Genomic DNA, 276,502 nt, shown 5'->3' on the forward strand with positions numbered 1-276,502 from the left:
GGGGTAATTAGATACCTCGAAACACCTCTCCACTGCTATGAAAGGGCCTAGTGTCTGCAACTTGATGTTTCTCTATCTGGACCATCCTACCACCTGTCAGAACTCCATGGCCCAGGGTGGCCTTATGACTTTCACTGACTACAGGCACTTCTGTCTTTAAGGACCATTTCTCCACAAAAAATACTAAAAATCAGATTTCATAACTATGTTGGCCTAAAGATGAATATAATCCAGGCTCTGTTCATTAATATGTATCATTCATATTACACTTATATTTTTCTTCTGATTTAAAAATAAATTAGGGGGCGGAGCAAGATGGCCGAATAGGAACAGCTCCAGTCTCCAACTCCCAGCGCGAGTGACACAGAAGACCAGTGATTTCTGCATTTTCAACTGAGGTACTGGGTTCATCTCACTGGGGAGTGCCGGACGATTGGTGCTGGTCAGCTGCTGCAGCCCGACCAGCGAGAGCTGAAGCAGGGCGAGTCATTGCCTCACCTGGGAAGCGCAAGGGGGAAGGGAATCCCTTTTCCTAGCCAGGGGAACTGAGACACACAACACCTGGAAAATCGGGTAACTCCCACCTCAATACTGCGCTTTAAGCAAACAGGCACACCAGGAGATCATATCCCACACCTGGCTGGGAGGGTCCCACACCCACGGAGCCTCCCTCATTGCTAGCACAGCAGTCTGTGATCTGCCGGCAAGGAAGCAGCCAGGCTGGGGGAGGGGCGCCCGCCATTGCTGAGGCTTAAGTAGGTAAACAAAGCCGATGGGAAGCTCGAACTGGGTGGAGCTCACAGCAGCTCAAGGAAACCTGCCTGTCTCTGTAGACTCCACCTCTGGGGACAGGGCACAGTAAACAATAACAAACACAGCAGAAAACTCTGCAGACGCAAACGACTCTGTCTGACAGCTTTGAAGAGAGCAGTGGATCTCCCAACACGGAGGCTGAGATCTGAGAAGGGACAGACTCCCTGCTTAAGTGGGTCCCTGACCCCTGAGCAGCCTAACTGGGAGACATCCTCCACTAGGGGCAGTCTGACACCCCACACCTCACAGGGTGGAATACACCCCTGAGAGGAAGCTTCCAAAGCAAGAATCAGACAGGTACACTCGCTGTTCAGAAATATTCTATCTTCTGCAGCCTCTGCTGCTGATACCCAGGCAAACAGGGTCTGGAGTGGACCTCAAGAAATCTCCAACAGACCTACAGCTGAGGGTCCTGACTGTTAGAAGGAAAACTATCAAACAGGAAGGACACCTACACCAAAACCCCATCAGTACATCACCATCATCAAAGACCAGAGGCAGATAAAACCACAAAGATGGAGAAAAAGCAGGGCAGAAAAGCTGGAAATTCAAAAAATAAGAGCGCATCTCCCCCGGCAAAGAGGCGCAGCTTATCGCCAGCAACGGATCAAAGCTGGACGGAGAAAGACTTTGACGAGATGAGAGAAGAAGGCTTCAGTCCATCAAATTTCTCAGAGCTAAAAGAGGAATTACGTACCCAGTGCAAAGAAACTAAAAATCTTGAAAAAAAAGTGGAAGAATTGATGGCTAGAGTAATTAATGCAGAGAAGGTCCTAAACGAAATGAAAGAGATGAAAACCATGACACGAGAAATACGTGACAAATGCACAAGCTTCAGTAACCGAGTCGATCAACTGGAAGAAAGAGTATCAGCGATTGAGGATCAAATGAATGAAATGAAGCGAGAAGAGAAACCAAAAGAACAAAGAAGAAAAAGAAATGAACAAAGCCTGCAAGAAGTATGGGATTATGTAAAAAGACCAAATCTACGTCTGATTGGAGTGCCTGAAAGTGAGGGGGAAAATGGAACCAAGTTGGAAAACACTCTTCAGGATATCATCCAGGAGAACTTCCCCAACCTAGTAGGGCAGGCCAACATTCAAATCCAGGAAATACAGAGAACGCCACAAAGATACTCCTCGAGAAGAGCAACTCCAAGACACATAATTGCCAGATTCACCAAAGTTGAAATGAAGGAAAAAATCTTAAGGGCAGCCAGAGAGAAAGGTCGGGTTACCCACAAAGGGAAGCCCATCAGACTAACAGCAGATCTCTTGGCAGAAACTCTACAAGCCAGAAGAGAGTGGGGGCCAATATTCAACATTCTTAAAGAAAAGAATTTTCAACCCAGAATTTCATATCCAGCCAAACGAAGTTTCATAAGTGAAGGAGAAATAAAATCCTTTACAGATAAGCAAATGCTTAGAGATTTTGTCACCACTACGCCTGCCTTACAAGAGACCCTGAAGGAAGCACTAAACATGGAAAGGAACAACCGGTACCAGCCATTGCAAAAACATGCCAAAATGTAAAGACCATCGAGGCAAGGAAGAAACTGCATCAACTAACGAGCAAAATAACCAGTTAATATCATAATGGCAGGATCAAGTTCACACATAACAATCTTAACCTTAAATGTAAATGGACTAAATGCTCCAATTAAAAGACACAGACTGGCAAACTGGATAAAGAGTCAAGACCCATCAGTCTGCTGTATTCAGGAGACCCATCTCACACGCAGAGACATACATAGGCTCAAAATAAAGGGATGGAGGAAGATTTACCAAGCAAATGGAGAACAAAAAAAAGCGGGGGTTGCAATACTAGACTCTGATAAAACAGACTTTAAACCATCAAAGATCAAAAGAGACAAAGAAGGCCATTACATAATGGTAAAGGGATCAATTCAACAGGAAGAGCTAACTATCCTAAAATATATGCACCCAATACAGGAGCACCCAGATTCATCAAGCAAGTCCTTAGAGACTTACAAAGAGACTTAGACTCCCATACAATAATAATGGGAGACTTCAACACTCCACTGTCAACAATAGACAGATCAACGAGACAGAAAGTTAACAAGGATATCCAGGAATTGAACTCATCTCTGCAGCAAGCAGACCTAATAGACTTCTATAGAACTCTCCACCCCAAATCAACAGAATATACATTCTTCTCAGCACCACATCGTACTTACTCCAAAATTGACCACGTAATTGGAAGTAAAGCACTCCTCAGCAAATGTACAAGAAGAGAAATTATAACAAACTGTCTCTCAGACCACAGTGCAATCAAACTAGAACTCAGGACTAAGAAACTCAATCAAAACCGCTGAACTACATGGAAACTGAACAACCTGCTCCTGAATGACTACTGGGTACATAACGAAATGAAGGCAGAAATAAAGATGTTCTTTGAAACCAATGAGAACAAAGATACAACATACCAGAATCTCTGGGACACATTTAAAGCAGTGTGTAGAGGGAAATTTATATCACTAAATGCCCACAAGAGAAAGCAGGAAAGATCTAAAATTGACACTCTAACATCTCAATTAAAAGAACTAGAGAAGCAAGAGCAAACACATTCGAAAGCTAGCAGAAGGCAAGAAATAACTAAGATCAGAGCAGAACTGAAGGAGATAGAAACACAAAAAACCCTCCAAAAAATCAATGAATCCAGGAGTTGGTTTTTTGAAAAGATCAACAAAATTGACAGACCACTAGCAAGACTAATAAAGAAGAAAAGAGAGAAGAATCAAATTGACGCAATTAAAAATGATAAAGGGGATATCACCACCGACCCCACAGAAATACAAACTACCATCAGAGAATACTATAAACACCTCTACGCAAATAAACTGGAAAATCTAGAAGAAATGGATAATTTCCTAGACACTTACACTCTTCCAAGACTAAACCAGGAAGAAGTTGAATCCCTGAATAGACCAATAGCAGGCTCTGAAATTGAGGCAATAATTAACAGCCTACCAACCAAAAAAAGTCCAGGACCAGATGGATTCACAGCTGAATTCTACCAGAGGTACAAGGAGGAGTTGGTACCATTCCTTCTGAAACTATTCCAATCAATAGAAAAAGAGGGAATCCTCCCTAACTCATTTTATGAGGCCAACATCATCCTGATACCAAAGCCTGGCAGAGACACAACAAAAAAAGAGAATTTTAGACCAATATCCCTGATGAACATCGATGCAAAACTCCTCAATAAAGTACTGGCAAACCGGATTCAGCAACACATCAAAAAGCTTATCCACCATGATCAAGTGGGCTTCATCCCTGGGATGCAAGGCTGGTTCAACATTCGCAAATCAATAAACATAATCCAGCATATAAACAGAACCAAAGACAAGAACCACATGATTATCTCAATAGATGCAGAAAAGGCTTTTGACAAAATTCAACAGCCCTTCATGCTAAAAACGCTCAATAAATTCGGTATTGATGGAACGTACCTCAAAATAATAAGAGCTATCTATGACAAACCCACAGCCAATATCATACTGAATGGGCAAATACTGGAAACATTCCCTTTGAAAACTGACACAAGACAGGGATGCCCTCTCTCACCACTCCTATTCAACATAGTGTTGGAAGTTCTGGCTAGGGCAATTAGGCAAGAGAAAGAAATCAAGGGTATTCAGTTAGGAAAAGAAGAAGTCAAATTGTCCCTGTTTGCAGATGACATGATTGTATATTTAGAAAACCCCATTGTCTCAGCCCAAAATCTCCTTAAGCTGATAAGCAACTTCAGCAAAGTCTCAGGATACAAAATTAATGTGCAAAAATCACAAGCATTCTTATACACCAGTAACAGACAAACAGAGAGCCAAATCAGGAATGAACTTCCATTCACAATTGCTTCAAAGAGAATAAAATACCTAGGAATCCAACTGACAAAGGATGTAAAGGACCTCTTCAAGGAGAACTACAAACCACTGCTCAGTGAAATAAAAGAGGACACAAACAAATGGAAGAACATACCATGCTCATGGATAGGAAGAATCAATATCGTGAAAATGGCCATACTGCCCAAGGTAATTTATAGATTCAATGCCATCCCCATCAAGCTACCAATGAGTTTCTTCACAGAATTGGAAAAAACTGCTTTAAAGTTCATATGGAACCAAAAAAGAGCCCGCATCTCCAAGACAATCCTAAGTCAAAAGAACAAAGCTGGAGGCATCACGCTACCTGACTTCAAACTATACTACAAGGCTACAGTAACCAAAACAGCATGGTACTGGTACCAAAACAGAGATATAGACCAATGGAACAGAACAGAGTCCTCAGAAATAATACCACACATCTACAGCCATCTGATCTTTGATAAACCTGAGAGAAACAAGAAATGGGAAAGGATTCCCTATTTAATAAATGGTGCTGGGAAAATTGGCTAGCCGTAAGTAGAAAGCTGAAACTGGATCCTTTCCTTACTCCTTATACGAAAATTAATTCAAGATGGATTAGAGACTTAAATGTTAGACCTAATACCATAAAAATCCTAGAGGAAAACCTAGGTAGTACCATTCAGGACATAGGCATGGGCAAAGACTTCATGTCTAAAACACCAAAAGCAACAGCAGCAAAAGCCAAAATTGACAAATGGGATCTAATTAAACTAAAGAGCTTCTGCACAGCAAAAGAAACTACCATCAGAGTGAACAGGCAACCTACAGAATGGGAGAAAATTTTTGCAATCTACTCATCTGACAAAGGGCTAATATCCAGAACCTACAAGGAACTCAAACAAATTTACAAGAAAAAAACAAACAACCCCATCAAAAAGTGAGCAAAGGATATGAACAGACATTTCTCAAAAGAAGACATTCATACAGCCAACAGACACATGAAAAAATGCTCATCATCACTGGCCATCAGAGAAATGCAAATCAAAACCACAATGAGATACCATCTCACACCAGTTAGAATGGCGATCATTAAAAAGTCAGGAAACAACAGGTGCTGGAGAGGACGTGGAGAAATAGGAACACTTTTACACTGTTGGTGGGATTGTAAACTAGTTCAACCATTATGGAAAACAGTATGGCGATTCCTCAAGGATCTAGAACTAGATGTACCATATGACCCAGCCATCCCATTACTGGGTATATACCCAAAGGATTATAAATTATGCTGCTATAAAGACACATGCACACGTATGTTTATTGCAGCACTATTCACAATAGCAAAGACTTGGAATCAACCCAAATGTCCATCAGTGACAGACTGGATTAAGAAAATGTGGCACATATACACCATGGAATACTATGCAGCCATAAAAAAGGATGAGTTTGTGTCCTTTGTAGGGACATGGATGCAGCTGGAAACCATCATTCTTAGCAAACTATCACAAGAACAGAAAACCAAACACCGCATGTTCTCACTCATAGGTGGGAACTGAACAATGAGATCACTTGGACTCAGGAAGGGGAACATCACACACAGGGGCCTATCATGGGGAGGGGGAGGGGGGAGGGGGGAGGGATTGCATTGGGAGTTATACCTGATGTAAATGACGAGTTGATGGGTGCAGCACACCAACAAGGCACAAGTATACATATGTAACAAACCTGCACGTTATGCACATGTACCCTACAACTTAAAGTATAATAATAATAAATAAATTTAAAAAAAATAAAAAATAAAAAATTAAAATAAATTAAACATTTTCATGGGCCCCTAAGAGCACCATGGGCCTCAGGCACTGTACCTTCTATGTCTAGTGGGTAAGTCAGCCCTGCTAGAGTCAGATATTCTTGAGTCCAATTTTGTATAAATTTGAGACACAGCAAAGAGAAAGAAGAGGCACAGGTAGTAATAGGAAAACTTAACACTCTTTGGTCTATGTATATGAATGATTGCTCATTTAGAGCTTGATTTCCACTTTTTTCTTCTCTGTACCAATTTTTTTTTTTTCCCCAGAGTGAATCTTTTCTACTCACGTTTAGGCCTAGCCTTGTTTTGGTGGATTGCTTTAATAAGGATGGATCTGTCAGAGCTTGGAGAAGCCGCAGCCTTCCTCAGAAGAAGCGAAGCTGAGCTGCTTCTACTACAGGCCACAGCCTTGGACGGTGAGACATGTGGTGGCTGCTGGCTTCACTTTATTTTGCTCCTTCAAGGTGGTGACTAAGATATTTGATTGATAGAGAGGAGCCATCAGTTCTAGAGCCTAACTTATTTGCTTGGGGTGTGATCAGCCTCTAGGAAACTGAGCAATTGAAGGCCTCTGAGTATTCAGGGTAGGAATGGTGGCTGGGAGGCAGCCTAGGCCCGGGCCCTACACACTTGGTCCTAAGACAGGTTTTCTCTTCAAGGAGCCCCTGTTGTAACACAGACACCTGCAGGAATGGCCACAGACAAAGCCTTTCCTAGAAACCTCTTAGTTATCAGTGAATGCCACAGTAGAGCGAGGGGCCTGTGACTTAGACTGGTAGGTGATGTTTGTACATTGTGGGGAAGAAGAAAGGGAAAGACTCTGGTAAGGCTGCAGACTTTGAAGTTGTCTCTGGCTCTCCAGAATTTTCTGATGTTGGAGCTTTGCCTCTGGCGGTCTTCTAGGTCAGCGGGGTCACTCAGCCAACACTAAGCAAAAGATAATTAGGAGACTTGCTCACCCTGATTCATAATTCCTTGGTAGTTACAGGCAAGGACAAAGGTTAATGAGGATTTAGCCTTAAAAAAAAAAAAAAGGCTAAGTTCTACATTGAAATCTCTAAAATGTTATTCTTTTTCCTGCTACCTTTACATGTCTGTGTTGAATTTCAGCTAATTGGAGATGTAGAAATCAGATTCACAGTGTGATATAGCATCAAGCTACCTACATGTCTTAATCCAAAATTATTCAGTAGGTGCAACAGAAGGACTTGCTGAATGTTGTTCTAGTATTCAGAATTAGTCAACATTAGACTTCAATATGACCAATTATAATTCAAGCCAGTTATGGAGGATATTATATTTCCATCACAGACCAGTCCTGGATCAGTTCCCAGTTTCCAGTCATTGGATTCATGACTGTGATTAGATTTTAGGCTAATTATAATCCATCAAATCAAAAACAATAACCGAACTATCCCTGAGGTCAGAACTGGTCATGCAGAGGCTTATTGCAGGTAGTTAGATAATGGAGGACAAGATAATAGTGGTGCCAGGAAGAAAAAAAAAATTGGGCCTAAGCATTAGAGATAATTGGATGATGCATTTATTAAAGTCAGCACCGTAAATAATTACTTAAAACATAGCAATGTACATAATTTTCTATTAATTTTTTGGACCAAACAATCCTTCCTCATAGAAATGCACTGGCAGCAAAGAGACAAGTGTTAGCAAAAGTTGTTCATCTTCCCAGGCTGGTAGACAATGGAGTTTGCTCTTTTGAACTCGGGTCAAATGGAAGCAGTGTGATGACAAGTATTTAGCAGGTAGTCTTGGGTTCAAATTCCCTGTCCTTGACCATCTCTGGCTGGGTAATTAGAGCAAATCACCTCACTTTATTGAGCTCTGGTTTCCTCATTTGTCAAAGGAGATAATACTTGTCCTGTCTACCTTCCTCCATTGCTGTGAGGACCAAATGAGACTATAAATGTGACAAAAATAAGTATAATGTATTATTATGATACCTGAGAAGGAAAACTAGAATTCCTGGGTGTCAGTGAAGAAGCCCAAGTGGTTTTAGAGCTAAGACAGAACACCAGTCCAAAGCCAAATGTAAATAATTATTATATTAGAACATGTAAGCAATCTATTTAAAATAACTCTAAAACTGAATATAGTATTACCCCCGATTTAATCGATATCCTAGAAAAACAAGTCAAAAGAAATACTTCAAATACGTAACAGTGGCTATCTCTGAGTTGTTTGATTATGGGTGATTAAAAACATTCTTTTCTTCATACATTACTCTTCAAGTTTTCTTCAATAAGCACATATTAGCTTTATATTGGAAAAGATATTTAATTGTCTAAAGCTATGAAATCATATAGGAAAAGGCCTACTTTACAGATGAGAATACGAACGGCCAAAAGAGATGAAGACATATGGCTTTATATCTTGTTACAAGCAAAGCCAGTGTTAAAATTCTGGCTGTCTCACTCAAATCCATTGCTATCTGCATTTCCAGCTCTGCATTATTCATGAACACCAGGAATTAAAATTGACGGAGTTCATTTACTTCATTTTTTAAAATGCCCCTGTCAGGGTTTGGGCCTCAGATGAGAAAGGATTTCTGATAATTTTTATCCCCTACTAAGTTTTTCCAGGGGTGGTAAAAGAGAGACTTCATCATGAGGCAGGCGATGAGCCTACTCCTGAAGAGAAGAATTGGAGGAGAAAAAGCTAAGCATGTGTTAGAGGAGGCAGGCTGTAATGGAGAAGCACTGATTCAGGAGGTGGATGATCTCATTTCTAGAGACATTATTACAGTGACTGCCACTAATTAGCTATGTGACTATGGGCAACTCTCTTCATCTCTCTCCCAAGGTTCTTTTTCTAAAAAGAGAGAGAGATACAGAGGGAGAGAGTCTGTGCCAGGTGACCTTCAAGTTTCTTTCAAGTGATAACATTTGGTTTAAAATGCAGAGCATTTTACCTTAAACATACACAAAAAATGTATGCTAACTGGGTGCTTTTCAAAAACAAGCATATTTTCATAGACATAACACAAAGCAAAATCAGTTTTTGCAAAAAGGGACCAAAATAATGAATACAATGCAAAGCCAGTATTTAAAACACAAACGATAAGTAGAAAGCAAATGCACAATCAGCTAGATGGGAACATAAACTCCTCTTGCCAAGCAGTTTTAGTGGTGAATTGTTTGTAATCAGGGAAACGAAGAAGGCAGCGCTGATAGCAAGAAAGTCATGAGCAACCAAATTCTTTGCAGAAACAAGCATGGTGGAAGAAGGGGCGAATGGTGCCCAACTTCAGCTCTTTTGTACACACTCCTTCCCCAGTCTTACTGCCTTCCTCTGGGAAATAAGGACCATCTGTCCTGCTGCAGTGAGCCCTCTCTAGCTTTTGTGACTCGTATATTAGAGGTGATGGTGGTGACTGAGTTCACATTACCTGTTAGTGCTGTGGTTATAGTGGGGTTTTTACCTGTGTCTTCCCTAGCCATTCATTGGCTAGCATTTTCCCCTTTTCAGCCAAAGGCTTTCCCCATCTACCTGAGTAGCTGTGACCTGGGGACTTCTGTGAGCTTCTACTAAGGCTCATTTTCATATATATATATATATATATATATATATATATATAAAATATTCACTTTCCTTCAAAAGAAAGTGTGATATATTACATATACATATATATACACACATATATATACTTTTAAAGGAAAATGAGCCAACTCCTGGGTTCAAGTGAACTTCCTCATTCAGTCTCCTGAGTAGCTAAGACTACAGTCATGCATCGTCACACCTGCCTAATTTTTATTTTTTTATTTTTTATCTTTGAGACAGAGTCTCACTCTGTCACCCAGGCTGGAGTGCAGTAGTGGGATCTCTGCTCACTGCAACCTCCGACTCCCTGGTTCAGGTGATTCTCTTGCCTCAGCCTCCTGAGTAGCTGGGATTACAGGCACATGTCACCATGCCCAGCTAATTTTTGTATTTTTAGTAGAAATGGGATTTCACCATGTTGGCCAGGATGGTCTCGATCTCCTGACCTCGTGATCCGCCCGCCACGGCCTCCCAAAGTGCTGGGATTACAGGCATGAGCCACCGCATCTGGCCTTATTTGTTTTTTTGTAGAGACAGGACTGGGGGAGTAAAGGGTCTTGCTATATTGCCCAGGCTACTCTTGAACTCCTGGGGTCAGGATATCCTCTCACCTTGACCTCCCGAAGTGCTAGAATTATGAATGTGAGCCACTGCACCCAGGCCCTTAAAATCATAGTTTTTATTCATCATCACTATCTGCTTCAAGTGGGAGAGAAAGAGAAGCTGCCTCAGGTGTTCATAAGAGTTCTGGCTCATTTCACCCCAGACCTCTTGTTGGTTAATCAGTTTATGGAGGGCTACTTTGCTTAGGGATGGGGTATGGGAGTGAGAAAGGTGAAGAGAGAAAAAGAACATATGGGGGGCAAATAATATGAGCTGGTTATGTTGTGTGACATAAACAACCCATATTCTCTCTTCTCAACCTGCCCCCCTGCCAATTCAACCATGTAATTTCACTTAGCTGACTTTCACTCCAAGATTAGACATGAGGTCTAAAGAAACACTGAAGAACGTAACCATTAATCTAAATTTTCACTTAGTTGTTCCCAGACCTTTCTGAATGAGTTTTTTTGGGGAGGGAATCTGGAAGGGGTGCAAGCACCAGGGCGGTTAGGTGGTTACCTAAATCCTGGGATGTGAGTGGAGGAAAGTGTTGGGGTTGGAAGGGGTGTTGGGAGGTAACTGTCTTGTAGCAAAATGATCTATGGCGCCCCCAAGCTGCCGCTTGCTGAGATGTTTCTTGTTCCTGTAGAGCCATTATGTGAGTGAGTGTGTCTTCAGGATGAGCTTTCATGATTTTATCTAACTTTGCAAGTTCCTGTAGTCAACAAGCCGATTTAGCAGAAATGAGATTAGATCTATCAGTATGAAAGTGTCCAGTGTATATTTCTGTAAGTACTATAGCTATAATCCATTTTTTTTTCTCTACAGGGAAGAAGAAATGCTGGATTCCTGATGGTGAGAACGCTTATATCGAGGCTGAGGTAAAAGGGAGTGAAGATGATGGAACAGTAATTGTTGAGACAACAGATGGAAAGGTAAAGAAATTTTTATTTCATTGTGTTGATGACTATGTTCTCTATCAAATAACTAAATATATTATTTCTATAATATTTTAATTAAAGACCTGGAGTAGGAGATACCACTGACTCACTGTGAAGTCATTCATTTTAAGAAGCTCCTCCTTAAGTCAATGGGCACAATGGCTCATGCCTGTAATCTCAGCACTTTGGGAGGCCGAGGCGGGCAGATTGCTTGAGCCCAGGAGTTTGAGACCAGCCTGGGTGACATGGCAAAATCCTGTCTCTACAAAAAATACAAAAATAAGCCAGGTGTGGTGGTATGTGCTTGTAGTCCCAGCTACTTGGGAGGCTGAGGTGGGAGGATCACCTGAATCTGGGGAGGTCGAGGTTGCAGTGAGCAGGGATCCCACTCTGGTTGCACCCCAGCCTGAGCAACCGGAGTGAGATCCTGTCACCAAAAACAAATAAACAAACAGAAAAAAACTCCTCTTACCATCAAAGATTTAATGAAGAACAGTGAATAAATCAGAGTAACACAATTGCCAGTGGCAAAGATTGTTGACCAGAACTCACAGCCATTTCCACTTTTTCATCAATGTTTCAAGTTAGTATTTTTTAAAAAAGGTATCCTGTGAGATGAATAATGACTTAAGGAATCATGAAGAAAGTTGTGTTTGTAGGATCAAGAATGAGATGTATAATTTGAGTAAAAATGGCATAGTGTCACAGAGACCAAGTGATGTGTGAATCGCCAGTAATGACAAATGCTACAGAAGGAGATTAAGAGTTGGAGAAAGTCTTGGATTTCAGAATTAGGAGGTCACCTATGACCTTTGAAAGAAAAGGTTATGCCAAGTGTTGGGGTACAAGCTGGACTGTTTCACAGAGGAAATGTGTAGTGAAGCCATAATACCCCCAGCCCCTTCTCCCTGCCACCAAGGCATTCAGAGAGGCAGGGTAACATTGAGAAGACAGCTCACTCTCAGAACCTTTGCCTATATTGCTGACTTCACATTACCTGCCACCCCATGGTATAAGCTGGGCCCCATTTTTATCCTACTTCAATGAACGCTTCCTTATAGATTTTACAGATGATTCCCTGCCAATATTCACTTCTCTAAACTCCTTTAAATTCTGTCTCTTCCCAAATCCATAACAAGCCACATCCTATAACAAGCAGATATTGTTGATATCAAGAAAGTTTGTCTTTTTAATGCTCTATTTGTTTTTAGGCAATTTACCATCTAACGTGTTGCCATCTGATTTTTAAAATTCTGGAAGCCACTCATAAACTACCACACAGAATGCTTTCATATGTCTTCCTGACAGTCAATATTTGTTATGTAAAAAAATCTCAAATTAGGTAGATGTTATTTGACTCTTCATGAAATTAAGAAAAGAACTTGGTCCTTTTCAACTGGAACATAAATAGGTGGACAAGGGAAAATTCAGCAAGAAATTTTCCTTAGTCCTAAATCAGTAAACGAAGAAATAGAGACTCAGTCAGGGTCATTTAGCCTTGGGACAATATTTTATTAGAAAAGATCCCCCAAAGAAATCTTGTGCCTATTAGCAGTCATTCCCCCTTCTTTCCTCCTGCACCAGCCCCAGGCAATCACTGATCTACTTTCTATCTCTATAGATTTGCCTATTCTAGCAATTTCAGATAAACACGAGCATAGAATCAGTGGCCTTTTGTTTCTGGCTTCTTTCACTTAGCATAATGTTTTTGAGGTTCATTCACATTGTCACATGAATAAATATTTATTTCATTCCCTTTTATGGATAAATAGTATTCCATTTTACGGATATACCATGTTGTTCATCCATTCATCAGTTGATTATCACTGGGTTGTTTGTATGTTCTGTCTATTATGAATAATGTTTCTATGAACATGCATGTGCAAGTTTTTGTGGGGACACATGTTTTCATTTCTCTTGGGAGTGCATTTGCTGGATCATATGGTAACTCTGTATTAAGCATTTTGAGAAATTTCCAAACTGCTTTCCAAAGTGGCTACCATTTTACATTTCCATCAGCAACATATAAGAATGAAACTTTCTCCATATTCTTACAAGCACATTTTATTTTCTTTTTGATTACAGCCATTCTGTTGGGCATAAAGTGGTATTTGAATGTGATTTTTATTTGCATTTCCCTAGTGACTAATGACGTTGAGCATCTTTTCATGTACATATTGGCCATTTGTTTATCTCCTTCAGGGAAATGTCTATTCAAACTCTTTGCCCATTTTTTTAATTGGGCTATTGCCTCTCCATTATTCAGTTGTAAGAGTTCTTTTTACTTTCTGGATGCAAATCCCTTATCACATGTATTATTTGTACATATTTTCTCTCAGTCTATGTATTGTCTTCTCATTTTCTTAATGATGACCAACTAAATTTTATTAGGCCTCCAGATGTGAGGCTTGCTCTTCTGAGCACATTCTCCAAAACAAACTACTTTGCCTTCAACAGCACTTAAGGTGATTTATGACTATGATGTGGTTACAACCATACAAAGAAGAGCATGAAAGCCATTAATGCAGGTAGAAAGAAGAGTCTGAAGGTGGTTTATTTTGTCCTGCTTGTCCTTCCTTCATGTTATGAAGGTCCCATTCCCCTAGCTTTACTCTTTGTCTCCCTGGCTCCAGGATTCCTCTTCCTCATGTTAGAAGTGACTACACTTCCAATCACCTTTGGTCTTTGTAACATTAACAAAGGCAATAAATCCAGTGGGTGTAAAGTACTACTTATCGATGAAAGTTGGTAATGAAAAAAATACAAAAATAGAATTAGGGAAAAGGGGAGGTTTTTGAAGATGTATGAGATAGGATTACGTTCTGCATGGGTTTGAGGGGAGATGAGGAGTCCTTGAAATACAGAAAGTGAAGGGACTCAAAAGAAGAGGGATTACTATTAGAACAATGTCGAAGAAGACAGATGGATAGAAATTGAATCAAGAATGTAAAGAGTGTGAGAGCCTTGGGAAGAAGCCATCACCAACTAGGATTAAATGGGGCAATCAATTGACACAAATATGTATTAATCATGGAAAAGGGGTATAGAAAGGGTGTTAGGAAACCTGTGAGAAGAATCTCAAGAAAGTATTTGATAGTAGAAATGCATCCATATTCATCAAGATATTAATATTTATTATTTACCATATCCCAAGCATTGTGATTATAGTTACTAAGCATTTAATAATTATAGTTATTAAGACAACAACATCAAAAATGAACATGCATGTCCAAGTTTTTGAATGTCATTAAAGAAGACAACATCAAAAATCCTTCTTAAGGTATTTATAGTCTAGCCAGAAAATAGTCTAACATAGTCAATTATTAAAACATACACAAGAGTATTAATGTAAAGATAGTACAAGTGGTAAGACTTAACAAAAGAGGACAAACTAATAAGCTGGAGTAGTTGGGAAGGTTTGAGGGAGGAGACAGGTTTTGAACTAGGTCTGGAAGGAAAAGGTCTGCCTCCTTAATCCTCCACTCCAAGCTGCTTCTTCTAAATTTCCAAGGTATGTTGGGACATCAAGGGCTGGAAGTTGGGGGTTAGATCATGCATAATGTGATCTATGTACTCTTAGAGGCAATCAGGGCTAGCCAGAAGCCACAAGATTAGGGTAGTGCATGACAGAAAATCTTGATATAACAAAAATACTATGTTTACTTCATCTTTAGGGAAGGAGAGGACTTTTTCAGGGAGCACCTGTTTTTTTCCATGAAGTTTGGCTTAATTTCTTCTGGCCCCATCCCCTAATGAGGCATCATTTTTTTCTTTTTGAGTCTGAATATTCTTTCTGATGCATGGGAAAATGAATAAGCATAGGAGACAGGGGAATATATCGTGTATTTTTCTTCTCTCTGCAGAGTCTGAGCATAAAAGAGGACAAAATCCAGCAGATGAATCCTCCAGAGTTTGAAATGATTGAAGATATGGCAATGCTGACTCACCTCAATGAGGCATCCGTGCTGCATGCCCTGAAGCGGCGCTATGGCCAGTGGATGATCTATGTGTGTAATATGCTTTCCTGCTGAACTGTCATGCTGGCACTCAGATTGCACGTCCCAGTCTCTCCTGGGTGCTCTCTCACATTGAGTCTAAGCATGCTCACATGGGGATAGTCCTTGAGGAATGTCTACTGGGAAGGGACCTTATCTTAGCATTTCCCCAATTTCATTTTGTCAACATTCATGTGCCTTCCCACAGATCACCCTTAGTTAAAAGCATGAGGCTTGGAGCCTGACAGACTAGCCATCAGCACTGTCACTTGCTTGTTAAGTTTCCTAACTTCTTGAAGTTGCCTTATCTATAAAGTGGGATAACAATGTCTGCCTCTCCATGGGAGCCTGGGGTATTAAATAAAAGAATGTAGGTAAAGCACCTAGTTCAATGCATGTCACCTAGTTAGTGATTAATGAGTGAGATGATTTCTTCATCATCATTAAATTGATGATGGTTGGTTGCTCAGGTTCTTTGACTTGCTCAAAACCTATGCAGCAGAAGCAATGCTGAGTAGCTTAAGCTAAGATGTAGCATCTGGGACCCGTGGCCATAGGAACCATGGCATACAACCAGCTTGCTCCTCAGCTCTCTGATTTACCACGTAACTGTGTTAGTTTCCCTGGGGTGCTATAACAAAATTACCACAAGCTGGGTGGCTTAAAACAACAGAAAGTATTCTCTTACAGTGCTGGAGGCCAGAAGTCCAAAATCAAATCCAATCAGCAGGGCTGCACTCCCTCTGGAGGCCTTTGGGGGAGAATCTTTCCTTGTCTCTTCCAGCTTCTAGCGGCTCTAGCATTCCTTTTGGTTGTATCACTCCATCTCTGCCTCCATTGTCACATCACCTTCTCCTGTGTGTGTCTTTTATAAAAACACAAGTTATTGTATTTAAGACCCACCTGGATGTCATCATCTTGAGACTCTTAACCCTTAATTACATTTGTAAAGGCTCTATTTTTTCCAAATAAGATCACATTCACAGGCTCTGGAGAATAGGACATAAACATATCTATTTAGGGGCCATAATTCAACCCCTTCAGTGACTGAGTGACCCACATGAGCTATTCCTTCTCAGTGCCCTAAAAATCAAGCCCCTAATCTTGCTGAGGCAGAGAATCCCCTCTGGCCTCAAATGCCTGATGGCTGGTTACTGAAATCTCTGCAGTCCTACCATTAGGGTCCTCTCTGTCTTCAGAAGCTCCATGTGTCAGACTTGTTAGTAATTAGCAGGTCTCCCAGGAGAGAGGTAATCCCAGGTCCTGATGTTACTCTAACCTGGTTCTGTCTCTTCTTGTTAGAAGTCCCTTCTCTACATGATTCCAAAAACTCTCCTCTGAGTTCCTTTATAAGTAACATTTGAGCAAATGTTACTTGACAGTGGAAGAGCTGACAAACCTGGAAGTATTTCTAATCTAGTTTCTGAAATCTTTTCTGATCTTCCCTCAGACATATTCAGGTCTCTTCTGTGTGACCATAAACCCTTACAAATGGCTTCCCGTGTATAAGAAAGAAGTCGTGGCGGCCTACAAAGGGAAGAGGCGATCAGAGGCTCCCCCTCACATCTTTGCTGTTGCCAATAATGCCTTTCAGGACATGCTTCACAGTGAGTAGCTGCCCTACAAAATGAAAAGTAAAAATATCTGATCTACTTTTTTTCTATGTGCCTAAGAGGCACTTAGGCATTGTGAGTGGAGCATGGCCTTTACAGTTAGCTAATCACTTGAAGCCTCTGTTTCCTTCTAGATAAAATGTGGGCGAAATAGTACCTACCTCCTAGGGTTATTGGGCCGATTAGTTTGTACATCAAAGTGAGATAATGCATTTAAAGTGCTCGGCCCAGTGGCTGGCCCAGAGTAAGCCCCCTGTAGATGTTAGCCTTTATTATATAAAGCATCTGCTCTAGTGTCTGGCACAAAGAAGTTATTCTATAGATATTATTACACAATGATTCTTAAAAGGCTTAAAGTGTCAAGAATGTCAATCATTAGTTGGTTACCATTTGTATGTAGAGCAAAGAAATAGGCCTTTAATTTATATGTTCTTATGACTGGCATACATAGGGGCAAGAGAAAATCGATTTTACTCTGTACCATTTGAGTGCTATGTTTTTCTAACTATAAATGATGCTAATCCTTTCCCTTGTGTCTGATTTCAAATTGTAGCTAGGGAAATTTTGAATAAGTTCATACTAATACATAATCCTCGAATATTCTGGCATTTTTCTTTCTTTTGTAGATCGAGAAAATCAGTCTATACTCTTTACGTAAGTGTTTGCCTTGTTTTTCTTTTTTGGCCTGAAGTAAGTTTCAGTGGAAATAGATACCTCCATTTCACTGGGAATAAAACTTTGATTCACCATCTTTGAATTAATTGCCCTTTAGGTGCAATACCTTTGAGGTAAGAAAAAGATACTCAGGAAATTGTCATTGTGCTTTAGTCAGTGATGACTCCAAATATGGTGTCAGCTAGTCTGCCTCCCTCATTTTCAGAGATCCTTTAGAAATAGTGCATGAGCTGATCTTAATTACTTTCTTGATGATTAAGAGAGCTACACTGTCCCAAATGGTCACCTTCAAAAGCCTCTGGACTGGCTAAGCAGAGGGGCTGAATGTCCAGTAGGTATGCCCATGGAACATTTAAGAAGCAGTTGTGGGCAGCCAGATTGGGGCAGGCCAAAGTACATGAAGCAGTGAAAACTAAAAGATGGTGACATTTAGAGAAATAAGAAAGGGAGTGAAAAGGATAGAAGGAAGGGTCACAATGGTATCTTATTGTATGTGAGTTTTGATGAAAAGAGTACTGGCCGGCCAGGTAAAGTGTCAGCATGGTGACTGAGACTCAAGGGGCTGTGAAGTGCTAAAGTCCTTTACCTTCCCATGCAATGATGATGATACCATCTTGTACATTGGGCTCTCCATTGGCTTCAGTTATCCCAGGAGAAATCATAAGGTCTCAGAATTTTAGAGCTAGATGAACAGTTGGAGTTCAGACTTTCATAGAGATGATAAACTATTTTCTGGAGTTTTGTATAGATAAAGGCAGGCAGGCCTTGATTCAATGATGCTTATGTTGAAGAGGCTATAGATTTACCACTGTGCTCTTCCCACATTACGAAGTTAGCTGGTTGTCAAAGGTAAGGTAAAGCCTAAAGCCCAACTGCCCGGTGAAGTAATTGGTAGCCTTTTTCTGAGAAGAGGGTTGGACTTGGCTGTATGGTAGCCTTCATATGTGAAAATCTCTTGAACAGCTGGTCATGAGGAGCCTTGTCTAGTTAGAAGAGGCGCTTTCCTACTCTTTGTTATTAGGACCATAAGGAACAGGCTTCCTAATATTTACAAAATTTGTGATCTTTCTAACTCCAGATTTTTGCCCATGCTGTTTTTCCAGCCTGAAATGTACTTGCCTTTCTCCCAACCAATTAAATGTCAATATGTCCTCAAGTTCCATCAGAAGCTCTACTTTTATGTAAAAGCTTCCCTGCTTGCCATAGCCTATATAATCAAAATTACCTTTCTTTCATTGCATTGATAATCAGAACTAGTTAACTGTGTCACTGAATTTCAAATCACAGAGGAGAATCTGGTGCTGGAAAGACTGTGAACAGCAAACATATTATCCAGTATTTTGCCACCATAGCAGCCATGAGTGAACCCAGGAAAAAGCCGGTAAGTGTTTATATAGCTTGGCAGAAAAGATGAGGTGGCCCTATCCACTGGATCATGGAGGCTCTGTCCTGACCACTTTTGGGAAGTAAGGAGGCAACAAGTGCCACAGGACAATTTGCAAATCATAGAAAAGTTTTTTTTTTTTTAAATCTTTCCTTTGCTCCTTGAGAGGATCATCAAGTGCTCCAAACAATAACATGAAAACATTAATTACATAATCAATTTCACATCTGCTTAAAGGGGCATTTTCTGGCCTGGTCTTTGTTTGTTGGATCTGTAAGTTAAGTCCTCAAGATTCAAACCATCTTACCTAAAGTCTAGGGTCATCGGTGGCTTGGATATTTCTGAATCCCTTTAGCTACTGTGAGATATCAAATTCCCATAAATATGCACCAATAAAAGTTTTCTTCATTCATACCTAACTCCTGGATCAAGTTCTAAATGCCTAATGGACATATCCCTCAATGTTAATCACATACCACGTTCAGAAAAACCTTTGCCTTCCCTATTTAAAAAAAAAAAAAAAAGAAAAACTTGTTCATTTTAGTTTAGCTCCATTAACATGTTAATGGACATCATAATAACTAGAGGATAACTAAGACCATACACGTTGGTATGCAAAATAAAATTAGGTAATGCTGAATGGAACTCAAAATCAATGAGTTATTGAGCTGTTAGACCTCTCATTTTTCTATGTCTGGCATGATTATTTTGCTTTTTCAATTAGATACTGTATGTTTGCTGTTTTTGCAAAGTAAGAAATATATTAAAATAGTCATCTGGCTCAATTTTTAAACTATAGAAGTTTCTTTTCTAACGACCACATTCCTGAGTTTGATTACTGATTTCTTTGGATATCATTGAACTCTTTTATTTATAGATAGTTATATCTATAACTTTGTTTTTACAAGCATTTTAGATTTTTTTTTTTTTGGTGTGCGTTAAATGGTTTGGTTTAGCCATTGAGTTTTATGATATAATACAATACATAATATATAACACTTCTATGGAAATCTTTGCTCATATATATATAATGTTCTCTAACTTATTTGAAGGACAGTAAACCCATATTACTGAGAAGGGATATAATACTTATAAATCCATAAATTATTGAGTACGATGTACTATATACGTTCCCCCATAAAATGTGGAGTATTATATAGTAGAAGGGATATAAGAAGGGATATAATATTTATAAATCCATAAATTATTAAATACCATATACTATATAGTTACCCCCATAAAATGGGTCTTTGAGGCTGACTGGAAAACAACAAAGCCATGTAGATATGGTAGATAGGTCGATGATATGTTTTGGCCCATCAGCCTGAGCACACGTGATTCAAATTCAAGATCAATACTATTAAAAGTCACTACTCGGTGGGAACCTCTAGATTACTTAGGAAAAGAAGCAAGCAAAAGTGTAGTTTAATAACACCAAGAGTCTGTTGTATTATGCTAGGATAAATTTCCAGGTACAAAGATCAGATGGGAAGAGAGGAAGATTAATGATGGGGGAAATACATGATATGATATTTGTCTGTAAATAAGCTGGTATGTTTTTCTTTTTTATTTGGTGACGATTTTTTTTTTCCCACTCAGGCCAATGCCAACCAAAAAAGAAGCATTGCAAATAAATGAGCTCCCACGTATTCATAGGGGTATTGTATATTGTTAGCCTCTGTCATCCAACTGTTTTTCTGATTTCTCATTCCAAGATAATATAACCAAATTTGGAAGCAGGTTTTGGCCATTGGTTATCAAAGCAAGAATGGGGTTTGACCTGGAGATGGAGGGCTTGCCACATTACAGAATTCTACTAATAGCTTAATCAACTGTACTTCTCTTTCATGTGTCTCAGGGGGCGTTAGAAGAGCAAATCATGCAAGCGAATATTATCTTGGAAGCATTTGGAAATGCTAAAACCCTGAGAAATGACAACTCCTCTCGTTTTGTAAGTAACATGATTTAGCATAATATCAAAGTATAATTTGTATGCAATGGTAAAACTCATATGTAAGCACATAGGTATGAAAAAAATCCTAGAACACCAAAGAAGCTCTTTGATTAAAGTTTGTAATGTTAGATTTCTCACAAACATTTACCATCTATATCATTAAGACAATTAAATTTTTATAAATAAATATACATCTGAAGAGTTTCTATTTGGTCAATTTCAAGAAAAAAGCATTTATCTTAATAGTTTCAAATTCCACTCCCAGTAGAGAAGCTCACCCAAAAAAATTATAATCATGCCTTATATTTTATTACGTTGTACATATTTGAAATATTTTCTCCTTCGTAATTTCCTAAACCAGTAGGCACTTCCTAATTCACTTACTACAATTGCTGTTTGTACTCTTGCCTATGGCCTCCTTACCCCTGAATATTTTTCACTGAAGACTTTTTTGGGGGTCTGATGAGAAAGTGTTTTTAAGTAGCTTTTGATAGAACTCCCACGGAAGAGGAAGAATTTGGATTTCTAAACCTAGTTTAACAAATTCATATTATGCCAAGAATGAGTGGCAGGGAGCCACTGTATAATTCACAAGAAAATTTGCAGAAGGCTTCCTGTTTGAGTCTCCCGGCATAATTAAATAATAACCACATGCTGATTTGGCTAGTTTCCATCCAAAGCCTTAGAGCTGCTCTGTTCACATTTAGATGTGCTTACAGTGTCTGGCTGGTCATAGCAGGCACTAATACTGGTTCATAAAACAACTGGTAGATTTGGGATTTGTTAGAATGCTAAAGGACTTTCTGCTGAAACATGAAAGATAGAAAGCTGGGGAAAAAAAAGCAAGGGAAGAAAAAGGAAGGAATAGAGGGATGGAAAAAGAACATTTTTAAAAAGGAAAGAGGAAAGATAAGGAAAAAAATAAAAGGAAGAAAGGGAAAAACATCAGGTAAAAAGAAAGATAGCCAAGTGTGGTGGCTCATGCCTGTAACCCTAACATTTTGGGAGGCTGAAGTGGGCAGATCACTTGAGCCCAGGAGTTCGAGATCAGCCTGGGTAACACAGTGAGACTTTGTCTCTACTAAAAACACAAATATTAGCCTGGAGTGGTCGTGTGCACCTGTAGTCCCAGTTACTCAAGTGGCTGAGGCAGGAGGATGACTTGAACCCAGGTGTTTGAGGCTGCAATGAGCTATGATGATACTACTACACTCCGGCTGGGTGACAGAGCAGGAACTTGCCTTAAAAAACGATGAAGAAGAGAACAGAAAGGAGAGAAAAGTTGGAAAGACAGAAGGAAAGAAGTAGAGGAGAAAAATAAGCATGAAGATGGATCAATGGAAGGAAAGAAAGAAGAGAGAAGAAAAAAAAAAGGAGTTCAAAATAATCAAGAAATCTGGGTTAAAATTTTCAATTAATACTAAATAGATATGTATACATATACCTCTGTATATGTGTATGTGCACACATATATATGTACCTGCGCGGTTGTATGTATGGGTATATATACATGTGTGTTTGTGTGTGTGACTCCCACTGTCCTACATATTTTAATGTACCTGTTCGATCCCCCTGTACAGAGCTACTCACCTCTTCTTGCCAGGCTGCTGTCCTGCCCTGGTGCCTTCCTGGCATGGGCCGACCTCCACCAGGCTGACTTCCTCCCTGTTCCAGCATCCTCATCCCACAGGCTCTAGCTGCAACCAGATGGTGCCACCTCCTTAGCTGCATCTGGCATTCTGACATGGGTGCTGGCACCTCTGGACAGCATTTCTGCCCCTCTAGATCCTGCCTTATGGCTTTTCACTGATAAGGAAGAAAGAGTATCTGTCTATTCTTTAGGCCAAGGTGTGCTTTGAAACAAATTAGATCACATCACTCCTCTGCTTAAAACCTTACAATGTCTCCCAAGCACACAAAAAATAAAACCCTACCCTTTCCCATGTTCTACATGGCTTACATGATATGGAGTTTGTCTACCTCTTCAACTCCATTTTATGCCCCCTCTTTCTCTGACTTTCTAAGTTCTAGGATACTGGCTTTTCTTTTGATTTTATGTCAGAGCTGTTGCAGTAACTGCTTACCCACTAGCCTATAAGGTTTGTGAGGGTAGGGACCATGTCTATTTTTCTTATGTGGTATCTCTAGTGCCTAGAAGGTTACCTGGATCTTAGTAGATGCTCAATGAATGTTGGTGAATGAACAAACAAATATGATGAGGAAATATTTTTATTATCTTTAGATAAGAACAGTGAGGCCCAGAGAGATTTCACAGTGCCCGCAAGAATACACAGGTAGCAATCAGCAGATTTGGGGCTACAAGCCAGAACCACTGCTAGTCCTGACAATCATTCTGGCTTCCTCCAGATATTAGCTGGTGCTATCTCATCTCAAACCCACATTGCATTTTTCTGTTCTTTTTTTTTTTTTTTTTTTTGGTTTGTTTGTTTCTTACTTTTGAGGAAGTAGTCGTTTTGAGAGTTACATATAGTGAAGCCATTGCAAGTGCTTGGAAAATTTGAATAGGAAACTGTGTTCTGTGTCTGAGTGTGTTCTGTGTCCACACTAGGGCAAATTCATCAGGATGCACTTTGGTGCCAGAGGCATGCTGTCATCTGTGGACATTGATATCTGTAAGTAGTCATTGCACTATCTGATTACTTTTTTTCCTTCTTCCTTCTTTTCTTTTCTTTTCTTTTCTTTTCTTTCTTTTCTTTTCTTTCCTTTCCTTTTCTCTCTCTCTCTTTCTCTTTCTCCCTTCCTTCTTTCTTTCTTTTCTTTTCTTTCTTGACAGGGTCTCACTCTGTTGTTCAGGCTGGAGTGCCATGGCACGATCATGGCTCACTGCAGCCTCAAACTCCTGGGATCAAGCAATCCTCTACCTCAGCCTCTCAAGTAGCTGCAGCTACAGGCATGTGCCACCATGCCCAGCTAATTTTTAAAATTTTTCTTTGTGGAAACGGGGTCTCACTATGTTGCACAGGCTGGTTTCAAACTCCTGGCCTCAAGTGCTCCTCCCACCTCGGCCTCCCAAAATGCTGGGATTACAGTTGTGAGCCACTGCACTCAGCCTGATTACTTTTGTTCTACATTTTGCAAGAATGCCTAAGTATGAATCTTTATTCATTTCTCATCATCCAGATTTTCTTGAAAAGTCCAGGGTGATTTTCCAGCAGCCTGGAGAGAGGAACTACCACATATTCTATCAAATTCTATCTGGACAAAAAGAGCTTCATGGTAAGTGTAGGATTCTGGAGCTTAGGGTTATTCCAAAACAAGAAAAATAAGCCATATTTGGGGGATGAAAAAGTGTTATTCAGTAAGTTTCTTAGCCTATTTAGACTTCAGTATATTCATCCTTAAAACTTAGGGAGTTGAACCAATTATAGAACTAGTGTTGTATAATTTTATATGGACAGACAGTAAATGGCAACACTTCTTTTTCAATTTGGTAGCAAAAGGAAGAAGAGTGTTTGAAAGTGGGTAGGATACCCAGCAGAGGTGAGTGGGTGAGTGTGTGTGTGTGTGTGTGTGTGTGTGTGTGTGTGTGTATAAAAGCATTAATTTAAGGCCTTAATTAGAACTACATGAGTGGTAAAGATAAGAGACCCGGGGAGGGAGATAGCATCATAGTGTGTGGTGGTCAATGGGAGTTTCCTCTCTTTTTTCTTTTTTAGTAGAGATGGGGTTTCACCATGTTGGCCAGGCTGGTCTCAAACTCCTGGCCTCAAGAAATCCTCCCACCTTGGCCTCCCAAAGTGCTGGGATTACAGGTGTGAACCACCGTGTCTGGCTCAGGAGTTTTATAAAGAAGGGGAATTTAGGTTGGGAAACGAAGAATGGGAAGGGGATTCAGTCGACAAAGTGAAGAGTGGAGGCTACTTCTGGTAGGAGGAAGAGTGTACACAATGTTGGGAAAGGGCAAAGCAGGAGCAGGGAACAGAGAGACCAGTTTGACTAAAGGAAAAGATTTGCATAGAGGAATAGTGGAGATTTTATTCTGATGGTTTCTGAACTCAGGGAGTTGGCAGAGCAAGTGTGTGAGTGTGTTGTGGGGAGTGAGGCAATAGGAGGTCATGATTTATTGAGGGCAGTATTTGGGACGATTAAGCTGGTAATGGGCAGGATGGTGTGGAGGCAGAGATTTGGATGGAAGGGATTGCAAATGTCCCAGTATGAGATGACAAGACAGTGATCTAAAAGAGTGTCTGGGAATGGAAGGGTGGGGGAAAAGGGATAGATGCATGGAAGAATAAACAGGTCTTGGTAGTGACTGAATGTAGGAGTGAGGAAGAGTGATGAGTCAAAAATATCCCCAAGTTTTGTGATTTGATTAGGAGAATGATAGTGCCATAAACATAAAATAAGAAAAAATCCCTGTGGAATAAGGGAATGAATTTCATGTATTTATTCAACAAATATTTATTCTGGAGCTTCCATGTGTACATCAGGCACTGCTTTTTAATCATGGGGGGTACAGTGGTGATACAAGATAGACAGGCCTCTGCCCTTCTGAGCTTATAGTCTAGTGTGGAAGACAGGCAACAAACAAGTACAGAATATATGATCTAGGCTGGGCATAGTGACTCATGCCTGTAATCCCAACACTTTGGGAGACTGAGGCAGGTGGATTGCTTGAGGTCAGGAGTTTGAGACCAGCCTGGCTAACATGATAAAACCCAGTGTCTAGTAAAAATATGAAACTTAGCCAGGCATGGTGGCAGGTGCTAGTAATTGTGGCTACTTGGGAGGCTGAGGCAGGAGAATCACTTGAACCTGGGAGGCAGAGGTTGCAGTGAGCCAAGAATGTGCCACTGCACTCTAGCCTGGGAGACAGAGTGAGACTCTGTCTCAAAAAAGAAAAAAACAAATGCTCTAATTTCTTTGTAGGTTATATGGCAGATGAATAAAGAAAAATAAAGTGCAGTGAGGGGACAGAAAGAAATGGGGTTTGGTAGGGTTGTGGATAGTTCTATTTTAGATGAAATTGTCAGGGAATTTCTCTGAAAAGACAATATTTTTACAGACACCTCAATAAGTAAGGGAGCAAGTAGGCAAAGATTTCCAGGAATAAAATTCCAGGAGGAGGGAACAGTGAGTGCAAAGGTCCTGAGGAAGGAATGCATTTGATTTACTATTGGAATAGCAAAATGGCCACTGTGGGTGGTAGAGAGGGTAACATAGGGTAAAGTAGGCAGGGGTTAGACCATGCAGCACATTGTAGACCATGGTAGAGAGTTTAAAGTGGCATAGGGATTCATTGGAAGGAGAGAATGACATGCTGATTTGATTTCCAAGGTATTGTATTTGAGGTAAGCTTTTGAGGACAACAATGCTCCCACAGAAGTGGACGTAGGATAAGATTACAGATCCAGGCTAGTGAACTGATGGGAACAATTTTCCCAGTCCATTATGCTTAGATTAAGTATGGTATAAATCTAGCAGTGTTTTGACTACTTGGTCTTTAAAGTACCCTTACCAAATGGGGAAAGCTCTGCGAACGAGACAATTATTTTTGCCATAGATGTAATTGGTGTTATGTAAGCAGTACATTCTCTTCCCCACCTTCTCTTCACCTCAACCTGGAACAGGATTTTTTTTGGTCTTCCATTGATTAACCCTATCAAATCTAACACTCTTGACATGTGTTTCTGGATGGTATAGGGCGACTGACACATAAGATCTGATGAAGGTACCAGCAGAGACTGCAAGATTACTTTCAGAGCATCTCTGTTTACTAATAGAAGCATCTGATGCCTTTGGGCTGCTATGGAAAATTCATGCTTATCTTGAATTCATTTATCTCCTTCAGTCTTTGGGGGTTGCTGAGATTGATTACTGTGCAAAGCCTGACATCTGGTGGTCCAAACTGGGTATTGTCAGTCTACCTGTTTTAGCACCCATTGTCCTTTTGGGGGACATTTTAAAAGATGATCTGGAACTCTTACCATCCATGTTTGCCAAAGAAGAGCTTCAGAGTATCCTGAGGCTTAATACAAGAGGGCATATCTTAACAATATGAGGATGATGTCCACATATCCTGAAATATGAGGATTTGTCCACACTACAAAAGAATTGGGTATGGAAATCACAGCAGAGAGGCTGGCCAACCACTGAAGGAGTCAAGGAAATGAGGTGACATGTTACCTCAGAGCCAGTCCCTATTTGACCTCTACATGGCCATGAGTACCCCTTCACCCCTTTGCTCTCAATTATATCTGACCCTTGTTCCAGGCATAGCTAAGACTCATTTCTTCAGTTCTTTTGGACAGGGCTCATTCAAAATCCTTAGTTCTCACTGCCATCTGCATAGCTTGGTCCTACGTATATTTTCCCTTTTCTTTTCTTTTTCTTTTGACTTTTTTTGTTTCTATTTATTTATTGTACCTATTCTTGCTATTCAACTAGTGTATAGATTCCAGGAGTGATGATAAGTGACCAAGAGGTCCTTCCATATTGGAATCCTTGACATTTGGCCTCATACCCTGAGTGTTCGCTTCATAAACTATACAACAATCATGCATCATCATGAGAGAATCTACTGAATGAATGGGAAAAAATACTTGCAAACTGTATATCAATAAGGGGTTAATATCTAAAGTATATAAAGAACTCAACTCAATAGCAAGAAAACAACCAGATTAAAAAATGGATAAAGGACCTGACAGACGTTTCTCCAAAGAAGACATGCAAATGACCAACAGGTCTGTGAGAAAAGACTCAACATCAATAATCATCACAGAAATGCAAAGCAAAAACCACAATGAGATATTGTCTTGCTATCAGAAGACAAGAGATAATAAATGTCGGCAAGGATGTGAAGAAAAGGGAACTCTTGTTCACTGTTGAGTCAACTATAAATTAGCACAGTTATTATGAAAAATGGTATGAAAGTTAATCAAAAAATTACAAATAGAACTACCTTATGATCCAGTTATCTCACTACTGGGAATACATCCAAGGGAAATGAACTCAGTATCCTGAAGAAATACCTGTACCTCCATGTTCACTGCAGCATTGTTCACAATTGCCGAGATAGAGAAACAACCTAAGTGTCCATGAAGGATGAATGGATAAGAAAATGTGGTCTATATACACAATAGGATACTATTATGCCTTAAAGAAAAAGAAGGAAATCTTGGCTGGGTATGGTAGCTCATGACTGTAATCCCAACACTTTGGGAGGCCCAGGAGGGAGGATTGCTTGAGCCCAGGAGTTCAAGGTCAGCCTGAGTAACATAGCAAGACCCTGTTTCTATAAAAAATTAAAAAATTAGTTGATCATGGTGGCATGCACCTGTGGTCTCAGCTACTAGGGAGGCTGAAGTGGGAGAATCACTTGAGCCTGGGAGATTGAGGCTTCAGTGAGCTGTGATCGTGCCACCGCACCTTAGCCTGGGTGACAGAGTGAGACCCTGTCTCAAAAAAAGAAAAGAAAAGAAAAGAACATCTTGTTATTTTTGTCAAGTATGGCAACGTGGATGAACCTGAAGGATATTATGCTAAGTGAAATAAGGCAGGGACAGAAAGACAAATACCACATTATCTCACCCATGTGGAATCTAAAAAAGTTGAATAAGTTCAGAAGATCTATTGTACAACGCAGTGATTATAGTTAATAACCATGTATTATATGCTTGAAATGGTTAACAGAGTAGATTTTAAATATTCTCACCACACAAAAAAATAAGTATGTGAAATGATGATACATTACTTAGCTGGAATAAGCCATTCCGCAATGTATACATGTATCAAAACATCATGTTGTACACCATAAATATATACAATTTTAAATTGTCAATTTAAAAAATAAAAATCATTTAAAAAACAAGTACTGTAAAAAATTTTACAGGTCATTTTTATTAAAATACATATATTAACCTTCTGCTTGATTTAAGCTAGGCCAATTTTGTTTTATTTTTAAAGTTTTATAAAACAAATTTATTGAAGTACCTTTCAACTAAAGTACACGGCATGTGTTTTAAGTATATAACAGGTAAGTGTTAACATATATATGTGTGTGTATGAAACTGTCACCACAATCAACATAATGCATGTATACTTTCAAAAGTGTGCTTGGATCTTCAGAAGGTCCTTGGACCTCCCTCCTGTCCCTTCTCACTCATTGGAGCCCTCCTCTCCCAGCCCCAGTCCCTAAGCAACCACTAATATGCTTTCTGTCACCATAGATTAGTTTGTATTTTCTAGAATGTTTAAAGACAAAACAAAAAAAATAGAGTGTATATTCTTCTTGTCAGGCTTATTTCACCCAGCATAATTATTTTGAAATTCTTCCATGTTCTAGCACGTATTTATAGTTCATTCCTTTGTTTGCTGAATAATAATCCACTGTATGGATGTACAACAGTTTGTTAGCCCATTCAACTGCAGATGGTCATTTGACTTGTTTTCTAACAAAGCTGCTGTGAACGTTTATGTAGCCCAATTTCTTTGTTTCTGAGATTTGGGGTTCAAGATAACCGACTTTCACTTCATTGAGCAATAAATAGAAAAATAAGATCAGCTCAAGAAAACTTCATTGGGATCAAGTGTTGGGCAGTGAGAGGTTAACGTGATTCTGCCAAGTCAGTTGATGCGTGGCTGACAGCCTGCCTCTGCTTCGGCCTGGATTATGTTTCCTGACTAAGTGAATCATGTCAGGACTCTTAGACATATCAGGGTGCAGCATTGAACACAGCAGCTGACTTATGGATCCCTTGAAAGACAGACTCAGCTCCCTAATAGGGAGGATGTGATGTGACAGGGTTGCCCTGCTAATGTTCCCTGGGCGCTGACCCCAGGGTCTGACTGCTTCCTAGCTTTTGAAACTCAGATCTGTTCTACTTATAATTTTACAAAATACCGTTGTCCTCCAGCCCTCAGTCATAAATCTAGGCCAAATTCCTGTTTTCAAAGTTTTACCAGCACACATTGTCTGTGTTTTGTTGTTGTTGTTATTCGTTTGTTTTTGTTTTTTTGCACCAATTGAAACTGCTGCAATTGAATCTGCTTTTGGAATTTGCCAGCCTGTCTTCTCTTGGGAGGCATTAACACATTACTGACAAGTTAATAGAGGGCAAACATTGATTGTAGAAGTTTGGGTCTAAAATATGGATTTTATTTTAGCTTGTTTACAAGTATGATTTAAACCGTAAACTGTGAATATTGACCCATTATTTTCTAAGGCCTTGCGGATTTCTTTAAGCTGTTTAACGAATGGTTTTCCCACTCTAGACATGCTCCTGGTGTCTGCAAATCCCTCAGACTTCCACTTTTGCTCCTGTGGAGCAGTTACTGTGGAGAGCTTGGATGATGCTGAAGAATTGCTGGCCACAGAAGTAAGGCTTGTTAGTTGTCAAAGCGAAATCTGGTAATGGCAATGAGAAATGAAAGACAGCATCTTAGAGTTCTGTTCTTCAGGGACCCAGAGAAGTGGTCTTGCTTCCATAGGGGTGTAGGGCTGCTTCTGTCCAAAGTTTACTGACTTACGAGAAAACTGCACATTGTCAATATAGTAACTTTGGAAGCTATGAAAAAGTAGAAAGATATTTCAACTCAGTGGCAAACATCTCTTTTATTTGGTGTATATCTTTACAGTCTTTATTCTGTTTTTATCTATTTGCAGCTGCTTTTGTATGGTCATGTTAGTGTTTTTTGTTTTTTACCAAAAGACTGTAATTATGCTGCATATACATTTGGCATATAGAATTTGCTTTCTCAGTTTAATCGTTTAAGCATTTCAAGTATCTTTAGGAACTCTTCATAAACATTTAAGTGGGTACTTAAGATTTTATCAGGCATTTGTGCTGTTGTTTATTGAGCTATTCTCCTAGTGTTAGACTCAAGATTTTTTTTCACTCCCACTGAGGTGAATATCTCTGTAGCTTAACACTTTTTCTGTATATCAGATTCACCTTATGCTAGGTTCCTAGAAGTGAAAATACGAAGGATTATGAATTTTTTATAGTCTCTTGGTACATATTCTAAATTAACCACTAGAAAGATTGGACCAATTTTTTCCCTCTTGGGGTGTATGAGAATGCACATCTTGTGCAGTGGATACTTAGGATGCAATTTTATGGTGAGGTGGCTTTTCTTAAACATTTCTTTTCACCAGTCTTTGAAATGTGTCTGCTCTAGAATAAAGTCAGGAGAACACATGGGATCACAGAAACAAGCAACTCAGCAGATATGGTGCTTTCTGCCATAACCACGAAAGGCAAAATAATTGACCTGATACAGCCAGTTAGTGATCTGTTGCTGGAAGGAACCAGAGAGAGGCAGGGCATTGAAGGAAAGTTCTAAAACTACTGGGGAATAAACAAGCCTAGTCTTGTGCCTTCCTAATTCTCTTTTAAAGGGATGAGCAGACTGCGGGTGACCAAGTGCCAACAGGGCTGATTTGCATTGCTTTGAACAGAGCTGTCTATCTCATTCCCTTCAGCCCACAGCCCCGAGGTGTAACAGCGGGGGTGAGGTGCTCACTGCAGCCATTAGGCAAATGAAGACAGGGCCATCTGTTTCTGTTTTTACAGCAAGCCATGGACATCTTGGGCTTTCTTCCTGATGAGAAGTATGGATGCTATAAACTCACTGGAGCCATCATGCACTTTGGAAACATGAAATTTAAACAGAAACCTAGAGAAGAGCAACTGGAAGCAGATGGCACAGAAAGTAAGAATTACTTTGAAGATACGGTATATACTTCAAATCCCTGGGCCCAAGCCTGCCCCCTTTTCCTTGCAGTTAACCTCACCTCTTACTTAAAATTAATCAATAGTGTCTCCCTTGGTTGCTGTTCTTCAAAAATGGTTCTGTCAACTACCATTCTAATGTAGAATCCTCCTATCACAGAATAAGAAGCACTCCTCAATAATTATTGATGATCCAGTCAATTTGCTAAACTTGGGTGAAAGAGAATGCCTTTAGCACATAGATTATTGAGAACAATGAGAGAAAGGAACGAATCATGGCCGGACACGATGGCTCACACTTGTGATCCCAGCACTTTGGGAGGCTGAGGCAGGTGGATCACTTGAGGCCAGGAGTTCAAGACCAGCCTGGCCAATATAGCGAAACCATGTCTCTACTGAAAATACAAAAAATTGGCCGAGAGTGGTGGCGCACACCTATAATCCCAGCTACATGGGAGGCTGAGGCATGAGAATTGCTGGAACCCAGGAGGCAGAGGTTGCAGTGAGCTAAGATGGCACCATGGGCGATAGAGCAAGACTCAGTCTCAAAAAAATAAATAAATAAAATAAAATAAAAATAATAAGGAGCAAATTATGATAAAATGTATTAAATGACATAATGGAGATGTGAACTAAGGCCCTTGGAATTCCCGCGGGATGTAACTAACTCATAGGGGTGAGACCAGGAGGCTTTATTTCCCCTTGTTTTTTTTTCCACATTTAAAAAAAGCTATACTCTTTTCTGCTTACCAGAAAGATTTATGGTACCTTACAATGAATGATCTGTCTAGAATGATCATTAAAATAAATCCCCACAATTATGAAAAGAAGAAAGCATAGTTATTCCATTTAATATTAAAATTCCTTACAACTGAAATGAAAAGAGAAAACCCATTCATTCAACTCTTTCAACAACTAATTTTTTAAATTTTATATTTTTAATGCATGAAACATACATAACATACAATTTACAATTTTAGCCACGTTTAAGTGTACAGTTCAGTGGCATGAAGAACACTCACATTGTTATATAATTAGCAATGTAATCCACTGCTAGAAGTTTTTCATCATTTCAACCTCAATAAACTATGTACTTATTAAACCCAGACTCCCTATTATCCCCTTCCGGTACTCCTGGTAACCACTGTTTTACTTTCTGACTCTAGGCACCTTATGTAAGCGTAATCATATGATATTTGACCTTTTGTAACTGGCTTATTTCACTTAGCATAATGTCTTCAAGGTTCATCCATGTCGTAGCATGTATCAAAATTTCATTCCTTTCTAAGGCTAAATAATATTCCAGTGTGTGCATATAACACATTTATCTTTTCATCAGTCTATGGACACTTGGTTGCTTCCACTTTTTGGCTATTATGAGTAATGCTGCTATGAATGTTGGTATATAAATATCTGTTTGAGTCTCTGCCTTCAATTCATTTGTGTATATACCTACAAGTGGAATTGCTAGAATAAATGGTAAATCTGTTATTTTTTTAGGAACCATCATATTGTTTTCCACAGTGGCCATACCTCTTTACATTTTCACCAGGAATGCACGAAGGTTCCAGTTTCTTCACATCCATGCCAGCATTTGTTGTTTTCTGTTTTTTGGTTTTGTTTTTTATAGTAGCCATCTTTATGGGTATAAAGTAGTATCTTATTGTGGTTTTGATTTGCATTTCCTTCCTGGTTGGTGATGTTGAACATCTTTTTATGTGCTTATTGGCCATTCGTATATCTTTTGAGAAATGTCTATTTAAGTCCTTTGCCTATTTTTAAAATTAGGTTATTTGTTTTTTTGTTGTTTGACAAATAAGTTTTCTGGTTTTTTTTTTTTTTTTTTTTTGAGACAGAGTCTTGCTCTGTGGCTCAGGCTGGAGTACAGGGGGGCAATCTCGGCTCCCTGCACCTTCTGTTTCCCAGGTTCAAGCAATTCTTGTGCCTCAGCCTTCCGAGTAGCTGGGATTACAAGTGCACCACTATGCTGGGCTAATTTTTATATTTTTAGTATAGGTGGGGTTTCCCCGTGTTGGCCAGGCTGGTCTCCTGTCCTTAAGTGATTCACCCACCTTGGCCTCCTAAAGTGCTGGGATTACAGGCCTGAAACACCACACCTGGCCTGTTGTGCAGCAGATAATTTTAGAGGCCAGGCTGTGCCAGGGTCTATTCTTGATGCTAGGGATAGATCTGTGAACAAAATATTGTCCCTGTCCTGTCTAGTGTGGGAGTTAGAAAATAAATACATAAATATGTAACAAGTTCCATACAAAAAGGAAGTAAAGCAGAGTTTAAAAAATAAAGAATGATAGGATACAGGGGTTGTTGTAGATAGGGTGGTCAGGAAGTCCCTCAGAGAAGAGGACTCAGCACAGATGTGAATGAAGTGAGGCAATGTAATATGAAGATTTTGTAAACATCTTACACATTAACATATTCACATATGCTTTTATGGCATCTTATTTTATTTTTGCCATCCCGTTTGCTTTTTCCATGCTTTAAAACAAAGGTTTTTCTTGAAGAATGGTTTTTATTACAAAAAACAAGGCATACTTATTAATAAATCAGAAAACACAGATGAGCAAATGAAATGTGTAATCTCATCCGCTCTCCCTTTTGGCTTCTTCTCAGGTTCTTTGCTGGAGCTTCCTTGTCTTCCCTACTGCTAATTGCTCTAGGCCTGCTCAGGGCTCAACCCTTGAATCTTTCCTCTTCCCTCTCTATACTCATTTATTTGGTGCCCATCTCAAACTGAACATGAATAGAACTGAACTCTTCATCCCACCCTGCCTTTACTACCAACTCTTCATTTCTAGTCTTCTTCAAAAATGCCAGCTAGGTTCTCCCAGTTACCCTGACTCAAATCTCAGAATCATCCAGACTCCTCTCTTTTTCTTTGTCTCTACCTTTGAAATCCAAAAGCTCACAACTTATCACCATGGCCATGTCTACTGCCACCACCTAGCCCAAGCCACCATTTCTTACCAGATTATTGCCACAGCCTCCTTCCTTGTCTCCCTGCCTGAACCCTTGCCTATGATGGATAGGTGGACAGCTCTGCACCCAGAAGCTACTGTCAGTCCTTTCATAGTGTCAGTCAGCCCTTGTTCCACCATGTCCTGCTTCTGCTCTAAACTCAACAATGGCTCCCACCTTACTCCAAATGAAACCCCACATCCCTGTCACAGCTTCCTTAGCCTCTATATTAGGTTGGTGCAAATGTAGTTGTGGTTTTTATCATTACTTTTAATAGCAAAAACCGCAATTATGTTTGCGCCAACCAATACTTCTCTTCTCTCTCTAATCCCTACCGTTAGTAGCAAAATCTACCATTTTCTCTTCTCTCGTTCCCCTCCACTCAGATGTTCTGGCCTCTTGGTTGTTTTTGGAGCCTGTAAGCACTCCTATTGAAGGACTATTTTCACTAACTCCTCTTTCTGCCTGGAACTTTTCTCCTGTCCTCATATCTTACTCCCTCACTTATTAAAGTAACTTCTTGAATCTTACCTTATTAGAAAAGCCTTCTCTAGCTACCTCCACCACTATCCCCCTAATCTAAATATTTTCCTTCATGTCATTCATACAGCTAGTTTTTACTGACTGTCCTAGCCTTCACCCCTCAGTCTTTACCAGATGTAAGCTTTGTAAGAGCAGGGACCTCATTTGGTGTGTTCACTGCTATATTTCCAGGTTTTAAAATGTGCCTGGCACATAGTAATGGATAATTATTTGTTATGTGAATCCTACCTACTCAGGGACAATCACTGTGAATGCCAAAGGACATATTTTTTAATGTAGCTTTCTAGTTGAATATGCACATACAACTTTTTAAAATAAAAATTTGTGATCATATGCATGCTAGTATTTTTTTTTACTAAATTATATTTGAATATCTTTTGTCTTTTTGGCAATATCTTTTTAGATGGCTACAAAATATTCCATTGTGTGAATGTGCCATAATTAACTTAAGCATCTTACTGGATACTGAGTTTTTTTCAGTATGCTTCTACCTTTAGCTCATTTTAAAAACAGAGGTGTTGAATTTTTCTTTAATTCTAAGGGTTCTTAATGTATTAAGCTTTGGTAAATTTTTCCCAGTTAATTATTTGGGAAGGAATTGAAGGAGCTTGACAGATGAAGAGGGAAAGGGGAAGGGCACCCAAATCCAAAGGGGCATCCTAGCCTTTGCCTCTTTCTTGAGTTCCAACTCCATATTTCCAACTCTCAGCTGCATATTTTCTAGTATCCTAAACTCTGCATGGCTAAAAGTCCATCATCTTCTCCCCTAAGTGATGTCTTCCTACTGGCATTTCTATTCATATTTACGGTACTGGTCTTCTCTCTACTTCTCAGACTGGAAACCTCCTAGTCATATTTCTCAGTCTCTCTCTTTCTTCCTTTCTCATTACTAATTTGGAGCTTCAGCATCTGACACTTGGGCATTCTGCAATGGGTTCACTCTGTAGTTTAAAACTCTTCCTACTCTGGTCTGTCTTGCACATTTCCAAAATTAAGCATTCTAAAGCCTGACTCTAATTATGTCATTTCTCTGCTTACAGCTCCTTTAACATTTCCCCATTCTTTAATTAATACGTTATAGCAGCATTAGATGTCTTCTGCAACCAGAAATCACCCACTTTTCTCAGTTTCTCACTCTCCCTGGCACTGTAGTCCAATCCATCTGGGTTATAACCTCTTCTTGGACCATACATTGTACTCTTCAATGCCTGTGGCTTCAAGTAGTGCTGTTCATTTTTACAGAAACTCTTGTTCTCCCATATTTGCCTCCAAAAACTCTTGTCATCCTTCAAGGCTCAGATGGAATGTTGTTTCTTTTTTAATCCTTCCCCAGTCATGCAGCCCAGAAGGGCTCTTGCTCTGCTTCACACTTTCGTGATACTCGATATCTGTGTCTCTTATGCAGTTGTTTTACTGACATATTATTTTTTTCTCCGTGTTTTACTTACTCTCATAGATTATAATTTATTGATGCCAGGGATTTTTGCCTTTTTTATTTATTTTCTTATTACGTTATCTAGCATCAGGGCTTACATATAGCAAATGCTCAGTAAACTTTGTTTAATAAATTAATGAAATATGAACAACTCAAAAATTGTATTATAACCTTCCATAAAAGAGATTAATATCGTTATCATAACCCCTGTAGACTGATAAAACTGGATTTTGTTTCATTCTTTTATATCTGGTTATTTGCAGATGGGACTGAACTGGGATAGAATTGTAAATTTGGAAAAGATTGCTTTTGAATTTCTCTACCTTTTTACCTGTTTTCAGATGAAGTCATACTTTGTTCTTTCCATCTTCCTGATTTCAAAATAAACTTACCAAACCTGGTTACTCTTCGCTAGACAGTAGTTTGCAAACTTGGCTGCTCACCAGAATCACTGGGGAACTTTTAAAATCCTGAAGCTCAGGCATTACCCAAGCCAGACAAACCAGATTTCTGTGGGTGAATTTCAGGCATCAGTATTTGTTTTTACAACTTGCCAGGGACCCCAATGTGCCGTCAAAGTTGAGGACTACCGCAATAACAACTTTGTTCTTAAACTTGTATGTGTATCAGAATCACCTGGGTAACGTGATAAAACTAGAGCAGCCCAGCCCCTAACCTGCTTCAGGGAGCCTGTTGTTTAATATTTGATTAGCTCTCCAGCTATGCCAATGCACACTGATGCTTGAGAACCACCACTGCAGCTAAATGTGACCTCCCCCAGGTAAGATCATGCAGCCTAATTAAAGTCCATGGGTTCATTCACAAGGTCCTGAAGGCACTGATGCTTATGGGTGGGAATTTCATAAAGCCTATTTGGGAATACGATTAAAATATGTTTACACACATTGCTATCTTTACAATAGTAGTTCCTGAATGTCAGATGGGCATTTATTCATAGATTTACGCTATTTTCATCTTGGTTGTAAACTGTAAACATTTAGTGCAAATTAAGTAATTTACTTTTTGGAAGATGATGACTTCTATTGCTTCCTCCGCCCCCCAAAACAGAGAACATATGTGATGCATAATGTACATCTCTGGAGTAAATCCAGGGCACACTAGTCCTGTCTGTAGATACTCAACTGTCTCTGGAGTAAGTGAGAAATAATCCTGTAATGTTACATGCTATTTCTGTTAAGCTTAAGGTGGGGTACTCCTGAGAGAATTTGAGTTTCTTTTGTTCATGGATAAAAATAGACTCACAGGACTGTGCTTAACACTGGAAAAAGGATATATGAAGACTCTTGGCGTGGGAAACTATTCCTTGAGACTATTATTACCTGTATCATGCCTCTGCATGCTTCCAAAGCTTAGAAAAAACAAGTGTTTCCTCTTTTTTTTAAACCCAGACAGATACCAGAAAATTGTTTTTCACATTGTTGGTTACTGTTCATCTCCACTCAGATTGACCAGACACATTTTATTTCTTCCCATCTTTTACATATTTTCACACTGGATTAGATACTCTGTAAAGTCTCTCCCAGTTCAAAAAGTCTATGATCTGACATACCGGATTCTTAACTTGAAATTGTCAAGCTTTTGCCTCCAAACCTGGCACTGTTAGCAGACTCATCTCAGCACAGGATGGGCATATCTGCTCTACTTTTGATTTTCATTTATTTTTCCAGATAAGCTTTGTGTTTTGAAAGGTTTCGTAGCAACCAAGTACCCAGGCTATTATCACTGCAAATAAACTAACATAAAGTAGGTATGTAGCTTGTAGCAATGTATGTATAATATATATTGATTTTAGTTTATAAGCAAATCAAACATTTCAAACATTTTAAGCCTTGTAGACACTTAAAAGGCTGTGAAAAGGAAATTGATATTGCTAATACAGATGAGATAGACCTCTCTAATTGCGTTTTGTTTTTACTTTATTTTCTGTTTGTGATTATTGCTCAGGAAAATTTGCAGGTTTTTTTTTCTTTAGTGAATTAAAGAAACGCTGCACTACCTTCTATTATGAGACATTATTCAACAGAATGACTATGCCAGACATACTAGCATATCTCCAAATTCATTTAAAATAGAAAGCAGAGAGAGGTTTTGGATGAGCGGAATATTTATTTTGTTTGGTAACTGAAATAATCCACAATTTGAAATATGTTTATAACTTTTTGCCTGTGTCGTTATTTTATGTCATTTTTTTCATACCTAAAGTGATGCATGCCTATTTACTTTTCCTTCTGATAATACTTATTCTCCACTACTTTAGGAAATGGAAGTTTTCTTTCATAAAACAATTTTGTGGGGTGTAAGTATTATTGTTGGACAGCAGAGGGCAATACGGAGTAAACAGAGACTTTGCAGGGAAAGGATGGGCGTTTTACAGATAACTGGCAAGTGTCCTGGCTTCTGTTGATTGGTGCTTGTCTATAATTATCAGATTACATGGCCCAAGTCCGTGTTTTGTTGAAAGAGTCCACAAGTACATGCATAGAAAGAGAAAACAAATAATAAAGATGGCATTTTCCATGTCCTTCAGACAAATTATATCTCAATTTTTAAGAGTCTATTTCTTGATACTAGTCCTCTTTTAGAAGATTCATATGCCATAATATTCACCCTTTTAAACTGTATGGTTATTGGGTTTTAGTATATTCTCAAGGCTGTGCAACCACCACTATCTAATTCCAGAATATTTTATTATCACAAAAATAAACTCCTAGTAGCAACTATTAGTAGTTACTTTGATTTTTGCTTCTCCTCAGCCTGTGGCAACCAACATCGACTTTCTGTCCTCATGGATTTGCCTGTTCTGAACAGTTCATAGAAATGAAATCCTGCAATATGTGGCCTTTTGTGTCTGACTTCCTTTCACTTAGCATAATGTTTTCAAGTTTCAGCCATGTCATAGCACACATCAATGCTTCATTTTTGTAAAATGACTAGCAATATCCTATTATATGAGTATACCACATATTTTTATCCATTCATCAGTGATGGATATTTCACTTTTCCCTACCTTTTGACTATTGTGAATAATGCTGCTAGAAACATTTGTGTACAATTTTTTGTGTGAACATATGTTTTCATTTCTCTTGGGTGTGTACCTGAAAGTGAAATTGCTGGGTTCTATAGTAACTCTATGCTTAACTTCAGAGTAACTGTCAAACTGTTTCTTACAGAAAATGCACACCATTTTGCATTCCCGCTCACAATGTATGAGGGTTCCATTTTTTCTACATCCTTGCCAACACTTGTTATTGTCTGCCTTTTTGATTACAGTCATTCTAGTGGGTGTGAGTGGCATTATATTTTCTTTTTCATTAATGCCAACGAACTGATGAAGTGAGATTTCAATGTGGCTTTGACTTGCATTTCCAAGAAATAGATTCCTTTAAACTTTTAGGATTCAGGCATTTATTTGAAAACTACAATCTACCTTGCTACATTGATCTAAACACACTATATTTCTGTCCTTTGGATAGTTAGTTTGGCTATAATGGAATGAATTTTAACAGTGTTTTCCTCTCTCCTTCCTTCTCTTCTATCTCTGATGACCAGATGCTGACAAAGCTGCTTTCCTCATGGGCATTAACTCCTCTGAGTTGGTAAAGGACTTGATCCATCCTAGAATCAAAGTTGGTAATGAGTATGTTACCAGAGGTCAAACTATAGAACAGGTAAGGTGATATTTCAAGAGCATTATTATTCTATGATCTTCCAATAATTATTTATATATTGTACTTGTATATTTTTCAACTACTAAGGATGTTTGCAATAATAAAAGCTTCTATAAATGAGCAAAAAAGAGCTCTTGGGATGACTATTCCAAATGTTTTTACTTGTGATGCACACCACAGTAAATGCTCTTGTCTGAAACATACATTTTGAAAGTTTTCCCTTAGGTAGCAAGTATCTTTGCAGATGCAGACAAACCCTCCACTTGTTGTGATCAACATCTTTGTCATCCAGCAAGGAAGCTTTCAAAGTTGTTCGTTCCTAACATGGATAAAATTGGCAAATTGGCATGCCTCACATATTTGGCATATTGGCTCCTTTGACATAAAAGACACATGGTGACATGTTAATTGAGAAACAGTTTTAGGACATATGCTAAAAACCAATATTTGAAAGGAGGTGGCTATTGAGAACAGAAATGAGAGATGGAATGTCATGTAGACTTTGTTTAGCATCCATAAGAATGTTGTAGTGGAGAATAACAAATTCTCTGAGGTTTTGCCTTAATGCAGTAAATATTCCCAGGGCCACTGGGTAATGAGACCATCTAAACATGCTAGTAAGTTTCAAAAATAATAATTTATAGCTGTAATGTGTAAGGGAAAATATGAGATAAGCTGGGCTGCAGTAATGCATACACACTAAAATCTCAGTGACAACAAAATATTTCTTACATGAAGTCCAATACAGAGTATATAGCCTTCTCTGTTTTGTAGTTCTATGTTGTTCTTTGTAGTTCTGTGTCATCTGGGACACATGGCCTCCAAAGTGACTGCACAAGGAGAAAAGATCATTTGTAGAGAAAGTACAACCACCTTTAACTGCTTGGGCTAGAAGTAATATCACTTTCACTAACAGTTCATTGATAAGAATTAGTAAAATAATACCTTTAGCTACAGAAAGGGGCTGAGAAATGTAGCCTTTCTGGAAAGAGGAAGTAGTGTCACACATAGTATGGATAAAGCATTCACAGGTATTATTGCCTTCTATTCTTACAATAATACTCAGAGCTAAGTAGGACAGAAATGCATAATTTATGATTTTTCTAGTTGAGCAAACTGAGTCAAAGGGAACGTTAAGTAACATTCTTACCCAGTCTTACTCAGTATACACCCTAACTCTGAAAGAAAAATAGACAAACGTACAAATTTGTAATATAAGACAGTCATCTTCTATATGATGACTAGAATAGATGTGTTTCCCTTGGTGTATTAAGGTAACTGATGTGTCTGTGTTATTTAAAACATTTAAATGACTAATCAAAATCAATTTATTAATTTAGCTTACTCTATAAATGGATAATTCTACCTCTACTATAATACTAACTTTACTATATTGAAATAATTTGCTTACATTTTTGTCTTCTAACCTCTTTGAGGCATGGACTATGTCTAATTCATCTTAGTGCCCCAAGCATCTGAAACAATTCCCTGTAAGCCGTAAGTGCTCCACACATGTTAAAATAGACTACATTGAGCTAAACTTGAATCACGATCAACAGGACACATAATTGAGCTATTTCTTGGCAGTGGGGTTAGAGTTGTTCAGCAGTTGCGTGCCTTCTTAGACATTCACCACAACATGCATGACATGCTATGATTATAGAACAGGGGTTTTCTCTGTATAAAACTAATGAGCCCAAATAGCAAGAAGAGCAGATTTTGAATGTTTCTAACATAAAGAAATGATCGATGTTTGAGGTATAGATGTGCTGATAACCCTGATTTGATCATTACCACATTGTATACATGTATGAAAATATCATACTGTACCTCATAAATATATACAATTATTTTTAAATTAAAATGATAATAAAAGCAAAAAAATAAAAATAAAACTAATGAGCCTATAGGAGGCCTGAGATCAAGCCTTCAGTTCTCTCATATTGTGTTCTGAGGAACTAAAAACATAATATTATAGTAGGGACTCCAGCCTTTACTATAACAGGACCAGTGAAACAAGCTAATATATTATTATTCAACATTAAAATAAAAAAACCTCCTCCTTTCTCTGTCTCTCACTCTCTCTCTCCTGGAGACATAGTAAGAAAGCACACTCTAAGCCTTTTTTTTCCCCTTAGGAATTTTACTGATTTTATAGAGACAATTGTCACTGCTAAAAATAGAGACATGTATGCTCTGTTGATGACAATTGCAAAAGATGGGAAAAAATTTTGCAGCGTTAACATTCTATACAAAATTTAGTTCTAGCTATAATGCTAACTAACTCTGATACCTTGGTTAATTGTCTTCATCTCTCTGAGCACCGCAGTGAAGTGGCTGAACAACTTTGTATTTCCCAATGTAATTGGCATTTAAGATGGGACAGTTCTTTATGGATGAGAGTGTCCTGCACATTGTAGATGTTTGGGATTCCTGGCCCCCAGGTAACTAAATGCCAGTAGCATTCTTAGTCACTGTGACAACCAGAAAATGCCACTTGCATTTCCAAATGCATTCCTCCTTTGAGGAGATACCATCCCAAGATGAAAACCACTATATATGCCTATCGAGAACTAAGGATCTTCAGGTCTAGTATTTCATGATTCCATGATATTTCTATGTCACCTAGAAATAAGTTCCTTTATGATTAATAATAAAATAATAATAATGTCCACTGAGTACTAACTATAGGTGATGTGCTAAGTGCTTTGCATGGATTATCTCATTTAATCTAATAAAAAGCCTACAAAGTAGATATTGTTATTGCCATTTTACAGCTGCAGACAGTGACCCTTAGAAAGATTAACCACTCAAGGCGACACAACTAGTAAGTAAATACTGGGGTGAGGATGAGGAAGTGATAAAAGCAGAAAAGGGGTGGAAAAGGGAGGATTAACATTTATTGGATACTAAGTGTCAAATGTGCTGTCAGTTTGCATCCCCTGTCTCATTGGATATCTCACAACAACCCTGAGCTACGCATATTTCATTATTATTATTTTACAGATGAGAAAGGCAGGGATCAACATGGTTAAAAATTTTGGCTGGGCACGGTGGCTCACTCCTGTAATCCCAGCACTTTGGGAGGCCAAGAGGGGAGGATCACCTGAGGTCAGGAGTTCGAGATCAGCCTGTCCAACATGGTGAAAACTCGTCTCTACTAAAAATACAAAAAAATTAGCCAGGTGTGGTGGTGTGTGCCTGTAATCCCAGCCACTTGGGAGGCTGAGGCAAGAGAATCGTTTGAACCTTGGAGGTGGAGGTTGCAGTGAGCCAAGATCGTGCCATTGCACTCCAGCCTGGGCAACAGAGCAACACTGTATCTCAAAAAAAAAAAAAAAAAAAAAAAAAAAAAAAAAAAAAAATTAACTCTTTGACGTCATTATTTTTTTTCTATTGTTTTCTATCATGCACTATTGCCCCCAGTAACCAAAGTCTTCTGTGAGGTTGTTTTAAAAAGAGCTAAGAAATGGGTGCACTTAACCCCTGAAAAGTGAAAGTATAGATTTAGCCACCTCATTTCCTCTTCATTGGACAAAAAATGATGAAAATGATTAATTAGTGAGCAACATATTGATCTGTTTCATGAATTCATCAGCAGATGTTTACCATCCATTTCTCCTACTGCCTACATCTCCAGGCTTTTTTCCTATGTTTCTCTACCACTTGTCCCACCTGACCTAACAGTGTCTCTCCCACTCCCACTTCTCAAGTATTTAGGGAATTAAAGGGGGGTAAGCAAGTTAGTCATGTTCTTTTAAAAGTTTCAAAGTGACTGCTATAGACAGAGTGATTTCTTCGGTGTTACAGAGGATGAAAATCATTCTTGATGCTTTATTTGTACGTGTGTGCTCTTGATGCTGATAATAAAAAACTGTGATGCCATCCGGCTGATGGATTACTGTGGAAATGACTCAAGATAACTGATCAGGGAGTGGGTGACTCATAACTAAATCACCACCAGAAACCAACTGGCTCCTGCTGCGTGCTGTCTCCTGGGCAGAAGGATGGATGTGATAGGCCTATTTTAAATGTTAAGTGGTTGGAGCACGTTCTGTTGCCAGGCTTGGAGAATGGCCAACTAAAATTCTCTCCTCCTTGGAGTATGTCAGAAACTTGCTACTACAGCAGTGCTATTGAGTTATGGAAGCAGGATATGCATGTGTAGAGCATCATCCAGGCACAAAGGTTGGCGCTGTCCCCAGTGGGTTACTTTAGAACCTTTGCCACACCCCACCAGGGAAGGAAAAGGCAGCCTCAGTTTTACAGCAGGAGAATCTGAGTCAGAATGATGCACCAAATGGCTATTCTCTGTCCAGGTTGTTGAGAGCAACACTGGGAACTAATATAATAAAGAGTTGGAAGCTAAGGCTAGGAAGATCCTTTAAGAGTGTTTTTCAGATGAAGATGCTGCTTTCCAGAAAGGTTAGATCACTTGCCAAAGGTTACACATCTACAGCAGTGGCAGAACAAGGATTAGGGATTATAAATTTCTAATGTACTATATCACTATGTTCAAACTATTACTCATGGTATTACAAATATTCTGAATCTTATTAAAATGGTAAGGAAGACTTCATTAAGGACTGCAATAGATATATTGCAACAGGGTAGAGATACTGGGCTCAACTGCAAGTACAACAAGGTTAAGTGGGGATTTATAGCCCAAGACCAGAGGGAGGGGATCAGTGGGTGGAAAATTACTAACAGTGGGTAGGAGGATTTTTTTTAAACTGACCTAACAGGATTCTTGCTAAAGGCAGGCCAATAACATGTACATCAAAGGTGGGGGATAGGGGAACTTAATCAGAGATCAAGGGTGAGTGACTTAGCAGACTTCTTCCTGTAGCTGGGCTAGACAGGCTGAAGACAGGACAGGTAAGGTGGAGGCGAGGGGTCAGAGGATCCTCATTAAAGTTTGGTCAAGGAGAGAGTCTTTGTCAATAGTAATCAGCTGGGGATTGTGTTAGCTTACAGATTCTGATTCAGTAGGTCTGGGACTGGGCCTGAGAGTTTGCATTTTTAACACACTCTTAGGTGGTGTTGCTGCTGCTTGTCTTAGGATCACACTTTGAATAGCAAGGCTTTGGGACACATTACCACACCATAACCCGGGATAGTTAGTCCTTTAATAATAGGAACGTGATTCCTCTCATCTGTGTTTCCATAAGGAGGCACCAGGCTAGCTTACTCCTTTCTCCTACCCATCTCCTTTCCTCCTTTTTCCTCCCTTCCTCTCTCCCTCCTTTTCCTTCTCCCTCCCTCCTTTTCTTCCTTCCTTCCCTTCCTTCCTCCCTCCCTCCCTCCATCCCTCCCTTTCTTCCTCCCTCCCTTCCCCTCTTTCTCCCTTTCTCTCTTTCTCTCTCTTTTCCTTCCTTCCTTCCTTCCTTCCTTCCTTCCTTCCTTCCTTCCTTCCTTCCTTCCCTTCCTTCCTTCCTTCCCTTCCTCCCTCCCTCTCTCCTTCCTTTTCTTTCTTTCTTTCTTTCTTTCTTTCTTTCTTTCTTTCTTTCTTTCTTTCTTTCTTTCTTTCTTTCTTTCTTTCTTTCCTTCTTTCTTTCTTTCTTTCTTTCTTTCTTTCTCTCTCTTTCTTTCTCTCTCTCTCTCTCTTTCTTTCTTTCTCTCTCTCTCTTTCTTTCTTTCTTCCTGTCTGTCTCTCTCTCTCTCTCTGTCTCTCTCTTTCTTTTCTTCCTTTTCTCACTGTATTCATCAGAATGTTGGAACCACAGAAGGTCAATAAACACATCCTGATTTGACTAGAAGGTGGTTGCTGATAGAGAATGCCCAGGATTAAAACGAACACTTCAGTCAGATGAAGGAGTGTTTTCAATGTAATTTCTAGGTAACCTGTGCTGTTGGCGCCCTGTCCAAGTCAATGTATGAAAGGATGTTTAAGTGGCTGGTGGCACGGATCAACAGGGCCCTGGATGCCAAGCTGTCAAGGCAGTTCTTCACTGGCATTCTTGACATCACTGGTTTTGAAATCCTTGAGGTAAGTGTATCTGGTAAGAAGGAAGTCAATGCACATTTATAAGAAGATTAGAAAATGTTACTTGAAGATGGGAAAATATGGTCAAAGCATGAGGATCATTCTGTGCATACCTTAAGGGCTACCTTGATTGGAGAAGAGCTATAATTAATAGTAATTATTGTTGTACTTAATGGTATTAAGTATTTATTGATTTCTTAATTCTGTCTTACATAAAGGTAAATAGAGGTAAAGGAATTAATTGTGATTTTAAATTTTAATACCATTAAGTTCTGTGTTATTGTAATAATCTTTAGAAAATTGCACTTAATGATATTACAATTCAAAATTACAATTAATTGAGTTAATTGAGCATTTGTTTCTTGTTGGGTCTATTTCCGATCATATAATAATGGTTATGGTTTTTTCTTTACCTGACGTTCTTGAAAGTGGACCTCAATTTTATTTTTATCTCTTCTTCTTACCTATTCATATCCTTGAAGTATAATAGCCTTGAGCAACTTTGCATTAATTTTACCAATGAAAAGTTACAACAGTTCTTCAATCGGCACATGTTTGTTCTGGAGCAAGAGGAATATAAGAAAGAAAGCATTGAATGGGTGTCTATTGGCTTTGGTCTGGATTTGCAAGCTTGCATAGATCTCATTGAGAAGGTAATATATATTTTTCTCCTTGTCCATTTTCATTTCGGGAGAATTGTCCCTGCCTGTTACGTTGATCCATGTCAGGACTTAGGCTCTATCAGAGGATGGGAAATGGGGGCGGAAAGTCCTGCACATTTTGTCTTAATGGTGTTTGTGTGCATCACCCATGGCATCTGAACGAAACTCTCTTGTCAGTTGCCCCCTCCATCATCTCTAACGCAGGCTTTCACTGCACATTTGCTGCTAATGCATGGCCTCCACTGTTAATGTGAGAGGAAACTTGTCGAGATTAAAAAATTGTTGTGCTCTTGACTGGAAAAACACAGAGCTGAAAATATGAGCACTGTAGGGCCTGACTGATTAACATAAGGTGAATGAGTAGACCCAGAGCAGCTTAACGAAATTTGGCAAATTAGCATGCAAACAAACAACTGCCATCAATCCTCAAGGCCACTACCTTGCAGGATGTAGTTTGTTCATTTAATTGGACAAGTACCAGTTAAAGTAATTTATGACAGTACGTCATGGTTTATTAGTAAATTAGCTGCAGTGTACAGTTTCTGAATTTGGTGATATCCCAATACTCTGAAATCTTTCTGCATGTTCTGGGAAAGATGAGCGGGGTTTGCTGGGGAATTATGTATGTCCTTTCTGTGGCTTTCTCCAAGGGAGCAAGCATGGCGGCATGTTAGCAGTTACATGCCTCTTGGGCTTCGCCATAATCGTGGATTGCGGTGAATCTTGAAGATGGATCTGGGCAGTCTGAAGCCTTTAATTTCCTGAAAACTCTAGCTATGCTGTCACAGTTGATTCTCAACAATCCTGCTAGGAAGGAGCTAGATCAACTGACCTTTCCCTGTCCTTTGCAAGCCTCAGGTTTTATCAATCTGTGTCCTATCAATTTCATTTATTAGGCTTTAGATCTTTTCGAAAATAACTATTATTTCCAACGGGAGTAGATATCCCATTGATTTTATTTATTTTATAACAAGTTAACTTTCTGGGGGAAAGACAGGCTGATAAAAAAATAATAATAATGAATCAACCATGAGCTGATTAAAAATAGTAATAAGCATGAACCAACCATGATCTGGTAAATGTATTCTGGCCTTATAAAAGCTGTAGTTGTCTGATTAGAAATGAAACAAAAGAACTGGAGGTCCTCAGAGGGACAGAGTTAGCTCCTGGCAATTGTCACCTATCATATATACATACTTTGATTATCACAAGATACTGTTTCCAGGCAGGAACGTGGACATAGACGTTCAGATCCTGACAAGTTCTGTGAATGTTACTGATTTTTAGTTGATCTGAAGTCTGTTGCCTCATTTGTGCCAGTCTTGGTTATTCCAATTAACACACTAGCGTCATGGATGTAATTTCCTGTTGTATTTTCTACTGATATAATAAAATGAGAAAAAATTACTGACCAGATGATGAAAGGAAAAGATAAGTCTTTGGTTTTCGACAAACAATTTCAACAGGATCCAGGTCAGGCAAATGAAAATACCAAAGACTTCCTTGAAAAGATTCTAAATTTTGAAAAGACCCATTATGTTGGTTGGGGCTATCTGAAGAAGATTTGTAGCAGATATTAATGATCAAACTCAGTCCTTGAAATAAAATGCATCATGGGATGTTTTTAAAATTCGAAAGAACTAAAACATATCAATGTGTATAAAATGTCGTATAGCATGCATCTCTGTATACATATAAGGAAAAAGGATTTTCATTACATGAAAGTTTCATATTTGTACAAAAAAGTGCTTGTAGTAGTCCCAGCTACTAGGGAGGCTAAGGCAGGAGAACAGCTAGAACCTGGGAGGTGGAGGTTGTAGTGAACCGAGATCACACTGCTGCACTCCAGCCTGGGCAACAGAGTGAGATTCTGTCTCAAAAAAAAAAAAAAGGTTATATCAAACTAAAATAAAAAATGTATTCTAACACAAACTTTAATTGTTAATTTGGTCTTCAAGTTTATAGTGACCTCCTTTCACATTTATGCTGTGAACAAATCTATTATAGGATTTGCTCATGTTTTATTACTTGAAATATTCTAGTTTGTTTAGAACTTGTGCATTAATAATTTACATACTAAAGTATTAATATATAATGACATATTTATGGTTATACATAAGGCATTGGTAAAGAGATCTTCCCTATTATTTCTTAATAAATACTCTCCAAATTATACATTTAAAAACTTACTATTTGGTGTAAACACCCTAGAAGGCAACATACTTCTTCCAATAATTTAGCTCTTTGGAAAATTTCTCACGATATTGGGATTAGGATAGATTTTAGAATTTTACCAGCCTCAAGAGAAAATTTGCTTCAATACTTTTCATTCACTGGTTTTTGAGTCCAAACTACACTGCCTAGTTTGATTACATTATTTACTTTATTGGCCTGACTTGACCTGAATAATATATAATGATATTCCATCAGACAATAGGAATTTTTGATGTCAGTAGTTAATAGTATCAGCTATCCCAAAGAAAGTTCTAAAATATTTTAACTACTGGCAGCATCTTGGCATTATATGTTATCACCTCCCAAGGGAAACTTTTCAGATGTGTTCATTCTTGGTGTTTTTAATATAAAATGAAATCATATTAATATCTAATTGTTTCTTGTATGCACATGAGTATTTTCTTTAAACACATACCTCCATGCTTTTTTTGATTGGCAACTCTTACATTTTGTTTGATAATTGATCACAGCAAAGCAGTCAAGTTCCCAGAACTTAGACCTGTATGTCTCAGGGTTCACCTGTCAATTAATTACTTAGCAGAAATGTGCTGAGGGCCTACATTTTAGTTACCTTGGAACCTACTATGATAAGGGTTATGATGTGCAAACCCCAGAAGGCATCATCCTGGCATTCCAGGAACTTCTAGTATTATTGGAAATAAGCCTTAAAACAAAGGCTTTTACTTTTTTTTAAAACCAACAAGTAAGTCTACTTTGCAACTATTTGTTTTGATTGCTTCCTCTTCACCCCTTTGCTGAAGGAGGGAATCCTGCCCTAGGTTTATGGGAAAGGCTGAACATGTGACATTCAACACTAGACAGATGAGACCAGCATTTTAGTAGCCACATATGCTCACAGCCTACACGGGGTACACCTTGAACCATGCAGGGCCACAGGAGGGCTGTGCTGAGAAAAGAGTGAAAAAGCAGGGGCTGTGGGAGGCAGACTTTGTAGTAATTATAGGTGACGTGACAGTAGAATTCTACAAGAGGGTGCGATAGGCTTGTTTGAATAATTTCATGGGCTGATAGAGAAATGAAACCCATTACTCAGGGATAAGCAGGCACTATGCATGGTCCCTGCCATAAGGAGAGTGTTTGGCTAAGGGACATAACACATGGGAGCACAACAGAAAGGGAACTTTTGAGCCCCTCCTGGTTTTTCCCAGATGCCAAGGCACACATAATGTTGGGCCTCAATTTTAGGCCTTTTACCACACTACTGTATATAAGACTCTGTATAAAATGCTGTAGAGAAATATAAGCATTTTTTATAAATAGCTTTGCCTTCAGGAAATTTGCAGTCAAGTAAAGGATTTGTAAGTCTAATAAATGTAAAAAATGCATTTAAAAAATTATGTGCTATATGATGCAATAAAATTTTCCTACACACCACATTCTCTCCATCAGCAAGTTGGCACTCAGCTCTAAATTCAATGCATACCTTATTTTTAATGACTTCTCATAAGCTCCAACACTACCACTACTCTAGATCAGGGATCAGCAAACTGACTTTGTGGACCCAGTCTAGCCTGCAGCCTGTTTAGGTAAATCAAGTTTGATGGGAGCATGGCCATACTCATTTTGTTTACAGGTTGTTGCATGCTGCTTTCAGTGCTTCAATGACTAAGTGGATAGCAAAGGTCTGAGAGAGACTCTATGGTCCTCTAGAGAAAAAGTGTGCTAATGGAGTTCATGAGATTTGCAGTAACATTTTTTGTTTGTTTGTTTGTTTAGTTTTTTGAGACAAGAGTCTTTCTCTGTTGCCCAGGCTGGAGTGCAGTGGCCCAATCTGGCTCTGCAACCTCTGCCTCCCGGGTTCAAGTGATTTTCCTGTCTCAGCCTCCCGGGTAGCTGGGATTACAGGCACACACCACCATTCCGGGCTAATTTTTGTATTTTTAGTAGAGACAGGATTTTACCATATTGGCCAGGCTGGTCTCGAACTCCTGACCTCAGGTGATCTGCCCGCCTCAGCCTCCCAAAGTGCTGGGATTACAGGTGTGAGCCACCTCACTCAACCTGTTTGTTTTTTTAAAACACTTTAAAAATGTAAAAGCCATTCTTAGCTCACCGGCTTTCCAGTACAGAGTGCAGGCAGGACTGAGCCCACGAGCCCTACTTTCTAAATCAATGATCCTCTTTAAGCATAAATGAAATCACAGTACTTCATTTAAAAAGTCTCCAAAGGCTTCCTATTACATTTAAAATGAAAGCCACATGTCTTACTACGGCCTATAAGGCCTTTGAGATCCAGCTACTACTTACTTACCTCTTTGACATTCTCTCTTAACATGTACTCCGTCAAGCTAGCTTTTCTCTGCCCACACTGGCGTCTGGCAGGACCTCAGACTTGCCAAGTGGGCTCTGGCCTCGGGGCCTTTGCATTCTTCATTTTTCTGCCTGGAATACTTGTGCACAGATCTTCTCAGCTTGTTGTTTTCATTTAGGAGAAGTGTCTTACCCAATGACTCTATCTAAAACCTCCTTACCCCCTGTCATTCTCTATTTCATTACTTTGAATGTTTTCTTCAGAGCATTTATATGAAACTAAGTCATTTGTTTTTTGGAGTTATTTCTTTGTTTACTTGCCTATTGTCTGCCACTCCACTAGAACATATGCACCCTGAGGACAGGCACTTTGTGTATGTGGCTCACAGCTGCATCAATCACCGGCAGTTACTGGTAAGGGTATTAAGTAGCAGATATTTAATTAATATATGTTGAATGGATGATTGCTGAGACCAGCTTGGTCAGGGAGACCCTAACCTAGCGGCGCTAGAGGAATTAAAGACACACACACAGAAATATAGAAGTTTGAAGTGGGAAATCAGGGGTCTCACAGCCTTCAGAGCTGAGAGCCCCAAGCAGAGATTTACCCACATATTTATTAACAGCAAGCCAGTCATTAGCATTGTTTTTGTAGATATTAGATTATCTAAAAGTATCCTTTATGGGAAACGAAGGTATGGGCCAAAACAAAGGGGTGGGTCTAGCTAGTTATCTGCGGTAGGAGCATGTCCTTAAGGCACAGATCGCTGTGCTATTGTTTGTGGTTTAAGAACGCCTTTAAGCGGTTTTCCACCCTGGGTGGCCCAGGTGTTCCTTGCCCTCATTCTTGTAAACCCACAACCTCCCAGCATGGGTGTTATGGCCATCATGAACATGTCACAATGTTGCAGAGATTTTGTTTATGGCCAGTTTTGGGGCCAGTTTATGGCCAGATTTTGGAGGACCTGTTCCCAACAGATGATTGCTAGTTTTATGCAGTGAATATTCTTCCCTTTGTTAATTGATTGGGTTCCTGGGAAATAATTTATACTGACCCCCTACTGAAAGTGCAGGTGGTTTTAAAAAAAATCTGCTGCTCTTATGTCTCTTCAACAGCCAATGGGCATCTTTTCCATCCTTGAAGAAGAGTGTATGTTTCCTAAGGCTACAGACCTGACTTTCAAGACCAAACTCTTTGACAACCATTTTGGAAAGTCGGTTCATCTCCAGAAGCCCAAGCCTGATAAGAAGAAATTTGAAGCTCATTTCGAACTTGTCCATTATGCAGGAGTGGTGAGTTACCTCTGGACCCCCGGTCTTGAATTTTCCTGATTTTGTTTCAAATATGCTCAGCCAAAGCCCTTAGATGATATTTAAGTAATGTTTAGATTAAATGAAGAGAAGAACAAAATATATCTCAGTTCCACAAAAAAGGTAGTGTAACCATTTAGCACTCAGGAAATGAAATGGCCATACTACAATAGCATTCCATGTGCACAGAGGTCAAAAATCTCCAAATGGACTCTGTCAACCTCAACTCAAAGCAAGGCAGCTTCAGAAAGGCATGGAGACCATCAAAGTCATAGTTTCTCCCCATTTGTCCTTCCTTTTAACTTAACGTTGTGTGAATGAGTGATTTCAATTGATCTTTTTATTGAAGATTTTTTTATTCTCCCATAAAGAAATAGTCAACGTGAAGTAATGGTCTCCAAACTATGGCCAAAAAAGGTTTCTGATGACTCTTGCTACCTCTCCTCATTTCCTCACCGGCGTATATGCCCCTTTTTCTGCACTTCTACTTCTGGATGGTGATTCTGGGTGGAACAAAAAGAGAACTGATAAAGGATAAAATAATACTTTGACCTGAAAATGGCCTGCCAGCTGTACACAGATATGTTTATAGTTCTCTTCTTTGATATCCTGGCATATTAATTATAATGATATATACAGTAAAATACCATTGTAATTGCTAGGTTTTTTTGAGTGTTCACTGTGTGTCAGAGACAGTTGGATTATTTTATCATTCTTGCCTTTAAAGGACTGATGGGGTGAAATACCATTCAATCCTTCCTTCCTCTCTGTTGCTCTCTCTCCCCATTCTTATCTCTCCTCTCTTCTACTTCTTCCCCTATCTCTCTCACTTCTTCCCATCCTGTCTGTTCCTTTCTTTTGACAATGTTAATGATAAGAATCTTGAGAATCTTTTTGGGATGCCCAGTGGACTTTTGGAGTGTTATTCAGTACTATTACCTTAAACTGATTTAAAGGTAAAGGACCCACATAATTTGTGATTTATTAAAAGTAATGCACAGGCTGGGCATGGTGGCTCCCTGTAATCCCAGCACTTTGGGAAGCTGAGATGGGTGGATTGCTTGAGCCGTAGGAGTCTGAGACCAAACTGAGCAACATGTGGAAACTCTATCTCCACACACGCACAATAAATAAAAATACAAAAAAAAAAAAAAATAGCCAACCATGGCAGCATGTGCCTATAGTCCCAGCTACTCTGGAGGCTGAGGGGGAAGGATTGATTAAGACCAGGAGGTCGAGGCTACAGCAAACTGTGACTATACCACTGCATTCCAGCCTGGATAACAGAATGAGACCCTGTCTCAAAAAAGAAGAAGAAAAAAAAGGTAATGCACAGCCTTCTATGTTAACTTATGCAATCTTTTTTCTTTTTATTACCTGAAATGCATGCCTTTCCAAAGGTACCTTATAATATCAGTGGTTGGCTGGAAAAGAACAAAGACCTCCTTAATGAAACAGTGGTAGCTGTATTTCAGAAGTCTTCCAACAGACTCCTGGCGAGGCTTTTTGAAAATTACATGAGTACTGACAGTGGTGAGTCATACAATCTTCCTTGATTTTTCAGCCTCAGAATGGAACCCATGACTGCCTCAGCTTTTACAAAAATTCTTGCTTCTTTCCTGTGATATGTTTCTGCTCCCTGTGGTCTGAGTCGTCCTCTCTTATTAGTCTTTCTGTCTTCAGGCTGGGGATTCTTCAGGGAGATGTTACTAGTGCTCTAAGATAGATTCAAGAAGTCTGTTCCTGGCCTGCTTTTGTCTTCCACTTCACCTAGCTACAAAGGGAAAACAAAAAACATGTTTTGATGAATGATTTTGGGGCAATAACTTATTGCCCCAAATATCTAAATAACTATATAACTATATACATACATATATACACATATATATAGTTACATATATATACATATATATATAGTTATTGCCCCAAATATCTTGAAATATTCTCTTTCACAGCACTCTGTGCACTTAGGATTATTAAAAGCTTTGTGAAGGCAGGTATTATGTCTGACTTGCTCAACTGTAGCCTCTAGCATGCAGCAAATACCTGTTTAGCAGGCATTCTATTCTGACAACTAATCTTGTTTAGTAGTTTGTAATTTACAAAGTACTGTTAGATACATTATCTTACTTATTTCTTACCATGACACTTTAAGATATGTACAGTGTTCCTATCTTTCTACCTAAGCTTTGCCATATAGTAGATTTGTAAAATCAGGGATGCTACTTAAGAGAAGTTAATGCATATCACTGCATTTAGGATGCAGTGAAAACTTCTGCACCATCATATGATGGATTTGAAGATACTGAGCCAAAGTTGCTAACACCAGCCTCACTGAAGTAAATGCTAACCTACTCACAGAGGGAAGCTCTCCACGATTTACAGCAAAAGTCACAGATCGACAGCCTCTGAGCAGAAACTGGCCTTCAAACACGTTTTGTTTGGTCCACACAAATTTAAAAAATCAGATTTCACATACACATTTGAGTTTCCGTTTTCTTTTGAAAAATGGAAATTCTGGGGAAATAGATAATCTAGCCAGCCTGGGTTCTGATTTCCCCATGGCAACAGTACACCAACTGTTCTTTAAATGGGGTGCGTACTCTCACTTTCAAACATACCCTGCTGTTATCTTACACCCAGCTGCATGTTAACTCCCAGCCCCTATCAGGCTGATTGGTTCTCCTGACTGACATAGGGAATGGAGAGAAAATTTAGCACTTTCTGGCTTTATCAGCACATGATGACATAATTCTGGAACATGCCTGAAATCCTCTGGGCCTGCCTCAAGAAAGCTATTGTGTCCGGACCCGGCTAATGTTCAGGCAGTGCATTTGCCTGATTCTAATAGCTGCTAAAGTACCTCTGAGAAGTCTGTTTGATAGTAGCCACATACGCTTATGACTCCCAGTTGAGTAATTCTCTGATCATAAGAGATCAGAGAATGGTTTGGGCAGAGAATTAGAGGAGAAATCATCTTCTAACTCTTCAGGGTGTGTACTGTGTTCTTAGGAACTAAAAGACAAGAATTGTTCAGAATGGCTTTTTTTTTTTTTTTTTTTTTTTAAGTTCTAAAACACCCTCTGAAAATGCTTGCCTCCAAGTTTCTGATGGATTCAAACTTTAAATTGCTAGTAATAACCATACTTTCTCCCGGGGAATCCAAATAATTTAAACCAGGGTTATAATTCTTTTTTAAAAATTAATGAAATATTCCCTTTTCATGGATGGAAAAACTGAAGTACAAAGAAGTCAAGAGTTTCACTGAGAGACCTGGGGTGTTTCAAAAGAACATTAGTGATTAAGCTTCATGACATCTGCCACGGCACAGTTGCTACTCAGGCACAGAGAATATTTTATTAGTTTTCCATATTGACAGCTACCCTATTCTGTCCAACTTGCCTATGGATTTTGTTGTTGCTGGGTTGCACATCTTAGTGACTTAGCATTATTCAAATGTTTATAAAGCTGGTTGGCCTAGCACAGGTTCTTTTGCTTCAAGAAAATGGAAATAGACTTATTATTTTTTATAAATCATGAATATAAATACATGAATGTAGCTAAAAACACAGACAATATAGAAAAACTGAAAAAAGAACATAAAAATTACCTGTAACTTCATATAGATTAACCAACTATTTACATTTTGGTATTTACACCCCCCAACATTTTTCATGTTTATAGTCACCCATAACACAGCTGCACTTAAAAACATGTGTACATACTCAAGGTCATCATATATAAAATTTAGGCTTTGCAAACAAACTTTTTCTCTAAAAATATCCTAGAAATCTTTCCATATAAGTTATATGGATCCACGTCATCATTTTAAAAGCTTACAGTGTTTCACTGTATGCATATTCTCTCATAAATTAATCTCCTATGGTGTGCATTTGTGGATTAACTTTGTTTTTGCTTAATTTTTTTGCAGTGACTAAATAATGCTTCAGTGAGTATTGTTGCACAGTTGCCTGATTATACCCTTAAGGAAAAGCACTAAAAATATACATTTTGTGATAAAAGACATACATATTTTGAAGCTTTTGGTAGATATTGCCATATTGTTCTAGAACTCTGATGAATTTATGCTTCCATCAGCGAGGTAGGATAATGTGACAAAAATGAGCTTTTTACATGTTTTCATCTTTTTTTTTTTTTTGCTAGCTATACCATTTGGGGAAAAGAAACGAAAGAAAGGAACTTCATTCCAAACAGCTGCATCTCTGCATAAAGTAATTTTTAATTGCATCTATTCATATATTAATTGCCTCACAATCTGCATGTGTTATTATTTGTTTGACATTTCACATCCTCAAATAAGGATAAAGTATCAGGAATTAGCAAGTTGGAAAAGTTGAAGTTTATGCTATTATAATTAAGGGCTTTATTTTTTGTTGGTTCCCACCTACAACTCCTTTATCATCCCTGCACCCATCTTCCAGCTGATGTGCATATTGGCTCATAACAACTCTGAGTTGTCAGAATTGCACTTAGTGAAAGGGGAAACTAAGCTGCCTCTCTGCCCTCCTCTCCAGACTTTAGCCTCTCCCTTGCCTCAAGGGGGACCACCTATGGTGCAACTGGTGCATTTGTGTTTACAGCTCTTGCTTGCAAGGATCAGACTAAAGCTGAGTCTGAGTCATTGCTTTTCTCTTCCCCTACTGTTCCCAGCTTTCTTCACTCCCTAAAAATCTCTCAAACCAGAATTCCCATCTCAGGTTTGGCTTCTAGAGAATCTAACCTAAGATAGAGGTTTTCCACAGAGAGAGAACTTGAGAAACAATTTCTTTTTTCAAGCCATTTTATTGCCTAGCCATAACTTTGATACTGCTATCAAATTCAAAATAGGTAGAGATGATTCACAATTGAACTATGTCTGTCAAATAAATATTGACTTGCCATAGGAAAGAAATAACGTGCATTGGGTAAGCAGGAAAGAATGTTGAATTCATTATTTTACTGTTAGAATACATCTTGGCTGTGAGAGTGAGTTGATAGATTTGGAGACATTTGTGAGGTGGATTGGTGTTTTTAGTGATTTGCAAAGTGATTTTATGTTTATTATGGTCTCCATTTTAGGAAAACCTGAATAAATTGATGACTAATCTGAAATCAACAGCACCTCATTTTGTGAGATGCATAAATCCCAATGTGAATAAAATGCCGGGTAAGAACTAGATTTCTTTGTAATTCACTCTAGGAAATAGATTTGATATTAGCTATATTGAATATCTTTTAAAGAAATATTTATTGGTGCCTTTTATATAAGGATAGAATTTTGTATAGAAAAATGAAAATATGTTAAAAATGAGGTCTTTGGAACCTCCTCAATATTGCCATTGAAATGGACATACAGAAGGATTTCACAGAGCAGTCTCAATTGGGCAACATTAGAATGTTTGATATTACTATTTAAATTCCTCCTTGAATTTTATGCTGAACATGGATGAGCTCCCATGCCATTGTCTACAAGGGCAAACTATAATAAAAAGGGAATTGAATAATCAATTAGGGGATTAAGGTAGATATTTCAGCATAAAGGAAGTTATTTGGTCTGAGTTATCTAAATTGACCATAAAGACAGTTCCTAAATCCATTTCTAATTGTTGACAACACCCTCTAGTCCTCCTTGCCAATGCCAACATCTTCTTCCCCTTTCTAATAGCATTTATTTTTTTATAGTTATGTAATTCTGGGCAGTGGATATATTTTCGTCAGAGAATAGTTGTCGGGGGATGATGTGATAGGTGGATGTTGGTGATTTTTTTTTTTTTTTTTATGTTTTCAATTCCCCAAACAAGGGTTTTACCAAAAATAACTACATGGATTGCTTTCCTTACTTCATGAGCTTGACGATTCCCAGCCATCTCTTTGGAGTTACAGGCCCCTCTGGAGCTTGGTTTGGAGGCTGTCGGCCTCCAAGGAGTGTATATGACAAGCCCTAAGTCTTTAGAGCACTAACCACCCTTATAATATGTAGCCAGATGTTGCTGGTTCTGATTTCTGAGGTTCCTTAGTATCTTGCATTTTTACTAACCTTCTGTAATTAAGACCCCAATCCTGACACACTATGGCCTATTTTGGGAAAGTGTGATACAAAACAATGATGTTGCCGTTAGAGTTTCTGCAATACAAACACTTCATGTTCATTCACGGCTGTATGTTTTTGCCTCATTGTTTCCTATCAGCTGGATTTCTGGATGTGTCTAGGGACACTGCTTCCATCTAGCAAGGAATCTAATTAGCTGTGTTCTATTTTGGAGCAATTCTGTTACCTATTAGAGTTGCTTCCCATGGAGTCAACTTGGATTTCAGCAGGTTTGGTTTTTTTCTTAAAGTCATAAGACAAAGTCGTAAGAAAAGCTTCATGATCTAATCAAAACAGTTATTTATATGTACTTAAAGAGAATGAGTGAGTCTGATGTTAAGGTGTCATAGGATTCTACTCCCTGTATCTCCCCTTTTTTAAAAAAAGTAACAATTTGAGACAGAATCTTGCTCTGTCCCTGAGGCTAGAGTGTAGTGACTAGAGTGTAGCTGTACGATCTCGGCTTACCACAACCTCTGCCTCCTGGGTTCAAGCAATTCTTGTGCCTCAGCCTCCTGTGTAGCTGGGACTACAGGCGTGTACTACCATGCCTGGCTAATTTTTGCATTTTTAGTAGAGACGGGGTTTCGCCAAGTTGGTCAGGCTAGTCTTGAACTCCTGGCCCTAAGTGACCTGCCCGCCTCAGCCTCCGAAAGTGCTGTGATTACAGGCATGAGCCGCTGTGCTGGCCTACTTTTGCCTTCTTATAGATTATCTGTTTCTGTCTGTGAAAGGGATTGGAGTATAGAAATATGGGTATATGATTTAAGTTTATTTCTGTGACCTTGGGCATGGAGTCCTTTTTTGTTTTCATTTTTCATGTAATACCGTAGTAGAAATTTGTGATAGGAGATGTGGTTCTTGGCTTGTTTCAGAAGACTCTCTGAGGGCAGGGACAGTGGCTTCTTGGATGGTTTTTCAAAGGCTTCTATTGGAGATTGCAGCTGACAGCTACAGTAGAGCTTCTTTTGATGAATGAGAAGGTGACAGAAGGATGCTTATACTACAGAATAGGACGTAGGCACTCTCATGAAAATAAGGGGAGAATGAAGTCTGGCATGTGGACAAGTCCTTCCTAAGCACAACTGTAAACAGAATGTTGTGCTTGTGTCCGTCTTCCCCTTTCCTTTTATTCCTCCTCCTTATCCCTTCCCCATCCTGCGCAGAGAAGGCAGTTCTCTTTTGTGTTCTTATCACCCTTTCTGGCTGGTTTTTGGTTGGCAAATGAACGTGAGACCAGCCATTTACATTCTAGCAAAAATTGTAATCTTTTTGCCTTCCAAGAATATTTGCTTAGAAACATCTCATCTAACTGTGAATTAAGGGGCATGTTCCATTTTAAAGGAATTTCAGGGAAATCATATTTGGAGATGCCTACATAATAGGATGATTACTGTGAGTACTATCAGGCCATAAGTGAGTGAACTCCTATGACCTATCATGTGGAAACTATCCAATTCAGACTTTCTTTTAACCCAAGATGCAGCAATTGGTACAAAATCTGGGCCAATAATTTTTTTTCAGGCACAGATCCACCGTGACTCTTTTTTTTTTCCAGGTATATTGGACCCTTACTTGGTTCTACAGCAGTTACGCTGTAATGGTGTCTTGGAAGGGATTAGGATATGCCGTGAAGGTTTTCCAAACCGACTGCAGTATGCTGATTTTAAACAAAGGTAAACATACCTTCCAGGATCCAAGAAGCCTGAGGCAGTTCATTCTGTTTTTCTCCCTTTCCGAGTGTTTAGGCATGCATTGTTTGTTTGGTTAATATCCTCCAGACTACAGATCGATGTGTTTTGGTGGTGGGAAGATATATGATGACAGAGTTCCATTATTATTTCCCCTTAAATCCAACATCCATGTAACTGTAATATCCTTAAATCTCTATTAACAGATAATAGACCCACATATAGAAGAAATAAATACAGAAGAAACATATGGAGGCTGAATTGAGTCTCTGAAATGTTGTGTATACTTAATCGTAGCTGCCATCCAAGCACGCTGTGGCTTTACTAGCAAGCCCCTGAAAGGAAGGAAGCCAGCAGGGTATATGGCAGGAGGCAGGAGTGGCGTCTTTTCTATTTCCTGGATTCTAGAAGTTTAAATTATAGGTCATCAAGTCAATTTGAGCAAAGTCTGGTAGAGTAAAAAGGGGCATATTTCTTGCTTTAGAATTAAGAGGCATATTTCTTGTTTTCCACCAACTCACCAACAGGGTGAAGGAATCCTGGAAAAGACATTTAATGTCTCTGCTTTTCAGTTTCCTTATCCATACAGTAGAGATACTTATGCTTTCCTCCCTCCCTCTCTTTCCTCTTCCAACCCCACCCCTGCCTAATTGAGCAATCAATCAAATGAGGTTGCTTCTAAAGCAATATGAAAAGTACAAACTATTATACCAATGCAAGGGATTATTGCTTGTACCCTCATTATTGTTACTAAGAATTTTGTGAAAATTGAACGTATTAATAACAGAGATAAAAATCTATATCTCCTTTCACCTCATTTGTCTAGATTAGTCTTTATTTGAATAATATGATTTCCCAACCCCAGGATTTTTTCTTTATTTTAAATTAGGTACTGCATTCTGAATCCAAGGACCTTTCCAAAGAGCAAGTTTGTGAGCAGCAGAAAAGCAGCTGAAGAATTACTTGGCTCCTTGAAGATAGACCATACCCAGTACCGATTTGGAATCACTAAGGTAACCAGAAAACTGCAAAGAATGCATTTGGAGACGAATTGGGGGAAGAGTGTGTATCTTAAAATACCTGTGAATGCTCAATTATAAGGCATTCTTCAGCTGTCATGACCATAAATAACACAAATAGATCTTAGTTGAAGGTGAAAACTTCAGTGCTGTTTGAGAAAAATATTCAATGTTTTTTAAACCTCAGTTTTGACTACATTTACATTTTTATAATTAGTCATCTAAGCAAATTTGTGCCAAGATATAAAATACTGAATCAACCTGGTGTTGTGAGAAAATGTGTATATATCAGAGCTGGAAAAAGGTGAATCGACTTCCTAGAGCAATGGCTTATCTATGTGTGAACTGATTCATCCGCAATATTCTTTTAGGGACTAATTTCTCTGAGTAATTTAAAACTTCAAAGGTAACCCACTATTAAAAAAATTAATCCAAAACCAATTTCCTTAAATGTGATTCCCTAAATTCTACTTCATCTTAGATGAGCTTGGGATTCACATATTTTGGGAAACTTATAACTAATCAATAGATTTGGTCTTATCTGGCAGTCAACATCAGTTTGTTCGTAATGACATCCATATAAGGAACAAATTATTTGAAGGAGAGTTGGAAAATTCAGGATAAAGACCTCATAGAATTAGAATTCTGTAGTATATGGTTATAAAACGTTGGCTCCCACATTTTGAGTACTTAGGAATCAGTTTCTGCTGTTTATTGTTTCTGCTGATTTTCACTGATGATGCCTTCCTTCCTTGTGCGTTTAGTTATTTTTGCTGTATACTATTCCTCTGGGCCAAGACTGACATGAGGCAAGTGAAGCTCCTAAGGCACAAATTTCAAAGAGGCTTTCATTCTCAGGGTTGAGCAAGTGAGGTTGAGAGGCACACACTCTCAGGGCACTCTCACACTTAGTGCCTCCATAAAATGTGTGCCTTAGGCACCTCACTATTTCACCTTGTTTGTTAGTAATTATTCTTGAAAAAATATTTTTGTGGATTATTTGATGCCTTAGACAAAAGTGCCTTACTCTAGAACAGACGTCAGCAAACTACGGCCCAAGAGCCTGGTCCTATTTTTAATATATTGTCCACTAGCTAAAAATGGTTTTAGATGGTTCATGAATTGTTTAAAAAACAAGAATATCCTAAAGAGATTGTATGTAGTCCATAAAACCTAAAAATATTTACTATCTGATTCTTTACAGAAAATGTTTGCAGAACGCTACCTGGTACTTTGGAGCACTGCATGCCTGAACCCATCTTCAAACTTAAACCAGCTTCCCTGAACAATTGACACATTATTAATAGATAAGGGGAAGAATAGTTTACATTCTTAAGCAAACAACAGAACCACATGATTTAATAACATGGTTTTTTTTTCACATTTTAGATTTATAAAATCAAACTTTCTAGGGTGTAGATTTTACACATTAAATAAAACTTACAAGAAATGGAATTGATATATTTATCCCTAGGAACACAACAGTTGCTCACAGGATCATTCAATAAACATTTGCTGAATACCCATTATGAGTGGAGCTAACACCTGACTTTTCTTTTAGGTGTTTTTTAAAGCTGGGTTTCTGGGTCAACTGGAAGCAATGAGAGATGAGAGACTATCTAAAGTCTTCACATTGTTCCAAGCCAGAGCACAGGGCAAACTGATGCGAATCAAATTCCAGAAGATTCTGGAAGAAAGGTATTGTATGCCCACCCTGCACCCCCACTGCTAGGGTAATAGTGTGCCTTAACCAGTGCAACTAATCTCATTGTCTTATAGTAGGTCAAGAGCTGCCTTCTCTGGTTAGGCTGGGTCTTAAACATTTTAAAATCATAATATAACAAAAAGACAGAGTGCAAAGGGCTTTTATTGCTCTATTCAACCAAGTATAGGCATAATTCAGATATTTCTTGCCATGCTTTCAGGCTTCCCTTTGAGAGAGATTTTTATATTCTGAGAAGTCTGGATCTCCGAGAGTGGTGCGACTCACAATTTATATCAGAAGCAGACCTGAAAGGTTTGCATATATCCCACAGCCACCTCTGTGGGGAAGTATGCTTCAAAGACCGAGGTGTTCTGACCCCTTTGTTACGTCCCGTGGGTCAGAAACTGTGGCTCTTGTTGACATGTAATCATAACTTTCTTACTTTATTTCAGACAGGTTCACTAGGGACATTTATCACCATGCTTGTACATTCTTAGGCATTGGTTTTGTCTGTTGTTTAATAGAATCATGGAAAGCAAGCTAGCAAAATCTCCAAACAAAGGGACTGTGAGCAAGGGATGCTGAAGTTGTATTTATTTTTCCCTTAGCATATATTGTCTTCTGAAGAGAGGTCTACAGATCTTGGTGTAACTTGTTTAATTGACAATTTGTTAATTCTATTTTTTCCCAAGAGAAAATGGTTATTACATGGTGATGTCAAAGATAATAGAGAGATGACTCTTAAGGGTCTTCTGTGACTCTCATATAGTGGTCAGTGTGGTATGGGAGTTTGGGGGTCAGGAAACATGGCTTCTAGGACCAGTTGTGTAAACTTGGGTAAGATTCTTAATTTCTCTATAGTTTACTTTCTTAATGTCTGAAGTGAAACCTCTATGATCCATTCTCTCTAAATTGTGACTTAAAAATTACTTTGAAAGATCTCAAGCAAATAAAAAATACAAAAAATACTGTAATACATACTCATGGAGTCATCATGAAGGCATTTCAATTCTTAACATTATTAATTTTTTATTTTTGTAGAAACAGGGTCTCCCTATGTTGCCCAGGCTGGTCTCGAACTCCTGGGTTCAACAGTCCTCTTGCCTCAGCCTCCCAAAGTGCTGAGATTACAGGCATGGGCCATGGCACCCAGCCAACTCTTAACATTTTTTTTCTGTAATTGCTAACAACATTTTAAAAAATTAACATACATAGTTGAAGCCCCCATATAGTTCTGCTGTAATCCAAGTCTTACCTTTTCCTTTTCAGACCCTGAGTTTGTGTCTCTCATTCCATGTTTTATATATGTCATATAAAAGTATGTTTTCATACCTTTGCTTACTCGATATGCAGATATCCTTAAAATGTGACATGATTTTACATGTGCTTAGTCTTCATGTAAATAATATTTTGTATATATTGTCCTGAAGTTTGTCTTTTATATTCAGTATTATTCTTTGAAATATATCGATGTTAATGAATCTAGGGCTAGCTTATTGATTTTAACTGCTGTATAGTATTCCATTATATGAATATATCATAATTTATTTATCCATTTTCCAGCTAATATAAATTTGTTATTTCCTTTTTTTTTTTTTTGGCCAGTAACTTCTGCAGTGACATTTTTGTAAATGTCTCCCCATTCGTATATATAAGAGTTTATTGAGGGCATCATTACTCAAAATACTCCATTTTCTGATAACAGTTTGTGGATAGCAGCTGGTCTGAGGCACACACTTTGAGTGTCGCTTCTCTAGGGCATGAATTAATAATAGGTTTTAGGTCACACACAACTTCAACTTTGCAAGATGTTGCCAAATTGCTTTCTAATATGCCATATTCTCCACCAGCAATGTATGAGAGTCCCGTTGTCCCATGTTCTCACTCACTTGTGGTATATCAGCCTTTAGAAACTTTTGCCAAATGTCTTCATATTTCTGACTTTGGGGAAAGCTATCATTTCCCTTTAAAGAATGATGTTCAGTGTAGTTTTTTTTGTTTTGTTTTGTTTTGTTTTTGTAGAAATTACTTATTGTACGAAGGACATTCCTTCTATTTTATTTTGTTAAGCATTTTTATCAGGAAATTATTTAATCATTTATCTGCATCTATTGAAACAATCACATGGTTTTTCTGAATTAATCTATAAATGTGTGGAAATATATTAACAGATTTTTTAAAAAGTTAAACTTACTTTGGTTAAGAAATATTTTCATACATTGATGGGTTTGATTGTAATATCATCATGAGATTTTTCATCAATATGCATGAATAAGATTGGCCTATAATTTTCATCTGCTGTGTTATCTGAATTTGAATCAAGGTTATCCTAACCTCATAAACAGTTGAAGAATGTTTTCTCTCTTCAAAACATGAACCAGTTTATAACTGGTCTTTGACTCTTTGGTAGGCATTGCCAATAAAATAATCTGGATCTGGTGGTTCTTTTGTGATAGGTCTTACAATTTTGATTCAATTTATTTATTGGTTACATGTCTAATGAGATATTTTCTTCTTGAATTAGTGCAGGGAAGCTTTCTTTTATTGAAAAAGAAATTTTACATTTCTTTTGAATTTTTCAATTTGATCGATTTATTTTATTTTATTTTATTTTTTATTTTATTTATTTTATTTTTTGAGACAGACTCTCTCTCTATCACCCAGGCTGGAGGGCAGTGGCATGATATTAGGTCACTGCAACCTCCGCCTCCCTGGTTCAAGTGATTCTTGTGCCTCAGCCTCTTGAGTAGCTGGGATTAAAGGCTGTGCCTTCACACCTGGCTAAATGTTGTATTTTTAGTAGAGATAAGGTTTCACCATTTTGACCAGGCTGGTCTCAAACTCTTGGCTTCAAGTTAACTGCCTGCCTTGGCCACCCAAAGTGTTGGGATTACAGGCATGAGCCACTGTACCTGGCCTTATTATTTTTAAATCTCTACTGTATCTATATTATATTCCTAGAGCATAATCCTAAATTATTTATATTTCTAGAGTATTATCATTCCTAGTATTGTTTTCTTGTGCCTTCTTTCCTTTTTCTTGACCATTCATGCCACATCTTTATTTAGTCTATTTAATAAACCACTTAAACTTTTTTTCTAGATCATTAATTTCTGATCTTACCTTTATTCTTTTTTTTCTTCTACTTTGTGTTTATTCTTTTTCCTTTTTCCAACTTTATTCAGTTACCATTGACAAAAATTGGATATATGGTGTATAATCTGATGTTTTGATATATGTAGGTATTATGAAATGATTACCACAATCAAACTGATTAATCCTCACCTTATGAAGTTATCTTTTGTGTGTGGTGAGAGCATTTAAGGTCTACTCTCTTAGCAAATTTCCAGTATACAACACAGAATTAGTAACTATGGTTACCATACTGTATATTAGATCTTCAGAACTTACTCATCCTGCGTAACTGAAACGTTGTGTCCTTTGAGCAACATCTCCTCATTTTCCCTATGGCCTGGCTGCTGGTAACCACCATTCCACCCTCTACTTCCGTGAGTTTGACTTTTTTAATATCCCACATATAAGTGAGATCATACCATATTTGTCTTTGTGTGCCTGGCTTATTATACTTAGCCATCTAATGTCCTCTAGATTAACCCATGTTGTCAAAAATGACAATGTTTTCCTTTTTAAGGTTGAATAATATTTCATTATATATTTATGCCACACTTTATTTATTTGTCAATGAACACTTAGGTTGATTCCATATCTTGGCTATTGTGAATAATAGTACAATGAACATGATAGTACAGATATGTCTTCAAAATTCAAATTTCATTAGTATTTTAAGATTGATAGATCCTATGGTAGTTCCATTTTTAATGTTTTGAGGAGCCTTCGTACTGTTTTTCTTAATGGCTGTACCAATTTACATTCCCATCAACAGTGTACAAGGGTTCCCTTTCCCCACATACTTGCCAACCCTTATCTTTTGTCTTTATTAATAGCCATTCTAACAGGTGTGAGGTGACATCTCATTGTGGTTTTGATTTGTATTTCCCTGATAATTAGTGATGTTGAATATTTTTGCATATACTGTTGGCCATTTGTAGTCTTTTGAGAAATGTCTATCAGGTCATTGCTGATTTTTAATGGGGTTGTTTTCATGCTATACAGTTGAATTCCTCATATATTTTGAATATTACCCCTTTATTGCATGTATAGTTTGCAGATATTTTCCCCCATTCCATAGGTTGTCTTCTCCTTTTTGATAGTTTCTTTTGCTGTGCAAAAGCTTTTTAGTTTGATGTAATCCCATTGTCTATTTTTGCTTGTGTTGCCTTTGATTTTGGGGTCACATTAAAAAGAATCATTGGCAATTTATTGACCAATGTCAATAAACTTTTTCTCCAAGTGTTCTTCTGGTAATTTTACAGTTTCAGATCTTAAATTTAAGTCTTTAGTTCCTTTTGAGTTCATATTTGTATATTCTGTGAAATGAGGATCCACTTATTCTTCTGCATGTGGATATCTAATTTACTAACACCATTTATTGAAAAGACTGTCCTTTCCATACTGTGTGTTTTTGGCAACTTTATTGAAGAACAATTAACCATAAATGCATAGATTGATTTATGGGTTCTCCGATCTGTTCCATTGGACTATATGTTTGTTTTTATGCCAATACTTTGCTGTTTTCTTTGCTATAGTTTGTAGCGTATTTTGAAATTAGGTAATGTGATTCTTCCAGCTTTGTTTCTATTGTTTTGGCTATTTGAGGTCTTTTGTGGTTCCATATAAATTTTAGGAATTTTTTCCTAGTTCTGTAAAAAACACCATTGGAATTTTGAAAGGGTTTACATTGAATCTGTAGATAACTTTGGGGACTATGGACTTTTAACCAAAAATATCCTGTGTTCTTCCAATTCATGAACACAAGATATTTTTGCATTTGTTTGTGTCTTCAATTTCTTTTTTCAATGTTTTATAGTTTTCAACGTGCAGATCTTTTACCTCCTTGGTAAGTTTTATTCCTATCTATTTTATTTTATTTTATTTTTTGATGCTATTATGAATTGACTTCTTTTTTGGATAGTCCATTGTTAGTATATAGAAATGTTACCAATTTTTTGTGTTTTTTTAATCCTGCAAGTTTACAAATGTATTAATTCTATTTTTTGGTGGTTTTTAGTGTTTTCTATATGAGATAGTTTAACTTCTTTGTTTCTAATTTGAATGGCTTTTGTTTCCTCTTTTTGCTGATTACTCTGGTTAGGACTTTCAGTACTATATCGAAAAAAACTATTGAGAGTGAGCATTCTTGTCCTGTTCCTGACCTTAGAGGAAAAGCTTTCAGTTTTCAGTTTTTCACCATTAAGTATGATGTTAGCTGTGGGCTTGTCATATATGGCCTTTATTATGTTGAGGTACCTTCCTTCTATAGCTACATTGTTGAGAATTTTTATGATGGATGAATGAATGGATGTTAAATCTTGTCAAATATAAAGATATTTATATCATCTTGATGAATTGACCCATTTATCATTATGTAATAGCTTTCTTTATCTCTTGTTACAGTTTTTGACTTATATATATTTTATCTGATGTAACTATAGCTGCTCCTGCTCTTTTTCAATTTCCATTTGCGTGGAATATCTTTTTCCATTTCTCACTTTCAACCTGTGTATGTTCTCAAAGCTAAAGTGTGTCTCTTGTTGGCAGCATATAGTTGGGTTTGGTTTTTCTATTCATTTGGCCACTCTGTCTTTTGATTGGCAAACTTATTTCATTTATATTTAAAGTAATTGTTAATAGATACAGACTTACTACTGCCATTTTCTTAATTGTTTTATGACTTTTTAAAAAATTGTTTGTTTCTTTCTGTCTTCCTTTGTGATGTGATAATATTTTGTAATGCTAGGTATTTATTCCTTTCTCTTTATCTTCTGTATGTTTACTAGAAGTTTTTTCTTTGTGGTTACCATGGGGCTTACATAAAACATCTTGTAGTTACATGTTTATCTTAAGCTGACAAACCTCTTATTTTTAAGCTGGCAATAGTTTAACTTCAACTACATATAAAAACTCTTCATTTTAACTTATCTTGTCCCCACATTTTATGTTACTTATGTCACAATTTAATATTTTTTAATATTGTATATCTATTAATCCATTATTGTAGCTACAGTTATTTTAAATAATTTTGTACATTAACTAATATTAGAGTAAAAGGTGATTTATGCACCATTATTACAGTATTATTCTGAATGTGACTATGTTCTTGTCTTTTCAGTGAGTTTCACACTTTTATATATATTTGTGTGGTTAGTTAGCATCCTTTTGTTTCAACTTGAAGAACACCCTTTAGCATTTCTTGTAAGGCAAGTAGTGATGATAAACTCCCACAGTTTTTATTTGTGTGGCAGTCTTTCTCTCCATTTCTGAAAGGCAGCCTTGCTGGATACAGTATTTCTGGTTGGTGGTTTTTAGTTTTTGTTTTCTTTCAGCACTTTGATTCTATCATACCACTGTCTTCTGGTCTGCAAGGTTTTGCTGAGAAATCTGCTCATAGTCTCAGGAGTGTTTCATTATATGTGACAAGTTACTTTTGTTTTGCTGCATTTGAAACTCTTTGACTTTTGAGAATTTCATTATAATGTGCATTGGTGAAGATCTCTTTGTATTTGATCTACTTGAGGTTCTTTGGGCTTAATGAATCTAGTTGTTCGTTTTCCTCTCCAGATTTAAAAGCTTTCTGTCATTGTTTCTTTAAATAAGCTTTCTGTTTCTTTCTCTTTCTGTGCTCCTTCTGTGACTCCCATAATGTATATATTGGTAAGCTAGACGATATCCTATAAGTGCTGTAGGCATTCTCCATTCTTTTCATTTGTTTTTCCTTTTTGTTCCTCTAAATGAGTAATTTCAAACGACCTGTCTTTGAGCTTACTGATTCTTCCCCTTGATTGCATTTATACTTTCCATGGAATTTTTCAGTCCAGTCATTGTGTTTTTCAATTCCAGAATTTCTATGTGGTTCTTTTTTATGGTTTTTATTTCCTTGTTGAAATTCTCCTTTTGTTCATGTATTATTTTTCTCACTTTGTTTAGTTGTTCTCTTGTAGCTCACTAAACTTTTTTTTAAGATCATTGTTTTGAATTCTTTGTCAGCAATTCATAGATCTCCATTTAGGGTGGGTTTCTAGGTGGTTTGTTTCATTCTTTTTATTCTGTTTTGTGTTCCTGATTCTTCATGATTATTATAGCTTTGCATAAGTGTCTGTACATTTGAAGAAACAGTAGTCCCCCTCCTCCATATTTATGTACTGGCTTTGACTGGGCAAGATCTTCACCAGACATCTTGGCTAGAGATTTTAGGCCTTCGTCCCTCACTGCTCCAGCTGTTCAGTTTGTTTGTGTATTTGTTTCAGAAACCTGTAATTTCTTGCTTTCTCCAGTGTCTGATTTTGTTACTTTGTAGATCTCCATTTCTTTAGGGGTGGTTATTGGTGTTTTGTTTTGTTCCTTTGGTGGTGTCATATTTTTTTGATTATTCATGATCCTTGTGGCCTTACATTAGTGTTTGTGCATTTGAAGTAGTACATCTTTTAGTCTTTATAGGCTGGTTTCAACAGGAAAACCTCTTCAGCAGTAAGCTTGGTCAGAGATTCTGGGCAGCCCAGCTGGCAGTGTCCACTGGTAGGATTGCTGCTGGAGTCTTGGGGCATGATGGCTTGGTGGCAGTTTCAGTGCACATTCAGGCCCAATTCCTGGGTCCATGAAGATTAGCTTGGAGGCTGTATACACTAGATCTTGGATCCACATGGGCAAGCCTTGGTGTCTAAGTCCATGGTAGTGGACTTAGTGAGGGTATGTCTGGATCCTGGGGCCATGAAAGTCAGTCTGTGGTTAGGATCTACTGGAACACCCTTATTGACTGGGTCCATGGGGATAGTTCTGGGGCCTGGGTCTGTGGGGACTAGACTGATTATCGGGATGGTCCTGGAGTCTGGGTCATTGGGGGTAGGCTTGCAGTCTGGGGCTACATGTCTGGACTGGCACTGGGGCAAGCCTGGAACCTGAGGTTATAGGGCCATCCTGGAGTCTGGAGCTGTGGGGGTTTGTTCTTTTCTCAATTCACTAGTTTTTTTCCCCCAGTGTTTCTAATAACCTGCTTAATTTTTCCACTGAGTATTTGATTTCAACTGCTATATTTTTTAGTTTTAGACATTTTATTTGGTCTTATTTCAAATCTGTATGTCCTTTTATCAGAGTGGTTCATTGTTTCTAAAGTTCTTTCCTTTTTACCTTTGACAATAATTTTTTTTTTTTTTTTTGAGACGGAGTCTTGCTCTGACGCACAGGCTGGAGTATAGTGCTATGATCTCGGCTCGCTGCAAGCTCTGCCTCCCAGGTTCATACCATTCTCCTGCCTCAGCCTCTCTGAGTAGCTGGGACTACAGGTGCCTGTCACCACGCCTGGCTAATTTTTTATAATTTTAGTAGAGATGGGGTTTCACCGTGGTCTCATTCTCCTGACCTTGTGATCCACCCGCCTCGGCCTCCCAAAGTGCTGTGATTACAAGTGTGAGCCACTGAGCCTGGTCAATAATTTTTAACATAATTATTTGATAGTCTCCATCAGATAGTACAATTATCTGAAAATCTTGGGGGTTTCATCAAACTTTTTATTATATGTGCTCAACTTAATTTTCCTATATGTGTTTTGTAACTTTGGATTTTAACCCCTTCAGGGTGCCTTATGTAGGAGAACTTCTGGTGTTTGGGTTTAAGGTGTTTTTTTTTTCAATGTGATTTTGCATTTTCCTACTCCAAGGGTTGAAAAGGTATTTATTATCAGAGTAAAAAAATCATTGTGCTAATTTCTTGGATATTTTTGTACCATTCAGGTAGTATAATTTAAACCTTAAATAATTCAGTGGTACTGGATCATTAAAAAAAATCTGAAGTAGAATTTGTCTTCACTCACACCAAATCAGATGTACTTTAATTTGATATCTCTCTTTGCTGGTAGGTGAATTTTTCAGTCCTCCTTTTTATTAAGGGTAAGATTCTTTGGAGGTTTGTGCCTTGCCTTTTTATCCATGTGAATATGAAAATACAGACTCTTACATTACCAAGACTTCTTTCCTCCTTCCGTAAAGATGGCCAAGCTATGCATGCATTCACTTATTGCTCAAGTTTTTGGTGCCTTCTATATGTCTTACTCTCTTTAGGTTCAGCTCTCATTCAAAGGATGTTTGTGATGGGAACATTTTTAGGATATCTAGTCCATAATACTGCTAACCCCAGATACCCCTTGGAGAGTTTTTGCCAGAATCAAGTGAAAGTCCAGATATAAAAGTGCTTTGAAGACTAATAAGAATTTTTTATGACTCCTAAAAAGATGTGTTTATTGAGGATTTTAATTTGGGAACTAATTTTCCTTTAGTCGGGGCTAACTTGCTTTTCTTTTTTCTCTCTTGATTTAGGGATGCACTCATTTTGATACAATGGAACATAAGAGCTTTCATGGCTGTGAAGAACTGGGCCTGGATGAGGCTCTTCTTCAAGATCAAGCCTCTTGTTAAATCTTCAGAAAGAGGAGAAGAAATAGCTGGACTGAAGGAAGAGTGTGCACAATTACAGAAAGCCTTGGAGAAATCAGAGTTTCAGAGGGAGGAACTGAAAGCAAAGCAAGTATCCCTCACTCAGGAAAAAAATGACCTGATTCTTCAGCTTCAGGCTGTGAGTAGCCACACCATTTGTTCTTTAAATCAAGTTTTTAATTAGACTTCCTTGTTAATCAGGCAGTGTTGACACGGAAGAAAAAAAAATAGATGCATGTGCTTTTCAGATACCAAAGGATTTTATAAAACCAAAGACAATGAAAACAAGGAGATACCCTGTTTCATAGTGAAGTGATTTCATTGGCAAGATGTCTTTTAAAAAGGGACAAATTATCAGATGGATTTTTACTGTATAATAGCACATGATGGAGGCCGGGAAGCTCTGGATCTTAATTTAAAGTTTGTATGTAGCCCATGACCCATTAGCAAATCAGCAGACAGGATTTTAGTAGGTCCCAAGAAAAGCTTGACTGAGATCTTCAGGAATGTTGCAGTGTGCTTCTAGTCAGATATCCTGATTTTGGTCTCCCTACTTCCCCTTCCTGGGTCCAAATCAACATTACTAATGAGTTGAGTTTTTAAAACAGTTCTTAACCTTGACTTTGTATCAAAGTCATTTGTGAAACATTAAAAAAATAAAATAAAGATGCCTAGACTCCACTCTCAGATATTTTGATTAAGCAGACTCTGTGTAGGTCCAAATAATCTCTATGGGTGACACTGATATCCAGTCCAGATTAAGAACCATTGTCTTTAAAAAAGCATCATGTCGCTTCCCGGGTGAGCAACCCTCAGATCATATAATATGTACATTTTTAGACTCCAAACCCCTGGTTTTGGTATTCAAGCCTCTGTCTACAGTATGATGCTAATGTGTCATTACTCACTGTCTTTCATGTTACTCCTCCCTAGCCACCTGGACTACTGTGATCCCAAAACAGCCCAAAGGGCCAGGATGAAATTTTAACCACCTTTATAATACTTTCCTCTCTACTTAGCACAGTGTTAAGTTGAAAAATTCTGTGTTCAAATATAATTTTTCTTGCTTTTTAAATAAGAAACAACAGTTTTTCTTATTTTTAAACTTTACCAAAAACAGAGAAAATTTAGTACTTTCAGACTGACACAAGTTATTCTTTTATTGTTATTACTCTTTAATATTTTGAAGCTGTATTATCTACCAGCATGCCAAGAGGCTGTATTTTATGTAAGACTTTACACCCAAACCCGCATTTCTGATACATATTTAACATAGCAGTGATTCTACAACTTCAGTGTATACCAGTCTTACCTGGTGTGCTTGTTAAAAATACAAATTCCTGGGCCCCATTTCAAAGCTACTGTAAGAACTGTAAGAATCAGAATTTGTAAAATATTTTGGCTTAGGGAAGAGGTAACTTTGGTTGACACCGGGCCTCCCAGTTTCTATCATTCTTCCTACTGATGGAAAGTAGCCAGTGCTACCTGGGTTGATGCAGGAGATAGAAATGGACCCAGCTTGTGTAGGGCATGGTAGACAAAAGCTACCATGTCAAAGTAGCAAAGTAGCTACCATGACAAAGGTGCATGTCAAAGATCATCATGGGGAGCATGGGAAACACATGGAAGCAAACTCCAGAGCAAACCCAAGAAGGCTGAGATGAGTTCAGATTGTAACTGTGATAAAGAAGTTGACAGAGCTATCATTATATATTATTATATATAATATCTATTTTAAGATTATTTGTTTTAAGGGAGAAAGCTAAACACAAAATAATCCAAAAAAAAAAAAGAAGTATTTTGAAATCCTTCTTTGCTTAGTCAAAATTCCACTAGAACTGAGTGACCTCGTTCCAATTAACATTGTGAGTACGTCAGAAAGCTGCCACTGGGGAAGGAATCTTCCTACTGCTAAACTGCCACACCATTGCTCAGTCAGCCCCCAAATCCTGCTGTCATGTTTAATGAAGAGATCAATGATGGTCGATTGGACTGTCCTCTTTGTTCAGTGGTGGTGACAGGTCTTGTATACAGGCTGAATGGAATGCAGCAAAAACTGTTCTGCTTGTCAATCTGGGGTGAACTAAGATAAAGTGTCCCCATTATTTCCCATACGTTGGAAGCTTCTCCGATTTGCATTCACCATTCCTAAATGTCCTGATACTCCTTTTTAATTTAGCCCCTGTTTTGGGATTTTCAGTGAAGTTGTACATTTATTATTCCATACCTCTCTCCATCTGTGCCTCTTTGAGCCCCGTTTGCTGGGTAGGCAGCCATTCTCCAGCCAGGAGCTACTCAGAGGCCAATAGCCTGGATTTTTATCTCTCCCCAGTCTCCCACTCTTGATCTGATTAGCAGACACAAGCTAAGTGAGGCAAATGGATTATTAATACATTGCCCAAACTGGCATGTTGTGAAGGATGGATGAGGTCTAGAGATGGAAGATGAAAATGTATGTAAAGTTATATTACAGCAAGACCAACAACAATAAAGAGCTTGCTTATGAAGAAGAGGTTTTATTCAGCCTCTAAAGAAGACAAGTTAGAGAGGTTTAAAGTTATGAAAGGTGCTCTGTAGTAAAAACCCCCTTTACTTTTTACTTGACCCATAACACACTTTTTACTTGACCCATAACACAGGAACAATGGGTCACCCAGTAAGAGCTGGAGGCAGTGCCTGTGCAAGGATAAAGGAAAGAGTACTATATGCTCTTTGTGTAACTTTGTACTATCAGAATCATTGAGGCAAAAATTTTAGTTCAAAATAACAGTGAAATCTAGTTAGTGACTTGCAACTTATGAATTCTAAATTTAGCCTATGAATTTAAAAAACATATAACTCAGCTCAATTTATTAGAAGAGATGTATATTAAACATGTACATCCGTGCACTTGTAATAGTTATAGTGCAATATTCTGAGGGAACTCTGCTTTCTTAAAAGATGATTTTTTGAGCAGTTATCTACCTCAAACTCTGTGCCCGCATGGATGTTTCCAGAAGCTGTGGTTTAAGCAGCACACCACTGATTTTTGGAGGCACGCTAGCTCCTTTAGGCCACCAGGATTCTATTAAGTGCTTTAGAAGAGGTAATCTAATCTACTGAATTGGCCTGAGAGATCGAAAGCACCTCCAAACACAAGCAACTTCTCCACTTCTCAGTGATCTGATCAGGGACCTGGGAATATTATTGCAGCTGTTTAGGAAAGGTAGGTGAAAGTGCTGGGCAGAGGGCAGGCAATTATCTCTTTGCTATGTGTTAAGCAGCATTTTCGCCTAGCTGATAAATTACTTCCAGCTGTTGGCAACAATTTTCTCCTCATCATGGCAGGAGCAAGAGACACTGGCAAATGTTGAAGAGCAGTGCGAGTGGCTGATTAAATCCAAGATCCAGCTGGAGGCCAGAGTAAAAGAGCTGTCGGAGAGGGTGGAGGAAGAAGAGGAGATAAATTCTGAGCTGACTGCCAGGGGGCGGAAACTCGAAGATGAATGTTCGGAGTTGAAGAAAGAAATCGATGACTTGGAAACAATGTTGGTGAAGTCAGAGAAGGAGAAACGTACTACAGAGCACAAGGTACTTTTTCCATAATGTTAGTTTAGAAGGCCTAGCAGCCAGAATTCCACTCTCAAATCAGGTTTTGGTATCTGACTTGTTCTATTTAAGTTAATTAACACAGTGGCCTGCAACTTTGCAGCATTGAGAGTCAGAACTGGCACAAAATATAGGGTCTGATAAACTATGCTCTCCCAATTCAGATTTCCAGTTTGAACTTATGGAACCTTATTTAACTTCCCAAATGAAACATTTTCATTTGTTCCAATCCTATTGCATCTGAACTCTATAATAGAGTAAAATGGTTTCATGGGGCCTGTAAGAACCCCTTTTTTTTTTTTTTGGAAGGAGAATGAGCATGATATGGTTTGCTAAAAGATAATTTGGGATGTGCCTGAGTCCCCAGCTGTGTCATTGATTTGGAGTTTCACCTTGAAGATGTCACTTTAATTCTAGTTAAGGACTTTCGTGTTTTGTTTGTTTTGGCTGAGAGTTTGTTTGAGGGTTTTAACTTGCGCATCTGTGTGTAGATTGAGGACAGTGAGGAGTCTGCATCAAGCCTCTGATACAGTCTCCAAAGTGACACCGTAATTTTGTCAGGCTATTAAATAGCACTCTTATTTTTATTGATTCCCTTTCATAAAAAGCACATGGGCCTGATACAGTCAACTTCCACGTTTGCATGTTTTATCAGCTGGAACCCTTCTTTAACTGCCACTTTCTTGGGATACTGAGGCACAACACGATCGGTACATGCCATGACTCCTCAAAAGAAATCGCAATTGCTTTTAGTGTTGTTACTGTTATATAATAATGTGAATTAAATTGGCCATCCAATTTAGTTCATATTAATAATGTTAAATAATTATGAATAATGTTAATTATTTACTCATATTAATGTTTAAACAGAATACTCCATTTCCTGACCATGACAGGTAACAGATCATTTTTGTGGGAGAAAAACTAAATTTAGCTTTAGAAAGTGTATCAGGAACTTGGCTAAATACAGCTCTTTATGATACTGGATACCTCATGCGTTGTTCTGGACGACAAAAGGAGATGACCCTCAGTGTTATGCCCAACTTTCCAGCAGTGGCTTTAATGAAGCTGTCATCTTCTTCCCACAGGTCAAGAACCTGACTGAGGAAGTAGAGTTTCTAAATGAGGATATCAGCAAACTTAACAGAGCAGCCAAAGTTGTGCAGGAGGCCCATCAGCAGACCCTAGATGACCTGCACATGGAGGAGGAGAAGCTCAGCAGCCTGAGCAAAGCAAATCTGAAGCTGGAACAGCAAGTTGTTGGGGTCAGTAACAGTGTATCTGGTTAGTTAGCTATCTGTCTACATATATACATATCTCCAGTTTTTAATTCATTAATTTATCTTGACAGTTTCAGGAAAACCTAGTAGCATAGTTTTCCTGATTATTCAGAATAAAAGGGTTATTTTTTTATACACAAAACCACGACAGTATAAGAGAGGTCTCTGCATATAATCTATCAGTTTTTAAATGCAAATTTCATTCAACCCTGGATGATAGTAAAAGAGCATTAAGATGCATGGTAAAGGGTTATCACTCTAGGTGACTGGCTTTCCCCATATCTCCCACGGAACCTGGTGTTTTGTGCTACAGATATGCTGGTACTTTATTTGACACTGGTGTTGAAGGATTCGTTTTAAAGGCCGTGTGTGTTTCCAGTGGTGTGCTGAGATTTATTTATGGTTGAAAGATACGTGAGGCACAAGCTGTGTTCTACCTACACTATTGGAAATTACTTTTAAGATTCTAGAGATGATGCCCTTGTTTTGCTTCTAAATGCCCTGTGAAATAAAACTGTTTCACACCGCACACCAGTTTCAATGTGTGGGTTCATAATTCTTCCTTTTTCCCACCCCAGCTGACATAGTGTATGCTATGCATTTATGCTCACAGTAGTCCCCACTTTTATAAAGTGTAGCCTTTATAAAATTGTTGACAAGGGTGGTTAGGTTTTTTTTTTTTCCTTGTCTGCTGCTCTTTCTTCCTGCCTCTATATAAGTTTCTTCTATTACTTATTCGTTGTGTTACATTTCTTCCTATTTCCACTAATTACATATCTCACAAAGCCTCAGCATAAGGATTTTTGGGTGTTTATATATGTGCATGTATATGCACATCACACACACCTGCCCACACCCACACACCCACACATTTATTCTCTCCTGGTGTCTTAGTCCATTCAGGCTGCTATAATAAAATACCATAAACTGGGTGGCAAATAAATAGCAGTTTATTTCCTACAGTTCTGGAGACTGGGAAGTCTGCAATCAAAGTACCAGCAGACTTGGTGTCTAGTGAGAACACATTTCCTGGTTTATGGAGGGTGACTTCTCCTTGTGTCCTCACATGGCAGAAGGAACAAGGAAGCTCTCCAGGTTCTCTTTTATAAGGACTCATTCCATTCTTGGAGGCTCCACCTTCATGCCCTCATCACTTCCTAAAGGGCCCACCTCCCAACACCATTGCACTGGGGATTAGGATTTCAACATATGAATTTGGCGGGGACATAGACTTTCAGTCCACAGAACTCAGTGTTCATCTACTTTCTGATTTTTACATATATCCTTTCCAGAATTTCTCCCTCCCTCCCAATTTTAATTTCATCTCTTTGGCTGGTTACAGAGCATATCTTCCATTGTTTTAAAGTAAACGTATCAATAAATAAAAAGCCATATTGTGACTGTTATCTAGCTTCCTGGAAAATTAACCTCTATATAATTCCTGGCAATACTAATCCATACAAAACTGGAATGTTCTGATGGAGGACATTTAGTGAGGAACCAGAATATGACATGATGTTATGAACTAGAAGAGGGTAGCAAGGTGGTGACAGGGCTTAAAAATCATGCCATGTGAGAATGTGTTTGAATGGGCCAGTGATGCCTAGGGTTATTCCAAATTATTAAGGATGATCATGCGGAAACTGATTTGCTTGGTGTTGCTCCAGGGAGCAGAGCTGGTGCTTGTGGAGAGAATTTACAGGAAATATTTTGGCTTCTTATGAAGAAGCACTCCCAAGTAAATGGACTTATCCACCCGTGAAATGAGCTGCCATGTGAAGAAGTGAGCTTCCTATCATTGGAAAGAGATCAATCAAGGGCTCACTGGCCATTTCTTGTTGGTTCCTTCCCTAAAACAGAACTCCTATTCTGTAATTCTAAAGTTTTCTTCCATCCCTGTGATTTCTGGATTCTTTTGTTAACCTATTGACATATGCAATATTTATTTGGAAATATCTGTGTTACTGGGCATCATTTATAGAATTTGTGCTTGTGTCCTTCTTTTTCCAGAAGGTAAGTGGTTAATGAACACATCTAGTGAAGTATAAACTCTACCTATTTATTTGACTAAATAATGTCTCCTTTTGTCAGCTTGAGGGTGCCCTTGAGCAGGAGAGAAAAGCGAGAATTAACTGTGAAAGGGAACTGCACAAACTGGAGGGCGATTTAAAGCTGAATCAGGAAAGTATGGAGAACCTGGAAAGCAGCCAGCGACACCTGGCAGAAGAGCTGAGGAAGTAAGCCACCTTTCTGTTGACATGAGATTCTTGGAGACCTTATGTTAGAAGGAACAGCTTTCTTGTTTCATTTATCCTTAGGACTCCAGGGCCAGATAGCTCAAGACCCAAGGCAAGGATAACAAACCTAGGAAATGATTTTTTTTTTCTTTTCTGGACTTTATTTTATAGTTGTAAAGAGACTAAATGCATAATCTGGAAGGACGTAAAGAAGAAAGTATCTGACTAGAAAATGAGAAAGAATGGTGTAAGATATATGAGATGTAAACTATTGGGAACTTGCAGCTGTAAGTCAAAAAAATAAAAATGATTCTTTTTTACTCATGAGACCAATGGCATAAAATGTAAAAAAAAAAAAAAAAAAAAATCCTCTTGTGAAGACTTACATACTCTCTGATTACTTAAATAATATGTTTCTCAGACATAACTTAATATTTATATAGGAATTTTGGTGAAATAATTTACTATATAAATATTAAACCTTAAAATCTAAAACAAGCCATGACAATGATCAAAATTAGGGAAACTTTCAACTTATTTGGATTCCTTACACCCCAAGGAACTCAGAGCAAGATGGCTTTCTCAGTTTAGTTCTACTAGTCAGTGACATGGGTTTTCTCACCTTCTCCCTTTTGTCATCTTCCTCTGTTTAACTAGACTTTTTTTTTTCTTTTAACCATTAGGGTTAAATTTATTTAGATTATACCAAATAAGAGAGGAAAACAGTGAGGATGAAGAGTAAGATAGGTCAGGTTGCTGAGGTGGGTAGATCATGAGGTCAAGAGATTGAGACCATCCTGGGCAACATGGTGAAACCCCATCTCTACTAAAAATACAAAAATTAGCTGGGCGTGGTGGCACGCGCCTGTAGTCCCAGCTACTTGGGAGGCTGAGGCAGGAGAATCGCTTGAACCCAGGAGGCAGAGGTTGCAGTGAGCCGAGATTGTGGCACTGCACTCCAACCTGGCGACAGAGCAAGACTCTGTCTCAAAAAAGGCCACATTAAAGATGGTAGTAGATCAATGGTTGAGGCCCACAGTGAAAGAGGAAAGAGAGTCCATTGACCAGCTGTGAGCGTCTGGCTTTCTTGTTGGTATATACATATATGCTATTATACATGCTCTTGGTGAGACTTGACTCATATTCTGCTAATAAGTTACTGGGCTTAATAGGTGTCTAGAATGATGAAACAAGCGACCTTATGAATGGAATGGAATAATTAAAACAAAATGATGATAGAGTTCCCTTAGCATTCAGTTGTGAAGATTGTGTTTCAGTACAAATGATAACCAGCAAAGTGTAAATGATACTCTATGTCATGTAGGCCACAGGTCAAGAGTTTTAGCATTTTATAAATCCATATTTTTAAAAAGTTGTAACTTTATTAAAAAACTTTTCCCCTAAATAGACCTATGTATATTTGAAACAATAAGTGATAAAGGTGGCATTTCAAATTAACAATGACAAGAGATATAGTAAATGGTATTGGAATTATTGGCTATTAATTTCCTGAGGTGAGAGAAATTGCTACCTCATACAATTTATACACACAAACTTCAGTTGCACTAATGAACTCAATATCAAAACAAAGCCATAAAACCATTAGAAGATGACAGATTATTCACAATAGCCAATATGTAGAAACAGCCTAAATATTCACCGATGTATGAATGTATAAAGAAAATGTGGGGGGTGTGTGTGTGTGTGTGTGTGTGTGTATGTGTATATATATACATACATACATACATATACACAAAAACCTATTGAAATAAAACATAAAATTTTAAAAATAAAAAAAACCCCAAACACACACACACACATATTCATACATACATCTGTATACATATATATACACATATAAAATATACATACACAATGGACTATTATTGAGCCTTGAAAAGAAACCCCTGCCATGTGCAACAACATAGATGAATTTGGAGGACATTATACTAAGGGAAATAAGCCAGTCACAAAAAGGAAAAAGACTGCATGATTCCACCGATAGAGGTATCTAAAATAATCAAATTCATAGAAACAAATTCATAGAAAAGTGCTTGCCAAGGGCTGGGAGGAGGGAGAAATCATGGAGAGCTGCTGTTCAATGAGTATAAAGTTGGTTATATAAGATGATTAAGTTCTAGAGATCTGCTTTACAACATTTTGCCTGTAGTTAACAATACTACATTTTGTACTTAAAAATTTAAGAGTAGAGCTCATGTTAAGTGTTCTTACCACAATTTTTAAAAAATTCGAATAAAAGATAGTCAATAAGTCTTAGGAAATTGACAGGCTACGTCTTCTTGAGCAAGTCACAAAAAGCCAAAGACAAAAGGGAGATATTGATATATTTGACATCAAAATTTTAAACATGTGGCAAATGCCAATACAAATAAAATGGAGACAGGTTATAAAGTGAGAGAAAAATTTGTAACACATATAAAAAATGTCAAGAATCCAAGGAAAATCTATAACTAATTAGATGAACACACCTAATAGAAAAATGGGCAAATAACACAAACAGGCGGTCCATTTGGTTTATTGACCATTTAAATATACTAATAGTTGACAAGATGCAGTCATTACTAGTAAATGAGGGCATTGCAGATAAAACAATGAAATAGTGATCTATTTTCTAAGAAAATTTCAGAAGTATGATATTAAGAATAAATGTAGAGAAGCAATGATCTCACACTGTTAGTGGAGAGCAAGGGACAGGGCTATCTTATTTTTCAGCACTTACCTATACATTACCCAGCAATTTCCTGCTCAGTATCCACTCTAGAGAAACACTCTCATGTATACAAGGGGCATGGTTATTAATAGTGTGATTTGTAAAAGCAAAATATTAAGGAAAACCTAAGTGCTTATTGTGAAATTCACAAACTAAGGAATGTCTAAATTGTGAAATACTATGTCATAGTTAATTTTTAAATGGAGTACTCTGTGTAGGCTTGTGTAGAAAAATATATTATTGAATTAATAATAATAATTATCTTAAAATATAATAGCTTAAGATTTTTAAGCTTAATATATTGATAAAAATAAATTCTCAGGCTGGGTGTGGTGGCTCATGCTTGTAATCTCAGCACATTGGGAGGCGGAGGTGGGCAGATCACCTGAGGTCAGGAGTTCAAGACCAGCCTGGCCAACATGGAGAAACCCTATCTCTACTAAAAATACAAAATTAGTCAGACATGGTGGCACGTGCCTGTAATCCCAGCTGCTTGAAGGCTGAGGCAGGAGAATTGCTTGAACCTAAGAGGCAGAGGTTGCATTGAGCCAAGATTGTACCATTGCACTCCAGCCTGGGCAACAAGAGTGAAACTCAAAAAAAATAATAACATTCTCAATTCAATAATATATTTAAAATATTAAATATAACAATATAACTTCTGTGTGCTTGTAGGCTCCACACCAGGTGGAAGTTGCCAAGGCTTGGGGCTTGCACCCTCTGAAGCCATGACTCAAGCTCTATGTTGGCCCCTTTCAGCCATGACTGGAGCAGCTGGGACGCAGGGCACCAAGTCCCTAGGCTGCACACAGCATGGGGATCCTGGGCCCAGCCCATGAAACCAACTTTTCCTCCTAGGCCTCTAGGCCTGTGATGGGAGGGTCTGTAGCGAAGACCACTGACATGGCCTGGAGACATTTTCCCAGTTGTCTTGGGGATTAACATTTGGTTCCTTGTTACTTATGCAAATTTCTGCAGCTGGCTTGAATTTTTTCTCAGAAAATGGGATTTTTTTTTTTCTATCACATTGTCAGGCTTCACATTTTCCAAACTTTTATGTTCTGCTTTCCTTATAAAACTGAATGCAGGCGGGGTGCGGTGGCTCACGCCTATAATCCTAGCACTCTGGGAGGCTGAGGCGGGCAGATTGCCTGAGCTCAGGAGTTAGAGAACAGCCTGGGCAACACAGTGAAACCCTTCATCTACTAAAAGACAAAAAATTAGCTGGGCATGGTGGCATGAGCCTGTAGTCCCAGCTACTCGGGAGGCTGAGGCAGGAGAATTGCTTAAACCTGGGAGGTGGAGGTTGCAGTGAGCCAAGATTGTGCCACTGCAATCCAGCCTGGGTGACAGAACGAGACTCAGTCTCAAAAACAAACAAACAAACAAAACACCAAAAAAACCAAAACTGAATGCATTTAACAGCACCCAAGTCACCTCTTGAATGCTTTGCTGCTTAGAAATTCCTTCTGTCAGATACCCTAAATCATCTCTCTCAAATTTAAAGTTACACAAATCTCTAGGGCAGAGGCAAAATGCCACCAGTCTCTTTGCTAAAACATAACAAGAACCACTTTTGCTCTGGTCCTCAGCAAGTTCCTCATCTCCATCTGAGACTGCCTCAGCTACGATTTCATTGTCCATTTCATTATCAGCATTTTGGTTGAAGCTATTCAACAAATCTCTAGGGAGTTCCAAACTTTCCCCCATTTTTCTTTCTTCTTCTGAGCCCTCCAAACTGTTCCAACCTCTGCCTGTTACCCAGTTCCAAAGTCGCTTCCACATTTTCGGGTATCTTTTCATCAGTGCCCCACCTACTGGTACCAATTTACTATATTAGTCCATTTTCACACTGCTGATACAGAGTTACCCGAGACTGGGTGATTTATACAGGAAAAAGGGTTTAACAGACTTACAGTTCCACATGGCTGGGGAGGTCTCACAATCATGGTGGAAGGCAAGGAGGAGCAAGGCACATCTAAAATGGATGGTGCAGGCAAAAAGAGAGAACTTGTACAGGAGAACTCCTCTTTATAACACCATTAGATCTTGTGAGACTTATTCACTACCACAAGAACAGCACGGGAATGACTTGCCCCCATGATTCAGTTACCTCCCACTGGATCCCCCCTACAATATGTGGAAATTCAAGATGAGATTCAGGTGTGGACATAGACAAACCATATCAGGTATCATAGCCAAGAAAACTTCAGATGTAGGCATAATCATTGAAGTTTTAAAATGAGAATGAATTATTGTATTATATCTATAATTAAAAAAATATTTAAACAAAATGGTATTTTTACTTTTGGTTAAAGCCTGGCTGTGTTTTTTATTGATTTATAATAATTGTACATGTTTTTGGAGTGCATGTGCTATTTTGATACCTGTATACAATGTACAATGAGTAAATCAGGGTAATTGGGATATCTATCACCTCAAACATCTATCTTTTCTTTGTGTTAGGAATATTACAATTCTAACTACTTTAAACAAAATGTTATTAATCTGAACAATTGTATTTGATATCTTCTTCTAAACAGAAAAGAATTAGAAAACAGTCAGATGAATTCAAAAGTGGAGAATGAGAAAGGCCTGGTAGCTCAGCTTCAGAAGATGGTTAAAGAGCTTCAGGTAATCAATTATCAAATATGCCTGTGTACTTACATTTAGATCCATGGGTGATGACTCATGGGTCAATGACAAATTCTCTGCCAAGGTATTCATATCCTTAGCCAATCACAGGCAGAGGCAGAAAAGAACAGTGGTTAAGAAGGGAAATTGTGGCATTCCACAGATGGATTTAAGCTTAAATTTCCTTGTAAGAATAATAAAAATGAATAGCTAATTTGTTGAATCCTTGCTGTGAACCAGGCATTGTGCTAAAATCCAAAACTTGTTTTTTTTTCACTCATGAATCCTTCTGGCAACCATTGAGCTCATATTATTAAATGCAACAATATATTTAAGTAGTAAGCACAGTGCCTGACCCATGGTATGCATTCACTGTTAGCAATTTAATTTTTATGATGATTATTCTTTGTGATTAGAAGGTGATTGAAAATCAATAAGTTATATAGGTACTTGTGGCCTCAACACATTATTTGATAATGGATAGCTATTTATAAGTTTTAGACCATGTGAGTTTTATAGCATATGACCATGTTATAAAGTAATTTTACACACAGATGCACACACACACATTTAGATGGATAATTTCCCTTTGGAGCTAAATAAATATCTTAGTAATATAACCATGACTCAAAATAATTTTGGAACCTCTTTCTGATATTTATCTTCTGAGATATTTTGAGCCAAATAAGAAAACCAATCTCAATGTTTTGTAAACATATTTTAGTTTCAGACATGCTATTAATCTCCAAGTGGTTATCATATTCATCAGGCTTGTCTTCAAATGACTCTTGACTTTATCCAAAATAAAAATAAACATTTAAAAAACCCACAAACTTTTCAATATATCCAAAAGACAAATTTCCTTACCTTGATGACTCAAAAAGTTCTCTAAATATTATTTCTGACAAAACATTTCAGAAATATTTGGTTCAATGGTGGTATTATTTGGGATAAATATTTTCTTGGATCCCATGATAACCAGTTGGAAGAGGATCATGGTTACTTGAATGTGGAAATCATACTTTTTTTTTAAGCACCTTTTCTGTCATACCTCATCTATAGAACTGATAGACTACTTATTTGATACAATCTAGAAATTAGTTTTTTCTAAGCTACAGTAGTCTTATTTAATGGAAAGGAAAACATATTCTAAAACAGTTTCTATCTTGTTTTCTCCCCATCCTAATCTATGCCTGATTACTTAAGGTGATGATAGTAACATCAATGGCTTCATTGTACTGTAATACAGTGATGTTATCATTATTTGTAGACCTATTTGAGCTCTACTAAAAGGGCTTGGGGCTCTGAGAGTTGTTATCACTTCTTTTTCCAATAATCCTGCTTCTGATGATACCGTGTCTCTACTCACTTTAGTAGTCCACATTCCTTCACCAACTCTCCTTTGTTATTTCAAATCTCTTCCTTGAAATCTCCTGTAGACTAGAAAACCAAGTAACCAAGTTTTTTAGAATTGTGTGTAAAAATTAAATTGAGGCTGTTTCTTACAAGTAAATTGCTTGAACTTGAAGATGTTCATTTTATTGATCAGATTTTTGCCCAAGTCCTAGATAGGTGAGATCAGATAAACGAATTTCAGATGAGGAAGATTTTTGTGTATAAAATTTACCATTCCAATTTTTATGAATGCTCTTAAACACTTTTTTGTCACATGAAAGATATTTTCCTGTTTCTTTGGGAAGTGCTCTTTACTAAGCTTTCCCCTTCATGTATATAATTTAATGAGCTTGCCCATCATCAGGGGCTGAGCAATTTGGCAGAACTGCAAATTCTAATTCTGGTCTTGGTATTGAATTGGGGCAAATCACTTAACTTCTGTGTATTCTGTTTTCTTTAGTTATAAATTGTTATAAATTGGGAACCAAAAGGTTCATGTTAGCTTTGTGATAAAAAAAAAAAATAGAGTAAAGCTCTTGCTACAAGTGCTTAGTAAAAATCAAAATTATTTCTTGCTACAGACTCAAATAAAGGATTTGAAAGAGAAACTAGAAGCTGAAAGGACCACTCGAGCCAAGATGGAAAAGGAGAGAGCTGACCTCACCCAAGACCTGGCTGACTTGAATGAGAGACTGGAGGAGGTAGGAGGAGCCAGTTTGGCTCAGCTGGAAATAACTAAGAAACAGGAAACCAAATTCCAGAAGCTGCGCCGAGACATGGAAGAGGCCACGCTGCACTTTGAGGCAACTTCTGCATCTTTGAAGAAGAGACATGCAGACAGCCTGGCTGAGCTCGAGGGCCAGGTAGAAAATCTACAGCAGGTCAAGCAGAAACTGGAAAAAGATAAGAGTGACTTGCAGCTAGAAGTAGATGACCTCCTGACCCGTATTGAGCAGATGACAAGGGCTAAGGTAAATACTCCCATCCATCCTCGTGGGCTTTTGAACATGGAAGTAGGGAGAGGAAGAAATGGGAGGGGAGGGAAAAGAAAAATAAGCCAGCTTAGTGGCTCAGTGTATTTTCTAATGAAGAATATAGTTCTTCAGATGGAATAGATCAGGCCTGACCTTAGTGGTCATTGTTAAGGTCACACAGCCATCACCTGAATGTGACCTGACAGTGGCTTCTGGTTTTACCAGAATTCCAATCCATGTTCCTTATGGACTTTTTTAGTGATGGCACAAGTAAGTGAGCTGGAAATCTGAGGCCATTATCTATGTCTCTCTTGAAAAATGGCTTTTGTTATGAGTGCTCCTCAGTGATGGCCTGGATACTCCTAGAGCCTATCTGAATGAATGGTGTACACAAACAGCTTTGCTGAGAGGAGGGATCTTTTTCTCCCTCATGTCCTCTGGCATCTTTTTAATCAGCCAGTACTATAAGAAAGGTTCATCACATGTTCTTTCTTTGCTGAGCCCATTAGCCTATATGCTGCAAGCTGTCATGTCAAATGTTACTATGAGATCATGGCTTTCAGCGACCCTGTCTTCTGGTAGTTGAGAGGAGCTTTACCTTAGATTAAGCAGAGCAAATGACTAGTTGCTGCAACCTTCTCTCCTTGTAAACAGATTTTATAAAGTCTGGGAAAGACATGGCCTGACAATAAAGCTTGATCTCCATTGACTATGGCCAGAAAAATGTAGAATATCTTCAATGATATGGAGTGGTTTCTGAAATGTTTAATATTAATTCCTTTTAAATACCATACTGAGTAGAAAGAAACAGTCTCTCTCTCTCTCTCTCTCTCTCTCTCTCTCTCTCTCTCTCTCTCTCTCTCTCTCTCTCTCTGTGTGTGTGTGTATGTGTGTGTGTGTCTTAGTCCATTCCTGCTGCTATAACAAAATACCACAGACTGGGCAATTTATAAATAATAGAAATTTATTTTTCACAGTTCTGGAGGCTGGAAAGTCCAGGATCAAGGTAGCAGCAGGTTTATTGTCTGGTGAGGTCTCTCTGCTTCTAAGATGGTGCCTCTTGCTACATCCTTACATTGCAGAAGAGCAAAAAGGGGAAAGGGACAGATGCTCCCTTGTACCAGTCCCATTGATGAAGGCTCCCATTCTCATAACTTCATCACCTCCTACAGGCCCCACCTAACACTATCACACTGGCGATTGTTTCAACATGTGAATTTTAGGGGACGTATTCAGTACATAGCATTCTACCTCTGGCCCCCCAAATTTATGTCCTTCACATAAGCAAAATACATTGATTCTACCTCAGTAGGTTCCAAAGAGTTAAGTCATTTCAGCGTCAACTCAAAAGTCTAAAGTCTCATCTAAATCATATAGGAGTGAAACTCAAGGCATGATTCATCTTGAGGCAAATTCCTCCTCCAGCTGTGAGCTTGTGAAATCAAACAAGTTATGTGTTTCCACAATAAAATAGTGGAACAGGCATAGCATAGACATTCCCATTCCTAAAAAAGAGAAATCAGAAAGAAAAAAGAGGTAACAAAGGGAAAAGCCCAACATAAAACAAAGCAAACAACATTAAATCTTGAAAGTTGGGAATAATCTTTTTTGACTCCATGTCTGACCTTCTGGACATACTGGGGTGGAGTTTGGGTCCCCAGGGCCCCACATAGCAGTGCCCCCCTGACAGGAGCTGTCAGGAATTGAAGTTGGGTGCTTGTGACTACTCCTAGGTTAGTGTTGCATGCTGGTGGCTCTATAAGTCTGGGGTGTTTGGGGCAGCTCTGCCCTCACAGTTCTACTACTGCCATAGTGGGAGCTCTCTGTGGTGGCCCTGCTTCCATGGCAATTCTCTGTCTGAACCCCAAGCCTCTCCAAAATATCCTTTGAAATCTAAGTGGAGGAGCTATGCTTCTATACCTCCTGCAGAGTTAGCACTGTATGGATGCTGCTATGGTTTACAGCATGTGCCTTCCAGAGTGGTAACCTGAGCTGAACCTGGGCCTGCCTGAGTGGCAGAGGCGCACTGCACTGGCATGTGGGGAGCAAAGACTTGAGGCAGCCCGGGGCAGCAAGCTCTGAGGTCTCACGGGAATCCTCTCTTGAAATCATGTTTCCATCAAGGCCCTGGCCTTCTGGGCCTATGTGGGTGGGACAGCCACAAAGGTCTCAGAAATGCCTTCAGGATCATTCTTCCATCGTCCTGATGAATAGCACCCATCTTCTTTCAACCCCCACTAATTTCCATATCAAATGTTTGGTTGTCTACATCCTTAGTGTTTTGTTTTGGTTTTTTTCTGAAAATACTTTTTTATTCTTCACAATCTGACCAGGCTGAGAATTTTCTAAATCTTTAAATTCTGCTTCTCTTTGATTATACATTTCATCTTTATTTCTCTCTCTTCATATTTTGTTTTAAGCAATCAAGAGAAGCCAGGAAGCCCTGAACACTTTCTTTAAGGATTTCTTCCACCAAATATCCTAGTTTATCACTCTTAAATTCTGCCTTCCACAAGGGACTAGGGCATAGTTCAGCCAAGTTCTTTGGAACTTTGTAATAAGGATGGTCTGTCTTCCAGTTTCCAATAGGATATTCCCCATTTCCATTTAAGACCTCAGCAGAATTGCCTTTTCTGGCCGTATTACTATCAGCATTGTAATCACAGCCGTCCAACTAATCTCTAAGAAGATTAATTCTCTCTCTACAGCTCTCCTCTTCTTGTGACCCCTCATCAGAAGGATTCTTAATGTTCCATGCATGGGAATATAGGCTTTTTCTAGCAGTAGGTGTGTATCTCACTACCTCCTTACTCCTTTAATCCCTGCCATCTGTCTTTATTTCTCCTGAAGCTGGCACTTCCTCTGAACATCTCTGTCACTGGCACCTGGTTTCTTTTTATAACTCAGGTTCTAAGCCTCAACCACTTCTTTCCTCCCTATTTGCTTTTCAGTCAATTATTGCAGCAGGTCAGTCTTTACCACCTCATAGTTTTCCATTCCCATTCCCATATAGGTCTCTCTACCTTTTAAGTATATTACTGCAGTGGTTTCCTAAATTATCATTTTTGCTTCTAGTCTTTCTTTTTTCAAATCATCCTATATTTATATGCCCAATTTAATATTTATAAAGTACTCAGAATATTTATAAAGCATGGATTTATTGAATTATGTCCCTGCTTAAAAATGAACTCCAAACTTCTGCTTTCAAGGTACACTGTAACTTGTGATCAGAGTCAACTTGTCTTGCAAGTTATAGATCCCATTGCTTTGTTTCATGGACCTTCCATTTCAGCTTGCCTTTCACCAAATATTTATCTTTACACTGATGTGCCTTTTCCAAACTAATTATTCTCTTTGGAATGCTCAAGTTCAACCTCCTGCATTACAGACTTACCTGTTTTTGAGTTCCTATAGCACTTTTGGGGTCCCTCTTTATACTCATGCATTATCTAGTCTTTTAACTTTGCTGACACTGAAAGCAGAAAGTAGGTCTCACTTCCATGTTTACTACAGTGCTTTGTAGAGTCTGTGCACTCAATTACTAGCATCGACTTTTACATGTGCCTCTTGGAGCTCATAGATTCAGTGACTTGTCCAAGGTCACACAATTCTATGGAAGAGATGAATTTCAATTCCAAATCCTGTGTATGTCTGTTGGTGAGCATGTCCTATTGCTGCTTTAAATATTTGTTGGCATGAGAAATTGTTTCTGTTAACACTCATAGGCATATGCATTAGGCTAAACTGTTCCTTGAATTGTTTACTTTATCATTTTCTGAATTATAATGGCGAGAATGTCAATGCTCAGTGGTACAGTGGGGACTGAAGCATTTTCAAAAGCATATTATGCTGACAGAGAGGCTCAGGGCGATTTAGAAGATATAGGAAATCTCACAATTATCTTGATTATTTTGAATTCCCATTGGTCCCTGCATTTCTGGGAGGCAGCATTTTTATGCATCATTTTAAGAATCAGCTATAAGATAAATGTGCCTTATTCTATTAACCTTCTCATCCCTGGTATCAAAACATACCGCTTATCCTTATGCTTAAATTAAAAATTCTTTTGAGGGTACAACTCTTTTGCATGCTGTATCCCCGTATAGGCCACTTTTAGATAAACAATCTAATTGTCTTTTTGCAGATCCTGTTTATGAAAATATTTTATACATGGAAACACTATACCATTGGTTAGCAGTGCCTATGTGGATACCTACCATGTGAAGCTATGCCTAAGGGCAAGTGCCTTTTCTATCTGTCCAAGTGGGCTGCCCACTCTACAGATACACACAGCCCAGCTGGCCTTCACCACATGGAGACCTCTCTTGAAAAACTGGGAAGTCTTTGGCTCCTTTTCTTACCATTTCCACACACCACTGACTAAGTTGTCTTGCAGACATCTGTGCGTTTTCACCCTAAGCAAACAGGTGCATAGCACAGCATATACAGGGCCATAAACAGATGCCATTTCTCACACCTGGATATGTTCCTCCTGGCTCAGTTAACAGGTCATTTACTATTGGAGACATCATAAGATAAAAATGGTTTTCGTAATCATCCCATTTTTATCCATTTTCCTCTGGAACCCAGGATTCATGACAAATTGGGCCACCTAGGACATCAATTAATCCTTAATATTTCCTTTATCACTACTTCATACAACAGATGCTTAGAAATCTAATATTTGACATTTTCTGTGTGTGTGTGTGTGCATCTGCACAGGCAGTTTCAGTTCGAATTCCAATTCTGACATTTAATAGCTGTGTGAATTTGGGCTAGTTATTTAGCCTCTCTGGTGCTCAGTTTTCTCATTTATAAAAAGAGGCAATGTGAACTTTTGAGAGATATCGTGAGGAAAAAAATGAGCATGTCAACTTTGACTGTCAAAGTCATTTTCAGAAGTGAGAGCAAACAAATTCAACATATAATTAGAAACTGTGCAGACAACCTAAAAACTGTCACATTGATCACTACTATAGCTTTCTTCTAGTTAGGAGTGGAGAGTGGGGACAATTGAGCTTGCCTGGCATTTAACATTAATGCTCTAACCTATGTGAGGCTGATGGCATCGTTCGAGAAACTGGCCATCGAATCTCTGTTAAGTCTGTTTACACCAAGCCTGGGTGTGCTGAAGGACATCTGTGAACTGGAACTACATAACACCGCATTGGAGATATAAGAAGACATAATTCAGTAGTCTTTCAGAGAATAGCCATTAGTAATTGAGACAGCCAGGTGGGAGGGGGTCCCTGGAGAAACTCCAACTAGCCTGCCCACTGGAGTGGAGCCTCGGAAAGTTCACGCCATTTGCTGTGGGTTGGAGCCTGGCCCCTCCTCTTCCTGTGTGGAACCTGGGATTCAAGCTGTGAGTGGCAAGCACTCAAGCAGGGACTCTGGCCTCCGGAAAGTCCCTACTTCCCCCTTTTCTTCCTTTTCACCCCAAAAAACCCTGTCTTACTCACCATTCAAATTGTCTATGAATCTGAATTTTTGTGGCCGGGGACAAAGAACCCCGTCTTTAGCTGAACTAAGGAAAAGTCCTGCAACATAGCATGAAGGAAACAATCTTCAATGGAGCATAGGCTCCAGCTAGAGATGACCAAGGTTTTGGCTGGTACAAAAGTTTTCCTGAGGACTAAACCAGGCATCACCTTTGAAACATTCCTGGTCCTTTGCCCATTGCTCTATCATAACAATTAGTTTAACATTGAAACTATTAGGCTCACCATCAGCTTTCACCATCTCACCAGACCTCACTGTTTTCTCAAAATTTCATTGGTATAATCTCTTCTTTGTCTCCCAATTCTTCCATTTCCATAGCATACAAAGGCCTCATGGGCTGCTGTATTAATTGAGATTTAAAACATAGAGCTCAGAAGAGAGCTGGGTATGTAACAAGCACCCAATAAATGTTAACTGCTCCTGCTATTGTCATTAATAGTGTCATCATCATCGCCAACAATGGGGCAGATGGAAGGCATTTGAAGATTGCCTATAATCCCAGCACTTTGGGAAGCTGAGGTGGGCGGATAACAAGGTCAGGAGTTCCAGACCAGCCTGGCCAAAATGGTGAAACCCCATCTCTACTAAAAATACAAAAATTAGCCAGGCACGGTGGCATGCGCCTGTAATCCCACCTACTCAGGGGGCTGAGGCAGGAGAATCACTTGAACCCAGGAGGTGGAGGTTACAGTGAGCTGAGATTGTGCCATTGCACTCCAGCGTGGGTGACAGAGTGAGACTCTGTCTCAAAAAAAAAAATTATAAAAAGATAACTTATACATGAGTTTCATTAAAACAGCTATGTAAAATCTGTAGAACCATGGAAGTCTACCACCAATGTAATTTTACTGTTTCTGACCATATAAATAATAAGAATGCAAACTACAGTTAATTTGTATGTAAAGGGGATACCTCATCTTGCATTTGGCAGCTCTTAGTCCTGTTTGAGGATCTTGGGTCTCAAAACCGCTAGCATGAGTTCTCAGAGTGTGGCAAGAGTCTGGCGATTAGACTGGTTACTTAAATCCGGTGAAAGTGCAAAGGCCAATGTCATATCTTTTTCTCCAGGCACGAAAAGCCAATTCTGAGAAGTTGGGTTTGGGGATTGAAGTGTTAACCCTGTTAGGGTTTGGGGATTGAAGATGACCCTGTTAGGGTCATCTTGAGATTGTAGCCATAGTGATCAGGAGGGTACAGTTGCTTTGGCAGCTCACATTTGCTTATTAGGCTGTTGTGGCTCAGATCCTCCACTTTCTTCTATCCTGCTTGGGCAGCCTTCTAGATTTTCTTCCTCCTCCTTCCCTCTCTTATCTCTCTTCCTTCCCCTTCCTCTGCCCCTCCGCCCTTGCATATTGCTCTCATATGTGCCAGGCACTATTCTAGACAACAGGGTGTATACCTTTAAACTGGATCTCTACCCTCATGAAAGTTATATTCTAGTGGAAAAGACACTTAAATATATACTGTCAGAAAAGGATCATGTACCTCATTAGTGTTTGACATGTTTCCTTCTCCAGAAAAGTAAATAATTCTAGAAAGAATCCTAATACCCAGGAAGTTGGGTGTCTCCCGTGACACCTGTACTCTGCAAAGTTTAGGCTTCTTGGGGTCCAGACCCTAGAGTTGGTTGTACTTGCCGAAATCAGAAGACGTGATCTCCCAATGCTGGCTGAGCTTTTTACCACAGAAGAGAGTGTGCGGATCCCCGGAGCCACTCTTCCCCTCCTCCTCTGTGCAGCTGATTCAGAGTATCCTCTGTGAGCCCTGACCAGCCCTTCTTTCTCAACTCACAGGCAAATGCTGAGAAACTCTGTACTCTATACGAAGAGCGCTTGAATGAAGCAAATGCAAAGCTAGATAAGGTGACTCAGTTGGCAAATGACCTGGCAGCACAAAAGACAGAGCTGTGGAGTGAGAGTGGTAAGTAAGTATGTTGCTTGACTCACAGGCAATTCTCAATCCCAGCAGACTCATGGAGGTGCAACTGAGATAATGAACTACCCACTGAGGTTGGGTGGGCATCTGAAGATCCTAGGGGAGGAATGCAGCCTCTGAGACAGCTTTGCCACACACATGCCTCTTGTCTAGGAAGTGTTACCTCTGTGCCACTTGGGAACCCCTGCCTAGTTCCCTTCCAAGAAGTAGAAAGTCATAATAATATGCCATCAGCAGAAGCAACTCTCCAGATCAAAGGATGGGAGGGGCAAACCACAGTCTACTAGTCATGACATTTTTACAATTTCTAACTCATTGAATATTTAAATTTAAAAAAAATTTTAACGTTTGGATAATGAAATTTTAAATGTTTGGATAATGAATTTTAAATGTTTGGATAACTCTTTTTACTGAGTGTAAAGACACATCTGGGCCTGCATGATTGGACCTCGTTCTCTCTGACCTCTTTTCCTACTTGCCCCTTCTCTCATTCTGCATTGGCCACATCCACCTCTATACTGTGCTTTGTACACCCCAGGCATACTCCACCTTGGAGTCTTGCCCTAGCTGTTTCCTCTGCCTGGAACACCTTATTAATTCTGGAAAGACTCGGGGATAAGGGTTAATCAAGTAGAGATCTGGAGCAAGTCAGGATACAGGCTCTGTTGAGAAGGTGACATTTGAATACTGTCGACTCATTTCCTCAAGTGCTTCTCTTTTCGTAGTATTTATTAAGTTCAAACAAACTACATATTTGACACAATAAATATCTTTGTCTCCATCTGTCAGAATATAAGCTCCATGAGGTCAAGGGTCTTTGTTCATTGATGTATGTCAATCATCCAGAACACTGCCTGGCACTTATTGATCTTCTATAAACATTTAATAAATAAAAGTAAAAAAAAAGTCCCATACTTTATTCATTACTATCAACCACTATGGATATTTTTTTTCTGTTTTTCCAGTCTATTACATTGTAACAATCTATTGGGGGTTTTTCTTTTTCAATTTATCATAAGCTTTTGTATTTTGAGTATGCTTCTAGTTCATTGAGATTGACTATACCTAACCTTGCCTGCAACTTGACTTGCCTCTCTGCTATGAACAGCATGTGGCTAGATGTTTATCTATAACTAAAATCAGTTTTAGTAATATATTCTGAGAGATGGAATTCCTAGGTCAATGAAAATAAACAATGTATTCTTGATGCTCAAGCGGCATACACTTTTAAAAAGAGAATGAACACATTTGGGCTATATATAACACAGTTCCTCCAGTAGACACCTCTATTTCCAGATGCCAAATCTAGGGTCAGGGCTAAATTAAAATTAGTTGATAAAACTAAAAACCTGGAAATCTAGAAGAAGAAAGTATTTTTGGTTCTATTAAGGACACTGAATAGGACTCTTCTTATACTGACCACAGGGTATGTGAAACCTGGCCTTGCTACCAAGCCCCCAGTTTGATCTGTGCTATGTAGGATTTAGTTGGTATGCAGACTCCACAGTCCAGACACAAAACTGGAGAATACCTGGTTGTCTGGCCCTAAAGGAAGTGCTGTGTAAAATCTGTTTTGATAGACATTGGCTGTCTCCCCCTAGTTATTGGCATTAATTTTCTACTCACTTTTTTGACGAGGAAATGAGTGGGTAGTGAGTAAAATGAAAGTGGGTCTGAGATGATAATTCTGCTTAGGCTGCAGGAGTTTTTTCTTCCTTTTTTTAACTTTACTTTTTGGTTGGCTTTGGTGTAAGTTAAATTCAAAGTACAAATTTATCCAAGCTTATCCTCCCCTCACTGGGTCCATGCTCCAGATTGTTTGTTTTTGTTTTTTGTTCTTTTGTTGTTTTTGTTGGTGGTTACCTCCAAAGTTTCTTTCTCATGCCCTGTCCTGTCAGCTTTCTCTGCTTTCAGAGGAAACCAATAGTAAATGTGATCAATTAAGCCACAGTAACTGGCTACTGGCTCTGTAATATACATGATATATTAGTCTCAACCAGCTAGTGCATTTATATTTCTTCAGAATCTTTTTAAATAAGATGTTTTTGGACCAGCATAGTGGCTCATGCCTATAATCCCAGAATTTTGGGAGGCCTAGGTAGGCGGATCACTTGAGGCACAGAGTTTGAGACCAGCTTGGGCAACATGGCAAAACTCTGTCTCTACCAAAAAAATACAAAAATTAGCTAGGCGTGGTGGTGGGCACCTGTAGTCCCAGCTATTTGGGAGGCTGAGGCAGGAGAATCACTTGAACCCGGGAGGCAGAGGCTGTAGGTAACCATTGTACTCCAGCCTGGGCAACAGAGTGAGACTCTGTCTCAAAAAACAAAACACCAACAGCAACAACAACAACAACAACACGGGAGGCTGAGGCAGGAGAATCACTTGAACCTGGGAAGTGGAGGTTGAGGTGAGCCGAGATTGCACGAGTACACTCCAGCCTGGGCAACAAGAGTAAAACTCTGTCCAAAAAAAAAAAAAAAAAAAAAAAAAAAAAAAAAAAAAAAAAGCCACAGACATTTTCATCCAAATACTCTTAAAGTTTGTTTCACTCCCAAGTGATTCTCAAGAGCCTGTAGGGGGTCTATGAGGTTGAAGCTATTTTAGTATAATACTAAGATACTATTTGCGACTTAAATTCTTTTGCCATTTGTACTGATGGTGCAAAAGCAACAATGATTAAAATTGCTGGAGCCTGATCACAAGTTAAGGTAGTAGCACTAAAACATACTAGTAAAAATTGTATTCCCTAATATGTACTCACAGGTTTTTTAAAAGTCAGTTTCACTTAAGGACGTCCTTAAAGAAGGAGAAGAAATGAATTTTTTACATCTCAACTCTTGAGTATATATCTTTTTACTATTCTGTGTGACAAAACAAGAAGTATGCATGAAGAACTCCTGTTTCATACTGGAGTAAGATGTGTGATTAAGCTCTGAGCTGAGCTAGCAGTTTTTTCAGGGAGTATCACTTTTACTTGAAAGAATGACTGACAAGCAAACTAGGCTTATTTAGACTCACATGTTTAGCACATGATTTCTCAAAAATGAACAAAGGAAACCTGTCACTGCAGGGAAAGCAACTGACAACGTTTCTTGCCAATAACAAAATAGGAGCTTTTAGGTAAAAATTATATTTTAGAAAACGTATATGCCATCATTAGGCTGATGGCTGTCAATTCTTGGACTTTTCTGATGAGCTCAGCAGTGATGTTAACAAATATGATTTTAAAAATATTGTATGTGATATTGTGATTTATAATAAGATATATACATGTACATATAGGTGTGTATATATGTGTGTGTATGTGCATATTTATATGTATGTGTATATATATATATACACATATATACTTGTATGTGTGTGTGTATATCTGACACTGTCTCTAGGAAGATAGTGTCAGAATTGAGTTAAATTGTAGAGGACCTTTGTAGGTTGAATCCACAAATAGAACTTACAGATATGGAAGGCCCGACTATAATTAATAGGATAAGTTAAGCAGGAACGATAGACTAGAGTATGATACAATTTCTCCCTCTCGTGGTCACATTTCCTACCATTTAGTGACTACTGCTAATATTTATTTAGCAGTTCAGTCTATAAAACTGAACTAATTTAGTTCACACTAATTTAGTTTTCATTAAGAACCTTTTATTGTTATCTTCATTTTACAAATGAGGTAATAAAAGTTATAATTATCTAAAAATTATATAGACAGAAGTGTACAAAGTCACATATAATAAACAAGGGAGTATGGTATAGAAGAATGTGGTCTTCAAGAATTTCGTTTGAATCTACCTTCACCAATTACGAACTGTGTATGTTTCTGTTTCAGTCATATTTAAGTTGCTCTGTTTCCTCCTCTGCAAAATGGTTAGTATAATACCTACATTATCAAGGAGTTATGAAAATTAAACTAGATAACATACGTTAAGTAGAGCATAGAAGTTTCTCAATAAATAGTAACTAATATCATCTGTTATTGATTCATACTTATTAGTAAAAATCAGTTCATTTTTAGAACTCTCTTCTGAGTCCTGAAAAGGATAATTGTCATGGTTTTGCTGAATAATAGGACTCTCAGACCCTTCCTAAATATCAAAAATATGTGGGTAGGAGTCATTCTGGCTGCCCTTAAAGTCAGTAAGTCAAGTGGAGGAGGCAATAGATAGGAAGACTGTAATTATGTACTTTTGTGAAATCTTTCTGTAGGCGAGTTCCTACGGAGGCTTGAAGAGAAGGAAGCTCTGATAAACCAACTTTCCAGTGAAAAGAGCAACTTCACTCGGCAAATTGAAGAACTGAGAGGGCAGTTGGAAAAGGAGACCAAAGTAATGTATCTATTATTTCTCACTTGTTACTTGACTGTGTGTTTTTTTAAAAAAATAGTGCTTGATGAATCAGCCTGCAGATGTTTTGTAAAAGAAGAAGGGAAAATGCCCTACAAGTTATGGGGGAAAAACCATGCCAGGAAGAACCTGATGACTGAAGGATCTTCCTTGGTGATTCAAATCGCTTCTTTGCAGATTTAGAGCAAGCAAAGTGTGTTTCCATCTTGTGTGAGTACTTGAACAGAAGGGCAGCAAGGCGCTTTCTGGATTTTGATTCTGAAACTGCTCATGAAAAAGTGAAATTAAATAAAAGCCTAGAATAAAATAAGTGGGACTGGGATAGCTCAATATTACTTTTAAATTGTCAATAAATTATAGAAATTAGTCATTTCTTCCTATGAGTATATAATGTTGCTAGAAGGTGACTCCAGTGAAAGTGATTCTGGAAGATGAAAGCATAGTGACCAACATGAGATATGAATTCTTTGAGCCCTGATATTTAAATGAATTCTTAGTTCATATTCAAGGCATCTTATTACTAAGACCCCAAAGTATCTTACTTGTACATGACCATACTATGAAGGCATATACTCTGAAAACGCAGGTAGTTGAGTCTGTTTTAAAATATTGTACCATTTTATTCCCTTGACTCTCCATATTTTCTATATTATACACAAATTTAAAAATTTATCATTGTTTGTGCATCAGACATTGTACTAGACACTTCTGTCATGTTATCTCAATCTTCATATCAGTCAAATGAAGCAGATAGAATTGCATCCTTATATATGAAAAAACCAAGGCTCTGAGAAGAAAAATAACATGTCCAAGGTCATACACCTAGTGATATACTGTGAAGGAACTTAAGCACTAGTGAAATGAGTTATATTTTAGAAGATCTCTCTGGCTGCCTTCCCAGTGACTTCCAGTTGGCCTACAAGCCCCCCTGATCTGGCTCCAGCATCCTTCTGTGACCTACTTCCTACATCTGCTTCCCTCATTTACTCCCCCCAGCTGCCCTGGCTTCCCGTCTGCCTCTTAAACCAGGCACCATCATTCCTGCCTTAGGACTTTTATAACTGTCCTTCCTGTTGCTTAAAGGCCCTTCCCCAAGGTCTTAGGGGGATGATGAGAAGGAGCCAAACATTCTAGATCGTGCTTATCTGCTGTATTTGTTTTACTGCTATTAGAAATTTTATTTATTAGTTTATTTGCATGTGTATTTTGTGTATCCCCTTATTTCTTTTGGGCTCTTTAGGGCAGGGATTTTGTCGTCTCGTTTACTTCCATAATTAAATATATGCCATGTAAATGCCACATAAAGGTTTTAAAAGTTTTTCCTTTAAAGGAAAATAAAATTAAACAAGAGGAGAGGTCACAGTTTGAACTCAGGTTCATCTGATTCCAAGGCCTGCATCCTTTTCAGTGTCATTGTGTATTGTGGCTCCTCATTTACCACCCAGAGGGGTCTGGCTGAGGCTGCCATTAACTAAACCTTGTGCCCTCAGAGCTGTATCTTCCTGAAAATGTGCTTTTTTTTTTTCCTAATTTGCATAAAGGACCCATGAGGACCCGTCAGGACCCTGGTTCTTTCCACACTAGATTGTCTCGGAGGAATGATGCTGCTAGGTTAGCCAGATCACCATTTAAATGACAAAAATGTTTGTTAAACCCAGCAGGGCTGTCCAATACATATAGAAGCCTCTACTACACTACAGGTAGCTATTTAAATTTATATTAAAGTTAAATAAAATTATGAATTCAGTTTTAATCACACATTGTACTAGGCATATTTTGAATGTTCAGTAGCCACATGTGGCTAGGTGTTTACCATATTGGACAGTGTACATAGAGAACATTTTCATCATTACAGAAGTTCTATTGGGCTGTAGTACTATTTTGAAGTATTAGGAGCTGAGGTTTTTAGAGATTTCAGTGTGAAATAAAAGATTTTATTTTCTTCATCAGTGGAATGAAAAGGCTAAATTTCAGTGGTTCTTTCTGGTTTGAACAAGCTCTGAGTCTAATATATTGCTAAATATAAATCTTATTGCCTAAATGATGGTGAATGTTGTCTTTGCTATCCTTGCATTCTCCACTATTTCTAGAATTCCAGGCCTAAGTCCACAGAGTCAAGCTGGCATTTCTCTAAATAGAATTCCCTTCCCTGTTTTAATGGCAGCAATTAGATACTCTATCTATCCTTTCTCTTGTCTCAAATTCTCTCCCTAGTATTATCTTACTAGGTTCAGGTTCAGCTTGAATTTGTGGCAGGTTAATCTTACCTAAAAAAATATTATCTTACTTTCAAGACTTGTGTTGTTTGTGGTGGTCATGCCTTTTTTGTTAATGTGTGTTCCCTACAGTCCCAGAGTGCCCTGGCCCATGCCCTGCAGAAGGCCCAGCGTGACTGTGACCTTCTACGAGAGCAGTATGAGGAAGAACAAGAGGTCAAGGCTGAGCTGCACCGGACCTTATCCAAAGTCAATGCTGAAATGGTGCAATGGAGAATGAAGTATGAAAACAATGTCATCCAGAAAACAGAAGACTTGGAGGATGCCAAGTGAGTAGGGCAAGGCTATGCTTAACCTGGAGTTAGTCACATGGAGGAGTCACTCATAATGACTCTGTCTCCAAGGCCTCGTGGTATGCATTTAACAAATCCTTGCCACATGCAGGAACAAGCCCCAAACCAAAGCTGAAACATTCACTGCTGGTAAGAAGCACACTCTGTAGAGGGACTAAAAATATAAAAAGTGTAATACAAAGTGACAGAGACTATAAAGAGGTCCTGGGGAGAGAAAGGAGGCTCTTTCTAGGGACACAAGGGAAGTTTTCATAAAAGATGTGACTTTGAGCCACGGTGTGAAAATAGGCTATCGCTTAAAACCCTATATTTCATTCGTAATGCCAAAATAATTGAGTCCACGTGTGTACGTGTCTCCATCAAAGTCGTCGTGTCCCTGGTCTACAACTTGTAGACTACAAAGTAGTCTGTGAAGATGGACAGGGAAGCTGGAAAAAATGTTAGGATCTGTCGTCATATCTTCTAGGACAAAGGTTGCTTTGAAAAGAAACCATCCCCAGGCCATCCCTAAGGTTAGAATATCAATTTTATAGCCATTTCTATGTAAAGGTTTTAAAAGTTCTTAGTAGTTACAGAAGTTTGGGGCACAGCTGAATTGTGACTCAGTATCAGGGTATAGAACTGAAGCATTTTGCTTAGAGACCAAGAAACTCTATTTTTAAGAGAAATTGTCAAACCCCAGCTTATAATCATTAAAGGTTTACTCAAAAGAATGTGTCCCTGGCTTGGTAGCTTGGCAAAAATCCAGGGAAGATCAATACATTTCTCTTTAGCTTCAACCAGAAATAATGTTTTCCAGTTCTTCACCTAAATCTTTGAGAGGCATTGCTGTGCAATTGCTGAACAGCTGCTGTGTTTTGTCCCAGAAGGGGCAAGTGATCCATCTCTGTACCCACAGTAACTTAAAAAGGGCTTTAGAATGACAGATACTAAAAATACATGCAGTAGGTGTTTTATCAAAACTCTGGACCACAGGAAGTTTTGGCTTTGAACTGAGATGCCCTCTTATATCCAAATATGGTATTTACTTCTGAAGTAAGATTTCCCCCCCTTCTAATGATTGAAGAATTCAGGTGAAATTGCCTATCTATCATTCTGTTTGATGGTTTCTTTGGGGGTTGGATAGGAAAGAGCAAAAGAATATAGACTACTTTATGACCACATGGGTTTGTTGGAACTAGTTCTGTAGTATGTAATAACTAAAGAAAATAATGGGCAAACATGGTACTCTCTGAAGACACTTTTTTACTTTCAAATTGGTGGGACATTGAATAAATAAAACGTCTGTATTATTATCTTTTCCTCTAAATCACCTCAGGGAGGTAGGCAGCTACAAAACAATCTAGGGTCCTGGTTTCTTTTTTATTATTGAAGTTAAAGATTTGCCTGCTTTGATTTCCATGCTGGGGTTCAAATGATGAGTTAGTTTAGCAGACTCAAGCTCACCTAAGACTCAGTGTACTGCTTCTGAATTCTAAGTTCCCAAGGACAAGGATTTAGTTTCTTTTTTTTTTTTTTTTTTTTTTTTTTTGAGACGGAGTCTCGCTCTGTCGCCCAGGCTGGAGTGCAGTGGCCGGATCTCAGCTCACTGCAAGCTCCGCCTCCCGGGTTTATGCCATTCTCCTGCCTCAGCCTCCCGAGTAGGTGGGACTACAGGCGCCCACCACCTCGCCCGGCTAGTTTTTTGTATTTTTTAGTAGAGACGGGGTTTCACCGGGTTAGCCAGGATGGTCTCGATCTCCCGACCTTGTGATCCGCCCGTCTCGGCTTCCCAAAGTGCTGGGATTACAGGCTTGAGCCACCGCGCCCGGCAGGATTTAGTTTCTTAATTTCCAATATCCCCTTACATATTCGAGATCCTCCTTACATATTCGAGATAACTAAGTAGGTGCTTATGGTTGGCAAGTTAAAGAGCAAAATAGTAGTTGATGTTAAACATAGAACCAAGTTATTGGTAAAACGAGGTTAACCAGTTTGTCCAGTTTACCCTGGAGGTTTCCTGTTTTAGCTTTGAAAATCTCATGTCCTGGTGTATTAGTCCGTTCTCACACTGCTAATAAAGGCATACCCAAGACTGGGTAATTTATAATGGAAAGAGATTTAATTGACTCACCATTCAGCATGGCTGGGGTGACCTCAGGAAACTTACAATCCTGGTGGAAGGGGAAGCAAACACGTACTTCTTCACATGGTGGCAGGAAGAGAAGTGAGTGAGTAAGAAGGGGAAAGCCCCTTATAAAACCATCAGATCTCATGAGAACTTACTGTCATGAGAACAGCATGAGGGTTACCACCTTGATGGTTAAATTACCTCCCACCAGTCCCTCCCACAACATGTGGGGATTAGGGGAACTACAAGATGAGATTTTGATGGGGACACAGCCAAACCATATCACCTGGTGAAACCCCTCAGTCCCAGGCAATCCAGTATGATTGGTCACCCAAAGTGAAACTCCTATTTTCTTTGATCAACAAGCATTTCTAAAGTAGTTAAAATATATGTAATTATTTCACTCGACTGCCTGTAATTATTTCATTGCTACTGCCTTAAGTCAGGTAAAGCATCAGAATCTCCTCTTCACACTTAAGAAACGTGAAGCAAAGAAGTGAAGTGACTATGGTTAGAAAGCCGGGGGCAGGATGTTGTTAGAGCCTAGATGCTTCCTGGATCCCAAGCATATAGGGGTTTTTGCAGGATTCCACCCAAAGGGGGCTTTATTACCACATTGCTCTGTTGGCCTAGTTATGCAGTCCTGTTAATTCCGGAGAACTTTTTTTCTGTTTAATAGCAGTAGATGAGCTTTGGTACATATAGTACTTTTCATCTAAGAAGTATAATAAGTGAGTAAGAATGGGACTGCCAACAACCCTGCAGGAGATGTAAGCAACAGAACACATTTCATCCGTTAGAATTCCTAATAGTAGCATATTATGGGGGTGGTGGAGAAAGAAGCATTGTAATAAACCACTCCATCTCAGAGATGCCCAAGGAACAGCAGATGGGGGCTAAAGTACCCCATAAGAACAGCAGGACCTGTTGAGTGAGCATAATGAGATGGGTTTGGGAATATAAATCTGGAGAGAGGAGCTGAGGTGGAGAACACACTCGGAGAGAAGAAATAATTGTGTCATGTTTAGGAGCCACATGATGTGAGAGAATAAGCAGGAAAAAGCAAGAGAGTGTTCTTTAGAAGCAACACAGCCAAGAAGCTCTTTAGTGACTACACATGGCTACAGATTTGAAAGGTGCTTACTGTTGGTAGGGTGTTCAGTACAATCTTCCTTTTTTCCCTCTTCTTAGGAAATAATCAAGTCAGTATTGCTTATTAGAGATTTAGGATAAGCAAATACTTGTAGGAATTCAAAGAGATCCAGAGTTCCAAGTGCAGCTTGCAAAGGGGGAAAATAAAGACCCCATGCACACAGGAGGCAGAAGATGGTGGTCACAGACAGTGAGGTCACTTTCAGATAGGAGCTGCTGTTGCTTTGTACCACTAAGTCCACTGCAGAGGTGCCATCTTACTTTGCACCCAAGCTCTATCTTTAATCCAGGGCAGACTTGGTGAGCTCTCTGAGAGTTGTTGCCTCACTCACTCTTTGGGTATCCTCCTTTCTCAGGAAGGAACTGGCAATTAGGTTGCAGGAGGCAGCGGAAGCCATGGGGGTGGCCAATGCCAGAAATGCCTCCTTGGAGAGAGCCAGACACCGGCTGCAGCTGGAGCTCGGGGACGCCCTGTCTGACCTCGGGAAGGTCCGCTCTGCAGCAGCCAGGCTGGACCAGAAGCAGCTGCAGTCTGGCAAGGCCCTTGCGGACTGGAAGCAGAAGCATGAGGAGTCGCAGACGTTGCTGGATGCCTCTCGGAAGGAAATCCAGGCTCTCAGTACAGAGCTCCTCAAGCTCAAGCACGCCTACAAGGAGAGCATCGTGGGCCAGGAGACACTCAGGAGGGAGAACAAGAACCTCCAAGGTACACCAAGCTGGGCTCGGAGCCAAAGCCGGAGTGGGTAGCTCAGGGAGAGCCCTGGCTACAGGCAAAGCTGTCTTCAGCATTTTCACGTTCCCATCATGTTTTAACTTTTCAATTTTTATACTTCTGTTTGACCGTTTTTTTTTTTTTAATTTTAGATGCTATTTGTATGAAATTAATTCTAAAAGGAAGACTAGTTTCCTGCCTTTAACTTCAGTTCTCCTCTGTAAAGGAAGCCACTGATGAGAATTTCTTGATATCCACAACCTTACCAAGATTTTCCATGTGTGCTATACTCAAGGGTGTATTTTTTACCCGAACTACATTTTGTTCTACACGTTTTATTTTTTCATATATGAATATATTTCCCGATTTAATGAATATTTCTATAGCCCATACTACGTACCAGGCACTGTTTAACTATTTATTGTTAAATTTTCAGAATAGTCTAGTGTTAAGTTTTCTCATATGTAAAATGAAGGTTATATAGGTCATAAGTTGAGTAACTTGTTCAAATTCACATTTGATAAGTCGCAGATCTGGGATTTGAGCCCAGCCATGGCTCCAGCATATACGCACTTAACTACTGAGCTGTGCAACCTTCCCACGTACCTTGTGGCTCTTTGCATGCCTGTACATGGAGACCTACCACAAGCCTGTTAATAGCTACATAGTGTTTTGTAATAAAGATGGCTATCATTTAACTATACTTTATAATTTTAGATCCAATTATTCACAAATATGAATAATCCTACATTATACATCCCTATACATGTATTTATGCACATGTAAAAATATTTCAGTAGAATGGATCCCTGGAAAAGAAATTGCTGGGTTAATGAAATGAATTTTTAAATTTTGATTTACTGCCAAACAGCCCTTCAAAGAGGCTGCCAACTTATCCCAGCACCAACAGCAATGTGCATGAAAACCCTGAGATGCCCTGGAAGCAAGTTCATTACTGTTGGAGGCGTAAATGAAGCTTACTTTCTGTTGACCTACATAGTCTATGATCAAGGCACTAGCTGGGGACATGAGGGGTGCTAAAACAGTGGTTAGAAAACTTTAGCTACGTCCAAACCAGCTGGAGGGTTTGTTAAAGCACAGATGGCTGGGGCCCACCCCCAGAGTTTCTGACTCAGTAGGTCTGAAGGATTTGTATTTCTGACAGTTTTCCAGGTGAGGCCGGTGCTGCTGATCTGGGCACCACCTTTGGACTGGGGGGGTGGGGTTTGAATATTGAGTGAGCTTTTTCCAAAGCTCTCCAGGTGATTCTAAGGTGCAGTCAGAGTTGAGAACCTCTTCCCTGATTTTCTTCTTGATAACCCATCTTTAAGAGAGAGCTTATCAGAGAAGAATTTATTATGCAATGAAAATTTCCGTCTAACATATTTGTCTTTGTAACTTCTAAAAATTCTCATCATATCACATCACAGCCCAGATCTCAGAACCAGAGGAGCAGGTGACTTATTGAGCTCCTTCCACCACCTCTGAACTTGGTAATTCTCTGAGCTACTTGGCCCTATACCACACCTCTTAGGTACTAAAGGCAGAACAATATCAGGTGGAAGAGGTTTTTGACTTCTGGATGTCCTATTCTGTTTGTCAAAGGCTAATGTTCATGAAAGGCTAGGAAACAACACTGAAGTGCTTGAGCTAAAGCCACTTGGGCCCCTTCTGATTCTCTGGCCTATCTGGAGCCACGCCTTGGATGCTGGCAGATAGTGATCCAGCTTCTACTTTAAGTTCCTGTCTCGGTGTCGAGTGGTGACTGAAACAATGGCAGCCACTAGTGTTGATAGCTAAGCACTTACACTGGAAGGGTAGGGACTCCAGGTCTGTGTTCCTCCAGGTAGAACCTGGAATGGCTCTAATGAGCAGGACTGCCATGCAAAGTTGCAAAGGTTGTCTAGTGTACAATATTCTGAAGCACCATCCTCACCATTTGTTGTAGACAATTTTCAGATGGCAAAAGACTATATGAAAAAATGAATGCCTTTAAAATTTCTAGGTCCCATATGGGCTAGGTCATCAAGTTACCAAGGGTGGCATGAGGCCACTGTTCCAGTGGGCTGGAACAGTCTGTTGTGCCTGGTATCATTGGTTTGAGACTGAGCCCTTTCACTAACTTTGTTTTTCTTACCTCTCTCTCCAGAAGAGATTTCTAATCTGACAAACCAGGTTAGAGAAGGGACCAAGAACTTAACTGAAATGGAAAAGGTCAAGAAACTAATTGAACAGGAGAAGACAGAAGTCCAGGTGACTCTGGAAGAAACAGAGGTATTATCACCAGGGAGAAAAGAAAGTTTTCACTGTGACAAGGCAGAAGATTTGCATTCTAGCAATAACAACAGCACCAACAAAAGGACATGTATTCAAATGTTTATTTACTATATGCTAGGCACTCTGCCAAATGCATAATTTTAATATAATCACTGTAGCAAACTACTGTCCCCATTTTATAAAAGAGGAAATTGAGACTCAGAGAGCAGGATACAAACAGTGAATGCAAATCTCCTGATTGTAGTAAAAACAGGAACTATGTCTATCTCGTTCGCCAGTTATCCCCAGTGCCCAGACCCTCACTACTCAACATGTGGCCCATGGACATCACTTGGAAGGCTGTTAAAAATTCAGAATCTCAGCCCTCTGCCCATCTCTGTTGAATCAGGATTCTGCATTTTAACAAGATCCCTTGGTGGTTCATATGCACATTAATATTTGAGAAGCACTGGCCTAGAACATTGCCTGGCGTGTAGTAGAGGCTCAGTAAATATTTGTCAAATGTTGAATGAATAAATATTCTCATAGCTGTCCCCTCTTTAAAGAGTCAGTCACAAAAACTTTTCAATTTTTTTTCCCCAAAAACTTTTGGTAGTTTTGGAAATAAGATTCAAAGCAATGCTGTCAAACAGTGGTTTCTGAAAGCTCATCTTTGTGCAGATTGACAGGAAGGTTTTCAGTGTTATGGGTTCACAGTTCAGGAAAAGTCTCTGACTTTATCTCTGAGTGTGCATTAGCAATTGAAAGGACCTCTAAGAAGATGTTTTGCCAAAGAAGGTAAACTAACGAGGAGGAAGTCACCCTATCATGATTATTAGGTGGTTAAGAAGCCCTGTGTAGCCTCTTCTCAGAGCTGAACTTCGTCTTCCTGACTCAACCTTTGAGCAAGTACTCAGACACATTAAAATACAGCCCTACCCTCCCACCAGTAGAAAATGAAAAAAGATTTTTGAAAGATGTGGCAGTCAGTGTTAGGTAGGGGCCTTTTGGAAGGTATGGTGATGGAAAACAAGACCCCAAAGGACCGCTCTGTGCCAAGCATTGTCTGTTACATTTACCTCACCATTATGATTCCAGAAGAAACTTGCCAAGCAAATGTTTCCATATTACCCTCCGTATAGAGTTGTCAGGCAGCAGCTCTTGCCCTGTTATGCATACACGTTTCCTGAGGCTATCTAACTTTATACAGACTCCTTTTGGTTGGCAGTGTGGTGCCCTCTAGCACAGCTGGTCCTTATACAGCTGGTGAACTTTGTTTTGTTTACTTGTTCCCTTTGGTTCTCTGGCCATCCTGGCAAGGGACTTTTTGAAGCCACCACCTTAACTAAAAGAAGTAAATTTTATGATAGAAATTTCAAGCACTATGACAAGTCAATGAAAAATACAACTGGCACTGGCAATTTTTGTCCTGTATAACATAGAGGCATCTTTGTATATTCAGTTGATCAGCACATGGGTCAAGGGTGAGAATGACAGGAAGGCCAGAGTGCTCAAACCATTTAGTACCACTAGATGGCAATGCGTTCTATTCGCATTTTCTCAACTGTCATCAGCCACCTCCATAAATACTTCATCAACTTGGACATGTATTTGTAGCATTGCATTATTTATTTTCCTGGGTGAGCCTTTATGAGAAACTGTATCAGATTGTTTTAAAGCCATGAAACTCAAATTATCCCAGGTCGTCTTCCCTAAAGATTCACTTTCTCAGTGCATTTTAGAGGGTTAGAGGTGACAGTCTCCTCTTGAAGGAACTACACTATTCCCTCTGAGGAAACTATTATCCAAGCATTTGTTTTTGAGTGTGCGTTAGCAATTTTATTTTCTTTTATATTGAAGGTAGTATCAAGAGAACATCAAGGGAGGTCTTATTAAAATTCCCATCATCTTTTTATTTTTATTTTAAAATTGCAACTCAGTTTTACTTTTTTACTTTTGGTCGTATCTGCTAAGCACTCCTCAAAAGAGGCTATAAAAAAATTACTTCTGCCTTTAGGACTGCCTGTAGCTAACTGACCACAAAATTGCATCACCCCTTATGCCCTTATATCATTGGTATTCTGCAAGTGCTTTTTGGGTTTCTTCTTTTATATACATTTTTAGCTTCAGGACAGGCTTTAAAGATTTAGCCAAACCTATGCTTTTAGAATTGAATTGCCTTTATAACATCCCTGCAAATAATTGCCTTAACTATATTTGAATACACAAAGGGGCAGGGAATCTTCCTGCCTATCAAAGCAATTCATTTGCAGTAGTGGTACCAATTATGGTTATAATGGCTCACGCTGAGTGTTACGTGTCAGATACATCCTAAATTCCTTTATTTGCTCTTCACATGACAATATTTGGACACTACCATGTTGTTTGTTCTCTGAATGCATCCAACTTTTCCTCTATTCCCTCGTGATGTCCAGAATTTAATAGAAGATTCCAGGTAGGAGTTATCACCTTCCTTGTTCTAGCTCTGATACTTTTTAAAATTTATCCCATAGTTGGAATATGTTAGAAAAAGTCAAGAGTAATACATTAAAAAGCTTAAATATAGCCACAGACAAGACTCAAATTTTCTATTTTAAAATAGGCTTTAAAATTCTAGTTCTGGAGCTACAGCTGAAAGACCTAAGAATGTCAAATCTATAAGTGAAATGACAAATGAAAGCAGTTGCTTGTCTCACTGTGTTGCAGTCTCTAGGGACCTGACTTGAACCTATATCTTTCCCAATAACTCTAAGAGAGCTACATTAGCGACATATGTTTTGGGAAAAAAATAAAATTTTTGTCTAAAAGTGGACTTCATTTAATGCTTTTTATCTATGTATTCCAGGGAGCCTTGGAACGTAATGAAAGCAAGATTCTTCGTTTCCAGCTTGAACTCTTGAAAGCTAAAGCAGAACTTGAAAGAAAGCTTTCAGAGAAAGATGAAGAATTAGAAAATTTTAGGTATTTAAGATGATTTTGATATGTAACAATTATGTATTTCTGAATCCTTGACTAAACAGAGCTCATTATGTCCAGTTGCTTTTATGGCCCCTGTTGGAGTATTACCAAAGAAACTTAGTGTAACTGTATATTAGTATCTTTTATATACAATATTTATAATCATGTATAGATATTCCTTTATACACAATTAGATATCCCTTTATACACAATTGTATATAGATATTCCTTTATATCAATAGTGGTGAGAGCTCACCGCTATTGATATAAAGGAATATCTATATATAATTATTGCTGGATTTTATAATTTTCTTATATTTGAGGAGCTTCTGCTGTCATATGAGACTCAAGATAACACCAAATAAATGATTATATGTATAAGGACTCTGCATACTGTCTGCATGTCCCTATAATGCCACTTTCTTGGGCATTGAGAAATTGACTGAAAATGCTGAGCCATGGAGAAAAAAATTAAAAATTCAATGCTGTACTTTCAGACCAGAGTGAAGTTTTCCCATACCCCCTGCTTGTACCTGTAGCCATTTGTTTGAAGAGGAGCAGAAGCCAAGAGCTAAGCTGCTTATTGAATCTTTGTTAAAGCAGCTAAGTCTTAATAGTCAGGAAACTGAATTAGACAGGACTCATGGGTTGCAGAATTTTTTCTTAGCTTTGTCATAACAAGCTGATGACTTTAGACATTCCACTTCTTAGCTTCTCAGTGAAGTGAGGGGATAAAAGCAGCCCCTACATGTCACAGAAGGTGGTGAGGAAGATCAGTAGTCTGATGTTGGCAAAGCACTTCACACGCTGTAGATCAAAGGCACAATTATAAACACATGGAATTAACGATGATTATATTATCTAATCTGTTCCCTTAAGTCAATGCCATATGTTAGCAAGAAAAATCATTTGAGCCTGAGATTCAATTGGCAACTTACTTTCAATGTATTTGTTAAACCATTTTTTTTTTAAGAAAAAGAAAAAAAAAAACCCTGTTAACATGTTCAATTGAACTGACCTCTTTCCTGTAGCCCATTTTTAGACAAAACTCTCAAGGGGGTCAATTTTTTAATGAGGATGTCAAGCCAAATTTGGCCCTCTATGTGCTTTGAGTTATCTTTGCTCTCACTCACTGGCACTTTCTTCTATAGGACTGACTGTGGCGAGGAATTCTGATCTACTTAAGAGGTTCTGAGTCAGTGTCTAAAAGAATTTTTTTGATGAAGGGCAAAAACCTTGGGCCTTGATATTTGCCCTACTTCTTTCCACCAGGAATAAAAATGAATGTCTCCTTGTGCAGATTTTAAAAAAGCAACGAATAACACTGATTTAAGCAACAAATAACACTGATTTCAAGTAATATCAGACCTGTGCCTATAAATAAACCCAGCTGAGGAGAAATGAATCCTCAGAGAGCCTGTGTCTCGTCAGGTACATCTGAATGTCGTAGAGCAGTTCACCAATTGTAAGAATCTTAGTGTGAAAAAAAGCCAGAGATCCAAAGAGCTAGGGCTGGAAGAAGAAAGAACTGAAGAATAGGCATAAGCCATGAGGAGCTGAGAAAAGAAGGGGTGGGCTGGAAGCAGGGGGACGAGCTATTCATAAATTTTAGTTAATGATTCATAATAACTATAATAGGAATATCCAGAAAGAAAAGATGAGCTTATTTTACAAAATATCACAAATACCAGCCCAGACCCTTTCTACTCGGAGCATAGATTGTACCAAAATGCCTTGGTTTAATCCGATAGTTTGACTTTGGGGCTAGCAGGGCATCTTAAGGAAACTGAATAGAATGCCAGGAAAAACAAAATAAGCCAAGTACAAGATTCCAAGCAATCAAGGATAAGCCAGGGAAGTTATAGAACAAGGAAAATATTGCCTGAGGGCAAGATCAGGTTCCAGGTCATATGCCCATATAACCCATCATTAACTCCACAGAAACAGAAGGTTCCCAGGAAGACAGGACCTGGTGAGTAAGTTAAAGGGACCAAAAAGCAAGAGAAAGTGACCCACAGGCAAAGGAAAACCTTCATAGTGCAGCAAACTGGGTAACTCATTCAACTCATGCTCTGCTGCCAAGCCATGTCTTCCACTCTGGTGAGGCCTGATTCTGAATGAGCCCAGCCTGGATGCCTGTTGATGGTGAAAAGTACAAACAGCTGGTATGTGTGTGATATGTTTCACTTGTTCAACAGATATTGGAGTGCTTAATGTTCACCAGACACTGCCTCATATTCTAGTCAGGCCTTCATAGACACTTTTGGATGATAGGGTATTCTATTTATTTCTATAATAAATAAATAATGTTATAGTTGGCATAGGCTGAGGTAGGGAGGTGATGGTGCAGTCACTGATGGAAGGAGAAGAAGAGCTGGTAGCTGGCTTTGATCTTCCCATCTTATTAGACAGAGGAAACGAGGCCAGCTTGAAGGCCTACTGCATGGCCCAAGACTGAGCTGACAACAGGTTGGTCAGGTGCATCCTGCATCTTCAGGTAATTCTCTGATTGGAGGAAATGTTGAAACATGAGAGTCATCATACTGGTCCACAGCCATGGTCTTTCTGAGCTGTATTCTGTTCTCCCAGACACACCCAGAGAGGTGTTTTTGGGAATGAGGTACTGAAATCCTTATTCTATCATACTGCATTTGTTTGTTTTGGTTAATCACTGATTGAAAGGCTAAGCAAGCTTTTTCTCTAAAGGGTCAGATGTTAAATATTTTCTGCTTTGCTAGCTACACGTTTGCCACAGAGATGTGGCAGTTACTTAACACTGTAGTTGTAGGTTGAAAACAGCCATAGACAATAGGAAATAAATGGGCATGGTGGGATTTTGGCCCACAGCCCATAGTTTTCCCACCCCTAGTCTAGAGCCCCAGGTACATAGTAATGTTGCTTCTGTAAAGTCCACTCCTCTGATCTCAGTCATGTCAAACTTTGCCACGTGGTCTTAATTTATATATACATCTGACTTGGTTTCTTTTATTGTCTGAGTGAATCTCTGCCAGAATATGCTCAAATCTTTTCCCACTTCTAAGTAAAATATTTTCGAATGTCTTTGAAAATTAGAATCTCAAACTCAGACATGGTAGCAAAATAACTTGTTAATTATTTTAAAGCTGGCTCATATGTATTTGGATTAAGAAAAAAATCCCTTATTTCTCTGACATAGATTAGAAATATCTTAAGGGAAATAAATGACCTATTGCATTGTCAATGATTTAAATGCTGAACTAATGATTTAAAATCATTAGCTCTTCAAAGTTCTATCATCTTGATTTTTCTTTGCATTTGGTCTTTTAAATTGTGTTTCACATTTTAGGAAAAAGAAGGTACTTCTTCCTATATTGCCCTTGGTCTTGGATGCATCGTTTTTCTTAAAGAATGTACTTGAGGGAGTTTTCATTTTAAAGATTTCTTGACTCTGTATGAAATGTGTTGATTGTTTAGCAGCCATTCTCCAGGACTGTATTATACCCATGTCTCTTAAAGCATCTCACTTTTTACTTGTCTGCAGGCACTCATGAAGTTTCATAAACAACTGTGGGAAAAGTGTAGTTTAAAACATGCAGTTTGCCTGCTTAAGTAGAATGTATTTCTGTACAGAGGATTTTGACACCAGGCTAGGGATGCTTCAGTGTTCCTGTGTAAGGAGTGTCAACTGTGGCAAAAATGCGAGTTTCCCAGTGTAGGACAGATAAGTGTTTGACAGCTTTTGGTGATGTGGAGTGTGAGCATCCCTGTCCTGGTTTACTACAGGTGTCAACACAAAATGCACAGATGGGTGGCTTCAGCAGCAGAAATGTATTTCCTTACCGCTCTGGAGACTAAAGGTTCAAGATCAAAGTGTTGGCAGGTTTGGTTTCTCCCAATGCCCCTCCTTGGCTTGCAGATGGTCACATTTTCACTGCATCCTCATCTGTTCTTTCCTCTGTGCACATGCATCCCTGTGTCTCTTCTTCTTCTTATAAGGACACTAACTAGTCCCATTGGATTAGGGACCCATCCTAACAGCCTCATTTAATCTTAATTACATCTTTAAAGGCCCTATCTCCAAATATAGTCATATTCTGAAGTCTTGGGGGTAAAGCAAGAACATATGAATTTTGTGGGGGACATAATGCAGTCCCTAAAAGTCCATATTAACTTTACCTACTGAGATCCCTATAGGATTCTGATCTGGAAGCTGAACAAAAGCCCAGAGCCTAAGGACAGGCAGAGGACAGGTGCTCACATTGGACTCTGGAGTCAGACAGAGTTATTTTCTATACATTTCCATAATTGCTTCTAAGGCCTCCCTCACCAATGGGCAGAATGGAGGTCATGAAAAGCAGCACCTCCACCTGTCAACCAATTTCAAGCTCTGACCCCTCTCTTCCCCCTGTAGGTCGTATGCCGTTTTTTCTTTTTTTGAGACAAGAGTCTTGCTTTGTTGCCCAGGCTGGAGTGCAGCGGTGTGAACTTGACTCACTGCAACCTCTGTCTTCTGGGTTCAAGTGATTCTCCTGCCTCATCTGGGACTACAGATGCATTCTGCCACGCCCAGCTAATGTTTGTATTTTTAGTAGAGATGGGATTTCACCATGTTGGCCAGGCTGGTCTCGAATTCCTGACCTCAGGTGATCTGCCCACCTCAGCCTTGCAAAGTGCTGGGATTACAGGTATGAGCCACTGTGCCCGGCCTGTATGCTTTCTTGATCGACCTCACAGAGGTTAGGACACTGACTTGATGACAATTCAACATGGAATCGAATTCTGATCTAATCTAATTTGTGTAGATAGGTTCTATGAGAAAGAAGAATAGAAAGGCTTTTGCCTTCTCTGTTCTCTATTATCTGTCCAGCACCAGGTCCCTGTTTTCTGAATTGAGCTTAACAGGGCATATGTCTATTATAGTAGTTAAACTGTCCTAACAATCACCAAATCTTGGTGACTTAAAACAATTAGAAGTTTATTTTTGCCTATGTTTGAGGCCATTGTGAGGTAGGATGAAGAGTGGGTCAATAACATTCAAAGTCATTGAAAGACCCAAGTTCTTTCCATCTTGTGATTCCATGATCTTCTGTATGTGGCCATCAAGTTTGGCAGAAAGGGGGAGGGGAGAGTGCAGGAACTCACAAGTGAACATTTCTATGGGCCAGCCCTGGAATGGTAAACTTCATTACTGCCCACAGTGCATTTACCAGAATCTAGTCACATGGTCCCAAACTAACTACAAACAGTTTGGGAAATAAAAATTCCCATGGATTCTCTCAATTTTTCATTTTTTTATGGCCTTCCTAAACACATAGCTATTGTTTTCTGTCACTTTGCAAATACGTTTTTAGTTCTAGTTTTTGTTCTTAGGAGGGAATTTAAAGTGTTAAAGTAATTCAGTATCACACAATTGGTTTTGTCAGCCAATCCTTGGGTGTATTCTCAAACTCCTAGAGAAAGATAACCATTTTATTCTAGGAGAGTTGTGTCTCCAGGCTACTGTAGCAGTATTGCTGCATCTCAGGAATTGTTCCAACCTGAGTGGCTTTTTCCTGCCTTGTTCAGATATTTTTCACCATTGAAAGTAGTTGAAATATTATGGCTGCTGAAAGAGCATCCTTCCTTCATCCTTAGCCACCACAGGAAACCCAGGTGCTTGCCCTAGATCATCCTTTATGGGATATCAGATGAGACTAAAGCTGCCTCACAGGAACCTTGAAAAGCTTCTTGTATTTTCTTGGATTCTTCAGGGAAGTTGGTCTGGAAACCTTACTTAGTCCATTATGGTGGATATATACTCACTAACCTAACTTCTCATTCTCTCTGTTTTTAAAATAAAAGCCCTTAGACTCATTTTGTTAGTTACTTAATATTTTTCTTGGATTTTAGTTTATTTTTTCTATTTCTTGTACTGTTTTAAACATAGCAGGTGAATTTGATTAATTTGGATGTATCATTTCCCCCACTCCAACTGTTATTTCAAATTAGGAGGAAACAGCAGTGTACCATTGACTCCATGCAGTCTAGTCTGGATTCTGAAGCTAAGAGCAGAATTGAGGCTACCCGGCTGAAGAAGAAGATGGAAGAGGACCTCAATGAGATGGAACTCCAGCTTAGCTGTGCCAACCGGCAGGTGTCAGAGGCAACCAAATCCATGGGCCAGCTTCAGATTCAAATCAAGGTATTTTAAAACTGTAAGATGGGGTAGGGAGGGGTGGAAAATGTTTCTGCTTATGGAAGTAAACTAAGCAACAGATTGTTGTGTTCAGCAATAAAGATGAGGACAACAAATACAATCTTTCCAGAGTGAAGGAGCATGCTTATGTCTAAATACGTAGAACTATGGTCAGAGCATGCATACATAGGTGCATAGTCTATGTTGAACTCAGAGGGATCTGTACTCCAGGCCCATCTTTTCTCTCACAGGACCTTCAGATGCAGCTGGATGACAGCACACAACTGAACAGTGATCTGAAGGAGCAGGTGGCTGTGGCTGAGCGGCGCAACTCTCTTCTTCAGTCTGAACTAGAGGATCTAAGGTCCTTGCAAGAGCAGACAGAGCGTGGCCGCAGGCTGTCAGAAGAAGAGCTCCTGGAAGCAACAGAAAGAATCAATCTTTTCTATACCCAGGTGGGGCCCATATACTCTCCGTATTAGCTGGGTCAGTTGGTTGAAGGCAGTGGTTCCCACACTTGGACCATGCAGTTGCAGCCTTGGACCATGCACAATCGCCCTGTTAAGTCTTGGATATGCCTGTGAAGCACAGGGACAGGCTGTGCAGCAGAGCCACAGTCATACTCTTCATTTATTCCCAAGTATGTTATTTCCTTCAGGCTGCCATAACAAAGTACCACAAACAGTGTGGCGTAAAGCAATGGAAGTTTATTTTCTCGCATTCCTGGAGGTTGAAAACCTGCAATCAAAGTGTCAGCTGGGCCATGCTCCCTCTGAAACCTGTAGGGAAATGCTTCCTTGCCCCTTCCTAGCTTCTGGTGGCTTACTGGCAATCTTTGCCATTCCTTGGCTTATGGATGCATCACTCCAACCTTCTGCATTCACATAGTGTTCTCCCTGTGTCTTCACAGCATCTTCCCCCTGTGAGGGTCTGTTGCTGTCCAAATTGCTACTTTTTATAGGGGTACCAGTCATATTTGATTAAGTTCTACCCTAATGACCTCATTTTAACTCGTTTACCCCGCTGCTTCCCTTTTTTCTAGTTTCCTTTTAAACAAAATAAGACCGTATTTCCAAATAAGGTCACGTTCTGATAAATTGGGGGTTAGGACTTCAACATATCTTTGTGTGTGTGTGTGTGTGTGTGACAAAATTCAACCCATAACAATAAGCCTTATGCCAGAAGAATGGATTGTCAGGGCATCCACAGCCAGGATGCTGGGGAGGGAGGGATGAGCATCTCCTAATGTTCCAGAACCACTCCTGCTCCTGGTTCTCCTGCTCTCTCTAAGCCATGTGCTTCCCCAGCATCCCAGAATAAAAACAGTGCTCCGCCTTGGAGCCAGGAAAGCCGTGACAGTTCTGAGTGGCTGCTGACAGATATGATACGCTGTCCAGACTCTGGCTTCTAATGGAAGGTTATGTAAGTGACATGAAGCAAGAATTCTTAAATCCTTCTCCTTCTCCTAGAATCAGAAGAAGCCATAGTTTCCAGGACAAGCATCTACAGTAAATGGGTTGTGTGATAAGTGTTTATAGGGCACCCCCCCCCATAACCTGGACTGGTATGGGTGATGTAGACACAGAATGTCTCCACTGTCCTAAAAAAATGAAGATTGAACTAAGCAATTGTAGTACACTGCTAAGAGTATAATGATAGAGCAAGCACACCCCTACAGAAGGCCTTCCTTGACAATCCGAGAGTTAGGTAGATGCACAGTATGCTTCGTCTGAGTCATGAAGGACATTTAAGAAGCCAGCCAGGTAGAGAGAAAAGTTAAGGGCAGAGGCATGGGGTGTGGGGGGAAGGAGTTTATGAGTCTAAGGGAAATTCACATGCTAGAGTATTGGGTGGATAGCCAGAAGGAGCAGAAATCATGCTGAGATAGGCAGGGCCAGGTCACCAGGGACCCTGAGCCTGAGACTGATGGAATTTGAATTTTGTCTTGCAGCTCATGGAGATCCACTGAAGAATTTTGAGTAGCTAAGAGTGAACTTATCAGATTTGCATTTTAGGAAGTTTTACTCTGGTGATTATTGTGAAGGACAGTTTAAAGCACCTAAGGGCAGAACTGCTACACTCTGGGGCATTCAGAACTATCTGTGGGATCATTTTGGTTGCCACAGTGACTGGGCAATACCACTGGCATTTAGTGAGTAGGGTCAGAGACATCAAAACTCCTTCAAGGTGATAGCCCAAGGAACTGCGCCTTCCAGAATGCCAGTTGTCCCCTACTGAAAAATACTGGATAAAAGAAAGTATAAACCAGTAATGTGCCTGTTGAAAGATGTTGCAATTAGTTTGTGCCTACAGTTTGACCTTTTTTTCCCTGTCTATGACACAATCCCATCTGGGTACCACGTGGTATAGAACAAATAGTCTGTAGGTTATAGATAATTCCCAACAAACTAACTCAAACATTTTTTTTTTCTTCTTCAAGAAAGTTTAAATACAATGAGTTGGATTCTTATAAAATGGACTATAGACTTTTAAAAAAGTAACTCATCCACTGTCTAGAGCAAGGCTTCCCAGCCCCTGGGCCACAGACCAGTACAGGTCTGGGGCCTGTTAAGAACTGGGCTGCAATGGCAGGAGGTGAGCTGCAGGGGAGTGAGCTTTGCCTCCTGTCAGGTCAGCAGCAGCGCTAGATTCTCATAGGAGCGCAAACGCTCGTGTGAACTGCTCATGTGAGAGATGTAGGCTGCATGCTCCTTATGAGAATCTAATGCCTCATAATCTGAGGTGGAACAGTTTTATCCCCAAACCATCCCCCAACCCAACCCCCCTACCTGATCTGTGGAAAAATTTTCTGCCATGAAACCAAAAGGGTTGGGGACCACTGGTCTATAGTACTTAATTGCTATTGGTAACAAATCATTTGCCATGCATATCATACATAATAATGCACCAGTGGGATCCAATATGATGCAAAATCACTAGCCTAGAGAGAGATGAGGATCAGTTAGAGAAAAAGCATGCATAGAGAGGAGAGGATTTGGGGAAGAAGAAAATTAGGCAGGGGAGACCTGATCTCTAGGGCAGAGTTTCTGAAACTTGATGTGTACATATAAGAATCCCTAACACAAAAAAATGTAAACTCTCAGATCTCACCCCAGATCCACTAAATCAGAAGCTCTGCGTTGGGACCTAGAAAGTGAACACGTTCTCAGGTGCTACTGCTCATAGAAAGAGTACCTTTTGACCAGCACTGGTCTAGGTGATATTATATCATTCACAAGGACCTCTCCTCAACCTAAACCATGCTGGGGCACCTTGCAGTTACTAGAACATTACCGACCAAAACATATTGAACCTTTTAGGGAGCCTTCTTAGCTACCTGCTGCATTTCCAGATCTCTAGCCTAGGACTAACATATGAGGCTAAACTTATCTTTGACTGATTACAAGTGCCTTTTTCAAACCTGAGCTGTGACAATCTAGATTACCTTTCTGCAAAATACCCCCTAACTCCCTTTCTCCTAAAAAAAATAAAAATAACAAATTAGAGAGTAATTCAGTTTGCAAAGATTTAAGCCCTTGTCTCCCTAGCAAATTTTAAATGATTCTATGTACAAACAAATTAGTATTTGTACTTGTACCTTCCTCTACAAAGAAATAGTTTCTATAGGGTCTGTGCTGTGAGCATCCAAAAAACACTTCAGGAAAATACAACTTATTTCCACCCCATCTCTCAGGCCATGGCAGTGGAAATCTTGGAGGTATCCAGGGCCTGGCTCTCCACAAGGACAAAAGATGGCAGTCTCGATAAAGATGCTTCATGTCATAGAGAAAGTGGGGTAGATAGAACCAGTGATGCTGGAATATCATTCTATTTTTTTTTTTTTTCTTTTTTGAGACGGAGTCTCACTCTGTCACTCAGGTTGGAGTGTAATCTCAGCTCACTGCAACCTCCGCTTCCCAGGCTCAAGCAATCCTCTCACGTCAGCCTCCCGAGTAACTGGGACCATAGGTGTATGCCACCACACCCAGCTATTGTTGGTAAAAGTTTTGGTAGAGATGGGATTTCGCCATGTTGCCCAGGCTGGTCTCAAACTCCTGAGCTCAGGAGATTCACCCCCCTCAGCCTCCCAAAGTGCTGGGATTACAGGTCTGAGCCACCGCACCTGGCCTGGCATATCTTTCTATTTCCAAGTCTTCATCGTGCTACTGAGAAAGGCACTAGCCAGAGGCAAGTGAATGTGAAACGGATAAAGTGAAAGGAGAAATAAAAAAATAGAAAGCCTATGCCTTTTATATACACTGAGTTTTCACACCCTCAGAAAAGCTGGGCTTCAAACACAGACCAAATAGCAGCAAAAGGATATTTGACCTCTAGTGTCACAACTCAGGAAGGAAAGAATTAGGGCAGCACCAACCATAGAACACAAAGAATCCTCCGTGGTAATGAGGGTACCTAAGGGCTGGAGGAGGAGGCTTATTCTGAACTACTTTCCCCACCTCCTCACTGTAAAGTAAGATAGGAAGGGAAGTAGAAAAAGAAGAGGAATGATTTTTTTTGTTTCTGGAGCAGCATACTGGGATGTACAATTTTTATTCCCCAACCTCTGCCCCTCAGATGTCTGCAGTTGACCCCAACTTCTGCTCTAGAACACTTGTTTCTACCACATCCAAAAGCAAATGGCAGAGAAACATTTCCTCAACCCATTGAAAACCAAACGCATGTTTGAGGCTTGTAGGTTATCTAGATACCATTCCTCCCTTCTGATTCAGGCTGCAATCTCTTTAGTCCTGAACTTTTAATGGGTGAAATCCCTTCCATTCAAGTTTGATGGCAAAAGCCTTTTGGGGTTGGGAGCATAGCTTAAGGGAATATGGCTCACTATAATAAAATTTGCTTCTGGCCAGAGCTGACTCCCATTGCATGTCCTGAACAGACCAGCTTGCATTTACATTGCTGGCTTTTACTTGCCTAATAGGAATGCTGCTTTTCTTTAGAACACAAGCCTCCTCAGCCAGAAGAAGAAACTGGAGGCTGATGTTGCCCAGATGCAGAAAGAAGCTGAAGAGGTGGTGCAGGAGTGTCAAAATGCAGAAGAGAAGGCCAAGAAGGCAGCCACTGAGGTGGGTCCATTGACCACCTACTCAATCCTGTCTCCCAGAGTTCAGTGGCGCAGTGGCCAAGGGGCAGGGGCACATCTGCAGCCAAAAAGTATTCCATTGATTTCCCATACAGCCAAGAGGAGGTTAGTCTGACCTCTCTGCCTCCTTGTTCTCATCTTGAAAAATTAGGCCAATTAGCTCCTCCCACTAACATACCCTGGTGATGAAAAGGAGCAGTTGAATTGCTATAAGCAAAACCTTATATATAAACAAAAGAAGCAGGAGTCTTCTTTTGTTTCGGTTAAGCCACTTTTCATTTGTGAATCAATATATCTAGTGTCTAGAAACAATTCTTTCTGTGTTTCCTTACAAAAAGCTATTTTTCCTAGGGTCTATAACAGTTTTATGATGATGATTTGGAAAGAATGCTTAATTCACTTTTTTTTTTTTTTTTTTTTTACAACCTGTACTACTGCTTGAAGAGCAAAATCAGGTTGGTAAAAAAGGGTTTCAGGGCTGCTATACTTTCTTTATTTTCCAGTTGTTGATGGCAGTGATTTTCCTAAATGATGTTGAACTCAGAGTTGGCTGCCAACCTTGGTGAACCTTTGTAGGGACTGAAAAAAGGCCACCCTCTGGGTACCTCCTGTGGGCAGATGCAGCACTTCTCTCAGAGGGCATGGTTAGCAGAAGGTACCACTGGGAGAAATATATTAGTGGAGGGGGAGGTTTGTGTGTGGCAGATTCAGCTTTGAAGGTCCCATTGCAGAGTGGGGCTCCGGCTTGGTTTCTGTCTCTGCTCACCCCTTCTCCATCAAGAGCTTTTGTGCAGCCCATCAAATGCACAACCACATGCAACAGCCCTGATCCTCCCACATGAAGGGAAGCAGATCCCCCCTGCTAAACTAGGAGACAGGACATTTGATTATATTTTATGTTAGTCATTTTAAAATTCAAAGGAGGTAAAGAGCTTGTGTCTGTATTTGCTCAAGTTATTTAACACTTGCGGAACTAAACAAAACCATTGTACCAAATCCCAACCACCTAATCATTGTAGAACCCAGCCCCCTCTAAGAATGGGCAACCATGCCTATCACTCCTCCGTTTTGTGTCAAGGCAGGTATTCTGATCTCTGATGAAAACGAGGTATGTGAAACCTTGAAGATGTTTGATGGCCAAGGGAACAAATATGTGTAACATTTAGGAAAATCCACATAGGTAGAAAGGAATAAAAATGGTGCTCCTGTTTGATAAATTTATGCAATCGTACATTATGAAGATGCTGTCTGCTTAATCTTGCCTTGATAAGATTTTCTTGACACTGTGTTGAAAAGTGAACTCATCTCTGACCCCACCCTCCAAACCTCCTACAGTTTAACTCTGAGTCCCAACCCCACATCACGGAACGTAATTCATTCTTTGCCCTCACCATCTGCATGAAAGTCTCACACTTAAATTCTGCAGATGGTTGGTAACCTGATAGAAAAGCTTTGGCTGTGAGGGCCATGTTCTTACATTAAATGCACCTAGAGATTCTCAAAACAGTTCTTAATGATTGCATCGAGACACCAAGCCCTCGTACACATAGCCAAAGCCAAGAGCAGGCTTCACAATTAACCTTTTTCATGCCAGATTATTGGCAGTGAGAGCATCTGTTACTGCCAAATTCCTGGAGCCAAACTTGTTTGTGTAGTGAGTCACAGAATTATAGAAGTGAGATGTGAATAGATTTTTGTAGGCACTTCTCCATATCTTTCCTGGTTCATTAATGTGACACAAGTTACTTTATTCAATAATCAATCATCCCAGTACTTTATTCAATTAGAAGCCATTGCTTCAGTTGGTCATCTTTCTTTTAATACAGGTGTTGCATAATAGTGTTCATATGGTTCTTCATCTTTGGTCTGTTTCCACCACTCCTTACCCTGTTCTTTCCTGTAGCTACTGCTGTCTCTATTGCATTACTGTTAACAAACTCGAGGGTGGTAGTGGTTAGGGAGATTATCATGGGAAGAGATCACATATACAGAGGCAAGGTGCAGCAGCCAGTCAGACCAGGAACTGAAGATCATGGGTAAAAATGTTAAGATCAATTTACCGCTGCACTAGCTCAGTCCCTTTTTCACTCTCTCCCCCACCCCAGGCAGCAAACTTGTCAGAAGAACTGAAGAAGAAGCAAGATACCATTGCCCACTTGCAAAAGACGAGAGAAAATATGGAGCAGACAATTACAGACTTACAGAAAAGGCTGGCTGAAGCTGAACAGACGGCCCTGATGGGGAGTAGAAAACAAATCCAGAAACTAGAATCCAGGGTAGGAGTCTGGGTAATCATGAGGGCTTGACAGTCCCCAATTCAAGACCTCTTTGTCCTGGAATGTGACACCAGATCTGCCCCTCAACACACACACCCTTTATCACTTTTGATTTTAGCACTTTCAGATCTTTAAGAGTGTCAGATCTCAATATATGCATTCATTCTTTGCTTGACTTTGGGTGAGCACATAGGACTTTCCTTGGCCTGGATGAAATCTGACTTCCCTCCTGCTAACTAACAACACAGCCCTTCCTGCTCACCTCACCAGCTCCAGGCTCTCACTCCAGGGCTACCTGGTGTTTCCAAACACACCCCTGGCAGTCTTGCTTCTGTGCCTTTGCTCCTGTTATTTCCTCTGCAGAGAATGCCCATTTTCTGACAGCCAGAGAAAGGAGAGGGAAAACAACTAAATCAATGATCAAGAAAGACTCAGAGAAGATACAGTAAGGACTGACAGAAATGATGTAGTATCTGCCTTCAGGGAGCTTAAAAACAAGTAGTAACACATCTTGAAAATAAGATTTGTAAAATTATGGAATCCATTTTAATGACTACAGACAAGGCATATGATAAATGCTACAAGAATGGAAAGAATATTCAACTAGGATTCGATTGTTCAAAAGGGCCTCTGAAAAATAGGGTATCACCTTTGCACATCTATGGTATATCCATACCATGGAATACCAATGTACATTTCGGGGACCTCCATACAGTCATACAGTGAGGGCAATGTGGAAAGCATATATCCTTTTGTTCAAGAAAGTGGGGGAAGATGAGGGTGTACACATTTGCTTGTATTTTCAAAATGAAATGGTAACAGGATAAATCAGAAAAATAAAAATGGCTATCTATAAGAGGATAACACAGAGATGACAGTCGGTCCTTCATAATGTATCTTGTTTAACTGTTTTGATTGGAAAAATCATATAAATCATTTGCATACTTTATAATTAAAAAAACAAGTTTAAGTCAAAGAAAAAAACTCAGCAGTCCCTAAAATTTTAACACCAGTGGAAGCAAATGAAGTTAATGACATATTAAATTGGGGGCATTAAACATACACAAGTAGGAATTATTCTCAGTGACCTTTAAACGTAGTGTTTTGTCCATACATCCCTCAATATAAGGACAAAATAACAAGAGAATGGCTAAAACCATGCATTTATAACTTCAAAATACCAACATTTAATTGCTATTAGCAGTAAGACTGTTGTTTATCCAATGACATATATAAGAACAAAGATTTTTGGTATAAGAGAAATGGCATATAGGTATAACATTTAAAAGTATGCATTTTCCCCCTAAAAAATACACGAAACTGTTTTTTCCAACTCAATTCTAAGATTTCCAGATTTTATTTTCAATTGCTGTTTGTTCACTATTATGGCCTAGAACCAGTGATAACTCAGTAGTAATGACCAGCAATGAACTCCTTAATATCAGATAATACTAAGGAATGATGGTTAATATTCTTAAAGACACAACCATGGTGCCATCATTACCTGTTAGAATGATATCCAATAGTATTTACTGGTGGAATTACATGATGTCTAGGATTTGCTTTAGTAGAGCAGTTTTTCCCCAAGGTGTTTTAATCACTTTAATTCCCCCCAAAATTTTTAACAAGTGCTTAAAAAAAAGTAGAAGGGCCTGTGAGAGCTCACATCCTGACAGACAGAACTGTGTGTCAGGTTCCTATATGACAGGTGTCAGAAGATTGCTTTAAATGGGCTTCATCCACAAGGAAGTTGCACACTTGCTCCCCTCCCTTCACATTGCACCTCTCTGAGGAGGTACAGGAGGGAAGAATGGCTCCAGTGGGGAGTAAGAGGTGGGGTCAGATGCGCTAGGCACAGGGCACTGGCCTTCCCGTCCTCAGGAAGGCTTCTTGGAGAAGGTGGCATTGGCGTCAAGGAGAAAGCAGGAAAAGAGGATACCTGGGCAAGAGCCCCCCAGCCAGGGGGAGCAGCGAACATCAACTCCCTACTCCCTCTCCTGCCTTATTTCTCTCTGTGGCACTTGTCCCCATCAAACATAGCCTACATTTTACTTTGTTTTGTCTGTCTGCTTCCCCTCATTAGAATGTATGCTAATTCCGGGGAGAGATTTTTGTCTGTTTTGTTCACTGCTGTATCCTAGCACTGGGGTGTGGTATGTAGTAGGCACCTGCGTTGAATGAATGTTAAGCTCGTTTGTGTAATTCTATAAGGCTGCAGGCAGTTGTCTGTGTGATAGCTCTCCCACAAAGCGGGACTGTAGGGTTGTGGGTGACATACATGGGACATAAACTCAGTGTCCGATATCTTTAGAGAGTCAGAGCTGGATGTAGAGAAAGCAGCTGAAGATTAGGTAGTATGTTGACAAAATCCTCAAGTGGGCTACACATTGCTTACTCTCTATACTTACATATACATTCATGCATACACTTTGGGTGTGATTTTGTAATTCAAGAAAAAAGCTTCTCATATCTGTGTGAATTAGCCTTTCACATATTTCAGTCTAAACAGTTCTTTTATGAATCCATAAAAGATCTTACTTTTGGTGAGAGAGTTTTCCCGAGACACTGTCCTGTCCAAGTACTACCAGAAATGGTGTGTGCATGTTCCCTTGACACTTTGCTGTCTTTCCAATGATTGTGCCAATTGGCAAATAGAAGGCCAGCCTTGCTGGCAGCATGTGGTCTGAGGTCACGTTTTGGTTGCAGGTTCGTGAACTGGAAGGTGAACTGGAGGGTGAAATCCGTCGCAGTGCAGAGGCCCAGAGGGGAGCCCGCAGACTTGAGCGATGCATCAAAGAGCTGACCTATCAGGTACTCCGGGAAACCATTCCCTGTTTGGCTGGTTGGGCGCTACCCTGCAGAAAAGTGCTCCTTCAAGCCTGAAATGGCCTTCTGGGACTCCTGCAGTTCTCTCTTCATCTTTGTTCTCCTTCAGCAGTAGACACTGACTCACCCTCCCAGAGCTCCTGTGCTATTAGTGGTTTGGATCAGTCTTTTCAGAGCTCTCAGGAAACAAAATGTGAGCGGCAAGTTGCAATTAGAAGTGAAAAGCTATTTATACCATCTGGATTTTTTCACACATAGTGTTTGCAGTGCTTTCATAAAGATGCCTTCCTGTGAGTGGCTGAGTGAGAACAATGTGTAAATGAAGTTAATGGCAGAGGCTCGGGTGGCTACCCAGCTGGCAGGTTACATGGGATGCTGACTCAATTGGAGCGGGGTGCATTTCCACTCCTATTTTCTGGTTGCACAAACACTCAAGGCCACTGAGGACACTGTTGCTAGTGCCAGGTGGAAACAAAACACTAAAGAGAGACCTCTGAAGCTTTCTGAATCTCACCTGTTGACTAACATTGGTCTCAAGCAATAATTGAAAAGAGGTGGGCAGACTTCTTACAAGTAACTAATGCATTTCTAAAGTAAAAATATCATCATTTACATTTTCACTTTCAATCATTGCTTCCTTTTTCTTTCTAATGCAGTCAACATAGATTCTCTGATGGCAGAGGCACTATATTGTTCTCCCCTCTAGGGTCTGGCATCCCCCTGTCACACAGTAGATGTGTGATTTCCATTGTTGAACACAGATGCTATAAGTCACTTTCCAGCCCTCTCACACTGCACATGATAGCTTATCCCAGCTCTCTCACACTGCACATGATAGCTTATCCTAGCTCTCTCACACTGCACATGATAGCTTATCCCAGCTCTCTCACACTGCACATGATAGCTTATTCCAATACAAAGACAAATTCATTTTAGGCACCCATTTTTACAGCTTCTTTGACAAAGCCAATGCAAGATCTGCTTAGTACTGATTCTGGTTCCTGAGGCTGAGTTGTTAAAGATGTCAAAGTCTTCTTCCCTTGCAGCAGGAAGGATAGATAAGAAAGCACAGCACTTCAGAAGCATCATCTTGGGCTAATTAAGACGAAATGAGCTACTTGCACAGCTCTTTTATTATTAAGTGGTTCCTTTTGTAAGATGAGTTAGTCTGACACTTCTTTAGACCACGCTAAGTATATCAAAGCCACTGAGAAGTGGGCCCATGGTGTGTATGGCTAAGTAGGTAAACACCTTGGGAACTTAAAAGTTTGCTATTCTACTCTTCTTTTGAGGAGGGTGGAGAAGCCACCCGTGTTGATGGTGTGAAATGCTGCTTTAATGTCTGGATTTTTCTTTTTATTTTCCTATTGATTATTCTTATTGTTTTATTCTGTAAACAACTTCATTATAAAACAAAAAACCAAAGTTACATATTTTTTTTTTTGGTTTTCATTGTCCCAAGGAATGCATTCTTGTTCTGTTGTGCCTTACCCTTGTTTCTTCATTGTAATAATCCTAGTGTTTCTCATGTGCTAGAATGAGGTGCATTTATTAATTTCTTCCAAGTGTCTGCAGAATGCTTAGATAGGCCTATTTTCTGCCATCAGATCAGCTAATATCTATTAGGCTAGACCCTGTAAGTTTAAAAAGATATTAGAGGACACTCCACATTTCCTGGTACTTGGTTTTGAAATGTTCAAGGTTAATGCTGAGTCATTTCGATCATCAAAATAACCACCAGGACAAGGAGGCAGGGTGTTTGGTGATAGCCCATTCCTAGGTGCAATTAAAAGTGTCATTTTGAAAGGGGCACAAATATCATTTTCTTAGGAGAAGTCCTCTGGGAAGATTCTGCTACTGAAAAGGAGTCAAGTGTGGTCCCGCTCCATGGCAGTTCTATGACTGGTCCCCATGCCGCATTTATCCTCTCCTTTATATCCCCCTAGCATTTGGAAACTTGTCCTATTTTCTCTCTCCAGCACCTAGAAAAATGTGCTATAAAGCAGAACATAAGATTAGGTACTTGTAGTTGCTATAGAAGGTCAAGATAGTTCCTCTGCCCCTCACTCTCCACCCACCTACTCAGTTCTACCATCAACTGCCTCCTACATCCAAGAATCTGTGTAGATATTATTTAATCTTTACACATCTAGTCAAGAATGTAGTATCATTTTTAGGGATAAGGAAATACAATCTGGTTAAGTTGCTGTGTTGAGAGGGTTCTTTAGGAACCAAATGCCAGGATAGAGTTAGATGTACAAGGGATCTATTAGAAGTGACATCTATGAAAGATGAAGATGCAAGCAAGCAGGATGGGGCAGAGACGTGAAAGGAGAGGCTGAGGGAGGAAGAGGGGATGGGAAGAGTGTCAGATGGTAGTGCAGCTCTGGGCAAGCATCCAGCACGAAGATAGCCCAGAAAGGACTCCCATGTTGGGCAGAAATGGCCAGACTCTGGTGACTTCACTGTGCCCAGCCATTGCCTGGGGGCTGCCTAGGAAGTGTGTGGCCTCAATGCTAATGCTGTGGCAGGTCCCAAAGGCACTACAGTTGGAGATTATCAGGTAACGGCACTTCTCACAGCTGAATGGCAAGTTCTTTTCTTGTTGGGAAATCTAGGACGTGCATAGCCATGGCCACCAGTTACTCAATGCCCCACAGCTTAAGATGGGAACCTAGGCCTAACATCAGTGGCTTTGCCTTCCCATATGGGAGGGACATCAGGAACATCAGCAACCACTTCTAGCTTTTTTCAGTTTTCTTCTGTGTGGCCTCCTTTACCAACAATTTACTCTCCTCTCAGTAAACTGATTGTTAGCAATTAAACTTGTGTTGATTTTATAATTTACTGTAAGCACATAATGCTACAAATTTTTTGAATTTTATAAACCTGAGAAGTCGAGGGATAGGCAGATAAAAACAAAGAAGGGATTTTATTTGAACCAGACTTGTCTCAGTTCCCCAACTAGGTTCTTTCATATATATATTCATCCCTGTCTCCTGATGCTTAAAATTAGTAATTAATATCTACTTTTATATGGTACTTTAAGGTGATGGTGTGTGTGTGTGGGGGTGCATTCCAGATGATGAGAACAGCTTGGCTAAACCTAAGGAGGACAAAGTAAGCAGGGGAGCTCTGCGGAAACAGGAGAATGTGACCTGGTTGGAGTGGGTTCGTGGTGGTGGGGGGAATGGAAGGTAAGTAGGGTGAACGTTAAAGCTGCCAAAAAAGTTCATACTTGATGGAATAGGTCAAATGGAGCCAGAAAAAAATTTTAAGCAGCAGTAGATCTTTCTTGATTAAATCAGCTTCTCCACCCTGAGCAAATTGAGGTATTTTCTGCCTTTGAAAAGTTCAATAGCTCCAGTGTGGAAATACTCCAGTTAAAGGGACATGAGGAAAGAGGGGGCAGGCAGAGCCTTATCTACCTGCCTGCCTCTAGCCTCCTCTCTCCCTGGAATACCAAAGGCTCTGTGGAGCACAGTTGAGAAACATTATCCCACCAGATTTCCTTTCTCCAGCCCGAGGCTGGATTGTAATTGAGGCAATGAGAATAGGCACACCATGGTTCCCACAGCTTGTAGAATCTTCGTTGCTATCTCTGCTGATGTCTGCATCAGAATTCCAGAAAATTTATCTTTTCTATAGTTCTATTACTCAAAACCAAGAGTCAATTAGAAAGTTCAAAGGAATAGTTGTTTTGATTGGGGAGCAATTGGTTTTCATTTTTGCATATGTGGCTTTTATAATAATGCACTTCATTCCTGCTAAAGATATAGCTTTTTATTTAGCTCGTCATCTGGAATGCACCCCCACCACCACCACCTTAAAGTAAAATATAACAGTAGATAATTCACTACTAATTTTAAGTATACAGATATAGCTTCAGGCAGATATAGCTTGGTTGAGCTGGAAAGACATTCAGACCCAAACTGAACCTAATGGGTTTAACTCCCATTTCAGCAAAGGTTGGTGGATCAGGACAAATGACCATTAGTGCTGACAGTTCTGTTTATCAATTTCTTGGAACTTGGGTGAGTTAAACCCATTGTTAAAAATCACAACTGTGAGATGATGTTTAATAAAGTTCCCTAACCCTTATTTCCCCACATGAGACTACCCCATTGTAGACTGCTGGATCCTCTGAATCACCTTCCCCATACGTGCCTATGTATTGCAGGCAGAGGAAGACAAGAAGAATCTGAGCAGGATGCAAACTCAGATGGATAAACTTCAGCTAAAAGTGCACAATTACAAGCAGCAAGTCGAGGTGGCGGTGAGTGCCTTGGGAAGTTGCAGCCTCCTGGATTTCCCAGTGTTGTTTTGGTTAAGGGAGATCTGTGGCCCTGAGCTCAGCCAGCAGCTTGTCAGAGAGGGCCAGCTCAGCTTAGAGTCTGCTCATTCTCAGTTTTTTTCTCAAGTTAGAATTCTCACCCATGGCAAAAATGTGTGTGGCTTTTCCCTCCAGGAAGCCAGAGCTCTCTCCTTTACCTTTGTGGTTTCACCCAAACAGGTGCACAACAAGAAATGAGCTAGGAAAAAGCAGAGTGTCATGTAGGGAAGGCCGGTTTTGGGCAAGGTAGTCACCCTGGGGCCTCCCTCATCCCCAAACCTAGGGTAAACATAAACATGGTTCACAGTATTTGTTCTTGATGATCCTGGATATGGTTGTGGACAAAACCACCATAAATTGAAATGTACTTGCCATCCCTGGGTCAGTATCTATAACTACAGGGAATGTAATTGGTAAGTGCCATATATATTGATTTATCCCTAATATTAACTCTTGAGGGGTTTTGATCATTTCAATGATTTGGCCTAAAATACTACCTGTTCTAGCTCAAGGTCTAATAATTACCTGTTGACCCATATAATTTTAAAGACAAGCCCCCTCTACTCAGGGGTAGAATAGGATGTTAAACTCAGGACAAAACAGACAACTGTGGTTATTCCAGCACATTTTCAGTCTGCGAGAGCTCTACTGCATCCAGTTGATGAAAAGTGCCAACTAGGTTCTGAATTTCCAGGGAACAAAAGTTATAAAAAAATGGATCTTATACCTGCTAGAAAGTCTGAATCCTAATATATCATACCAAAATACGATATCCCATTCAATACTCAGAAGTTTAGATTCTTTTCACATTATTCAACTTTTTCATGTCAGAGCAGAAAAAAAAAACCTGACTATATAGGCATGGAGATTTCTTTTTTTATTATTTTTATAGGAAGCACAAGCCAATCAATACCTTTCCAAGTATAAGAAGCAGCAACATGAGTTGAATGAAGTGAAGGAAAGGGCAGAGGTGGCAGAATCTCAAGTCAATAAACTCAAGATTAAAGCAAGAGAGTTTGGGAAAAAGGTACGGCAGGTATTCAACTCTGTTCTAACTCTTCAATCATGTTTGTTTAGGGCTGATGTCATTGCATGGACCAGTATAACAAGAAATTTGTTTTTCTCTTTAAAAGCTTTTAAAAGATAAGAACAAAGGGTTCCAATAAGGTCTTCCCATGTTTACTAAATTATACTTGTCCAGGTAGATGAAATGCTAAGCATTTGAGTGGCATGCACATTGTATTTATACTTTTCAAATGCTTCCATGTTAACTTGCAGGATCTGAGATTGAGGGCCTGGATTCATTTGTGTATAGTCAGGAGTCCATGGAAAGAAGAGGATTTTAAAAAGCACAGATGGATCGGCTCAAAATTCGGAGTGAACTCTTTCCGTAGTAGACACATACGTGACTTTGTACAATGTCAACATGGAGTCGAAGAGGGAAGATGTTTAAGATTGAGGCAGTGAAGGAAAACAAATGCAAGAGTCTTGCTTTGTAGTTCTCTGCTTTATATTCCTGATTCTGCCTGAAAACACAGAGAAAGGATCTTTTTATATCTCTTTGGTCCATGAAATGATTCTTCTAATCTAATGGTAGAGGCCATTGCCCTGATTTTACTGGTAGAGTGACAAAGAACAATGTACTGAATGTTTGGTAGGGTCAGGTAGTCTCGGCTTCCTTATTAAAATTTTCCCAGGAACACACAGTTTTTAAATGAGGTCTGGCTTTAGGAGAAAAGAATCCGAGGAGATTGGATCATGCGATATTAGCTAATAGATTGCCTGAAATCACTGAGCATAGCTTCTGGCATACATAGGCACCATCATTTCATTTTCGTTTTAAACGTGGTGCATCACTAGCCCAATTTCTCTGTGTTTTTGGGCAGAATCAGGAATATAAAGCAGAGAAATACAAAGCAAGACTCTTTCATTTGTTTTCCTTCACTACCTCAATCTTAAACATCTTCCCTCTTCAACTCCATATTGACATGGTACAAAGTCATGTATGTGTCTACTATGGAAAGAGTGCACTCCAAATTTTGAGCTGATCCATCTGTGCTTTTTAAAATCATCTTGTTCCATGGACTCCTGATTATTTTATACAAATTTTTCCAGGCCCAAACTGAATTACTAGTAACCCTGCAAGGTAAGTTGATAGGGTTGCCAATAATATGCATAAATACAACCTTAAGGGAGGTCAAAAGCATCTCTTTTGGAGGAGAGCCTAAGAGTTGGTTATATAGAAGATACTTAGATATAAATATAAGACATATGACTCATTGAGAGACTCCAGAAATTTTTTACTGATGTCTGAATAGCTGCCTCAAGGATAAGTCCTATGTGAGAGGGCCAATTAAGAGGTTTGAACTCTGGCCCCAATTTGAGAAGTGTTGTGGCACTGGATTTAGGGTCTTCTCTGCAGAGCCCGCCAGCAACCCATGTAATGTTACTTGTTTAGGGAGGTGCTTCCCATGTGCTGCAATTGCATTCAGCTGCAGGAGGTCGAAGGGCCTCCAAAACAGATGCCATGCGTTCGACTTTGTCACAGTTCTTTTCAACAAAGAACACAGTGAGTAAAGCAGAAATTGCTTTTGAGAGGCTAGAGAGGAATAGGAAAACCTTCCTTGGCAGTGCAATGACCAATTGTTTCCCCTTCACAGAAGAAAAGCCAAAAAAATCCCTCAACTGTCATACACACAAGGAAAAGGTTTGCTGAAAGAATTCTGTGTCAGGGCTGGGGAGCAAATTGGTGGTGTGGCTGCAGAATCTTTCTCCTCATGGGGTTGGCTAAAGAGGGCGCTGCCTTCACTGGCAAGACAAGGCAGGCAGAAAATTGAGAGTGACCGAGCATGCCCTTGGGGTGAATTACCGGGGTCTGCTTTCTATAATGCAGATAATTGTCTCAATTCCCTGCCTCCCTTTGAAGTTAATGAAGAGTTGGCTAAGGCCTGCTTACCTCTGGAAAGGACTCAGCTTGGTTCTGGGCATGTGTTCCATTGGTGAAAATCACAGGAAATTCACAGAACACACTGACATTCTGTTTTTCAGGTTCAAAAAGAATAGTATCCCCTGCTTTGAAAGGACAACAGCTGGAGAAGTACAAGGAAGGTGCTGTTTCATGGCCAAAAATTTAGCTTGCATTGGAAACATTTTTTAAAAACATGTTTAAATTGCTTTTCACACCATATAAACAAGGCAATTAGAAAAATAATTAAAGGGAATATCATTGCTTCCACAGTTAATGAGGATTTTTTGATCCTCAAATGCAAGTAAACTACCTTGTAATGTTTCACATGACAAATTAAATAAATGGAAGAACTTTTTCGATTCTGATGTTTAAAAAATGAATAAATACTTAATCCTTTGTCCATATTTCCTCTTAATGGGTAGGACTCATAGATGTCCTTAGACCAATCACGCTCCATGGGGACTAGGGCATGTTGGTGAATGGTTTTTACTGAAGTTAGGCAACTTTGGCTTGATTCACCCCTACGTCTATGAATGTATATTGTGAGCTGGCAGTGGTGGAATGAAAGTCATAAAATCTCCTCAGCATTGTGATATAAATGTAGCCATAGTTAGGCAATTTGAACATGTAGGCAAAACTCTCCTAATCAACGCACATGTAGGCTATATGCTGGTACACACTTTAAACATGGAGGTAACCCCACACAAGACATTCAGTGACAGGTGATGTGCTGGATTTCTGCAGTGCCAATTTAGCTCAGCCGGAGGAACGTGTCCCGGAATTCCTCTCTCGTGGTTCTGGATTGGAGTAGGTCATAAAGAATTTTGCATTAATCTGACAAGCAAAAATCAGCTATTTTACGCTCATAAGGTCAGTGTACAGACCCAAGCATTGTGACAGCTTGAAAATATGACTCCTGGCCAAAAAGGGGCACTAGAAAGGACCAGAGACAGCTCCCTGGACCCAGAGCTCTTCCAGCTCCTGCCAGCCGCCTCCTCCAGCTTTGCAGAGTCCTGGCCAGGTGTGTGTGCAGCTCCATGGCAACCAGCACCAGCTTTTCCTGAGATCATCCACAGCATTGCAGTGGAGGCCGTGAGGCAGACATGGGTTCTGTTTGTTCTTATGGACTTCCCTTCATCCTCGCTGCATGCACAGCCGACCTACCGTGACTTCAGGCCCAGGACCAGATGCAGAGGGAGCAGCCTGGCATAGACTTCTCCACCAGCACCCACAATTGTGTAAGGTTGAAGCTCTATAATAAATCTTTATTCTGTCATTCTCCGGTTCTGCCTCCCTGATCCAACCCTGACTCATATGGGTAGCTTGAAGATTAATTCAGAGACTCAGTGGTATCAGAGGATCCAGGTTCATTCTTGTCTGAATCTCTTGTCATTGTAAGAGGACTTCAGCAGTCCTGAGCATTTCCTCCCCATACAATAACCTCTTTTTAAAATGGAGAAACACCTTCCCAGAAACAGACCTCTGGAATACTTTTCCTCATATCCTACGGAACAGATTTCTTTACCTTCTTATGCTGAACCAGTCTAGTGGCAAGAGGACTGCAATTGCCAGGGTTGGCTCAGACAGATCAAAGTGAATCCTCTTGAAACATTAGGGTACCATTTTGAGCAAGGCAAACCAAATTTGAGTTTTGTGGTTGGTGGAGGGGGATGCACAGCCACAGAGTGGACTAGCAGGGATGTGTGTCAGGCTGTATCCAAAGCAGTCGCTCCTTCTTATCATCGGTCTCAACCCAGTGAGAAAACACAAAACATTTAACTTGGAACTTTTCTAGGTTTTGTTTTCCTGAAATGGTAATTTTTAAAAACTTCAGTAAAAAATAAGTTTGGAATTATCCTTTAATAAGCCAGTGTTTAAATTCAGGAAACATCTCTATATCCCAAACCTTTTCTTAGAAATTTGCTGTTATCGTATTACCAATCCTGAAGTCAGGATGCTATTGTTTCTGCACACCCCAGGCACATACTCAGTAAAGTCAAACTTCAGCTTGGGGATACATCCAGTTTTAAGTATCATATTCTTTCACTAGGACATAATTTTTAAAAGGAACCAAGGTTAGGGGGAAGCAGAGATGGCAGACACTTAAATATTATCTCAATTGAATTTTTCTTCACAATGGAATTTTTTAAATATATGTAAGTTACTTTTTTAAAAAAACAATTTAAGTTTTGGGATACATGGGATACATCAAGAACAAATACATGCACCTATTGACCCATCCTCTAGGTTCCCTCCCCTCACCCCCCAGACCCCAACAGGCCCTGGTGTGTGATGTTCCCTTCTCTGTGTCCATGTGTTCTCATTGTTCAGCTCCCACTTATGAGAACACATGGTTTGGTTTTCTGTTCCTGTGTTAATTTGCTGATGATGGCTTCCAGCTTCATCCATGTCCTTGCAAAGGACACGATCTCATTCCTTTTTATGGCTACATAATATTCCATGGTGTTTATACCATATTTTCTTTATCCAGTCTATCACTGATGGGCATTTGGGTTGGTTCCAGATCTTTGCTATTGTGCATAGTGCTGCAATAAACATATGTGTGCATGTGTCTTTATAGTAGAATGATTTATAATCCTTTGGGTATATACCCAATAATGGGATTGCTGGGTCAAATGGTGTTTCTGGTTCTAGATCCTTGAGGAATTGCCCACACAGTCTTCCACAATGGTTGAACTAATTTATACTACCACCAACAGTGTAAAGGCATTCCTATTTCTCCACAGCCTTGCCAGCATCTGTTGTTTCTTGACTTTTTAATAATCATCATTCTGACTGGAATTCTTAATACTTTGCTATTTGTGATAACCCATCACAACATTGTAGCAAAAACAGAGTTAACTACATACAAGGTATAGGATTGTGAAACTGAGGTCATATGATAAAATTGGACCAGGTGGAAGTTACACCACAATTCAGAATTTGCTTTCTCTTATAGAGTCAAAACCTTGATCGACTAAGTCACACAAAAGCCTGGTTATAGTGACAAGTTCACAAGCATTAAGAGTAGACTGTTTCTTTTACATAAGTTGATGATTAAAATTAAGGGAAACAGATTAGATTAGCTGAGCTCTCGCTTCTCTTCTTGCTTAAAAATTTATATGAAAATCTAAATTTATTAGAAGACTGATTAGTAATATGCCAGTTGAGCCAGAAGAGTTCAAATTATCTTCATGGCTAGTCAATCAACTATGCAAGCCTCGTGTGGTCAGGTGTAACCTAACTTCAGAGATTCTTATGTTGATAGGGCCCTTTTTCCTAGCAATCTTAAAGATACTGACAGTCTTATTCTTTGGCCTCCCTAAGATTCATCCCAAATTGAGTTGGTTACCTGATATAACCATTCATATAAAACTAGACAAAAATACCTTGTCAAATCAATCATCTTGGTTTCCAGGCTCTGGTTTTTAACCTTTCCACTAAGGTGACTTCTGCTCTTATCTGCTCTCTCACCCATTATCAGTTGATCAGATTGGGAACCAACTCCTAGTGATGCATTTCTTCCAGATTCTTAGCGGAGAGCTCACTGTAACCTCCTGGGCTGACTGGAACAGGAATGTAAATGAATGAGACAGTTCTTTTCAAAGTTAAATTGAAATCCTTAACATTCGGGCATTTATACTCAATGCAGGTAGTGGGTCAGTGAATGATCCTTATGTCTTGAAAAGTAAAATGTGATATTAGAAAATGGTTACAAGTCTTTGCAGTGGTAGAACTGTCTGGTCTGACAGGCCATTGCCTAGAATTGCAGTGCAGAAAGGGGATATGAAGTCACTGGATATTAAGGATGCTTGTCATGAGTTGTCAAGGTCTTCTCTCATTTCCTGTACTCTTCCTGAAAGACGCTAGAACCGAGAAAAATAGACTCTAAATGTCTGTTGTTCAAGTCAGAATAACCATTTATATCTTAAATATTTAATGATAGTAGTGTTTTGGGGTGGGCGGTAAGAAGCTTTAGTCTATTGCTGGCATCTGTAATTAAAAATCCATGAGACCATTACAAAATAAGTCTGAGTCTTATCAGTTAATTTTAATCTCCCTACTTGCTATTTCAGGGTTTTTAACAGTGGGAAAAACAAGTTTATCACACTCCTAGCCCTTATTTATATTCTGATTAATGGAACACGTAAATAATAAAAGGAATGCAGTAAAAAGGAAGTATACAATCAAACTATAATTTGCAAGTGAATTATAGTTGTGTTTCTTTCCACTTGTATACAATCCCATGTTTCATGCTTCTATCATAAGTACATTGGCTCACCCTCATATGCACAATGCCATTGGAGATCTTCTCTACAAACAACAATAGGAGACAAGAAGAACAACCATGTATTTAAGCAAGTAGAGCCTGTTTAATTATAGACATTGGGAAAAGTCTAATTATATTTTTCGTGCTATATTATCCTGCAACCCCTCCTTGCTGTTTTTTTTTTCTATATAAAAGTCTTGCGTGATGATATGTGAATCAGTCAGAACTTCAATTACCCTTTTAAAGAAGCATTTTTATACTGTATATTGTTTGATAAAGGAAATAATGCCTTACCATGTTTTCTTCGGCATTATCAGAGGCATTATCATCGTGAGTGCTCTCAGTAGAGACACGACGTCTTTCTACAGGAAAAAAAGAGAACTTAAAAATAATTTCTTTGCAAACACCAAAATTCTCCCTTAGTCCTATCTCAATATAATTATGTTAATAGAATCATCTGAGTTACTCTCCCTTCATATCTTTAACAAACAACATGAAAAATGCATTCAATGTAAAAACACATCATCAGAAGCAGCAGTAAATGTGTATGGTTGATCCAGGTGCTCCAAAGCAGGGGAGTAAAGGCAGTTCAGTCAGCTCAGCAATTCCTGGCTTCTTGTGATCCTTGGCCTGGTTCCTACCAACTGCTAACAATGGAAATGTCATAGCCAAAGAGGGGATGAGAGTGATGGTTAAAGAAAAAGGGATATGTCATTTCTCAAAGAAGGCCTCCTTATGGACTTTCATAAAATATGGCCCTTTAATACATATCTTAGACAAAGTACATTTTAAAACAGTAATAGAAAAGGGAATTTAAAAATAAAACATATGAACCACAGTCATGAAACTGCAACCAGGGAGCTGGAGCTAGGAAAGGTTTTGTGGCTTTTCATATAACAGCTTCAAATATATTTTCAGCCCATCTCACTGCAGAAGTATGGAATATATCTATTTTTTAAAGTGGCCAATACTGTGACAAAGTTTTTGCCCATATCTTTTGACTACTCCTCCAGAACCAGAATCCATTCTTCTCTCAGCCATGGGAGGCTGACCTCGTTGGGCTCCATCAGCAGGGTATCTACTCCTCCTGGCTTCTATTTGGGCTGGAGATCAGAGACAGGGAAGAGTGAAATTAGGTATTCACTCTCCCAGCTTTTTCCCTGTACGGTCACCTTGGTCTGGCTCTGTCTTTCAACTGAAAGTCACTCTCTGATTTTTTGAAGGGTTTTTCGTGTCTCTATCTCCTTCAGTTCTGCTGTTAGTTATTTTTTGTCTTCTGCTAGCTTTTGAATTTGTTCACTCTTGCTTCTCTAGTTCTTTTAATTGTGATGTTAGGGTGTCGATTTTAGGTCTTTCCTGCTTTCTGATGTGGGCATTTGGTGCTATAAATTTCCCTCTTAACACTGCTTTAGCTGTGTCCCAGAGATTCTGGTATGTTGTGTCTTCGTTCTCATTGCTTTCAAATAACTTATTTATTTCTTCCTTAATTTCGTTATTTAGCCGGTAGTCATTCAGGAGCAGGTTGTTCAGTTTCCTTGTAGCTGTGTGGTTCTGAGTGAGTTTCTTAATCCTGAGTTCTAATTTGATTGCACTATGGCCTGAGAGACTGTTATGATTTCCATTCTTTTGCATTTGCTAAGGAGTGTCTTACTTCCAATTATGTGGTCGATTTTAGAATAAGTGCTATGTGGTGCTGAGAAGAATGTATATTCTGTTGATTTGGGGTGGAGAGTTCTGTAGATGTCTATTAGGTCTGCTTGGTCCAGAGCCGAGTTCAAGTTTTGAATATCCTTGTTAATTTTCTGTCTCATTGATCTGTCTAATATTGACGGTGGGGTGTTAAAGTCTCCCACTATTATTGTGTGGGAGTCTAAGTCTCTTTGTAGGTCTCTAAGAACTTGCTTTATGAATCTGGGTGCTCTTGTATTGGGTGCATATATATTTAGGATAGTTAGCTCTCTTTGCATTGATCCCTTTACCATTATGTAATGCCCTTCTTTGTCTTTTTTGATCTTCGTTGGTTTAGTCTGTTTTATCAGAGACTAGAATTGCAACCCCTGCTTTTTTTATGCTTTCCGTTTGCTTGGTAAATATTCCTCCATACCTTTATTTTGAGCCTATGTGTGTCTTTGCACATGAGATGGGTCTCCTGAATACAACACACTGATGGGTCTTGACTCTTTATCCAATTTGCCAGTCTGTATCTTTTAACTGGGGCATTTAGCCCATTTACGTTTAAGGTTAATATTGTTATATGTGAATTTGATCCTGTCATCATGATGCTGGCTGGTTATTTTGCACATTAGTTGATGCAGTTTCTTCATAGTGTCGTTGGTCTTCATATTATGGTGTTTTTTTGCAGTGGCTGGTACCGATTTTTCCTTTCTGTATTTAGTGCTTCCTGCAGGATCTCTTGTAAGGCAGGTCTAGTGGTGACAGAATCCCTCAGCATTTGCTTGTCTGTAAAGGATTTCATTTCTTCTTCACTTATGAAGCTTAATTTGGCTGGTTATGAAATTCTGGGTTGAAAATTATTTTCTTTAAGAATGTTAAATATTGGCCCTCACCCTCTTCTGGCTTGTAGGGCTTCTGCAGAGATATCCATTGTTAGTCTGATGGACTTCCCTTTGTAGGTAACCTGACCTTTATCTCTGGCTGCCCTTAACATTTTTTTCCTTTGTTTCAACCTTGGAGAATCTGATGATTATGTGTTTTGGAGTTGCTCTTCGTAAGGAGTATCTTAGTGGTGTTCTCTGTATGTCCTGAATTTGAATATTGGCTTGTCTTGCTAGGTTGGAGAAGTTCTCCTGGATAATATCCTGAAGTGTGTTTTCCAACTTGGTTCCATTCTCCCCATTACTTTCAGGGACCCCAACCAATCACGGATTTAGTCTTTTCACATAGTCCCATATTTCTTGGATGCTTTGTTCATTCCTTTTCACTCTTTTTTCTCTAATCTTGTCTTCACGCCTTATTTCACTAAGTTGATCTTCAGTCTCTGCTATCCTTTCTTCTGCTTGATTGATTCGGCTATTGATACTTGTGTATGCTTCATGAAGTTCTTGTGCTGTGTTTTTCAGCTCCATCAGATCATTTATATTCTCTCTGAACTGGTTATTCTAGTTAGTAGTTCCTGTAACCTTTTATCAAGGTTCTTACTTTCCTTACATTGGGTTAGAATATGCTCTGTTAGCTCAGAGGAGTTTGTTATTACCCACCTTCTGAAGCCTACTTCTGTTAATTTGTCAAACTCTTTCTCCGTCCAGTTTTGTGCTCTTGCTGGAGAAGAGCTGCAATCATTTGGAGGAGAAGTAGCATTCTGGTCTTTTAAATTTTCAGCATTTTTGTGCTGGTTTTTCCTCATCTTCATGTATTTATCTACCTTTGATCTTTGAGTCTCATGATGTTTGAATGTGGTTTTGTATGGGGGTCCTTTGTGTTGATGTTGATGTTACTGCTTTCTGTTTGGTAGTTTTTCTTCTAACAGTCAGGCCCCTCTTCTGCAGGTCTGTTGCAGTTTTCTGGAGGTTCACTCCAGATCCTATTTGCCTGGGTATCACCAGCAGAGGCTGCAGAACAGCAAAGATTGCTGACTGCTCCTTCCTCTGGAAGCTTTGTCCCAGAGGGGCAACAGCCTGATGCCAGCTGGAGATCTCCTGTATGAGGTGTCTGTCAACCCTGGAGCTGGTATTTTGAAAAGATTAACAACATAGATAGGCTGCTAGCCAGACTAATAAAGAAGAAAAGAAAGAAGAATTAAATAGATACAATAAAAAATGATAAAGGGGATATCACCACTGATCCCACAGAAATACAAGCTACCATTAGAGAATACTATAAATACCTCTAAGCAAATAAACTAGAAAATCTAGAAGAAATAGATAAATTCCTGGACACCCTCCTAAGACTAAACCAGGAAGAAGTCGAATCCCTGAATAAACCAATAACAAGTTCTGAAATTGAAGCAGTAATTAATAGCCCACCGGCCAAAAAAAGCCCAGGACCAGACAGATTCACAGCCGAATTCTACCAGAGGTACAAAGAGGAGCTGGTACCATTCCTTCTGATACTATTCCAAACAATAGATAAAGAGGGACTCCTCCCTAACCATTTTATAAGACCAGCATCATCCTGATTCCAAAACCTGGCAGAGACACAACAAAAAATGAAAATTTCAGGCCAATATCCCTGATGAACATCAATGCAAAAATCCTCAATAAAATACTGGCAAACTGACTCCACAGCCCATCAAAAAGCTTATGCACCATGATCACGTTGGCTTCATCCTTGGGATGCAAGACTGGTTCAACATATGCAAATCAATAAATGTAATCTATCATGTAAACAGAACCAATGACAAAAACCACGTAATTATTTCAATAGATGCAGAAAAGGCCTTCGATAAACTTCAACACCCTTTCATGCTAAAAACTCTCAACAAACTGGGCATTGATGGAACATATCTCAAAATAATAAGAGCGATTTATGGCAAACCTTTAGCCAATGTCGTACTGAATGGGCAAAAGCTGGAAGCATTCCCCTTGAAAACCAGCACAAGACAAGGATGACCTTTATCACCATAGTTCAACATCATATTGGACGTTTTGACTAGGGCAATCAGGAAAGAGAAATAAATGAAAATATTCAAATAGGAACAGAAGAAGTCAAATTGTCTCTGTTTGCAGATGACATGATTGTATATTTAGAAAACCCCATCATCTCAGCCCAAAATCTCCTTAAGCTGATAAGCAACTTCAGCAAAGTCTCAGGATATAAAATCAATGTGCGAAAATCACAAGCGTTCCTATACACCAATAACAGACAAATAGAGAGCCAAATCATGAATGAACTCCCATTCACAATTGCTACAAAGAAAATAAAATATCTAGGAATACAACTTACAAGGGATGTAAAGGACATCTTCAAGGAGAACTACAAACCACTGCTCAAGGAAATGAGAGAGGACACAACCAAATGGAAAAAAAATTCATACTTATGAATAGGAAGAATCAATAGTGTGAAAATGGCCATACTGCCCAAAGTAATTTATAGATTCAATGCTCTTCTCATCAAGCTACCATTGACTTTCTTCACAGAACTAGAAAAAACTACTTTAAATTTCATATGTAACCAAAAAACAGCCCATATAGCCAAGACAATCCTAAGCAAAAGAACATAGCTGGAGGCATCAAGCTGCCTGACTTCAGATTATACTACAAGGTTACAGTAACCAAACAGCATGGCACTGGTACCAAAACAGATACATGGAATAGAACAGGGGCCTCAGAAATAGCACCACACATCTACAACCATTTGATCTTTGACAAACCTGACAAAAACAAGCAATGAGGAAAGGATTCCCTGTTTAATAAATGGTACTGGGCAAACTGGCTAGCCATATGCAGAAAATAAAAGCTAGGCCCCTTCCTTACACCTTACAAACTGGGATCTAATTAAACTAAAGAGCTTCTGCTCAGCCAAAGAAACGATCATCAGAGTGAGCAGGCAACCTACAGAATGGGAGAGAATTTTTGCAGTCTATCCATCTGACAAAAGTCTAATATCCAGAATCTACAAGGAACTTAAACAAATTTACAAGAATAAAACAAACAGCCCCATCAAGAGTGGGTGAAGGGTATGAACAGACACTTCTCAAAAGAAGACATTTATGCAGCCAACAAACATGAAAAAGAGCACCTCATCACTGGTCATTAGAGAAATGCAAATCAAAACCACAATGAGATACCATCTCACACCAGTAAGAATGGCAATCATTAAAACGTCAGGAAACAACAGATGCCGGAGAGGCTGTGGAGAAATAGGAACACTTTTACACTTTTGGTGGGAGAGTAAATTAGTTCAACCATTGTAGAAGACAGTGTGGCGATTCCTCAAGGATCTGGAACCAGAAATGCCATTTGACCCAGCAATCCCATTACTGGGTATATACCCAAAGGATTATAAATCATTCTACTATAAAGACACATGCACATATATGTTTACTGCAGCACTATGCACAATAGCAAAGACCTGGAATCAACCCAAATGTCCATCCATGATAGACTGGATAAAGAAATGTGGCACAGATACACCATGGAATACTATGCAGTCATAAAAAAGAATGAGTTCATGTGCTTTGCAGGGACATGGATGAAGCTGGAAACCATCATTCTCAGCAAACTATCACAAGGACAGAAAAGCAAACACCGCATGTTCTCACTCATAGGTGGGAATTGAACAATGAGAACACTTGGACACAGGGTGGGGAACATCACACACCAGGGACTGTCAGAGGATAAGGGTAAAGGAGAGGGAGGCATTAGGACACATAGCTAATGCATGCGGTGCTTAAAACCTAGATGACAGGTTGATAGGTGCAGCAAACCACCATGGCACATGTATACCTATGTAACAAACCTGCATGTTCAGCACATATATCCCAGAACTTAAATAAAAAGAAAGAAAGAAAAAAAGAAGTCAGTCACTGTCCTTACAAGGCAACTAATCTTATGTGACTCTCTCCTTTCAAGTTTTGGGAACTGCTCTCTGTCCTTGTCCCTTAAAGTTTAAGTTTGCTAGTGAATTGGGTGCTCCCAGCTGTGAATATACTGTCTCGTAAGTTCTTTATCCAGTTTTGAGTGTGCCATGTGTTTACAGTTGAGAACTGACTTATGCAGACTTCCACTAAAGAAACTAAACTATCATTCTTGAGTAGGATGTAGCACCACCTCTCCCATAATTTGAACCTAATCCAATCACAGATATCAGTATATTAGGTCAATGGTTGATCTTGGTAGACAAGCTGGACTGCCTGTGGTCTCTTACTACTTCTGGCCAGCCAAGGGACAGAAACTAGCCTACCTATTAGTATGACTGATCACAGGGCTAGAATTGGTGAGATGCTTGCTCTCCATTGCCCCTAAAACTATATCTTCAATAATAGTTTCTGCTATAACCCAAATCTCCTAACTTCAGCGGGGCAATAGCCAAATATCAACCAGAAAGACGGATAAAAGAGACACAGGATCTAGCTCAAGTTCCCAGGACACCCAGAGCCTCCTCAGGGGGATAGTGGAGAAAGGGAGGGCTTCTGGGGGCCTGAACCTGCCTCTGCCACTAGCTGGCTTGGTGCTATTAAATGATCCACCTAAATCTGTTTCACATGCCTACTTAGCACTTGAGCTAACTGCCCGGATTCCTGTTTCCTGATCTGTAAAATGTGGAGATCAACCAGATCTAAGTTTTGCCCAGATGCTCTCTAGCTCAAAATTCTGTTACTAAAAGCAAAGTACTCTAAGAAAGTACTCCCTAAAAGTACTTCCCATGATCATGGCATCTTAAGATAGTTTAAATTACTAGTAAGGTTTTTTGCCTAAAATTTAGAAAAAAATTAATTGAACAACAATTAAAATGAAATGACCCATAAGAAAAGAACAATGCAGTTTCAATCAGAGCACCAACCTTGACTAAGCTCAGAGCAAGGGAGAACAAGCAGAGCCCAGGGACTTAAGGGGGTATCTGGCTTCCTTCTGAGGTGTGAGGGTAAGGAAGAACTCATGGTCCCATCACTCCAAAGGCAACTTCTTAAAGCTTTGGCTTTTTTCTTTCCAGTTACCTTTTAATGCAGGATGATTAAGTCATCCTGGTTATCATTTCAATACTAGATTAAAATTTTAAAAAGTATGATCATCTAATTTAATTAATTTCTCAATTATTTATTGACAATAGTAGGAAATCTAAAGCAATAGCAGTGTGCTGCAGTGAATATGCTTGTATATAGTTTGGTGTACCTCTGCTCATTTAATGTGAGATAAATTCCTAGAAGTGGAACGGTTAGGTGGAAATGTAGGAGCATTTTAAAAGATTTTGGGTGAATTTTGTGAATGACCTTCCAGAAAATTCAGATCAATTTACATGCCCAGTAGCTGTTTGGGCATGTATTTCCATGTTATCTTTAATATACATGATGTGGAACATGTGGGGCAGAGCCCAAATTCTTCCTGAGATATTACCTGTGCAACATTTTACTTTCCAAATCAGCCAAATCAGACAGAGCACCAAAATCAGACTGGCCACCAAAATCCATAAGCCTTTGTTATCGGAAGCTGTTTCTTGGCTTGGTTCTAAATAAAACAGAGAAACAAAGTCTGTGAACTGGAAGAAAAGGTACCAAATAAGAAATTTGTGGGTGGGTGAGGGTGGAGTATGTTTACTATTTTTAAAACTAGTTATTTCTGCATTACAGGTAGGAGGCTGAATTAATATGAAAACACTTTGCATAATAAAAAGGTCCTTTACGATAAAGCCAAGAACCCAGACTGGACAGGAGAGTTTGTCTTGAGCATAAATATCTCCTAGTCTCAGTGTATCTATTGTGGGAAACCTACAGATACCATAATATTATTAGAGATTGGTGGGGGTTGGGAGAGCTGGGAGAAAAGTCTGAAAACCGGAGAGGCAATACGTCTATTATGCCTTTTCAGTTTCTATTGCTTTATACTGTAATAAGAAATAACACATTTTTATAAAGGAATAATTATGTCCATAAATTAGCCTCAGCCCAGTGTTCACCTTGGAGGATGAAGTAAGAGTGCAGTCCGCCATTGGCCTAGAGAAGACAGGGTCCTAAGGGAACAGTGGTAAGTTCAGAGGTGATAAAAGGAGCTAAGTAGAAGCCATGGTCTTGAGTTAGAGGTGGCAGGTGACCACAGAGATAATAGGCACAGTAGTCCCCCCTTATCCCTGGGGGATACATTCCAAGACCCCTGAGTGGATGCCTGAAACCTTAGTACCAAACCTTATGCATAGTATGCACTAATTTCTTTTTCCATCTTCACAGTTTTATAGATAGAAGATTCATTCTTACTGTAGATCTTAGCAATCTCAACATATGCTTTTTTCTCCCTTCAGTTGAGAGCTTTCCCTTAGAGGAAGCACTTCACGACTTCTCTTCGGTGTATCCGAATTGCCAGCATCACTATTCTTGTGCTTTGAGGCCTTTCTTAAATAAAATAAGGCTTACTTGATCACAAGCACTGCAATAGCATGACAGTAGATCTGATTATCCGGAGGGCTAAATGACTAACAGGCGGGCAGCATCCACAGTGTGACATGCTAGACAAAGGGAGGATTCACCTTCAAGGCAGGATGGAGCGGGATGACATGCAATTTCATCATGCTGCTCAGAATGGCACACAATTTAAAACATTATTTCTGGAATTTTCCTTTTAAAAATTTCAGACTGCGGTTGACTTTGGGTAACAAACTGCAGAAAAGGAGGACCTGCTGATAGTGTTTAGAGCTCCTCAGAAATAACTGGAGGAGCCTAAACTTTCTCCATTCTCCAACATCTTGGTCAGGACTAGAATTGTTGAAAGTAGTATTAATGGAAGTGGGGACTCCAGAGACCCTGGGTTACCAAAGTCAGAACCCTGCTAACCTTATGGTCTATGTTCTGGTAAAATATGGGCAGCAAGCGATAGAGCACAAAGGTCAATTCAGGAGGAAAATATTTGTGGTTATCCTTTAGAATGAATACCTCTGTTTACATAACAAATGTAATTTTCTATGAACATACGATAGTGTTTTACAACTAATAAAATATTAATCTCTTTACCTATTTGTGTCATTCTGAAATTCCATACAGGAGTTCCCTTTATCCATGGTTTAACTTTCTGAGGTTTTAGTTACCCATGGTCAACTGTAGTCCAAACATAACCAAATGGAAAATTCCAAGAATAAACAATTCTTAAGTTTTAAATTGCGTGCCATTCTGAGGATGTCACACCCCACCTGGGATGTGACTGCACCCTTTGTCCAGCATATCCATGTTGTACACACTACCACCATGAATCATTTACTAGCCATCTCAGTTATCAGATTGACTGTCATGGTATAACAATGCTTGTGTTCAAGTAACCCTTATTTTCTTTAAGAATGGCCCCAAAGCACAAGAGTAGTGATGCTGGCAATTTGGATGTACCAAAAAGAAGTCATAAAGTGCTTCCTTGAACTAAAACAATTAAAGCTCTTGACATATGAAAAATCATATATTGAGGTTGCTGAGATCTATGGTGAAAATGAATCTTCTATCTGTAAAATTGTGAAGAAAGAAAGAAGAAAATTTGTGTTGTCTCAACCTACAACAGTTATGGCCACACTGTGTTGTATATGCTAAGATGGAAATGGCGTTAAATGTGAGGGTGGAAGACATGAACAGAAATGTGTTCTGCTTGATGATATGTTACACTGGAAGGCTTTGGGCTTTTATGAAGACTTCAGCAAGAGATCCCTTGAAACAGGCCATTTACTGCAAGTAGAGGATGGCTACACAGATTTAGAAATCAGCTTGGATTGAAAAATATAAAGATTACTGGAGAGGCTGTGTCTGCTGATGATGAAGCTACAGCCACATTTCCATCCAAAGCAAGTCTTTAATTGCAATGAAAACAAGCTCTGCTGGAAGAAGATGCCCAGTAGAACCTATAATCATAAGAAGTGTGAATGAGGCACCAGGGCATAAACATGGAAAGACAGATTAATCCTGGTACCATGTGGGAATGCATATATAGGGTTTGGTACTGTCCATGGTTTCAGGCATCCACTGGGGGTCTTGGAACATATCCCCCATGGAAAGGGGGGACTAATGTACCTACATAAAGGAGATATTAAGTAGGAACATTAGGTTGACTTTCTACAGTGTTTTCATTTGCATTTGCATTTGCATTTTTCTTCCTCCTAAAGGAAATCCTACAAGGAAATCTACAAGTCTACTTCTCACTGTACTCGTGACCCTCAGGTTCCCCCATCTCTAAAGATATTTGCCCAAGGTCACGTATTGATTCAGCAGCAAAACTTAGCAAGGGTTATTTAATTCCATTCAGCTTGGTGCAACCTTAATTGACCAGATCTAGATTCGAGGAATCATAAGACCCCTATCTTGTTGTAGCACCTCCTGGGAAAGACAACAAATGGAAAAGTCACAATTCAGAATAGGAAACAAGTTCCTTGAAAGGATGATATTTAAGGTACCAAGACTGTTTGCCCTGTTTCCTGCCCTGCTAGGGTGGCTCCTGCCAAGTCCTCTTCCTGGTGGGGAAGGGTAAGCACACCCTCCCCCAGCCCCACCTGCCAACATTTATTTGAGAATGAGAGGTTCCGAAAATACTCTTTTGTCAGAGATGGAATGGTCCTGATGTTTCACTTTGTGTGAACTGAAAATTAGATCTCTGGGTGGGAAGACGGGCCATATGTGGTCTTTAGGACATTTCTTCTTGACTATTTTTTTTTACACTCCAAAATGAATCCAACATGAGGCAACATTTTTAAAAATAGATTGCAGGCTTAACTGTATTTTACATAAAACTGACACTTTTATTTTTGGAGAAAAATAGGAGCTTCAAATGTAGCCCCAGTTTTTCATTCTCTACTCTCAAAGTGGCAGCTCTACAAAGGGAGTGTTATTACTCAATGTCCAGAAGCTTCCAAGTATTTGAAGATCACATAACCTAAAGGACAACCCTCTGCTCTTGTCTCCAAATCTCACCACACAGAATCACCAAAACTTCAAATGTTATACCTCCTAGTTTTCACAATTGAAATGATAGAAACACTTCTAAAACATAAGTTCCACTGGTTCAAATATCTTTATTGAAGGACAGAAAGAGCTACCATGGTCTGCCATGATGTGAAGTTGATAGTTTAAGGGTGGGACCATCTAGCTCACCTAGAAGGTCAGCTTCATGAGTATATATTCCATGACTCGATGGTTAGTTGACTAGAAATATTTTAGATAATGGTTTTTGGCAGTGAACTATCAACAGAGGTAAAAATGAACTGAACCAGGAATATATACTTGGTGCTTCAAATATTGTGCGGTGATTATTTCCAAGTTCATAGACACTGCCATGTTTTCCCAGCATTCTTCAGGACCCCAATTGTAACTTCCTAATGTGTCCCTAGCCTTGACTCCCCAAACATTAGGGCTAAGGTATATATTAGGCACAGCAGTGAGCAGAAATGGAAGATGCTCAGCCCATGGAGTCATCAAAATGTATGTTTCCTCCTCATTTCTGAAGCCCCAAAATCCTGAAAGGAAATCTGTGGGAGTAATTTTTTTTTTCAAGACAGGACTTTTATGTGGTTGAAGGAGGGAGGATAATCGACATCCTGACCAGAAATACCCCTGTAGATTATATTTTGAGAGGGTATCAATGTATTCTTGAAAAGTCAACCTAATTTTCTGTCTGATATTCACAAATCTCTAATGCTATAGCCAAAACCCATTATCCAAACCTACTTGCAGCTTACCTACGTGCACCGTGTGTATGGTGAGTAAAGTATATTCATCCGAAGAAATATTGCACAAATATTCCCCACTGTCTGAAAGACTAAGATCCGTCAAATTCATAGAGAAGTCACTCTGGTTTTTCAGCTCTTTGTTCCATGAGAATCGGGATTCATAGAAAGTTGTATTTTGTGAGGAGCTCAGATAGTAAGCCAGGATAGAGGAAATCCCACTTTCCATTCTGGACCAAGTAACTTTGAAGTCTTGGTTTGGTGAAAAATAATCATTTACAAGTTCACATGAGAGTGAAACATGTTCACTTTGCATTTTATGAAGGCCATCTAACAACACAATAGAAAAGAAAACATCAATGAAGATAAACATTTCAAAAGAATTCTCTAAGTTACACTTAGAAAGCAGAGAACAAAGGCACTAATATTGATATATTTAGAAATAACTTTTTGGAAAGTAATTATATTTGTGCTGTGGTTTCTTACAAGACAAGTTTTACTACCACTATTTTAAAGTTTCCCACCAAGGTTAGTTTAAACCTTCAAGGAGGGCAAAGCCAGGGCCAGCTAGAGGGGTGATGTACTTGTTTTAACTCTTAGAACCTGACAGTAAGCACTCAGGAATGTTGCTACCAGTTGCTAGCCTATTAAACTCAATGTTTGGCCTCTCTAATGCTGGTGTTCCCCAGAACACCCCTTTTGTTACCCTACCTACTCCCTAGTGGTCTCTAACTTTTATGGCCTCACTACTTCTTAATCCCTTTATCTAGACAAAAATCTCATTTTCTGCATGTAAGAATATTTCCAGCTGTAGTGCAGGCAACCTCCACTGGACTAAGCCCTTTTAGGAGAGACTCTGCTGAATTTTCTTGCCTTGCCCCTCCAGACCCAGCTCTGTCTTGTCCTTCCTGTTCTGTAGTGCCGTAGGCTGACCTCTATGGACTGCCATGGACTGTTCTCCCTGATTCTAGACTCAGCTGGCTTCCAGTCTACCTGCAGGAGAGTGATGCCAAAGCAAGCCTTCCAAAAGGCAAATCCAGGGGCTCTCTGATGTTTCAAATCCCTCTTCTGATCCATCCTATCTCCAACACTCAACAAGCTTCTTAGCAATGTGTAAAAGATCTTTCATCTGTTTTTTTTTTTTTTTTTTTTTTTTTTTGCCTCCCTCTCCAGGTTCATCTCTTGATCTGTAGATTCCACAAATCCAGGCAATTTTACTTTTCTGTGCTTTTTTCTGGAATATTCTTGTTCTCCTGGAATGTCCTACTACTCTTCTAAAATTCTGCCCTTATGCAACTTTCTTAAGCACATATTCTGTAACAACCCCATTTGTGCCCCACCACAGAGAGTAGAATTAATCACTCCCTTTGTAAGCTATGTTCCTAGTTTAATTTTTACATCTGTACTAGATGCTGTGGATCCAGAAATCAGTAGAGACCATGTTCTTAAGTTCACAGTCTGTGAGCAACAAAACTTGGCACGTAATAGCTTTTCAATGAGACCAAACAGTACTGAGCCTAAAGAACTGTTCATGCTTCAAGACACTCAATTCTAAATGAACATGAGAAATTAGGATTTTCCAAAGATGATGTTTATAATATTAACATTTGCAACCCTTTCCCATGTTTCCATTGCTGCCTGACTGATGGAGAATGAACATTGGGTACTCATTCCTTTAACACTGGACTCATGTAAATGTGGTGAATCACCCACAATTTCAGTATATTTTTGGTGAGCATTTTGAGAATATGAGATGCTAGGAAAGAGAAGGCTGAAAAAAACAGCTACCCTCCATTTTCCCCATATAAGGGAGATTGACAGAAAATTTTTGCTTTATTAAGAATAAAATGAAAAACAGGCTGGGCACAGTGGCTCATGCCTGTAATCCCAGCACTTCGGGAGGCTGATGTGGGCAAATCATAATGTCAGGAGTTCGAGACTCGCCTGACCAACATGGTGAAACACCATCTCTACTTAAAAAACACAGAAATTAGCCACACGTGGTGGCACATGCCTGTAATCCCAGCTACTCAGGAGGCTGAGGCAGGAGAATCACTTGAACCTGGGAGGCGGAGGTGGCAGTGAGCCGAGATCGCAGTGAACCGAGATCGCAGTGAACCGAGATCACGCCACTGCGCTCCAGCCTGGGCAACAAAGCGAGACTCCATCTCAAAAGGAAAACAAATTTGCTTGGAATTGAATATGGAGATAGCAAATTAATTTTTATTAAACAGGTTTTGGATATAGAGATTGATCAGAGTTTGGATCTGTTGAAATAAATGAGAAGAAAGAGTACTAAAAACTGACCATGTTGTGATAGAGGTAGTGGATAAAGATCGATGGGCTAATACTATGTAAAGAAACTAAAAAGAAGCAATTATACTAATTAATATTTTGTTTAATTGAAAGACGAAGTTGTGATCTGCTGAAAGACACGTATTCTTTCTCTTTTGATTTTTTAAAGAGCAATGCTGATAGAAAATCCTGTTTGAAGGATGAGCCACTGAGAAATACACTAATATTCAAGAATAGATTTGCTTCTTTCCACTTCATAAATGTTTTCAATCAACTCATAAATACCTAGCAAGGTAAGAATTACTTCTATTTTATCAATGAGGTATGGTACTAATGCTCAAAAGTAAGAATGATTGCTTAATGTAATACAGTCAGAAGAACCAGCCCTCGGGCTCCGGTCTTGGTCTTCTAACTGCTGCGGATGGATTTGCTTTCTTTTCTTTCATCTTCCTTTCTTTCCTTGAAAATCAGTCCCCATTACCCCCTAACCTCGAAATAGCATACACAGAAAGTCCTGTGGAGCCTACCTTTCATTGTCCAGCGCCCTGTCCATGTTTGCTTCAGAAGTGAATTTTCAATTGTACATTCATAAGATGAATTTGATCCTGTAATATTCAGCGTGCTGTTAATCGAAAAAGGACCCAAAGACCCTGTTTCTTGCATATTGTTTTCAGAGATAGGTGTGTTGTCCATTTTCCACGTGATAATTGGACGAGGATAAACACTTAACACGTTGCATATTAAGAAGCTGTTTGTGTTCCTCTTTTCATACTTCATCATGGGTGTGAGAAAAACTACATAGGAGAAAAAAGGGCACATGAAAAACTGCCATCATTGGCTTTTTTTATAGGCCATCTGTGCAGAATACTGTTTAATACCCATGAAATGAAAAGCTAAGTTTTATGAAAAAAATCTGGCAGTTACTGAAAGGGGGGAAAAAATCCACCTCTGTAGAACCTTAAGATATAGTGTAGTTATCTAGAAGAAATAAAAAAAGAGCAGGCATGGGTATGTGGCAACTAGCAATCTCAATTCTCTAGAAACATAGCTGGAAAAGAAATCTAATGGCCTCATTGAGAAACCAAAATGAGGGTGTCTAAGTCTATAAAATAGAGTTCATGTGGCACTCTACACTTCTCAAATACTGACTCAGAGCACCTATTTGACTCTGTTTACACATAATTTTGTGATTTCTGAATCAAGGTCTGAAGCAGCTAAAAGGGACAGAAGAAAAAGAAACAAGTGCTGGGAAAAACAATCCATAAGAAAATACTGCATATATATGTGTATATATCTATATGTAAAATTGTACTATATATTATACTACATACTAACTATATTACATATAAATGATCAGCAGCCTGATCATTAACAGAGCACATCATCAGGAACTCTTGGTAATCTAGTAATAAGGAGCCATGAAGCTCTTTGAGTTTCTTCAAAGAGCTTCTAATCTAATCTCATACCTGTTTGGTTCAATATAACTATGAGAATTAGCAACAGTTAATATAGTAATACAGTTAATATATAGTTATATATAACCACCATGAAGCTGTGTTTGAGTGATATTAACTGTACATAACTGCATATATTAACTATATTAATGACTTATAGTTATATAGGTATAGTGTTATATATAGCTAATACAGAGAAGGAAAGCATATAATACAAAAATTAACCTCATTTATAATATAGAAAAATGCAATTTAAATCAACAATTCAATATTTTTTCAGTCATGATATTGGCAGTTATTTGGTACTGATAAGACTAAGGAGAAAGTGGATAGTCTTATGCTGTTAGTGTCAGTAACCTTTTTAAATCTTACTTCTGGTACTTTGCTTTCAGATTATTTCCTGGTATTAAGTACAGCTATAAGGGTGTTCATCACAACCAGGTAATGTAGAACACTGGAAATGCCTGAATACCCACCAACAGGGGAACAGTTGTATCATTTATAACATTAGTATACTACAAGATACTGTGCATTAAAAATGAGGAGATTTCCATGTATTGACTTGGAAGGAAGCTCATGGCATATTAGGACAACTATGCTTACTAATAACACGGAATGATGTCATTGCTATGTTTCATGAAAATTTACATGCACACTTACCTCCCACCTTTAGCACCACTTTGTTTGTAATCGCTTGAATTGCTGTTCCTACATAGCAGGTATAAATTCCTTCGTCCAGAAGGCTTAATCTTCTGAAAAATAGAGACGCATTCCCATTTTGAATCTCATTATAGAAAAGGGATGTCCTGTTTGCATATCTGGTATCTTGGCTTTCCAAACGGCCACTGCCTTTGTAGTAACTGTGAACATTGTAGCTATTGTAGCTGTCTTGATACTTCCAGTGTATTACAACTTCGGATCCCCTCTCAAATGAAGAAGGGAGAATTATATCTTCACCAAGTCTTCCGATGATGATTTGTTCATTCATAGGAACATAAGTGAAGAAAGCTGAAAGGAATATGCCTACAGTCAAGAGCAGAGAAGTTATAAAGAGAATTAATGATGTGTGCTTAGTCAGGATTATACCAGAACTACCCAGAAGAACCTTCCTAGGTTGGCAGCCTGATTATTAATAGACCACATCATCAAAAACACTTGTTGTCTGATTATTAGAAACAAACCATGAAGCTCTGTGTCTGAGTTTTAATTTTAATTGAATATCCGTTTTATTCAATGTAACTGGGAGAACTGGTAACAGCCCAAGGCGTAGAAACACTGGTTTGCTGCCCACTTGATCAATAATCTCATCTCCCAATCCTGGCCTGGAAATCATGTATGTTGAAAGACTCCTTTTGATTTCATTCCCAGAACATATTCACATTTAACTCCTACTATAGCAATAATAAATTAGTTTATCCAGCTAGCAACAGCCAGCGGGCCGTAAAAGAATGGAATAAACTCAGCTTGATTGGGTAAGAAAATATTTGGAGCACGTAGAAGACAATGCTGGGTTCAGGAATCTGATAGGAATATCTGTAGACTAGATCTAAATAGGGCAGGACATGAGCAGGAGAAGTCCAAAAGGAAAATGGAGTCATTCACTTGCTTTGACTTTAAGACTGCTCTCAGGATATCCTGAGTTGGTCAAAATGTAGGTAAGGAATATCTGGAGATAAATGTGGAAGCCTAATCCCCAATTATCTTGATTTACTTATTTTGTTTTGTTTTCTTTTCATTGTCAACTTCACAAGTTGATTTCAAAAAGCAAATGAAATCAGCAGAATAAGAGATTTTTGCAAAGAAAATATACGCAGACACTTCCTATCATTGAAGGCAGTAATCTAACTGCTTTGATTTACAAAATATTTTAAGTAGATCTTGTGCCCTGTCTGTGGATTCTAAGATATTAGCACTGGAAAGGTCCTTACTTTTTGGACAATGGAGTAACTCCTTTGGCTCATGGCCCAGGCCACCCAAGATGGAAGAACTGGGTGCCCAAGTGGCTCTGTCACAGTCTTTATCCTCCGCCTTTCCCTCTGGGGCTCTTTCTACCCTACCATGTCCTGCCTCTCTTCCTCAGAGAGACTTAGTTTCTCTTCAGAGAGCTAGGGGGATGTGGCATTATGCCGAAAGAAAGACACGGAAAGATGGGCAAGGAAAAGAGTGATTGTCGATCTCCCTAATTGCTCTGCTAAACCCCTCTAATGTTTCACTGGATAATTAAGAATGCCTGTCATAGGACCTAGCAAAGCTGATAATGCCTTCTGTCAAGTGGTAAGTACCAAGCTTACACTTAAAAAAAAAAAAATCAATCAATCAAACTTGTTTTTCCAGTGAACTTATTTCTGGTAGCAGATAACAGATTAGAAAGAGTCTTAATCAGAGTGGACACAAAATATATATATAATTTTTAGTCTTCATGCAGACTTCTAGCCTGTTCCTTGCTTCTGATTAACTGATGATTTAGGAAAGCTCACAATGCTATGGCTATGGAAGAAATAGCCACCTTGCATTGTGTGCTCATGTTTCTATCTGATGATGCAAATAACTAACACTTGTATTACAAAGGAAATTACCTTGAGATCCACTCAGAGATGATATGAGAATGAGGAAGAAAGACGTCTGTGCCTTCATGTCTCGTGCAGGACATATTAGTCATGCTATCAAAGAGAAGTAAAGTGCACATGTTATGGATTTAAAATGCAAAAGGGAATTGGAAAAGAGTGGTATATTCACACGAATAATTCTTTTGTAGCCATTAAACATGATATTATAAAGGATGGTTCAATGGCATGGAAGGAATTTCTTAATGGGTTATCGGAGAAAAATTAGATTACAATACAATTTCTAAATAGCATGGTTCCTTTTATAAAAGCATACACATTTCTGCTCATAGGATACTGACAAGATATATGACTAAATATATGAGGATATTAACTATGAAGAGCAGGTTTCATATGTGAAGCAGTGACTGCTATTAACAGGTGTTGAAACATGGCTCTTGAATGGATAAAGATTTGGTATATATGCAGCAGTGGTTCTCTGGATAATAGTTTGCTATTTTTAAGTCTTTCTACATGGACATATTGCTTTTATGATAGAAAATACTAAAATCAATTTAAATTCAATATTAAGTGCCAGTGGTATTAACTATGATGTTTTTTATAATCACAAATAAAGAACAACTAAAACCTGAAAATATATTTTTACATATCCGATACTAGTGCAAGTCATTAAATTCATGGTTTACAAAGAATGTTTCAAAAACTCAAAAAAGTGAGAAAATACAGATGGCAAAACATGTACACACATTACAGTTTCAAGCAAGTACAATATAACTGATTTTCCCAGAGGATAGGATTAAAGATAATTTTTACACTTTACATAGCTTGTTTAAAGAATAGCATACAGTTGGTTTTAAAAATCTCTAAAAGAAAATTTTAAAGGTATCATTTGGTGGCTGGGCATGGTGGTTCACACCTGTAATCCCAGCACTTTGGGAGGCCAAGGCAAGAGGATCGCTCGAGGTCAGGAGTTCAAGACCAGCCTGGCCAACATGGCAAAACCTTGTCTCTACTAAAAATACAAAAATTAGCCGGGTGTGGTGGCATGTGCCTGTAGTCCCAGCTACTCAAGAGGCTGACACAGGCAAATTGCTTGAACCACGGAGGCGCAGGTTGCAGTGAGCCGAGACTACACCACCGCACTCCAGCCTGGGCAAGACAGTGAGACTCTGTCTCAAAAAATAATAATAAAATAAATAAAAAGATATCATTTAGGAGCTCTATTATTACAAGAATATGTTCTATATTTGTTGTGAGATAATGTGATTTAAGAATGACTTAAAACTATTTTAAGAAGTGAAATTAACCATGCAATATATCCATGTAATAAGCATGCACATGTATCTCCTGAATTTAAAATAACAATTTTTTCTTAAAAAAAAGTAAAATTAGATTCCTTAATCACATCTTATCAAAATAAAACCTGGTAGGTTAATAATTTAGAGTTTCATTTTTACATTTTAAAGACCATAAGAAAGTTATTGAAAACACAACCTTAGGAAGAAGACCTTGTAACATTAACTGTACATTTTCTACTACAGATATATCTCTATAAAAATGGAAAAAGCAACAAAATATAGAAATACTTTTGCAATATGACAAATTTATCACTCAATTTGTTTTTATTTCTCTTAGAGCAATAACTAAGATAGCTGGTAAAGTCAAAACTGTTCTAAAATAGTATTGGTATCAAGATTAAGACCTTTATATTTCTTCCTATGGAAGTATTTGTATGTATAATATATAAAAGGATATCACAATGATTATCTCTGAATAGTAAGATTACAAGTAATCGTTAAACTCATTTTTCTACTATGAAAATATGTAAACATGTAATAATACCTTTTGCCTCTATATGCCATTAAAAAAAAAACCTTAAAATTTAATTACAGTCTCTTTCCAAGCAAAAATTAACTCAAATTCACCTTGTTTAATGTAACCCTGAAACATTCCATGTCCATTGTACTACTAGAGGTTCATCTTCCCACTGCCTAGAATGACTCCAATATTTGCTACCTTCTCTTGAAACTGACATTCCCTTTTCTCACCTCCTTTCCAGCTGATGCTCTGACTTCATTAATTGCTGTGACTGATTATGGCTACTCCCTCATCCTCCTATCAGTAACTCAACCAACCCATTAACATCTAGGTGCACTCTTTTTGTCTCTCCTTCTGCTCTTATCCAAAGCCAAACCTTTCCCTGTACTCTGCATCTCATGCCTTTCTGCATTCAAGAAATTTGTCCCATAAAATGAGTTAGGGAGGATTCCCTCTTTTTCTATTGTTTGGAATAGTTTCAGAAGGAATGGTACCAGCTCCTCTTTCCACCTCTGGTAGAATTTGGCTGTGAATCTGTCTGGTCCTGGACTTTTTTTGGTTGGTAGGCTATTAATTACTTCCTCAATTTCAGAACTTATTATTGGTCTATTCAGGGATTTGACTTCTTCCTGGCTTAGACCTGGAAGGGTATATGTGTCCAGGAATCTATCCATTTCTTCTAGATTTTCTAGTTTATTTGTGTAGAGGTGTGTATAGTATTCTCTGATGGTAGTTTTTATTTCTGTGGGATCAGTGGTGATATCCCCTACATCATTTTTTATTGCATCTATTTGATTCTTCTCTCTTTTCTTCTTTATTAGTCTGGCTAGTGGTCTATTTTGTTGATTAAAAAAAAAAACAAAACAGCTCCTGGATTCATTGATTTTTTGAAGGGTTTTTCGTTCCTCTATCTGCTTCAGTTCTTCTCTGATCTTGGTTATTTCATGTCTTCTGCTAGCTTTTGAATTTGTTTGCTGTTGCTTCTCTAGTTCTTTTTAATTTTGACTTGGAACCAACCCAAATGTCCATCATTTATCCACCATAGACTGGATAAAGAAAATGTGGCACATATACACATGGAATACTATGCAGCCATAAAAAAGGATGAGTTCATGTCCTTTGCAGGGACACAGATGAAGCTGGAAACCATCATTCTCAGCGAACTATCACAAGATCAGAAAGCCAAACACTGCATGTTCTCACTCATAAGTGGGAGTAGAACAATGAGAATACATGGACACAGGGAAGGGAACATCATACACTGCGGCCTGTCAGGGGGTAGGGGGCTAGGGGAGGGATAACGTTAGGATAAATACCTAATGTAGGTGACGGGTTGATGGGTGCAGCAAACCACCAGGGCACCTTTATACCTATGTAACAAAACTGTGTGTTCTGCACATGTAACCCGGAACTTAAAGTATAATTAAAAAAAAACACAAAATTTGTCCCTGCAATCATATTTCCTTTCTACCACATCATCAGGATCGATCTCTCTCTCTCCTGAACCAATTCTATAGGCATAAATGCTCCAATCACCCATCTTAGAAACATGAGGAAAAAAACAAAAATTCTCCCCTTACTCTTGATTATCTATTTCTCAGCTCCATTAATTTCTTGAAGTAATTGTCTAAGTAGCTGTCTTCATTTCCCACTTTACAATCTCCTATCAACTCTCGGCTCTTTTCTGCATGACATGTCATAAACTGCCCTTGTCAATATTACCAAGAACACCAAAAACAGTAATGTTATTTGTCCTCATCTAACTCAACCTCACAGCAGCATTTAATGTAATTGACTGTTACCTTCCTTTGTTAAGAGTCTTCTCTTGGTTTCTGGAACATCATACTCTCCTATTTTTCCTTCCTCACTGCTGTCCCTTCTTAGTCCTTTACTGGTTCTCTTCTACTTGCCCTATTTATGTGGAAATATGGAATATTACCAGGTTTTCTCCTTTCTGTCTACTCTCTCCTTAGGTGAGTTGGTCTCATGACTCTGAATATAATCTGTACATCAAGGATTCTCAAACTTATCTACTGGGTCAAGGTCATACGTTCAACTATTCTTCTGAACTATTCATTTAGATTCCCAAAGTTAACATGAACCATTTCAACCTCATTCCCTTTTCCATTGCTCTATGACCCACCCCAAACACAACAAAACATCAAAAACTATCCTGTTCTTTCTCCAGTCTTCATCTCAGCTAGTACCAAATTCTTCCAGTTGTTTGGGCCAGAAACTTAGAAATCAGTCTTGACTCTTCCATTCTCTCATGCCCCATATCTAGTCTATTAACCAGTCTTTTTGTTGTTAATGAATTAGATAAACTCCATTATTTGTCTACTTCTCTCCAACTATATTTCAATCCTGCTCGAAAGCCACTATCCCTTCATACCTGGATATCTACAAATAGGCATTTGGCTGGTTACCCTTTTCCTACTATTGTCTCCTTCCAATCCACTGTCAATACAGCAGTCAGGAGTCATATTTTTAACAAAGAAGTCATTCTGTAATATTCTTCTAATTAAATCCCTCTAGTGGCTTCCCACCACACCGAGAGTAAGATCCAAATTCTTAACCCTAGCATCCCAAGCCTTGAATACTCTGCTCCTGGTCCTGTCTGTCCCCCCATCCTTTCCCACAGCAGCCCACAAAATACATTCCTGGAGGCCTGTGAACACAAGTGCTCCAAGTCAAGGGTCAGCATGAGCATAAGCCAAAAATTGAGTCTCTGAGGACTATTTAACTCATGTTTTGAATAAAGTTAGAAATTACAGTAACCCATTTAACATCTAAGATAAAGTACTATGGATAAAAAAATACCCAACCTCTTCTACACAAAGGCTTGATTTAGTGCTGTTGAAATAATTTCAGCGTTCAGCTAAGTGAGGCAGTTAATGAGTATTTGGCCCTATTTTTATGCCTAGGTTTTATTTTTAGACATTTATTTTTTCCCCAAAAGCAGCAGAAAGCTTCCACCTTAGATTATACTGAAGTTACCCAAGTTGCAATCAGCACCCTTACAAAAGGGCTCAAATGTGAGAAGCATCTTGTTCTGGTGCTTTTGGCTGGATTCCAGATGTGAGGGAGAAAAGCAGAGAGAGGCAGCCTCTGCAATAGAATATGGCAAAAAAGAAATCCATATGCTAAGACTAATCAGACAGAAGAGAAAATTGAGGCCATTTCTACAAGCATAAAATAGCGAAAACAGAACAACTCCCCCATACCCATCTTAATAGCTCCAGACTAAATTGACCACAGCCATCAGTACTAATTGTGACAATGATGATGCAAACATCACTTGCGGTTGGGACAGATTCTCTAGCCTGCACATTAGTAACGCTCAAAACCATTTCACAATGTATATGTACTTCACAACATCATGTTGTACACGATAAAAATATATAATGTTATCTGCCAATATTTTTTTAAAAGACTAGTCCTGGCCTCATAATTGCTGGTCTCAATCTGACCAGAGCCATAGAACAAGTCAATTGTCTTTTCTGAAAAAGAAGAATGTTTTGCATCACTCTCATCATTACGCCAGTTCATGAATGTTCTGCATTCCTTCGAGGAAAAGCAGCTTCTAGGATGCTACATTCTCCTCTGCCTTGTTTTTACTTTCCGTGCTTCACCACAGTGCTCATGACACCAAGCTAGTTTGTAAAAGACATCTTAACAAAGGAAAACCTTTGTAGCATCCTGGGGATGCTCCTTAGCATCCACTTAGATTTTAATAGGAGTGACTGTTTAGACAGAAAAAGAACAAAAGAACAATTTCAGGATTACCCTTTCTTTACTCAAAATATCTCTCCTGATGTTTTACAGTGAAATCCCACCATTTAGGGGATTTATACATGTACTGAAACTTTGATCTCTAGGGGTGCTGTCTTTGCCTGTGGTTCTGTTTTGGTGGGTTTTTTTTTGTTGTTGTTGTTGATTTTAGAAATCAGGCTAAGATTATGTGCTAACACGTTTTGGGGGAGGTGAGAAGGTGCAATTGCAGGGCAGGAAGAGTGAGAGAAAAGGGGAAGTGAAACAAGGAACAATGAAAAGCACATACTAGGTGGTGCTTGCTTTGCCAGCCACAGATTCAAAATGGAAAATAGAGCCACTTGCTCAGTCACGAGGGACAATCTCTAGACACGCTCTACAGAAGCACAGCAGCTCAAAACAATCCATCAGAGGAAGAGAGCAAAAAGGAATTTATCTATAAGTTGCCCCCATTGGTTAAAGTTTCCCCAATGGGCATTAACTCCTATCCTCTTCCTGGTTGTGGCTATGGCTCCTTGGGACAACCACTACAAAAGCCAAATGCCATGCCTTACTGTATGGCATTTTAACTGTATGACGCTTCGTGTTTGAGTCTGGAAACAGAGGAAAGGTGAAACCGCAGTCTGTGTGTTTCCTTGGGTCATGTCTGGACTCTGCAGCTGCTGCATTTCCCATGGTGGAAGGCATAATGGAAGACATGTTGAAACTGGCTTTCCCAGAGGAGACGGGTCAGCTGGTGACATTTGGAAACTGGGCCTGGTCTCTTTCTGTCTAACCAGTTGAGGGCCCAAGAGACAGGAGAAACCCAGAAAATTTAGGGAGGTTCATAAATTGGGTCCAATAAAAGTAGCTATTTAAAAACTATCACACATTTACTATCTGATATTCTGTGAATTTGCAGTTAATCACCTACACAGATCCCCTTTTACTGCTTTTATCAATTTAGTTTTCATGCACGTGTTGCTTAGCTGCTGCTACCTGCTCACATAACTTCAACCTTCTTTGGAGGATTGTACTTGGACGATGGAAGCTGCAGTTCTCAGGTGACGTTGCTTTGCAACTCCCTGCCCCAGTGGTGGCTTCAAGGCAAGAAACATCCTATAGCCCAGAGCTCCCTTGGATTCAGGCTGAGCCTTCACCTGAAGCCACATTCTTTCTTAGTGTCTTTCTCTGTGTCATCCTGCTTCTCACTCTTCCTTACAGGTTTCATACAGTTAATGAGAACACTCCCTCTCTTTACTTGCCCTCAAATCCCCATCTCAGGAGGGGTTGGTTCCCTGGAAGGAGAGCCCAAGATGATGCACTTGTACAGGAATCCACATTACACAAGGGGGTCCAGGGAACTACTCGTGCTTCCAGGGACCATTTTCCAGCTCAGCCTTCAATCACGAATTGTTTCTTCTTATCAAAAGGGTAGATAATATAATCCTCCTTAATAGCTCTCTATATCAGAATATAGCTTGACAGAGTGGGGTTTTGTTGTTGTTGTTGTTGTTTAGCAAGAATGCTGCAAAGCCAAGAAAACAGACAAAAGAAATTGCCAGGGTTAACATGGCAGACAGCAGGCATTTTGTCGAGTACACCAAGGTAGTGAGCAATTGAACAGAACTCCATTAAATAAAGTTGGTGCTGAACATGTGCACATGTAAGGCCAAGGACTTCTTGAAAATAGTCACCTTTTTCTCTGTAAAACATATTGCTAGATGCCCATGGCACACCAAGTGCTTCTGGAAAGCCAGTGTGCTCTTTCTGTGCACCTCCACCCCCTGCAGTTCCATAGGTTATCATCAAATACTTTAACAAAATGTTATGTTCATTGATTAAATGGGAGGACAAGACCAAACGTGATATATCTTCAATGACTAATTGAATAAGATGAATGCTTTGGAAAAGCTAAATAAAAGCAAATCACAAAAAAGATGAAAAAAAAAATCAGTTAAATTGTATTAGGTGTGGGAGAGACAATGGCAAAAGATTCAAAGTCAATTGTAAGAGTAAGGAACTGGACTTTTTTGTACATATTTGAATGCAAAGGTTTCTGGCCATTTTTAAGAAACAAAAACTGGAAATACTGAATAATGCATTATTGATTTAGCTTGTTCTATGGATACAGAAAAAAATAATCAAACAGTGGCACCATACTCAGGAGAAGGCTTTGACTCTGTTTTCCCCAAAAGACTAGAAAATGAGTGGACTTTTATGTTTAGGTTTAAAAATTTCAAAATGTATAATCTGAATAACTTTTTCTTAGCTAGACTAACTAGTTTTTTAATTAGACACATCTGATTATGTCAGATGTAAGGACTTCCAGTGAAATAATGAAAGTTCTACAATGATACGGTGAACTCTCAACACAGATAATGTGAGACCAAATTTCTGTAACATTGAGGAGGATCAACAGTATGTGGGGTCAAAACATCTGGACTACACTGAATTAGAAGCTGGAAACTACTTTTCCAATGTTGATTTAAGTTTATCACCTATGCCTGATATCAGAATTCCATCCTATGCTGGTTATAGCTGTTACATTTAAATACATCTATTGTGTGGTAAGTGATACATCCAGCAATCATCATTCCCCAGTATGAGATTAATCATTCCCACTCAATCCCTTTGTCATCGTTTCAAATCTAGAAGTAAAGAACACCTACTTGTATCTACATAGGAAGGTGCTGGGGCGGGCGACCTGTAACTGAATATCGGAATCAAGGAATTGGTGTGGAGAATAGGCAAACCTAATTTTTATAAGACTTACTCCTACCTGCATAGACTACTTAGAGCTTTTATTAAGTGATACTTTATAATAGACTGCTTTCTATCAAGTACTTGTGCCTATGTACATCTGAATTAGTGGCTATCAGTCTGCAGAATTTAAAGTGGTTGCTACCCTGACTAGCTGGTATACAAGAAAAGAAAATCTCCTGGCCTAGTTCTGTGTATGCAATTCAGTGAGTCATTTCCTAAGTACAGTGGTTATCATGTTGGCTTTGTACCAGTGAGTTTTGGTACTCAGAGTCAATTCTTCCAAATAACTTTGGTTTGCAAAGCTTCATTGCTTCAGCAGCCTTGTCTTCTACTCACAATCCATACCTAAGTTAGAGCCAGGAAAGGTTCAAGTTCTGAGAAACAAGAGAAAATAAAATGCCCTCCAACTTATCTTGACCTCCTAGGAAACAGGGCTAGGTCATTCTTTGTATGGTACCTCACACTGTCATCCGGAAAGTTTTAACATCCTTTCTGCCATTAAAAATATATGATTTCAGCATCACCTATGGGTCACAAACTATACAGGGATGAGTCAGTCCCTTATCTCAGAAAGCTCCATCTGGCACCAAAAGATAGGTGAATTACATAAACAAATAAATCATAATACAGAGATGCAGGCAGAAAGAAGGACTCTCACCAGGTACTGTGGAAGGACACAGGAAAGACGCTTGAGCTTGGAAGGGGCAGGATGTTAAGGAAGACCTCTCAAAGAATTAGGTTTGAGGGACAAAGAGACACTGGCCTATAAGGAAGAGTAGAAGGTTATTCTGGACAGACAATAGAACAAAGATGCAGCAGCAAGAGAGAACATAAATCCTATATGATGATAATAATGCCCAGCAGGCCACATGGAAGAGAAAATGTTGGAAAGATGTCCCAGGAGTAGATCGTGACCATTATTTTAAGCCACACTAGAAAGCTAATGATGAAGTCAGGTTGTGTTTTAGAAAGATCACACCAGTGGAATTACAGTGGTTGAGTAAAAGGAGCCAGGCTGGGCGCAGTGGCTCACGCCTGTAATCCCAGCACTTTGGGAGGCAGAGGTGGGTGGATCATCTCAGGTTAGGAGCTCGAGGCCAGCCTGGCAAACATGGTGAAACCCCGTCTCTACTAAAAATACAAAAAAATAAGCCAGACATTGTGGTGGGTGCCTGTAATCCCAGCTACTCAGGAGGCTGAGGCAGGAGAATCACTTGAACCTGGGAGTTGGAGGTTGCAGTAAGCTGAGAGCATGCCATTGCACTCCAGCCTGGGTGACAAGAGTAAAGATCCATCTCATGGAAAAAAAAAAAAAAAAAGGGAGCCAGCCGAGAAGCATCAACTAGCTAAATGTAATAGAATACCATTAAAAGAAGACTTTAGTAGGAGATGATTACATTTGGAAGGACACTGTGACAGACACCAGTACCATTTCTCTGCTTCCTTGCTAACGACTCCTCTGTCAAGCTGTGTTTCAGGACGCGACTGCCTATATTGAAAAGAACTGACAAAGTGTCCAGAAATGTAAATGAGATGAGCATGTCTGACTTGGGATGGAAGTGAGAGCCTCTAAATTGGATGCAAGAGCAGAACATGATGGCAAACCCCTTCCCTCTACTTTCAGAGCATTGATTTGATGTCTGGAGCTAGAGCTGCCATCTTACAGTTGTGAGGAAACAAGTAGGAGGATTAAGAAGTCACAGTAACAAGGATGACAGAGCAGATGGATGGAAAGAAGCTGGGTCTGTGATGACACTGTGGAGTCTGCTCCTGTCTGTGCTGAGGCCTCTACCTCTAGTCTTCCTGTTAATTAAGTAATACATTTAAACTACTGTGAGTTGGATTTTCAAATGTCTCCAGACATTCCAAAGTAACACAAAATGAAGATAATTAATTAAGAAAACTAAGGGATGAAGAGCTACTGACACAAGAACTGGGCTCTGTTTTTTTGTTTGTTTAAATAAATACATCAATGAACACCAAATGTCTCCTTTCACAACAAAACGTTGAAAGAAGATGTGTTATATTTTAACAGAGTAATGTAAAATGTAAGAGACACACATTTACTTAGTAATGGTAGCAAAAACACTTTTAATCTTGAAGCTAAAACAAACGTTAGTTGTGAGCCATTGGAAGTTTGTAGTAAGTTTAATGTGCCTTATGGTTTTTATAGGAGTTTTCTGACAGAAAAACCATGTTAACTTAAAAATTCCTATTTATTTTTAGTGTCAACATTAAAAAGAAAACACTGACTATTAACTGAAGCATTATCTTGCAAATGTGGGAATTTTCTTTTATACAAGAAAAGAGTTGGAGGCTGGGCATGGTGGCTCATCCCTGTAATCCCAGCAGTTTGGGAGGCTGAGGCGGGTGGATCACCTGAGGTCAGCAGTTGGAGACCAGCCTGGCCAATGTGGTGAAACCCCTTCTCTACTGAAAATACAAAAATTAGCCAGGCGTGGTGGTGAGCACCTGTGATCCCAGCTACTCAGGAGTCTGAGGCATGAGAATTGCTTGAACCTGGGAGGCGGAGGTTGCAGTGAGCCAAGATTGCACCACTGCACTCCAGCCTGGGCAACAGAACAAGATTCCATCTAAAAAAAAAAAAAAAGAAGAAGAAAAAAGAAAAAGAAAGGAAGGAAAGAGAGAAAGAAAGGAAAAAGAAAAGAGTTTGGAAAAGAGTTTGGCTAGCTATTTTACTTTCCAGGACCCCTGTTTCTTTATTTCCTTCAAAGAAAAAAAAAAAAAGAATAAATCCTTGTTTTCAAGAGACCTTTAAAAATAAGGCTATAAGGGAATAAAATAACTTGAGAGTAGATAGCTGGGACTTCAATATTTGTAGGAAAAGTGAATTTGACATCTTATGACATAACTATATGTATTTCAATGCCTTAACTTTATAAATTCAACACTAAAGGTAAGACTAAAGAAGGGACAATATAAAAGCTTTAATTTGGTATATAGACTTTCAAATACAGAGAACTTGAGTTGGATGCATTTGAACAGATGAGTATGTTGGTCTGTTCATATAAATCAAGCTGCCCAGATATACCATGTAGGTCACCCTTTGTTCAGTTCTATTTGTTTCTATAACTAGAAATTCTCCAAGGAAGTTTTCTGAGTTTAGTAAAGACTGGCAAATTTAGGCAAGAGAGGGGCATGTGTAACCAATGCTGAGCGATTTATAGGGTAAGAAGATTTCTTTAAGTGGGGCATCTTTACCCATGCCCCCATCTGCTCAGGCAGTGAGATCCAAGCCCAGCATGAGTCACTATAGAACGAATCTCCTTTGGCTTCCAATCTCTTACTGTCCAAAGATCAGCTACCACCTTCTTTGAGAAACAGAAATTCTGTCATCTACTCTCCTCCCTATTTAACCCATCTCTGGTAATTCCTCCTTGCCTCAATTTTCTCTCTTCCTATCTTTCCCTAAACCTTAGCCCTCCTCCTAATCTGCCTGGCCCTTCACAGAGGGGCTCTTTCCCCAGGCTCCCACACACTGAGTAACACTCCTTGACCCTGATGTCCCCTCTAGTTATGATCCTAATTCCCATCTACGTTTACCTTCCAAGTTTTATTTGGGGCCACATCTGTTGCCACGGCTCACTCCATGCTCACTATTTAAAGTCCTTTGAACCAGATTTTTCTTTCTTACCAATTCTAAAGCTATTTTTGAAGGGCACCAAGTGACATCACTGACAAACCAAAGACATCCTTAAACCAAATGAGAGAGGTCCGGCCACTCCTCCCTGGCCAACAAATGGGGTGTTCTTTTGTACTTGTGGTAAGTTTGTCAGATCAGAGGAGCAGATCACGTAAGTAAAAAAAGATGGAAGAAAGAATCAATGAACAGTGTTTAATAGGAGATTTTACCTGCTAAAAGAAAATCAATAATTTTCTCCTGCATCTTATTAACCCTTTTGGTAGTATTAATGCTAACCTTTCAGTATTACTAAACATATACTAATATAAGCATTACATATATATTATGTACTATATACTAATATAGCAGATAGTAATACACCATAATTCTAGGCACAATCACATAAAGTATTATAATTTCCATTTTATAGATGAAGACATTGAGGTTCAGAGAGGTTAAGAACTTACTCAAGCTTACAATTGACAAATGGCAAAGTCAAGACTAAATTAAGTTGGGCTTATGACTTTGAGGCCTTCTATTAACCACTCTACTGTGAAATCTCACAGATCACATCAGTGATTCACCACCCCAAGGCAATTCCGCTGAGAACCAACTATGGAGAAGCTGATAGTTTATTTCAGTGTAGATTTAATCTTTTTGTGAATCTTGACCTTTTTGTGAGTCTTATCCCTGGTTCCAAAAAGTTATTTTCTCCCAGTCAGTGGTTGACAGTGATTGTAAAACTATGTATGGTTTTATAGTCATAACTACTGTTAGATCTGTATCACATCAGAAGTTAGTGCAACAACTCCAAAATCGTCTGTCTGCTTTCAGTTGCTCAGCTTTCCTGTGGCAAGCAGGCATTCCATTAATTATTAATAGTAGCCTCTTTTACTTTCAAAAGTGTCCCCGTATGAATGATAAATTATATGATCAAGCTACTTATGTACCATTGCCATCTTAGTCTCCTGAAAACATTGATTTGAATATGTGATCCATCTGCCCAAAAGGCAAGAGCTCTTGCTAAGTGTGTAGAGGACATTTAGGCATGCCCAGAAATCCTGCCTCCAGGACAACTCTCCCTCCCTGTTTTATCTCATTCTGGAGGGACTATTAACCACATTGATCACAATGGTCTGCTCTACCACTCCATCTAAGGATAGGCTAAATAATCCAGGTGTGAATAATCATGGCAACCTGTCCAAGGTGGGAGGGGGACATGTGATCCAAGAAGGGCCAGAGTACTACTGCAAATTAAACAAGAGCTCTTTCTGCTAAGCTTGTAGACAGAAAGCATATATTTGGAACTACTGGCAGCAGTAATTCCTGCCACACAAAGAGAACTTCAACAGAAAGAAACCAACCGATGAGAAGTGAACAGGAAGGCTGAGGGTGAGTGCTTGAAGGTGAGCAGTCAAGTGCACCGGAGCACACATGAGTGCCCCCAACAAGCATGTCCTCATGACTTGGTTCCCATGCCTCTTACTTCAATTCTATAAACTACCCCAGTAACCTCCCCTTCTATGTAATGCTAATAAAATCCCTCTGCTTAAGCGCATTGGAAATTTGTTTCTATAACTTGCACATAAAAGTGTACTGACACCTCATATCCCTAAAATTTCACCTTCAATAATGTTCAAATATATGAAATATTTTAAAGTCCCAATGTCCAAACTGGCAGAATGTCATATACGTATATATATTTGATATATAGATATCAAATCTAGATATCTATGATATAGAGATATATATGTCTATATATAGACAGATATCTCTACATATATACATATGTGTATGTGTGTGTTTGTACATACACTTATATACATTTTATATTCAGTTCTGAGAAACATACCTGGAGACAGTGGCTTAAATTATTGGTGAGGCCACACACTGATAATTAAGTCCCTGGAAAGCAACTTGGTGATATTTTTCAAATGCCTTTAAAATTGCAACACCTTTTGTATCATTTAAGGTGAGTTTAGTGACAAGCAACAAACAGGTTTAGGACATAAGCAAGAAGGAAATTAGAAGGATACTGGTAACTCCAGAACTCAAGGAAGAACAATCAAGCACCAAAAAGAGCAAAGGCCCAGACAATTCCAAGAAAGCTGTGGGTAACTTTGGTCACTTGCCACTGTGAAGACGAGTGAGCTTGCCATTGTTCATAGAGTATTTAGGTGGTGTTAGGTGGAGGTATCTTTGTCTATGTGGAATCTGCATGTTTGTACAGTCAAAGTTGAATGAATAGAAATATACCAATGAGTTAATTGAGCAGCTTATATCTTGGGAGTTACAATATATTTCACAAGGCCACTGCTCATTAAGATCAGTGTTTCTCAAACTATCTGTAGCAAAGCAGCAGTAAACTGTTGTTTCTAATCTGTCATGGACAAATTCATTGGGAAAATGAAATAAAAATGAATTGCTAGAAAAATGAAATTAAAGAACTTCAAATGCAAGCCTCAATTTACATACAATAGGCATAGAAATTTTAATGCCACCTTGACAGCATAATTTTAAATACTCTAGTTCTGCACTTCTCTTATCATGAACCAGTAATAAACAGTTCACACACCAGCATCAGTCTGCAGTCCCCTCACTTCGAATAGTACTACTCTTGGTAATGCCATTTCCCCTCAAATCTGCTTCAACCTCTGGTCCAAAAGGCATACTTTACCGTCACCAGCACACTGTAAAATATGGAGAGAAAACATTTTGCACTAAGTCATGACACATCAAGCAAGGAAACAGATCTTTCTTTCTGCCATTTACCCCCAAGCCAGAACCAGTATTAGGTGTTCTCTTTGCTATTATCCATAATGTAATCTCCTTACCTTTGGCCAGCCCCTCAGCTTTTTTTTTTAATGGAATAACCTGAACCTTGGTTCTTGAGTTGTTCCAGTTCCTAGTGGTCTTGTGCATAGAAGGGCAATCATCTTTGATTCATCTTTCCCACTGAGCACATGAGGAAAAGTAAGGATCCACAGAGTTCCTTTCACATTCCTCCTAGATCTATTTGTACAGCAGTATTTCATCTTCCCTTACTAGGCAAGGTCAGTCACCTTAGCTAACACAGTATCCCACTTTCTGCCATTTGTTGTCCCCTAGCAGGAAGAGCCCAAATTACCAGTTTTAGCTTCCAATTTAGAGCAATCACAGTATATATTACATGATGAAAGCATTCCTTAAGTACTAACAAGAGATGGGTCACCCTAAGAGGGACAGCAAGTAAAAATTTTGGGAATAGATTAATTAGTTATCATTGTTAGATACATCAGTCCCTCCTCTCTCCTTGGTTCCTAGATCCATGTCTTTTAATTGTGGGGAAAGTGTTTCTTATTTCAAACACTAGTTCAGAGCCTAACCAGTGTTCTACAAAGTAGCTATGTCATCAGATGGAAGAAGATCCCCTGTGAGATTGCAGCACTGTCTGTAGTGACCATTGCACCATCTCATAAGGCTAACTACTTCATAAATAGGGAACATAAAACAGTGAATTACATTTTAATTAGTCCATTGCCTTCATTCTTTGTTTTTGATCAAATAACTCCTTTCATAGCCAATTTAGGTGGGATAACAAGATAGTGTATGAAGCATTTGGAAAGTTTGCAATTGGTAGTACTGGCAGGGGCACAACAGGGAGGAAGTAGGAAAAGAAATGCTGTTCCCTTCCATAATGAGAGCAACTAGATATAATACAACAAGGAGTTCACTGTGTTTACTAGTTATGATGCCATATCAGAGATGTGGGCTGGTCTCTAAGGTTGACAATGGATCACTCAGCTATCGTATTAGCATGGTCTGCTTTGATGAGGGAAAGGCTGTGTTGTGGAGTCTGTACAAAGGCCCTATCGCTACTTTTGTGGCTGCCTCAGTCATGTTCTATCTGGATGCTCATCAGAAAGACCGAAGCAGCAGCTCTCAATGGCATGAATAGGCATTCATACCATCAGGTCAGTTCAGCCTCCTTTTCATGCTTGCTCAACGTACTCCTTAACTGTCTCATGTTCTGGATCCATTCGAATGTTCCATGATCACATCCTTTTTCTGAATCCTATAGTCAGTATTCCTCTATGTTCTTGACCAACATGCCCAAGAACTTGTTACAGAGCCTGACTTTAGGCCTCATCTTCATTCAGGTAAAGTTACAATGAGATGTATTACCCAATATTCTACCTAATGGGAGGCTTTCCCTTCTCCATTGTCTTTTAGGATTAGCCCTGTCAAAGGCTCTAAAGCTGCAAAATCTACTTATAGTCAGTAGTAGTTGTTATCCTGAAAAGTCATCCTTTGTACTCAATAGCTTGTTAAAGGGACTCCCCATGAGACCACAAGCACAGGTTGCAGATGAAACAGTGGTATGGTGGGCTCAGTGGGCATGTAAACAATCCGCTCATGCAACTCATTTGTTCTTTAGGGGTTTGATGGAATATGGCCAGGCACATTCAACTCTGTCCCTGGCTTTGTTGTGGATCCTGGATCCCCGATCATAGAATCTAAAACTCAAACATCTTCATGTACTGTGTACTATCTGATTCACTCAGATACATTTTCTGAAAAGAATAATTACTTGCTAAAGGGAACAAAGCCTTTCTCCAAGATCTAGAAACTTTTATTGCAATTATATTAGGATTTGCCACAGGAATCATTCAGTATTCAGATCTGCCTTAGTCACTGCATTAATTTGCTCCAATGAGGAGACAACATGTGGAACAGCAGTTGCAGTAAGAATCACCACCTGATTAAGTAATGACATGCTGGACAGCTTTTCTGGCACCAGCGCCACCTTTTCCATGACTGAAGCTCCTGATGGGCAGATCTGCCATTCCAGCTTCCATAAAGTGAGCTCACCCCTGGGATCCCATAGCATCCTTCCAGCATGAAAGTGACACCCTACTGTTACCTGCACTCCTCACCATATTTGATTTCATTTCCCAGTTCCCTGAATTAAATCCCCTCTGTTGTAAATACTTGGTGGATGCTATTTTCCTGGACAGACTCTACCTGTGGGTCAGTTAAAGTTACTCATAATAGGCCCTGTGGAATATAATTAAAACATTTGTCTCTGAGTCCATAATAGGGATGTCTATCCTTGGCAACTTCCTGAATCCACAAATTAGCTCCCCATCCTTTTTTAAAAAGGCTATTTCAGTAGGAGAGCCAAGTGGCTGTAATTTGTTTGCCTCATACATTTAAAATAGTTGATCAGAAGCAACACCACATCCTAGGCTATTTTCAAAAGACTAAACGATATATATGCAGATACTTGTACCTTATTCCCATCTAGTTTCTCAGCATTGATACAACACTGATGACACTTGGGGAATGAAAGTTTTGGGTTTTGTTTTATATCAAAAAGTAAAAATAAAACACAGACCTTAAAGGCTGGCTCATCAGTTTGGTTCCCAAAGATTTCATGTTTAATCTAAGCCAGAGACTTCTGCTTCTCTGACCATTTCCTGGGCCCTGATTATTGCATTGCCTTTGAATCTGTGACTACACCCCCTTGGAGTCTTCAGTTGCCTGTTTTCAGCATGACTCCTCCTAACTCTGCTCGTTTAGAGATCCCATTTTCATTGCACCTTCCCAGCTGCAGTCTTGGCCTATGAAGAACAGTAATGTGCATTTTAAAGGATTCTGTGGCCTGCCTTCACAATTTACTTCCCATGGGAAGAAAAGATTCTTCTGGGCCCTGAAGCAGAACAGAATGAGAGATAGGTGGGTCAGAGACACACATATACATGTATCCAAACCAATACTAGCTCTTACAGTCTTTTGAGTCAAAAAGACTCTGGCATAATGAAGGGGATGGAATTCAATGTCATCTGGCGTAAGACAGCATTCAACAATGGTTTGCATTCACCAGGCCATCAAACTTGAAATTAAAGCTGGCTGCCTAGGCTAGCTCATTGAATACAGACTACCTGGTGAGTACTATAGCAATGATTTCGGCGAGATCTGAATTTCTGAAATTTCCTCTTAAAATTTTTTTTTCCTCTCTATCCTCTGAGGCATGTATGTGCTGAATTTAAATTAATTTTTTTTTTTTTTTGGTTACTGAGAGAGCAGCACTGAAAAGACATATAGGGTTGGACCACATAGGATTGCAAGATAAAGTCCAGAATGTCCAGTTGAATTTGAATTCAGATAAACTAATAATTTTTTTAGTTCAAGTATATCCCAGGCAATACCTCAGACATACTTATACTGAAATTCAAATTTAACTGGGAATCTTGTATTTTTAATTGCTAAATCTGACAATTCTATGGGTAGGAGCCATTGGCATTCACTTCTTTTCATATAAAGGAGACTTTGCTGCTTTTTGCAAGAGAATAAAAATAAGTGATTGAAAACTAAGGTTATGACATGAGATTGTGTGGGTTTGAATCACGTCACCTCTACTTAATGACTATGTGACTCTGGACCAGAATTAGTCACATAATTTATGAAGTTGGGGTGCTTCATCAGCCTCCATTCTCTTCATTTTGGCATCAGCTATCCAGACACCCAAAGTTTCACTTCCAAAGAGATGCCCAGTTGCCTCGGGGTGATAAATGGACTAGCTATTTGGCCACCACTTACCATGAGCTCTTAAATTTCTGCACTAGAACACAGAATGGAGCCTTACTGCCTTTTGCCCCAATAAAGTCCAATGGCTAACTCCAAATATTACTTTTCTATAGGTGTCTATCATATAAAATCTGCCATCAATATTATTTGGGGTTTCTTTTTTTGTTGGCAACAGAAAGGAACCCAGAATAACAAGGAAACCATGGATTTTTAAGGGAAGGAGTCTAAGGTTGCTCACACAACCTAAGGAAGGGCTGCAGAAACCAGCTTCAGGAAGGACAGGAACAGCAGAAGCAACATCAAAACCCAGCTTAGAAGCCTGGCATCTTTGCACCAGGTCCTCACCTGAGAGTAGCCTGTTTGTATGTCAGGTTTCCAGGTTTCTTTTCACCCAACTTGAATCCAGATGTCCTATTACTGGCTCAGAATGGTTAGGGTTAAGACTGAGAATGATGGCACTATCAGAGCCTGCAAGTGAATCTGCATGAGTTGGGCACAATTTGAGTCTATTGTAAGCTTTGTCTCAGCAACTCTACTGTTAGGACTCTGTTATAATAATCAGAGATGTAATAATTGTATGAACAAGGCTTCTTATTGCAGTGAAGATTTGGAAGCAACTTACATGTCCAATGACAGGGGAGAAAGAAAACTATGATATGCAAATGTACATTAATGAAATGATTTTTAATGCTGGATTTTTACTCTTACGGAAAAGTCTCACATGAAATTTATAATGCAAGTCAGAATTTTACAAAAATGTCTTTTTACAAAAGAGTTACATAAAATACACTAAAATATTGGAAATCACTAGTCCCACCGCCTGGAGGTAACTGTGCTCAGTTAAGTAGCCTCCATTTTTCTGAGTCCAGAAACTATTTTTAACATTTTTTCTGAGTCCAGAAATTATTTTTAAAAATTAAAATTTTGATTGTTTTTGAACCAAATTCCTCAGTTGACTCCAGCTTACCTTTTAAAGTGAATGTCCTTTGTTTCCTAGTTAGTCAAGAGAAACTAACTTGGTCTACAATTTTAAGATCTACAGAAATGCCACGTCTTTTATGAAACCTCAGTCAACTTTTAGTGATCTCGCTTGCCACAAGATTACTCTCCATCTTGCTTGTACCAGTCATTAAGCACTTACACAACTTTATGTGGTTAGTTTCAAAAGCATGGGAGTGTTTTAAAATTTCACAATTGTTTTCATCAAGGTAGAATGGGGAGGGGGAGGCAGGCAGCAGAGGAAGAAAGAATAGGGAAAAAATGGACGATTCTAGCTCAGAGATGCTAAAGAGTAAAGAAAACTTTGATAGCCAGATGTAATACAATCCTTGATTAGATATTCAATCAAAAACTTGCTACGGGGCTTCTCAAATGGGTGCGCTTGTCACTCACTGGGTTCTTATTAAAATATGATGGTGCAACGCTACTAGTCCAAGGATCAAAATTTGAGAAACAATACTCCAAAGGGCATTTTGAGGCGTATGGGAAAAATTTCACTGTATTTTATCTAATACATCAATGTTTCATTTCTACAGTGTGAGAAGGGCATGTAATTATATGAGGTAGTTTTTATTTGTAGGCTATATTACTAAAGTGTTTAGGGGTGAAATGTCATGATTACTGTAACTTACTTTCAAATGGTTCTGCAACAAAATTATATACATAAATATGTATATGAGGAGAAAATGGGATAAAATATTAACAATGGATGAACCTCAGTGAAAGGCAAACAAATGCTCACACTTCTGTTTCCTTCAACTTTTTTTGATTTTGAAAAATCTTCAAAATATAAAAACTATGAAAGGATAAATAAAATACAAATCCCCATAGAGGCTGAGTCAATACATCTGGAGTGAGACCTAGGAGCCTACATTTTAACAAACACTCCAGAGAGTTCCATCACCGGTTGTACACAGACCATATTTTGAGAACAATATTCTAGACAGCAGTGGAGAGCACTGTTGGCTTGACGACATATTCTCGAACCGGCTGAAGTGCCCAGGTTTGAAACACCCTAATAAACTGTGGCAGCTGTAGACTGTTTGCCTAGCAGCCTTTGCATCCCCCTTGTCCCTCTAACAGCACTTTCTTTCCTTGGGGACCTCACCTCAATTCACAATTTGAGGAAAGATGGACAGAGAAGACCTTCACTTAAACCCTTATCTTTCACAAGCAGGCATTGTACATGTTTCTGTGCTGAATAACGAAATGCCCTAAGTTTAGCAGGTAAATAACATACACTTATTATCTTACCATCTCTGTGGGTCAGGCATCTTGGCACAGCTCAGCTTGGTCCTCCACTCAGGGTTTTTACCAGGCTGCCGTCAAACTGTCAGCCAGGATTCCAATCTCATCTGAGGCTTGGGATCCCCTTCCAAGCTCACTTGCTGTTGGCAGAATTCTGTTCCTTGCAGAGGTAGCACTGAGGCCCTCAGACCCTAGAGATACCCACCATTTCACAGCATCGCAGTTTTCTTCTTCAAGGCCATCAGGGGGCCACTGCTTTAAGTCTTTGAGTCTCTGCTAAAGGACTCATTGGAATTGGTCAGGGCTACCCAAATAATCTCTTTTGTGGTTAACTCAAAAATCTATTGCTATTGCTAATTATATCTGCAAAATTCCTTTACCTTTGTTATGAAAGGTAACCGTATCAAAGCAGTAACTATTCAATCATATTCACAGGTGCAGCCCACATTAAAAGGGAGAGAATTACGCAGTGCGTACATCGAGGGCGAGAATCTTGGGGGCCACCTTAGAGTTCTGCCTTCACAGCACCTGATGATCACTTCCTGGTCCAGACTCTTGTACAGTCCTTTCCCATCCTGTACCAGGGCTGGTCCATATAACTAATAGAATACCGCAAAACTTATGATATGTCACTTCCGATACGAGGTTATGAGAGACACTTTTTGGTCTTCCATTTCGGTTTCTTTCACTCTCTGATCACTCACTGTTGAAGAGGTCAGCTGCTATGCTGTATGAATAGCCCCACAGAGAGCCCAAATGGCAAGGAACTGAATCCTCTCCACCAACAGCCACGTGAATGAATTTGGAAGCATTTCCTCCAGCTCCTTCAGATGATGGAAGCCCTGGCCAATAGCTTAACTGCAACCCCATTAAAAACCCTGAGCCAGAATGACCCAGCTAAGCTGCTCCCAGATTCCTGTCCCTCAGAAACTGAGATGATAAATGTTTGTCTTAAGCTGCTAATTTTTAGAGTAATATGTTACGCAGTAGTAGATTGTTCATCAACACCTGACCCAGGCTGACTAATCTAGGAAGAGTGAAAGATGCCTGTGTCCCTCTTCCATAGCAATATGGGAGAAGCACAGGTGCAGCGGAAGTTAACACACCCACAAAGAGAGGGGCAGACACCAAAAGTGGGTGATGAGGCAAGAGCAGCAGTGGTAATTTTTCAGCCTCTGGACCGGACCCAGTCAGTTGTGAATTAGTGCCATGCCTGTTGTTCCCAGTATCATGAGCCAATACATTCCTCCACTCCCCTTTAAGTTCAGAATCTTTAAAGTATATGTAGACCTGCTGAAAACATTTTGGGTCTCTCTTTCCAACTCCAGCAAGCACAAATTTATACCGACATGCAACGTAGTCAAGCCAAAGACAGTAATTTGTGCTGGCCACCCCTCCCCCACTTTATGCCTCTGATTAGGCTTGAATCTGTTTTCTGTTCACTTGCAACCAAGGGTTTTGACTCATAAAACCCTCTATAGGATCAGTTTCAGGACTCACTCAGGATGTTTCCTTTTTTAGGACCTCTTTTCCTCCAAGGTCATGTTGGCTGATCCTGAATCACGTTAGGTCATGCTTTTCAGGTTTCCTGGAAAGTAAGTTCTGTTTACTTGTACTTCTATGAAAGCTCCTGTGGCATTTTCTCCCAGGGATGTCTTAACATGCTGAGAATACAGCAATTTGACTAAATGATCTACATTTATTCCAGGGTAAATTTCCTCTATAGTGTGTGACTTTTTGCATCCTAACTTAGCTAATCAAACACTCTCTGGGTACTGAGCCAACTGTTCATGCTGAAGCAGCCTGAGCAGTCATTGTAGAGAGAAACACAATCAACAAATCCCACGCATGAATCCAGCACAAACTCTGATTCTAAGATGTAATTTCTTCATACTGCTGCTCTCAGTGCAAAAGAGTCTTTAGAGACCCCACACTTAATCCACAATTCCGCCTCCTCCCAATTCTGAACTGCAGCAATGACTGAACACAAATTGAGATCTTTCCTGGCGTGTCCCCTTCCCTATATAACAACTACTATTGCAATTTTCTCCTAAACACCCCAGTACCACTATCAAAGTGGCACATAGATAATGCAGTTCGAAATTTATAATTATCAAAATAAAAAATGCCACTCCTAACTGCCCTCCCCCATAATTCCAAAATTTACCATTTCTCAGAATAATATAGTGTGCAAAGTCTAAATTCACCTCGACAGCATCATGTCTTACTACTTGGATTCAAAGCCCAGGTCTATTTAAAGCTGTGTACTGTTGTCCAAGTTACCTAACTCCTTTTTGCCTCAGTTTCACATCTAGTAACAGGGATAATAATATTCACCTCCAAATCACTGTTATAAGAATTACGTTAATAATATTTGCAAAGCAATTGAAATGTTTCCTGGTCATGTAGTAATTTTCAAATAAATAGCTGCACAGAAAATACTGAAACCTCATTGTGTATCTCCCTACTTACCAGAAGAGGTGCTTTCTAGGCTTTAGTATATTCTACATCACCATCACAATCTGTGCAGGGTTAGTATTCTCCTACATGCTGTGTGGATAAAATTAGATTAAGGTAATCCCAGAGTATCAATGCCCCAGATGACTAGCAAAATAAAAACAAATTCCCTTTGGAAGAAAATATTATACCAAGCTGAAAATTACTTCTACAACTTTTTTTTTTTCTTTGAGACAGAGTCTCATTCTGTTGCCCAGGCTAGAGTGTAGTGGCATGATCTCAGCTCACTGCAGCCTCTGCCTCTCGGGTTCAAGTGATTCTCCCGCCTCAGTCTCCCAGGCAGCTGGGACTACAGGCACCTGCCACCAATGCCCTGCTAATTTTTGTATTTTTAGTAGAGACAGGGTTTCACCATGTTGGTCAGGCTGGTCTCGAACCCCTGACTTCAGGTGATCCACCTACCTCAGCCTCCCAAAGTGCTGAGATTACAGCATGAGCCACCGTGCCAGCCTCTACAACATTTTTGCAAATACAATGTCTGACACACAGTAAAAAATAGCCAGGCACTTGGAGACAAGAAAACAATCAGATAACTGAAAATAAAACTCACATGCACTTCAGATGTTAGTTTTTAGATATAGACTTTAACCATACTTTTTTTGTTCAAAGAGACAAGACAAGATAGACAATTTTGGCGGAGAGCTGAAAACCATGATAAAGAACCAAACAGAAACTACAAGAACTGGGAAATAACTGAAATTAGCAACAGAAGATTGATTTAACAGCCTACTAGACAGTAAAGAGAACAAGTACCCTGGATATTGATCTGTAAGAAAGTATTCAGAATGAAGCAAAGAGAAACAAAAGGATGGAAACATTAGAAAGAAAGATGAGAAACAGAGGACACAGTGAGAAGGCATAAGTGAAATCCTAAGAAAAAGAAAAGAGAATGTGTAGGAATTATTTGAAGAAATAATGAAGGACAATTTTCCAAAACTGAAAGACATTTATTCACAGATTCAAGAAGCCCTATAAACCTCAAACAAGATAAACAACCAGGTACCTCACTGAAAATGTTAAAAACCAAAGAGAAAGAAACTTTTAAAGCAGTCAGAAGGCACAACAAAAAAGGCAGGTTGCCTTCAAAAGAGCAACAATTAGGCAAATATTGCCTTTTAAACAGACGGAATAGAAGCCAAAGATGAGAGAAAAATTTCTTCAAAGTGATCAAAGAAAATGACTTCCAACCCAAAATTGCAACCCCCAAATTATAACTTCCAACCCAAAATTGTAGCCAAAAGATTTCAAGAATAAAGTGAAATAATTCTTAGACACACAAAACATAATTTGAAACCAGCAGAACTGCACTAAGTGAAATGCTACAGGCGTGTTTTTCAGGTAGAAGGAAAATGATACCGGGGGAAGCTCAAATTCAGGAAGGGATGAAGAGCTATGAATATAGGGCAGGGGAAGCTCAAATTCAGGAAGGGATAAAGAGCTATGAATATAGGGCAAATTTAAATAAGTAGACTAGCTTTCTCCCCAGGGATGTTGCTGCAGAAGCATCATTGAAGTCTCTCTTTCCATAGCAGCCATGTCTAAGTCAGAGTCTCCTAAAAAGCCTGAACAGCTGCAGAAACTTTTCCTCACACGGTTGATCTTCGAAATAACTGATGAGCATTTCTAGAGCCATTCTGAGCAATGGGAACTCTCACGGACTGTGTAGCAATGAGAGACTCAAACACCAAGCACTCCAGGGGTTTTGGGTTATCCCATATGTCACCATGGAGTTGGATATAGCCATGAATGCAAAGTCATCTTACATGATTTGGCTGTACCCCCACCCAAATCTTATCTTGAATTGTAGCTCCCATAATTCCCACATGTTATGGAAGGGACTCAGTGGGAGATAACTGATTCATGGGGGCAGTTTTCCCCATACTGTTCTCGTGGTAGTGCATAAGTCTCACGAGATCTCATGGTTTGTAAAGGGAAACTCCTTTTGCTTGGTTCTCGTTTGTTCTTTGCTTGCTGCCATGTAAGATGTGCCTTTCATCTTCTGCCATGATTGTGAGGCCTCCCCAGCCATGTCGAACTGTAAGTTCATTAAACCTCTTTTTCTTTATAAATTACCCAGTCTTGAGTATGTCTTTATCAGCAGCATGAAAATGGATGAATACACCATACAAGGTGGATGGAAGAGTTGTGGAACCAAACAGAGCTGTCTCAAATGAAGATCTTCAGAGACCCGGTAACCACTTAACTGTGAAAGAGATTGTAGTGGCATTAAAAAAAGACACTGAAGACCATCACCTAAGAAATTATTTTGAGCACTATGGGAAATTAAAGTGATTGAACTCATGACTGACTGAGGCAGCGGTGAGAGGCTTTGCTTTCATAACTTTTGATGACTGTGACTCCCTGAATAATATTGTCATTCAGAAATACCATCCTGTGAATGGCCACAATTGTGAAACAAAGAAAGCCTTATTGAAGCAAGATATGGCTAGTGCTTCATCCGGCCAAAGAGGTCAAAGTAGTTCTAGAGATATAAGTGGTGGTCGTGGAGGTAGTTTTGGTAGGAATGCCAACTTTGGTAGTAGCAGAAACTTCAGTGGTTGTGGTGGTTTTGGTGGCAGCCACGGTGGTGGTAGATATGGCGGCTGTGGGCATGGCTATTGTAGATTCGGTAGATAGAAACAGTTTTGAAGGTAGAGAAAGCTATAATGGTTTTTGGCAATTGTAATAATCAATCTTCAAATTTTGGGCCTATGAAGGTAGGGAACCAGGCAGAAACTCTGGTTCCTATGGTGGGGGAGGCCACTACTTTGCCAAACTACAAAACCAAGATGGCTATGATGGTCCCAGTAGCAATCGTAGCAGAAGGTTTTAATTATTGCCAGGAAGCAAAGCTTAACAGGAGAGGAGAGCCAGAGAAGTGACAGGTGAGGTACAGGTTACCATAGATTTGTGAATTCAGCCAAGCACAGTGGTGACAGGGCCTAGCTGCTGCAAAGAAGACACATTTAAGACAATACTCACGTGTATCAGCAAAACACTGAAGAACTGTATTTGTGACTAATTGCATAAGAGGTTATTTTAGTTTCTGTTTGTGGAAAGTTGAAAGCATTCCAACATAGGGTTTATGTAGTTTTTTGTTTTTTGCACCCATGCTGTATATTTCTAAATCTAATAGTCTGAGCATGACACTGAATAAATGTCTTTCTAAAAAAAAATGAGATTAATGACAATAATAAGGTTTTAAATATAAGAATTTTAAACATAAATAAAACACACTGACATTCATATTTTAAAGACAGAATTAAAGTACCCAATAATGGCTTAAGGCTTTAGAAGGGGCTAAAAAAAAGTGAGCTGTCTAAAAGGAATATAGAATCTTTTCATTGCCCATGAAAAGTATAAAGTACCAATTAATGTAAGATTTTAAGAACCAATGAGGTATATCATAATTTTATGGTTCATAAGTAAAAGAATTATAGAATGTATAATTTCTAAAGAGGTGGGGGAAAAACAGAATTACAAATTTGCAGCAAGGCCCAGAAGGAAGGAAAATTTTGGAGCATATAAAAGCCCTAGAATAGATGAGATGAATAGAAAGCACTGAGTAAGTCAGACACAAAATAACTCATACTGTATGATTTGAATTCCTTGACATTCTGAAAACAGGCAGAACTTAACTGTACTGTTTAAGGATGCATACTTAGGTATAATACTAAAGAAAAGCAAGGACAGGATTACCATAGAAGCTAGAAAGTGTTTTCCTTTGACAGAGAGAGAGAAGGTAGTGGCTTGGAGGGGACATGAAGGAGCCTCGTGAAAGCCTAGGCATGCTTGATTGCCTGGCAAACCAGGTGGTTATCTCATGGGCTTTTGTTTTGTGTTGATTCATTTAGCTATATTTTGTGCACTTCTCTGTATTTATTCTATTTTCACAAAAATATTAAAAGTATAAGGAAGATCTAAATGTGCTGATATAGTAAAATCTTCAGAAATGTATAGTTAATAAAACAAAGCACAGAACAGAAAAAATGGTATGCTCTTGTTATATGAAAAAAGCTCACATACTCATATACATGCTTGTACTCACATAAATCATTTCTCAAAACATATGTAATAATAAATTTAATCTAGCCCACTGCCTCTGAGAGGGGAGACTAGGACTCTGGTATTTATGAGAGGCAGGGGCTAATTTTTCTCTGTATGCTTTTACTGTGAAAATAACCTTTGAATTACATTTAATAATATAAAGATTCACCAACCTGTGAATTAACTAGTAAGACAAAGCAGAGTTACCATTTGATGAAATCATTGTTTTCTAACAAAGGATTGCATTTTGAAATCTTAAGTCTGGCATTTTTAACCAAAAATTGTAAATCACTGCTAAATTTGTTCCAAAGATGGGTTGAATTTTCACAACCAATAAGAAAAGAAAAGTGGCTTTTATTTTAAATGGATACCCATGAAGTGATTATCTTTCAATTTCCCTCACATAAGTGAAGTGGAGATAGGTATAGATAATTCATTTTCATTTCAGCTCCCTTTTAGAACACTGTGATGTTTTCCATCTGCATTACAATAGAGCACTACTAAAAAATGGAAGCAAATTTAGGGCAAACCAAATGGCTAAATTTAAGAATCTGCCACAAATCATGAAATTGTCCTTTAGACTTTTAGTCATATGAACAAGTAGTTTAGACCAGAATCGAATAATATGGATAATCTGAGTTGTCAAAGCGATTAGAACATAGTACGGATTTCAGGGAAATCCATTTACTAAATAAATGGGAAAGCACCCATTGTTGACAAGGTGTGAAGAAATGAGCGCACTCAGGATTTCTGGGTTAAGACAGCAGCTTAAATACATGCCTCTAATTTTGTTTCTTATCTCCTTAACTCAATAAAAATTTAGGGAAGGATTTTTGTTTTCAATTTTTAAAAAATTTTGTGGGTACACAGTAGGTGTATATATTTATGGGGTACATAAGATGTTGGATACAGGGCTGCAATGTGAAATAATCACATCATGAAGAATGGTATATCCATCCCCTCGAGCATTTATCCTTTGAGTTACAAACAATCCAATTATACTCTTTTAGTTACTTAAAATCGTACAATTAAGTTATTGACTATAGCCACCCTGTTGGGTTATCAAATAGTGGGTCTTATTCATTCTTTCTATTCCATTAACCATCCCCACCTCACTGTCCCCCAACCACAGACCCCCCACTATGGGAAGGATTTTTTTTTTTTTTTAAAGAAATGGATAAAGCAGAAAAAGAGGAGAGGCCAAAAAAAAAAAAAAAAAAATCAGCAAAACTTTAGAAACTAGAGAAAAATGGGCAAGTGGTAACTGACTTAGTAGACCCAAGAAAACGAGTCTCTAGTTCATGGGAAAATGTGAAAGTCCACCAACTCGTACCAGGTAGTACTCAAAAGACATAGGAACTGCTTTGGAACTGGTAGTGAAAAAGAAAAAAAGACCAAGATAAGAAAACCTCATAGGAAAGCTATTTCTTATAGCCATCTAACACAGGTGGGATGGCCCCCTCCCAATTAATAGGTGAGATGTCCTGGCTGATGACGCCATGCACACACCAAGAGGTGAGAACACATTGTATTACATCATGGAACTTTCTAAACATAGTAGGACAACACCCAGGCTCGTCTGGAATGGGCTTGAGAATGTCTTGAAAGTGAAAATGAGAATAAGCAGCTTGGTTTTTATCATAGGTAGGGGGTGGGATGAGGGAAAATCCACTCTCCCACATAGGTTGTACTTTCTGCTGTGTCCAGGGTGCAGCACCAGCTTTCTTACCAGCTTGCTGAAATATGGGGCAGAAGAGGAAGGAAGAGGTGGGCATGAAAGCTCTCAGCAGTCAAAGATAAAAAATGGAGTCAGACTCTATTAAACTATTTAAGAAGTTAAACCCCCGAGATTCTGTCCTGCACTCCACTTTACTGAACATTGTCCCTTTCTTTGGAGAAATCTGGAGGTTTGTTCCATGGAGAAACAAAGCATAATAATGTGTGAATTGATGGTCCAGGCACAGATTAGAGTTAAGGTAGAGGTTAAGACTAGTTTATCAAACAGATATCTAATGCTGAATCCAGAGACCCAGCCCATCCCCCAGCCTACATCACCCTAAAGTGACTTCCACCTGAGAGGCATGGCCCACAGTCCAAGCTCTGAGAGCCTCCAACAAGCTTCCTTCATTCTTAATGTTAAGCAGACATTGAGGGATTACCAGATACCCTGAGGAAAGCTGCACAGAAGACAGAAATAAAAAAAACCAACCTCCTTTACAAAAAGATATCCTGGAGTAAATAAAAATATGTAAGCAAGCGAGGGTGAAAATCAACAAAACCAAATGAAATAAAACTATAACATCTTCAGAGAGATAAGAAAATGTTACATTCATAAAAAGGCAACAGAATGGCATAAGAAATTAACACAAAAGACATCTTGGAATTGAGAACATAAGAGCAGAAGTCATTAACAGGGTTAGAAAATAAAGTAGAGAATGTCTTCTAGACAGTAAATAGACACAGAGGCAGAAAATAAACAAAAAATATTTTTAAAATCAGATGACAACTCGAAAAAATCTATAAAAAAAGAGAAAACAGGAAACAGGGTAGAAAACAAAAGTATTTAAGAAAATTTTCCAGAACAATAAATGAATTGCTATTACTGAAAAAAAGCTTACTGAATAAAAGTGGTGGATGAAAGCATTCCCACAAAGATACTCCATTTTGAAATTTCAGAAAACTAGGGAAAAAGAAGAGTCCATTAACTTCCAGGAGACAAAAGCTAATAGAAAGGGCCAGGAATCATACTGGCTTCAGACTTTGCAACAGCATGACTTACAAGCAAAAAGAAAATGCAACCAACATCCAGAATTCTAAAGAAAAATTACTTGTAACCTGCAAGTATGGTCAAACTCCCAAACTTGGGAGGACAGAATGACATTTTCAGACATGCACTATCTCAAAAACAAAATAAATGTATTACCCATCCTCTCTTTTCAAGAAGCTATGGGAAAATGTGCTCCACCAAAATAAAAGTACAAATCAAGAAAGATGATGACGTGACACAGGAAATTAGTTCAAAAGAGAAGAGGAGTAAAGGGATTCCTAGGAGGATGGTGAACAGACATTCCAAAATGCTAGCTGGAATCTGGACCAGACTGGAGAAGAGTGAATCTAAAAGGACATGCCTCTCCCTGTTAGGACCATGATCCCCACTGCTTTGGCACAGTCTTTTTTTTTTTTTTTTTTTTAAACACCTGGAGAAATGTTCTGGAGAGACTGGTCCAGATACAAATCTAGTGATCTTAACAATTTGCTAATAAATTCCTTATTCTTTCTTCCAGGTCCTGCTGCCTAAATCAGCTGTGGACATTTATTCATTTTACCAAAGTGTTCTGTTTTCACTGACTTCTGTGAGCTGGAACAAGCTTAGCAGCAAGAAACCCAGGGTAATTCATGCCACTCCCACTGATCACGTGGTTAGTACCTGCTTTGCATTACAGTCCTTGCAAATGTATGGACTGTGGTGAGCCTCATGGTCTCTCCTTCTGAATACACCAGAAAGCCCCTTATAAAGTCCCAGGATGCAGAAGACTGTCAGATTCATCTTTTCCTAGACACCTTTACCTAACAGTGGTGATCACGCTCTCCTCACACAACTAGCTTTGTATTTGCCGCCCACATTTTAAAAATCTATATAATATTTAGGGCTACATATAGTTATATATACACACACACTCTATCATTAAACTATCAAAACTCTGAAGAAAACCAAGGGAATGCATAACCCTAAATTCTAGATGATTTACCTGTGAAGAGGGGAGCCACGAAGAAGTATGACAAGACTCAGCAAACGCAGGAGGATTCTATTAGGTTGGTGCAAAAGTAATCATGGTCTTTGCCACTAAAAGTCATGAAAAAAACTGCAATTGCTTTTGCACCAACTTAGTAAATTCTATTTCATAACCTTGGTGGAGGATTCAAGGGTTAGGTTTTTTTCTGTTGTTCTTTGGACTCTACATTTTACAGATAATTTCACATGCAGAAAATAAAAGGAAAAGAAATAAGCCCACTCATATAGAAATGGTTGAAGTGTAAATTGGAACAAACTTCCTGGCTGACTTCTTGGCAACAAATATCAAAAACCTTAAAATTGGCCATGCTTTTTAAGCCAATAATTCTTCTAGGAAATAGTCTGTGAAAAGTTGGACACTGTGCAAAGTATACAGATTTGCTAAATCAGAAACAGTGAAAACTTAGGAGCCCAAAATACCCTATCTTGCAGAATTTATTAAAATAAGTGGGATATTCATGCAATTGACCATTATGCAGTCATGACATGCGGCTGTTTACTGACATGGGTAAAGTCGACATTATACTGAAATTTACTTCAAATATGCATAGGCCATGTGATATGTACATTCATGCACGGGTTGAATCTGCTCCCCAGGGATGGTTAGTTGATATTTGAAGAATCTTGTTCAGAGCAAGCACTCCACAAATCTGTGCTTTAGAAGCAGCTACTACAAGTACTTCAATGAGAACTATTTCCATTAGTATCGGGTTTGCTAACTAGCAAAAGAGATACTCAAAATATTTTATTGTTGGTAAAATGTACAGACACATCTGCTCTTGCATTAATAGGAGTATGATAGAAATCACAAGAGCAGTTAGCAAGAATATTTTAGTGTCTGCCTCTAGTAAACTTGTCATGAAAGGACCTTCAAGTACCTAAAAGAAACGAGCTTGGTACATCACCAAGTTTTGCAAGAACGGATTTTATGACTCTTTATGGTCACTTGCTAAATGTGTGTGTATCATTTTGGGTTCTTCAGAGAAGCAGATGCCAAGACAGAATTATTGCAGAAAATTTATTGGTAGAATATCCAAGAAGGACAAGGAGAGGGAGCTGAAGAAGGCAAGAAGAAGCTTAAGACCATAATAAAGTTCTAACACTTGTAAAAGAGTCGAGGAAGGAAGAGCAAGTGGGAAGAGTCTCAGATTAGAGTGGGGTTCCAAGAAAGCTTCAGCCTGACCAGTGGAGAAGTTGTATGCCAAGGTCATAAAAGAGAGGAGTCAATACTTACCATAAGGGACCTGCATTAATAACCCCAAGTGTGCTCAGTGATTGGCTGGGAGCAGCCATGGGAAGCATGACCTGAGTGTAAATGAAGCAGTAGATTCAGAGGTTCAACAGCTTGCACTGCCCGTCAATTATGCTCCCAGAGCAGGAGGCTGAGTATTTTCACAATTGCTATAGTGACTGGCAGAACTCAGACTGAACCGAAGCACTTAGTAGAGACTATGAGTGCCCTTACAGATAATCTAATCAATGGAAACAACATAACTAACAAAAAGAACCTGATGACTGTAAAATGGCCAAATTAGCTTAAATCTATTTTCAACAATATAGCTAAGGTAGGTGAGGGTTTCAGTGTGAATATGGCATGACTATTATCCTCTGTAGCTATCACTACAATTTCTTTTAGGGTCTTTGCCTCTTTCCCATCCAGGCCCTCATATTCTGAACTACCTCATCAAGGCATGTTCCTGAGGTACCATAAATAAGAAATAAACAGGAATTTCGGATGTGGGAAGGTAAGAAGAGAAGAGAGAAGGAACAGAGAAAGAGCATAGGAACCAGGTAGTCAGTGGTCAAAGAACTTAGGGCTGCCTTGTGAGTGATGTTGTATGTGTTTGGGAGAATGGAGCTATTTGCAAAGTGGAGATAAGGAAATAGCTACAAAATGAAAGAAATGAGATGTCATAACCAATGCTGACAAAGAGACAAAGATAAATATATATCTCTGAGGAATTCCAGGAATCTTGGAGAATGCACTTCCATATGGTGTAGGATGGAAGTAAAGCTGATCTAAAGTAGGTTGTAAGAAGCAAGATCAACACAACTTATATCTTAGTTAAAGACAGACACAGACAAAATACATGTGGGTAGGAAAATATTTGACAGCATGAATAAGATGTTAGTGTTGTTTCTTTACACGATAGAGTTGTGGATGATTTTTTTTCTTCTCTATTTTCTAATTTTTCCTCAATGAACATGAATTAGTATAATATGAAGAAAAAGATGTTGGGAGAAAAGGAAAATAATTTGGGTGACTGCGTATTTCCAGGAATTAGACTGAGCATTAGCTAAGTGCAGGCATTGTTTTCAGCACAGTTTCCAACATAATTGGTGAATTATAAGAGGACTCCATGGAGAAGGTCAGTTTACCCTGTAACCCATGGATGGATGGATGCACTTTGCAGCTAACGCGTCCTGGTAGACATATTTAGGAGACCATGTTTGTCAAAGTAGAATTTTTAGTTAGGATTTTATCCATGGCCATTGATGATGACTGGCTATACCCTCCATGAAAAGCTATCGTCTAGAACCATTCTACTCTGCTTTGTAATGAGGTCTGAAGAAAAATATTGTTCCATAAGGACCAAATTCAAAATCGGCTATAGTCAAAGCTAATACTAATTTTTTTTTCTTTTCTTTTTTTTTTTTTTGAGACAGAGTCTCGCTCTGTCACCCAGGCTGGAGTGCAGTGGCATGATCTCAGCTCACCGCAACCTCGGCCTCCTTGGTTCAAGTGATTCTCTGCCTCAGCCTCCCGAGTAGCTGGGATTACAGGCATATGCCACCACACCCGACTAACTGTGTATTTTTAGTACAGATGGGGTTTCTCCATGTTGGTCAGGCTGGTCTCGAATTCCCGACCTCAGGTGATCCACCCGCCTCAGTCTCCCAAGGTGTTGGGATTACAGGTGTGAGCCACCACGCCCGACAGTATTTTCTTTAATAAGTAATCTCCCGGGCCAGGCACAGTGGCTCACGCCTGTAATTCCAGCACTTTGGGAGGCTGAGGTGGGCAGATCACAAGGTCAGGAGTTCGAGGTCAGCCTGACCAACACAGTGAAACCTTGTCACTACTAAAAATACAAAAATTAGCCAGCCATGGTGGCGTGCACCTGTAATCCCAGCTACTCGGGGGACTAAGGCAGGAGAATCACTTGAACCTAGGAGGCGGAGGTTGCGGTGAGCTGAGACTGCACCACTGCACTCCAACCTGGGTGACATAGTGAGACTTCATCTCAAAAAGAAAAAAAAAAAAAAAAAAAAAGAAGTAATCTCCTTACTATCCTAGGCCACCTCACCCTCTTACAGATTTGATTAATCAGGATTCTATTAGTAAACTTACATCCTGCCTATGTAAAATAATAAAGCACCAACCTCAAGGGCTGGGACATCTAGATGTTCCCTTCTTCCCTCACTGCTGTTCACTCCTCCACTTGCCTGCCTAATTTATAAAGCCTGTATATCCATCATTAATCAGCAACAGCTGGGACTTTAGACCGCACTGCTAGAGGATGATGAAGAATATGTGTATACTTTTAAAAATCCTGGTTGGAAATGTCACAGAGATCCTAGTTGCACACCGTATATCCACTTCCACAGACTCGTTAAGCTCTATCCTTGGATTAAGCTGGATCACAGGAAGAATATGTGCTGTCACTGGCCACAGTGTCTTCCTATAAAGACAAAAGGCTCCCCTTCTTCCATGTAGACCCTGCCTCCTACCATGGTACATGATTTGGTGAGAAGAACCAGGACTGGATTGCAATTTCTATTTACCCCATGAGCCTAGTACACTGTTCAATCTTGGTAACTGTCCATGACAGCCATGATTTTTGTGCTCAGAAGACATTAACTTAGTCCCCTGAAGAAATCCTGTCACTAAGTCATGCTTCACCTCTAAACTTTTTCTGTCCTCCTATCTCTCCAGCCATATTTGTTGAGGGTCTTAGTGGACCAATGTTCACAGCTTTTTGGATTTCATGGACCAGTTAAATTCCTAAAGAAAATGGTTTTCGGGAACTGACATAGGGTTGCCAAGTTTTATTTGGAAAAAAAAAAAAAAATAGGGCCTAAAGTGTGCAGTTTAATAAGCATAGTAATATCAAAATAAAAGCCAATATTTCTGGAGAAATAAAAGCTGTTTACCTAAATCCATAATTTTCCTTTCATAAAGTAAAGCTTAATCAGTGCATTGGGATGTGGTTGACCTAGCTGTCACTTTCTGCCTTTCTAGCATCCTCTGGGCCACACTCTTCCTAGGTACACCAGTTGTCTGCAGGTTCTCCAGCCGACGCCATCACTTCTCTTAGTCTCTGAACCTGGGTGATGCCTTTTAATCTTTCAGGTCTCTGACTGGGGAGTCAAGGAATGATTCTAAGTCAGAGACATTTAAGCAAATTTAGGAACTGTTACTTTTCCATAAATGATACAAAAGCAAAGCATAATTAGTTATATATCAATAGATTTAATATTTATCTTGCCTACTAGACTGTGAGCTTCATGGGAACAGCATTCATGCCTATGTAGTTTTGCCTCTGGCACCTGACCCAGTATCTGGCCACCTTAGTACTTGTTTTTAACCAGAGGAACTTTTTCCCTTCTTTCTGAATATTAAAGATTTTATAATTTGTTTCTCACCTTGCCCTGTTTCCAAGAATCTTAGACACAGGATTATACTTCATCACAGCAACTATGTTGACTTTTCTGGCTGGAATATTTACTTTTTCCTCTTTCATCTTTTTTTTTTCATTTTTTTTTTTTTTTACTGTTTGTCATAAGCTGTTTCAAATTTCAGAAAGATGTAGGGTGTAAATAAATAAATAAAAGCCTTATAATGCAATAGCTCACCTGTTCCTGAAATAAAATGCTGACATTTCAAATGTTCCTTATTGTAAAGGTTAGATGACTAAATATATTCCTCTTCTGCTACCTTAGATTACCCAAATAAACATCCAACACATATAAACTACACAAATAGATCAGGCTTGTGAAGGAGGTAGACGTTTGAAAAATCAAGATAAAAGAAAACGCAAGGCATAGCATTCTAGCTTAAAAACAAACAACCATAAGAAAACCACCACATATACTTCTATTTATGCTTATTATATGCCCTTTTAAAATACCAAGAAAAGCCAGCTGCCAGCTGGGGTGCTTTCCAAAGATTTTGAACAAGCATCATGACTCTATTCTCCCATGAGGCTTCTATAGGTCTGCTCTTAACATCCTAAATGGATTACAGTAGCTATCTCTAGTTTGGTAAATAATACTTAAAACTGGGCCAAGCATGAATAAAGCTTCAAATTCTGATTATTTTCTAATAAAGAGGACTTAGCACAAAATATACAGAAGGCAATATATCCTAATTGGCTTAATGACTCCTTTAAGACATATATCACCTGCAATGATAGGGTAATTGCTCTGAGAAAGTACACTGACATGGACCCTGGACACACATTAGGCTATAAGAGACTGTATTCCCCATTCTATGGAATGGGAACCATCTTGGTCATATCTGAGGATTCTCCAGTAGCTGAAGTTCTTGTCTGCAAAGCTGCAGGGCTCAATCAGCAGGTACAGCACTTTTATGGAGCACCCAGGGCTCAGCTCTGAACTCAAGGCTCTTCTAAGGGCAGAGAGGCAAGAGGATGCACCCCCGGCACACACTTGCTGAGCCCCCTTGAATTTAATTTCACAGGGTGAGAACCTCTGATAAAATGTTTAACGTGGGTACAAAAGCACCATTTGCCACCCATCTGGGAAAATAAGGGTGTTTGTTCTTCCGAAGAGCTGAAAAGAAGTTTTGGCCCAGAGCTTGATATCTTGCTTAGTAGGCACAGCAAACTTTCTAGTCAGATAAGTAGCGGAAAAAATCCCAATTCAGAGTGGCAGGCTTCTTCCACAGTGGTGACACCTGAGCCTCGGGGTCAACTCAGTGGGTGTTTTAGCAGGAAGCAGCGAGAGCGTGGGCTCTGGAGCCAGGCTTGGCTTTGACTTACGGCTCCAAAATTTACAAATGAGATGACTCATAATACGATATCTTTCAACTGTTTCCTCCCTGGTGAAATGGAGGTTCAAGGTGGCAGTGGATAAAAATAATGTATTTCATCCTCATATCAACCGATGAAGTAAAATGTCTGGCTCTATAATAGGTACACAAATATTTGTTCACATCTTACCACCGTCTCCTCACCCTCCCCTGTCTTTTCAGCTGTCCTTTTGACTGGGGAGGTTGCAGGTGACATGGAGAGAAGAGCCGTGGTGTGGCCAGGCCCATCCCTGAGGCATCTGGGGTCAGGAAAACCCCTCCCCATCCCTGCCAACCTTCCTCACTGCCCAACAATATTCTTATCCTATTTAAAAACTGGGAAGCAATTAATTTCGATAACTTCAAGAACAGATTCAAAAGGGGAAGGAATCCACAAAATGGAAAAAAAGGTCAGCCTAAGGATGTAGGAGTGGGAAAAGTTTTTTTTTTTTTTTTAAGAGACAGTATAGGATCATGGATTTGCCTTGCTCCTCCTGACAAGAGTAGGTGCTCACAAGAATATGGAATGCAGTGCTACAGTTGTTCCCCCAGTCTCCTCCATCTCTTTCTCCTTTGACCTCTTTCTCTGTATCAGGTATTCACAGGCACAACTCTTAGTACAGCAGATTGCCAGTTTGCTAGTGTTCGTGTGCACAAAGATAAAAAAAAATCAATCTGAACTCCACATAGCAGAAGTAAAGCTATATACAATTATGCAGCATCACGGTGTGTACTAGAGTTAATGCTAGGAATGATGGAACTCAGAAGAGAAAGTCATACCTCCTCTCTGAATTGACTGTAGTCCCCAAAGATAATTAAATTGTGCATTTTAAATGAAGAAGGATTTAGTTGGGGTCTGGAGATAAAAAGGAGGGGCTCTGATGAAGTCATCATAACCCTGAAAGACATATGCTCAGAGTTCAATTCCTGAACACTCTTGGCTTCGATTTCCACACTAGTAAGTTAGGACTGACTTGCCCAAGGTCACAGAGGTTAATGTCTATGTGGCAAAGAGTCAGACCTTACTCCAGATCCAGACTTTTCACTACCCCATGGGTATAACTACAGGTAGGGTCGATACGGGACACCCGTTGTGAAGTAGGACTTCAACCTACTTGGTCCACCTTTTACTCCAGCCACATGGTAGCAGTCAGTTCTGTGAAGGTTTTAACCAAGCAGCTACAGGGGCAGTCAGTGGCACTTTGCCTTGATGCTGCACCACTGCCCAAAGAGCTCTGAAGCGGAGATTGAGAGCACCACAGGAATCCTCTCAGCACCCCCACAACACATGCACACACAACCCAGAAACAGAGGAGGTAACATCCGTGGGGGCCCTGGAGAGGGTGAATAAATGCTTCCACTCCTTGCTCTTGTTGAATGGTTCTGAAACATATTTCCTAACGTTCTCCAGAAAACCCCCCAGGATTGAGCATAGTTCCCAATGGTCGGGATCCAATCAATAACACATCTGTGTTGACCTTCCCTCATTGCTGGTTTCACTCCCCCTGAATCACAGTAGTCCTGCCCATGGGTATCACAAGACTGCCCACACCAGCCTTTTTCCAAAATAAAGAATTGTGCATGACTCAAGCCTGAGAAAAACTGTCTTTATATAATTATCTCACAGAATGTATATTTCTAGTCTTAGAACAGACTTGCATTTCTAACTACCCCACAGGTATCGATACTCTTGAAAACTCTCGGAATGCCACATTACACTGGTCAGAAGTACAGCATTGTCCTTTTGCCAGGAAAACTAGCCTCTCCAGACCTTAATTTGGGTAAGGCACCACTTTTCGCCTTAATTTCAAAACGTTGAGTCCTCCCACAACTGTTCGTTCCTCAAGAATGTTCAGCTGTTACGTTTTTTTAGTTTCGTCATCACTATATTGAAGCTGTGTTCACAACCTCCATTTCCCCATCTTACCAGATTAAACAGATTTTCTCCATTCCCTCTGTAAAATATACGCTTAGTTCAGGTTCCCTTGAGGCAGAGCCAGAAATGGTGAATATCATGCAGTGGAATCACTGAGGGTGAGCTTTCAGGAGAAAACTGTAAGGAATCAAGGAAGTAGGACAGAGAAAGGGAAGATGCCAAGCAAAAAATGAGCTTGGCTGAGATCTGGTCTCTATCTCATAGCATGAGGAGCACTGGAACCTGAGTGACACCACAGACTTGCTCACCCTTGCCGCAAGGGGCCAGCTTGTCCTCAAATCAGTCTGTCGTTGGGCATGGGCTGCCCCCGGGGAAACATCATAGCTTCCCAGGCATCTCTGGGCAAAGGTAAGTCTCTGGAAAAGAGTGCATACAAAAGTCATTAGCAGCCAGCACTCACAGCAGCTGGAGTTTGAGTGCACCTGCCTAGAAAAGGGGATCTGGGCAGGACATCAACAGGACCTACTGTTCATACTGATCCCCATCCCTTGACATAGCTAGTAGTCTACAAGGTCCAGCCAGGGAGTAGAAACACCACAGGTTTTTGATAAAGAAGAAATTTATTATCTTACAGAAACTTGGCCATGTGGGTGATAGCTGGGAAGCAAAATAGCGGTGAGTGAAGCAATCCAGAAATTAGCAGTAACAAAGAAGCTGCTACAACCCACAAGGCTGGAGGGACAACAGAAGAAGGTATTGTTGGCAGTCAAGATTGTCTGGGGGGATTTAGAGCCACTAAGAGGATGCAGAAGAGAGGCAGCCTCTGCCAGGACACCTCAGGAAGTGAGAATGGTGAGTAGGGGGAACGTGGCGTCTTCCCTCCCCTCTCCTTCAGCCCTCCCGTTTTCTGCCTGTGCCTGCCATTGGCCGAACATACACAGAAGCCAGAGGGAAAGGCAGTCTGGGAAATGTGGTTTCTTGCAATGTGGCAGAAAAGAGAACAAAAACTGTTAAGCAGGCACTGACACACCGCTACAGTACATCTGCACACTTCCGTTCATACCAAGTGAGTGATATGCTTACCAAAACATCTGTGTTTTGTCCATTTTCTCTGCTATTATGTAGAGTAGACTAGTTTGGGGACATAGACATCTCTTTAGATTAAAATAGAAGTAATCAAATCTATGTCAGGCCCTAGTTACTGCAATCAAATGTGTATATACCATGTGTGGTTTCTCCAGCTCAGTTTCTAGTTCTCAACTATGGAAAAGACCAATCTTGAAAGCTACACTCTTTCTCGTGCCCAATACCCAACCTTAAATCTAGGAAAAGGGATAAGCTTTTTCTAGAGCTTCGCTCTAGAAAAGTTGGAGGATTTTTGAAGGTAGTATCAAGAATCCAGCTCATTTCATCCGTAATTTTGGCACAGGCTGATTTACCAGGATGCTCTTCTCACTTGAATCTCTATGTTCTCCTTCTTATATTTGGGTAAATAATACCTAATGCTTGATATTACACGATGTTTTCAAAATGTTAGCCGTCACTTTAAATATTTCACTGTGCACTAAATAAGTAAGCATTAAACATAGGTCCAAATTTAGTTGGCATATTTACATGTGTCTTTAATTATTATTTGTCAAGTTGTGCCAGTACTTGGGATTACTCAAGAGGCAGGTTAGACAAAGGCCATCCCAAGGGGCTTAACAAAATGATTACAGGCTTATTAGAAAACACAGAAAGACAAGCTTCCCAGGCATTGTTCTCTACAACTTGCAAATCACACTGCTGAAAAAAGACCATAAGTTTGTTATGAGTAGAACAATTTCTAATACCTAAGTACCTATGCTACATACAGACACATACCCCTATTTACACTTGGTAAAGTGAGAAACAACAGATTTCTGTAAATGTTCTTAATTCTGTATTTCTTTAAAACAACATGGAGGGTCTATAAGTTATAACCCTCTACTAGATTTATAGTGCATTTTGGTGAAGGGTAAAAGCTTATGCAAAAAATAGTATTTTTGTGTAGGAATATCTGCATACATTTGCCAAAACTTCATTTGTGCTAAAGATGATGACTGAATATGTCTTTTAAATGTTGTATTAAAAATTTTCTGTTCAAGGAATTTATACACATAGAGTAAAATATAGTATAGCAAGTACTCACACCTTCCCCAAATCCAATTCTCAATGGTCTCTCAAGCTTTCAAATCAGCCTTGAGATGCACCAGAAGGGCATCCAGTTCTATAAGTGCTGAGATGAGAAATCAAATCCATAATCATAACAAACAAGCAAATTTATTCTCACTGCCAATGTGGATGTGGGATGCAGTTCAGTTTCAGTGATTAATGACTTGTGAGAATCAGAATTCAGATCATTATACTATGAACATTTCTCTTGATAATCCAAATGAATTACTCTGACTTGCCAAGAAATTTCAAAAAAATTAACAATTAAACCAGCTGACTTTTTCCAATAAGAGGGGAACAATATGTCATTAACCTCTACAGAATATGATGGATGAAAATAACACAAACATATTAACAGATATTTTTGATGAATTTTGAATTCTTTGGGTATTTTTCCCCTGAAGGTAATATGTAAAATGTATAATTGCTTTTTATTCATGTAAGACTTATTTTTCCTATAAATATCAAAACTGGGACTAACATAACATCTTTTATTAATTTAGCCTAAAATTTCTCTCTGGAAAAATATTTTTTCTCTGATCTAGATAAATATAAACAGTATAAGAATACAAATTTGAGGAGTCATGAGGAGGAGAAAGAAAGAAAGTGCTAATTTTTAAAAAGTAGGGCTATGTCAAAAGGACACAGGCATCAACTTCAAACAGCCCGTAATGACCAAAGCTAGAAATTTTAAGCAGCAAAATAAATTATAATATTGGATTATAACCCAAAGAATAAAAAAATCCATGTAATATAAATAATCCACTAATGTGCATAAATGGTTGAATGCATACCTTTTTTTCCATACCAAATAATTTCAAATAATATATATACACATACTACCTGCCTCCAAGAGGTGGGGCAGCTTAATTCCCCTCCCCTTGAGTGTGGGCTGGATTTAGTCATTTAGTTCTAACAACCAGAGAATGGGGGAAAAAATAGTAATTTTATAATGGAAAACCCTGACAGACATTACTTTAACCATGTGATTGATATTAACATTATCAGTAAGTCATGTTGTTATTATGTATCCCTACACATGATAATGGCACTACACCTGTGTAGTACTCTGCCACAAAACCCACAACCGCAGTCTAATAATGAGAAAAAGATAAGACAAAGCCAAATTGAAGACAGTCTGCAAATTACCTGACCATTATACCTCAAAACTGTTAAGGTCACAAAAAAAAACGAAAAAGGAGAAACTTGCAGTTTGGAGAAGACTAAGAAGACCTAACTGGTACCAAAGCTATCTTAAGGAAAAAGAACAAAACTGGAGGAATCACATTACCTGATTTGAAATTATGCTACAGAGCTATAATAGTCAAAACAGTGTGGTACTTGCATAAAAACAGACACATAGACCAGTGTAACACAATAGAAAACCCAGAAACAAATCTACACATGTACAATAAATTCATTTTCAACAAAGGTACCAAGAACAGTCACTGGGGAAAAGATAGTCTCTTCAATATATGGGGCTTGCAAAACTGGATATCCATATGCAGAAGACTGAAAGTAGAACCCTATCTCTTGCCATATACAATAATCAAATAAAAGTGGATTAAAGACTTAAATCTAAGACCTCAAACCATGAAATGACTACAAGAAACACTGGGGAAAATCTCCAGGACATTGGTCTGGGGAAAAATTTCTTGAGTAATACCCCACAAGCACAGGCAACCAAAGCAAAAATGGACAAATGGGATCACATCAAGTTAAAAAGCTTCTGCATAGCAAAGGAAACAATCAACAAAGTGAAGAGACAACCCACAGAATGGGAGAAAATATTTACAAACTACCACTCTGACAAGGGATTCATCACCAGACTATATAAGGAGCTCAAACAACTCTATAGGAAAAAAATCTAATAATCCAATTTTTAAAAATGGGCAAAAGATTTGAATAGACCTATGTCAGAAGATGTACAAATGGCAAACAGGCATATGAAAAGGTGCTCAACATCACTGATCAGAGAAATGCAAATCAAAACTATAATGAGATATCATCTCACCCCCGTTAAAATGGCTTCTATCCAAAAGACAGGCAATAACAAATGCTGGCAAGGTTGTGAAGAAAAGGGAACTCTCATACCTTGTTGGTGGGAATCTAAATTAGTACACCACTATGAAGAAAAGTTTGGAGGTTCCTAAAAAAAATAAAAATTGAACTACTGTATGATCCAGCAATCCCACTGCTGGGTATATACCCAAGAGAAAGGAAATCAGTATATCAAAGAGATATTTGCACTCCTATGTTTGTTACAGCACTGTTTATAATAGCTAAGATTTGGAAGCAACATAAGTGTCCATCAACAGATAAATGGATAAAAGAAAATGTGGTACATATACACAGTGGAGTACTATTCAGCCATAAAAAAGAATGAGATCCAATTAGTTGCAACGACATGGATGGAGCTGGAGATTCTTATGTTAAGTGAAATAAGGCAGGCACAGAAAGACAAACATCATATGTTCTCACTCATTTGTGGGATCTAAAAATCAAAACCATTAAACTCATGGGTCTAGAGAGTAGAAGGGTTGTTATCAGAGGCTGGGAAGGGTAGTGGTGGTTGTGGGGAAGGTGGGGATGGTTAATGGGTACAAAAAATAGTTAGAAAGAATAAATAAGACCTATTATGTGATAGCACAACAGAGTGACTATAGTCAATAACATTAATTGTAAATTTTAAAATTATTTAGAGAGTCTAATTGAATTATTTGTAATTCAAAGGACAAATGCTTAATAGGATGGATACCCCATTCTCCGTGATGTGCTTATTTTACACTGCATGCATGTATTAAAACATTTCATGTATCTCATACATATATATATATATATATATACCTGTTATGCACCCACAAAAATTAAAATTGAAAATAAAAAAATAAAAGACCTAACTACTAAATGCATTGTGGTATTCTGGATTGGATCCTGAAATAGAAAAAGGAAGTTACTGGAAAAACTGGTGACCTTCAAATAGAATCTGTAGTTTAGCTAGTAGTATTGTACCATGCTAATTTCTTAAGTTTTGACAAATGAACCATGTATATAAGATGTTAACATAGGGGAAGCTGGGCAAAAGTTAACAAGAACTCTTTTTTTGTTTTTGAGACAGTTTTGCTCGTATTGCCCAGGCTGAAGTGCAGTGCCACGATCTTGGCTGACTGCAACCTCCGCCTTCTGGTTTCAAGTGATTCTCCTGCCTCAGCCTCCTGAGTAGCTGGGATTACAGGTGCCTGCCACCATGCCCGGCTAATTTTTGTATTTTTAGTAGAGATGGGGTTTCACCATGTTGGTCAGGCTGGTCTTGAACTCCTGACCTCATGATCCACCTGCCTCGGCCTCCCAAAGTACTAGGATTACAGGTGGGAGCCACCACGCGCAGCCAACAAGAACTCTTATGATACCTTCACAACTTTTCTGTAACTCTAAAATTATTCTAAAATAAAAATGGTTTATTACTCAGAACCAAATGAAAAAGCACAATGTATGCAAAGAGGTAGAATACAATAAAAGCAGTCTTAAGGAGAATTTAGTCAAGCATTTGTATTAAAAAGGAATAAAGGTAAGCATATATTAAATAAGTATAAAATCAAAGTTAGAAAAATTTTTTTAAAAAGGGTCGGGCAGATCACCTGAGGTCAGGAGTTCAAGACCAGCCTGGCCAATGTGGTGAAACCCTCTTTACTAAAAACACAAAAGTTAGCAAGGCATGGTGGTAGGTGCCTATAATCCCAGATACTTGGGAGGCTGAGGCAGGAGAATTGCTTGAACCTGGGAGGTGGAGGTTATAGTGAGCCGAGATCATGCCATTGCACTCTCGCCGGGGTGACAGAGGAAGACTCTGTCAAAAAAAAAAAAAAAAGAAAAATTCAAAAAAGTAGCAGGAAAATATAATAGTGGAAATAAAATAGAAAAAATATATGTATATACAATGGAAAACATTAAAGTCAAAAATTGATTAACAAGACTACAAATTGACAATAGACAAACCTCTGGTAAAATTAAGTGAGAAAATGTAGTATGATAAAAAAGTTGGCATAACTACAGATAAAGCAGAAATGTGAAAAGATAATATTATCAGCAACATTCTGCCAGTGGATTTAAAAACAGTTTTCTAAGAATCTTTCCTTAACTGAGATAAACACAAAATAGAAATCTTAAAGAGTCCTATAATTATTAAAGAAATTGGACAGCGGTTTAAAACCCTCACACACACACACACAGGGGGAGAGAGGGAGAGCTCGAGCAGGTCCAGATGGTTTTCCAGACACATTCTACCAAACTTCAAGGACAGTATTATTTAAACCCAGACAAAGACTGTATGAGGACAGAAGATAATCTATTTCACTCAGGAAAAGAGATATGAAAATCTGGACAAAATGTCGTAAACTACATCTAACCATATTAAAACAGATAATGTATTATGACTGCTAATCATGTCCTCCAAGAAGCAGACACCAAGATGGGACACGATGTTCAAGGGATAATAGTGAGGAAAATTCCTGTGAAGGATAAAGGGGGAAAGCAGAACTTTCCAACTGAGATGTTAAAGGAGAGAGGAAGGGCGGAAATGGAGTGAAAGGAACATCAGGCTTGCCGCAGTTCTAAGAAAGTTTTGTCAGATGACTGGCGAGCCCTGGCACCAAAGCCATCCATTAGAGAAGGCCCTTGTTAGCCTTGCCACTGTGCTCAATCACTGAGGGAATAATCGGTGGAGCATCGGCTGAGACAGTCATGGCCATGACACAAAGGTGGCGATGACCAGAGAGCAGCACCTAGAGCTGCAATGGCCCACACTGCCCGCAGCAGGAGATGTAAGCCCACATTTTCAGGGCTGCCACAGTGACCAAGTTGGATTTTCTCCAGGAATCCAAAGAATATTTAGCATTAGAAGATTTATAAATGTGATTTATCACATGTATCAGACCGAAGTCTTGTGTGCCTCAGATTCCCTTGGCTCAAATGTGTCACTGACCTTAACTGTCACTGTGAGGCTCTGTTGAGTCATTTGCCCTGAGAGTACCAAGCCTTCCTCCTTGGCCACCACCCAGAGCTGAGCCAACCAGGCACATACCTGGAGTGTCTGGTCCCTCCTGATACTTCTGGAATGGAATGGAACTCTATACAGCAGGGCATGGGACTTGGCACCCTGAGCTGCTATTAAAGGGACTAGATGATGACATTGGGATATATGGAGCTGTTTATTTCCTGTGAGGTAAATTTTAACCAGCAGGAGGGACTAGATCTGGGCAGATGAATCCCCCATCTTCTTTCCTCCCGTGGAGGACTTTGAGGCACAGTTTTCTATATTCTCATTCAGAAAAGTCCTTCACACTGATGAATGCTAGCTATGACCAAGAGAATTGCTGGGTGTCTGTCTGACTACTCGTGAAGCAGTAGCCAGCATGGTAATCTGTCCCTTTACAAAGCTGCCCATCTTCCCTTGCCTTGCTTCCGTTTTCCTTCTCTCTCACAGCCCTGAGTTTTTACCTCTCAAATAAAGCATAAGCATTTTAATCCTTGCTTCAGGCTCTGTTTTCTAGAAAACCCACGCTAAAAGCATATAAAGCAGATTAGAGTTGAAAAACCAATCTTCTGAATACATGCAGAAAAAAAAATAGATAATGTACAAAGTTATTGTAAATTCCTCATTTTGGAAATTTACTCATCATCATTGATGAGTAAAAGGCTTTAATGTGACAAAGAATATGTCTGAAAACGCTATAAAAACAGAATCTTCACTGGGGAAACATTAGAAATAGTCCCTTTAAAATCAATTATAAGGCAAGGATGCAAAATCAACCAGTAATCCTACTCAGGCAGCAAATATGACAACATATTGTAGCAATCATGAATAGTTTACTAATGTTACTATTTATACAGCTGTAGGCAGGGTTAAGTGAAACTAACAAGAATGATGCTGTACCCTCAAGACTAGCAACATGGACAAGTACCCTATCATCCTGGGCTGAAGGAACAATTTACCAAATCTAGAGAGATCAGGGATCTGCAGAACAGGCCGTTAGTAGGGAGGTGAGGCCCACTCTCAGACACAGTAAATCTGTGGTGTGTTGCTGAAGCCCTGAAAGCTCTAATATATTTGTAACAGATTGACTAGTTGTTCTTCAAAATTTCATATCCACCTAGAACCTCAGAATGGGAGATTATTTGAAAATAGGCTCTTTGTAGATGTAATTAAGGTAAAGACTGAGATGAAATCATACTGGGTTAGGCTGTGTTCTAAGTCTTATGAGAGGTAGGAAAAGACACATAGATGGCGGCAGAGACTGAAATTATATTGATACAAGGCAAGGAACACCAGGAGTCGCCGGAAGCTGGCAGAGGCAAGGAAGGATTCTCCCCTAGAATCTTCAGAAGTGTGGGTCTGCCAACACCTTGATTTTGGACTTCTAGCCTTCAGAACTATGGGAGGATGTGTTTTTCTTAATTTAAGCCACCATATTTGTGGTAGTTTGTTAAAGGAGCCTGAGGAAACTAATACAATGCCTAAATTTGGAGAGAAATCTTTCTTCTTTCTTTCTTGATTGGGGAGTAGTAGGAAACAAATGGGAACATCAACAATGGCATTGATCATGACAATGGGAGCATAGCTTATACAATGATACATTGAACAGGGAGAAGTCACTCAAAACCCCAGTGCATTCCCCTTTAGAACACTACACACGTGTATACACACCCCCAACTAAATGCTGCAAACACTGGAATGTGATATTCAGTAGGTCCAAAAATGAAAGTCAGTTCGATTATCTAACAAAAAGTTTATTTCCACCTCTGCCAATAACTCAGCCTAAGCAAATGAGAGAACAAAACATACCCAGCCATCAGAGTCACCTGCTGTGAGGTGGTGGCAATGGTGGTTGCAATAATGGATTATAGGTCTCACACAAAATGAGAAAAAAAAATCAAGAGCCCATCGCACACCTACTGTGTCAGAACTGGTTTGATTACCTAGCTACTGACTGAGCAAAATAAAAAAACGACGTGCTACATAATATACACTATAGTCCAAAAGAGGTGGGGTACAGGAATGGCATGCAAATGACCAAAAAATAAAATAAAGCCCAACCTGGAATAAAACAGTTCAAAGAGCAGAAAGAAAACCTTCACTTATATTAGGTCTATACCCTCTAGAAAACATATACACAATAATTATATGTTTTATATTAGAAATTAATGCCCAGGATATGTACGCAACAAAACAAGTACTCAAAAACAAGCTAAACAAAATAATAGGATGAGAAGAGGATTGCAGACATGAGGAAACAAAATACGGACTAAAATTTCTAGAGATAACTAATAAGAACGTAGAGCTAGCAAAGTACAGAAGTGATATCACTGAAAGCCAAAGTAGAGGAAGATTTGTGATATCTTGATGAATTCAGCTTAAAGAGATGAATGCACTAGATGAAGTTGAGCTATAGAACATAAATTGAATGCAATTAGATGAGGTTACATTATAGCACATCAATGACACAGTATTAGGATAATTGATATTGGTCCCTGAAGTCAAGAACTTATCAAATCAAGGAGTTGATACACAAATAAAATATAAGAAAACTTTTCTAAAATGAAGACAGGATTGAATCTGTTGATCTAAAGTTTCCATAGTCTAGGAAAAGTTGATACAGAAAACTCAGAACCAAGACATAACTGAATTAAGCAGTTGAATGCCAAATAAGGGGAAGAAATATTTTACTTTTTTGCCTAAACAAGCAACAAAGAGGTGGGACATGGGTGGAGAAGAAAAAGAAGATGCTTTGACTTCCCCACGAAAGACAGCAGAGCATACTGATTCCAGGATTTTTTTAATTTGCTGTTAGTGTGTGCTGTTTTCAAGGAGAGAGCCAGCCCAGAACAGAAAAGGCAGCACCAGGAGGCTTTTCTAGTAAATGCCCTCAAGGGACTTCTTTTCTCCTCTCCCTTCCTACCTCTTCCCCCTTGACTTCAGAACTGTATTGCATAATCTCTCCCGTGAGTTAGGCCTCCAACAATAAAACTAGGAAAAGGCTCACTGCAACCTCCACCTCCCGGGTTCAAGCAATTCCCCTGCCTCAGCCTCCTGAGTAGCTGGAAGGAGAGTAAAGTAGCGTTTGCTAAAGCCCATGTAGCAAGGAAATACTAAGGAAGTGTTTCCAACTTGAATTGGGGAAAACAAAATGAAACTGAAAACTAATTCAAAAAAGTCAATTACTTGACTTGAAGACAGCTGAATATCTTGGATTGTCAGAATCAAGGAATCCCCACATGGAATTTGAACCAATCAAAGTGCAATTAGCAAGGGAAAATGTTGAGAGAGATGTTAGTCAATAAAATATCTGTCTCAGCATACTGTCAGGAGAATAAGGGGTAGGAGGTTGAACCCTGGATGGTAAAATATTCACAGGTTCCAGTAATTATGGTTTCCAGGTATTATGCTATTTCAGACCTGTTATCGAATGACTAACCCTCCTACTACAACAAAACAGAAAATGAAATCAGATATTTTCTCTTTCAAACTCATTTATATACCATGTTAAAGTCAGACTGTTTAATCTTCATGTTAATATTTATTTCCCTACTACAAAAATCAGATCTACGTAACTCACAAGTGTAACTTCTTGTATGAATTAGATGGTGAATATAAATAGCAACACAGAAATCAAATCTAGATTGTTACTTGTCTTATTTCCTAAACTATAGCACATCTCAACTTTCTTATAAAATGAGAATACCAACCCAATACCTCAGCTCAGTTATGTGGATTACCTTTTATATTGTACAGGCAGCACACAAACCACTGAGCTCATAGGCAATAGTTGGTAAATGCAAGTCACTCAGATGAAACCAACTTAGAAGCAGGAGAGAAACAATAGAAGAGTCAAGGTAGCGAGCAGGAAGAAGTGAAAACTAAAATGTGCTGCTTGGTTCCGAGAAGAAAGGAGGAGGCAAGATTACCTTGAGGCTGCTTGAGTTGAGGAAGAAAGGAGTAGAATCCTTATGAGAAAAGATTACAAGAATATGCCAAACAGATTGAAACTACCGTGGGCCACCCTCAAATTCCAAAAGGGAAAGAGAAACAAGGTAGTCTCTCAAATTAGCCTAGGGAAGAAAACAGGAATGTAAGAGACAAGGACAATTGAAATAATTGGGGGCAGGGGAGGAAAATTGTGGTGGTGAAAAAAATAAGGGGTAAGAATTGAATAGGAGTTACCTTAACAAAAAAGACTGCAAGAAGGTAATTCTAGAAGAAAGCAAATGCCTCAAAAACAACAAATGTGTTTGGAATCCTCAGAAAAGTAAATAAAAGTGGGAAAATAGAACCTATACATACTTAGTATTCAGTCATCTGTTTCTGCAGTCATGTCTCTGGAATTCACAGGGAAGACAAAAGAACAGTAAAAAGAAGAGGTAAAAAGCTTTTCAAAGACAGCTTGCAGAACTACGTCAGAGCATGCAACACTAAAAGCACAAGAATGAACAAGAATTAGAAATGTAATCTACAAAGCACACTTAGGATATAATGTTGTTTTGCATATAAAATAAAAAGCTAAATTCAATGGGGAAAATTGGTTTGGAGGGCCTCGGTCTCCTCACACTCAAATTTTAAGGAGACTAACTCCAAGATCAGAAGACATAAATTAGAAGAGATATTTGTGCATGTATAATTCCTTCCTTTCCAGTGTGAAAGGAAATTCTCTCATTTCATTGTACTGCTATGAAATATTTCAGCTGTGTTAGAAGCTAAACGTAAATATTTGATGTCATTAGTCATTTTTGATTACTCTCAATTCCAAGATTAAAGCACATTTAGATAAATATGACAGCATTATTAAAATAAAGTGTTTGGGAATTTAGATTTCTGTTACAAGCAATAAGAGCAATATCCTGGAACAAAGGAAATCTTCTGAGAAATATAACTGAGGCTTCTGGGAGCCTCTGGCCAGGTCTACCCAGGACATACATCACCAGGCCTCACGTTTCTGCTTTGCCTCCTGCGGGTTTACCTTATACACAACCTCGCTTCCCTCGTGGTAACGAAGTGGCTGTAGATGTTTCAGGCCTGACATCACACACCACTAAACTCAGATGAAAAGAACTGGAGCTTCACCAGCACTTCTCGTTAAGGAGAGAAGCTTATTTCCTGGAAGCCCCAGCAAACCATGTTTTTCCTATTATTGACTCACCTGGTTTATATTCCTAACCTACCCATCACTCTGGCTTTCCCTACCACTAATTGGTTTCTTCTAAGAGCACTATTTTAATAAATCACTTACACCTGAGTCTTTGATGCATCAACTCCTTGTGGTGAAATCCTTTCTATGAAACAAAGGTATGCAGTGAAACACCGTGGCAGGTTGTCCTTGAATTCCCTGGGCTGTTTCTTCCCACCCTGCCTCCTGTCTCTGCAAAAGCTGGTACTTCATGCTGTGAACAGGACGCTTGCTTACACATCTTCTCAGGCTTGCTTACTCATCTTCTCACACACTGTCTCTCCCAGGTTCTGTGATGCTTCCCCTCGACCCACCCAGCCTTCCCCTTCTATTGGTCCTTTCAAACCTCTTCCCTGTGGACTCTGAAAACGTCATTACCCAATAAACTGCCCGTTACCCACAGCCTGCTCAGATTCCTGCTGCTTTCCCGCCGCAGTGGGAATTCAATTCCCCCAAAGAACCATTTCCCCATCTCCTTTTTCTTAAGAAGAGTTGCTCATTTTACCATCTTCTCGCCACACTGGAATCTGAAAATAAAGCTGGCAATCTCTTCATCCAACTGTGCTCTTTCCAAGCCATTGCTTCTGTATCTTTAGGGATTCTGTATCTCACTGTGAGAATCGAAGTTTATTCTAAAGTGACCCTTGCTCCTACACGAAAGGGTACCTAGGGAGTGTCAACGGTATTTAAGCTGGATGGGGCATATATGGTTGGGTTAGAATATTATTTGTACCTTTATGGGTCTGAAATATTTAAGAAATGCTTATCACTTGAGTCATCTGAGCTTTTCTATGCCCCTTCCTCCTCTCTTATCTACTAAATTCTTACCAGCAAATCTAAAACTCTAGGAAGAAAAAGTCAAGAACTCCAAAACTAGTTACTTCTACTCCACTCAGTCTAGCATTTCCATGGATTCCTGCACTTATCACCCAGAACTCTCTGTTCCACCGCTGAACTTGCAAACTCAGAACATACTATCCCGATGGAATTCTTCATAATCTGACTACTCCTCTCCTTTCTCTCCTCCCACCACACTAACAAGATTTCTAAGCTCTGACTCCACCAATTTCACCCTTTTCACTTATTATCTATAGTAAATATGTAGTATATTTATATAACATATTTATATATTTATGCATTATAATAGTTATATGATTTTTTATATATATATATATTTTTTCTGGGTCTTTTACAAAAGTGACTTAACTTTTTGAGCCTTTTTTAAAAAATTAAGTTTATTTTCCTTGTTGCCAAGTTGATATAACTACAGAGCTACTAGCTTTGCATGAATGTAATTAGATTAGGAATATAATTTATCAATTTGTAAATAGATATACTATCAAAGTCAGTCATAGTAACATTAATTTTGTGTAACTGACAGGACATTCTACTGATTGCAGTTAAGGAATATAGAGTATGGGACAGAAAGAAAAGGCAAAAGCTTTTTACCTTCAGAAGGTGTTCTCAGTGATGCCTCTAATCTAGGTTAAATTAGATAGAAAGGATCTCATTTTTCAAAGGTGGTGTCTAGGACAGACCTGGATAGCCCTGGAGAAGACATCCCACCTGAAACAGAAGTATTAAAGCAAGGAAGCTACAAATGTACATTTGCCTGTCTCTGATTTGTATCTTGGGAATTAGTGGTTTGAACTCTAAATGGTAAGGAGCAATGTGCAATGTCAGAGTGTAATATTCCAAGATCAAGGACTAAGGAAAAACAAGCCCCCATTCCTTACTCAATTTTAAAATGAGCCTCTAAGGGGACATTTAACAGTTTTTACAGAGAGAAAAAAATTCTGAATCTGCAGTTATAAGAAGCTGCACCTGCTAACTGCATTTTAGTCTCCAACAGAAAAAGATGCAATACAGTACATTATCTCCGAGACCTGCTGGAAATGAATATCCAGAGAAAAGCGAGCTTCTAAGGGTGAAGCCTATGCTGAAGAAAGAGAAATATGCATTTTACTGAAGATGATGCAGTAAAAGAGGCCTGCAAATACATACTGGGAACTTTAGTTGGGGATAAATTAGAAGGATCTTGAACACATAAACACCACAACTGAATATCAAGGAAAGGTATGTACATTTTATAAAGATAGTATTGTGTTAGAAAGGAGAACCTAAAGTTATAGTAAGCCAGAATAGCAGGATTTTTCTGGTGGCATATGTTTATAGCCCCAGTTAAATGGAATGAACTTGGATCCTCATTTTCTTTTCTATGAGAGTCAGGTCAGAGTCCTAGGGAGGGAATACCTAGTAGCTAGTCTCATCTGACAGAAGAATAAGGAGGAAGGAATTTGTCTTGAGTAGGCAATTGCTCTTCCCAGAAATTAAGTCAGGAAGCAACTGACTCTCAGAGAGTTCCTGGGTGGCTGCTATGTAGACGCTTGGAAAAGGGGTATTCATTCCTACTAGGCAGGGGAAAAGTTTGCGTGCCTGCAGTCAGAAGTCAGTTAGACATTCAAAGCCTCAAAGAGGATGCTGGTTATGTAACTCAGAACAAACTCTCTACTCCTAGGCAAGCCTCTGGGAATTTAGAGTTGACATGACAACCTCAGGAGGAAAAACACCTTGTTTAGTGCCTTACGACGTGACCTACACCGGTTACTGACCAGAGCAAGAAGGAGCCACCCAGGATCACTGGTTAATGATCAAAATATTCAGGTATGGTCTATCTTAAGCACCTGGAGGAAAACTCAACACAGGAATTGATTTCTTTCTCAGCTCAGGCCAACTGATAGAACATGCTGGTGGGCCACACACCAAAAGTAGGCAAAGCCTTCATTCACAGATTTATTTAAGAGCCACCAAACTTTCAGGCTACTCAATATGATTATATAGGAAATTATTTGACTTTTACATCTATATTCTGAAATAATATTTATTAAACACTTTCTACATACCAGGCACTTTGCTAAAGACTTTGATAAATTTCATTTAATCTTCACAGCAATCCTAGTCTACCCCCATTTTACAGATTAGGAAACTGGCTCTGAGAAAAATATACAACTGGTTAAAATGATGAAGCAGGTGAACGCACCAAGGATTACTTGACTCTAGAGACTATGATCTTGACCACTACACGTTATTACATCTTTTGATTAAAATATGCTTATAAATGGGATACGACACCACTTTACCATTCTGGACAGAAATTATTTCCTCCACGTTTCTAGGAAATAGGGAAGTTCAAGTTTGTTTTGTCAGGTACCAGTAACGCAAAAAACCCTAAATTACCTGTTCATACTTTTTTCTATTGTCCAAAGTCCCAAACAATAGCAACCCAGTGAGAATTGAATCTTAACTTTTTGACTCTTGTTTTAGGCATTGAAAATGACATAAACTTAATGATTCTCCCTTGAGACAGTGGAAATAACTAAGAGACTTCTAAGTTTCTTGTATTAGAATTCAAAGATCACAATTCTTCTGCTAGATAACCACTACTACGGTCCTTTTGTTTCCACCACAGAATGGAAAGCAGTGCATCTTGGAGCAGCTAATAAGCCTCTGTAGTGTAATTAGATGAACAATTACAAGTAAGAATATACCCTCAGAGATTTGTTTAAAGTTCTCAGATAATTTTCTAAACAAACATTGCTCATGCCTCCTTCACTGTCTTACCAGAATGTTAGGCATTTGCCTCATTTTTGTTAAGTTCTTTTATTTGAAATATATCAATATGTCCCTTCAAGACAACCTTTTACTAAGTATTTGTTTGTTCATATGCACAATACATAGTATATGCACTAAGTCAATTTAAAAGATCAGTCACTAATTTTTTCCTAACAGGAAAATAAAAACCACCCATATTTGATTTATTCATGCCCACTTTTAAGTTCTAGGTAAAAACAACTTAGAAAGAAATCCTTACCTTACTTAGAAATTCACACCGTCTAGTCAAATGCTAAGTAGTCCATAAGAACAAACATTGAATTCAGCTATGAATTTCTCAGAGAGTAAAGTCTAAGGTACGTTTGATTAGTTACCTATAACAGACCAAGGAAATCACGTCATCACCAAGGACTCCCTCCTTCAAACTAAGCCCCACCCAGATCTGAGTCAGTACAGATGTGAAAAGTCCAGGAATTAAAAGATGCAGTTTCAGATACTATATTGAAACAGCTAAGCATCGAGCTGTAGGAGCAGTGGACTCCGGTTTCCATGCTATGGTGTCAGCTTCACCATCAACATGATGCAGGCAACCTCCTGAGTTGGGACTGCCTGTGACCTGTCTAGCTTGCTGCAGAGTTGTAAAGAAAGTTGTGTAACTGGTTGCAGTGGGTGCTGATAGTTCTGTGAGAAAGAACCACAACCCTACACAAAGTTCATCTGCACCTACAATTCCCATTACAGTTCTGGTTGCTGGAACACCCAAGCTTAAACTCAGCTTCAGAGAAATAAAGACCTCTCTGAATTCCACATGGAAGCTTAGGTGGTGCCCAGCCTCTATGCTGTCATATCACTTAATCTTGCTCTCCCTCAGTGTCACATGCATGTCACATGGCATGCATGCACATACAACAGATGCTAGGAGTCATGTTTTACTCACTGTTGTATCCCAAACAACTACCACTTACTTACTAGCACATAGTAGCTGGTCAGTATCTGTTGAGTGCATGGCAGCAAAAGTTACAAAGTGAACAAAAAAGTACCTTAGGAGCACAATGAACAGGACCCTTCTGTCTGGAACAAAGGATGCCATCCAAGCCTTGGCATAGCACACAAATCCCCTGATCATATAATCATAGAGCCCTGTCTAGCTTTAGAGCCTTTGGGCATTACTCACCACATCAACGTTAACCTCCTGCCACACATGGACACTCAGGGGAGAGGGCAAGGTACATTTGGGGAACTCTTTCCCTCCTGTTTCCTTCATCTTCCCCATCTCTTCCTTGACTTCTTCCTTCTCCACTCAGAGTCATCCATAGTGAGCCTTCAGCTGCCCACTGGAAACTGGGTTGAAAGCCCCAGGGCTCTTCCTAGAATTCCCAAAGTCACCCATGCCAACTTTTATCATTAATAAGATCTCTTATGAAATGAAATCAAAATCAAACTGGGACTTAAAAGATGCAGGCAATCCCTGCTTTCACCTCTGAATCTCCACGGTCATGTAGTTAATGGTACATCACACCACTGTAATATTAGTTTAGGGAAATAGCAGAGCTCCTAAAGCATACACATAGGGAGAGCAGACTCTCCTGGAATTTGAAAATAGAAGAATTACATATTTTTTGAAGATTTTTGAAGTTTTAGGAAGAAATGCCGTGTGCCTGCAAAGATGCTTGTTATGCAGAGATTGTTCAAATTGAAGGCAAAAATAGAATCATGGTTTTAAATAATATCAATGGCTGAGAAAGGAAAGAGCAACTTCTCTGCAATTTATGTCACAGAGAAAGTGACTATAACGTGTATGCCATCGTTGAAGACTAGATCAACAGTTTTAGGTTACAAAGCCTTTCCCTTGCAACATATTCGTCATTTCAGGAAGGAGTACCTGAAAGGAAGTAGGATTCACCATTAGGACCCTATATTAGGGGAACCTGTAGGGCCACTGCTTGCATTACTCACCACATCAACGTTAACCTCCTGCCACACATGGACACTCAGGGGAGAGGGCAAGGTACATTTGGGGAACTCTTCCCCTCCTCTTCCCCATCTCTTCCTTGACTTCCTTCTTCTCTACTCAGAGTCATCCATAGTGAGCCTTCTGCTGCCCACTGGAAACTGGGTTGAAAGCCCCAGGGCTCTCAGCTCAGCTGTTAGGCTTTGAGATGTGTTACCATTTCAAGACCACTTTTGGTTCTCCTCTGCAAAGTGCTTCCACAATGTCTTCAAGTGACTGGGAGAAGAAATGGCATATGGAATATTGTTAACGCTGATTATATCTATGCACATGTACCTGCACTAAGGCTCAGGGGAGAATTTAATATTGGGATTGAACATTTATTAAATTGGCAAATGTTCTGAGGAAATAAAAAGTATAACTGTCTTGTAACTTGAGGATGTGAGAGTAGCTACCGGTTGCATCCTCAGATCAAATAGGGCTGAAATTAGTAATCCAACTGGAGTCTTTCAACTGTCTAAATACTGCGGAAGAAAGTGAATTTAAACTTTAAAGCTGAGAGGTGGACAGACGTGGCTAAAATGTAGATCTTAAGTTAGTCTGACAGGGAGATTAGGAATTACGGTCCTCATGTATTAGGCATTTACTGAATCAGTTCAATCAATATTTATTTCCAGCAAAAAAGTCTAATATTTCAGCTGTTAAAAAACTTCAGGCGTTAAACTCACATATTCATTTTCCAAGGTTCTAAGTGTGGTGCCTGTCATCATTTGTGCATGTCATGCCTTCCTGGTCCATTGTTGTTGTGAAAGGAAATAAAGTAATTTAGGCCTAGGCATTAAAGTAGAATTGGAAGATCAAGAGAGGACTGCACTCATACCTGCTAAATGTTAAGCCACAGAAGGTACCAACTGACCTTAAGTCAGAATCCACTAGCCTTCAACATCCCTCAGCTGGGAGTACCCTAATTAACTACCAATTCAGAACAGCTCTGCAATGTAGGATTTCTGTCCAGCCAATAAATTGCCCCCCAAAACAACTTTTTGAAGAAATCTCCTATTAAAAACCTGAGCTTACCTTAAAGGACACTATTTAGTGTTGCCCTAATTCAGTGTACCTGAATTGCAATTCTTTTTTTCGCAAATAAACTCTACTTTCTTTGGCATCTGTGTTGATTTTTTTTCCTAGTTAATATAACTACAGAATTGCCATATCAGTGCAGGGGCTTCCTGAGGCCTTCTAGATGCTCTCTGTGACCTGTTCTTAGTTCTCTGTTTTCTTGGTATTGCTTCATGTCCCAGGTCTACAATAGCATCAACCACTCTCAGTTTTGCAGTGAGTTAGCTTTTAAATTGCTTCAAAGTGCTTTTACAACTCTCTTAATGATCATTCTGGGAAACAGCCAGGGTAAGTGATCCTCCTGCCTCATTTAGGATGAGGAAACAGGTGCTAAGAGTGAACAAATGATACACCTAATGAATAAGTGTCAAAGTTGGGCATTACATTAAACACCTGCCATACCCCTCTCACATCCCTCAGCTCACCATTTTGTCCTGGACATTGTTGAGGCAACAGGCTTTACACAGGTGCCTTTACCAGCACTTCATCCCAGCTGTACTATGCATCTGTCTTGCTTGTTATCCCAGGGATTCTCTGCTTTCTAGTGAGACTCCTAAAACAGAGAAAATACAAACCCTCCAGTGTTAATTTTAGCCTGTGGAGGTCAGGCTGCTCCCCTGTTTTTCTCTGGCTGACAATCCTGAAGGGTCTTCTATGTGGTTCCTTAAAGCATCCCCACCAAGACTAAGCTCCAGTTACCCATAGGCATAGCTAACTGAACAGCACACTCTTGTATTAGCTCTCCCTCCTTCCTGTTTTACTCTTCTCAAGTGCCCCTCACCTGTTGCCTGGATTCACTTCCCAAAAAAAAGTACCTGCTTTTCTCTTGCAAATTTAAGTTCATTATAGATGGTGGATATTACACCTTTGTGAGATTCATAGTTAGAAAATGTTTTCTCCTATTCTGCAGGTTGTTTACTCTGTTGATAATCTCTTTTGCTGTACAGAAGCTCTTAAGTTTAATTAGATCCTGCTTGTCAATTTTTGCTTTTGTTGCAATTGTTTCTGGTGTGTTTGTCATGAAACCTTGCCCACTCCTATGGCAGGATGGCATTGCATGGTTGTCTTCCAAGGTTTTTATAGTTTTGGGTTTTACATTTAAGTCTTTAATCCATCTTGAGTTGATTTTTGTATATAGTGTAAGGAAGGGGCCCAGCTTCAAGCTTCTGCATATGACTAGCCAGTTATCCTAGCACAATTTATTGAATGGGGAGTGTTTTCCCCATTGCTTCTTTTTGTCAGCTTTTTGAAGATCATAGATGTGTGGCCTTATTTCTGGGCTTTCTATTCTGCTCCACCTGTCTATGTTTTTGTACCAGTACCATGTTGTTTTGGTTACTGTAGCCTTGTAGTATAGTTTGAAGTCAGGTAATGTGATGCCTCCAGCTTTGTTCTTTACGCATAGGATTGCCTTGGGTATACAGGCTCTTTTGTGGTTCCATATGAATTTTAAAATAGTTTTTTCTAGTTCTCTGAAGAATGTCACTGGTAGTTTGATAGAAGTAGCACTGAATCTGTAAATTGTTTTGGGAAGTATGACCATTTTAATGATATTGATTCTTTCTATCCATGAGCATGAGATGTTTTTCCGTTTGTGTCTTTGATGTCTTTGAGCAGTGTTTTGTAAGTCTCATCGTAGAGATCTTTCACTTCCCTGATTGGCTGTATTCTGGGATATTTTATTCTTTTTGTGGCAATTGCGAATGGGATTGCCTTCCTGATTTGGCTCTCAGCTTGGCTGTTGTTGGTGTATAGGAATGCTAATGACTTTTGTACATTGATTTTGTATCTTGAAACTTTGCTGAAGTTGTTTATCAGCTGAAGGAGGTTTTGGACTGAGACAATGGGGCTTTCTAGATACAGAATAATGTCATCTGCAAACAGATAGTTTGACTTCCTCTTCTCCTATTTGGATGCCCTTTGTTTCTCTCTCTTGCCTAATTGCTCTGGCTAGGACTTCCAATACTATGTTGAATAGGAGCGGTGAGAGAGGGCATACTTGTCTGGTGCCAGTTTTTAAGAGGAATGCTTCCAGCCTTTGCCCATGCAGTATAATGTGGCTGTGGGTTTGTCATAAATGGCTCTTATTATTTTGAGATATTTTCCTTCAACACCTAGTTTATTGTGAGTTTTTAACATGAAGGGATGTGGGATGTTTAATTTTACGGAAAGCCTTTTATACATCTGTTGAGATAATCATGTGTTTTTTTTTTCTTTAGTTCTGTTTATGTGATAAGTCACATTAACTGATTTTTGTATGTTGAGCCAACCTTGCATCCTGGGGATGAAACCTCCTTGATCATGGTGGATTAACTTTTTGATGTGCTGCTGGATTTGGTTTGTAAGTACTTTGTGGAGGATTTTTGCATCAATGTTCATCAAGGATATTCGCCTGAAGTTTCCTTTTTGTTGTTGTTGTGTCTCTGCCTGGTTTTAGTATCAGGATAATGCTGGCCTAATAGAATGAGTTGGGGAGGAGTCCTCAAAGAGCCACAAACAGAACTACCATTTGACCCAGCAATCCCATTACTGGATACATACAGAGGAATATAACTCATTCTACCATAAAGACACAGGCACACAAATATACATTGCAGTACTATTCATAATAGCAAAGACTTGGAATCAACCCAAATGCCTATCAATGACAGCTTAGATAAAGAAAACGTGGTACATATACATCATGGAATACTATGCAGCTATTGAAAAGGAACGAGATAATGTCTTTTATAGGAACATGGATGGAGTTGGAGGCTATTATCCTTAGCAAATTAACTTAGGAACAGAAAACCAAATACCACATGTTCTCACTTACAAGTGAGAGCTAAATGATGAGAACTCATGAACACAAAGAAGGGAACAACAGACACTGGGGTCTACTTGAGAGTGGAGGGTGGAGGAGGGAGAGGAACAGAAAAAACAACTATGGGGTGCTAGGCTTAATACCTGGGTGATGAGATAATCTGTACAACAAACCCCCATGACACGAGTTTACCAATAAAACAATCCTGCACATGTACTCCTGAATCTAAAATAAAAGTTAAAAATGAAGGAAACAATTTGAAAGCGTTATATTAAAGGACATTTTCTCTGAATTAAAAAAAAGTACTTGCATGAAAGACTTATTTCAGGCTCTGCTTGGGAAAACTCAGTTAAAACAGGCTGCATACACATTCTTTTGATTTTTCTGGTTCCTTCTTCTCATTACTCTGTTAATCACCAGACCTAAAATTCAATACTCATTTTTTTTTCATTTCCAATCACAGACAAAGGCTATAAGATTTAATATTTGAAAACCAAGTTTAATCATCTCTTTATGCTCTGTTTCACTTGCATACATTAGGTGTTTAATAACAAGAATTGTGATGATCTTTAAGGTAGCAATTGTTTAAGCAGAAGGATGCATGTGTACATATAAAGAAAAACATGTAAGTTGCTATTCAACAGATGGTTTGAGAGAGCTGGAAATAACTATCTTAACTCAATGACATTTCTAGGGTCAGTCTATAAAGCTTTCTGCCTGGCTTCTTTTCATACTATGTTTTCTAATAAGATATAAGATTTTATTCTCATGGCTTATTTTAGATATATTGATGGCTTATTTCAAACAGCCTCACTGAGGAAGAAAAAACAGAATGATGTCTTTATAGCTTTGAGTTCTAAAATAGCAATAATACCAGTGTTTGTCAGGTGTAATTATATATGCATATATGTATTAAGGGAGGTTTGTCCTTCAACAATTTTATAAGAATGAAACATGGCCATTTATATTTATTTCTGGTACAATAAGGATATTGAGTAAAAAATAAATGAAGACTCTTAGATGAAGTACTAGGAGCTACCAGCATACGAGCACGAGATCAAGAAAAACCAACTGCTGAATATCAAACAATTCTTGATTTGGAAAGGACAGATCTAGACCTAAATAGTAGTCCAAAGGGAGCAATTCTATTCAGTGTATGCAGACTATCAGATCAGTTGGCAACACTGCTTCTAATACAAGAGCCAACAAGTATCACTTTATAATATTTGACAGATACCAGGAATCAGCAGCCTGGGTAAACATTGCTGTGCTTGCTTGTCACTAAAGATTGAAAGGCAATGTGTTAAGTTATAAATATGAAGAAAGGAAACTAAGACCCAGTTTCTGGATCTTAGATTTAGTAACTAAAATATTTAACACTGTGGAGCAACTGATTGAGTTTATTCCATGACTTGCCTGAAGAACACATTAACATAAATTAGTCAAGTAATCCATTTCCCTGAAAGCGTAGAAATACCTATGTCAGTTACTATTCTATAATCTGAACACTAGAATTATCCACAAGATTAATAACTTGATAAAATTATTAAATAACATTTTAATTATAGTTTGTTGGAACAGATTACTTCAGTTGAAAAAATTATAAAGTGAAAGCTGTTTACATAATTGCTTTTAATCCTTTAGGAAAATATGTTTTTATTTAAATAAGCATATATATAAATATATATATATAATTATGTATAAATACATTTTTAAAATATTTTTTAAAATATATTTAAATATATTTATGTTTGTTTCTATAATCCCATCCCTTGACTAAATATATTTAATCATACACACACACGCACACACACATTTCATTTTTAAAAATTCCTCTTGAAGCTCTGTGCAATTTACTCTGGTCAGAAAGTGAAAACCTTGGTTTCTATAAGCCCATCCCCTGACTTCACATTTTACTAGAATGTAAGTTCTCATAGGTATATTATCATGGCTTTTCCTAGTATCCAACTGTATGAAAATTTGATAGATGTTTACATAGCCATCTCGGTAAAGTTAATGTTATGAAAGTGCTCTAATCAATTTGCTTGGCATTCTATATGCTGACTTGGCAATAATCACTAGCAGTATACATATTCAGAAAAGAGCCAAGAGTGCTGGGCATGGTGGCTCACGCCTGTAATCCCAGCACTTTGGAAGGCCAAAGAGGGTGGATCATGAGGTCAGGAGTTTGAGATCAGCCTGGCCAGCATGGTGAAACGCCATTTCTACTAAAAATACAAAAAGTAGCTGGGCATGGTGGCGTGCACCTGTAGTCCCAGCTACTTGGGAGGCTGAGGCAGGATAATCACTTGAACCTAGGAGGCGAAGGTTGCAGTGAGCCAAGATCGTGCCACTGCACTCCAGCTTGGGTGACAGAGCGAGACTCCATCTCAAAAAAATAAAAATAAAAAATAAAAAATAAAAATAAATAAATAAATAAATAAAAGGAAAAGAAAAAGAAAAAGAAAAGAGTCAGGAGTTCATAACAAAGAGAACAACAATGACTGAAAATAGTAGGTGCTATAAATGGCCGTGGCTGGTGGTCACATTTTAGTGGTGGAGACAACCAACAGGATTCAACAAGATCCAACAGGACCAACAGCAGAAACATTCTTTCAATCCCATGATAAGGCTAAGGTATCAACTAGTGGCAGACAGGGTGGACTTTATTGGACATGCATTATGAGGTCTTCATTTTGTAGGAAATTACATACTTGCTCTGGAAACAGGGCAATTATGTGAAATGTTAATGAATACTTTCAAACAAAGGAAATGTCAAAATAGCAAAGTGGGATTGAATTTTATGAGGAGGTTAATTTCTAAAGTCAGCATATGAAACAAAACATTCACAAAGTCAAAATTATCCCTGAAAATGCCTTATGAAAATCCCTTACCACATAAGGAACAGAAAGAAGCTTCTTGAGTCTGACAGGAGATTTTTATTTTATTTTTAAAGCATAGAAACAATTACTATTTCTTTAGTTCTGATTACTACTTTTTCAATTGCAGACCCAATGTAGGTGGCTTACATTTAGGGGAAATTTGGTGCCAATGACATCTTAAAAAAGGCAATGTGTTCCTAATGACTACAAAATGGTTGCGCTCCAAATTATGTAGTATGACTTTTGGAAAGTCACAGAACACCATGTGGCATCAATTACCTTTAAGATTGCTGAGGTCTTTTCACTTACAGATGAAAGCAACAGCACTGAGGTCACTTCTTACGCAAAGCTCTGGGTCTGTGAGACAGGGTCATTTCTCTGTGGAAGAAGGCAGTCCAGAAGTAATCAACCACAAGAAAGAAAATCAGAAAACCCCATAGAATGTTACATTTTGACCCATCACTACTAAGACTCTATGTCAAACTCTTGAGTCTGAATTCATAGTTTGGATTACTGATAGCCTCACAATTAGATGCTCTGACACAGGACCAAGTCAAAAGTTTGGGCCAGTTTGATCATAAACTTTAGCAACAGACAGGCCTGCATTTGAACCTCAGAATAACTTCACAAAAATACTTCTTATTTTGAAATAATTGTAGATTTATGTTCAGTTTTAAGAACTAATATAAAGAGATACCGTGTGTGCTTTACTCAGTTTCCCTGGAAGATAACGTCTTGCAAAACGATAGTACGATATTATAACTAGTGTATTAGTTTGCTAGCGCTGCCATGACGAAGTACCACAAGCCGGGTGGCTTACACAACGGAAACTGATTTCCTCACAATTCTGGAGGATGTAAGTACAAGACCAACATGTCAGCAGGGTTGTTTCCTCTGAGGCATCTCTCCTTGGCTTGTAAATGGCTGTCTTCTCCGTGTGTCTTCGCAAGGTCTTCCTTTTCTATGTGTCTGTGTCCTCATCACCCCTTCTGACAAGGAAACCAGAAATATTGGATTAGGGCCCATCCTAATGACTTCAAGATAACTTAATTGCCTCTTTAAAGACCCTATCTCCAAATATAGTCACTTTCTGAGGTGCTGAGAGTTAGGGCTTCAATGGACAGATTTTGAGGGGACACAATTTGGCCCATAAAAACCAGGATGTTGATATTGATGCAGTCAGGAAACAGACTATTTCTACCACCACAAAGATCTCTCATATTGACCTTTCATTGCCACAGCCCACTTAAACCCTAGCAATCACTAAACTACTCTCCATTTTTATAATTTTATCATTTCAAAAATGTCTCATAAATGGTATTATACAGTATATAATTTTTGAGGCTGGCTTTTTAAACTCAGCATAATTCTCTGGAGGTTCATCCAGATGATTGTGCAGTTCATTCCTTTTTATTGCTGAGTAGTATTCCATGGTATGGTTGTACCACAGTTTAACCATTCATCCATTGAAGAATATCAGAATTGTCTTCAGTTTTTGGCTATTACAAACAAAGCTGCCATAAATATCCATGTGCAGAATTTTCAGTAAACACGAGTTTTCATTTCTATGGGAGAAATACCCAGGAGTGCAATTGCTGGAATGTTTAGTTTTTTTAAGAAACTGCCGAACTGTTTCCCAGAAGGTCTATGGTATTTATATTTCCACTAGCAATATAAGTGGTCCAAGTTTTCTCAATCCTTATCAGCATTTGGTGTTCTCACTATTTTTTATTCTAGTCATTCTCATAGGTGTAAAGTAATATTTCATTGTAATTTTAAATTGCACTTTGATGTCTACTAATGTTGAACATCTTTTCAACATTGTATACACTCTTCCTAACAACTGTCATTTACCAATTGTATATATTCTTGGGTGAAATGTCTCTTCATATCCTTCACCCATTTTCAAATTGGATTCTCTTTTGACTATTGAATTTTGAGAGTATTTGATATATTCCAGATACCAGTCCTTTGTCAAATAGATGGTTTGCAAATAATTTATCTCAGTTTGTAGCTTATTTTTTCATCCTCTTAACACACTTTTGCAGTGTGAAAGTTTTCATTTATGAGACTTTATATCTTATTTTTACATGGTGTTTTAGCTGTTTTTTTTCTGACACAGCTTCAGCAGGGGAAAAGGGGAGTGCCATTTCATTACTCCAGAGTGGAGGTGGAAGTCCAGGTATTCCACACAGTCTTCACTGACACCCTGGGGAGGGCAGGGTCCTTGATACTGCCTAAGAGGATGAAAGTCCACATTCCTAACTCACACTCCTTATACCACCTTATAGCCTCCAGAAAGTGAAACCCTAAGTTCTCCACCAGTTTTTCTGTGATATTTGGCTGAAGTAAAGAAGTTGTTACCTAAAAGTTTTCTGCCTTGCTAGGTTTCCCCCTTTCCTGATTGTTTTAGTACAGAAAGAAAGATTTTGTTTGGATATTTTTGGTCTATGCCCACTGGCATTTCCAGTTTGCTAGCCATTTCAGTTCCAACTCTGAGATATATGAGGCTAAAAGAAAGCCTTGGGAATACCCCATCTGTTGATCTTGTATCTTAGGGTTCCTAGCTTGTGGGCCTTTTCTCTATGTTTTAGGGTCGTGTGTGTGTGTGTTTTAATATAATGTCCAGGTTTTTTATTGTACTAAGTGGAAGGAGAATGGACAAGTACTTCAACTCAATCTTCCTGGAAGTCTTTCATTGTTATTTTACTGATTGTGGTGAGTTACTTAATCTCTTTATATCACAGGTTTTTAGTCTGCGAGGGGGGAAAACATCTACCTCACAGGGTGGTCAGAAGAATCTATATAAAGTATTTGACTTACACTGAAATATTGAATTGCTCCTCTTTGAAATGAAACTATGCTACCGTTCTTCTGATCTTTCAAATATGTATCACAAAAGACTTCTGAATTTTCTAGTTCCAAGGAGACTTAATATCTGCCAGACCCTCATAACTTCTCAACACTATTGGAACTACCCCTGACTTTCCCACTTGGGATTGGTGATCTTGCTATGTATAGGAAAATGTGATTTCCCTAGCAAAGCCCTAGCACATAGTAGACACTCAAATGCCTAATCATTTGCAAGTTCCTCCTATACTATTATGATTTTACAATGAGTCTTTAGGCCAATCCTCAGCAACAGGGCTATTTCCTCAGTAACAAAATGGGAATGACACCTGACATCTATTTCATAGGAACAAAGTGGCTACACATATAAACACTCTCTTCTGAATAATATCTTCACCTTTTACCAAAAAAAAGCACATAGCTACAATAACATCCTGCTATTTCACGTGTCTTGCCCTATCCTTATTCCCAGTTTCCCAGTGTTTCACAGCAGGATTATAGTGAAGCCAGTAGGACAGAGGTAGAGACAGTTGCCAGTAGTCAAGGACTACCTTGTAAAGGAGTTACAGCCACCACAAGGGAAAACTCAGGACTTCATTCTAGTAATCACAGATCAGGCTTTCCTTTACTATAAGACAGCACTATAGGTACATTGCTAGTGTAATGTATAGATAGAGCCTTGTTTCTCCTATGTCAAATTATTGAATGAGAGCTCTACATAGCAAGTCTAAACTGAACATTTTAAAAATGTATCATTTATTGGGTGAAGAATACTAAACGTTAATTAATTTTATACCTCTATAACAATGGAGTATACAATGATATGTTCTTTAAGTTATTGAATAGTTATTAGTTACTAATGATTCTTAACTAGTTTAGGTTTAGTGCTAGAGAAAATTGCAAGGTATGAAAATCATAATCTCAAGGTTAATAGGTTCAGCTTCTGCATTCTGTCAAGTCAAGGTAATTTTAAGGTGAAGATTCTCTCAGGTGTTTTGAGGAACCTCAGATATAGTAATCAGATTGCCATACCAATAGTCTATTTAAAATTTTTTATTTACCATAAACACAATAAATTATTCCATCTAACTTTCACATACCCATTTTTCTTTATTTTTCTGGAAGAAGCAAATTTTCCAGAATCTCCTTCCCTACTTTGGAAGGGAATTGAAAGATAAGATTCCTTAAGACCAGTCTATCTTATGTGACTATCAGGTGTCTTCCTCTGTGGAAATATATTTTGTTTGTGCATGTTGTAGAAGGAACTCTTATGCTCAAAAATATAGGCTTGTAATCTTCAGATAGTCAAATACACATTCATCTGTTCTTTTCTCCTAGTTCTCTGTAGAAGCCAAGTTTGTCCAGATTTTGGATTACATTTCTCTGGTTACCAAGGGATGTGAAGAATGTCTCAAGTCACATGGAAACTATTTACTTTTTTATGTAACTTATTTAAAAGGTCTCCTTGAAGACAGGGGTCATATTTATTCTCCTTGTCACCCCAGCACCTAGCTCATTGCCTAGAAACTAGTAAGCATTAGTTGAATGAAATTAATGTGAAAAGATTTTTTAAAAAAAACACACAATCAAAAGGAGTTCACTCAAACATTTATCTAAAGTGTTGCAACATATTGAGTGTTCAAGTTGAGTGTTCTGCAGGGAATAAGACACTCAAGATTGAGGCCACAGTTTAGCAGACAATGGTGTGGCAACCGGGTTTAGTGAGAAGAAGAGGGGAACAGTTGGGAATAGGGTCTTTCAAGGGTCACTGAAAATGTATGTGTCTACTTTCCAATGGATTTAATGCTGCTTTAACTTGAGAACATTCAAAACAGAGCCTGAAAATTTGGACTCCAGTGGGGATGGAAAGGAACAGATAAGCCATCAAAAGAAAGAAACATGGAGGTTCTAGAAATTGAGTACGAGTAAACCAGAAAGAGATGGAAATTTTGTTGATATCAAGATAGTATTAGATAATATAGAAAACATCAAGTTTACTTTGGGAAAAAAATCCTTTGGTGACAAACAGGTTCTTCATCTGTCTTGGACTATATGAACTTCTTTTTCTTTTCTTCTTAACAGGGGGCTTTTCTCACAGAAATATTTTTGGATAAGTTAGATTTTTACTGAAAGTTGGTTTTATTTAAAGTACTCAGTTGCCAGAATATGCAATCTTATTTCCCAGTAAGAAACATTTGGAGAAAAATTGGGACTCCATCAAAAATACAACAGATAAAGAATTATCAGCATTTATATTTCCACGAGTATAGTAGATTAGATATCCTAAGAAAAACCCCACCCAATGAATCTAAGAGAATGAATAGAAATATAAAAAAATCTTTTAGAAAGTGTCAACAGGCTGATAAAAAATTAAAGAATATGAAAAATTCCTCAAATTATTTAAAACTAGGAGTGCTGGGTGATACTCAGGTACCACCAAATCAGCCTGTTGACCTGTCAGTTTCTGCTGAACTCTGGAGATTTTTGAGCTGCTTCTTTGTGAGCTAATATGAAGAACTAAATCCTGTGGTGTATCTAGTTGGGGAACATAGGGGGAGATCCTGCATGAAATTTTGACTTTTTCAGGATATAAGGAAAAAAAAGTTGCCAAAAAGATAAAATCAAGGAAACTTTCCTTCTCAAACTTTGTTGTAGGTAAGGGGAAAAGAAAATAAATTCTTCCCTGAGAACACATAATCATATATTAGTTCTCAGGTTTGCTGTCTAAATTCAAATAACCTGTATGGTTCAAGGAAATCTCAAGCACAGAATTTAATTTGAATTCCTGGATTTGTCATACCAGCAAGCTACTGAGAAAAGAAAATATCAATCCTCGCTGAGTAATTTAACAGGTCCTGTGGAATTCCACAGTTAAATCTCCAGAAAATTAAGCTTATCTACACACACATATCAAAATACAGATCACAAAATAATAATGAAAACATACTATGAGTAAGAACCAGCAGAAGTAAACCACAAAAGTTTCAGATATCAGAATTATCATCAGAATAAAAAGCATATATGTGTAAAGAAATGAGATCCTTAAAAATGAACTTGGAACAAGAGAGTTTTAAAGCACAAGGACTACGAGATTTTAAATACAATCAAATAGAATATGTAGAAAAAGAAGACTACAGCACATAAAATGTGAAATTTAGAGCATGAATTAAGCTATACATTTTATTTTTGCTGTGTCTAAACTGGAAGTCTAACGTGAAGAGACTTCCAAAACACACCCAGAAGGATTGATATATAAATATAAAAGAGAAAGCAAGAAATATGGAGAATAGAATGAAAAGTAACACAGTTCTAACTGGAGCTCCAAAAGGATGTGAAAGCCTAAGGGAGAGATAGATAGTGCTGGTAACTTTTTATAATTACTAATAAGCCAAGATTTAGAAGTCCAAGGCAGTAAAAATAAAAATAAAATCACATTAACACATCATAAATGTTGCAGAAAGATAGATTGTGAAAGTAGTCAGAAAGAAATGAAAGATAATCTACAAAATAAAGGTAATTAGAATCGTGACTGAACCATCAGAGTAGCATGGAAGGCAGAAGACAGTTGATTTATTTAAAGTAGGGAAAAGAGAAAACTTGGACTCTATACCTAGAGACATTCTCAAGAAAACAAGACGTTAAAAACTTTACTTTTTACAACCCAGAACTTCTCTAGTAAATTCAGATGAATGTTATTCAAACAGATGGGAAATAATTCTACATGAAGGGGATGAAATGTAAAAAAAGTAATGCCTAGCCTGTAGCTAATACCTAATTTGGCAGCATAATAGTTCAAAAGTGCATTGCTCATATCTCCTTTTAAGAGAGAACCTGTAATGAGGAGTGTAGTCTATTGATAGCCTCTAGCTGCAGCACCTTTGGGATCTATTGCTGTGTTTGAGCCAAGGACAACTTTTCCTAGACAGCTCCCAGCCAATGACTTAGAACATCAGGGATCCCAAAGTGCAGCTATTTATGGCCAATGCAAATCTCCTGTGATAGGCAGTCTGCTCTGGAACTCTCTATCAAGTTGGCCAAGACTCTCAAAGCTGTACTTCGGTCTCATGCTGCTTCTATCCAATCCCCTTTCCTTCCCTGCCTTCTTTCATAGGTGTCAGACCTGCATCTCAGTCTGAAGGCTTTCCCTATTCCTGTTTACTTTCCCTTTATGTTTCATAGGCATTGCCAACAATAAAACTCAAGCATTCTTATCTCTGTCTTTGTGACTGCTTCCTGGAAGACAAATCTCACACAATTGGTATACCTGGATGGTCTAAGAAAGCAGGTAGTAAGATACAGTTTGGGGACTTGTCACTCACCAACTGGGTAGTAAGAAGTACCTCATATTAAGTGATATATGGGGAAAGGCTACTCCCTGCCACAGGTAGAGGCCCAGTTGATAAAAATTTCACTGGTGGTTAGGACAAGATAAATATCCTGATGGAGGTATACCTTTGCTAGTGGGACAACTCAGGCATTTAAAATATAATAAGAGTAACAAGATATACAAGGAAAGTAGAATTAGCTGGTTATTAATAAGTTGCATTAACTAACTACAGAGGGGTTATGAGACACTAAAAGCAGTAAAAAAGTTGAAAACTAAGTATGAGAACTAGAGGGCCTGTTTAGTCACTTACAAAGAAGCCCTTATGTTTTTCAGAACAGGAGAGCAGACCCAACTGATGAACAAACTCCAAATTTCATAATTAAAACTGAGAAGGTTCAAAGACAATTGAAAGCAAGAATTATCATTATCTTGCTTTCAAGATAATGCTCAGCTAACGTTCGTTATACTAAAGACAAGGCTTTGTTTGGGGGAACATGGTAAAAAGTGTCTGGATAGGTGTCCTTGTGAACTGTGGCTCTGTGGACGCCCTGAACCAGAACCTATAAAAGTGGCTCAGCCCTACCTATTAAAGGCCAACTTTGACCTCATGCAGGAAGATTCCTCAAAGGGTTCTTCCTCATAAGGCATCAGGCACCCATTTCAGGAAATGCCCCCATTTTGTCTCCTAGATCTTAGGCTGATATCTAGGGTTAAGTCACAGCACAAGCCAGCTGAGGGTGTGCCAGTTTTCTTAAGGGAGGAGAGAAATTAAGTCCCAAATGAACTGCAAGAATTCATTTAGTGATATGGTTTGGCTGTGTCCTCACCCAAATCTCATCTTGAATTGTAGCTCCCATAATTCCCACATGACATGGGAGAGAACTAGTGGGAGATAATTGAATCATGTGGGAGTTTCCTCCCTGCTGTTCTTATGGTAGTGAATAAGTCTTATGAGATCTGATGGTTTTATAAAGGGAAACACCTTGTGTCTGGTTCTCATTCTCTCTTGCCTGCCACCATATAAGACATGACTTTCGCCTTCTGCCATGATTGTGAGGCCTCCCCAGCCACGTGGAACCGTGAGTCCATTAAACTTCATTTTTAAAATAAATTACCCAGTCTCAGGTATGTTTTTCTTAGCAGTTTGAGAACAGACAAATACAGTAAATTGGTACCGGGAGTGGGGTGTTACTGTAAAGATACCTGAAAATGTGGAAGTGACTTAGGAAGTGGGTAACAGGCAGATGTTGGAACAGTTTGAAGGGCTCAGAAGAAGACAGGAAAATGTGGGAAAGTTTGGAACTTCCTAGAGACTTGTTGAATAGCTTTGACCAAAATGCTGATGATATAGAAAATAAAATCCAGGCTGAGGTGGTCTCAGATGGAGATGAGAAACTTGTTGGGAACTGGAGTAAAGGTGACTGTTGCTATGTTTTAGCAAAGAGACTGGCAGTATTTTGCCCCTGCCCTAGAGATTTGTGGAAATTTGAACTTGAGAGAGATGATTTAGAGTATCTGGCAGAAGAAATTTCTAAGCAGCAAAGCATTCAAGAGGTGAGTTAGGTGCTGTTAAATGCATTCAGTTTTAAAAGAAAAACCAGAGCATACAATTTAAAAAATAAAATAAAATAAAAAATAGAAGCCTGAAAATGTGATAGAAAAGAAAAACCCATTTTCTGAGGAGAAATTCAAGCTGGTTGCAGAAATCTGCATAAATAACAGGGAGTCAGGTGTTAATCACCAAAACAATGGGGAAAATGTTTCCAGGGCATGTCAGAGACCTTTGAGGCAGTCCTTCCCATCACAGGCCCAGAGGCCTAGGAAAATAAAAATGGTTTCATGGGCCAGACCCAGGGCCCACCTGCTATGTGCAGCCTAGGGACTTGATGCCCTGCATTCCAGCCATTCTAGCCATGGCTAAAAGAGGCCAAAGTACAGTTCTGGCCTTGGCTTCAGAGTGTGAAAGCCCCAAGCCTTGGTAGCCTCCACATGGTGTTGAGCCTTCAGGTGCACAGAAGTCAAGAATTGAGGTTTGGGAGTCTCCACCTAGATTTCAGAGGATGTATGAAAACCTCTGGATGTCCAGGCCGAAGTTTGTTGCAGGGGCAGGACCCTCATAAAGAACCTCTTCTAGGGAAGTGTGGGAGGGAAATGTGGAGTTGAAGCCCTCACACAGAGTCCCTACTTGGGCACTGCCTAGTGGAGCTGTGAGAAGAGGGCCACTGTCCTCCAGACCCCAGAAGTGGGTGTGCTGTGACTTTGCACCATGAGCCTGGAAAAGCTGTAGACACTCAACACCAGCCCATGAAAGCAGCCAGGAGGGAAGCTGTGCTCTGCAAAGCCATAGGGTGGAGCTGCCCAAGACCATGGGAACCCACTTCTTGCATCGGCACACTTTAGATGTGAGACATGGAGTCAAAGGATATCATTTTAGAGTTTTAAGATTTGATTGCCCCATGGGATTTCAGACTTTCATGGGGCATTCAGCTCCTTCATTTTGGCCCATTTCTACCATTTGGAATTGGTGTATTTACTTAATACCTTAGTATCCCCATTGTATCCAGGAAGTAACTAACTTGCTTTTGATTTTACAGGTTCATAGGCAGAAGAGACTTGCCTTGTCTTGTATGAAACTTTGGACTGTGGACTTTTGAGTTAATGCTGAAATAAGACTTTGGGGACTATTGGGAAGGCTTGATTGGTTTTGAAATGTGGGGACATGAGATTTGGGAGGGACCAGGGTCACAATGATACAGTTTGGCTGTGTCCCCACCCAAATCTCATCTTGAATTTTAGCTCCCATAATTCCCACATGTTGTGGGAGGGACCCAGTGGGAGATAATTAAATCATGGGGGTAGTTTCCCCCATACTGTTCTCATGGTAGTGAATAAGTCTCACAAGATCTGATGGCTTTATAAGGGGAAACCCCTTTCACTTGGTTCTCATTCTCTCTTGCCTGCCGCCATGTAAGACATGCCTTTTGCCTTCTGCCATGATTGTGAGGCCTCCCCACCCATGTGGAACTGTGAGTCCATTAAACCTCTTTTTCTTTATAAATTACCCAGTCTCAGGTATGTCATTAACAGCAGCATGAAAATGAACTAATACAATGATACATTGTAATGATTCCACCAGTCATTTCCCAACAAGATCTATAGCCATTTACTTGAACATAAGGAAAAGGGGAATACTCAGACATTTCAAGGACTTTTAGTTATAGGTTCTTAGTTGACACTGATACCCAAGGAACAAAATCAAGTCTCTGCTGTTAGAGTTGGCATACAAATACCAGATAATAGATTCTGGCTTACAGTATATCTACTTGGTCTAAGTTGGCTCATTAATAGCATTGGAGCTAGTGAGGGACAATGTTGTGGTACTTACATGCCAGAAACTAGGGGGTCAAAATTACGTATCAACCAGCAGGGACAGAGACACAGCCTAGGGGGCTTAGCCTGCAGGGAGTTGCAGTGTCTCTAGAAACAAAATAAATTAGCAGTTAATGAGGGTGCAGTTATCACTCTCATTATTGCTAGTTAATGAGACTAGCAGTTATTTCACTAGTCTTCAAGTGTATAACTAGGGCTGACAAACTTGGAAGTTGGCATAACTCTCAAATTGGGTCTTGGTTCTATTGGTAGGAACCATTATAGTAGGGAAGACAATTATAGTAAGGAAGTCTCCGAAATACCCCACACTCAATAGACAATAAAAAATGAGGCCAGGGACAGTGGCTTACACCTATAATTCCAGCACTTTGGGACGCCGAGGCGGGTGGATTGCTTGAGCTCAGGAGTTTGCGACCAGCCTGGGCAAAATGGTGAAACCTCGTCTCCACCAAAATACAAAAAATTAGCCCGGCATGGTGGCGTGTGCCTGTAGTCCCAGCTACTCGGGAGGCTGAGGCAGGAGAATTGCTTGAACCTGAGATCACACCACTGCACTCCAGCCTGGGTAACAGAGCGAGACACTGTCTCAAAACAACAACAACAACAACAACAACAACAAAACCCCCACATTTCAGAAAAAGTGGCAGAGAAGAGTACTATCCCTAAAGATCTAAAGGATACAAGCATGGTGGTCCCTATCACATCACCACTTAGTTTATTACTCTGACTGTAAAGAAATGGAGTGAATCCTGGAGAATAACTGCAGACTACTGCAAGTGAGAGGAGGGGCCAGCTGGGCTTCCTGGGTCGAGTAGGGGCTCAGAAAGCTGTGAAACTCACTCATTTCCTGCATCAGGACTTCCTGCGGTCCTGGATGGGTAATATTGAAGATATATGCTTAAAATATTCCTAATACTAGGATTTGTGCATGTGTTTTCTTCCCCAAGACAGCTACAAACAGCGAAAATTTTGCTGTAAGTTTCCTTGTGTCCTTCTCTCCCTCTCTCTTCCCCTAAAAGGAATGTTAACTGCCTGTTTTTCTGTGACCAGTGGACTTTATCTATCCTCCCAATTCCAATTCCTTGTGAACATACTTTGTAAAGTCCTGTAAGATCCTGTTTCTTTTGCCATGCTGCTGCAAGGTCATAAAGTAGACAAAACCTAAGTTGCAATTCCGGTTTTCCTCAAGATCTAAGACATGTCACAAATGGTTAATTGCCTTTTGATTCTCACTCTGGTAACATTTTCTCACCGCACGTATTTCCCGCATTAGTGTTTAAAAGGCAATCACACAATCTAACTCTGGCTACCTGTCCGGGACCCCTTCCATGCTGTGGAAGCTTTGTACTTTCACTCTGCTCAATAAAGCCTACAGCTTTTTCTCTCTCTCAGTCCGTGTCTCTATCATGTGCTGCGGTCAGCCACCACACCAATTCTTCAGCGTGGCTAGGCAAGAACCTTAGGCGTTACACAAGCTCAACCAAAGAGTAGCCCCTATCATAGCCACTATGCTGGTTGTGATAGCATTGCTAGAGAAGATTAATAAGGCCTCAGGTATATGGTATGCAACCATGAATTTAATAAATGTTTTCTAGCCTCATCAAGAATGAGAAACAGAAATTCTTGCACTCACATAGAACAAAGAAAATTTCTTTATAGTTTTGCCTTGGGGATATCGGTTCTCTGGTCCTTTCTCATAGTCCAAAGAGATCTGGACTGCCAACTAGTACTCATCAGTGATAGAAAAGAAATGGAATCATCAGGTTTCAAAATTCATGAAGAGAAGGTCTGTCAAATCCAGGAAGGATGCTTGGTGTCAGCAGATAACTTCAAATGGACTTTGCTAAAATCTTCCATGGTACAATTTATTACCACTGAGACAAATTGGCTCTGATACTCAACACTGATGTGGAAACTTCTCTAGAATTAGAGAAGATATGTCCTTTCGTGTCTCATCTGTAACTAACATAATGTTGAAAAAAACTGTAAAAGTGATAGAGACCGAAACCATGAACGACAGAATTGGTTGAGCATCTTCAAATAAATTTTATAAAACTGTCCACTATGAGTGAAAATGTAGTAGTAATAGCATGTTTACTTTCTGGATAGGTTGAAGCCACAGCAATTAGAGTGGCATAATTTTTAAAAAGAGAAAGAGAGACTTTAGTCTTCGTGGTTTCTATCTAGGCCATCCTAACACATTTATCCTCTTCATTGCTAGGGAAAGACATTTTACAGGGGCAATTATTCATGATTTATGAAAAGACTTTGTCTTTTATTCAGAAACTTCACTGTCTTTATTAACCCCAAATCCTTTGGGAAAGTAGAAAGATTCTTAACAGACTTGGAAAGTTACAACCATTAGAGACTTTAACGGTTATAACTTTCAACCATTGGAAGCATTCTTCAGAGAATTTGCAGGTCAACTGCTGACTCAAGATCCTGCTGAGGTCAATTGACCTACAAGTCAAATGCTAACTTCAAGCAGATCACTAAAGGCGTGAAGTTCACTCATGCCCAAAATTTAAACATGTCCAGAACCATGCATTGTTATACTCTCTATTGCTCAAGGATTGGTCAGACAAGGAGTAACTGGATAGACTAGGGACCCACCAGGACAGAATTGTTCCCAGAGGCACACACTGCATGCCCTTCCAAGAATTTCTGCTTATCTCATAGAGATTGTGTTAAAACAGTAACTCGTCTCTGAAAAATGGCTGGCTCAAATTTTTCTGAAGATGCCTGTCATCTCGAGTATATAATCTTACTGTATATAAGATCAAGAGATAAAATGCAAGTGTTATTTTTATTATTTTTTTTTAATTTTAGAGATAGGGTCTTACCCTGTCTCCCAGGCTAGAGGGCAGTCATAGAATTATAGTTCACTGCAACCTCAAACTCTTGGGTTCAAGCGACCCCCCTACCTCAGCTTCCTGAGTAGCTAGGACTACAAAAATGCACTACCATGCCCAGCTTTTTTTTTTTTTTTTTTTTTTTTTTTTTTGAGACAGAGTCTCACTATGTCGCCCAGGCTAGAGTGCAGTGGTGCTGTCTCGGCTCACTGCAAGCTCTGTGTCCCAGGTTCATGCCATTCTCCTGCCTCAGTCTCCCGAATAGCTAGGACTACAGGTGCCTGTCACCACGCCTGGGTAATTTTTTGTATTTTTTAGGAGAGACAGGGTTTCACTGTGTTAGCCAGGATTGTCTCGACCTCCTGACCTCATGATCTGCCCACCTCAGCCTCCCAAAGTGCTGGCACTACAGGTGTGAGCCACTGCACTTGGCTGCTTTTTTTTTTTTTTTTTTAAAGATGGGGTTTTACTATTTTGCCCAGACTGGTCTTAAACTCCTGACCTCACGTGATCCTCCTATTTCAGCCTTCCAAAGTGGCAAGTGCTCTTTAAATCCAAATTTTACAGTACTGAAAAGTCAGGATAGAAATTGGCAGGGGGACTTGGGCTGCCTCTGAATTAAAGACAGCAAAGACCATCATGAAGCTGGTGTGTATACACTTTTGACAGCCATACTCCAGCATTGGAATTCCTGTTTGCCTTGGCCCTGGGGATTCCACAAGGCCCAATCTGGTTTATACCATATGTACCAACCTAACTCAAACCCTGTGCAACTCTTCCCTGACATGTGTCTGCAGGTAGAATGCAAAGGTAAAAACCAGGGAAAAACCCCAGTAAGACTTTCAAAACAAGAGGAATGAAAATTGAAGGCACATGGACTAGGATTCCTCAAAATCATGAAAGACATTTTCCCAGTATTACTGTTCAAAAGTTGTAATTAAAAGAGTTTAACTGCCCCAAAAGTGAGCATGATTGTTCTTACTTCTTAAGCTAAAAAACCCACAAGGCATTAAAGGAGTCAAAAAACCCTTCGTAGATATTAGCTCAAGATTTGAGGACATCTTTGATCTACAGATCTTTGTATTGAGAATAGCAAACTACAAGTATAGCAGTTATTTTGAAGTTTGTTTTTATAATTGAGCTTCTGATGTTTTAAAAACTTGAATGTTTCCAGCAATCAGAATTAATTTTTCTGATATTTTCTTATAGCCTAGATAGTGTTAATGTTTTTCCTAATCAGGTAAGTTTTGAGAGTATCTTTCCTTGGGTTTGGTATTGTTTTAGGATTGGTTTGAAAGTACCCAATTTTCACAGTCTAGAAAAAGTTACCTAAATAAAATAAAGGATTTATGAAATAGATCTTACCTCACTTGTACAAAGTGATTAAAAATAATTGTGGATTCTGAGATACATTTATCTCTTATCAGAGGTTTAAATGTACATAAGGCAAAAGGAGTACAAAAGCTGTATCGACAGAGTAAAAGTGGTATTGAATGGGCAGTGTGCAAGCTTGGCACTCAAAGTGACCATGGCAGAGAGATGTATGTTGGTTGCCCCTAATATTCACTGGCGGTTATTCAAAAATCTTTGGAAAAACAGTATAGATATGAAAGTCAAATTGGAAAGCATATAACAGAAACTCTTCTTCTATAATCAATTTCTTCTTAGCTCTGGAGCCTCACTCCCATTCAGCACTAGAAAAAGTGGTCTAAAACAATACTTCTTTCCAGCCAAGTTCAAAATATTTAATTGGATTCATGTTTAAAGGTGCATTTTGAAGCTTTCTCTTCATGCACTCTCTGGGTTTCTGAGAAGTGATGTCCACTAAGCTATGGGAAGAAAGGGGATAGCCATATATTTCTAGGTTCTTTTGCATAGCTGCTGGTGCCTAGAGATTTGGTCTTATAGCACAGACATTGGCCAATAAGGACTCCATCATATGGCATGAGTTTTTCCTGTAGATGCTCCTTGCTTCCTTGGTGGCTTCCAAATATACATGATCCTTCGAAGATTATATATAACCTATACCAGGGACTATACCAGGGACTGGCAAGCTATGCCCATGGTCAAATGTGGCCTACAGCCTGATTTTGTATGACCTAGGAACTATGAAGGTATTTACATTTTTAAAGGACTGTAAAGAAGAAGGAGGAGAGAAAGAGCCCATATATGGCTTGCAAAGCCTTAAGTATTACAATCTGGCCCATTAGAGGAAAAAATTGCCAACCTCTGCTCTACATATGGATCCCTTGAACTGGCCCACATTTCTCTTCAATGTTGTCACTTCTCTCCATCTGCCAGTTCTGTGGTGTTTGTGCTCTTATACTCAATGATCAAGTGTTAACCACCTGGGTTCGTGAGGAGCTTCAGTCTTCTTCATGTTAAGCTCATAGCTGTGGTTAATTAGGGGTTGCTTTGGCCTTCTCTAGCCTATTCAGACTTCTTTACTTTCTCCAACCACCTCTGGTGTCCTAGCATTGTCGTGTGGGTCTGGTCCTATTTCTACTCTAAACATGAAGCTGGTTCCAGCCCCACTCAAGCCTTATGAAAGAGTCTGTTGTCCACCCCAACCCCCAGGGTAGAGGAGCATCATTCATTTCTGTTATTTCTCAAAATATGTACTACAATACATTAATGTCTAAAGTTACTCAAGGGTCCATTAAAAGGACAAATCCATGAAGCTGGACCCAGAGTAACCTCAATGTAATTCCCTGAAAATTTCTGATTACACAAACAAATTTTGACAAAAGACAGGTATTACTAAGTTATCCATTTATTCTTTATACCAATATTAAAATGTGTGGTAAGAAGGCAAATCATATGAGGAATTTTCTCAACATCACTACATTTGTAGCAAGGGGGAAAGAGATATTAGCTCTATTAATTGTAGATACCGATGATTTAGATTTTGATATTCATTCAGTATTGTTTCAATGTTATATTTGGGCAACTGGTTTAGAAATATTAGGCCTTAAGATAAATGTATTAGTCCGTTTTGATGCTGCTGATAAAGACATACCCGAGACTGGGCAATTTACAAAAGAAAGAGGTTTAACTGGACTCACAATTCCACGTGGCTGGGGAGGCCTCACGATCGTGGTGGAAGACAAGGAGGAGCAAGTCATATCTTACATGGATGGCAGCAGGCAAGGAGAGAGCGTTTTAAAACCTCTCCTTTTTAAAACTCCCCTTTTTAAAACCACCAGATCTCATAAGACTTATTCACTATCACAAGAACAGCATGGGAAAGACCTGCCCCCATGATTCAGTTACCTCCTACTGGGTCCCACAATATGTGGGAATTCAAGATGAGATTTGGGTGGGGATACAGCCAAACCATACCAAGAAAATAAAACAATTAATTGTCTTCTTCTTCTCAGTGACACAGGGGAAGATAGTCCAGTAAACAGCATGACCTCACAGTTACCTGCTACATTAGTCATCCATGTTGGAGGGAAGAACACCTGGATCACGCTACAAATAACTATATAGAAATGGGGCATTACTATAACTAAAATCCCAAATTGTTTGGCACTGACCTAGGGGTTAGGTGGCAAGAAGGTTAGAGGCTGGAAGGTTAACAATCCATATTAAAGAGTGGTGAAACATTTGATAAAAATGTCACTTGTGACACAGTGGTAGGCAGATCACGTATATGCTTGCTAAACTTGTATTTGTGAGACAAGAGGTTGGAAAAGAGAAGTTTAGTTACCATTGGCTGTATTTGTCAACAAACAAGAAATTAATTAACTCAGGAAATAATTGGCTGGTTTACAAGCAAGAAGAAAAAGGAACAGAGAAGGTCTGGAAGGTTTGAAACTTGCTCTATTGGGAAAGGCACTGCCTCTCATCTCCAGCTGGCAAAAGAGAAAAATGAGAAGGCTTCTGAGTAGCAAAGATTTATTAGAAATTAGTTTTACAGCAAGAACCACATCAAAGGCATGGCCAAAGCTTAAAACTTCTGAATGATCAATTATCATAGAGCACAGGCCCCGTTAAGGTTATAGCATCCTTTCAAGAGGACAATAAGGCTGAGTGAAAAGAGACAAAGGCTATGATTTTCCCACTACAACCTTCTAAGCTCAAGCTGGGCACTTAATTAAAAGTAGCACAGTCTTGAAAATAATTGTGAACTTGTCTATTGGCACATGCTGCTGCTTGGAATCCAACAGATAAGAACCCAATTACATTTACAGTTGAGTCTAAAGAAGCATAAAACTAGACCACAATTTGATGACTATTTGAAACTTAAAATCACACTTGGGCCCTAAAGCATAGACTGAGAAAGCTTCTCAACCACTAAGAAGGATACATTCTCTCATGCTCTCCTCAAAGAGGGCCTAGGAAGATAATGAAGAAGCAAGAAACTCCCCAAGGGTGAAGCCATAGGCACTGGGGAACAAGGAAGTAGGAAGTTTCTCCCAGGAAGTAGAATTGAGCCCTAACTAGAAACCTCCCAGCCTCAGCATAAAGGGCCCTGGGCCTCCACATATGTTCAGGGTGATTTCAGAATTGCTACATTCCATTGATCCCAAGTGTCCCATTTTTTTCCCACCTGAACAAGACTGTTTATTGTTGTTATCCATTTGTTATTCTGGCAAAATACATTGAATGTGTGAGAAACTAATAACTTGTCATCTTATAAAGACATATATTTATCTCTCATTGAGTTGAGATGTTGGGATTTGAGTTGTATGTGCTGACTGAAGGTGGCTTTGGGGCGGTCTCTCTCAAGAAAGGATGTTTTGTCTGCAGTGGGGGAAAAACAGAAGTGACCTGCCTATTTGGTGGCCAGAAAAGCAAATTAGTGTATTTTGTTGACTATTTGTATCACTCTGCTTTCTTAAAAAATGGCAGGATTTTATTTCCTTGTTCTTTTGGAAATGCATAAGGCCTCATGACTACTCCTGGCCAGTGGCTTGTGGGCAATATGTGTCACATCCAGGCAAATTATTTAGTGATTGGTGCTAGACCCTCCAGAATTCTGTCTTCCCTTTGTCTTAGCAGCTGGCAATGCTTAACATGATAGCTGATACATCAGTCCCTGAGCAACTATGACAAGAAAAAACTCTCTGTTGATCTGTACTTGACAGTTCATTTCTCACTCAGGCTTGCAGCCTGTTTTAAGCCACAAAGATCTGGGGGATGTTTGCTAGTGCAACATAATCTAATCAATCCTGACTGATAAAAGAATCAATGGGGAAGATGAAGGAAAAGGTAATAGGGACCATTTTCTTTTTTTACACAATCCCTAAAAAGTATAAAATTATGGGCTTCTAATTTTAAGGACTAGATATTAATGGTACTTAAATTTGTTCTTCCAAATATATTTGCAGAATATGAAATTGATGAGAGATTAATATTTAAAATGAAATGTATAATAAGAGACAGAAATTCCATGGCAAAAAAAAAAAACTGCAAAGTATATATCTATCAGCTATTTATGGAAAAGAAAACCCAAAAGGCTAGCAAGAATATAACAAGATGCTCAAACTCTTAAGTAATCAGAAAGGTAAATTTGTAAAAGATATCACTTTATACCTATTAGCCTGGAAATAGTAAGCTAGATAATTGTTAACTGTTGGCAAGAATGTCGAGATATGGAAGTCCTCAAGAATGGCTGATGGGAAGTGGACTAGTGCAGTCTTTTAACAGGGCAATTGGTCACTAACATAGTCAAGTGAAGAATACTTAAAACTAGTTCTGGGTGTAAAAGGTATCAAATAGAATAAAATAGAATGAGACAAACTATTTCTATAAGTTCATAGATTTATGCAGAACAGTACACATTTTACAAGAACATATATAAAAGAGGATTGACATTAAATTGATTAGAATGTTCACCAATGACACCAGAGGGCAATGGGAGTAAAGAATGAAGATAAATGGAAATGATAAAAGCCTTAATGATAATGAGCCTTGTTGATTAGCACTACCATCTGCACTAGAGATCTACCCCCAAATAAGTAACTTTGTTATTTTCCTCATTCCAACTGGTTATGGCCAGAAAGCAAATATTTTTTTCAGTAATTGTCATATGATGAAACACATTAAGCCCTATAAAGAAACCCTGAGAAATCCAAGATCCTTTGAGTGTAAGCAAAGGCCAGTAACCATAGGAGAATGATTTTATAACAGTGGTATACAGATAAATGTTTAACAACCGGCTCTGGGTAGGAAGAGTAGAGACTTGATTTGTAGGGCTTGCTGATTTCTGTGATGTAAATATTCCCATCATGGGCTGAGTTTAACTAACACATGGCAAAATTCTTAAGAATTTAACAATTGACCTTCACAAGCTGGTAGGAGCATGCTCCAGCACACTGCCTTTGAAACTCCAGAATTAAAGCATAAGATCCAGTAATCTAAATGCAGAGCTTGCCAAGGGTGGCACATAAAACACTTAGAGGTTTTCTGTCCATAATCTCTCAGAAAGTAATTCATTTCACCTGCATTGACTCTTTAAACTGAGCTAAGGGAAACCTTGTTCATTGTTCAGATTGAAATGTTTATTGTACAAACTTAGACCCCATTGCTTAACAAGGGTCTAGCTAGACCTGAATCAAAAAGTCTAAACATTGGGTGGTCTATTTTGCTACCACCCACAAGGAACAAAGTACAACAGTTGCATATTGTTACAACTTGGACAAAAGATCATAGATCAAGTTAAAAAGTACAGAGTGTCTGGACCTACCAGTTTACAAATGCTTTCCATTTCCCTCAGAACATATTGATGTGGCTCACCCGATGAGCCTGCTTGCCTGTTCAACAGAATGGGTAATTTCCAATATGCTCCAACATTCAGTTTTCTCCTTGTTCCTCTTTTTAGCAGATTATGTTTTACAACAGAGGTATAATTTCTCAGAAAACTATTTTTCTCCACTATTAAGTGACGACAGTACAATTTCCTGAAAGAGCTTTTATGAAATTAGATTTGGAGGTGTCAGTAGAGCCTTGGGACATGGTATATGCTTACATAAGTTTCTTTTTCTTTTTAGTTTCCTCATCCTAACCTACCTTTGTAAACTAAAACAATAAGAACAAGAACAAAATAAGAGCAAATTAGTTTCTAATCTAAGTTTTCCCAGTATCTTCTTTGCTAATAGCTGGTTTACTCCTTAAGAACATTTTCTGTACCCCCCTTTAAAAAATATGACACTTATTTAACCTCAGCTGTAACACTCCCATTTCATCAAACATATATATTATGTCTTCTTCTGACACAAGGAAATCATTACAAAACCCATTTGTCCAAACTTCTTTTTATAAAATCAAACAGCTGAAACTTATTATACTCATCATGCAAGTATAGAATCCATAGATTTAGGCTGAGTGATTCTTAACAAGTCAGGTACTGTAGGTTACAGGCCATCTTGGAAACATAGGAGCATTTTTGGTTGTCTGATGACTGGGGACAGAGACATGGAAGCTCAGGCATTTAGTATGTAGGAACAAGGATGCTAGATACTCTAAAACACACAGGACAATCCAATGCAGGAAATACTGTCTTGCACAATGTTTTAATGTCCCATGATGCCAAACCCACTACAAGTATAAATCAATGATACTTTTTACTAGATGAAATACTGAAAAAATTTACATGTTTATGCAATAAGTCAATGTAATTAAAGTGAAGAATGTTACAGAGAGAAAAGCTTAAATGGGATAAAGACATTATTTTGAAACAGTTGAATAATTTACTTATTCTTTGCTTTCCATCTACTCAATGTAGTATAACTTTCCAATTGCATATTAGTTAAAAAGGGTTTTAGTGCAGAAGTGAAATTACTGCAAAAATGACAAGGCAGATTGCAAATACATAATAGATGTGGGACTTCTTTTAAGTGACTTGATGCCAAATATTATTAAATTATCAGAACACATGGGGATCTCACTACATTTCACTATAAATTTTTTTTTTAATTTCACATGATTACATTTAACATTATTTTTGTAGTACAAGGATAAAAACTTACGTTGAGAAAATAGCATTAAGATTACTTTGGGGTTGTCTGTTTTCAGTTCTTACTCCACAGCTATCCCTGATGGTTCACCACACAATTTCTGTATAGCCTCTTAACTTTACTATTTCTTTCTAATCCACTCTATAATCCCTATTGCCTACTGAAGAATATAGCCTCCCATGCCTTTTTAGCCGAGACTGAACATATGTTCTAATATGTAATGGGATTTCAAAATAGGCGGAGGTGTGATACTTCATCACTATTATATCCTATATCATAATATAGGAAATTTTAACCCCATACTTGTAATTCTGAACTTGTTTGCAATAACCATATATCCTCATTGTTTCCACTTCAAGTCTATAATATATTTATACTTTGACTGGGGAACACCCTCTCATTATATACAAATAAGCCCTCTTTTTCTCATACACAAGAATAATACTAGATTTTATTCCAGTGTCCGCCCATACCACTTGCAACAGACTAAATGTCTGTGTCTCCATCATGAATGGGATTAGTACCCTTATGCAAGAGACCCCAGGGATCTCTCTAGCTCTCTTTCAGTCATGTGAAGATACAATGGAAAGTCAGCAATCTGCAATGGGGAAGAACATCCTTACCAGAACCCAACCACACTGGCACCCTGATCTGGGACTCCCAGCCTCCAGAACTATGAGAAAGAAATGTTTGTTTAAGCCACCCACTATGATATTTTTGTTATAGCAGCCCAAATGGACTAAGCTATCACTGCTTCAATTTCTGTCTTATATAGAATAACTTTTGCTCTTCTTACCTACCTATTCAAGAAGGCACTGATGTCTCACTACTTCATTGCCTTTTAATGTGATTAAGACCAAACATTTACATATTGGGACATAGAATTTCTTAATTTTTAAAAATTTCTCTTTTTATTACATTGATTTTTTAAAAACTATATAGTTAGCTTATATTAGTGATAACTTTCATTTTGGCATAGCAAACAGGGCATTACAAACATTTGTTGTAAGGGAACATTGAGTCTGATAGGGTTAGATTTAAGGGAATGTTACAAACATAAGCTCTCCCAGGCTTTAAAGCAAATTCCTTAGCAGTGAGGCCAATCCTCATTTTGTAAGATGGAGGCCAAGTCAGTGATTCTCAGTGTTTGAACAGTATCTTTGCCTAAAATTCTCCTGCATCGCCAAAAAATAAACAAAAAAAATGCTGTCCTTTGGTAGTTTTTAAGAATAAAAATATAACTGACTACTACACATCAATTAAAATGTCTAAAATTTAAAACACACACACACACGCACACACACATATGCACACACACACACGCACAACCAATTGCTGGTGAGGATCTGGAGCAATAGGAACCCTCACTCATTGCTGGTGGAAATGCAAAAAGGTACAGTCATCTTGGAATACAGCTTGGCAGTTTCTTACAAAGTTAATAGTCTTACCATACATCTAGCAATAATGCTTATAGATATTTACCCAGCTGATTTGAACATTTATGTCCACACAAAAATCTGCACAGGAATGTCTATAGTAGCTTTATGCATCATCACACAAAAAAACTGAAGGCAACCAAGATGTCCCTCAATTGGTGTTGGACAAACTATGGTGCATCCATATGCACCATATTGGATAATATGAATATTAATTTTATAAATATTAATCAGTGATTTAAAAAAAGAAATGAGATCTTAAACCACACAAAGACATGGATGGATCCTAAACACACATTACACCATGAAAGAAGCCAGTCTGAAAAGGCTACATACTATATTATTCCAATTACATGACACTCTGGAAGAGATAAAACTATACAGACCATAAAGAGAACAGTGGTTGCCAGGCAGAAAGGAGAAGGCTGAATAGGTGAAGTGCAGGAGATTTTTTAGGGCATATGTTCTTTATGATAATGTAATTGTGAATACCTGATATTGCACATTTATCAAAACCCATAGAACTTTATAGCACAAAGAGTAAACCTTAATGTATCCAAATTTTAAAAAAGCATTTAGAAGGTCAGGAAATCCCAGGACAGAATGCAGATGGTGAAAAAACAATCCAATTGTATTACAAATGTATGGAACAATCTCACTGAAGAGGGTGAGGAAATAGGTGTTGACCTAAGTAACTTTGGAAATGAGTGGAGTCTCCAACATTAAAGCAAAAGTTACTGTACATGTGCACTGTACTCTAGTTAGTAAAGTTATTTCCCACTGAGGTACAGCCTAACAATTCTGATACTACTACACATGGATACTAGAATGAATAATTAAGTAAATAGATGGTAGATAACAGGAGTCAATTTTCTCAGTATTGGGAATTTACAAGTAAGCAAAGAAAGGAAGATAGAACAATCCATGTGGCAACAGAGTAGAGTGGAAGACATCAGTATCAGTATAAACTCATGTTTAGCTTAATATAAATATAGATGTTTACATATAAAATATTTATAGAAACATGTATGAAAACTTTAGTATGTGGGTTAGTGTATTTTCTTCCTTTGTGGACTGATAGAACCTAAAAGCAATGACAGCTCAATAACAATGAGCATGCCTAGCACCCAGATCTTGGTTTCTAATACCATCCTCCAATAAAAGAAACAGGGGCTCCCTGGAGAAATTGCTGATTCTAGCACTAGGATAGGAAGTGTCCAAGATAAGCCTGGCCTTAAATGTAAAACTTAAAACTGTAAAACTTCTTAGGAAAAAAAAATATGATAAAATTTTCAGGAGCTAAAGCCAGGCAAAAAGTTCTTGGACTTGACACTAAACACAAGATTCCATTAAAAAGTTTCTAATTGGGTTTCATCAAAATTTAAAACTTTCATGCTGTGAAAAACTCCATTAAGAGAGACCAGGCACGGTGGTTCACTCCTGTAATCCCAACACTTTGGGAGGCCAAAGCAGGAGGATCGCATGAGGCCAGGAGTTTGAGACTAGCCTGGGTAACATAGTGAGATCCCATCTCTACAAAAATTTTAAAATTATTAATAGCTGGCCATGGTGGCTCATGTCTGTAGTCCCAGCTACTCAGGAGGCTGAGGTAGGAGGATCCCTTGAGCCCAGAAGGTCAAGGCTGAATTGAGCCATGATCATGCCACTGCACTCCAGCTTAGGCAACAGAGTGACAGCCTGTCTTTAAAAAAAGAGAAAGAACAAAAAACCAATCTACAGGCTGAGAGAAAATATTTATAAAGCACATTTCTGGCAAAGGACTAGCATCTTGAATAAATGCAATAATAGTGAAAAAGCAAAGACTACAATGAGATAATAAGCAAAATACATAAAAAGACGTTGCATCTAAGAGGATATACAGATATCAAATAAGACCATGAAAAGATGTTTAACATTATTGGACATCAAGGAAACACAAATCAAAACCACTATATCACTACACATCTTTCAGAATGGCTAAAATAAAAAATGATGACAACACCAAACACTGACCAGGATGTAGAGAAACTGGATCATTCATACGCTGCTGACGAATATGTAAAGTGATATAGCAACTCTCGAAAACAGTTTGGCAGTTTCATTGAAAACACAACATGCAGCTACCAAATAGCTCAGCAATTGTGCCCCCGAGCATTTATCACAGATAAATAATAACTTATAGTCACACAGAAATGTATACAGTAGTGTTCCTAGCAATGTTATGTATAATAGCCAAAAATTGGAAATAACCCAGATATCCTGCAATGGGTGAATGGCTACATAAACTGCGGCACTTCCACGCCATAAAATACTACGCAGCAATAAAAAGGAATCAACTATTGCTATCTACAGCAACCTGGATGAATCTCCAGAGAATTAGGTTAAGTTTAAAAAGTCAATCCCCAAAGGTTGCGTACTGTGTGAGTCTATTCACTTAACATTTTTTAAATGATAGATTATACAAATAGAGAACAGCTTGGTAGTTGCCAGAGGTTAAGTGGTATGGGCAGGAAGGTGGATGTGGCTACAAAAGGTCAGCATGGGGGATCCTTGTGGTGATGGAAATGTTTGTAGTTTGACTGTATCAATGTCAATAACATAGTGACAATATTGTACTACAATAGTTTTGCAAGATGTTACCATTGGGGTATACTGGGTAAAGGGTATATCTGATCTCTTTGTATTGTTCTTACAACTGCATGTGAATCTAAAATTGCCTCACATTTCAGTTTAATTCAATAAAAGAATTTCACTGAAAGGCTGGGGAATGGAGATTTATTTGTATAATTATTTGTCTAATTTGTATAATTATTACATAAATAATTCTGTTAGGGGTTGCTATATTAGCCAAGTACTGTGGTATGGAAGAAGTACGGTAATGTTCACTTTGTAGTAGAAAGATTATGGCTTTGTCATTAGAGACTTTGTGTCAAATACATCCCACCACATATCAGCTGTGTGACCTTGGGCAATCTGAGCTTCAGTGTCCTCATCTACAAAGCTCAAGATTTCTGTTAAGGCTAAGCAAGGCAATATCTAAATTAGATATATAAAACACTGTACTTTGAACCTTGGCACTATGCCTCACACATAGTAAGTTCTTAAATGCTAGCTGTCATGAAGGAGAGAGAATCAAAACAATTACTTAGCGCGCAACTGTTTCCTGTGTTCTCTATGTTATACCTGAGAAGTGATTATTAAACAGATTCTAGGACAAGGTGTAAAAATGAGAAACTCAACTAGGCATAGTACCCACACAATGAGGAGTTTCGGTCGCTTAGCGGGCATCAGGGGATTTTATTGCTTGTAACAAGTAAGGAGAACACTGGGCATTAGTTCCCAAAGCAGTGTTTCTCCAAGCTGGGGGCTAGATCAGGTTTTATAAGCATAGGTAATGAGCTGTGACCTGACTGGATCCTGTAATGAGGTGATGCCAGGAGGTATGATCTGACTGGATCCTCCTGGAGGTATGATCTGACTGCATCCTGCCATGGGGTGATGCAAAAGCTTCATCTGTTTGGATCCTGGATCTGCTTATTAATTTAGTTCCTACTCCTTGGTCCAAGTACTTAGAGGTTCCTCCTGTGGTTACATACTTGGTTCATCTGGGCATGTTCGGGTTGATTGACCTAAGGGTCCATGGCAACTGAAAAACAACTTACAACATTGTTACATAAAAGTTGAACCAGACTGGTTTGGTACAGCTACCCATCCCCCCCTTTTTATATCCATTCCTCAATCTTGAGGGAACATGAGCTATGACTACTTTAGCCACTTCCTGCTGATGAGGAGTATAGACCTCGGTCAGAGGAACGTAATTGTTTAGTGCCCTGGTATCAGAGTTACATTTCAGATGTTGTTTTGATCTGGTTGTAGGTAAAGGCATAAAGGGCTAACAACATTACCAGTTCCAGAGAACAAAGAGAACCCTAAGTCTTACAGCAAAAGTTTCCACCCAGGTTCCAAATCAAGACTGTCTATGCAAATGTAGGGTTGAAACTTGAAACTAACTTAGTTCTGATTGGTCAATACAGCTGAGCCCTGATTAGCTAACTCAGTGAGCTTTAATTGACTGGTTTGTGTGAATCCTGAAAGCCTCAAAGTTAAATGCTGCAGGCTTTCCAGGAACTCAGAGCATGTATGTCACCCCTACTCAGCAAATGGCTGCTTTGCTCTATTTTAAATGGAGGCCCAGTTAGCCACTCAAGATCCATCTTGAAGAATTGGCTTAAACCTGTTGGTGGACCACATTGCATTCTATGACAGTGCAGAAGTAGTTGGCTACTTGTTTCAGGTCCATCTGGTCCCTGTCAGGGATCCTAGAGGCAGGGCAGTGGCCAACTGAGCAACTAGACCCACTTACTTATGAGAGGCACTAAGGTACCTATTAAATTTGAACCAAAGTCTCTTGAGTTGTTCTGATTTCCAGCTGGAGTGAATTTAAAGTCTCAAAGATTGCATGAGCAAGATCCTGGTGGGGGTCTCTTACAGACATCTGTTGAAATAGGCTAGAATAATTTTAAAGAGGAGCTAAGTGCTTAGCTCAAATATAAGGGGAATCATTAAGACGTGTAGGGTGAAACACAGAAGAAATCCTATACTGGGAGAAATCCTCTGAAAACATCTCAACACTGGAAATTGTACCCACCAGGTTCAACTAGGAGGCTCCCTGAAAGGTGTCCCTTTCAGAGATTTGGCTCGCTGTAGGCCTTAGATGTTCCCAATTAAACCTGACTGGAAATATTTACCCAGGTACAGCAGCAAGTGTTAGCAGCAGCACAAACACCACCCTGTGCAGTGAGGTGATAGTCAATAGCAATGTGGTTGTCTAGCGAACTCTGCTGTGTCCTGATGGCTTGGGTGGTGAAGTGGGCAACCTTATTAACAGTGCAGGAAAGCTTTCTGACCATATATCCATTGCAAACACAACCCAGTACAAACCAGGACCCCAGAAGCCTTCCTATTCTAGCCCTTCACTAGAGTTAACCCCTCTGGGTAAATCGCATCCTTGAAAGTGGCCCCAATTATAATGTGCAGGGTTATCATTGGTGTTGGATTTTGCCCCCAAACTCTCACGTAGCTCTTGGAGAGCAGGGTGGGTAGCATTGGTGAGGTCAACTGAATAGATAGGAACTTGGGTAAGAGCTATTTCTGTGGCCAAATCTCCTGGTGAGGATAACTTAAGTATTATTTCCCCCTTTTTGGGAGAAGAAAATGTGGGCCTAGCGGGTTTCCAAGAATGTTTGTATGGGTTAAGGAAAACTAAAGAAAGGGTCTCCTTCTTTTAGCCATGGCATGCTGAATGCTGCACAGATATTCACCAATAGGGCTTTATTATTCCATTGGTCCATTGGTCTATTTCTCTAGTCCAGAGGACTGGGGGTGGTAAGCACAATGGAGATGTTGATAAATAGGCCAAAATTTGAAACATTTGAATAATTTTTCCTGTAAAATAAGTGTATTAGTCACTAGGAAGCTCTCAAGAATTATACCAGGTTGGTATAATTTTTCCAATAGGGTCTTAGCTACTGCCATGGATGTGGCCTGTTGATATTGGCCTTTAACTTTTGGCTAAAAGACATGCCCTGGTAAGAGCATGCAGTTCTGCTTGTTGGGCAGAGTGGGCATGAGGAAAGTTAAGTAAAGTGGTAAGATTAAGCAAGTTACATTGGATGCTGGTAAGGCGAAGTGAGGATAGAAAGAGATCCACATAGTTTGCTTGACAGCTTGTGATGTAAATTGAGGAGTGCCTCGACAGAGCATGGAATGTAGACAGTCAGGGGTGGCCCCATAAATATCTTCTCTGTGGCTTTTACAAAGGAAGGGACAGCATCAACTGCTTTGAGACAAGGAGACCCTAGTATCCTGAGTCTAGCTTGTCGCCAATTCTGAAATCTAATTCTTCTAGTTGGTCAGGTTTAAGAAGGAGAAATCCCCTGAATGTCCTTAGAGCATTCCTAGCCTGGACTGAGGGAAGAGGGCTGGGGGAGTTCATCAGGAATTAGTTAAAACCAAATATTAGGGGAACTGAGGAGAATTCAGGATCTAGTCCAGTCTACAGGCAGATAACAAGGACTTGAACACAATGCACAAGGTTACAATCTAGTAACAAATGTACTTTTGCTTTCCTTAGAAACATAACTGTTTCTCTCCACATTGATCATATAGGAAATCTCAGATTTAGGACCTCTTGCAACTAGAAATCCAAACCAAGGTAAGCTTTAGATTTTACTTACTGGCTTAAGGTTCTTGGGCTTGCTAGGAAGTGACAGTTTTCATTCACTCACTGTAAAGCTGGGAACTCTTGAAACCAGGCATTTCATGTACATTTTAAAATGTGACATTTCAGTCCAAACTTTAGTAATATAACCAATGTTTCCAATTGTATCCTACTTACAAAGAGAGAATTTTTTTTTACTAGACTTACTAAATAAAAGAATACTCACAAAAAGTTTCTGAATTTTGTAGGAGTCAAGAAATCAAATAGAGAAAAAAAATGCTTCCACCATTATTCACAAAGGATACTTTATCCGATTATTGCAAACTATAGAAAGCTTATGACAAAAAATTTCCTTGAATCTGGAAAATAAAACATTTAAGTCATAAAACATTATCCTTATCAATTACTTAATTTCATGTCATTAATTTTGTTTTGCTCAATCTTATTTGGCAATTTTGGACTACAGCCAATTGCAAATGCTTCCAGAAAAGAATTTAAAATAATAAACTGTTCACAACAAAAACCTAGAACAGACATATTCAGAGATCTGATGAGAATTTAAAATTGACAAGGAAATTTATGTATTTCTTTGGCATGCAACCATTCAAAATCATAATTATGACATGTATCTTGGCATATCAGTATTTTAGGAATCTCATACAATTTCACACCTCTTAATAACACACATACATAAATATAACTTGAAGTTAAGCATCATTCCTTATTTGACAACACTTCTCATATTATTTACCAAATAAGTCTAATCATTTAAAACCTCCACAAGGTGAGAAATATACTATTTGAGGCTCTCCAGGGGGCCCACCCGGAAATATCTCAAAGTTAATTTTAGGCTAAGAGGCTTGAATTCAGACTTGGATCCTGTAAAATCTGCCAAAGATGTAAAAAAAAAAAAAAATCAAAGTACTTCCTTCAACAGAATCATAGGTTGCTCCTAAATAATAGTTACTCATTGAACCAGAGTGACAATCAAAAGACTTCTATAGCAATACAGGTAATTACATGGATGTAAAAACCTTAACCCTTTTAAATCTCAGTTTTCCTAAACAATCTTTGCTTGTTAGGCAGTAACCTTGAGCAGGGGAATACATTTAGCAACAGCATAGAAGTTCTTGTTACAGGAAACAATTCAGACACATTAAGAAAACACTAATACAAAATCAAGTTATACTGGAGTAAAACATTGCTTTTCTAAAACCTTCAAGATAAATCTGAAACCAGGGAAACTAGACAGTTCTTAGGAAGGAATGTGACAGAAATAGAAACTAATTCATAATTCAGAGAAAGGCTGTTAAAGAAACAAATTTCAGAACTAAAAAATCACAACCTCTCCCAAACTAATATTTTAAGAAACTCCTGTTTTAATATAGGGGGACCAAAATTTTAAGTTATGTATCAGTGTGTTTTAACATCAAAGTTCATTCTTTAGAAAGAATGTTATAAATAATTGTTTTACTTACAGTCAATTTAATCAAACCTCAAATTTCTTTCAGAAACGTCCTTTTTATAAACCTTATCACTACTTACTCACATGGTCAACAACATGCTTGGACTTTCTGCCTTGCCTTATACTTTATCTTTCTTCAATAATGAGTCATTTCACACTAGGACAAAGATTTACTACACATGATTCTTCCTCATACAAACCATACAGCTTCACATTTATAACTTTCTTCACATCTCTCTCTCTCTCCTATTTGCTGGCTCCCTTCTATCTTGTTTCTAATTTCTTCCTAAATCCATATTTTAGACCTTCCTTTAAATAACTTCCAAATAAGACAAAATTACTCTTTTTCTCAATAAAGAACACATTTTATGTCTTTCTCATATTTTTTTCTTATTAATAACACATCTTACTTTTGGCATACCTCATATATAGAATCATAAATTAGTTAGAATTTTTTTAAACTCTCAGTACTCCTAAATTTTATTAAAAACACAGTAAGCACAAAAACTTCAATTGTCTCTAAGATATTAGTATTTCATACACAAAAAACATTTTATGATTTTTAGAAAAACATGTTTTCCTTTAATGTAATTTTTATGCATATTTATAGACCCAAACATATTTAGTCTTTGTATTAGTTTGTTCTCATTCTGCTAATAAAGACATACTTGAGACTGGGTAATTTATAAAGGAAAGAGGTTTAATTGACTCAAGTTCAGCATGTCTGGAAAGGCCTGAGGAAACTTACAAGCATGGCAGAAGGGGAAGCAAATACATCCTATTCACATGGTGGCAGCAGGAGAAATGCTGCACAAAAGTTGGGGAAGCCTCTTATAAAACCATCAGATCTCATGAGAACTCACTCACTATTAAGAGAATAGCATGAAGGTAACCAACCCCATGGTTCAATTGCCTCCCACCAGGTCCCTCCCACAACACATGAGGATTATGGGAACTACAATTCAATATGAGATTTGGGTGAGGACACAGCCAAACCATATCATTCTGCCCCTGCCCCCTCCCAAATCTCATGATCATGCCCTTCCAACAGTACCCCAAAGTCTTAATTCATTTTACCATTAACCCAAGAGTCTAAGTCCAAAGTCTCATCTGAGACAACACAAGTCCCTTCTGCCTATGAGCCTGTAAAATCAAAAGCAAGTTAGTTACCTCCTAGATACAATGGGGGTACAGGCATTGGGTAAATACACCCATTCCAATGGGAGAAATTGGCTGAAACAAAGAGGCTACAGGCTCTAGGCAAGTCCACAATCCAGCTGGGCAGTCATTAAACCTTAAAGTTCCAAAATGATCTCCTTTGATAGCATTACATCCAGGGTACACTGATACAAGAGGTGGGCTCCCACAGCCTTGGGCAGTTCCACCCTGTAGCTTTGCATGGGGTAGCCCCCACTCCCAGCTGCTTTCACAGGCTGGTGTTGAGTGTCTGCAGCTTTTCCAGGCATACAGTGCAAGCTGTCGGTGGATCTACCATTCCGGGGTCTGGAGGACAGTCACCCTCTTCTCATAACTCCACTAGGCAGTACCCCATTGAGGACTCTGTATGGGGGCTCCAACCCCACTTTTCCCTTCTGCACTGCCCTAGAAAAGGGTCTGTGTGAGGGCCCCGCCCCTGCAGCAAACTTCTGCCAGGACATCCAGGCATTTCCATACATCCTCTGAAATCTAGGCAGAGGTTCCCAAACTTCAATTTTTGACTTCTGTGCACTTGCAGGCTCAACACCACATGGAAGCTGCCAAGGCTTGGGGCTTGCACCATTTGAAGCTACAGCCTGAACTCTACCTTGGCCCCTTATAGCCATGGGTGGAGCAGCTGGGATGCAGGGCACCAAGTCTCTGGGCTGCATGCAGCAGGGGGCCCTGGGTCTGGCCCAGGAGACCATTTTTTCCCACTAGGTTTCTGGGCCTGTGGTGGGAGGGACTGCATCAAAGGCCTCTGACATGTCCTAGAGACATTTTCCCCATTGCCTTGGTGATTAACATTCAGCTCCCTGTTAGTTATGCAAATTTCCACAGCAGGCTTGAATTTCTCCCCTGAAAATGGGGTTTTCTTTTCTATTGCATCATCAGGCTGCAAATTTTCCAAACTTCTATGCTCTGCTTCCTCTTGAATGCTTTGCTGCTTAGAAATTTCTTCCACCAGGTACTCTAAATCATCTCTCTCAAGTTCAAAGTTCCAAAAATCTCTAGGGCAGAGGTAAAATGCCGCCAGTCTCTTTGCTAAAACATAGCAAGAGTCACCTTTATTCCAGTTCCCAACAAGTTCCTCATCTCCATCTAAGACCACCTCAGGCTGGATTTCATTGTTTGGTCAAAGCTATTCAACAAGTCTCTAGGAAGTTCCAAGCTTCTACACATCTTCCTGACTTTTGAGCTCTTCAAGTCTATAGGAAGTTTCAAACTTTCCCACATTTTCCTATATTCTTCTGAGCCCTCCAAACTGTTTTAATCTCTGCCTATTATCCAGTTCCAAAATCACTTCCACATTTTCGGGTATCTTTACAGCAGCACCCTACTCTACCAGTACCAATTTACTGTATTAGTCTATTTTCATGCTGCTAATAAAGACATACCTGAGACTGGATAATTTATAAAGGAAAGAGATTTAATTGACTTACAGTTCAGCATGGCTAGGGAGGCCTCAGGAAACTTACAATCATGGCAGAATGGGAAGAAAACACATCCTTCTTCACACGGCAGCAGCAAGGAGAAGTGCCAAGCAAAAGCAGGGAAAGCCCCTTATAAAACCATCAGATCTCATAAGAACTCACTCACTAACACAAGAACAATATGAGGGTAACTGCCCCCATGATTCAATCACCTCACACTGGGTCCTTCCATGACATGTGGGGATTATTGGAACTACTTAAGATAAGATTTGGGTGGGGACACAGTCAAATCACATCAGTCTTTCTATCAAATATAAGAAGCCAATCAGCAATTTTTTCCAGTTTTTGTCTAATTTGGAACTGAGCCACAGATTCAATGAGTATCCATTATTTAATTTAGGATTTCAAATTACATAAAAAATTTATTTATAGATATTTATCCCATTTACCTTTACCTAACTTGTTTTTAGCAGTTTACCTAGATTACTTATGAGAACTGACACATTAGACAAAGCTAGTCATCATTGCAAATTATCTGTTAATTACTTTATATAACTGCATATCAGGTAAGTGTCATGAAAGTAAGAACCTTAAAGTTAAATTTCAAAAGACAAACATCCCCATCAAACCAACAGTTTTATTAAGACTTAAGACTGGTTTTATTCTCTAAATGATTACTCAGGCACGTGAACTTGAAAAGCATTGACTTTTATTTGCTTAGTTTAGAAGTACTTATTTTTTTATATGCCAATTTGGTACCATAGACAAATACAGTTAGACCTGTATGTACCACCAGATGTAAATAATGATCTTGTAGCATTAATTTTTTAAAACTTTAACCATGGGTTAGGTACAATTCACTACTTAAAAGGACAGTTAGATTCAAACTGTGCCTCTGTCAGACTAGCAATTTTAGCTGAAATTCATCTATCCCACATGGCTGAAGCCCTTCATCAAATTTTAGAGAGAACAGGGTAGCAAAGAGGCAGAGCAGCAGGAAGGGGAGGCTAATGGAAGAAGTTTAGCTCTAGTGTCAGAAAGCCCATAAGTCTCTTTCCCATAGCAATTGTTACCCAGGGTTCCTAGATTGTAGAGGAGCCCCCTACCCTTAGGGTCTCATTATTTCTCCTTCTTCTATCCCCCAGAGACTGTTAGAACACTCCTGTTTCTAATTGCCCTCTAGTTTACAATATGCACATTGTTGTGGCCTCAAGGGTGGGTAGCCCTTTTGGCTAGGCAGTGAGGACCTTAGGGGTTCTTACACATGGCTCTTTGTCTTGTGTGTTGGCTGGATGCAATTAAGAACTGTGGTAAGTAGCATAGCTTGTTGTCTCATCTCAAGTTGTTCTTGCCCTTCTTGGACTTGGTCACAGCTGTTAAATGCCTTAAAAGCAATCTTGACCAATTGAGATATCAGCATTCCCAACCACCCTTCTACTTTTTGTAGTTTACTTGTATGACTTGTGCTGCTAGAGTCCTGCTACAATGTTCCCCATTTCCTAGGATCCCTATTCAGGGTCTAGTGCAAGCCACCAGAGGCTTAGAGGCAGGATTGGTGGTGACACAGATCCCACAACTCTTGGTCCACTCTGGGTTCAACTTTTTTTTTTTTTTTTGAAACAGAGTCTTGCTCTGTCACCTAGGCTGGAGTGCAATGGCACCATCTTGGCTCACTGTAACCTCCACCTCCCGGGTTTAAGCAATTCTCCTGCCTCAGCCTCCCTAGTAGCTGAGATTACAGGCACCCACTACCACGCCCAGCGAATTTTTGTATTTTAAGTAGAGACGGGGTTTCGCCATGTTGGCCAGGCTGGTCTTGAACTTCTGACCTCAGGTGATCCATCCAACTCAGCCTCCCAAAGTGCTAGGATTACAGGCATGAGCCACCACACCTGGCCTTTCTTTTTTTTTCTTTTTCTTTTTTGCATCAAATGCCAAAGCTCCAGCTTCTGGTAGATGATCCAGATTATGGCAAATAGGGGGCTCAGGGAGACCAAGCCCTTCCACCTCCTATGAAAACCTGTCTCTCAACAAAACTAATTCCTAAAACTAGTCCCACAGTCAGCCATCTAGCTCCAGATTGCCCTTATCAGGACAGGGATGTCTCTCAATCCCCCAGATTACAAAGCAGCCAGGGACAGAAACACAATCAGAGGTGTGCTGTGCTTGGTCCAGAGATCTCGCTGCTACATGCAGAGAATTACCCTTCTAGTCAGCCCACAGGGCAAAGTTCACTTTCTTCCCCAAAGGAATGTCAAACAAAATGTCCCAGCGATCCATCAGGGTAGGTCCTAGTGACAATCCAGTGGGCAGGACACCAAGCTGGAGGCCCATGAGAATGGCACCCAACCCCTCTCAGGCAGCGTAAGTCGGTTAGTCCAGGCAAGCTGCCTCTGCCTACTGTTTCATTCGTAAGGAGCCTTTGAGGAATTTGGGGTGAGGACCTGAGTCCCAGTTCCATCTGGGTCACCAGAATTTTGTTAACTACATAGTGGGTGGGTTTGGACACTTAGCAGGTATCAACCCAATGACCACAATGATGGAAGATTTAGCAAGGGGATTTTATGACTTGTAATAAGTAAGGAGAACACTGGTGATAATTTTCAAAGCCATGTTCCCCCAAGCTGGGGGCTGGGTCTAGTTTTATAAGCATAGGATAATGAGCTGTGACCTGATTGGGTCTTGCAATGAGGTGATGCCAGGAGTCATGATCTGACTGGATCCTGCCATGGAATGATGCCAGAGCTCTATCTGATTGGATCCTAGATCTTGTTATGCAATGTCAGCTTCTTAATTCAGTTCCCACTCTTTAGGCACTTAGGTTTCCCCTGTGGTTGCACACTTGGTTCATCTGGGCATACAACCTAAGGTTATGTGACCTAAGAGTTCATGGCAACCGAAAAACAATTTACAACTTTGTTACATAAAAGTTGAAGCAGATTGGTCTGGTGCAACTACAGGTAGATATTCATTGACAGAATGTGTATGTGATAAAAATGATCTAATAAATTTTCCTTATTTTTACAATAGTATATGACAATAGAAACTTCAGAAAATTAAAGAAGAAAAACATAATGCAATAATCATAATAAAATAACTTTTTAAAAGTTTGATTTTTGTATGCATGTATTTTTAGAACATGTTGTTTACACAATTTTCAGATCTACTTTTGTGTTACATAAGTATTTTTCCATGTCATATCTCAAAACACCTTTTTCAATGTTGCCTAAATTAGCACCCATATATACTGTTAAATATTGACTATGGACCACTGGACACATTAGATGATTCCAATTTTTTTTCTATTATAAAAACTAATTAAAAATTCTATTTACATAAAACCTTGTCTGAGTTGACTATTGATATAGAAATGTTTGTATAGAGGGTCTATTGAAAAAAGAGAATATACTCTTAAATTCTTGATTTGCCTGGCAAATCCTTTAGAAAAGGACGAAGCAAGATTTTTAAGAAGCTGCTTTTTTGGGAGAAAGCATTTGTTCCCCTTGAATTAATTCCACTCTGACCAACATAAATTAATGCTTTTTGAAGTAGAAGTAATAGAAACTTTGGGAGAAAGTGAAAACACCTCACAATCTATTATAACCAAAGAAAAGAATGTCAAGCACATTATGAAAAATGTGCCAGGTATAAGAAAGGTTTATTTCAAAACATTCAGAACACTGAAATGCCAGATAGTCTATTATTGTGAAAGATAGTTCTGTCCTGATGGGAGGCTCAAACTAAACTCTGGCACCTGAATCACTTAGCAGGTAACAGAGGAAAGAAAAAAGAGAAACATGTAAACAAATTCAACTCTTCAGATTATAGTTTCAGGGAGCAGGATATAACAAAAAACAATAAAGATTTGCCTCCGGAAGTTGAAACTAGCTTTGCAGAAAAAGACAGCAATAAAGACAGAATAGACTTTACTACTTGAAAAATATTTTTAAAAAGTCATCAAGTGAAAGAAGGTAGAACTGCTTAATTTTGATTTTATTTTCTCTTCATAAATGAGAAAAATCTTTACCGTAAGGTAGAACGGTATGAATAGGAAGTCGAAGCCCAGGATGAATGGAATGAAGTGAAAACTATGGGAGCAAAATTCACATCGCAAAATGTCACAGGGAAGTGTAGTTAATCTGACAAGCAGTAGCTTGTGAAATAGAAATAAGGTGGCTCTGAATTCTTATCCATAGCAACAAGATGCAAGCTACGAGCAGTGACTTTCCTTAGAGGATAACTCCTAGCTGCATTTCAGAGTCAATGGCGGAAATTTAAAACATACAAACGTACAGCCTCCATCCAAACACCTAAGTCAGAAGGCCATTGTTGGTGGAGGATGGACATCTGTGTAGCAGCACAACTGCTGTTTGATGAACCGGTTTTCAATGGACCAGGATCACTTACACAATGTGTTTGAGAAGACTTCCATCAAATGTTAAATTTGGTCCCTAAAAGGGTTAATTCTCAATTAATGGCATGGGCTTCACAGCTAGAAACTACCAAGGATAAATAGGTATCACAAAATACATGTATTTCTGAATATACATTGAATTATTGTGTTCTCTAAGACGGGCAAATTCAGTAAGTTTCTCAAACAACAAAAAGAAACTCTTTATTTTTGCAGCCTTAATTGATGTCAGACATAGTTGCCCTGCTTCCCCTCTCTCCATAATTCTTAGAATTGACCCCTAGTTGGTATATAGCTACCCAACCAGATGCTTTCTGGAGTCATAATACTTTTCAATATTATTTTAAGCTTTCAACCCACTAGAATTTATGCTAAAGCAACGTAAAAAAGCTATTATCTCCCATCTCCACATATATATTCTCTCTTTGATTAGGCCTGCCAGAAGTGAGATAGGAAGATAATAGAGATAGCAAGCCACTTGGCTCTGTTCTAGTCTGACTACAAAAACAAGGGGAACACAAGGAAGATAAAGGTGTAATCCCACCAATCTTCAAGAATTACAGGACTAAATCCAATAATTAGATTCTGCGCAATTGAAGGCCAACCTATTGCTTTATTAAATCAATTATGAAAAGCATGGATTGGTAGAAAATCTGTTTTTCTAATTTTAATACATCCTTGTTTTGTCTTTAAAATTGTGTAAATTTCTGAAATTATTGAATTATGCAAACTGTCACAGCAAAATCAACTTGATAAATAAATGATATCTATTGCTGCAAAGGACTAAAATGAGAATTTTGTATTTACTGATAGGTCAAAGCTAAGTCTCCAATAAGGATTTCATTGTGATATAGCTTTGTCCTGAGTTTTAGCTAGTCCCTGAGCCAATTTATTTTAAATGGTGGATTTTCTTATCTTCCCAACTCATTTTAGTTTGGAAAAACTGGTTTCATTCTGATACCTCTGAGTTCTCCAAACAATATCACAAATTAGCTAGCTCTTCATGTATAAATCATATGGAGATTAAACAAACTCAAGGGTAATTTGATACACAGCCATAAGATGTATTTTGCTTTAGTTTCATTCATTTCCCTTTGCTTCTTTTGTTACTTTGCATTTTAACCATTGTGCAGACAGAAATTAAATAATCTATTTTATAATTCAATATTCATTTACATTTTGGTAAGATTTTTAGAGAGAGATATGACTAGTAAAAGGCGAAATAATTTTTCTGAACATCCTTCAGGACAAAGTGTTGTCATTCTGCCCAACTCTCCTACAGTTCTCTTACCATGCTAAACACATGGCTCTTGATTGCACTGAGAACACCCTTACGAAGTCATAACTTACCTATTCAAGGCTATTTAATTGCTTTTAGGTGAGAATTCAGTTCCCTAATTCCCAGTTCAGAAAGGGCATTTCTGGAGGCAAGTTTAGGTTTTGTTATTTTGGAATTATATGTCAGATTGTTGTTAAAATGTTTATCAACCACTTCAGAAAAAGAAAGAATCCTGAAACAGCTCCCTATAATTTGTTATTTCGATAATTCCTGGATTTCATTAACCTGGATTTAATTTATAATAGATGAGAGATCCAAGAAAACCTAGCTCTGTTGATATGATTTGGGCCACATGAACTTTAGATTTTATTTTTCTACCTTATACACTATTATATATGTTAATTTTGTGTCCAAAGTAGATTTAAGAGAAGAACAGTCAATTGAGTGCTTATTAAGCACCTGTGTACCAGGCGCAGGGAAAGAAGGAAGACTGAAACAGAAGTAAATAGGCAATACAATACAATAATATTGTATCTTCAATACAAGTTGAAGATGGTTATGATGAGTATAAATCCAGGAAGCTAGCAATGGAACGAGAGCTGAGAAGCAACCAATCAAGCTGCAGGTTTTCTAAACCTTCCTTACAGGAAGCCTGTTGGCTGGTTGTGCTAGCTTAGGAAAAAAACGGCCACGAAATTATTTGGTATTCCTTCCATCGAAAGGGGAGTAGGGAGTGGCCAGCTAGAAGCAGCTAATGTGTGTGCCTCTCACGGAGAGAAATGGAAGGGGCAAGAAAATACAACACCTTCAACTGAAACATTCAGGTACTTTCTAATCAAGAAAACAATCTGACCTATGGAAAATAGAGAAAAGCAAGACAGGACCTGGGAGCAACATGGAGCCAGGGGAACCGCCTCTGCCCAGGGAGGTGTTGAGTAAATGTGCAACCCCGGGAAACCACACTTCTCCCATGGATCCTTGCAACCCTTGGATTAGGAGATCTCTTTGTGAGCCCACCTCACCAGGGCCTTCAGTCTGACACACAAAGCTATGTGTAATCTTGGAGCAGTCGCTCAGGCATGTGTGGAGACCCTGGAGCCTTAAATACTCAGACTTTCTGGCAAAAGTAGCTCCAGCTCTGGCAAAATGGGAGGGTAGACCCCTGTACATACAGGGGAAAGGCTGAATCCAGAGGGCTGAGCAGTAACAGCCTGCAGGCTGTACTTCCATCACACCTCAGAAAATCAGACCCACTGTCTTGGAATTTCAGCCACCCACCAGTAGCTGTATTGCACCTCCCTGAGAAGGAGCTCCTGCGGGAAGAAGTGGGCCTCCATCACTGCTGCTTGGGTGCCTTAGCCATTCCAGCCTTCAGGCTTTGAAGAGCCTGAATCGACTGGGGGTGGAAGGGACCCCCCAGCAAAGCACAGCTGCTCCACCAAAATGTGACCAGATGACTGCTTTAAGTGGGTGTCTGATCCTGTTCCTCCTCACAGGGTGGGACCTCCCAACTGGGGCCTCCAGCCACCCCCACTGGTGTTCTCCAGCCAACAGAATGTTGAATTCTCCTTGGGACAGTGCTCCCAAAGGGAAGGGTGGGCTGCTGTCTTTGCTGTTTGGGAGACTTAGCTGTTTCCGCTTTTGGGCATTGCAGTGTCTGAGCAGACCAGGGGCTGAAGGGATCCCCCAGCACAGCACAGCTGCTGTACCAAAACATGGCCAGACTGCTTCTTTAAGCAAGTCCCTAATCCCATTCCTCCTCACTGTGTGGGCCCTCCCAACCAGGGCCTCTAGCCACCCCTGTTGGTGTTCTCCGGCTGAAAGAGATTTGTAACCTCCCTGGGATGGAGCTCCCAGAGGGAGGAGCAGGCCACCGTCTTTGCTGTTTGGACAACTTAGCCATTCCAGCCTTCAGGCTTTGAAGTGTCTAAGGTGACAGGGGGCTGAAGCAGAAATGCAAATCAAAACCGCAATGAGATACCATCTCACACCAGTCAGAATGGCTATTATTAAAAACTCAAAAAGTAACAGATGCTGGTGAGTTAGTGGAGCAAAGGGAACACATCTACCATAAAAACACATGCACACAAATATTCATTGCAGCACTATTTGCAATAGCGAAGACATGGGATCAACCTAAATGTCCTCCTTCAAGGACAAATTAGATGAGAAAATGTGGTACATATACACCATGAAAAACTATGCAGCCATAAAAAAGAACAAGATCATGTCTTTTGCGGGAATATGGATGGAGCTGGAGGCCATCATCTTTAGCAAACTAACACAGGAACAGAAAACCAAATACTGCATGCTCTCACTTATAAGTGGGAGCTAAATTATAAGAACTTATGAACACAAAGAAGGAAACAACAGGCACTGGGGTCTACTTGAGGGTGGATGGTGGGAGGAGGGAGAGAAGCATAAATGATAACTATTGCGTTATCACAATAATACTTGGGTGATGAAATAAAATGTACATCAAACTCCCATGACGTGTGTTTACCTATGTAACACACCTTCACGTTTTTTAAAAAAGGTATTTTTGTTCCCTCCTCCTGAGGCTGAGTAGGCTTATGAGCAATACAACACAGTAGAAGCTATCATAAATGATGTTCCTTTCTCACTGTAATGCTTAAACCTGAAGCCCTAAGAAGTCTCACTACCCTGAAGCAGGCAGAGATATTTTAATACTCAGCTAAGGCAAGTCAATTTTGTAAGCATCAGTTCCCTGATGGAGAAAACCTGGAACTCTGAGAAAAGAGACTGAATGTTCTGAAGAGGGTGACTCTGCAACCTTCCAGATCCTGTAAGCGTGCAGAGGTAGCCCACCCTTCCTTAGTAAGAACTAGTACTTCTGGAGCATCTCCCAGCACAGCTGGAGTCTTTCCCATACAAGGCAACAGATGATGCCCTGGAAGGCTACCTCTACTACCTCTCCTTAGTTCCAGGCCAATAACTAGGGTTAAATCCCAGTGTTACCTACCTGGGGCTGTGCTGTGCCTTATAAAGAAGGAAAGAGACTTTATACCTGAAGAATTGTGTGAATGAGCTGGCATATATGAGCAGGAATCAGTGAATTCCTCTCGAAAGTGGATTTTGGAAGTGCTTGATCAAAGAGGCCAGAAAGTACAACTGCATAAAAAGAATTCATTGACTTGGGAGCACTTTCTTAAGACCCAGGATTTAACACCCTAGCAAGGACCTCAAGGGATGGGTAAACTCACAGCTGGTGTGGCTCCTCGAAGCCTAGCCAATTCTCAATAAAGTGGGAATGTTCAAGGTGCCCTAGAAGTAGGTAGATGAAGGAGTTGAGGCTGAGGAAAGCAGACATGTGGAATGGATATACGCCATAAGGCCAGAAAACCCACCAGAAGATTATGTTCCTCAGAAGGGCCTAGAGAACACACCATTCCCCAAGGCCATCGGGAATATATTGGTGATAGGAACACCAACACCACTAAGGAACTCTGTGATGTTTCCCTCTGGAGGCAAGGGATGATGATGCTAGAGGCAGTCACATAGCTGGTCTGATTAATATCATTAAGATGATGGGACCTTGACGTAATAGAGGCCAGATGGCAGCACTTATCATCAGAAGGCAGGAGGCTGTAATTACCACAATGACTGGCAAGAACAGGGGGCAGCCAAGGCTGCTTGACCCACAAGGAATTGTGGAGATGGTTAATAGAGCATCGTAGTTCTAGGGGCAAAACAGATGGGCAGTTTACAAGGGTGCTGCTTAACACTACAATGAAATAAAGACAAGAATGGAGGAGCAGGATGCTGGGTGGCTGCCCAACAATGTCACAATTGCTTGCTTGGTCAGTTCCCAGACCACAACAAACGTTCACATCTATAACCTATAGGCTAAAGAAGGGGTTGGGGCCTTAGGAGAACACTCCCTCATCACAGCAACTATGTTTCATGACAACAGAGTCCTTGAATGCATGAATAAAACCGATACATTTGGCAAGTAAAGTAATCCCCACACTAGGTTTCTAGCCTGTGGAGTAAGAGCTATTACAGTGAGAACAGCCAAATGGAAACGTCTGAAACTGCCATCCCAAAGCAGTAAACGAATAACAATATAGTATCACCTGGAGATGCAAGGCAAATATGTGTGACAGCATTAAAGATCTGAAGGATGCAGGAATTGTGGTTCCTATCATATCTCTATTCAATTTGCTACTTTGGCTCCTTCAAAAACCAGATGGCTCCCGGAGAATGACTGTAGACTATCACAGAGTCAACCACGAAGTATCCTAGTTTGTAGCTATTGTGCCCAGCGTGGTATCCTTGATAGAACAAATATGTCCTCAGATACACATTATGCAGGCGCTGATCTAGTGAATGCATTCTATTTAAGCCCAATCAGGAAAAAGGATCAGAAACAGTTTGCATTCACAGGAATAGACAACAATATCTATTTGAAGTTTTCCTCAGAGCTATGTTACCTGTCCTGTCCTCTGTCATAACAGAGTTCAAAGAGATTTGGACCTCCAGGACATTCCATAGAACATGACACTGGCCCCTTATATCTGTGACATGATGCTGATTGAGTGGGAGCAAGAGGTTATTAGTATGCTGGAGGTCTTGGTAAGATGCATGCACTCTAGAGGATGAGAAATTAACCCAACAAAGAGTCAGGTGCAGTCACTTCAGTTAAGTTTTGGGGATTCAGCGATTGGGGGCCTGCTGAGACAACCTCTCCAAAATAAAAGACAAACTTGTATCTTGCATCTCCTACACAAGGAAGGAAGCACAGCATTTTGAAAGCCTTTTTGGTTTCTGGAGGTAACAGATTCCAAACCTAAGAATATTGATCTAGCCCATATATAGGCGGCCCTTAGACTGCATGGCAGCACAGAGCGAGCACTTTCACCCAACCTTGCTTCCCTTTACTCTTCACTTGTGAACAGTCTCATATCAAGATCTGAGGTCCCTTCCCATGTTCTATTCCAGGCAAACAGCCTAATACAATTTTTACATATCTAATCCCATTTTGGCCTCTGCTTCTTGGAGGACCCAACCTAACATAAATACTTTGAGAAAGATCACAAAAGATAAAGGAAAAGGAATCCCAAAAAGAGGCTATAGAAGAAAAAAAAGGGAGGACTAAAATTTACAATATGAAGAGAGGATGATTATATAGGGTAGGCCAAAATGACAACAGAATATGTGTAGCATTCCTGTCATTAAATCTTCTCCAGTTTCAACTGGGGAAGACCCCTTGTCTGGCATGAGGAGTTAATCATAGTGCCATTAGCATGATTTTAGTGGTATTGACTGCAGAGCCAGACAAAGGTGTAAAAGATACAGAATCCAATCAGCCACCATTAAAATATCGTTAAGAATTGTGACTCAGCCAGACAGGAAGATTGTTAAATAAATGTTTCAACCAGATAATAAAGGATTAATACAGGAAGTTAGTTGCTGCCTGGGTAGAGGGTTGCAATCTCAAATCACATGAAAGTAATTTAACTAATTTTATTTAATTAGGTGATTTAAGGGCCAAACTTGAACCTATATGAAAACAATTTAGTCTTAAAACTATGAGCATAATATTCTCCTTTTAATGTTGACTATAATAAAGGGTCAGCAAGTCTGTTTCTTGATAGGAAGCACCATCCTGGCTATACGCAGCCACCTTAACTCTTGAATTCTAGTTAGAGATCTCTGGGCTATAATCAATGTCAGCTTGTTGGATAGTTACTTTATCTTGGTTATTATGTATTTATTTAAGACAGAGTTGGTTGGTCTTAACTGGTTGTTACCCAGGCTGGTCTTGAACTCCTTAGCTCAAGAAATCCTCCTGCCTCAGCCTCCCAAAATGCTGGGATTGCAGGTGTGAGGTACCATGCCCAGCCTATCCTGGTCATTATTTATTGATCTGGTAACCTCACCTAATTTCAGATGGTAAACAATTCCCCAGTAGAGGCAGATGTACCAAAAGAGTAGTGCAGTTTATGTTCCAGGGAGCTTTACTTGCATGCTCCCTTCCAAAGTACAGTAGCTGATTTCAAATTCAAAATTTTGTATTTCTTCTTATTAAAAATATTGCCTCCCCCACCCCCACCCCCACCCCCACCAACTGTATAAGCTTCAAGCCCCACAAAGCCAGACTCTGTCCCTGGCGTTTACACAGCAAGCTAAGAAAACTGAATATTGTCCTGAATAGGGGAACCATGTGAGAATGTCGGGTAGTACAGAGGCATGTCCATATTTGCATTTTAGGAAGATTACTTTGGGAACAATGTAGACAAAAGACTGAAAGAGGGTTAGATCTGGGGGGAAAACCATAAGGAAGCCGTCATTGTATTCCAAGCAAGAATAAAAATCTTTTGCTTTTTATTTTATAAAAAGAGTCGGTGTTTCCTTTGAAAGAGCAAGATCCTCTGAGGCATTTCTAATTTTACTTTTAAAAGCTCCCTCTTCCCATTTCAGAAGTATTATTCTTCCACCAAGAAGCCGAGGAGATTAAAATCTTTCACAGTGTAATAGTTTGTTCTTGCCTTCAGAAAGTAAAATATGAAATTTTCATACTCAACAGTGCTAACTTACTAGCATAAGGAAAATAGCAAGTATTTGTTTTAAAATAAAATGTCAGTGCAATAATAAGAAAAATGAGAGTTCTTCTGTGACCTTTGTAGCCCAATAAGAGACTCAAATAGTACACACTGTATCCCTGGATGATATGCTCAATACTATTTTTTAAAAGTATATTTAGAGTATATATTTCAACATTAAATACATTTATAGTTGATCTTAAAAAAATAAATGTATAGTAATCAAGAAGACTGAAAGGAAAAGGTGGGTTGTCCTACCAAAGAGCAAATCTTACTCTAAAGCCACAAAAACAGTTTTAGCAGGCATAAAAATAAGCAAAAATATCTACTGAAGTCAGTTTGAAGTTTGAAGTCTAGAAATGGACCATGTAAGCTGTCTTAGTTCATTTTGTGCTGCTCTAAAAGAATACTTGAGACTGAGTAATTTATAATAAACAGAAATTTATTAGCTCAGAGTTCTGAAGGTTAGGAAATGCAATATCAAGGTGCTGGCATCTGACAAGGACCTTCTTGCTGTGTCCTCACATAGTAAAAAATGAGATGGAGTGATAGAGCAAGAGGGGGCTGAACTCATCCTTTTATAGCAACACCAATCCCACCCATGAAGATGAAGCCTTGCAGCCTAATCACCTCTTAAAGGTCTTACCTCTTAATATCATTACAGGCCGGGCGCGGTGGCTCAAGCCTGTAATCCCAGCACTTTGGGAGGCCGAGACGGGCGGATCACAAGGTCAGGAGATCGAGACCATCCTGGCTAACACGGTGAAACCCCGTCTCTACTAAAAAAATACAAAAAACTAGCCGGGCGAGGTGGCGGGCGCCTGGAGTCCCAGCTACTCGGGAGGCTGAGGCAGGAGAATGGCGTGAACCCAGGAGGCGGAGCTTGCAGTGAGCTGAGATCCGGCCACTGCACTCCAGCCTGGGCGACAGAGCAAGACTCCGTCTCAAAAAAAAAAAAAAAAAAATATATATATATATATCATTACAATGGCAATTAAATTTCAAAATGACTTTTGGAGGGGACAAATATTAACACCATAGCATACGCGTAAACATTTCACATTAATAGAGAAAGAATGAGCTGGTAGATGGTCAGCCATTTTTGCACAACTCTATGAGGTAAAAGGAAAATCATTATTGACTTCTACTTTATGGGTAAACTATGGGGAGGATCTCCCCTTCTTTCTTGGGGCTTAGACAACCATAAATCCTACATTCAATTGTCTACTCTTCCTCAGAAAGTTGCTATTATAAATCCACGCACTGCCTTGTGGTACTGGGTAGAAGGGAGAAAAGTCTTTTACAGAGCTTATAGTATTCCTCTGAAGTCCATAGTTACAATTAAAAGAAAAAGTATACACTGGGCACATATCTAGTGAAAATTATAAGTTGTTAGAAAGTCATTAAAAATATTTTAGTTTATGCCTTTGATTTAGGACTTTTTTGGGGTGAGTTCTTTGGAATGAAATTAAACACGTTCCAATTAGAATTCTTAGTGGATAGACATGTGCTTCTAGATCCTGGAAATATATGACTATATCTGGCAGACCCCTTACTGAAGTTCTTAGCCAAAGAGAGTCAACTTATACCCCTGTATACCTAGGCAAAATGGTAAGCAGCACCAGCCTCCACATTAGACACAAAAGAAAGGAACCATCACCTTTGCTCTGAAGTTTGCCTCTCAAGGCAGGATACTTACTTCAAATATATTGCTTCTTCTACTAATTTCTCTTGCCTAATTCTTCCTGATCCTTCCATGCAGAGGAGAAAAATGAGACTCCAGAGAGAGGAAGTACCATAGGCTATGGGGGTACAAAGGGGAAGAAATCAATTCTGTTTTTAGTAGGGGTTAAATAAATGTCTGGAAAGCTTTCATCCCAAACACTCTCTACTTCTCTATCATACTACCTTTCAGCTGCCAAGTACATGTGTCTTTGCATTAAAGCACGAGCTATTTGGGCATAGACACCAGGCCCATGAGTCTTTGCATTACCATCCAAAACCCAGTGCCTAACATACTATGTGTGCTAAAGTGTTGGTTGTACCAAAATAAATAAATAAATACATAAATCTTAGAAAATACTTTCTCCCTCTCTCTGTGGTTGCCAAAAAGCCAAAATCTGATCCCTGGATCTATTAGTTTGGTTTTTCACACTCTCACCTTCAGAAAGAAAAGAATCTCTCATTAAAATCTTACTAGATGCAAATGCAAAATGGATTACTTTTTCTCTTCAGAAGCAAAATGTACAGGTGTGGAGTAGGAATTCATCTCCACAAATAGGAAGGAGCTACGAATAAAAATAAGGCATTTGGACTTAACATTTTATTACCGTGTAATGGTTTGGGCAACCGTTTCCAAAACCTCAAGATAAGGTGCCAATAACTATTTGTGAAACAGGCCATCAGAAAGTCTGGCATACTGTGCATTGAAATTCAGAGTTGTACCATGAAAGTATGATAATTCCACAGGAGGTAGCATCTAGCCGATTCTGCTTTTGTTAGGCTCTAGGGAGCCCTATTAAGAGAGCTTTCTCCTGTGACATTTATTTTTAACACTACTCTCTGTTTTCAATCTAATTTTTCCTTAAGGGAAGAATGTTGTCCCAGACTGTAAAATAAATTGAATCTTTTAAATCTAGCCCTTGAAGAATAAACCAATTTCTATTTAACCTTCAAAACTCTGACAGATCAGATCAATCCTTCTTGTTAGTACCCAAAATGTATCAAATCAAAGTGTTACTAATATACATGATGCAATAGAACTCTTATCAGGAAACTAGGCTGACTGTTTCAGTATTTGCAGTTACTTATATGTTATTTTTCCTATCTGACAGTTTGTATGGTTTGTACCTTTAGCAACCTTTCTTTTTTTAATCTAAGTTTCACTACTTCAGTACATATTCCACATAAAGAAATTCAGAAGAACTGTATTTTAATGTTAACTACTGTAGCAAAAGCTGCTGGTGTCTGCCCAGATTCCTCTTTCATCAGGCCGATGTACTCACTCTCCAGCTGCTACGAGTATTGGCTGTTCAGCATTCACAGCTGCATCTTTTTCCAGAAAATTACCCTTGGCCAATAAGAGCCACCCCAACCACAGACGTCTGGGGAAGCTCAGAGTTTCCAGTGATACAAGGGTATAAAGGCTACCTTTCTTGCCCCAAAGTGGGCCAACTTCATAGTGCCTTTCATGCCTTAGAGAATATCTCATGGTGTCAGTTACTAAGTTCTGCTTCCTAAAGTCTGTTAACTATCATATTTTCACTATTCTAATTGCCACTCATCCCAGTTTAGGACAATCTCTCATTGAACTATTCAAATCACCTTCTGAATCAATTTTCACCCTTCTATAGTCCCTTCTCTACATTATTGCCAGAACTCTAAGATGCAAATTTGAATGTCATCTACCCCAGCCCCCACCAGCACATACCTACTTAAAATCCTTCAATAATCATCCTCATCACCTACCCAGGGATAGTAAACTGAAGTCACTTCACACATACATTTTGTTTCTCCCTGAAAAAAATGGCACCATGGAGCGAAACAAAGCCTTGTAATATGTACAATATAATTGGATGGCATTTCTCTACCTTGAGAGCAAAAGTCAGCTGAAGCAGTTAACTATTAGGTCAGTGCAAAAGTAGTTGCAGTTTAGACAAGAATTCCTTCTATGCTTGGCTCAGGAATCTTGTGGTATTCATTGTATGGGGACACTTCTTAGTCTTAGATTGGGATAATTCTTTCCTAGGCTGAATATATTTTAATCCTAGAATGTTTTGACATGAAGTACAGCAATGATGAAAGTAAACCCATAGCAGTGATAATTCTGTTGAAGAACAATTTGTGCATATTTGATATTTAAGTATCTAAAGGTTGAAATTTTGGCCTATTAAAGAAACAGACTGACTTGTGACTCCAGTTTATAACATGTAATTGAATAACTTTGACTTTTGGTTTTACATTGAAAGCTATGTTTACAAACAGTATTGGAATACTTACTAGAGCTTATCCACTGCACTGCTCGCCCCTGCCCCCGCACTGCCATCCCCCCACCCCCACCCCGGCCCTGCCCCACCACCTTTTTCTTTTACTTTTAGATTTAGGGAATTTATCAGTATCTGGAATGGTTTGTCAGCCATTAAAGAGCATATAATGAATTTATAAACAAGTAAAACCTCTACAGAAATTTAAATTGTAACCCCCCCCTTAAATAGCTGTAACAAATTTACTACATTTATAAATTGAATAAGATTTGAATGTCAAACTAAAAAGTTCAGAACAAGGCTTCTAAATTTTGAAATTTAATGCATTAATAAATATCTTTAACTAAAGCGGCCTGTGAAATATTTTCTGTGCAAAAAGGTCACCCTCAAGAGCATTAGGATCTCACACTGACATACAAATCTAGCTTCAGATCCTTGCAAAATCAGAACACATGGCAAAGTTGGGCTGCATTCTTGCCTGACAAAAATGTCCCCTCCTCGAGATGGTGCAGGAATTTTCAGGGTCCCCATAGGTCTCTCACACATGTCACTCATTTACCTTTACATGCCTCATCCTTATAAAGGTATTTGCAATTTCCACTCATGAATTTAGAGCAGTGGTTCTCAATCAGGGTGATTTGCCCTCCCACCCCCACCCCACGCCACCCACCCCCACCCCCAACCAGGGGCCATTTGGCAACGTCCAGAGACACTTTTAGTTAGACATTTTAGACATTAGGGGTGGTGATATTGGCAACTAGTAGGTAGAGGCCAAGGATGTTAATCATCCTGCAATGCACACAGCAGTCCTCCAACAATGATCCAGCCTGAAATCACAATAGAGCTTAGAATGAGAAACCCCAACCTAGACTAACACACCTACAATCCTCTAGAATGGCAGAGCCTTTGCAGTGATCTATTTGTGTATCCTGGAAATTAATCCATTGATATTATATGGCTCACAAGTATCTTCTTTATTCACTGTTCATAGAGGCCTATTTTGTATCTGGGTTCTTAAATTTTTATAAGTTTCTCTTTTTAAATCTTTTCTTTTACGAACTCCTTCTCTACATCGAGATTAAAGATACTGCTTTCTTCTACACATTACAAATGTTTTACATTTGTCTTCAATCCATCTGAAATTTATGTGATGGAAGTCATAGATATAATTTTATTTCCATATGGATAGCCCATGGTTTTAATAGCATTTTGTGAATAGCTGATTTTTTTCCACTAGGAGGTAACACTGATTCTGCTGCACACTAAGTTTCCATATGAATGCTCATCTGCTTTCAGGCTATTTTGTATATATTCTGATAATATCATTAATTTATACTTGTACTAGGAATCTTGCTGATATATTGTAATTCTTTCCTCATACTTCTATAAAATTTATGCTTACATATGAATTTCAGAATAGCCCTCCTAGAATTGTAGTTGAAATTATACTAAATTTATAGATTGGGCAAATATGCTGATTTTTCTCATTATAAACATTGTATTCCTATTTGAATTTTTCCAAAACTTTCGGTCAAGTTTAACAATTTCTATATAAAGATAATGATAGGTTTGTTCCTGGGTGCTATGTGTTGCTTATTGTGAGGTTTCTTTTTCTAACTATCATCTCCAGTAACTTTTTGGGGTTTTAAGTGCTTTTAATTCCAAATAGTCAATAGAATACTATGCATCCAATAACTCTTTTTAGTTTGGATCTCATATATGGCAAACTTGCTGAGCTGTCTTAAAACTTGTCTGTAGATTCTCTTGGATATTTTAATTAATCACAGCAACTGCAATAGTTACTCCTATTTTGTTGTCTGAGTGCACTGGTTCTGATCTATAGGACAGTTTTGAAGAGGTAATGTCTTCACATTGCTTTACAAGGCATCGCTTTTAAAGATTTACATATAAATATGATTTTTTTCCTTCTAGATTTTTGGCAGATACTTTTGATGAGGTTGAATGGGGCTTAGAACATGCCACCCCAAAATATGCTGCTGTTGCATATTGATTATTGTGATCTGAAGGCACCTGCGATACAGCAGATATATGAAGGGCTCTCTGACCTTCCCCTTTCTACTTAAAAGCAAGTCATAAAATTTCCCATGAGAAAGAAGCCATCCCTGTACCAGGAGAAGAATAACATTTTTATGATGGGAGACTGGAAATTAATGCTAAAATGGGTCTGCAGAAACAAACCTCTTAAAATATTCCTTATCTTCTGCTAATTTTACCCATATTTTTCCTAGTCACTTTTCTACAGTTTGTCAAGCTTAAATCCCTTTTCCTTTGTCTTGTCACTTCCCTACAAATGTATCATTCTTTGTTTTCTTAAAAAAAAAAAAAGGCGTGAAAACTGTTGGCCCTATCAACTTCATTTTTCCTTTGCTCCCATGTGCATGTAAAAATGTTAAATAAAATTTGTGTGCTTTCTTCCTGTTTACCTGTCTCATGTTCATTTAACTCACAGGCACAGCTACTTCCAAAGAGGGCAGAAAAAGTTTTTCCTTTTCTATAGTTTCAAGGAAGATTTATTCAGTTAGCGATTTTCTAAGTTTTTAACAACCCAAATGGGTGGTACTAAGCCATTTATAACACAGCGCAGCTTTGTTCTTTAAGCCTAAAGTTTGCCTGAAGGACTTGCTCTTCTATTTGAAGATGCGGCTGGACAGCCTTCCTCCAGTCTACAATCTGCCTCCTTTTCACCTCCAGCCTTGTTAAGCACCTTTCAGGGAAATCCACTGAGCTTAAATTGGCTTTGACTGGGATGCTTTTTTTTTTTTTTCTTTAAGACAGAGTCTCGTTCTATCACCCAGGTTGGAGAGCAGTGGCACCATCTCTGCTCACTACAACCTCTGCCGCCTCGGTTCAAGCAAATCTCCTGCCTCAGTCTCCTGAGTAACTGGGATTACAGGCGCCCACCACCACGCCCGGCTAATTTTTGTATTTTTAGCAGAGACGGGAGTTTCACCATGTTGGCCAGGATGGTTTCGAACTCCTGACCTCAAATGATCCGCCTGCCTCCGCCTCCCAAAGTTCTGGGATTACAGGCATGAGCCACTGTGCCCGGCCTGGAATGCTATTTAGTTTTCAGAGTTTCACAGAAAGATCCAAGAGTTTTAAAAAGCTGAGGCCGGGGAATTGCTTGAACCCAGGAGGCGGAAGTTGCAGTGAGCCAAGATTGCACCACTGCACTCCAGCCTGGTGACAGGGCAAAACTGTGTCTCAAAAAAAAAAAAAAAAAAAAAAAAAAAAAAAAAAAATTCCTTCAGTTACCTCACAGATAGTTTGTAAGAAATAAAAGTCAAAGTCAGAAGACCAGTTATTAATAGTGGTCAATAAAATAAAACCAGGGATGAAATTGATATTTTACAGGAAGAATGAACATGGTTCATTCTCTTCAAGCTCTAACTCCTTAGTCAACAAATAAGCTAGTCCTGCAAAAACAAAACAACAAAAACCTAATATAAATGTATTCCCCAAAGCTTCCAAGTGGCTGAAACAGCTACAAGAGGATTTGAGTGCATTTTTTCACACACTTGAAGAAAACTATCAAGGAAAAGACCTTTTGATGTGTTACAAACTATTACAGGTAAACAAGGAATCAGCAAAAATCCCTGAAATGAACAATGAAATTTCAGTGTTCTTTCAAAAATTTTTTATTGGGGAAACATGCAGTGTTGAACAGTTAGCTTTTTTGTTCTCTTTGTGCCACGATTACTGGAAATACTTTATATTTTCGGGTTTTTTCCTTCTTCACAGTTAAGCGGGGGAAATTATTCTTTGATACTACTTTCAAGCCAGGCTGAGTTAGTATTGTACCTGGGAAGGAAATGGCTAAGACTCTGGGAGTCGTTTTATTTCCCCCAAGTTAAAATACATATGTTGTTGGAGGATTTATCAGCTAAAAAGCAACGTTTGACTATTTCATACAGTGTTACGTAACTTCCTGAAAATGTCAGAATATCTTAAGTAGGCAGCATGCCTGGCAAGAACATCTCCCTCCCTGAGTGTAATAAATTTACTTCCCAAGTCTGAGAGCTTTTTCAGAGTCATGTAAAAAGCCACAGTTTGCTTGTTAGTTAACTTAGGACCCCAAAACATATATGTAAGCTTTCATTCTTCAGTCTTACAAAGCCATACATCTATCTTACACTACTGTGACTGTTATACAAACATATAACACCCCCAGGCTGCACACGTGCTGGTGGTTGGGGTATGGACATATGGGGAGAATCACTGTTCCAAAAAGGCAAAGACCCGGAAAGATCAATTTGGTAGTGGGGTAACATCAAACCCAATTTTCTCACTCAACTTTATTAAAAGCAGCTGGCTCATGACTTGTGCTAGGCAAGCAATGTTATTTATTTAAAAAGCAATTCTCAGTGGGCTCCGCTTCAGGTTATTCTCTACACAAGTCTGTAATTTTAAGTACTTCCTTTCTTTAATGAATACTTTAATGAATGTAATTTTAAATACTTCCTTTCTTTAATGAATAGGGCAAATGGTATTTGCCCTACTGACTTTTCACTTTGATAACCTTATTAGTATCAGAAACAAGTTAGCTGTAGACGGATTAAAATGAAAAGTGTGTTCTCATTTTTCTAACAAAAACAGGATATTGTAGATACATTTCAAATTTCAGTTATCCAAAAATGTGGCCCTTCTATACTTTGTAGTGGCAGACACAAGAAAGAGATCAGTGAGCCCTTGAAAGTCACGTTATAAACACGAACATATATGTTCAATCTCTTGTATTAAGTTTTCTTCCAAAAAACTGCCAGGCATCCACCACTTACCTCATTTTTTGCAACTGTTAAGAAAATTGCCCGATACACAATCCTTTTGAAAACTGTAAAGCTGGGCCATTTCTGTGGTCAGTTATGTACCTTTTCTTGAATTTTCTAGGTCAATAACTGCAGAATACAGTAGTAACACCCTATCTTTAGCCACACTTAGAGCTTTAGGGCAGGGAAATTCCTTTTAAGACCATCTCTATTCTGCTGGATTTAACGAAGTACCCAAAAACTTTATACTACATGTTATGGGTTTGAAACAGATTAAGCAGCAGGCTGGAAGCTTAGTATTCTTGTTTTTGAAGTAAAACAAAGCCTCCCAAATGCCTCCTTTTGTTCGTTGTCTTCTTCCTCATCCTTCCAACCACTTTCCTAGCACTGGAGTAATAGCCAGGCAATGCAATACAGTACTTCAAGCTTTACAGTATACTGTTATGTGCAGCATTGCCTAGTGAGAGAAAGATAAAATTAAAAAAAGAAAGAACGAGAGAAACCTCTT

The 276,502-nt window shown here is 39.0% G+C and overlaps 2 protein-coding genes across 9 annotated transcripts; one reads left to right on the top strand and one right to left on the bottom strand.

Moving 5' to 3' along the window:
* Window positions 1-6,816: 6,816 nt before the first annotated feature.
* Window positions 6,817-136,392, top strand: MYH15 (myosin heavy chain 15). Its single transcript, XM_077994122.1, has 38 exons — window positions 6,817-6,904; window positions 11,478-11,584; window positions 15,454-15,597; window positions 17,036-17,192; window positions 17,825-17,852; window positions 19,161-19,254; window positions 21,116-21,208; window positions 23,781-23,844; window positions 24,353-24,448; window positions 30,446-30,549; window positions 31,747-31,908; window positions 46,388-46,537; window positions 47,017-47,187; window positions 52,819-52,995; window positions 54,414-54,546; window positions 60,660-60,777; window positions 61,682-61,805; window positions 63,373-63,509; window positions 72,963-73,218; window positions 76,374-76,649; window positions 77,756-77,932; window positions 79,958-79,960; window positions 80,039-80,184; window positions 85,459-85,549; window positions 87,526-87,915; window positions 95,214-95,340; window positions 99,568-99,686; window positions 102,053-102,249; window positions 105,892-106,241; window positions 108,397-108,521; window positions 111,349-111,464; window positions 117,429-117,621; window positions 117,867-118,070; window positions 122,571-122,696; window positions 124,819-124,989; window positions 127,696-127,800; window positions 131,996-132,091; window positions 133,041-136,392. Exons 1-38 carry the CDS (start codon window positions 6,817-6,819, stop codon window positions 133,293-133,295), a joined length of 5,670 nt encoding a protein of 1,889 aa, XP_077850248.1. The 3' UTR covers window positions 133,296-136,392.
* Window positions 136,393-136,957: 565 nt separating this feature from the next.
* On the bottom strand, window positions 136,958-213,489 carry HHLA2 (HHLA2 member of B7 family). Of its 8 annotated transcripts, none has more exons than XM_077993953.1 (9): window positions 213,339-213,476; window positions 197,366-197,473; window positions 158,009-158,092; window positions 156,093-156,440; window positions 154,506-154,772; window positions 151,696-152,013; window positions 147,399-147,509; window positions 139,681-139,748; window positions 136,958-138,982 (listed from the first exon to the last, which is right to left on the bottom strand). In XM_077993953.1, exons 3-9 carry the CDS (start codon window positions 158,064-158,066, stop codon window positions 138,932-138,934), a joined length of 1,221 nt encoding a protein of 406 aa, XP_077850079.1. In that variant the 5' UTR covers window positions 158,067-158,092; window positions 197,366-197,473; window positions 213,339-213,476; the 3' UTR covers window positions 136,958-138,931. The 8 variants fall into 8 exon arrangements, with proteins under 8 accessions (XP_077850079.1, XP_077850078.1, XP_077850082.1 ...); XM_077993952.1 differs by having other exon boundaries at window positions 156,093-156,455; XM_077993956.1 differs by having other exon boundaries at window positions 156,093-156,184; window positions 213,339-213,475.
* Between the last annotated feature and the right edge of the window lie 63,013 nt (window positions 213,490-276,502).

This window comes from Macaca mulatta, chromosome 2, assembly GCF_049350105.2.
Source record: "Macaca mulatta isolate MMU2019108-1 chromosome 2, T2T-MMU8v2.0, whole genome shotgun sequence".
In the NCBI taxonomy this organism is placed as follows: domain Eukaryota; kingdom Metazoa; phylum Chordata; class Mammalia; order Primates; family Cercopithecidae; genus Macaca; species Macaca mulatta.

Bases quoted from the DNA above. Each gene is read 5' to 3' on its own strand.
- HHLA2 (XM_028844642.2), bottom strand. From the start codon at position 158,066: ATGAAGGCACAGACGTCTTTCTTCCTCATTCTCATATCATCTCTGAGT. The intron at 152,014-154,505 runs GTAGGCTCCACA...TTGTGTTGTTAG, and splicing joins AGGGCGCTGGACAATGAAAG to ATGGCCTTCATAAAATGCAA. The intron at 138,983-139,680 runs GTAAGGCATTAT...TCTCGGTTCTAG, and splicing joins ATAATGCCGAAGAAAACATG to CGTCTTTCAGGAAGAGTACA.
- MYH15 (XM_077994122.1), top strand. From the start codon at position 6,817: ATGGATCTGTCAGAGCTTGGAGAAGCCGCAGCCTTCCTCAGAAGAAGC. The intron at 15,598-17,035 runs GTGTGTAATATG...ATCTTCCCTCAG, and splicing joins ATGGCCAGTGGATGATCTAT to ACATATTCAGGTCTCTTCTG. The intron at 99,687-102,052 runs GTAATGTATCTA...TGTTCCCTACAG, and splicing joins AGTTGGAAAAGGAGACCAAA to TCCCAGAGTGCCCTGGCCCA.